This window comes from Salvelinus alpinus, chromosome 3 (genome assembly GCF_045679555.1).
Source record: "Salvelinus alpinus chromosome 3, SLU_Salpinus.1, whole genome shotgun sequence".
Classification (NCBI taxonomy): Eukaryota; Metazoa; Chordata; class Actinopteri; order Salmoniformes; family Salmonidae; genus Salvelinus; species Salvelinus alpinus.
In genome coordinates, this window is record NC_092088.1 from 40,782,516 (window position 1) to 41,020,757 (window position 238,242).

The window sequence follows — 238,242 nt, forward strand, 5'->3', positions numbered from 1 at the left end:
TTTTTACCAGCTCATGTTTAAAACAAATACAACATGTAAAAACACCACTGGAGATATAACTGTCATGACTGACCTGTTTGGGTCACGTTACCGGATCACAGTTCTACAGAGACATCTGTTACTCCCACCAGAGAGGGATTGACGGGGGGGGGGGAGGGGGGTTTATGACCTCACGCCTATCGTATATTATAGGTCAGCAGCCCAACTCTATTCTGTTCTCTAATGTGTGAGACTGGAATGTCTGTGTGCTTTAGGAAGAGTTTACAGCCCAAAACTACTGTCCATCAAATGAATGGACTTTGGGACAATATGTTTCATCAGCCAAAATGGTGGTAACAACGATAGATGGAATATGAAAATGAATGTCGTTTTTGTTATGTTTTTAAAAGTTAAATGACGACATTATAACTAAAACATTAACTTGAAGAGTTTTCATAATATGTACATGACGTTTACATACTGTGTGTTGTGTAGAAAATATCCAGATCAAAGAGAATGTTTTTGTAAAGATGAACTGTGAATTGAGTTTAGTCTAAACCAGATCCTGGTAAGTTCTGATGCCTTGTAACATGCTATGCCCCAGGGAATCCAGAGAGCATGTGTCACGGTTGTCGTAAGAACGGGACCAAGGCGCAGCGGAGGTTGAGTTCCACATATTTATTTCAAAAGTGAAACTTAAAGCAAAAACAATAAATCAATAAACAACGAAACTTGACTACGTGGTGCACAAACACAAAATAATATCCCACAAACACAGGTGGGAAAAATAGCTACTTAAATATGATCCCCAATTAGAGACAACGATTACCAGCTGCCTCTAATTGGGAATCATACAAAACACCAACATAGAAAATTAAACTAGAACACCCCCTAGTCACGCCCGACCTACTACACCATAGAGAAACAAGGGCTCTCTATGGTCAGGGCGTGACAGCATGCCATAAAGACGGAAACGCCCCTTTGTGACCCGAGGGTATAAAACATGTCAGTTAAGCATTTACATACCAGACGAAGTTGACCGCATGCTGCAGCCAAGGTCTACGGATAGTTGTGATCCCAAAACGCAACAAGAGGACAGAGGAACCTCTTAACAATCAAGGCTACGGTTGATTACTGTATCTAAGAAGGTGAATTCAAGAAGAACCAACCGGTTATTCTCTTCCAGTCATCGGTTGTCTACACGGCCCTCCTACCCAGACCTCGGAGCGTCAACCCGGTTGATTAGCCTCAGAAGTCCATTCTCACAGAACGAATGCAAGGGAACAGACCACTAAGAGAAAGGACACTGACGAAGGAGACGCGGCCATCGAAAGAATTTGTCAGCCGAACCTGTAACGTCTGCTTCCAGCTCACACTCAAACATGTAGATCCCCTGAACACAGCTCACTAACCAGATCCCAATCACCTGAATTCTGATCACATGTTCACTCACCTGTAAGTCATTATCACACTAGTTCAGTTCTTTGCACCCCGTCATTGTGAGGTATTGTTTGTTTTGTGACACACTTCTATTTGGTGCTTTGTTTTTCCTGTAATTTACTCCTCCCATGTATGATAGTTTTTGCCTGCCTCACTAACACCTTTTGCCTATTCCCTGCCTGTACTGTTGCCTTTCTGGACCCCCTGTGTATTACCTTCTGCCTGCCCCTGAACCCAGCTACCTGCCTCCTCCTGTGGTCCTTTACAATAAACACCTGCTGCGCCGTGTGCTTGAAACCAGCTCTGTCTCCCATCGTGTTCATTACAGACCCTTTTCCACTACGCGGAACTCGGTCCAAGAGATACCCAACGGAGACCTTCAAGTAAATACATTCATTATAATTCTGACCCATAAGAGCGGCAGTTCGGGGCAAGGTGTTAGGGCTAAGCATAGTTTACAAATGTATCCACATGTGCTTATCTCGTGCACTTTCTCTCTCTTTCTTTAAATCTCCATTTTGTGTAACACATGTCACATTGTGTTGGTCCGCTAGGGACCTGCTGCCATTATATGAAGATCTAACCAATAACCTAGACTGTTTGTATGTGTATCTTATATGATCATTTAGCTTGTTAGTAAATAATCAACTCAATTGGTGTGGTACGGAATGATTTAATGAGACCCGGGTTTGTGCAGATTTACGAATTATGAGACTGATTAGGAAATTAATTAATTAGTGACTGCTAGGAAATCGATACTGATATTCTTTGAGTTAATTTGGGAAACAGTAACTCAGGAAACAGAAACCTTTCCCTTGGTGCCCCAGGTTACTGACTCAATGGTTACCTGATTCATTTAATCACGTAATTATAAACATAGATAATTATTTGATGAATAGCAGTCACAATAATACCAACATCACGACACAACTCACCACTATAGCTGTGTCTCTGCTCTAGCCATTTGGTTTGCCTACCTGTGTGCTGTATATCTGTCTCCACATCTATGCTGTCACTGTGCTTCTTCTTGTTCTGTCTACCTGCCTGTCTGCTTAAGCCTTATAAATTAGGAAAGCCAAGTGAACGGTTAGGCTATATTGCAAATTAGTGCCTGTCATATGTGTTCCCCTGAATCAACACCTAGCCTACTGTAAGTGTTAATTACTATTACAGGGCTCCAGACTAACCTTTTCCCCTGGTGTCACTGGTGCCAATAACTTCTACAGTTGGTGGCACCAGCCCATGAGTAATCAAAGTAATTCATAGTGCTTTATTACGAAGTGTAATAAATAGACTACTGTGGTATTCAAGAAAAAAGTTGTTTCCTCTAACACGTCCAAGCAGGAACACATGACTGAACATATTTTGTCCAAGCGAATACATTTTGGGTTGACAATTAGACTATAGTAGCTATATTTTACTGTCAAAATAGAACTCCTTCTTGATAATGAATTTTTTTCAATAGAGATTTATTACATCTTGATGTGGACTACTTAAAATCCCAGGCTAATTAGTTGGGTTCAACACCTGAGGAAGTGGAAACTCGAAACACGTGAACGAGATTGCTAACTCTAAATCCAAACGGCACACTCTGTACAAATGCTGTAGGTACTGTCATGCATATGTTCTGTAGTGAGATATGCTCGGTGCTGTTCTGCACTGGTACTGGTGCTTGGTACTCTTATGCATATGTTCTGGGATTCTCACATTCTGGAGTGACCATATGCTTGGTGCTGTCTAGCTTGATGAGGGTACATCTGCTGAATGATGACTCATCTTTATCGTTGACAATTATTCAATGTAGGATTCTACTCGCTGGATTTACAGCGGTAAATAAAACATTTTGCAATTATGGTGGAATCCGGGGGCTGGCTCTGGAAATGTACTTGATGAATGTTTTCTGGAATTCTGTTCATTTGTAATGCACACAACAGCAAAACTTAATAGGGCGAGGATGTCCACAGCACAGGCATGGGCAGGGATATCCTCTGCCGTAAGGGACCAACTGGTGTATTTCTTTTTGACTCTATGCTATTTGAGAAGATGGCTACGGACCTTTGGTGGGAGGCTTCTGATTGCCAGTAGGCCATATCAACGCATGGAACGTGACCATGGGGTATGTATGCTGTGCATTTTACTGCGGTCTTAAAAGGCTCTATAACAATGGGATTTCCATTCCTACCCGTTGTATACATTTGATTTTTTATCTCAGTAAAGGAGGTTGTCGGCACCTCCCTGGAAAAAACACGAGCCCCCCCCCCATGGAAATCCAATGCTCGTCCAACCGATTCGTTCTGGCGCTGGGTCTGAAGAAAGGAAGTATTTCCAAGTAAAGGTTAGTCGGAAATTTGCTGATTACAGCTAAACAGCAGCTTATGACCTTATGACCTTACGACCTCAGACACAAGCTTAAGTTCTGCCACTGATTTTCCTGTATACAAGACTAAGTCATAGTAAGTACATTTTTCCTTCCTAAAGTAGCTAGCTATCAGTCAGTGCTAGTAGGAAAAAGTAAAGTGCGATTGTTAGTTCACGAAAGGGAAGGGTGTTCGTTTTATTTCAGATTTTTTTTAGCAAGGCACTTACCCCAGGGGCAACATACTACTATCGCTGACGCTGTAAATCAACATATTATCCAGTGTATGTGACAATAAAAAATCAAAACATTTGTGAGGTGATTGGCCAGTATACGGAAGCAGAGATTGACTGTCTGTGTCACGCCCTGGCCTTAGTTATCTTTGTTCTCTTTATTATTTTGGTTAGGTCAGGGTGTGACGAGGGTGGTTTGTATGTTTTTGTCTCGTCTAGGGTGTTTGTACTGTCTAGGGGTTTTTGTAGATTTATGAGGTTGTGTTCATTATATGTGTTTATGTAAGTCTATGGTTGCATATATTGGTTCTCAATTAGAGGCAGGTGTTTATCGTTGGCTCTGATTGGGAACCATATTTAGGCAGCCATGTTCTTTGGGTATTTGGTGGGTGATTGTTTCCTGTGTCAGTGTTTGTGCCACACGGGACTGTTTCGGTTTGTTCACGTTTATTGTTTTTTGTATTTGTGTTCATGTTCAGTTTTCCCTATTAAAACATGGACACCTACCACGCTGCGTATTGGTCCGATCCTTGCTACACCTCTTCAGAGGAAGAAGAGGATGACAGCCGTTACAGTCTGGCTTGTCAATAAATACCCTTCAAGGCGCAGGGCATTCGTTTACATAAAAAATGACATTCACAATAGAAATGTATGCCAAAATTTTATTTGCATTATTGTGCGTGAACACACACAGACACACACACACACACAAACCAAAAATCTATTCAAAACATGCCTAACAAAGTTACCTTCCCTCAATAACCACAATAGACATTTATTCGTGCTGCTAGAATTTCACTATTCATAGCCCAGAACTCATGGGCATTGTACATTTGATTAAGCCAGTATTGTTACCCCATGGACTGTGAAGAAGATAATTGGACGGCACACCGTTTCTCAGACTCATGCTTCTCCTCTGTAAAACTGTTGTATTTTTTCTGACTGTGTTAATATGCCCTTGACTCCGACAGCCTTTGCAATTGTTTGGACAGTGTGAAACATGCCTCTAAAAGTATGGTACTCATTTGTTCTTATGTGATAGTGTGATAGTGTGATAAGCTCAATGTAAAGGCTTCACAAACCCTCATTCTAACTTCTGAATATAGACATGTGATATTTGACTGTCTTCAATAGTTATTACATAGATAACGAGTATATCTGTTCATCTGCAGTGCTACCAGCTGTCACAAACAGTGCTGTCAGCTGGCATAAATTCCACATTACTTTGTGTTCGAATTCTGTTGGAGCAGAGGCAGAGATACAACGCATATTGCATCAGGCAAATCTAGCTATGATCTAAGGATGAACTGAGAAATATTGCATTCAATCTGTGATTTAACCTTTTAACTCGCATAGATGTGAGTGGTACAAACTGTGATAATGCTGCAATGATTCCTATAGCATTTGATTAGGCACCCCTATAGTTTTTTGTGTTGTGTTTTTTTTCTGAATTGTATTCATACTTTAGTGTTGATTTTTGAAAAATAGCTCAACTGACTCCTGCCTTGTATTCTGGTGGTCTAACATGACTTATACAGCGGTCTCAGATTTCCCAAAGTCTCACGATCCTGCTGAGTCGAAACCAGTCAGGGCTGGAGCCCGGATAGGACTGCCTAAGTTCTCAGAGCTAAAGAGGGCACAAGTCTGCCCAAACATCTCTGACTGAGACTGAAAGGAAAAACCTTCTCTGCTTCTGAAAGTTTACTTCTGTTTACCCATGGGCTAAAGAACACTCATTAGCTACCGCAAAACAATCCCAATACAGTAGCGCCCAAAAAGATTTTCATAAACTGCAAGATTTTAGCCAGTATATTTTATTACCCTAATCAATATTGAAACATCAAATAAACATGCTGTATAAGTACCTATTTACAACAATTTCAGCAAATAAAATGCCTATATTCAAATGTTACAGTATAAACACATTTTACAGGAAGATGTCCCAAGAACTTTGCGTTGCCTGACAATGTCCCAAACATTTAAGGAAAATAGGTTGTTCCAGCATTGGCCAATCAGTCTGTCAGAAGCAAGTGGGTAGGGGAGGGAGTGTAGTATAGTACACCATCATTGGTCAGGTTGGTTGCCTCTGCTTGGGCTTGCAGTACCTGGACTTGTGTCCTGTGTATCATGTGTCCTGCCATTGCGGTTATATATCCAATAGTAGTAGTTAAGTCCTGGGAGAGGAGTCACATTTAGTCCGGAGTCCAAAAAGAGGGGCTTGATGATGGAGAGCATGACAACATCATAGCAAACACATTTCATGTGAATCCACACGTAAAGGGGAATTGGGAATGGGAATTTGTGGGATTCTCGAGAAACAAATGGAATATTTCCTTAGTGGTTTGATTTAGTGGAATCTTTGGCTCAATTTTGTCTCTGGCTACAGTAGCTAAGGGAATATCAGGTGACCCAACACGATGACCATGTAACAGACTGTAACCTGACTGTCAGGATTTGGCACTGATCTACGTATATTAGCTTAGTGCACAGTTCCTGGTGCACTTATTTCTTCTTTACCATAGACCAGTTTATAAGAGAAGATCAAACTGGTTTTATAAAGGTGCTCTTGCACCATAGAATATCATTTTGTATCTAAACTGTAGTAAGTTCAATATACGTAACACCCAAGTTTGGTCCCCAGTGATGGTATAATTGAGGGCAGTTGTCTATAATATATTTTTTAGATAGCCTCCTTTTGTATTGCATGACTATCAATACACATCTTCCATAGTCTAGCAAACAACCTAATGAAACCCCAAGCAAAGAAACATAAAGAAAAATAAAGTTAACGTTGCTAATCGTGAGAAAAAAAAACAGAAAGCATACAATTAATATATATTTTTCTATTCTCATCAGTAGCTCATTACTATGGGTATATAATAATTTATAAAAGGAGTTTAATTCACTGAAGCAAGACCATGATTAGCAGAGCAAATGTATTGGAATGCATTTCAGAAAAAGAGACACAAGAAAAATCGATATGAAAACCCTTTTGGCGAAAATGAGACTAAAACAAAAAGTTTTGTAAGTTAATGTTGCATTATGGTGAATTATTGCAAATATTGGTCGTTACCAATACAACATCACAATAAGGTGCAGAGCGTTTGATTTGCCTGCTGGGGGGCAGGGAGACTCCCAGCTCCACTAAAACCATTGACAACTGTGTGTCGTTTTCAAGGGATTGTTAAATAAATGTTAACTATCAGTAGCGGTGTTTGGGTAAAATCACCGGGGACGCCAAGCCAGAAAAAAAAACATATTACAACCTATGTGTTGTGATAATTGCGTTATTTGCTCTATAACCTGTTAGTTTATGTGCCTTGACACTGTGATATATAAGCCTAAGCCCGAGACAATAAGAAGACAAAGTGGCAGAATAACTTGCCCAAGCCTCCCCCATTTCTCCTTCACCCAAATCCAGGTAGCTGATTTTCTGAAAGCTGCAAAATCTGGACCCCTACAAATCAGCCGGGCTAGACAATCTGGACCCTCTCTTTCTAAAATTATCCGTCAAAATTGTTTCAACCCCTTTTACTAGCCTGTTTCTCTCTTTTGTATCGTCTGAGATCCCCAAAGATTGGAAAGCTGCTGCGGTCATCCCCCTCTTCAAAGGGGGAGACACTCTAGACCCAAACTGCTACAAACCTATATCTATCCTACCATGCCTTTCTAAGTTAACAAACAGATCACTGACCATTTCGAATCCCACCGTACCTTCTCCACTAATCAATCTGGTTTCAGAGCTGGTCATGGGTGTACCTCAGCCATGCTCAAGGTCCTAAACGATATCATAACCGCCATCGATAAAAGACAATACTGTGCAGCTGTCTTCATCGACCTGGCCAAAGCTTTCGACTCTGTCAATAACCACATTCTTATCGGGAGACTCAACAGCCTTGGTTTCTCAAATGACTGCCTCCCCTGGTTCACCAACTACTTCTCAGACAGAGTTCAGTGTGTCAAATTGGAGGGCCTGTTGTCCGGACCTCTGACAGTCTCTCTGGGGGTGCCACAGGGTTCAACTCTCGGGCCGACTCTTTTCTCTGTATACATCAATGATGTCGCTCTTGCTACTGGTGATTCTCTGATCCACCTCTACGCAGACGACACCATTCTGTATACTTCTGGCCCTTCTTTTGACACTGTGTTAACTATCCTCCAGACAAGCTTCAATGCCATACAACTCTCCTTCCGTGGCCTCCAACTGCTCTTAAATGCAAGTAAAACTAAATGCATGCTCTTCAACCAATCGCTGCCCACACCTGCCCGCCCGTCCATCACTACTCTGGACAGTTCTGTCTTAGAATATGTGGACAATTACAAATACCTAGGTGTCTGGTTAGACTGTAATCTCTCCTTCCAGACTCACATTAAGCATCTCCAATCCTTCACTCATGCTGCCAAAAATACCCTCGTAAAACTGACTATCCTACCGATCCTTGACTTCGGCGATGTCATTTACAAAATAGCCTCCAACACTCTAGTCAGCAAATTGGATGTAGTCTATCACAGCGCCATCCGTTTTGTCACGAACGCCCCATATACCACCCACCACTGCGACCTGTATGCTCTCGTTGGCTGGCCCTCGCTTCATATTCGTCGCCAAACCCACTGGCTCCAGGTCATCTATAAGTCTTTGCTAGGTAAAGCCCCACCTTATCTCAGCTCACTGGTCACCATAGCAGCACCCACCCGTAGCACGCGCTTCAGCAGGTATATTTCACTGGTCACCCCCAAAGCCAATTCCTCCTTCGGCCTCCTTTCCTTCCAGTTCTCTGCTGCCAATGACTGAAACGAACTGCAAAAATCACTGAAGCTGAAGACTCATATCTCCCTCACTAGCTTTAAGTACCAGCTGTCAGAGCAGCTCACAGATCACTGCACCTGTACATAGCCCATCTGTAAATAGCCCATTCAACTACCTCATCCCCATACTGTTATTTATTTTGCTCCTTTGCACCCCAGTATCTCTACTTGCACACTCATCTTCTGCACATTTATCACTCCAGTGTTTAATTGCTATATTATAATTATTTAGCCACTATGGCCTATTCATTGCCTTACCTGCCTTATCTTACCTCATTTGCACACACTGTATATATACTTTTTCTATTGTATTATTGACTGTATGTTTGTTATTCCATGTGTAACTCTGTGTTGTTGTTTGTGTCGCACTGCTTTGCTTTATCTTGGCCAGGTCGCAGTTGTAAATGAGAACTTGTTCTCAACTAGCCTACCTGGTTAAATAAAGGTGAAATAAAATAATTTCAGATATATTGTGAGGCTACCCTCACCTCTCTCAATATTGGCCCCTCTTACTTGGATATTTGAGTGATATAACATAAAAGTGAACTATACCTGACAAATATGAGTGGTTTAGGTTAATTTCCCATCCTTTGTGGGCTCTGCCTGTCAAACAGCAGAAGGTCACATTTGCCCATGTACTTTCAGCTGATAATGTTTACTTTGCAAGCTACTGGTAGAAAAGTCTTCCAGGTGGCTAAACATAACGGTAAGTAGACCAATATAGGCCTACCTCGCGAAGTTACCTAACATCCCCTTTTCAACCTTGTTTTTAAGAGTGCTTTACCACGACAGACATGATAGGCTACATTGATTGATAGACCACATCAAATTGACTAGCTAGCTAATAACAGATCACGTCAATATGGCTAGTTAACAAGCTAACTTTTAGGGAATAAACTAGATGGCTATATCAAAATATTGTTTGATTTGCTTGCCATCTACAGTATAGTGGTGGTGTAACGTCTGCTTCCAACTCACACTCTCAAACATGTAGCTCCCTTGAACGCAGCTCACTTTACAGACCACTTTCCAGCTCACACTCTCAAACACATAGATCCCCTGAACGCAGCTCACTCTCCAGATCCCAATCACCTGAATTCTGATCACCTGTTCACACACCTGTATGTCATTATCACACACTATTTAGTTCAGTTTTTTGCACCCCATCATTGTGAGGTATTGTTTGTTTTGTGACACACTTCTATTCAGAACTCAGTTTTATTCTGTAAATAATCCTCCTGTGTATGATAGTTTTGGCCTGACTCACTAAAGACACCTTTTGCCTAATCCCTGCTGGTACTTTAGCCTATCGGATTTCCTGTTATCAACCTATTGCCTGATCTCCCGGGTGACGTTACTAGCCTTTTCCCTGCCTGTACTGTTGCCTTTTTTTGACCCCCTGTGTATGACCTTCTGCCTGCCCCTGGACCCATCTACCTGCCCCCTCCTGTGGTCCTTTACAAATGAACACCCGCTGCGCCCTGCGCTTGAAACCAGCTCTCTGTCTCCCATCGTGTTCATTACAGTTGGTGACAGAAGATTGGAAATAGACAGGAAGAGAACTTGCCGATGTCAAGCTCTTTCCAAAAGCCTTATTTCTGACAAAGCAAGCTAATAATACATTGTTTGCTTAGCTAGCTAGCTACATGCCTAATGGATAAGCTACCCTCGCGTATCTAAAATCACATGATCAATTGATGTTTACTGATCATGAAAAGCATGCGGTTATTGGCTGTGTAACTGATGATCGAGCTAAATGTGGAATAATCGGAAACATGAAGTTCTGACTATTCTTTTCAATGCTCTTTTTGTCGTGAATTGTTAGATACTACTGCACTGTTGGAGCTAGGAACACAAGCGTTTCACTACACCCGCAATAACATCTGCTAAATATGTGTATGTGACCAATAAAATGTGATTTTATTTTATTTGAAGAGATGCTATTAAAACCAAATAGTTATAACATTGATTTAATAATATCTTGAAAATGGCACGTAGATGTCAATGGTTTAGCGGAGCTGGGGGTCTCCTTGCCCCCCCAGCAGCCAAATTGAAGGCTCTGCACCTTATTGTGACGTTTTATTGATAATGACCTATAGACTTCCATTATGTACATTAATTAAGAGAATGAATTAGTATTTCATAGTCATGAACAAGTCATATGTTATTTTGTGCTATGGACAACCTGCTTGTCAATGGCTTTACGGATATGGGTGAAAGCACTGTAACAGAAAAATGAATTTAATATTTAAGATATTCAAGGAAGTAATAAACAAACATGCATTGAGTGTGAGACTGTTTCTGTCTGCACAGGGCTATGAAATGTTGCAGTTTTCCTTTTGCATGCTGATATAGCATGCTATTACTTTAATTGAAAGATTTTTTACACCTCAATGGGAACTAATAATTCAACATTTCAAAATGTACTGTATTAGTAGTTATACGGAATGGAACAAAGTCTAAAGGGAACCATGGAAAGATTACAACGTAAATTGAAATCTTTGGTCCTTTGTTATTACTGATATGTGAAAATATGATTGGGAATATATGACATTCGTCATCATACACAACACTCACACAACAGAGGACAAGGAGGGATGTTAGTTCAACCCTTATCTGGATGATGAACAGGTGATTGATGATGACATCCTGTTACAGTAGCGGTTTCACCTCTGTTCAAAATGTCAGTGTCCTAAAACATCGACTACAAGGTACTAGCTTCACCATTAAGATGGCGTGGATCACAAAGCTCACAAAATACTATCTACCAGCTCCAATGGAAAAAATACTGCATATATCACTGTTACTCCACTAGGTGCTGTATATTCCTACCATTCTATTGCATTGTTCCTGTCCAGTTAAGGTGCTGGCAGTTGTTGCCCTATGATGACAAATGATATAAAACAGTTTATGGTTCATTGAGAGTCTATTTCCATAATGTGGTGGAGGGAGCCAAGGCCACTGGATTTCTTATAGAAATAAAATGAGAGGGAATGAGAGAGACAGAGAGAGAGAGAGAGAGACAGAGAGAGAGAGAGAGAGAGCGAGAGCGAGAGAGAGAGAGATGCATATATATAAATATATTGCCATTCGGAGCTTAAGTGTGGACCCAGCCTAACCCAGAGGTACTCTGGATGCTTCCCTTCGCAGTGAGGAGCTCATTCATAAATATTACACGGCGCATCCAGCCACTCACTCCTCTGCTCCACACCAGCCATAGGTCATCTGTCAGCAGGCCATCATGGACAGAACTTACTGGAAATTCATCAGTTATGAGAGCAGTAATGAGCTGAATCAGGTATAATAAACGTGGCATGGACATGTAATTCTCCTCGGGATGTTGTACTGTAGTTGGTGGTCTACTGTACACTATGCCTCACTCATGACTGTAAATGTAAACATGTGCATTGTTTGAGGAAAAAAAACACATACAGTATGAACGGATCCCACTTACAAACAGAAACACACGGATTCAGACACACACACGCACATGCACATACCGAAACACACACTCCTGTGTGTTACAAGTACAGGTAGTATGTCCAGTAGAGGAGGTTGATGAATACAAAGGAGAGGGGGAAGGTCATCCTGGAGTAGTTGTCTATTAAGTGGGGATTCTCCACATGGAAACAGTTTGCAGCTCTGCGCAGGAACTTGCGGAGGAGGACCAGGACAGTGAGGCAGCGATTGAGAGGCTCCTCAGGAGCCTCGGGCTTGGGCTCGCTGCCAGTGGGGCTGGAGGGGCCCAGTTCCAGCTCTGCAATGGGCGCTGAGACTGCAGCAGCTTTCTCCTTACGCCTCTTGGCCCTATTGTTTTCAGCGGCGATGGTAGTGACCATGCCGTTCATCTCCTCGTCAAAGCCTCCCATCTGGTGACCGTACTGGAGGGGAGGCAGGGGGAGAGAGTGAGGCACAGTGAGATGTGTGAAGAGTACACATATTAAAGCACCAAACAACTGATGCTATTGACTGAAATGAAAAAAAAGGACGAGATACTTACATTAATAGTGTATGCGACATCGCAGAAGACAAGAAATTACAAAGTTGATGACGATTCTGATAATGATGAGGATGACGACAACGACGATGATGATAACAATGATGCTGATGATGATGATCAAGATCATAAAAATGACGGCAATGACGATGCTAATGATGATTACAGCGACAATAACAATGATGACGAACGTGACAATGATAACCGCGCCACTGTTGATAACAACGCTGAAGGCCTCACCATGACAATGTTGGCGTCGGGGTGGTTGAGGGTGCAGAAGTGGGCCACGGCGTACTCGATCAGGGCTCCGAAGATGAAGCTGAAGCAGATGCCCAGGTACACATCGATGGCCTTGATGAAACAGTTGGCATTGGGCAGGGACGTCCTGGCACCCATCATCAATGTGGTCATGGTCAGAACCGTGGTCACTCCTGTCACAAACCACGGCACAATGGTTGGATGAGTCATTCAATATTTGAAAGCGTCAAGATCGCCAGTTTTTCTTTCAATTCACAAACAACAACAAAACTATAGAGATTAATGATGAACTACCAATAGGATTCAGCTTGAGTTGAGTTACCTGGCCTTAATACACCAGGCTAGATGTGTACTCTATACTACAGTAATATAAAGGTAGGCTAACAGGAGTGTGATATACTTGTGGAACATCCTGCTTTCTCTAACCGCCAGCATTCTACACGTTTTCAGACAGCCAAATAGCTTCTGATCAGCAGGTTTGCATGGAGGAGAGTGTGATAAGGTGGGAAAGGCATGGATTTGATCGCTGGGTGTGCTTCCTGGTTTAAGGAACAGTGGTTTACCGATGCAGACCCTTGCGGGGACGGAAGACTGGCTGATCCAGAAGGACACCCAGGACAGGACCACTAGCAGGCTAGAGGGAACATACGTCTCCAGGATGAAGTACAGGATGCTTCTCTTCAGCTCAAAGTGGAAGATCAGCTTGGGGTAGTGGCCTGTGAGAGAGAGAGAGAGAGAGAGAGAGAGAGAGAGAGAGAGAGAGAGAGAGAGAGAGAGAGAGAGAGAGAGAGAGAGAGAGAGACAGCAGAGAAACATTAGAATGAGTGTGCTAATAGAACCCAAGGGTTCCTTTACTACCAACTATCAATTTAAAGGGATAGTTCACCCAATTTACAAAATTACATATTGGTTTTCTTACCCTGTATGAAGTCTATTGACAAGGTAGGTACAGATGTTAGCATTTTTTTGCGCATCATGTTCAAATCATCTATAAGTGACTTTGTTGAACTTCACAATACATTTCTGATACTTTCAGATGATTTGGATGATGCGCGAAAAATTGCAATATCGGTACCATGACTTGAATGGGATTTGTGCCACAAATGCTAAATTGCAAATGGAAACACTGTCAGGGAAATGAAACCAAAGCATGGATTACTGTCCTACCTTGCCCATAGACTGCTTACAGGGTGAGGACACTGAATGTGTCATTTTGTAACGTGGGTGAACCTTCCCTTTAAAAGATGAACATGGCTAACAACTGTCACAAGAGACTAAATCTAAACAGTTGCCCAAAATATTTGTGAAAGGATAACGTTAGAGGTACAGTAGGAGTTGAAAGTCGAACCTGTTTCATAGATGGCCTCAGACGCAGAGGTGTAGTGGTCCTCTACTGTGTACTGGGCCAGACGCAGCGTGTCCAAACCACTGACCGACTCGTTCCCTCTGGTCCAGTAGAACATCACATCATTGGTGTTGTAGCCCCCTGTAAATATATATATATTGAGAGAGAGATAGTTAAATGGGGGTCTATTACACTAAGCGACTACATGTTTTGCAGTAACACTTTATCACACATGTACTACTTACTATACATCTAATAGAAACACAAACGGTCATCCATAAAACAATGAATAAAGGTTAGCTGGCTACTGAGCTGTACGTGTGTGACAGCCACAGGCAAACTTTAAAATGTAAACGTTTTATTAAATAATAGTAGCATACAGTAGCAACAGCCCTCCGTTGCTCATTGTGAAGCACTGTGACATCCAGCAGGAGTGAATAGGAAATGCTAATGCAAATGCAGCCTTACTTCAAGAGAGGGAGAGAGAAGGGAAAAAAAGAGGGCAAGAAGGAAACAACGGCAATGAGGACAGCGCTGCTTTAACAGTTTCCTTCCTGCCTAACACAACAGCAGTTGATTCATCCATATTTCAGGTCTTATATTATGTCAGTACCTTACATAGTCCTACAGACCAGTTTACATTTGATTTAGAAGACCTCATATTGACACTGTATTTATAACAACGTATAAAAAACTTATGAGCAAGCTGCTTACTGTATAAGCTATAAAGTGAGCAAGCTACTTACTGTATAAGCTATACAGTGAGCAAGCTACTTACTGTATAAGCTATAAAGTGAGCAAGCTACTTACTGTATAAGCTAAAAAGTACTGACAGTTTTTCTTCCTGATAATCTGGGTACAGCTCCGAAACTGACTGAAACCACCTGGCACATCTGGCGGGGTAAAGCAAATGCTCAAAGAATTTGAAAGATTTCAAATAGTATTTGAACCCAGGTCTGCTCGGGAAACAGTTTTCTAACCTCACGTAGATCATGCCTTTGGAGATTCATTATGAGACGTAGTTCAGTAATTGACCTGCAGAGGACGATGTAGCATAAGAAGCCCTACGAGGCGACTGACTGGAGGAGGAGAAATCTCCATTATACTGGGACACAGAGGATCCCCATTTCCTGTTGCTTCATTAGATCAAACACTCATTGATTGGCCTTTTATCAATTAGATTTGCTCACGTCCTGCATCTTCTCTCTTCAGTTCTCTCTCGCCTCCTCATGAAAAAGGTCAAAGTTAACCGTGGAGCATCGGCGAAGAGAGTGAACACGGAAATGCGCTTGCTTGAAAATCCTCCTACACTTGCGCATCATTAGGCAAATGGCGTTTACAGAGGTGGATCCCAAAGTAAATGTGTAAAGTGCTCAAAACAAATGAAGTTAGTAGTGCAAGACCTTTATTGCTAAAACAACAAGGACCATATTGTTTTTAAACGTGTGCATGTTTTTCTCCTCTGGCAAAACAAAAGCTGATTGAAAGGGTGTGTGGCAGATTTCAAAACTCTTCCACGGTAGGATGGCTATCGGGACGGGGAGGACATTCTTCCGTTTGCCTACTAACGAATTGACACAGTCCTCGACCCCTTATCGGTTTGCGAGTCGGGGGGAGAGAGGACTGAGGAGAGAGACAGAGGACGGTCTTTTGCCCAAATGAGAATGATCTCCCATGATCTCATGGCTCTTACACTGCCATCTCATCATCTCCCCTGACATGTATGACAATCATACATTATTGAGGAAAGTGTGTTTTACGTAGTATGCAGAGCACCCTGACGAAAAGCAACAGAGACTTTGAAGCTGCTGAGGCTCAGGATCTCTTGTTGTAACTTCCTCAGTGCTGTTACGTTTGCCCCTTTTACCGACTGAACTCGTTATTTTCATGACTGCCGGGTCAGGGCAATGTGCAAATAAGGGTTTGAAGCATGCGCCGGCGCCGCAGTCCTATGCAGCAGAGCGTGAACGGTTACATTAGGACATAAGGATCTTGAAGTGCTCTGAAGCCTGAAAAGTGCACTACCCTGCAGCCTGGTGAAGTGAAAGCTTTTGCCTCTTAAAATATCCTACTCACTGAGACAATGAGATGGGGGCATCTTTAAAATGGCTGCATAGAGACTTTTTTAAAGTCTTCAAAACCAAATCCATACAGCATCCTCCCCTGTGGTGAGTGTGGTCTCGTCATTAAGCAACAATCAAACATGGCTGGGAACATCTTCTGACTCCAGGCCTTTTCTGCTGTCAGTAGCCACTACAGTTGTCACCTTCATCTCTATCTAAACAGTGTAATATTTTGTCTTTAAACTTCCCTGTTGGAAGTGGAGTGCAGCCTGGGGAGTGAAGAGGAGCTGGGAGCGATGTTCCATTTTTGGCAGCACATTAAAAATAATGAAAGCTCACAGTCTGGCGCTTTTCAGTGTGCTGCTGAAGCAAGGCTCTGGGAGTCTGGGATGCACAGAATATATTTCGCCTGGCAGTAATGTAAAGAGGAAAACAATTTACTTGACTTGAGTTAACCTCTACATGTATTGAGTGGGATCAGTGGAACAGTAGCTCCCTCTGACTGAGTTCGTTGTTGGCATGTGATATAGCTATAGCTATAGCTTAGCACGACTTGCACTGGCGTAACACAGTTATGTAACACAGAATGTGTTAGCCAGACAGCCACACACAAACCGATCGCTGTCCATGGTGCTGAAATGTAGTCATGTCTATGTGGCTGCATGCCTAATGAATCGATGAATCGTTATTGACATAAACAGGTGCGCTTGGCACCTACTACCATACCCCGTTCCAAGGCAATTCTATATTTTATCTTGCTCATTCACCCTCTGAATGGCACACACACAGTCCATGCCTCAATTGTCTCAAGGCTTAAAAATCTTTCTTTAACCTGTCTCCTCCTCTTCATCTACACTGATTGAAGTGACATCAATAAGGTATCACAGAAAGAGCAGTTCTTAATTTGTTTTGTATACTCAGTGTATAGCTTTGCTTTAGCTAATGGATGCATGTTTATTGGTTGGCCTATTTGGTAATCCTTTTCTCATGTGAAGCCTAACATTTCCTGAAGCTATACATGGTGTTGCAATGCTGCCATTTTTAGACTGTTGGCATGTGGCAATAATGACCTGTTCAGTAATTCAAGTTGGAAATTCAAACATCGCAGATTGTAAAATACATGTTTGATGCAACAGGATACTAATCAGCTCATAAACATCTGTCCTGTATAGGCTACCTGAACCGGCATGACATGAGCCGTCCTCGTGCTCTCTCCCAGCTTGGATAGAAAGTTGCCGTGCGTAAAACCAGTCTATTAATGCCAAATAATAAAGTCAGTTCACCCTCAAAACGCTAGCTTACCAGGGATTGTTTCATTATGCAGTGTACCATCTATAGCTATATAACGTATTTAGCTGCTAGTTATAAACCTTTTAAAAAAATGACACATCAAATAACCTAACAATGAGGAAAAAGTAGTCGGCTTGGGGATGAATCCAGACACTATTTTGTCTGGCTAACAGCCTACACAAATGGGCTGCAATATCCAAGGTCAATTCAACTAAATCAAATGAAATCCAACTTGAGGAACTCCCCTGAAGTCCTCTTTTTGTTTGTGTGCAAATGTTTTCACCACTGCCTGTAGTTTTAGGTTTGCTGGCCCTACGGTTTTCTATAGGCTACTGAGTATTGCCAACCCAGACAGTCTCTCCTGAGACATTGTGCATTATAGCCTATGTCCATTGTGCCGCACACAATTTAAACTTAGTCGTGAAGGATGCATGCAAAGACATACCAGGGATAAGGGTCTGTTGATATTGCAACCACACAACTTGAACACCGGTTCCCCAGCATGAACGAAATCGCAAAAACCCGTTTTATGTTCAATCCCTAAATATGATCATCTGTTTGCATCTGCCAACAATCCCCTCCTGTATTCCCTGCATACCCACGACTGTGTGGCCTCACACAGTTACAACTCCATCATCAAGTTTGCTGACGACACAACAGTAGTAGGCCTCATTACCAACAACGACGAGACGGCCTACAGGGAGGAGGTGGGCACTCTGACGGCGTGGTGCCAGGTAAACAACCTCTCCCTCAACGTTAGCAAAACAAAGGAGCTGATTGTGGACTGATTGTGGTCAATAACTTCAAATTCCTCCGTGTACACATCTCAGAGAAGCTGAAATGGTCTAACCACACTGACACCGTGGTGAAGAAGCCACGACAGCGATTCTTCAACCTCAGGATTCGGAAGAAATTTTGCTTGTCCCCGAGGGCCCTCACAGTGTTCTACAGGAGCACCATCGAGAGCATACTGTCGTACTGCATCACAGCATGGTACGGCAACTCCACAGCCGCAAACCGCATGGCACTTCAGAGGGTGATACGTGCAGCCGAACGCCTCATTGGGTGCACACTGCCTGCTCTACAGGACACCTACAACACCAGGTGTCGCAGAAACGCCATCAGGTACACCAGCCACTCAAGCCATCGCCCCTTCAATCTCTGAGACGCAGGCAGTACAGGAGCATCATGGCAAAAACTGGAAGTATGGCCAATAGTTTTTACCCTCAGACCATCAGGCTGCTGAATACCCACAGCTAGTCAGCTACCTGCTTTATTGTTTTCATTTTACTTGGTTCCCACACGCCCTCAATGGTCATGCTGCTCCACCTATGGTCATTCCCTCGTACAGCCCCTCAAAAGTCTTTACTATGCCTCCACCCTAATGGCCATTTATTTATTAATCAATACTATAGTTGTTATGATGTATATAGTGCTATTTCTATTTCTATAGTTGTTTTTTATGACCATTTTCATTATTTTATTTAACTTAGTCCTGCATGTTGGAGCTCAGAAGCTAATATTTTCACTGTACCCTGCGATCACACCTGCAACCCTGTACATATGACTACTAAACACTCTGAATCTGAATTGACTGTCCAGAGCTTAAAATATACAGCTCATCTCTTTCAGTAACGTGTTGAGGCCGGCAATTAAGGAGAACGAGAGGCTCAATTAATGATGTTACAGAACTGCTGTATTTGAAGCACAACTCCCTTCTGCATTCAAAAAGTATTCAGACCCCTTGATTTTTCCCCACATTTTGTTACGTTACAGCCTTATTCTAAAATGGATTAAATTAAATCTACACACAATAATCCATAATGACAAAGCAAAAACAGGTTTTTAGAAATTTTAGCAAATGTATTTAAAAAAAACTGAAATATCACATTTACATAAGTATTCAGACCCTTTACTCAGTACTTTGTTGAAGCACCTTTGGCAGCGATTACAGCCTCGAGTCTACTTGTGTATGACTCTACAAGCTTGGCACACCTGTATTTGAGGAGTTTCTCCCATTCTTCTCTGCAGATCATCTCAAGCTCTGGTTGGACCACTCAAGGACATTCAGAGACTTGTCCCAAAGCCACTCCTGCATTGTCTTGGCTGTGTGCTTAGGGTCGTTGTCCTGTTGGAAGGTGAACCTTCGCCCCAGTCTGAGGTCCTGAGCTCTCTGTAGCAGGTTTTCATCAGGGATCTCTCTGTACTTTGCTCCATTCATCTTTGCCTCGATACTGACTAGTCTCCCAGTCCCTGCCGCTGAAAAACATCCCCACAGCATGATGCTGCCACCACCATGCTTCACCGTAGGGATGGTGCCAGGTTTCCTCCAGACGTAAAGCTTGACATTCAGACCAATTAGTTCAATCTTGGTTTCATCAGACCAGAGAATCTTGTTTCTCATGGTATGAGTCTTTAGGTGCCTTTTGGCAAACTCCAAGAGGGCTGTCATGTGGATTTTACTGAGGAGTGGCTTCCATCTGGCCACTCTACCATAAAGGCCTGATTGGTGGAGTGCTGCAGAGATGGTTGTCCTTCTGGAAGGTTCTCCCATCTCCACAGAGGAACTCTAGAACTCTGTCAGAGTGACCATCGGGTTCTTGGTCACCTCCCTGACCAACGACAACAGAGAAGTCGCAGTCAGATGGCGGGGGCGGGGAGGTGCCGGTGAGATGGCTTGAATGGAAGATGAACCGTGCTGCCTGCCTTGCTCATCTTTCCCTGTTGACCTCGTCACTCTGCTCAAGCCATGCGGTTCCCTCTTGACTGTTGCTCCCTCTGTTGGAGGCTTGAAATAATCAAAATGTTCATCTCCAGCTGAAACTCACAGTCCAGGCCTACGCTATCATAATAGCTGTTTTATTTGATTGTTGTTAGTTTTGCTTTTCAAGCGCTTTGCAATTCTTTCTGTCGTGAAAAGCACTATAGGAGTTGAATAAATTCTAATGATTATTATTATTAAACAGCCACGTTGCTGCCTAGATGTAGAAGTGAATTGGAAATCTTACAGCTCTCCAGTTGCAGAGTGCAGGTTTGCTTGTCCATGGGATATTTGGTCAGATCCATGTTGCAGGCCACAGTGGTGGTGATCCTGGAGATATGAGAGAAAACGGTTAACAGCAGAACCATCTCAGTGTTTCCCCATGTATTCCCTCTGAAGGCACTAATGCTGTTTGTGTCCCTCTCCTCAATCCTAAAATAAACCCTTTGCACTGTTCAATCACTGCTTTAGATAATCCAATTACTAATTATTATTGAGCACACTGAGCAATATTTGATTTAGTGATCCTGCAGGGACTTACAGTATCTACACTGAATAAAAATATAAACACAACATGCAACGTGTTGGTCCCATGTTTCATGAGCTGAAATAAACGATCCCAAAGTTTTCCATATGCACAAAAAGGCATAAAATGTTATGCACAGATTTGTTGACATCCCTGTTAGTGAGCATTTCTCTTTTACCAAGATAGTCCATCCACCTGACAGGTGTGGCATATCAAGAAGCTGATTAAACAGCATAATCATTACACAGGTGCACCTTGTGCTGGGGACAATAAAAGCCCACTCTAAAATATGCAGTTTTGCACAAAGCCACAGATGTCTCATGTTTTGAGGGAGCGTGCAATTGGCATGCTGACTGCAGGAATGTCCACCAGAGCTGTTGCCAGAGAATGTAATGTTAATTTATCTACCATAAGCAACCTCCAACATCGTTTTAGAGAATTTGGTAGTACGTCCAACCGGCCTCACAACCTCTGACCATGTGTAACCACACCGGCGGCCCAGGACCTCCACATCAGGCTTCTTCACCTGGGGGATCGTCTGTGACCAGTCACCCGGCAGCTGATGAAATTCTGGGTTTACACAACTGACGAATTTCTGCACAAACTGTCAGAAACCATCTCAGGGAAGCTCATCTGTGTGCTCGTCGTCCTCACTAGAGTCTTGACCTGATTGCAAATCGGCGTCATAACCGACTTCAGTGGGCAAATGCTCACTGTACCGGGCAGATGGCCATGTGGGGGAGCGTTTTTTTATTTAACTAGGCAAGTCAGTTAAGAACAAATTCTTATTTACAATGACGGCCTAGGAACAGTGGGTTAACTGCCTTGTTCAGGGGCAGAACGACAGATTTTTACCTTGTCAGTTCAGGGATTTCATCTAGCAACCTTTCGGTTACTGGTCCAAATGCTATAACCACTAGGCTACCTGCTGGTTTGCTGATGTCATTGTTGTGAACAGAGTGCCCCATGGTGCCGGTGGGCAGTGGTGTAAAGTACTTAAGTAAAAATACTTTAAAGTACTACTCAACTCTATTGCATTTTATTGATGGTAATTTGAATGCACAAAGATATTGCCGTGCCATCAATCTGCTGCCATCACCTCATGTTTCAGCATGATAATGCACGGCCCCATGTCGCAAGGATCTGTACACAATTCCTGGAAGCTGAAAATGTCCCAGTTCTTCCATGGCCTGCATACTCTCCAGACATGTCACCCATTGAGCATGTTTGGGATGCTCTGGACCGACGTGTACGACAGCGTGTTCCAGTTCCTGCCAATATCCAACTTTTCACATCCATTGAAGAGGAGTGGGACAACATTCCACAGGCCACAGGCGAAGGAGATGTGTCGCGCTGCATGAGGCAAACGGTGGTCACACCAGATACGGACTGCTTTTCTGATCCACGCCCCTACTTTTTTTTTAAAGGTATATGTGACCAACAGATGCATATCTGTATTCCCACTCATGTGAAATCCATAGATTAGGGCCTCGTTTATTCATTTCAATTGACTTTCCTTATATGAACTGTAACTCAGTAAAATCTTTGAAATTGTTGCATGTTGCATTTCTTTTTTTGTTCAGTGTAGTCCAAGGCTCTTTCTGTGTGTGTGTGTGTGTGTGTGTGTGTGTGTGTGTGTGTGTGTGTGTGTGTGTGTGTGTGTGTGTGTGTGTGTGTGTGTGTGTGTGTGTGTGTGTGTGTGTGTGTGTGTGTGTGTGTGTGTGTGTGTGTGTGTGTGTGTGTGTGTGTGTGTGTTTCTCCAGATGACTCACCTCAGGGCGTAGAGCACTGTTCCATTGGGGAAGATCCTGATCAGCCTGTTCTCCACAGTGATGTCATGGAGGAAAGACTTTTTGGAGTCTACGATGAAGGTGTCTGGTACCCAGAGCAGCTCCACAAGCCTTCCGTCCAGACTCAGGCTTTTGTTCCCCTCAAACACCAGGCGCTCGTCTGTCCAGCGCTGACGCAGGAAGATGGTGGCCGTGTAGTCCTACGGAGCAATGTCAAAGGTCAGCATTGCGCGCTTGTACTGCAGTTACAGTGCATCTTCATGTCTAACAGCTGATTACATAGCATGACATACTGGATATACTGGACTGTAATATGTATTTTAATATCACAAATTCTGGCCTAATGAGTCATTAGACTTGTTGGTGTTTTGTGTTAGAGATGTCTCTTTCCATTCACCACTGTTTGGAGGAGGAAAATATGTGGATGAATGAATGTGTGCGGGTGGCCTAGTAAAGGAGTCCTTTTGAAGTGATTTATTTGACAATCAGATGACAACATTATGACTGGTTATGCCACAACAAAAGGAAATACTTTTCAAAAGTTCAATTACAAATCCCATTGAATTAATAGAGATTATATTTAATTCTATGATTAGGCCCATAAAAAAAAATCATAGTAAGTCCCGTACCGGGAGGAAATTAAATCTACTTTCACCCTTATCACAATGTACAATGCGTCATAAATGACACAGAAAGTTGTCCCACCATGTTGATCTCTGATATGGTGTCAATGCTGGCAACGTCCAAACTCATGCCCACAGTCACTGGCCCATCTACAGAGATGAGACAGACAGACAGAGAAAGGGCAGGAGGGGAGAGAGAGAGGGAGAAGCAGACAGAAAGAGAGAGAGAGCAAAATATGTAAGAGCTGTACTTTCATGTCAATAAAGCATATTTAATGAGAGAGAGAGAGAGAGAGAGAGAGGAAGAGAGAGAGAGAGCGAGGAAGAGAGAGAGAGAGAGAGAGAGAGAGAGAGAGAGAGAGAGAGAGAGAGAGAGAGAGAGAGAGAGAGAGAGAGAGGGAGAGAGAGAGAGAAAGAAAGAAAGAAAGAAAGAAAGAGGAAGAGAGAGAGAGGAAGAGAGAGAGGAAGAGAGAGAGAGAAACTGCAGGAGAAAGAGAGGATTCAGAGCACCATGAGGAATCATAAAGCAGTATAATGAAAGGAGTGTTATTCAAAATAAAAAAGAGCATGTTTGGGAAACGTAGTCCTGACTACTCGACATCAGTGGCAACAGCAAGAGTGTTGCGTGCAGCCCCCCTACATGTGGGAATTATCCTCTCTTCCCTTCTCTCTTGTATAACAATGTTCTATTATTTCTGTGTTTGCTTGTTCTTGACAAGGTCACCTAATCTTTGTGCATGTGTGTAACTCTGTATGTAGGCATGCGTGTGGGTACTCCTGGACCCCAGGAACAGAAGCTGGTGCGATTGTAACAGCTAATGGGAATTCAAATAAACAATTAAACGTGTGTGCATACCAAGCTCATCTACACTGGGGACTCTGTAGAGAGAGAGTGAGAGAGTGTGCGTGTGTGCGTGTGTGCGTGTGTGCGTGTGTGCGTGTGTGCGTGTGTGCGTGTGTGCGTGTGTGTGTGTGTGTGTGTGTGTGTGTGTGTGTGTGTGTGTGTGTGTGTGTGTGTGTGTGTGTGTGTGTGTGTGTGTGTGTGTGTGTGTGTGTGTGTGTGTGTGTGTGTGCGTGTGTGCAGAGCTGCCCTCCTGTGTGGGGATCATGGGGATCAGCAGTGGACTGATCTCTGTGAATTACATTTTCTCTGAGTCGGTTCAGTCTCATTGATTATTAATCAAACAGCAGGCAAACAAAACAATCACATTTAGAGGGATTCTCTGAGACGGAGACAATGACAAGGGATTTGTGAGAACTACAAACAGTGCAGAGGATCAAAGGCTACAATACGTCATGGCACTGTCCTTACAGGGTTACGCTGTGTGGCATCCATATTAGGATGTCACACTGAGTAGGCCTACGCATGGAAATGTTGACCACCGTACAGCATCCATATTAGGATGTCACACTGAGTAGGCCTACGCATGGAAATGTTGACCACCGTACAGCATCCATATTAGGATGTCACACTGAGTAGGCCTACGCATGGAAATGTTGACCACCGTACAGCATCCATATTAGTCACACTGAGTATGAATGAGAATGGTGACTGCTAAGAAAAATGACATAATTTGTCAGCTGCTTAACTCTTGATATCAACTGCCTACCCCTATGACTAAAATCACCAGGTGTGTTCAGGTGTTGGTAGCATGCATTTAGTTGTATTTAGAATTAGCAAATGTTCATCATGCACATACTTTGCTATTCATGTGGAATGAGATTGCTTCCATCTGGCAGGTAAAGGCTCAGGGACATTTCTGCATAGCCTTGTCAAAATATAGTTATCTTGAAATGAATATGGGAATATGGGAAGGAAGGAAGGAAGGAAGGAAGGCAGACAGGCAGACAGGCAGACAGGCAGACAGGCAGACAGGCAGACAGACAGACAGACAGACAGACAGGCAGGCAGACAGGCAGACAGACAGACAGACAGACAGACACACACACACACACACACACACAGAGAGCTCCCTGGAGCAGTTTCCCTTACTGTCAAAGAAAGGCCTGAGGTACTTGTTGTACCCTTTCATCAGCTTCTGAATGGTGGGAGGCAGAATCTCTCCCTCCTTTACTTCAGCGCTGAGCAGATAGTTCTCTAACGTCCTGAGAAGAAGAAAATGACAGGGAAAGAAGAAATTAAATTATTTCGCGCCTCTCTCTCCTCAGTGGATACCTAATGGTTCTCGCCTGATTATCCTGCCTCTGTGGTCTGCCAGTTCAGACCGTCAATACCTCCTGAGTAGCAGAAGCTGTGGGTAGCAGAAGTGAAGCACCCGATTAAAAGGCCTCCAAAAAAACGTGAAATGAAAAGGGAGAAGAAAAAAAAACACGTTCTCAGTTGGTTTACGTTGATCCCAACAGGGGTCAGAATACTTGAAACGTTCCATCATCAGCATTCTTCAACTCCCTCCTCTCCCTCTCTACACGCTTCACTCTGCTCATCTGAGCTCAGATCAGTTTCCATATGCAGCTCTACTGATTGCTCTTGTTAGGCATTTAGCGGCGTAGGGAGATTATTATTTCACCAGGGATGGAGGGTAGAAGAACACTGAAGAACACATTCGCGCACCTTCCCTCATGGTAGTACTGCCGTTTGTGCATAATAATCTGGAATCCAAATACTCTTCTGAATGGAAGAAGCCCTGGAGCTTTGTTAGTGATGTAAGGAACACCGAAGGAAGGCATATCAGGGCAAGTGTGCAGATGCGTTCATCTCCATACGCTAGTAGGCGTGCACGTGTCCTTGCTACTGTATGCTCACAGTCAACAGCAGCTCATTCTCAGTCATTTCAGCAAAGAGTGTGCGTGATAAAGGGCACATTTTGAAAGAAACGTGTGCAGTGGTACATTTTCTCCTACTGTTTTGTGTCTTCATCTTCGGTTCAGAGCAGGGGGGATAATTCTCTGTTCAAGCCAGGTGAAAGGCTTTTACTAATGACTCCAGAGAGCATTCCTCACTATTTTGAAGTAGACTTTTCAACACTGTCACAGTTCCAGAAGTTCACATGGAGACTTGATGAATGCATACAGACAGACAATGACTTGTAATGCCAGTAGCATTTGACGCTATCTAAGAGACCTGGACTATTTATGAGTTAACAGAGATCTGTACCAGCTCTAAAAGACTCTAGCACATGACTTCTTTAAGGTGCTTTAGCTTATGGTATTCAAAATCCCTTTCCCATTTGTACCAATGGAAAGACACATGCTGAATCCAGATGGATTCGACTTCATACGGGAAACCCTTTAAATAAGAACGACTTTAGAGTGACTTAAAGAAATGATTGGTCAAGAGAGGTGCAGATAATTCACATGAATTCCTAAAACCCCAAGACTTGTTTTACCTGACCATGTCAAATTCGCTTACAGAATTCAGTGAGCAGCAAACTGTTGCTATGCTGAGTAGTCTCACTTACTGGATTATTGCAAAACCCTACCAGGAATGTGTATGACTGGCAGGCTTCTCTCCAGCCCTGGGATAGAAAAGCCATGTTCGTGACAGAGCTCTGCCACTGGAACGCTCCATTATGAATCTGCGTGACCTCGAATGACCCGCACGTACACAGGCGCCCACATGCACAGACATAAACACACACACGCACACGCACACGCACACACACACACACACACACACACACACACACACACACACACACACACACACACACACACACACACACACACACACACACACACACACACACACAGACAGTTCCCAGTGTAGGTGAGGTTGGCATCTAGGAGCTCGCATCAAAACACTGCCACCACCGCTAATTTTGACAATCAATTTTAAATCAAATTAAACATATGACTTTTGTTTGGCATATTTTATCATCTCAAACAATTCCATTTAGTAAAGTGATCATGTGGTTTTCATTATCAGACGCCTATATTCTTTGAACACATTCAAAGATGGCTGAAAAACAGGATGTGAACGTGTGCAAACTGAACCTCAAAAATCACACATTTTCAGTATAAATTGTGTATAAAATGGGAAATTGCAAGGTTGTAACATGTTGTTGACCTATAAAACACAATTGTATATTCATTTATGAAATTACTAAAATGTTGTGGTTGAAAAAATATGCTCTACCAGGCGGTTGAGTTGCCAATTTAAAAAAAACTATTAAGTTATTGCTAAGCTATTATGGACAATGGAAAAGTATTGTTATGGGATGTATTTTGTCTGTGCAAATACAAAAATCCTCATATCCATATTATTATTTACTGTATGCCTGTTATCTTCAATATGTTTTACAATATTATTCAGTGCATGTAATTTTACTAGTATTCTAAGCATATAAACTGTATTTACATATATTTGAATATTCATATTTCGACACACAAATGTATAATAATTGTATTCATATTTGCTATTAGTCTTCATTTAACTAGGCCTATCTTCCATTATAAGTAACTGAAGCAGACAAAATGTAAATTCTGGTATATATATTTTGATGATTTAAAAAGTTTGTTTACCCTACCTAATTAGGAAACTCATCAGCCTGGTTGAGATGTTTGCACTGCATTATTTATAACATTTTAAGTCATGCAAATAGAAAGTATTCATTTATAGCCTATACTGAGGGTAAATTAACATATTTTTTACTTGGTGTGCCAGTTAAAGGGTTAAAACCCGTTCAAAATGTACAAAAGATTAGGTTTATTTTTGTATTGACTGTGGCTAGTGTGGCATTGACCACATTGCATGCTTAAAAATGCATGCTAAAAAATCCAAACTCACCAGAGAAATGACAAACGAGCCTTGGACCCTATCTGAATCAGAGGGCTTGATCTACAGTGGCAGAGATGGTGCTGGCAACATTATTTTAATTGACATATTTGGACATAGACACCATGGATCCACACAACACTTCCTAATGTACTAATTGGCCCACTCATTGGCCTTGAGTGAGCAGTCACAACCTATTACTTGTCTTTCTCTGTGTTTAGTGAGGATGGAATGCCTCAGGGAAAGACAACACTGTTGCAAGGAATTGGGGTCTCTCTCTCTCTCTCTCTCTCTCTCTCTCTCTCTCTCTCTCTCTCTCTCTCTCTCTCTCTCTCTCTCTCTCTCTCTCTCTCTCTCTCTCTCTCTCTCTCTCTCTCTCTCTCTCTCTCTCTCTCTCTCTCTCTCTCTCTCTCTCTCTCTCTCTCTCTCTCTCTCTCTCTCTCTGGAATGTAAATTGATGAGGGAAAGAACAATTTAATACATTTTAGAATAAGGCTGTAACAACATGTGGAAAAAGTGAAGGGGTCTGAATCAAATCAAATCAAATGTATTTATATAGCCCTTCGTACATCAGCTGATATCTCAAAGTGCTGTACAGAATACTTTCCAAATGCACGCATCCATCTATTTTTATACATTTTTGCCAATATATAAAAATGTAAAACTGAAATATCACATTTACATAAGTATTCAGACCCTTTACTCAGTGTTTTGTTGAAGCACCTTTGGCAGCGATTACAGACTTGAGTCTTCTTGGGTATGATGCTACAAGCTTGGCACACCTATATTTGGGGAGTTTCTCCCATTCTTCTCTGCAGATCCTCTCAAAATCTGTCAGGTTGGATGGGGAGCGTCGTTGCCCAACTATTTTCAGAGATGTTCAATCGGGTTCAAGTCCGGGCTCTGGCTGGGCCACTCAAGGATATTCAGAGACTTGTCCCAAAGCAACTCTGGCGTTGTCTTGGCTGTGTGCTTAGGGTTGTTGTCCTGTTGGAAGGTGAACCTTCGCTCCAGTCTGAGGTCCTGAGTGCTCTAGAGCAGGTTTTCCTGAAGCATCTCTCTGTACTTGGCTCTGTTCATCTTTCCCTCGATCCTGACTAGTCTCCCAGTCCTTGCTGCTGAACAAAATACCCACAGCATGATACTGCCACCACCATGCTTCACCGTAGGAATGGTATTGGCCAGGTGATGAGCAGTGCCTGCTTACCACCAGATGTCACGTGACGCTTGGAATTCAGGCCAAAGAGTTCAATCTTGGTTTCATCAGACCAGAGAATCTTGTTTCTCATGGTCTGAGTCCTTTAGGTGCCTTTTGACAAACTCCAAGCTTCCCTCTGGCCACTCTACCATAAAGGCCTGATTGGTGGAGTGTTGCAGAGATGGTTGTCCTTCTGGAAGGTTCTCCCATCTCCACAGAGGAACTCTAGAGATCTGTCAGAGTGACCATCGAGCTCTTGGTCACCTCCCTGACCAAAGGCCCTTCTCCCCCAATTGTTCAGTTTGGCCGGGCGGCCAGCTCTACGAAGAGTCTTGGTGGTTCCAAACTTCTTCAATTGAAGAATGATGGAGGCCAATGTGTTCTTGGGGATCTTTAATGTTGCTGCCATTTTTTGGTACCCTTCCCCAGATTTGTGCCTCAACACAATCCTGTCTTGGAGCTTTATGGTCAATTCCTTCGACCTCATGGCTTGGTTTTTGCTCTGACATGCACTGTCAACTGTGGGACCTTAAATAGACAGGTGTGTGCCTTTCCAAATCATGTCCAATCAATTTAATTTACCACAGGTGGACTCAAATCAAAATTTAGAAACATCTCGAGGATGATCAATGGAAACAGGATGCACCTTAGCTCAATTTCGAGTCTCTTAGCAAAGGGTCTGAATACTTATTTAATTAAGATATTACATTTTTATTTAATTTATTTGCAAAAACATCTAAACACCTTTTTAGATCGCTTTGTGATCATGGGGTATTGTGTGAAGATAGTTTAGTATTTTTTTACAATCCATTTTAGAATAAGGCTGTAACTTGTGAAGGGGTCTGAATATTTTCCGAATGCACTGTAGATATGGTCAATTGCACTGATAAATGATGAGATAAACAAACAGCCTGCTCATCCTTCTGCAGCTTGCCTACCAATGCATGCGTGGTCCCAACCAAGAACCCAAGCAAAAGTTAAGGTTGGGTAGCTTGCTACAGTAGCTAGCTAATTCCAGACACAAATTAGAGAACATCTCACTGACCATTTTACTCGCTCTAGCAGTACTGGTTAGGCTGTTTACATGTTATATAGAGGGTTCGTGACTAACTATAACTTTTTTTGCCTACGTTTACTGACTTCGGTCATATTCAGCGAGTCTTGCGCATTCATAAATTCATCAGTTATTCTGCGCTCCTAGCAGCTAGCTAGCTAGCTAGGGAATGTTAGGCTCTGTGTTTTTAGTTTTCTACATGAATAGATATGCTAGCATATTAGCCACGTTATGACTGACTTGTGATCGTTGCCCTTGCTAGTTTGATTGTATTGACATTCCCAGCCTTATTCTTCGTTTTTTGTCCAAAATATGGAATCATTGAAACTGAAACAGTGCATCCAGAATGGAGGCAGCAAACAATGTACCAGCCCAGCTGAATGCAATATTTTTTGGACTACCAACGAAATGTATTGGTGAACCTGTTTTTCAAACCTCTTATACAATTGGTTTTGTAACCGGGTAACTGGGAATTTGATATTTTTGACTGATATTATGATTGTCTATTTTGTATCTGCTAAGTAGTTCAAATGCTGTCAATTCCACTTTAAACAGGTTAACATTCACAAGGCTGTAGGGCCAGATAGATTGTCAGGACGCATACTCTGAGCATGCGCTGACCAGCTGGCAAGTGTCTTCACGTACATTTTCAATCTCTCCCTGACTGTTTCTGTAATACTGACATGTTTCAAGCAGACCACCATTGTCCCTGTGCCCAAGAACACCAAGGTAACTTGTCTAAATGACTACCGCCCCATTGCACTCACGTCTGCAGCCATGAAATGCTTTGAAAGGCTGCTCATTAATCACATCAACACCATCATTCAAGAAACCATGGATCCACTCCAATTTGCATACAGTCCAAACAGATCCACAGATGACTCAATCTCTATTGCACTCCACACTGCCCTTTCTGACTTGGACAAAAGGAACAAATACACCACCGTTCTAAACTTTGGGGTAACATAGAAATGTCCTTTTTTGAAAGAAAAGCACATTTTTTGTCCATTAAAATAACATCAAATTGATCAGAAATACAGTGTAGACACTGTTAATGTTGTAAATGACTATTGTTTCTCAAACTAGACACTCTAATGTACTTGTCATCTTGCTCAGTTGTGCACCGGGGCCTCCCACTCCTCTTTCTATTCTGGTGAGAGCCAGTTTGTGCTGCCCTGTGAAGTAGTACACAGCGTTGTACGAGATCTTCAGTTTCTTGGCAATTTCTCACATGGAATAGCCTTCATTTCTCAGAACAAGAATAGACTGACAGGAGTGATGGTGATAGGAGTGATGGTTGCTGATAATGTGCCTCTGTACGCCTATGTAGATATTCCATAACAAAATCAGCCATTTCCAGCTATAATAGTCATTTACAACATTAACAGTGTCGACACTCTATTTTGGATCAATTTGATGTTATTTTAATGGACAAAAAATTACCTTATCTTTCAAAAAGAAGGACATTTCTAAGTGACCCCGGCATTTTGAACGGTAGTGTACGTGAGAATGCTGTTCAAAGACTACAGCTCAGCATTCAACACCATAGTGCCGTCCAAGCTCATCACTAAGCTAAGGTCCCTGGAACTGAACACCTCCCTCTGCAACTGGATCCTGGACTTCCTGGCGGGCCACCTCGATGTCCACATCGCTAAAGACCTATCATGGTCCAAACACATCAACAGTCGCGAAGAGGGCATGACAGTGCCTCTTCCCCCCTCAGGAGGCTTAAAAGATTTGGCACGGGCCCTCAGATCCTCAAAAAGTTGTACAGCTGCACAATTGAGATCATCTTGACTGGCTGCATTACCGCTAGACATGGCAACTACTTGGCATCTGACCACAAGGCGTTACTGAATGGTAGTGCGTACGGCCCAGTACATCACGGGGGTGAACTACCTGTTAACCAAATAAATAGTTCACCAAATAGCTACCTGGACTATCTGCATTGACCCTTTTTGAACTCTTTTTTACTCTATGCACACACACTAGACTCTACTCACACACTCACACATACTTACACTGACACTCCAACACATACTGTACACACACACACTTACAGTGGGGTAAAGTACTGAAGTAAACATATTTTAAGGTACTACTTAAGTCATTTTTCGGGGTATCTGTACTTTACTATTTATATGTTGGACAACTTTTAATTTTACTTCACCACATTCCTAAAGAAAATGATTTTGAATGCTTATCAGGACAGGAAAATGGTCCAATTCACATATCAAGAGAACATCCCTGCTCATCTCTACTGCCTCTGACCTGGTGGACTCACTTAACACAAATGCTTTGTTTGTAAATTGTGTATGAATGTTGGAGTGTGCCCCTGGCTATCCGTAAATTAAAAATACATTTAAAATGGTGCTGTCTGGTTTGCTTAATATAAGGAATTTGAAATGTGTGCTTTTACTTTTGCTTTTGATACTTCAGTATATTTTAGCAATTACATTTACTTTTGATACCTAAGTATGTTCAAAACCAAATGCTTTAGACTTTTACTAAAGTAGTACTTTACTGGGCGACTAACCTTTACTTGAGTCATTCTATCAAGGTATCTTTTCTTTTACTCAAGTATGACAATTGGATACTTTTTCCAACACTGCACGCACACACACACACACACACACACACACACACACACACACACACACACACACACACACACACACACACACACACACACACACACACACACACACACACACACACACACACACACACACACACACACACACACACACACACACACACACACACACACACACACACACACACACACTTAAACACTCACCACATATGCTGTTGCTACTGTCTATTATCTATCCTTTACCCCTACCTACTGTATATCTACATATCTACCTCAATGTCCTCATACCCCTGTACATCGACTCAGTACTGGTACCCCACGTATATCGGCAAGCTATCATTTCTCATTGTGTATTTATTCCTCATGTCACATTTTTTTACTAGTATTCTTTTTGTTTATTTTTTTATGGTAATTTCTGCATTGTTGGGAATGGACTGAAAGAAAGAATTTCACTGTTAGTCTACACCTGTTGTTTACAGATAATTACGTTTTTATTTGAAATACCAAATCACACCTGAGGCCAGTGAAGTGGTTCTCAACGACTAGTGCCACAGTGGGACATATAGCCTTGTGGCTGGTGTAGCTAATGGTGGTTTGATGTTAGATGTGTGGGTGTAGAGAAGGGGTGGGGGTTACGTGGATGGTGATGCATTGCAGTGGGGAATCTGCCTTTTCAGATCTTGTTTCTGTGCCCTCTGGTGTCCCATCCCTCCCATCCCCTTTCCTCCCACCTCTGCTGTTCACACAGAGATGAGGCCTGCGTCAGCTGAGGCAACGCTCACGCATTTCACAACAGATTAATTCAGCCCACCACAGCCCCTGCAGAGAACTGAGTAACGCTCTCCACGGCCCCTCTCCCTCTTCCCATCCCTCCCCTCCACAGCAGCACACTCCCATAAAAAACACTCTCTCCATCTTTTCAAGGCAATCCCACTCGCCCCTTCTTCCGTCTCCTCTGGTAACAACAATCCCTGTGGCACATGGCACAACATCCCGATCCCACTCTACAGCAAGAGGAATGGGATACATGTACTGTAGTATGTACACATGGGGTGGAAGTGGGAATTTAATTTCCCATTCAAGACCATGTTCAAATCACCCGAGCGAAATAGGATTTGATGAGACGGGAGCTTAGTTTCACCACAGATAATTATTCATTTCGCGTAACACATGCCCACTTACTGTCACACAGTAAGCTATTGATGCACCGGTGCATCAATCTAATTAAAATAATACAAAAGTCCCCATCAAAATCCGTCAGTTTAAACTAGAGATATCAGTTTTTTTGCTTGGGCTGTGTCTCAGTCCACCACATCCGTCTATGTCGGCCTTCATCTGTGCTGAAAAGTGGCAGAGGTACAGTGCTGTTTGTCAGACCAGGTGACATCCTGAAAATGTTTCTCCTCACGAAAACATCTGTAGCGTCCGAACGGTTTGGCCTACTAACTAATATGACCACTCTACGGACCCCCGCAAGTGTCATGGGACTCATCTGAAGGTTACCCATACAAATGAATGGAAGTATGGAGGTAGTTTAGTGCCAACAAAAAAAGGTTAAATATGTGCTTTTTTATTTTTCATGAGCTTTCTTATATTGTATCTCAGATATAGGACGGACACTTCAAAACCTTATTCCTTATTATTTATTTTTGGACTGTCTTTTTTGCCCAAAGGCTTAGACTTTTTAGACGTTAAACATCATGCCCACGAGATCTATTGGGTATACACTGTTAAAATGTGCTTTGTAACACCAAAACCAGTGGCAACTGAGCTGCCACCAACCCGAAAGAAACAAAACCTTAACTTTGCTGGAGTATTGAAACACATCATCCTGAAATGTTTTGAACATGGTGGTGTAATACCACTTAATCAAGTGTTTTGAAACACCTTGCCAAGGACCGGGAGCACTACTGGAAAAGGTTACAAACAATATTTTGGTGTTTCAAACCATGTCTAGTGCAGAATTACATCCCTTCTTCTGGAGTTTTTAATGTTTAACATTGATTTATGTACTTGAGTTTAACCCATTTTGGCAGGCATTTTTGAACACAGTGCTCAATCCACTTTACAGCAACCATTGCAGGAAAATGTATTTTCCTCTACCATTAAAAGTTAGACATTTGGGACTTGGTTGTTCTTGTCATTGAACGTAATTTTGCCTGACGGTTTTGATATCAGTTCATCATGATCCATTACACCTCATGGCAAGCTGCAACCTGTTGAACATCAATGGTTAAGTGGACGGTCATATAAAACATATATTCATGAGAGGGCCATTAACAGTACCTAATAATAGTTTCTTTAATAGGTTTCTTCCTAGGTTTTGGCCTTTCTAGGGAGTTTTTCCTAGCCACCGTGCTTCTACACCTGCATTGTTTGCTGCTTGGGGTTTTAGGCTGGGTTTCTGTACAGCACTTTGAGATATCAGATGATGTAAGAAGGGCTATATAAATACATTTGATGTGATTTGATGAGTTCATCTGACCCTGGGGAAGTAGATAAATGGCTTCATTAACAAAATCCTGAAGTTTCCCTTTAAACCACATCAGGAGACCACTTTTGAGGTCTGGGAAAAATCGGAGAAATGTAGATTTTAGGTGTAGTTACCCTTTAGTTCAAGACCGCCTAGCAAGACGCTGTTGTTTAGCTGGGTTTTGTCATGCAAATGTGATGGTATAGTTTGCAAAACAAATACCCACTGGATTGATGAAACTAATCATTTTATCATTCTGTCAGATAAGCATAGGCTACTTTGTAGTTAACATTTAATTGAGAAGGTTTTTGGGAAAACGTCCATCTACAACAATACTTTTTTCATTAGCATCATTGCTAACAGTGCGCACACTGCACACACACAGAAAGGGGCATTCTAGTTGTCTCTTCAGAAAGTTACAGGAAATATGAATCACTGATGCTTTCTGTTCACATCTTATAATAAACTTTGGCAAATTAATTAATTTTCAAGACATTTCAGTTGATTACCTACTAAGGTCAATACATTTTTGAATATTGTTGAATTCTGTTTTAATGCCTGGATTTCGTTAGGAGTGTAATTATCTTTGGACTAGAATGAGGCTCTCCACTACCTATTGTTCCTGCAGTGATGATTCACCATCTTCATCAAATGTTTTCATAATTTATCTGCAGATAATCGGCAAAAAGCCTAGGTAGCCTATGCAAATTAGGGAGCCAAATGAACAGCTCTCTCACCGATGCCATTCGGTAGACTACACTGACTGACGAGGCAAGAGTCATTCACTATAGCATCACTGTCTGGCAAGCCCCGAAATCCAGCGACCTAGGAAATCTTTTGGTTTACTTGTCCCGATGCGATACCATGGACATATAACCACGTTACATGATTTATGAATGAAAATGGGATATAGGAGATCGATTTTATTATGTCAGCTAGTAAACTAGTCAACATTTGCTGTTCAGTTGTCAATCAACGCACAGTAAATAGCCTAATATGCACCATGACTCCGCATGGCTGGCTATGTAAAACACACGAAAGAAAATAAATGAAGGTGTCAGAAAACAATAATTAGACTAAGTCAGGGATTTCGACATGTCGTCACTACTTTACATTACATGGCATGCGCAAATTCATGAGCATCATGCTCTCTACCGCTCCTCCATGTAAAGAAATTCGACTGCAACCAGAGATCTGTATGTAATGAAGGGATGCTTATGTCTCCGGCCTAACAATGAGAGTCATTGTCCCAAAGGCGGGAAGGCAGGCAATAAGCTTAAATCCAAAATTAGCCTATAGAAACAAATTGACACATTTTGGCGAGAGTGAAACCTCTCGCTCGCCTCTTCCTCTCTGCTGCATTTCCCTGTCATCGCTCACTTTGTGACTGACAGGTGCCTATCCTATCAATAGATCACTAGAACATGCATATCGTTCCTTCTAGTGGGAGAGAGCTCGACGGAGGAGCAAATTTAAACTATTAAATGAAAAGTAATCTAGATAATATGAAGTGGAAAATGTAGCCCTCTGTAAACAGCTGGTTAGCCGACAGCCGGCGCTAAAGGAAAACACTGAGACGTGCAACCAGAATTCTCTTCACAATCCCTAAAGCCAAAAACGAATTCAAGGCAACGCACAGTTATATACTGTATAGAGCATGGAACTGCCATCTCAAATCACTTATGCAAGCAGCTAAATTTGCTTTAAAAACAACAACTAATAAAACAGCACATTACACAATGCCTCTGACCTAAATACACTACATCACCAAAAGTATGTGGACACCTGCTCATCGAATATCTCATTCCAAAATCATGGGCATTAATATGGAATTGGTCCCCCCTTTGATGCTATAACAGCCTCCACTCTTTTGGGAAGGCTTTCCACTAAATGTTGGAACATTGCGGCGGGGACTTGACACAAGAGCATTAGTGAGGTTGGGCACTGATGTTGGGCGATTAGGCATGGCTTGCAGTCGACGTTCCAATTTATCCCAAAGGTGTTCGATGGAGTTGAGGTCAGGGCTTGCAGGCCAGTCAAATTCTTCCCCACCGATCTCGACAAACCATTTCTGTATGGACCTCGCTTTGTGCACGAGGGGCATTGTCATGATGAAGCAGGAAAGGACCTTCCCCAAACTGTTGCCACAAAGTTGGAAGCACAGAATTGTCTAGAATGTCATTGTATTCTCTAGCATTAAGATTTCCCTTCACTGGAACTAAGGGGCCAAGCCTGAACCATGAAAAACAACCCCAGACCATTATTCCTCCTCCACCAAACTTTACAGTTGCCACTATGCATCCGCCAAACCCAGATTCGTCCGTCGGACTGACAGATGGTGAAGCGTAATTCATCACTCAAGAGAACGTGTTTCCACTGCTCCAGAGTCCAATGGCGACAAGCTTTACACCACTCCAGCCGACGCTTGGCATTGCGCATAGTGATCTCAGGCTTGTGTGCGGCTGCTCGGCCATTGAAACACATTTCATGAAGCTCCTGATGAGCAGTTCTAGTGCTGACGTTGCTTCCAGAGGCAGTTTGGAACTCGGTAGTGAGTTTTGCAACCGAGGACAGACGATTTTTACGCAGTACCCGCTTCAGCACTCTAGGTTAGCTTGTGCGGCCTACGACTTAGCGGCTGAGCTGTTGTTACTCCTAGATGTTTCCACTTCATAATAACAGCACTTACATTTTACCGGGGCAGCTCTAGAAGGGCAGAAATCTGATGAACTGACTTGTTGGAAAGGTGGCATCCTATGGCGGTGCCACGTTGAGTCACTGAGCTCTTCAGTAAGGCCATTCTACTGTCAATGGTTGTCTATGGAGATTGCATGGCTGTGTGCTCGATTTTATACATCTGTTAGCAACGAGCTGACAGGTGTAAAGTATATATACAGTATATAGTATATATAGTGTATGTAGTTCTGTAGTTGAGTTGAGTATGTAGCAGTGGAGGCCGCTGAGGGGAGGACGTCTCATAATAATGTCTGGAACGGAGCGAATGGAATAGCATCAAACCATGTGTTTGATGTATTTGATACCATTTCACTAATTCCACTCCAGCCATTACCAGGAGCTTGTCCTCCCCAATTAAGATGCCACCAACCTCCTGTGGTATGTGGTGATATGTGTGTGACTGGTGGACGCTGCTGGGTGTGAATGTTGAGTAGGGGAAGGAATATGGAAATGCAAGAGAAGTTGTTAAGGAGGAACCCATTAAGTTGAAACTTTAGAGGGAGGAAACTCCACACAATTCAAGGTTGCAGCATTCATGTCTGTTAACTGATCATGGTGGCTGAGGTGAAAGCCTCAAAGCCTAGCACAATAACTCAGATAACGCTTTGTGGGTGGTAGACTGCAACCCATTAACTATACCTCAGCTAACCCTTCGTGGGTCTTAGATTGTAACACATGACACTATATCTCATCTAACCTGTTAAGGGTGATAGACTGTAACAAGTCTCAAGATTCAAGGCCTGTTTTTTGAATGTGTATTCATGAATGTTGCATTTTACCTAATGAAACCCTTTGCAGGTGGTAACTGTAACAAAAGGCCTACACGTTTAAGAGATGACAAGTTTACCCAGGAAACCCATTGCAGGTGGTAACTCTAAAAAGTCTATACTTTACCCCAGGATACCCATTACCGGCGGTAACTATAGAAACAAGGTAGCTTTATTACAGTCAGGGGAATTTAGCGAAACAAGGTTGCTATATTCACGTCAGGGAAATTTAGCAAAGTGCCAGCCTATTTGCAACGCACCTCCTTGTTATTGCATTTCACTTTTTGTTTTTGTGTGTTGTACTTGCATTCAGTAGTGTAAGAATATTTTAAGATGAATACACAACGCAGAGGACTTAAGGTCAAGAGGGAATTAATGATCAATGGAAATAGTTGTTTTTCTGTAATGGGGAACTGAAGAGTAATGGGTCAGGGACACAGGAGGAATTTCAGTCCAGGACTCATGTGGCAAGTTCTCATTGGTCCGAATTGTCTATACATTAAGCCTGAAACGGGATACTTGTTATTTGGCCATTGGCCCAGTTTTATTGCTAGGAATTCTAATTGGTCAACCACAGGCTAGGGTTGGGTTATAAACTACATCCTGTCTCCTTGTTCAGAGGAGAAACATTGAGAACAGGGAAGAATGAACATCTGCCATCTACTTCCCAGCATAACAACTATGATTTCTTCTCTTTGAATAAATATATTTTTCTCCCCCTGATTTGCTTTGGGGTCTGTGTTATTGTAAAATAACATTAACTGCTAACACTTTGTACCGTGAACCGGCTGAATTGGTCTTGACCAACAACAAGAAAAAACTCAACCCACTTCAGGGGAGTCACCTCTTAATCTCCTGACTGCTAACATATTGCTGTGTGAGTCTAAACCTATATCATCTGAAATAACAAATCAGGTTAAAATAATTGCATGGAATGAGTGATATGTATATGTATAACGTTTGAGTCCTTTTGTTGAAGGTTAGTCCTTTGTTCTGTTAAAGGTTTTACCCCTTTGTAAAAACCCTATCAGTTAAAATAAGCCATAGTTGATTAAGGGTGTGAAACCTTCTTGTTGCATAGAGGTGAGTTGCAAGTTGAGGAGGAATTTAGGGTAATAAGCCTTGTAGAAGCTTTTGAAGTGAACACAAGTTTTTATGGGTAACCAGGCCCTACAGAAACATATATTCAGAAATGTATTCTATAAGATAAGAGGTTAGAGTCCTCAATGGGTTTTAAATATATATATATATATATATATATATATATATATATATATATATATATATATATACAGTGGGGAGAACAAGTATTTGATACACTGCCGATTTTGCAGGTTTTCCTACTTACAAAGCATGTAGAGGTCTGTAATTTTTATCATAGGTACACTTCAACTGTGAGAGACGGAATCTAAAACAAAAATCCAGAAAGTCACATTGTATGATTTTTAAGTAATTAATTTGCATTTTATTGCATGACATAAGTATTTGATACATCAGAAAAGCAGAACTTAATATTTGGTACAGAAACCTTTGTTTGCAATTACAGAGATCATACGTTTCCTGTAGTTCTTGACTAGGTTTGCACACACTGCAGCAGGGATTTTGGCCCACTCCTCCCTACAGATCTTCTCCAGATCCTTCAGGTTTCGGGGCTGTCGCTGGGCAATACGGACTTTCAGCTCCCTCCAAAGATTTTCTATTGGGTTCAGGTCTGGAGACTGGCTAGGCCACTCCAGGACCTTGAGATGCTTCTTACGGAGCCACTCCTTAGTTGCCATGGCTGTGTGCTTCGTGTCGTTGTCATGCTGGAAGACCCAGCCACGACCCATCTTCAATGCTCTTACTGAGGGAAGGAGGTTGTTGGCCAAGATCTCGCGATACATGGCCCCATCCATCCTCCCCTCAATACGGTGCAGTCGTCCTGTCCCCTTTGCAGAAAAGCATCCCCAAAGAATGATGTTTCCACCTCCATGCTTCACGGTTGGGATGGTGTTCTTGGGGTTGTACTCATACTTCTTCTTCCTCCAAACACGGCGAGTGGAGTTAGACCAAAAAGCTCTATTTTTGTCTCATCAGACCACATGACCTTCTCCCATTCCTCCTCTGGATCATCCAGATGGTCATTGGCAAACTTCAGACAGGCCTGGACATGCACTGGCTTAAGCAGGGGGACCTTGCGTGCGCTGCAGGATTTTAATCCATGACGGCGTAGTGTGTTACTAATGGTTTTCTTTGAGACTGTGGTCCCAGCTCTCTTCAGGTCATTGACCAGGTCCTGCCGTGTAGTTCTGGGCTGATCCCTCACCTTCCTCATGATCATTGATGCCCCACGAGGTGAAATCTTGCATGGAGCCCCAGACCGAGGGTGATTGACCGTCATCTTGAACTTCTTCCATTTTCTAATAATTGCGCCAACAGTTGTTTCCTTCTCACCAAGCTGCTTGCCTATTGTCCTGTAGCCCATCCCAGCCTTGTGCAGGTCTACAATTTTATCCCTGATGTCCTTACACAGCTCTCTGGTCTTGGCCATTGTGGAGAGGTTGGAATCTGTTTGATTGAGTGTGTGGACAGGTGTCTTTTATACAGGTAACGAGTTCAAACAGGTGCAGTTAATACAGGTAATGAGTGGAGAACAGGAGGGCTTCTTAAAGAAAAACTAACAGGTCTGTGAGAGCCGGAATTCTTACTGGTTGGTAGGTGATCAAATACTTATGTCATGCAATAAAATGCAAATTAATTATTTAAAAATCATACAATGTGATTTTCTGGATTTTTGTTTTAGATTCCGTCTCTCACAGTTGAAGTGTACCTATGATAAAAATGACAGACCTCTACATGCTTTGTAAGTAGGAAAACCTGCAAAATCGGCAGTGTATCAAATACTTGTTCTCCCCACTGTATATCTTAAATAAATATATAAACATATAGATATATATAATACATATTTTGAAGTTAATGTAATATCATTTTTAAGTGAGAACCACTCTGGAAAAGGATGGGACAGCTGCAGTTCTAGATAGTGATATGAAGAACCATTCCAAAGCAGAGAAGTGTATGCAAGAGATAATAAAGAAATATTCTGTCATTGTTGACAAAGATAGAATATGGAATCAGTCTGATATACACAAAGCTTGGGGAAAAATACAGAGAATGTCTAACTCATTAACAAAGACACGATGGTCTTTAACTGTATTAGCCGATGTAAGAAAACGAGATGAGAAATTATTTCTTGATAATCCTGATAGGACACTGCAGAGAGATACAGAGAGTTTGAGGGTTCTTGATGAACAGATGTGAACTTCTGTTCACGTTTAAGGTGAACAGAACCTTAAAAGGCGAAATTCAACATTTACAGGAGGCAAGGGCGGCATACTTGGCCCCCACCTGTGGGCCCTTTGTTCCCTCAATCTACCCGCAGGTTGAGTTGCGCAAGGCAGATTGGGTTTCAAGCATCTGGTCAGCACGGCCTGGCTTTGAGTCAACAGATTCTGACAGCAGTGACGAACAATGTCTTAGACCAACAAGAACACAGGCTGTTAAAGGGAGTAAAGACAAATCCCTGGTGACAGTAATCACACATAAATCAGCATCTCCAAAACAGTTGTATGAATGGTCAAAGACTTTGAAGCATCCACGAGACATGGGTATGAAGACGTGGGATTATTTAAAGCGATAGAAGAAACTCTACAATCTACATCCATATGATGGGTTACAGTTGTTAGCCTTTGTTTTGAACAATCGTGAGCATGGCGTACTTGAAGTTAAGGTTGATAGAGCTGTGGGTGGTGAAGAGCAAGATGTGGCCGATGGATGGAGAGCCATACAGGTTTTCCTTAAGGGTCTGACCAAGGCAACCACCAATTGGGGAGAGATAACCAAAAGTGTCCAAAAACTGAAAGAGTCGTTTGTTGAATTTGAAGAAAGGTTTAGAGATGGAAGATGAAGATGCACTCAACTCCTCCAAAAATAGGGCAATCACACATCAGTTGATGCAATCCATAAACAATGATTTGCACAAAACTTTTGTTTCCACAACTACTGACTGGGAGAGACAAAACTACGGTGACATCATCGATAGGCTGTCACGACTGGACAGAAACATCACTCAACATAAGAAACCGGCTGTTATCAGATTTGTGCAGGTTCCGAGTGAAAGCAACAACATTGCTCGTTCAGCAGAAGAGAAACCTGTAGGCTACTATTCGAAGAAACTGGATGATGTGGCGTTGGGATGGGGTCCCTGTCTCAGAGCTTTGAAGGCTACTTACGTCGCTGTGTCAAAGGTGCCATTGCTTGTTCTCGACCAACATCTTACCATCAAGTGTCCACATGCTGTTCATACTCTTTTGACAATGAATCAAGCTGCCAAGGTCACAGCTGCTCGTTGGAACAAGTGGTCAACTGTGTGGGAGGCTCCTAACATCATCACGCAACGTGGCACACCATGTAATCCCTCTACTCTGATGCTTCCTCCAGATACCACATTACTTGAACACGACTGTTGTGAGTTGGTTTTGGATCAGCTCTCTGAGGGGTTTACTAAGAGTCATCCGTTGGAAAACCTTGAGTTTATCTTATACACAGACGGTTCAAGCATTGTGGAGGGGGGTGTGAGGAAGGCCTGCTTTTACGTTACTACAATGGACAATGTGATAGTGACAGACACGTTACCCGCAGGAACATCAGCACAGAGGTTGCGGAATTGGTGGCTTTGACAGAAGCATGCAAACAGGCTGAAGGAAAACAGCTAATATCTACACAGTCTCAAGGTATGCTTTCGGCATTACCCATGATTTTGGAAAAAATATGGAAAAACAGAGGATTCATGACATCACTGGGAGCTCCTGTGAAGAATGGACCAGAGGTGATGGCTCTACTGAATGCTCTCCAGTTACCTGGGCAAGTTGCGATTTTGAGAATGAAAGCAAATGGAGAAATATTTACAGACGAGAGTAAAGGTAATGACCTGGCTGACAGAGCTGCCAAGGCGGCTGCTAAGAGAACACCTCTGTCACCTAAACTGATTAGGAAATACACCTTGGATGCATTGCCTACGTCTTATGTAGTATACGGGCAACACATAACAAAACCACAGGGTTGAGTCCGTTCGAGGTCATCACAGGTCGACCAATGTCACTACCAGGCATGTTAGATTTGAGAAAGGCAGAAGTACACTTTATGAGTGACACAATGCTTAACTATTGCGTACAACTTTCTAATGCAGTAGGGGAAGCAGACAAGTAAAAACAAGTAAAAGAGGCATGGGGAATAACTCCCGAGGGGGGACATGACATAGTGCCACAGTGGGTGATTGTAAAAAAATATATGTAACAGACACATTAAGGCCAAAATGGGAAGGTTCTTATCAAGTTTTGCTCATAACAAGGTCAGCAGTGAACGTCCAGGGAAAATCACGATGGATACATGTCACTCATTGCAAGGTTGTCCATTTTGATGACAAAGTGGAGCCTGGAGAATAAAGAACTGATTGATTAGCAGTCGGGGGAGGCAATCTCGGGTGAAGAAGCATGGTAAGATGATCAGAACCTGATAAGCTTCTATGTTGTACACCGCAGTCATCATATTAGGGATATCTAAGTGGAATGTCAACTTTTTCCTGAAAATCGGGACATGCTTACTTAGGGAAATCCATGTGAAATATCAATTTCTCTTGAAACCAGGACATGTTACTTTTTGTTTCCTTCGTTACAGGTTATGAGAATCTACCGTCTGAAGCTGCAGCAATATCTCTTGACCCAAGACCTGTACCTGAAACGATACAAGATCACCTGTGAAGTGTTCATTAGAGACGTCCTTATCAACCAGTGGAACAGAGGAAGAATTCCTCACTACCAGCAGACAGTCAGAACATACACTCGAATAGTTATCACTGTGGGACTGATACCGGTGTGGAAGAGCTGGTCACTTTTATAGGACTCTGTGAATGAGATACCTTGCCAATTGGACAATTTAATATTATTGTCTTGCAGACAATATTTTTTTTTGTGAGTTTCCTCCTAATACAGGACGTGGTAGGAATCGTTACTGTCATCATCATTACACCTTATTTTCTATAACTTTGCTTGAAATCTATTTATTATTACAACAGCAAGTAAAATATGTCCTTTGTGTTTTATAGAAATGCAAGGTGTTTAATGTGAATAATTTTATGTTTACTGCTAATGTTTTTAAACTGTCTATTTATACTGTTTTCTATTGTTTTCTAAAAAGACATTTGAAGTATATTTCTTTTTTAAATTGTCTAGGGGGGAGTGTAAGAATATCTTAAGATAAATACACAACGCCGAGGACAAAAGGTCAAGAGGGAATTAATGATCAATGGAAATGGTTGTTTTTCTGTAATAGGGAACTGAAGAGTAATGGGTCAGGGACACAGGAGGAATTTCAGTCCAGGACTCATAGCTACATGTGGCAAGTTCTCATTGGTCCGAATTGTATATACATTGAGCCTGAAACGGGATACTTGTTATTTGGCCATTGGCCCAGTTTTATTGCAAGGAATTCTAATTGGTCAACCACAGGCTAGGGTTGAGTTATAAACTACATCCTGTCTCTTTGTTCATGTGAGAAACAATTGAGGACAGGGAAGAATGAACATCTGCCATCTACTTCCCAGCATAACAACTATGACTTCTTCTCTTTGAATAAATATATTTTTCTCCCCCTGATTTGCTTTGGGGTCTGTGTTATTGAAGAATAACATCAACTGCTAACAGTAGTGTCTATGAATCCCATGATTATGAAGGCATAAAATAAATGTATGAAAGTGTGTGTATATTTATATAGTTCAGTTAATGTATATAGTTCTATCCTAAGATATACATGTTTTATGTTTTGTGTTGACCCCAGGAAGAGTAGCTACTGCTTCAGCAGTAGCTAATGGGGATCATAACAAAATACAAAATCTAGTGGTTAAAACCTGGTACACAACTTTATGGTAAATATTGCAGGCAAACATCACCAGATGCACAGGGAGTGCATTACATAGTATGGAGAAACAATACTCCAAGACACAGATTCATACTACTTGTCAAACATAGAGAACTGATACTGTATACTGGTTGTTCGGGTGGTATTGGTGTGGGGTGTCCAGGAGTGGATCATTTATCTTTTTTGCGGGATTCCTTATATCTTACTCATTGGTAGGAACAAGTTTGGTTGAAGTCGAATGTTAGGTACTATGATTATTGAATGTTATCTCAATCCTATAAATTTAAATGGCCAATTTGGATACAATCAATTACTTTAATTCCTCAGAGATCAAAATATATTTCAACAAAATAATGTTTCAGGGATGCTAATCGGATCTGTTAATAACTACAGAAATGACTTCAGAAGAATCTAAGATGATGGGTGTTGAAATCCTTTTTCTGGTGCTTTTTGAGGTGGAACGACCCTGTACAATTCTGACCTCTTCCCCAGCCCAAGGCTTAGTCAGAAGAGGTATTCATCCCCCAGCGACAGGCAATAAGGGAGTGCAGGTGAAATCATGTGTCATCAGTCATGTCCTCAATGTGCAGTTGTGATAGCTGGCTGCACACTGGATGCTTCACCTGTCTGGTCGGATTAAAGCTCATGTTTTTTTATTTCTCCTGGGAGTATTCAATTTCCTACTGTGAAATGGGATTTGAGGAATGTCGATGCTGCTCTCTTACACAGAGATTACTCTCCTCCACTCTGTTGGGACTTTAGCAGCGTTCTACATAGTAGAATAATAGTGAAGACATTGACACTATGAAATAACACATATGGAATCATGACGTCACCAAAAAAATTTCAACAAGTATTTTAGATTCTTCAAAGTAGCCACCCTTGCCTTGATGACAGATTTGCACATATGTGGGAACGCCTTCAAGACTGTTGGAAAAGAATTCCAGGTCAAGCTGGTTGAGAGAATGCCAAGAGTATTCAAAGCTGTCTACTTTGAACAATCTCAAATATAAAAAAAATTGATTTGTTGAACATTTCTTGGGTTACTACATGAGTTACTTCAAAGTTTTGATGTCTACACTATTATTCTAGAATGTCGAAAATAATAAAAAATAAAGAAAAACCCTTGAATGAGTAGGCGTGTCCAAACTTCTAACTGGTACTGTATATAAATACAGTGCCTTATGAAAGTATTCAGAAACCTGTACTTTTTCCACATTTTGTTAAGTTACAGCCTTATTCTAAAATTGACTAAATAAACAAAAATACTCAGCAATCTACACACAATACCCCATAATGACAGAGCAATAACAGTGTTTTTGAAATATTAGCAAGTTTATAAAAAATGTAAAACAGAATTATCTTATTTCCATAAGTATTCAGACCCTTTGCTATGAGACTCAAAATAGAGATCAGGTGCATCCTGTTTCCATTGATCATCCTTGAGATGTTTCTACAACTTGATTGGAGTCCACCTGTGGTAAATTCAATTGATTGGACATGATTTGGAAAGGCGCACACCTGTCTATATAAGGTCTCACAGTTGACAGTGCATGTCAGAGCAAAAACCAAGCCATGAGGTCGAAGGAATTGTCCTTAGAGCCCAGAGACAGGATTGTGTCGAGGCACAGATCTGGGGAAGGGTACCAAAACATTTCTGCAACATTGAAGGTCCCCAAGAACACATTGGCCTCCATCATTCTTAAATGGAAGAAGTTTGGAACCACCAAGATTATTCCTGGAGCTGGCCGCCCGGCCAAACTGAGAAATCGGGGGAGAAGAGCCTTGGTCAGGGAGGTGACCCAATGGTCACTCTGACAGAGCTCTAAGGTTCCTCTGTAGAGATGGAAGAACATTCCAGAAGGACAACCATCTCTGCAGCACTCCACCAATCAGGCCTTTATGGTAGAGTGGCCATATGGTAGAGTGGCCAGACGGGAGCCACTCCTCAGTAAAAGGCACATGACAGCCCGCTTGGAGTTTGCCAAAGGCACCTAAATGATTCTCAGACCATGATAAACAAGATTCTCTGGTCTGGTGAAACCAAGATTGAACTATTTGGCCTGAATGCCTAGCGTCACGACTGGAGGAAACCTGGCACCATTTCTACGATAAAGCATGGTGGTGGCAGAATCATTTCTATATAGTGAAGATAAAAACTAAGTAAACAGAAGGCACAGTATGTGTGGATGGTGTGGTGTGTGTTTATTTTTATTTGTTATGTTTGAAAAGTTGAGTGAGTGAGTAATGAAATAGTTGAATATCCCAGAGCCAGTGTATTGCTGTGGGCCGGGTATGAGAGGGCTTTCAATGTTGTTCAGATGATGGATATACTTTTATAATGAATTACATGTCTTATTTATTTATTGTCCTATCATGGGGAACTACATTTTTAAAATAAATTATATCTAATTATTTATAATCCTATTTTAATGGTACGGTCCATGGCCCTATACCCTAGAAACCCACATGAATAGCCCAGATACTAAGGAGAAGTCCCTAACTGTTTTATGTGCATGCTGTATGCGGTCTGTATGCAGCCAAAATGAGGTCAGGGACCAAGAGCAGCACTGCCCCCTCAAGATTCTGAGCCTGCTTGGCAGGGTTGGTCCTGCAAAGCCAAAGCCCCCTAAAGGGAGAGCATAATAAACAAGGAAATTCTCAAAGCTGCTAATGAGAACCTTGATGACCTTGTACCTAGCCGGTGGGGATTCCGGTGGGGTGCCCCCACCCAGGCAGTGGCAGTGCTGGCAACACTAGCTGCAGTAACCCATGGGGAGGGGGTCACACTCGGACATTCAGAGAGGGGGTATATTATTGTGGCCCTGGTGGCACGAAACCAATCGGACTGCATGGAGAGGCTTGGGAACATGGTCAAAATGGATGACCGTATTGTGAGTGTTTCAGGAAGAAGGTGTACATTTGACCCTCATCATCTAGGATGTGACAATGGTAAATAAATCTCTACATTTATGCTCATTTTTTGCGCGGTCTTGCAGGCCTTCTCATGCAGCTGCAACTGCAAGTACATTTGTAAATCATGACCCATCTTGAGTTGGGCTCTGGGATGGTGCAATTGTTGAGAGGGTGAGCTTATGGTTGTGTGGGGGTAAGGGCTGAATGTGTGTGGGTGTATGTGTGTATCCCACAACTGTTGCGAAGGAAGAAGTAAAAGATGTTAGGGACTATAGAGGATGATTCACAGCAATATGTAATAAAAATCGAGGTGAGGGCGATGGAAATGCATTTGGCAATGGATCTGCTTCGGTTCGGTGGATGGTGCTGTGTGCACTTTTCGAAGGATGGATCCCAGTCGGTCCGGGGCTGTGCGATGCGGGGGGTCGGGGGTGGTCTGCCGGGCATTGGGATGACAACCCAACTCGAGATGGGGGCTTTTGGCGGGTGGAATAGTGGGGACCAATTGGAGGTTTGCTTAGTGGAGATGCAAATGTCATGGTACAACTATATAGACACTCAATCATTATGTTACTTTTTAATAGGACGTTTACAAACATATATTTTGATAAAAATAATTGAAAGGTGTGTCTCATTATGGTAAGTGGTGAAATAAGTATAGCCAGTTACAATTGTAATGGCTTAGCAGATAATAAGAAAAGACGATCAGTATTTACCTGGCTAAAAGAGAAGGATTATAATATCTACTGTTTACAGGAAACCCATTCAACAGTTTTAGATGAAGTTTTGTGGAAAAAGAACTGGGGGGGCGAAATATATTTCTCCCATGGGCAAAGAAATTCAAAAGGGGTGATGGTTTTAATTAATAATAACTTTGATCCAAATGTGCAACTTGTCCAAACAGATCCTCAAGGTAGATGGATTATTTTAAATATGTTATTGGACAATAAACATATATGGCTTATTAACCTATACGGTCCGAATAATGATGATCCAAGCTTCTTTGACAATATATATAAGAATGTATCAACTCTACAAGCAACACTAGACTCTATTATTATAGTGGGAGATTTTAATACGGTCTTAAATACCTCTATGGACCGGAAAGGAAATCACACTACAAACTATCACCCTCAGGCACTTAAGGAAATCAGGAATGTCATGGATATATTGGAATTAGTGGATATATGGAGACTTAAATACCCTGACCTAGTGAGATATACATGGCGGAGGCTTAATCAAGCTAGTCGCCTTGACTACTTTCTTATATCATTCTCTCTGGCACCAAAAGTTAAAAAGTGTTTGATAGGGGACAGAATGCGGTCGGACCATCACATAATTGGCATATATATTACTCTTACAGAATTTCCACGTGGGCGAGGATATTGGAAATTTAATCAAAGCCTACTAGATGATAAATTGTTTAGAACTAGGACAGAAGAATTTATAACTGACTTTTTTAGACATAACATAGGTACAGCAGATCCCCATATTGTATGGGACACTTTTAAGTGTGCCTTTAGAGGCCATGCAATTCAGTACTCATCTATAAAACAAAAGCAATTTCGATCAAAAGAGTCCATATTAACAAAGGAAATTGAAGGACTAACAGTACAGTTAGATAACAATAAAAACGGTACCATAGAGGCACAGAATAAGTTAGAGGAAAAACAAAAAGAAATGGAGGAACTTATTCAAGAAAGATCCAGTGTAATATATTACAAAAATAAAGCTAACTGGATGGAATATGGGGAAAAATGCACCAAATTCTTTTTCAATCTTCAATATAGAAATGCTACCAAAAAAAACGTATTAAAACTTGTTACAAATGATGGAGTCACGCATGATTCACCAAATGATATTTTGAAAGAGGAAGTAAAGTACTTTAAGAATATATTTTCGTTTCAGGCTCCTCCATCTCCACTAACTGAAACTAATTGTATGGATTTTTTCCCTAATAATAATGTAAAATTAACATCTGTACAGAAAGACTCATGTGAAGGCCTAATTACAGAGGAGGAACTACTTGATGCAATTGGGGCCTTTAAGGATGGGAAAACTCCAGGACTGGATGGCATACCAGTGGAAGTATACAAACATTTTTTTTATATACTCAAAGGACCACTATTAGCTTGTTTTAACCACTCCTATATAAATGATAGATTATCAGACACGCAACAAGAAGGTGTGATATCATTATTACTGAAACAGGACCCAAGTGGTATATATAAAGATCCAGTCCATTTAAAAAATTGGAGACCTCTTACACTTCAGTGTTGTGATGCAAAAATCCTAGCAAAATGCTTGGCGCATAGAATAAAAAAAGTTTTGTCAGATATTATTCATCCTAATCAGACAGGTTTTTTACATGGACGATACATTGGAGATAATATAAGGCAAGTACTGGAAACAATAGAACACTATGAAATATCGGGGACACCAGGCCTGGTTTTCATAGCTGATTTTGAAAAGGCTTTTGATAAAGTACGACTGGAGTTTATATATAAATGCCTAGAATATTTCAATTTTGGGGAATCTCTTATAAAATGGGTAAAAATTATGTATAGTAACCCTAGGTGTAAAATAGTAAATAATGGCTACATCTCAGAAAGTTTTAAACTATCTAGAGGAGTAAAACAAGGTTGTCCACTATCGGCATATCTATTTATTATTGCCATCGAAATGTTAGCTGTTAACCCTTTCATGCGTGAGTTCCAAATATCTCTAACGGTCGCCCCAGCGTGAGTTTTTTTATGCACGTGATATTAGAACGTTCTCTCCATTCCAGAATGTGTTTGTTATGTAACAGTACATTTCATCCGCGCTGCCCTCAAACAAAAGCACGCAGCCTGTTTTTATTTGTCAATTTTACATTATTTCTAACAAGTTTTTTATTTTCTAATAACAGTTTGAAATGAGGTGTGTTCCGCCTCATTCATTCACATAAAAGTAGTCATTTTTACTTTTGCGGACCAATTAATTTTTTTGACATTTCTGACCCGGACAAAATTCCCCAAACACTTCTCAATTGTTTGTGCAGGACATTTACTCATCTGCCGTCCTGCATACACGTGTTCATATTATTCCACCTGTCGCCTGCATCGAAATCAAAGTTGTTTTCGTTACCAATAATACCTTTGGAAATGTGTGCGTTTCTATCAAAGTGCCTTATTACGTTATAATAGTTTCTGCATGTCGTGTTATGTCGTTTCTACTGTAGCATCATGTTTTTGTGTATATTCCTTATAACCGCGGACACGCGATGTAACGTTACTCATTTCATAACATTTATGGTGTTATACTCAGTGCTTAGGTAGCTAGCTACATTCTCCTATTAGCTCTGGAAAATAATGCTAATTGCGTCAGGGAAGTATTAGCATGTGTTGTATTTTGAAGCTACCCTGGCCTTATGACTCCCAAGTGGCACAGCGTCTCAGTGCTAGAGGCGTCACTCCAGACACCCATCTTCAAATCAAGACTGCGTTTCTATCAAAGTAAGTGCCTAATTACGTTATTGTGTCGTGTTATACCGTTTCTACTATAGCTCACTGTGTGAATGGAGCATAATATATTTGTATATATTCCTTATAACCGCGGACACGCGAGGTAACGTTACTCACCTTTTATGGTGTTATATTCAATCGTGCTTATGTAGCTAGTTACATTATTCTATTAGTTCTGTAAAACAATGCTAAATGCGTCAGAAGTATTGGCATGTTGTATTTTGACGCTACCCTGGAAAAATTGAAAAATATCTTATACCACTTGGTCGTTTTCTGAGTGCATTCCACAAAGCTGTTTATCATATCCGCCTTATCCACTGCCCCCATTTTGAGGTAATAGTCAAGCACGCAGTCTGGTTTCATGTTTCTCTGTCTGGTTTGTTTCTCTCTCCCGTCAGGTGGTCCACCTTCCCTGTGGCCGACATGGTTGCTGTATGGACAGTGGAGAGGACATGGACGTCTCGTTTGTCATGCCACTTTACTGCCAGCTGTTAACATTTCTTATTTTGTATAACGGGTCATTTAGGATGGTAGTAGCGTTGATGAAATGCAGTCATAGCAGCAGAACTAGAAAGCAGTCTTTACTGTCACCAGGAATGTATACATTTCACTAATTGTGGTTGTCCCCCACTCCTGGCTCTCTCTTATCCTGTAGCTCCAAGGCATAGCGATTGGTCTCTACTATGTCTCCCACCAGCTCCTCTGTCAGAAACAACTTGAAGCACTCTGCCTCAGTTGGAAATGGCAAGGGGCGTTGCACTCCAGACTGGGACTCATCAAAGCAAACACCAGGGCCAGGAGGGGTGAAACAGCAGGGCCAGGAGGGGTGAAATGACTGGTGGCCTTCCAGCTACCACAGAACTCCTGTACTTCATCCACTGTTGGTATGCCTCCATCACCACCAGCATCTTCAAAGGGAACTGGGACTTTGTCAGTGGACAAGGGAAATTCAGATTCAGGGTTCTCAATGGCTACAAGGTTGGGGGGCAGCTCCTCACTGTCACTGTCAGAATCTGATTCCTGACTTTCATACTCAGACTCATTGTCAGAATTTTAAAAAATCTCCAGAATTTCCACATTTGTTTGTTGTCTCCTTTTGAAAGACATTGCTAATGCTTCAGCTCATCTCACTAGCTACATACATAAACAACACACTGAATGGTTTAGAGTGAGAGGGTACGTGGTTGACTGCCGGCACGCGCCACTTGTATCAATAAATCACTATCAGAAAATGTTTTGTGTGGCAATTATTTGTGTATTTACGGTTTTATTCACATGTTTTCAAATCTAGGTGACAAATCATGCATTCCGATTCTTGCACAGATTGTAATGGGCACATATTATGTGTGTAAAATACTTTTTTGAAGGTTGTACTGATTATGATGAGCTAAGCTAATTCCAGCTGTGTAGTCATGTTTGTTGACGTTCAATGCATTCTGGGTTCACGTAATCGTCTGTTTGACCAAAGATGTTATAACAAAATGAGGTGAGTAAGAGTTCACTCATTTTTTGAGGACTTCCGGAAATGAATGGTGGGATGTGAACGACGGTAGACGACACACCCCTTCAACATGCATACTATAAACAGACCAAACTCATCTCGTCTTCTCTTATTATCTTCGGTTTCTGTGAGAAGAAAAAAAATGCATGGCTGCGCGCTGAAACTAACCGTCGGATTACTTTCGATTTCTAAAAAGTGCTTTACCTAATTATTTCGATCAATGGTGTGCTCACCCGTGATGTGATTAATTATACATAATAATTGCTATTAGCTAATTCATATTGTAGTTTATGTCAGCCGAGAGTTAGAAAATATGTCTGCTTGTGTTGGGTCAATCTTTCCTCAGCGCTAGGACAAATGTAGCCTACATTTTTCCGGTTAGGATGATTGTGTTATGCTATATATTCTTCTGTGAATATCTGAACATTGAATCCAAAAATAAACTGCTCACATTCTGGACATAACTTTGTAAGGACTGTGTTTGTGTAAATAGTTTCTGAAAAAAGTGTGGCCAGCTCAAACGCTGATTGTTGCGTCATTCGAAACTGGCCGTTCTAAACGAGCGTTCTAAATGAGTGTTCTAATCACACGGGTGTGATCGTACGCTTCAGGGACCACTGTAGAACGATCACACCCGTGTGATGGTACGTGTGAAAGGGTTAAAATTAGATCAAACATTAATATTAAGGGATTAGAAATCCAGGGCCTAAAAACTAAGGTGTCATTGTACGCTGATGATTCATGTTTTCTTTTAAAACCACAACTAGAATCTCTCCACGGCCTCTTAGAGGATCTAGATACATTTGCTATCCTCTCTGGATTAAAACCAAATTATGATAATTGTACCATATTACGTATTGGATCACTAAAAAATACACATTTTACATTGCCATATAGTTTACCAATTAAATGGTCTGACGGTGATGTGGACATACTCGGTATACAAATCCCAAAAGAAAGAAATGATCTCACTCCAATAAATTTTTATAGAAAGTTAGCAAAAATAGATAAGATCTTGCTACCATGGAAAGGAAAATACCTGTCTATTTGTGGGAAAATCACCCTGATTAACTCTTTAATCATATCACAGTTTACCTATTTGCTTATGGTTTTGCCTACACCTAGTGACCTGCTTTTTAAATTATATGAACAAAAAATATTCCATTTTATTTGGAACGGCAAGCCAGATAAAATTAAAAGGGCCTATTTATATAACGAATATGAATTCGGAGGGCAGAAATTATTAAATATTAAAGCATTAGACCTCTCACTAAAGGCATCAGTCATACAAAAGTTATACTTAAATCCAAACTGGTTCTCTAGTAGATTGGTACGAATGTCTCATCCTATGTTCAAGAAGGGCCTTTTTCCCTTTATTCAGATTACACCTGCTCACTTTCGGTTGCTTGAAAAGGAAATAATCTCCAAAATATCTTTATTTTTTAAACAAGCCTTAGAAAGTTGGTTGCAATTTCAGTTTAATCCACCTGAAAGGACGGAACAAATAGTACAACAAATCTTGTGGTTAAATTCAAATATAGTAATTGATAAAAAAACTGTATTTATCAAAGAAATGTTTAAAAAATGTATAATTTTTGTGAATGATATCATAAATAGGACTGGTGGAGTAATGTCACACATGCAGCTAACACAGACATATGGAAATGTCTGCTCTACCTAAAATTACAACCAATTAATTGCAGCATTACCACAAAAATGGAAGAGGCAGGTGGAAGGGGATAAAAGTAAGGAACTTGTATGTCGGCCTTATATTAAAGAACATAAATGGTTAAAGAAAAGTGTGATAAATAAAAACATATACCAATTTCATTTAAGGACCAAAAAACTTACAGCTGTGCCATATAAATTGCAAAATAGTTGGGAAGAGATTTTCGATGTACCCATTCCATGGCACATGGTTTATGAATTGATACGCAAAACAACGCCGGATTCAAAACTTCGAATTTTTCAATTTAAATTATTGTACAAAATTCTTGCAACTAATAGAATGTTATATATATGGGGGATACAATCTTCTCAGCTCTGTAGATTCTGCTGTGAGGAGGCAGAGTCATTAGACCATTTATTTTGGTATTGTCCGCATGTAGCTCGTTTTTGGTCACAGGTCCAGGAATGGTTGAAGAATTGCAACATTTGCGTAGAACTAACGCTACAGATAGCAATACTGGGGGATTTGAAAATCCATAGTCAATCAATCAATAATATAATAATTATTTTAGCAAAAATGTTTATTTTTAATTTACAATCCGTGGAAGCTATGAGAATAGGAAGATTCAAATCTTTTGTGAAGCATCACAGCACAGCTGAAAAATATATGGCAAATAAAAATCCGAAATGGATGATGTTGGAAGATAGATGGGAAAGGTTGAGTGGAGCTGAAGGGTGGGACTAATAACAAGATAAACAATGTAGGGCATACGGGATCTGTGAAATGTGTATAGGTGCGGAGCTATTGTGAAATAGCACAGTTACAAGTGGAAATCAAACTGGATGGACAACAGAAATAGAGGAAGGACTAAGAACAAACAAGAGAGAACTATTATAAAGTAGACTGTGTCTGTAAATGTGTATAAGATGTATAAATTGAAGGTAAAAACAGAAATGTTTATCAGTTTACTCCAATTGGGGGATCGGTGGTAGGGTTTGCAGGGAATAATAATAAAGGTATACTCTTTAAAAAAAGTATGTACAGTGGGGAGAACAAGTATTTGATACACTGCCGATTTTGCAGGTTTTCCTACTTACAAAGCATGTAGAGGTCTGTAATTTTTTATCATAGGTACACTTCAACTGTGAGAGACGGAATCTAAAACAAAAATCCAGAAAATCACATTGTATGATTTTTAAGTAATTAATTTGCATTTTATTGCATGACATAAGTATTTGATCACCTACCAACCAGTAAGAATTCCGGCTCTCACAGACCTGTTAGTTTTTCTTTAAGAAGCCCTCCTGTTCTCCACTCATTACCTGTATTAACTGCACCTGTTTGAACTCCTTACCTGTATAAAAGACACCTGTCCACACACTCAATCAAACAGACTCCAACCTCTCCACAATGGCCAAGACCAGAGAGCTGTATAAGGACATCAGGGATAAAATTGTAGACATGCAACAGGCTGGGATGGGCTACAGGACAATAGGCAAGCAGCTTGGTGAGAAGGCAACAACTGTTGGCGCAATTATTAGAAAATGGAAGAAGTTCAAGATGACGGTCAATCACCCTCGGTCTGGGGCTCCATGCAAGATCTCACCTCGTGGGGCATCAATGATCATGAGGAAGGTGAGTTATCAGCCCAGAACTACACGGCAGGACCTGGTCAATGACCTGAAGAGAGCTGGGACCACAGTCTCAAAGAAAACCATTAGTAACACACTACACCGTCATGGATTAAAATCCTGCAGCGCACGCAAGGTCCACCTGCTCAAGCCAGCGCATGTCCAGGCCCGTCTGAAGTTTGCCAATGACCATCTGGATGATCCAGAGGAGGAATGGGAGAAGGTCATGTGGTCTGATGAGACAAAAATAGAGCTTTTTGGTCTAAACTCCACTCGCCGTGTTTGGAGGAAGAAGAAGGATGAGTACAACCCCAAGAACACCATCCCAACCGTGAAGCATGGAGGTGGAAACATCATTCTTTGGGGATGCTTTTCTGCAAAGGGTACAGGATGACTGCACCGTATTGAGGGGAGGATGGATGGGGCCATGTATCGCGAGATCTTGGCCAACAACCTCCTTCCCTCAGTAAGAGCATTGAAGATGGGTCGTGGCTGGGTCTTCCAGCATGACAACGACCCGAAACACACAGCCAGGGCAACTAAGGAGTGGCGCCGTAAGAAGCATCTCAAGGTCCTGGAGTGGCCTAGCCAGTCTCCAGACCTGAATCCAATAGAAAATCTTTGGAGGGAGCTGAAAGTCCGTATTGCCCAGCGACAGCCCCGAAACCTGAAGGATCTGGAGAAGATCTGTATGGAGGAGTGGGCCAAAATCCCTGCTGCAGTGTGTGCAAACCTGGTCAAGAACTACAGGAAACGTATGATCTCTGTAATTGCAAACAAAGGTTTCTGTACCAAATATTAAGTTCTGCTTTTCTGATGTATCAAATACTTATGTCATGCAATAAAATGCAAATTAATTACTTAAAAATAATACAATGTGATTTTCTGGATTTTTGTTTTAGATTCCGTCTCTCACAGTTGAAGTGTACCTATGATAGAAATTACAGACCTCTACATGCTTTGTAAGTAGGAAAACCTGCAAAATCGGCAGTGTATCAAATACTTGTTCTCCCCACTGTATGTCTATGTAGGTATGTGTATGTATATATGTGTATATGTATGCATACGTGAATGGATATATATATTTACCCAAAAAAATATGGGGGATTGGAAATGATGCAGACAATTACATTGGAAACAACATTCTTTCCGCAATATTAAGCTGATCCACCCCACAAAAAAAAAAAAAGAAAAAAAAAAAAAAAGAATCATGTTGTTTGGATGTTTTTCAGGGGCATGGACTGGGAGACTAGTCACGATCGAGGCAAAGATGATCGAGGCAAAGATGAACGAAGCGAAGTACAGAGAGATCCTGGATGAAAACCTGCTCCAGAGCGCTAAGGATCTAAGACTGGGGCGAAGGTTCACCTTCCAACTGGACAATGACCCTAAGCACACAGCCAAGACAATGCAGGGGTGGCTTCGGGACAAGTCTCATAATGTCCTTGAGTGGCTCAGCCAAAGCCCGGACTTGAACCCGATCGAACATCTCTGGAGAGACCTGAAAATAGCTGTGCAGCGACGCTCTCCATCCAACCTGACAGAGCTTGAGAGGATCTGCAGAGAGGAATGGGAGAAGCTCCCCAAATATAGGTGTGCCAAGCTTGTAGCGTCATACCAAAGAAGACTCAAGGCTGTAATCGCTGCCAAAGGTGCTTCAACAAAGTACTGAATAAAGTGTCTGAATACTTATGTAAATGTCATATTTCCATTAAAAAATATATATAAATTAGCCAAAATGTTTTTTAAAAACTGTTTTTGCTTCGTCATTATGGAGTATTGCGTGTAGATTGATGAGAATGTTATTTTCTGGTGGATTGAACTGAAATTGAAACCAACTTTCTATGACTTGTTTTAAAAATAGTAATATTTTAGAGATTATTTCCTTTTCAAATAACCGAAAGTGAGAGATTGTAATCTGAATCAACGGAAAAAATGATATTTTTGAACATGGGTGAGAGATTCGTACTAATTTGCTAGAGAACTAGTTTGGATTTAAGTATAACTTTTGTATGACTGACGCCTTTAATGAGAGGTCTAATGCTTTAATATTTAATCATTTCTGCCCTCCAAATTCATTTCTGATCTGATTTTAACAGCCAACATTTCGATGGAAATAATAAATAGATATGCCGATAGTGGACATCCTTGTTTTACTCCTCTTGACAGTTTAAAACTTTTTGAGAAGTAGCCATTATTTACTATTTTACACCTAGGTTTACTGTATATAACTTTACCCTATTTTAAAAGAGATTCTCCAAAATTGAAATATTCCAGGCATTTATATATAAACTGCAGTCATACTTATCAAAAACCTTTTCAATGTCAGCTATGAATACCATGCCTGGTTTCCCAGATTGTTCATAGGGTTCTATTGTTTCCAGTACTTGTCTTATATTATCTCCAATGTATTGTCCATGTAAAGAACCTGTCTGATTAGGATGAATAATATCCGACAGCACCTTTTAAATTCTATGCGATATACATTTTGCTCAAATTCTTGCATCACAACACTGAAGTGTAAGCGGCCTCCAATTTTTTAAATGGACTGGATCTTTATATTTACCACTTGAATCCTGTTTTAGTAATAATGAAATCAGACTTTCTTGTTGTAACGAATATCACCGAAGGTGGCTCCCCTTCCTGTTCAGTTGGCGCTCGGCGGTCGTCGTCGCCGGTCTACTAGCTGCCACCGATCCCTTTTTCCTTTTCTTTTGTTTTTGTCTAATTGGTTTCACCTGTTCCTTGTTGGGTTTTTGGGGTGGGTACTATTTAAGTTCGTTTAGCCCGCTTGTGTTTGTGCGGGCTTGTTGTTGTTGTACGTAGGAGGTGTATTGTTGATTTTGGGTTTTCGCTGTCCGGTTTATGTAACAGTGGTCTTTGGGTTGTGTTTGCGCCTGTGTTTTGGCTTCACCCATTTTTGTACCTGTTCCTGTTTACTGTGGACATTAAAGCGTTTTTTCCTGTGAAACCTCTGCTCTCTGCGCCTGACTCCACACCTATCATTCTCCTGATGTTACACTTGTTGAGTGTGATAATCTATCATTTATATAGGAGTGGTTAAAACATGCTAATAAAGATCCTCTGAGTATATAAAAAAAAGGTTTTAAATAATGTACCTCCACTGCTATGTCATCCAGCCCTGGAGTCTTTCTTGACTAAGTTCCTCCAAATCTTTTAGTTTTTCCTCTAACTTATTCTGAGCCTCTATGTTTCAGTTTTTATTGCTACCTATCTGTACTGTTAGTCCTTCTATTTCCTTTGACTATTTTTACCTAAATTGCTTTGTTGAGTGATGAGTGATGAGTACTGAATTGGATGGCCTCTAAAGGCACATATAAAAGTGTCCCATACAATAATCAAGATATTAAGTTGGTTCCATAACATAAAATAATTTTCTTTACATACGACTTTCACATTAACTGGTTACAATATTGTAACCAAATGGTGGCCATCTCATCAATGAAAACCTTTACAAGCTCTTTAGTATCACATTACTTATGCAAATATCATTTAAGAGTCAGTGCTAGCAGTAAACATATAATCATGAAAAAAGAAAACATTACCTGGAATGACATTCACTCTCACGGGTGGCCAAAAATAACAACCGGAAAGCCACGCCCCAATAGACCACGTCTCAAACTCTTCCGATAGGCTGCCGCGCATGAGGTGTTGAATGCATTCAATTTGAAAAAATCACATTGATCTGTCAAATTTGTTATTTGATTACAGACAAATTTAATAGAATAGGTTGAACGAACTAAAGCGTAATTTTGTATCATACGAATCAGAAAAAGCTACAGTGCCGTCCCACATTTTACAGTGTACTGTATAACCTGAACTTATTCTCCAAAAGTGCACTGTTCAGCTGTTTAACCTAACTTAGCGAAAAGTTAAAGTTAATGAAAAGTGGAAGTTCTTGAATAAGATTTTAGAAATAACTAACTTTTAATATATTCATATAAGTCAGCATAAAATCAATACCAGATAATGCATGGGTATTCTTTGGCGGCCATGTATTTCATGTGCAGAGTGTGCAACCTTTACGTAATTGGCATTTATTGGATCAATCTCTGTCTGCCTGCACATGAAATACATTGCCACCAAATAATACCACTGGAATCTTCAATGCCAAAACAATTTATAGTATACACATTTCTGATATACCGCCCAGCCAGCATACACCATGGGGATTTTCTGACTTGATTTTCAGTAAAAGAGACATTCAAGCCTACTGTATGTGTGTGTGCTTGTGTGTGTGCGTGCGTGTGCGTGTGTGTGTGTGTGTGGTTGGCTTGTTGATTGGATGGGAGGAGATACAGGGAGTCTTGTCAATGGGATTTTCCAACCCATTAGCCATAGCTAATTAAGCTGAAGTAGTACTAACTTGGCAGCCAGAACTGTCATAGCCTACAAACTCTACAATGACTTACAATGACACAAGGTACTTATTATTGGAGCCAAAGCACAGAGAGAGAATCTGGGCACCCATTTTAATTCATGGGCAATAAAGATAAAACACCAGGTAAAAAACCTAGGTGTCATTTTAGATTCTGAACTTAATTTTTTTTATCACACATTAGGAACGTGACAAAAATAGCTTGAGGAACATTGCCAAGGTGCGGCCGTTTCTATCTAAGGCTGAGAGAGAGACTCATCCATGTTTTCATTACAAGCAGGCTTGACTACTGTAATGCTCTCCTGTCTGGTCTACCCAAGAAAGCCGTTGTTCAACTGCAAAACATACAGACTGCTGCAGCACTGGTACTGACCAAGATCACACGGAGAGCACACATTACACCGGTTTTAAAGTTTCTGCATTGGATTAATTTTAAGATTATTTTATTGTTTTTTTTAAATCAATCCACGATTGTGCACCCCAATACATATCAAACATACTTTTGAGTTATGTATCCAGTAGGTCCCTCAGTTTGTCTGGCACTGGCCTTTTAACTATCCCAAAGACTAGGACCAAGAGGCATGGAGAAGCAGCCTTTAGTTACCATGCCAGCTGCCTCTGGAATAGCCTGCCAGAGAACCTGACTGGGGCTGAAACTGTGGACATATTTAAAAGAGATCTTAAAACACACCTTTTTAGCTTTACTTTTCCTCAGAGTGCTTTTTTAATCTTCCTGTTTTTATTGTTATTAAATATGGTATAGTAAATATTTCCGGTTTTAATTTCATAGTTTTTTAAATGTTTTTTTCTGTTAAGCCCATTGCGTTACATTCATGTATGAAATGTGCTATATAAATAAAGCTTGATTTGATTTGATCCATGCATGAAAGAGCCACCCTCAATCAACTCTGGCTTTTTTCTTTAAATTTTTCTGAGATGTTTTAGAATTTTTTTAAACATGGTTGTTTAGTTTAATCATGTATGCTGTTATGTTTGTAATGCAATATGTATACATTATAATAGTGCCTCTCCCGAGCAATTGTTCACTGGTCTAGTTAAGAAACTACTACATAGTGTAAGAGTGAAGTTGTGAAAAGTCAATACATTGTCGATACTAGCCTTGTGTGCATAAATACAACAAGCTACTGTAGGAGAGAGTGCGGTACGTTGAGCCATTTTTTACATTCAGCGTCAGTACTTCAAGGTAAATATAGTATTCTTTCTAACAAATAAATCTATATATATTTCAGGATGTTGTGTATCCCTGTCACGCCCTGGCCTTAGTATTCTTTGTTTTCTTAATTATTTTGGTTAGGTCAGGGTGTGACATGGGGAATGTATGTGGTTTTTGTAGTGTCTAGGGTGGTTGTAAGGTTTAGGGGGTTTATTAGAGTAGTTGGGTTTATGTTTAGTATAGTAGTCTAGCTGTGTCTATGGTTGAGTGTAGGTATCTAGGAAAGTCTATGGTTGCCTGATTTGGGTCTCAATTAGAGACAGCTGGTTATTGTTGTCTCTGATTGGGAGCCATATTTAAGGCAACCATAGGCTTTAGCTGTTTGTGTGGAATTGTCTATGTTGAACGTTTGTAGCCTGTGTGTGTGCACTACGTTTATAGCTTCACGGTCGTTTGTTATTTTTGTATAGTTTGTAATAGTGTTTCGTTTCATGTTCATCTTCGTAGTAAAAATAAAAGAAGATGGCTTATTTTCCACATGCTGCGTTTTGGTCCGTCTCTCCTCCACACGATAGTGACAGAATTCCCCACCAACATCGGATCAAGCAGCGTGTGCAACAACAACAGGACCCACCTACACAGGACTATTGGAATTGGGAGGAAATTCTGGACCGCGAAGTACCAGGAGAATATAACCGCCCCAAAGCTGAGCTGGAGGCAGCGAAAGCAGAGAGGCGGAGATATGAGGAGGCAGCAAGGAAACAAGGCTGGAAGCCCGTAAGTCAAACCCAAAAATTTCTTGGGAGGGGGCTCTCGGGTAGTTTAGTTGGGTCAGTCGGGAGACGTGAGCCAACTCCTCCTGCTTACCGTAAGGAGCCGGTGAGGGCGGATTTGGAGGTGAGTGACGCAGAGACAGTAAAGGAGTTAATGGAGAAATTGGAGGAGAGAGTTATGAGGGATGTACTGTTTTGGTGCATGAGGCACGGCATTCGTCCGAATGAACGTGTTGGTGAGTTAATGTCACCGGGAACAGCTCTCCATACTCGTCCTGAGGAGCGTGCTAGCCGTCTGGTTAAGACAGTGCCTACAGCACGCACAAAGCCTCCTGTGCGTCTCCAGAGTCCTGTGCGTCCTGTTACTGCTCCTCGCACTAGCCCTGTGGTGTGTATTCCCAGCCCAGTACCACCAGTGCTGACACCACGCACCAGGCTTCCAGTGCGTCTCCAGAGCCCTGTTCCTCCTCCACGCACTCTCCCTGTGGTGCGTGTCTCCAGCCCAGTGCCTCCAGTCCCGGCACCACGCACCAAGCCTCCTGTGCGTCTCCAGAGCCCTGTACGCACTGATCCTTCTCCCCGCACTCGTCCTGAGGTGCGTGCCCTCAGCCCGGTACCACCAGTTCCGGTACCACGCACCAGTCCTATAGTGCGCCTTGAGAACTCAGTGTGCCCTGTCCCTGCTCCCCGCACTAGCCTTGAGGTGCGTGTCTCCAGTCCGGTACCACCAGTTCCGGTACCACGCACCAAGCCTCATGTGCGTCTCCAGAGCCCTGTACGCACTGTTCCTTCTCCCCGTACTCGCCCTGTTGTGCGTGCCCTCAGCCCGGTACCACCAGTGCCGGTACCACACATCAGGCCTATAGTACGCCTTGAGAGTCCAGTGTGCCCTGTTGTTGTTCCCCGCACTAGCCTGAAGGTGCGTGTCCTTAGCCCGGTACCTCCAGTTCCGGCACCACGCACCAGGCCTACAGTGCGTCTCAGCCGGCCAGAGTCTGCCGTCTGCCCAACGGCGCCTGAACTGCCTGTCTGCCAAGCGGCGCCTGAACTGCCTGTCTGCCAAGCGGCGCCTGAACTGCCCGTCTGCCAAGCGGCGCCTGAACTGCCCGTCTGCCAAGCGGCGCCTGAACTGCCCGTCTGCCCAACGGCGTCTGAACTGTCCGTCTGCCAAGTGCCGCATGAACTGCCCGTCTGTATTGAGCCTTCAAAGCCGCCCGTCTGCCATGAGCCTGCAAAGCCGCCCGTCTGCCATGAGCCTACAGAGCCGTCCGCCAGACAGGAGCCGCTAGAGCCTTCCGCCAGACAGGAGCCGCCAGAGCCTTCCGCCAGACAGGAGCAGCCAGAGCCTTCCGCCAGACCGGAGCAGCCAGAGCCTTCCGCCAGACCGGAGCAGCCAGAGCCTTCCGCCAGACCGGATCAGCCAGAGCCTTCCGCCAGACCGGATCAGCCAGAGCCTTCCGCCAGACCGGATCAGCCAGAGCCTTCCGCCAGACCGGATCAGCCAGAGCCTTCCGCCAGACCGGATCAGCCAGAGCCTTCCGCCAGACCCGGATCAGCCAGAGCCTTCCGCCAGACCCGGATCAGCCAGAGCCTTCCGCCAGACCCGGATCAGCCAGAGCCTTCCGCCAGACCCGTCCAGCCAGGATCCGCCAGAGCCGTCATCCAGCCAGGATCCGTCCCTCAGTCCGGAGCTGCCGTCCCTCAGTCCGGAGCTGCCGTCCCTCAGTCCGGAGCTGCCCCTTATCCTGGTGCTACCCCTTATCCTGGTGCTGCCCCTTAGTCCGGTGCTGCCCCTTAGTCCGGTGCTGCCCCTTAGTCCGGTGCTGCCCCTTAGTCCGGTGCTGCCCCTTAGTCCGGTGCTGCCCCTTAGTCCGGTGCTGCCCCTTAGTCCGGTGCTGCCCCTTAGTCCGGTGCTGCCCCTTAATCCAGTGGGGTTAATGTGGAGGGTGGCCATTTGGAGGAGGCTACGAAAGCGGGTAGTGACTATGGTGGGGTGGGGACCACGACCAGTGCCGGAGACGCCGCCGTGGACGGACGCCCACCCAGACCCTCCCCTAGACTTTGTGCTGGTGCGCCCGGAGTTCGCACCTTAAGGGGGGGGTTGTGTCACGCCCTGGCCTTAGTATTCTTTGTTTTCTTAATTATTTTGGTTAGGTCAGGGTGTGACATGGGGAATGTGTGTGGTTTTTGTAGTGTCTAGGGTGGTTGTAAGGTTTAGGGGGTTTATTAGAGTAGTTGGGTTTATGTTTAGTATAGTAGTCTAGCTGTGTCTATGGTTGAGTGTAGGTATCTAGGAAAGTCTATGGTTGCCTGAATTGGGTCTCAATTAGAGACAGCTGGTTATTGTTGTCTCTGATTGGGAGCCATATTTAAGGCAACCATAGGCTTTAGCTGTTTGTGTGGAATTGTCTATGTTGAACGTTTGTAGCCTGTGTGTGTGCACTACGTTTATAGCTTCACGGTCGTTTGTTATTTTTGTATAGTTTGTAATAGTGTTTCGTTTCATGTTCATCTTCGTAGTAAAAATAAAAGAAGATGGCTTATTTTCCACATGCTGCGTTTTGGTCCGTCTCTCCTCCACACGATCGTGACAATCCCTGGAAAAAATAAAAATTCATGTAAACATAACAGTTTTGAAAATGTAGCTTGTTCCAAAAAAGCGGTCTCTTGGCACAACTTACGTATGGGGTAATTTGAGCATAGAGATAGGGTAATTTGAGTCGCCTTGGGGTAAGTGGGTGATGGTGCTGGTGCTGGTAGGTCAACGTTTAATTAATGAAATGGGGGTGTGGTATTGTATGCCTACATTCACATATAGATCTCGTTATTCAATATCACTTTTTAATTTCTTGACCTGTTGTCTGGGACAGGCATGTTGTTTCGATGTGCCAATTCGTAGGCAAGTTCTCTGTATTTGAGGCTACTAAGCCCATGAAACTGGTCCGTGAGATTCTTGATATGCACTGTACAGCAAGCTCAGACTCCATGTCATCAGATAATACCTTGTGTGCCTCTGCTGCTCTATCATAGCCTCTCTTTTGCACAGCTACATATTCGTTTTCTTTTTGTCATCACCTTGCTGCTGCTCAAATGGACTTCTTCCCTTCTCTCATTTCTTTGGCTGCTCTCTCAAGAACTTCAAGGGGGGCGAGACCTGCTTGTTGTTACGTTTTACAGCATGATGATGTCTGCTCTGTTACAATAAAAATGTACTATCTTGAGTTCATATGCATGACACAAAAATACTATGAATATTATGCATAAAACTGACTAAATGTAATCATAATTTGTAAGGGGTATCGTGGCCCTTAGTGGTGGCTACTGAGGGGAGGACGGCTCATAATAGTGGCTGGAATGGAGTGAATGGAAGCATATTAAACACATAAAAACCATGTGTTTGATACCATTCCATTTAATCCATTCCGGCCATTATGAGCCGTCTTCGCCTCAGCAGCCTCCACTGGTGGCTGTTGGCTCAACTTACCCCAAGGCAAACATTTTGAATGTATTATCCCACGCAGCTACAAGGATCAGCATACTTCCCGCTGAGCACAGACATCATTTCAATGTCCAGTTTTGATTTACATTTGGTTGAGTTGTCAACTAATGTGAATTCAATGTGAAATTGACCAAAAATGTTACCCTGTCATTCAATTTAGTTAAAAGTTGGGTGAAAAAAAAGACGAAAATTCCCTTACGTTGATTACATTTTGCAAATCTTAGTTTTGCACGTTGATTCAACGTCATCACATAGAATTGTTTGGTTGAAATGACGTGGAAACAACGTTGATTAGACCAGTTGATTCATTCTTCTGAGAATGCGTCATCTAATGCGCAATTACATTGATTCCCGCCATTCGTTCATTTTGGTACAGCGCGTCCCCTCAGCTGATTATCAGCTGTTGTCTCAAAAGGACACATGAATCCATTGCTCACATTTATATGGGTGCTCATAGCCTAGCCACTGCTCGGAGAATCAGGAATGAGTAATTGATTGGATGTGTGCGAAGCCTCCTTAATGTGTTCAGCTGGGGATGACTAGATGCTGTGTAGGCAGGGAGAGAGTAGAGAGCCCCATGCTTCGATCCTCTCCTCTTCCAGACAATGACCAAAATAATGTTAGATGCAATAATGCAATTCCCACAGAGTGCAAACAGTGGTGCCAATTTCAATGCCTCTTGTTCCAAGGAAAGGAAGTAATTGACAGAAAGAGTCTCGACACATCATAGGCCATTCCAGAAGCCATTAAAGGCATGGCAGACACAACTCGACAACCTCAAGAAAAATCTCAAGACAGGACTCGTCCATTAAAGATACAGATATAGGATCTTAATTTGATCACTCCTTTGTTGCTGAGAAGGTTCAGCCACTGTAAGTAAATGCAGATGAGCTTCGTGATATAGAAAGATAAAAAATAGGACAGCGCTCTAGTGAATAAACTTCAACTAACATATTTGTATTGTCGTACAAACGTTTTGGGTATGAGCCCTTCTTTAGCGTGCATAGGAGGCAATGGCAATCAATGTCACAACAACAATATAGGCCACACACAGGTGGGCATAATTATAGATTCTCAAAGTCAGTATTAGTCAGTAGTACCAATCAAGAGATCCTAACAGAGGGAGCAGTGGGGGAAATATTACTATTATATTTACATAAATTCACTGACAATACACAATAACAAACATATTAACAGTATTGCACCTTTCATGTAACCTACTTTTGGCCAGCTAACAACCTAACCACCGATTGAGTAACACTATGGATTAAACGTTCAAATCCTGTTATTATTTTGCTGTGACAATATAGGTAAAATAAAGATCCTACACCTGTATGCTTTTAATTGTTGTTATATGTCTGCTTTATTCACACAGTACTCCAATTATGTCTAGGAATCTTAGGGACACAAAATATGGAATTCACAGGAAGCCAAGCTTTTAAGTAGGATTGGCTCCCAAGCCACCCTTCGTGCACTGCTTCCTAAATCTGGTCTGGCCAAGTGTGTCTCTTCAAAAAGGTCTGGAATTTAGAATTTTGGTTCAGCCACTGTAAGTAAATGGGAAGTGTGTGTTTGTTTTGTTCTTTTTTAGATGGATGCATTTCAGTCCAGATTGGTTCAGCAAATATATATTTTTTGTGTTTCCTTGGGAGCAGCAGAGCCTGAGGAGGATATGAGGGGAAGCGAGACGGCCAGTGGCTTTGGCAATATGGGAGGTGGCTCAAGGAAGGAGCAGGATACAGAGGGAAGTGCTTGTTAGACTCTGAGGTTAGAATCTGCATGCCCCTGGTTTTTCCAGGCTGGTCTAATTGCTGATGCAGAAACAGTAAGACGTGCTGCTTTGCTGAAAATGGGTTTTCTTCAGCAAAAGAAACATATTAAAGGGACAATCATTCATTTTTGGATTGTGGCATAGAGCTGAATCTGCAAAATAGATCACCCGCGAAGTGAAGTTATCTCAACAGAAAACGACTTTAGTGATCTGAAAACATTGGATTTTGGAGTATTAAATATACCTTAAAAACTAAGCAAAACATCTAAAACAGAATCATCAAATAGAGATTTTTCTGAACACAGCCTATAATTATTCTCTACAGACTTTCCATCCCATTAGTGCATTAATTTACTTGTTGAGGGGAAGTGGTTAACCATCCAGAAAAAGGCACTCAATATGATAACTACTTTGGTTTCTTCCACAATACTGGATGAGACAGAACTACAGGAATGTTAATGAAAGCCTGTACCAAAATAAAGATAAACAAACAACGTTGTCTTCCTGGCAATATGGAAACAACTGTGACACGGTGAGCCTGCACACCTGAAATTGGACAAATTAGGGAAGTACATTTCACTACGTCTAGCAGACAGGGTTATACATAGGTTTATTTGCAAATGGAAACCAAAGCAACACTTCAGAGTGCATTCAATTGGAGTACTTAGTAATGTGTATCAATGTTGTGTTCACAATAAAATGGCAGATTTCTCCTTTTTTGTTATACTTTGCTGTTCGACTCCAAAAGTTAGGATATCTAGGATTGTAAAGGGTTCTATAGTGGGCTACAGTAATAATAGTTGTATAGTACAATCGAGTGGGCATTTAACATTGTTTATCTTGCAATTGGAAAATAGTGTTTGCTGTTTGTAAAAAAAAAAAAAAAAAGAAGAAGTACATCAGAGCACAGCCATTAACAATCCTATTTGCAAGTGTCTTAGCCTAGGACAAGTGTCTTATCCTAGGACAAGTGTCTTAGCCTAGGACAAGTGTTGGGAAGGAGGATAAAGTATCAGTAACCAATGATCTGGGATTACCAATAGCCGTCTCACGGAGATAGGATATCTAAAAACACCCTAATTATGGGTGTAAAATAAGATCAAGATGGCCTCCCGGGTGGTGAAGTGGTTTAGGGCACTGCATCGCAGTGCTAGCTGCGCCACCAGAGTCTCTGGGTGGCGCAGCTAGCGACCGGCTGCGACCGGGAGGTCCGTGGGGCGATGCACAATTGGCCTAGCGTCGTCCGGGTTAGGGAGGGTTTGGCCAGTAGGGATATCCTTGTCTCATCGCGCACTCCTGTGGCGGGCCGGGCGCAGTGCGCGCTAACCAAGGGGGCCAGGTGCACGGTGTTTCCTCCGACACATTGGTGCGGCTGGCTACCGGGTTGGAGGCGCGCTGTGTTAAGAAGCAGTGCGGCTTGGTTGGGTTGTGCGTCGGAGGACGCTTTCGACCTTCGTCTCTCCCGAGCCCGTACGGGAGTTGTAGCGATGAGACAAGATAGTAATTACTAGCGATTGGATACCACGAAAATTGGGGAGAAAAGGGGATAAAAAAAAATAATAAGATCAAGATCACTTTATACCACATTGTTGAATACTCGTTTCTATTTGGCTAGAAGGGCATTCTGGAATTAAAACCAGATAACAGGACAGTTTTAAAAGATAAATCAGGACAGTTGGAAATGATATTGGGACACCTTGCAATCATGACGCAATATGCGCCTACACATGCAGACCGTACTTGCTACAAAGTTACAGAAAGCTAAAACAACAATCACACAAACTGAAATTGGATACATTGAAAACGCAGGTCCAATGAAGAAAAACTTAGCTAGCTGTTTTTGCAGAGACATATTTTTTTTGGAGCACCTAACGTGGTGCGTGATGAACACAAATTTCTCCAGCACCTACTGCAGTCATGACGCAACTGGAGCTATGCTGTCAAATCCTCCCACATTAAATTTCTATATTTAACCAGCCGTTTTCAGCAACTGATATTTTTTTATTAGGTTGTCCTATTGACAGGTTTTCTAGCAACAAACTATTTAGCTAGCTTCTAGCCTAGTGCTTGATATGCAATGTGATCTCATCATAATGAAGTGTCGACGAGTGTCCTGACGAGAAGGCACTATGCCAGGCAATTGTATCAGGATGTAACAAAATGAATGCCAATAGAAAACAGCTTAAACAAACGCAAATGCAGATACTTTGTATCTAGTTAGATAGCTAGCAAGCAAGGGACACAGAATATACAACTGGGATGCATTCTTAAAGGTTGGCGCCCACCCTTGGGTTGTGCCGTGGCGGAGATCTTTGTGGGCTATACTTGGCCTTGTCTCAGGATGGTAAGTTGGTGGTTGAAGATATCCCTCTAGTGGTGTGGGGGCTGTGCTTTGGCAAAGTGGGTGGGGTTATATCCTGCCTGTTTGGCCCTGTCCGGGGGTATCATCGGATGGGGCCACAGTGTCTCCTGACCCCTCCTGTCTCAGCCTCCAGTATTTATGCTGCAGTAGTTTATGTGTCGGGGGGCTAGGGTCAGTCTGTTATATCTGGAGTATTTCTCCTGTCTTATCCGGTGTCCTGTGTGAATTTAAGTATGCTCTCTCTAATTCTCTCTTTTTCTCTCTTTCTTTCTCTCTCTTGGAGGACCTGAGCCCTAGGACCATGCCTTAGGACTACCTGGCATGATGACTCCTTGCTGTCCCTAATCCACCTGGCCGTATCTGCTGCTCCAGTTTCAACTGTTCTGCCTGTGGCTATGGAACCCTGACCTGTTCAACGGACGTGCTACCTGTCCCAGACCTGCTGTTTTCAACTCTCTAGAGACAGTAGGAGCGGTAAAGATACTCTCAATGATTGGCTATGAAAAGCCAACTGACATTTACTCCTGAGGTGCTGACTTGTTGCACCCTCGACAACTACTGTGATTATTATTATTTGATCATGCTGGTCATTTATGAACATTTGAACATCTTGGCCATGTTCTGTTATAATCGCCACCCGGCACAGCCAGAAGAGGACTGGCCACCCCTCATAGCCTGGTTCCTCTCTAAGTTTCTTCCTAGGTTTTGGCCTGTCTAGGGAGTTTTTCCTAGCCACCGTTCTTCTACATCTGCATTGCTTGCTGTTTGGGGTTTTAGGCTGGGTTTCTGTACAGCACTTTGATATATCAGCTGATGTAAGAAGGGCTATAATAAATACATATAATTACAATGTGAATTAGAAATTTGAATTAAAGTGAAACTAACAGCGTTTTAACTACTTTGCAGATATAAAACAAACAGACAATCATAATATCAGTCAAAAATATAAAATTCCCATTTTATGGTACAAAACCAACTTCATAAGAGGTTTTAAAAATAGGTTATATTTGACTCAGAATTACATGACGTACAGTAAGGCATTGTTGGCAGAATAGATGGATGCAGTTCAATGCATGATTAATTTAATTCACCAATCTATCTAATGTTCTCTCGTTAGATTTTAGCTCACCTCGCTCTGGCTAGCATTCGTTTTTGATCTTGTTGTTGATGTGCATAACTGAGGGAGAGAGAGCCTACCTTTTCATGGTTGTTTGATCAATAGGACTGTAAAGTTCCCAAATGTAAAAGGACTCCCATGGTGTTTACATATTTGCAGATATCCATTCAGGTGTATTTTGCGTTCTAATGATCTAAAGTCGCGCTGTTGCTACTGGCTGTAAACACACAGTCCAGTTCAAAGTGAATGATGGCAGGCCCGTTTGGCAAATGGCTTATTTGCATAAAGGCCTACGAATTGTCCAAATGCACTGCCGATTTCCCACTCTATATTGCTAAATAATTTCCACAAATGCCTTAGTATACGTCATCCCCAAACATTCTAAGAATTTATAAAAACGTAAGAAGGACCATATCTAAGTCCTCGCTTGACAGGAAAAAAAATAGTATATTCTTCCTGCTGGTGTATATGAACAGATTACAATAAGATGTCATGTAGATAAAATGCCGTTAGCTCCATTTTAAGTATAGAATTAATCGATCGAATGACTGGGTCGCATCTCTAGCAACCAAAAGATGAGAAGGTATGAACTAGCTTTTTTTTTTTCTACTGGTAAATGTGTGCTTTAGTATTGTTTCATTTGGTAACAACTCCGCCTCATCCAGCTGCGTTGTCCATTATTTCCAATCGAAATTTGACTTCCGCTATTAACCCAACCCCTCCGAAAGACACACATACATATACAGGTTTTTGGAGAGGTGTGGGGTACTGCCACACTGGGCGCCCGGGGAGCAGTTTCTTGTGGAGGGTTGTGCAGGCAATGGCATCTAGAATTTGATGCCATCAACACTCCAGTTGCCAGCTCAGTTCCTGACAGATTTTTCCTGTCGGACCCGGGATTTCAACTGGCAACCCTCCGGTTACTAACCGCTAGGCTACTTACTGCCCCATGTAGAACATATGCTTCTGTAATATATCTTCTGAAAGACATAGTGTTGAAGATTGCAGCTAATTCCAGTTTAGAATGACTTTGAGAGATCTAAAGCGCATTAAAGGAGGCCAAAGTCCCCAAATAAGATGAAAAGATTTGTTCTGGCGTGATATCCCTTAAACCTTTTACTGATATCCCTTAAACCTTTTACTGCAGTGGGCTAAATCAGGGTCACATCGAGTGTTTCTTGGTAGTCTTAAACAAATATACTTTGAAACAAAAGTATGCACCTCACACACATGGTTATGGGCTTACAAAAAAGCAGACACCTGTACTATTTCAGATATGGAATTGAAATGTATTTACTTTTGAGTTTGCATCCCAATATTACTCTTCATATACATCACAGAGGACTGAAATATACCAAAAACATTTGACATAGAAATAATGTTTATTATTATTAAATCATTACAAAAATTAATAACAATCCACCCAGAAGGCCACTAGGTCATTTGACTGCAGGAAAGGGCAAGCATTATACTTCCCACACCATTAACATATTAATGCGAGGCAGATCCATGACTCCCACTGTGTAGAGGATTTGCTGTGGGACTTGGTATGACTTGGTATCACTGCCTCGTATGGCAACTGCTCGGCATCCGACCATAAGGGTAGTGGGTAGTGCGTATAGCCCAGTACATCACTGGGGCCAAGCTTCCTGCCATCTAGGACCTATATACTAGGCGGTGTGAAGGAAGGCCCAAATAATTGTCAAAGACTTCAGTCACCCATGTCATAGACTGTTCTCTCTGCCACCGCACAGAGCACCAAGTCTAGGTCCAGCTTCTATCCCCAAGCCATAAGAATGCTGAACAATTAATCAAATGGCCACCTGGACTATTTGCATTGTCTCTCCCCCCCTTTGTTTTTACACTGCTGCTACTCGCTGTTTATTATCTGTGCGTAGTCACTTTACCCCTTCCTACATGTACAAATTATCTCGACTAACGTGTATTCCACGCACATTGACTCGGTACCGGTACCCCCTGTATATAGCCTCATTATTGTAATTTTTTGTGTTACTTTAAAAAATATATTTTTCATTTTTAACTTTAGTTTATTTAGTAAATATTTTCGTAACTCTATTTTCTTAAAACTGCATTGTTAGGTAAGGGCTTGAGGGATTGTAAGTAAGCATTTCACGGTAAGGCCTACACCTGTTGTATTCGGCGCATGTGACAAATACATTTGATTTGATTTGGTGGAACTCAAAAACTCTGGTACTGTAGTAGTAGGAACTAGGTTGTGCTCAGTGCATGGGCAACCTAACCTTAGCATGGGGACGCTCCAACAACTCAGCGGTGGTTCATTTGACTGATATTTCCATTTCTTACTGCCGCTGTTACATTCAGTCAGAATCAGACCGGGCTAAAGCCATCACCAAATCTGTTGGGATTTATCGCTGCAGACATGAGGCCATACTCTGTTGTGGAAAACAAAGTGTTCAAAAATATGGTGAAAGTGCTTGAGCCACGCTACAAAATCCCCACTTCAGTATGAAAATCGTGCCAGATCTTTATAAACAGGAAAATATCAAAATTGTCGACAAATTTTCCAAGGCCCTCATCACAGACGGGTGGTACTCCAGGGCAATGGAAAGCTACGTGACTGTGACTGCTCACTACACCACAGAGGAGTGGGAGATGCGAAGTCCGGTGCTACAGACACACCCCCTCAATGAGAGTCACACAGGCACAAATCTGGCGCAGAGTGGAAGCTAGAGAGGCTCAATAGCAATATCCCAATCACCACAGATAATGCCAAGAACCAAGTAAATGCAGTGATAGAAGCTGGACTGGGGCCACAGATAGCTTGCTTTGGGATGCTAAATTGATCACATGTACAAAGGGGAATCTCAGTGAACCAGATGGACCGCCTCCTTAGATCAGGAAGGTAGTTTTCTTTTTCCACCGAAACACAACAGCCACTCGTGCTTAAGACCAAGCAAGAAATGTTACAGCTACCGACCCACAAGTTCATACACGATGTCACAACAAGATGGATCTCCACTTATGACATGTTGGAGCGCTATCTTGAGCAGCAGGCAGCTGTATACTCTGCACTGACAGACAAGACCCTGAAAAAAAATAAAGACATCGTCACCTTGTCTGATGATGAAGTGAAAGTTAGCAGAGGAGGTGCTCCAGGTGCTCAAACCCCTCAAACCAGTTACAACCCTATTGAGCACTGGAACTGCACCGTCTGTGTCCATGATCCTACCTCTGAAAACAAGGATTCTACAATGCATGACCCCAAGTGAGGAAGACAGCACACTCACTAGAGATGTCAAGGCTGCCATTAGAGAGGACCTGAACCCCAGATACCCTCCTAATGTGCAGGACTACCTTCATAGATCTACTGCACTGGATGCAAGGTTCAGGTCCCTGTCTCACTTAGACCCTGCCCAACGCCAGAGGACATACAGTGATCTCACCACTGATTGTGGCCACTGAAGAGGTAAACAAATAAATAAGAGTGAATTACTTAAACAATAAATATACTGCAGTCTAATCTTAGACTATGCAATTGCTATTAGAATCATCCATTTTTGATTTGGAATATTAAATGCTTTTATTAAATAGTATTGCCACAATCATAGTTCTATGAAATATGAAAATAAATAATGAGTTAGTTTAATAGATCAAGTAATTTTTTTCTGCAGGGTTAAGCCACAGAGCCGACAGGAGTAGACTCAAGAGGCATTTCCTCCACAAAATAATTCAGCCATGAAGGAGCTTTTCGGGGAGACCTTTGCGAGCAAGGACACAGGCAAGACGTTTTCCAACACCATCAAAGAGGAGGTGACATCCTACAAGGCAGCAAGCGGCATTCCAGTGGATGGTGATCCACTGGCATGGTGGAAAAGCAATGAGTGTAAATGCCCTCACATTGCCTTGATGGCAAGAAGCTACCTGGCTGTGCCTGGCACTTCAGTTCCTAGCGAGAGGGTGTTCTCCACGGCAGGGGACATAGTGACTGCAAAGAGGTCAACCTTCTCCCCAGACAATGTAGACATCCTCATCTTTTTGAAAAATAATTTGAAGTTATAAGCTCAGGTCTGCTTTGCTTTCTTTCTTTTCTTACTTTTCTTTGATGATGTGGACACAAGCTATTTTTTCATTCACTATTATTCAAAGGAAGAAGGTATGATGCCTCATATTGCACTTTAATTTAACAATCGAGTATTGAATATATTATTTTAATATTTTATTTAAACATTGAAAAGTTCCTTGCTTTAAGTGTTCTTTAATTAAGTAATAAATGGAAAGCAAAGTTATATTTGATCCGAAAAATGATCCGATCCGTGACTCAAAACCGTGATCCTATCCGAACCGTGAGTTTTGTAATCCGTTGCACCAAAATGACCCAATACATTTTATTGGGCACAAAATAATCTGAAACACAACCAAAACTAACTGCATATGCATCCAACAAGTTTGTAGTCACAAGCTTGATGTAGTCATTGCATGCTAGGAATATGGGACCACATTTATAAGAATCTTTAGGGGTGTCAATGATTTTGGCCCCTACATTGTTGAGAAAAAAATATTTTGTCTGGTGCATTATTGTTTGAGCGAGGGGAGAAAGATAACTGCAGATTTAAGGTGAATTTATTTAAATCCCAGGGCTCATTTGAATTTCAGGATAATTCTCAGCGACAACAGAGTGGTCAAATTAAGATATCACATCTGTAAATGGACAAAGACTCCCGTGTGGGATGGGACACTGTGGACCAAAGCATCTGTACCCAAAGCAGATAGCACTCGACACCAGGCCTCCTGCTGTTAATCTCCGAAGGGATGGTGGCCGGAGCTACTGTGCCATGGAACTTGTTATGGCAGAATAAGGTGGTACCCGGGGGGTTGGACTTATCTAAGTTGTGCACGGAGAATATTATGCCTGCAAAAAAGTTTACTGGCAAGAAGAGGATTTCCTGTCACGGTAAGGGTCAAATATGCACCACAACATCCCATAATTCTCTCTGCGTGACTCCTGAAGGGCACAGTGCTTGGTGCATGTGGTGCTGATTGCTGTATCAATGGTGCCACACAGCAGCACTGTGGCAGTGTCCATTTGAATTTCAAAACTTCTGTAGAGAATTCCAACGCTTCTGAGTGATGCATGGGGAGTTGTTATTGAGTATTGATGTGCCTCAACAAAACAACCAATGGAGAATTGCTTTATCTCTCTCGCTCTCTCGCACACATGCGCTTGGTCACACACACAAGCGCACACACACTCGCACACATACACACAGAAAATACGGTTACTTGACACTCAGTGTCATAACACGTTATGGTCATAACCATGTCATAATATGTCATAAAAGCTGACATAACTTCATAACCTGTCATAATATGATCAGAACACAGTCATTACTCATATTTACACCTGTTGTGACATACAGTACATTGCATTATTTATGGCTGGTTATGACACCTACATAAGAGTGTCAAAACCCACATCTTCAAATCAAATCAAATCAAATTTTATTAGTCACATACACATGGTTAGCAGATGTTAATGCGAGTGTAGCGAAATGCTTGTGCTTCTAGTTCCGACAATGCAGTAATAACCAACAAGTAATCTAACCTAACAATTCCACAACTACTACCTTATACACACACAAGTGTAAAGGGATAAAGAATATGTACATAAAGATATATGAATGAGTGGTGGTACAGAACGGCATAGGCAAGATGCAGTAGATGGTATAGAGTACGGTATATACATATGAGATGAGTACTGTAGGGTATGTAAACATAAAGTGGCATAGTTTAAAGTGGCTAGTGGTACATGTATTACATAAAGATGGCAAGATGCAGTAGATGATATAGAGTACAGTATATACATATGAGATGGGTAATGTAGGGTATGTAAACATTATATTAAGTGGCATTGTTTAAAGTGGCTAGTGGTACATTTTTACATAATTTCCATCAATTCCCATTTTTAAAGTGGCTGGAGTTGAGTCAGTATGTTGGCAGCGGCCGCTAAATGTTAGTGGTGGCTGTTTAACAGTCTGATGGCCTTGAGATAGAAGCTGTTTTTCAGTCTCTCGGTCCCTGCTTTGATGCACCTGTACTGACCTCGCCTTCTGGATGATAGCGGGGTGAACAGGCAGTGGCTTGGGTGGTTGTTGTCCTTGATGATCTTTATGGCCTTCCTGTGACATCGGGTGGTGTAGGTGTCCTGGAGGGCAGGTAGTTTGCCCCCGGTGATGCGTTCTGCAGACCTCACTACCCTCTGGAGAGCCTTACGGTTGTGGGCGGAGCAGTTGCCGTACCAGGCGGTGATACAGCCCGACAGGATGCTCTCGATTGTGCATCTGTAGAAGTTTGTGAGTGCTTTTGGTGACAAGCCGAATTTCTTCAGCCTCCTGAGGTTGAAGAGGCGCTGCTGCGCCTTCTTCACGACGCTGTCTGTGTGGGTGGACCAATTCAGTTTGTCCGTGATGTGTACACCGAGGAACTTAAAACTTTCCACCTTCTCCACTACTGACCCGTCGATGTGGATAGGGGGGTGCTCCCTCTGCTGTTTCCTGAAGTCCACAATCATCTCCTTTGTTTTGTTGACGTTGAGTGTGAGGTTATTTTCCTGACACCACACTCCGAGGGCCCTCACCTCCTCCCTGTAGGCCGTCTCGTCGTTGTTGGTAATCAAGCCTACCACTGTAGTGTCATCCGCAAACTTGATGATTGAGTTGGAGGCGTGCATGGCCACGCAGTCGTGGGTGAACAGGGAGTACAGGAGAGGGCTCAGAACGCACCCTTGTGGGGCCCCAGTGTTGAGGATCAGCGGGGTGGAGATGTTGTTACCTACGCTCACCACCTGGGGGCGGCCCGTCAGGAAGTCCAGGACCCAGTTGCACAGGGCGGGGTCGAGACCCAGGGTCTCGAGCTTGATGACGAGTTTGGAGGGTACTATGGTGTTAAATGCTGAGCTGTAATCGATGAACAGCATTCTCACATGGGTATTTCTCTTGTCCAGATGGGTTAGGGCAGTGTGCAGTGTGGTTGCGATTGCGTCGTCTGTGGACCTATTGGGTCGGTAAGCAAATTGGAGTGGGTCTAGGGTGTCCGGTAGGGTGGAGGTGATATGGTCCTTGACTAGTCTCTCAAAGCACTTCATGATGACGGAAGTGAGTGCTACGGGGCGGTAGTCATTTAGCTCAGTTACCTTAGCTTTCTTGGGAACAGGAACAATGGTGGCCCTCTTGAAGCATGTGGGAACAGCAGACTGGGATAAGGATTGATTGAATATGTCCGTAAACACACCAGCCAGCTGGTCTGCGCATGCTCTGAGGACGCGGCTGGGAATGCCGTCTGGGCCTGCAGCCTTGCGAGGGTTAACACGTTTAAATGTTTTACTCACCTCGGCTGCAGTGAAGGAGAGCCCGCAGGTTTTGGTAGGGGGCCGTGTCAGTGGCACTGTATTGTCCTCAAAGCGGGCAAAAAAGTTGTTTAGCCTGTCTGGGAGCAAGACATCCTGGTCCGCGACGGGGCTGGTTTTCTTTTTGTAATCCGTGATTGACTGTAGACCCTGCCACATACCTCTTGTGTCTGAGCTGTTGAATTGCGACTCGATTTTGTCTCTGTACTGGGACTTAGCCTGTTTGATTGCCTTGCGGAGAGAATAGCTACACTGTTTGTATTCGGTCATGCTTCCGGTCACCTTGCCCTGGTTAAAAGCAGTGGTTCGCGCTTTCAGTTTCACGCGAATGCTGCCGTCAATCCACGGTTTCTGGTTTGGGAATGTTTTAATCGTTGCTGTGGGTACGACATCGTCAATGCACTTCCTAATGAACTCGCTCACCGAATCAGCATATTCGTCAATATTGTTGTTGGACGCAATGCGGAACATATTCCAATCCGCGTGATCGAAGCAGTCTTGAAGCGTGGAATCAGATTGGTCGGACCAGCGTTGAACAGACCTGAGCGCGGGAGCTTGTTGTTTTAGTTTCTGTTTGTAGGCTGGAATCAACAAAATGGAGTCGTGGTCAGCTTTTCCGAAAGGGGGGCGGGGGAGGGCCTTATATGCGTCGCGGAAATTAGTATAACAATGATCTAGGGTTTTTCCAGCCCTGGTAGCACAATCGATATGCTGATAGAATTTAGGGAGTTTTGTTTTTAGATTAGCCTTGTTAAAATCCCCAGCTACGATGAATGCAGCCTCAGGGTGTGTGGTTTCCAGTTTACAAAGAGTCAGATAAAGTTCGTTCAGGGCCATCGATGTGTCTGCTTGGGGGGGAATATATACGGCTGTGATTATGATTGAAGAGAATTCCCTTGGTAGATAATGCGGTCGACATTTTATTGTGAGGAGTTCTAGATCAGGTGAACAGAATGACTTGAGTTCCTGTGTGTTGTTATGATGATCACACCACGTCTCGTTAATCATAAGGCATACCCCCCCGCCCCTCTTCTTACCAGAAAGATGTTTGTTTCTGTCGGCGCGATGCATGAAGAAACCAGCTGGCTGCACCGACTCCGTTAGCGTCTCTTGAGTTAGCCATGTTTCCGTGAAGCAGAGCACGTTGCAATCCCTGATGTCTCTCTGGAATGCTACCCGTGCTCGGATTTCATCAACCTTATTGTCAAGAGACTGGACATTGGCGAGTAGTATGCTAGGGAGTGGAGCGCGATGTGCCCGTCTCCGAAGCCTGGCCAGGAGACCGCCTCGTTTGCCCCTTTTACGGCGTCGCACAGGGTCGCCGGCTGGGATCAGATCCATTGTATTGGGTGGAAGGCAAAACACTGGATCCGTTTCGGGAAAGTCATATTCCTGGTAGGAACGATGATGAGTTGACGTTAATCGTATATTCAGTAGTTCCTCCCGACTGTATGTAATGAAACCTAAGATTACCTGGGGTACCGATGTAAGAAATAACACATAAAAAAACAAAATACTGCATATTTTCCAAGGAACGCGAAGCGAGGCGGCCATCTCGTTTCGGCGCCGGATGTAATCTTGGGGGGGTTTTGACAAAACATTCCTGCCAGAAGATTCCTTTTGTTTAAAAGTTTGTTTCTTAAATCTTTTGTTGTTGTTGTAATGAATTCTTTACAGTCATGTTTTTTTCATCATATTTTAAATAACCTGTAGAAAATACACTGATTATGACCAATCTGTGTCACTTTACTTGGACTAAGAGAATACACTTTATGACACTGTCAAGAAGCATTATGACCATTCTGTGTCACTTTACTTGGACTAAGAAAATAGACTTTATGACACTGTCAAGAAGCATTATGAGTCATAATTCATATCAAATCAAATTGTATTGCTCACTTACACGTGATTAGCAGATGTTATTGCGGGTGTAGCGAAGTACTTGTGCTTTTAGCTCCGACAGTCCAGTAATATCTAACAAGTAATATCTAACAAACTACACAACATGTACCCAATACACACACATCTAAGTAGGAATGAATTAAGACAATATACATATGGACGAGCGATGTCAGAGCAGAACGGACTAAGATACTGTCACACCCTGATCTGTTTCACCTGTCTTTGTGATTGTCTCCACCCCCCTCCAGGTGTCGCCCATCTTCCCCATTATCCCCTGTGTATTTATACCTGTGTTCTCTGTTTGTCTGTTGCCAGTTCGTCTTCTTTGTCAAGTCAACCAGTGTATTTGTGCCTCAGCTCCTGCTTCTCCCAGTCTCTCTTTTTCTCGCCCTCCTGGTTTTGACCCTTGCCTGTCCTAACTCTGAGCCCGCCTGCCTGACCACTCTGCCTGCCCCTGACCCTGAGCCTGCCGACTGGTACCTTTGCCCCAACTCTGGATTATTGACCTCTGCCTACCCTGACCCTGAGCCTGCCTGTCGTCCGGTACCGTTGCCCCACCTCTGGTTTACTGACCCCTGCCTGCCTTGGCCTGTCTATTGCCTGCTCCTGTTGGATTATTAAACCATTGTTATTTCGACGTTATCTGCATCTGGGTCTTACCTTCATACCTGATAGATACAGTAGAATAGTATAGAAAAACAGTATATACAGTGGGGAGAACAAGTATTTGATACACTGCCGATTTTGCAGGTTTTCCTACTTACAAAGCATGTAGAGGTCTGTAATTTTTATCATAGGTACACTTCAACTATGAGAGACGGAATCTAAAACAAAAATCCAGAAAATCACATTGTATGATTTTTAAGTAATTAATTTGCATTTTATTGCATGACATAAGTATTTGATACATCAGAAAAGCAGAACTTAATATTTGGTACAGAAACCTTTGTTTGCAATTACAGAGATCATACGTTTCCTGTAGTTCTTGACTAGGTTTGCACACACTGCAGCAGGGATTTTGGCCCACTCCTCCCTACAGATCTTCTCCAGATCCTTCAGGTTTCGGGGCTGTCGCTGGGCAATACGGACTTTCAGCTCCCTCCAAAGATTTTCTATTGGGTTCAGGTCTGGAGACTGGCTAGGCCACTCCAGGACCTTGAGATGCTTCTTACGGAGCCACTCCTTAGTTGCCATGGCTGTGTGCTTCGTGTCGTTGTCATGCTGGAAGACCCAGCCACGACCCATCTTCAATGCTCTTACTGAGGGAAGGAGGTTGTTGGCCAAGATCTCGCGATACATGGCCCCATCCATCCTCCCCTCAATACGGTGCAGTCGTCCTGTCCCCTTTGCAGAAAAGCATCCCCAAAGAATGATGTTTCCACCTCCATGCTTCACGGTTGGGATGGTGTTCTTGGGGTCGTACTGTTCTTCTTCCTCCAAACACGGCGAGTGGAGTTAGACCAAAAAGCTCTATTTTTGTCTCATCAGACCACATGACCTTCTCCCATTCCTCCTCTGGATCATCCAGATGGTCATTGGCAAACTTCAGACAGGCCTGGACATGCACTGTCTTAAGCAGGGGGACCTTGCGTGCGCTGCAGGATTTTAATCCATGACGGTGTAGTGTGTTACTAATGGTTTTCTTTGAGACTGTGGTCCCAGCTCTCTTCAGGTCATTGACCAGGTCCTGCCGTGTAGTTCTGGGCTGATCCCTCACCTTCCTCATGATCATTGATGCCCCACGAGGTGAAATCTTGCATGGAGCCCCAGACCGAGGGTGATTGACCGTCATCTTGAACTTCTTCCATTTTCTAATAATTGCGCCAACAGTTGTTTCCTTCTCACCAAGCTGCTTGCCTATTGTCCTGTAGCCCATCCAAGCCTTGTGCAGGTCTACAATTTTATCCCTGATGTCCTTACACAGCTCTCTGGTCTTGGCCATTGTGGAGAGGTTGGAATCTGTTTGATTGTGTGTGGACAGGTGTCTTTTATACAGGTAACGAGTTCAAACAGGTGCAGTTAATACAGGTAATGAGTGGAGAACAGGAGGGCTTCTTAAAGAAAAACTAACAGGTCTGTGAGAGCTGGAATTCTTACTGGTTGGTAGGTGATCAAATACTTATGTCATGCAATAAAATGCAAATTAATTATTTAAAAATCATACAATGTGATTTTCTGGATTTTTGTTTTAGATTCCGTCTCTCACAGTTGAAGTGTACCTATGATAAAAATTACAGACCTCTACATGCTTTGTAAGTAGGAAAACCTGCAAAATCGGCAGTGTATCAAATACTTGTTCTCCCCACTGTACATATGAGATGAGTAATGCAAGATATGTACGCATTATTAAGTGAATGAGATAACGTAGAATAGTATAGAAAACAGTATATACACATGAGATGAGTAATGCTAGATATGTAAACATTAAGTGACTAAGATACCGTAGAATAGTATAGAACACAGTATATACATATGAGATGAGTAATGCAAGATATTTAAACATTATTAAGTGACTAAGATACCATAGAATAGTATAGAATACAGTATATACAATGGCAAGAAAAAGTATGTGAACCCTTTGGAATTACCTGGATTTCTGCATAAATTGGTCGTAAAATTTGATCTGATCTTCATCTAAGTCACAACAATAGACAAACGTAGTGTGCTTAAACGAATAACACACAAATTATTGTATTTTTATTGTCTATATTGATTACATAATTTAAACATTCACAGTGTAGGTTGGGAAAAGTATGTGAACCACTAGTCTAATGACTTCTCCAAAAGCTAAATGGAGGCAGGAATCAGCTAACCTGGTGTCCAATCAATGAGACGAGATTGGAGATGTTGGTTAGAGCTGCCTTGCCCTATAAAAAACACTCACAAAATGTGAGTTTGCTATTCACAAGAATAATTGCCTGATGTGAACTATGCCTCGAACAAAAGAGATTTCAGAAGACCTAAGATTAAGAATTGTTGACTTGCATAAAGCTGGAAAGGATTACAAAAGTATCTCTAAAAGCCTTGATGTTCATCAGTCCACAGTAAGACAAATTGTCTGTAAAATGGAGAACAGTTCAGCACTGTTGCTACTCTCCCTAGGAGTGGCCTTCCTGCAAAGATGACTGCAAGAGCACAGCGCAGAATGCTCAATGAGGTTAAGAAGAGAGTGTCAGCTAAAGTGTCAGCTAAAGACTTACAGAAATCATTGGACCATGCTAACATCTCTGTTGACGAGTCTACGATACGTTAAACACTAAACAAGAATGGTGTTCATAGGAGGACACCACAGAAGATACCACTGCTGTCCCCCAAAAAAACATTACTGAACTTCTGAAGTTTGCAAAAGTGCACCTGGATGTTCCACAGCGCTACTGGCAAAATATTCTGTGGACAGATGAAACTACAGTTGAGTTGTTTGGAAGCAACACACAACACTATGTGTGGAGAAAAAAAGGCACAGCACACTAACATCAAAACCTCATCCCAAATGTAAAGTATGGTGGAGGGAGAATCGTGGTTTGGGGCTGCTTTGCTTCCTCAGGGCCTGGACAGCTTGCTATTGACGGAAAAATGAATTCCCAAGTTTTTCAATACATTTTTCAGGCGAATGTTAGGCTATCTGTCCGCCAATTGAAGCTCAACAGAAGTTGGGTGATGCAATAGGTTAATGACCCAAAACACAAGTAAATCAACAACAGAATGGATTCAACAGAAGAAAATACACCTTCTGGAGTGGCCCAGTCAGAGTCCTGACCTTAACCCGACTGAGATGCTGTGGCATGACCTCAAGAGAACAGTTCACACCAGACATCCCAAGAATATTGCTGAACTGAAACAGTTTTGTGAGGAGTAATGGTCCAAAATTCCTCCTGACCGTTGTGCAGGTCTGATCCGCAACTACCGAAAACGTTTGGTTGAAGTTATTGTTGCCAAAGGAGGGTCAACCAGTTATTAAATCCAAGGGTTCACATACTTTCTCCACCCTGCACTGTGAATGTTTACACGGTGTGTTCAATAAAGACATGAAAACATATAATTGTTTGTGTGTTATTAGTTTAAGCAGACTGTGTTCGTCTATTGTTGTGACCTAGACGAAGATCAGATCAAATTTTACGACCAATTTATGCAGATATCCAGGTATTTCCAAAGGGTTCACATTATTTTTCTTGCCACTGTATATACTGTATTCTATCCTATGGTATCTTAGTCACTTAATAATGTTTACATATGTTGCATTACTCATCTCATATGTATATACTGTGTTCTATACTATTCTACGGTATCTTAGTCACTTAATATGTACATATGAGTAATGCCAGATATGTAAACATTATTGAAGTGACTACTGTTCCATTCCTTAAAGTGGCCAGTGATTCCTAGTTGATGCCTATAGGCAGCAGCCTCTAATGTTCTAGTGATGGCTGTTTAACAGTCTGATGGCCTTGAGATAGAAGCTGTTTTTCAGTCTCTCGGTCCCAGCTTTGATGCACCTGTACTGACCTCGCCTTCTGGATGATAGATGGGTGAACAGGCAGTGATTTGAGTGGTTGATGTCCTTGATGATCTTTATGGCCTTCCTGTGATATCAGGTGCTGTAGGTGTCCTGGAGGGCCAGTAGTTTGCCCCCGGTAATGCGTTGGGCAGACCGCATCACCCTCTGAAGAGCCTTGCCGTAACAGGCGGTGATACAGCCCGACAGGATGCTTTCAATTGTGCATCTGTAAAAATTTGTGAGGGTTTTAGGTGACAAGCCAAATTTCTTTAGCCTCCTGAGGTTGAAGAGGCACTGTTGCGCCTTCTTCACCACACTGTCTGTGTGGGTGGTTCATTTCAGTTTGTCAGTGACGTGTACGCCAAGGAACTTGAAGCTTTCCACCTTCTCCACTGCGGTCCCGTTGATGTAGATATGGGGGTGCACCCTGAAGTCCACGATCATCATCAATTATAACCATCATAATTATATAAGCCACATAGGCCTATCACGTACATGCCCTTATTTCAGTCATCAGTAAAAAAAGGGTGTCTTGTCCTGCTCCTGAAATCTGCTCCTGCGTTCATCCCAGTCATCAGCAACAGAGCATTGGGGTAGGTGCATGTCTGACATCAATGTGTGCGCAATTACAATGATATAATTTAATATGGTCAATTTAAAAAATATATATTTAACATAAACATACTGTTGATACGTAGGCTATGGTGTAATGGAATGTTTTGACTTGTGTGGTAGGTTTTGTGAGTTTTCACACTCTTATGTAGGTGTCATAACCAGCCATGAAATAACTATCGCGGTAGCTTTTTGTGGGATTTTACACTCAGCCATAAAATGTCAAAACAGATTTAAATATATGTGTCATGATAGTGTAATGACCATTTTATAACAGGTTATGACAAATTATGTCAGCTGTTATGACATGGTTATGATGCTGGGTGTCAAGTAAAGTGTTACCGAAAATCCTTTACACTGGACCCAGCAACACCTAATTTTCCCATTGTCTGAAAACATTTTAAAACAATGTCTCATACTGTCATCTATATTCAGCATCTGTACATAGTAACCACAGGTCCTAGGCAGTCACTGTAACTATTCTACTGTAACTTGTCTTTATTACCTGCTAATGAGGAGCATGATGAACACTCTTCCTCCAGAGCGGAGAACAGCCATCATTGCTGGAGGTGTGGAGGCGTCTGGTGAAGTCTATCTGAAAAAAGAGAAAAGAGAAAACTCAACCCCTAAATATAGGTACACTCAGGCGTTTGTGCATGTTCAATGCCTGCAGTACTTCACATATGGTCATCGACTGAATAATATTTAGTTCAGATCTAGTGAAAAGGACTCTTTTCAGGTGCTGTTTCCAAATTAGCTGAGGGGAATCACAGATGTTCTGAGCCTTCTGTGCTGTTTTTGTACACTGTACAGTCAGGTTTCAAAATATTGGCACCCTTGATAAAGGAGAAAAAAAGCCTGTATAAAATAAATAACAAATACTGAGGTATATTGTGTACTCCCCAAGAATTATATTATATTATACTAATACAATTGCTCAGAGAAATATATTTTGTTTAAAACCTCTTAAATGTAACTAAATGTAATCGAAAATGTAATCTAAGTCATCCTAGAAATAAATTATTTATCATGAGAGGGCCATAAACTATAACTAGTAAACCTACATGCAGGAAAAAAAGGCAAAAATCTCATCTTTTAAAAAAATGTAACTTTCTGGTAAAATGAATTATACATTACTGAGGTGAAATCACTTTTGAGGACACTGTGATGTGCTCAGGTGCACATCACAAATATGATAAAAAATATACCAATACAGAAAATATTTTATGATGTATTTCCTACTCAACAACACTGAATGAATTAGGCTTGAAATTACTTAATTCGTTTTATAAATTGATTTAGAAAAAATCTACTATAACATTTCACCTTCCTTATAACTGTAAAATACATATTTGTATATTTAGTGTTTGAGAAAGTATGCATATGTTTCTGTTTTTCGACGCCAAACCCACCACTGGTGTGCATGGCCAAAGAGCTCTATTTTCATGTAATTTGACCAAAACACTGGTTCCAATCAAAGTGCCATTTATCAAACTCCAGGACGTACTATGGTCAGATGACATGAAAATTAGCTCTTTGGCCATGCATACCTATTGTGGATTTGGCGTAGAAAAATGGAAGTATATGCAGAAAAGTACCTCATAACTACTATAAAATTTGGTGGTGGATATTTGATGATATGGGGCTATTCTGCTTCCACTGATCATGGGGCCGGGGTTAAGGTCAACGGCATCATGATCTTCACCAAGTACCAGGACATTTTAGCCAAAAACCTGGTTGCCACTTGGCCGCAAGTGGATCTTACAGCAAGACAATGAACCCAAGCACAGATCAAAATCGACAAAGAAATTGTTCACTGAACACAAAATCAAGATTTTGCAATGGCCATCAAATCAAAGCAAATTTTATTTGTCACATGCGCCGAATACAACAGTATTCGAATACACATGCGCCGAACCTTAGTGAAATGCTTACATACAAGCCCTAAACCAACAATGCAGTTTTAAGAAAATACCTAATAAAATATAAGAGAAAAGAATAACAAATAATTAAAGAGCAGCAGTAAATAACAATAGCGGGGCTATATACAGGGGGTACCGGTATAGAGTCAATGTGCGGGGGCACCGGTGTCGAGGTAATTGAGGTAATATGTACATGTAGGTAGAGTTATTAAAGTGACTATGCATTGTAGCAGCAGCGTAGCGGGGGGGGGGGGGGGGGGGCTAGCCATTTGATTAGCTGTTTAGTAGTATTATGTCTTGAGGTTAGAAGCTGTTTAGAAGCCTCTTGGACCTAGACTTGGCGCTCCGGTACCGCTTGCCATGCGGGAGCAGAGAGAACAGTTTAAATTTAAGGTGGCTGGAGTCTTTGACAATTTTTAGGGCCTTCCTCTGACACCGCCTGGTATAGAGGTCCTAGATGGGAGGAAGCTTGGCACACTGGTGTACTGGGTCATACACACTACCCTTTGTAGTGCCTTGCGGTTGGAGGCCGAGCAGTTGCCATACCAGGCAGTGGTGCAACCCGCCAGGATGCTCTCGATGGTGCAGCTGTAAAACCTTTTAAGGATCTGAGGACACATGACAAATCTTTTCAGTCTCCTGAGGGGGAATAGGTTTTGTCGTGCCCTCTTCACGACTGTCTTGGTGTTTTTGGACCATGTTAGTTTGTTGGTGATGCTAAGGAATTTGAAGCTCTCAACCTGCTCCATTACAGCCCCGTCGATGAGAATGGGGGAGTGGTCGGTCCTCCTTTTCCTGTAGTCCACAATCATCTCCTTTGTCTTGATCACGTTGAGGGAGAGGTTGTTGTCCTTGCACCACACTGTTAGGTCTCTGACCTCCTCCCTGTAGGCTGTCTCATCGTTGTCTGTGATCAGGCCTACCACTGTTGTGTCATCAGCAAACTTTATGATGGTGTTGGAGTCGTGCCTGGCCGTGCAGTCATGAGTAAACAGGGAGTACAGGAGGGGACTGAGCACACACCCCTGAGGAGCCCCTGTGTTGAGGATCAGCGTGGCGGATGTGTTGTTACCTACCCTCACCACCTGGGGGCGGCCCGTCAGGAAGTCCAGGATCCAGTTGCAGAGGGAGGTGTTTAGTCCCAGGGTCCTTAGCTTAGTGATGAGCTTTGAGGGCACTATGGTGTTGAACGCTGAGCTGTAGTCAATGAATAGCATTCTCACATAGGTGTTCCTTTTGTCCAGGTGGGAAATAGAGATTGCATCATCTGTGGATCTGTTTGGGCGGTACGCAAATTGGAGTGGGTCTAGGGTTTCTGGCATTATGGTGTTGATGTGAGCCATGACCAGCCTTTCAAAGCACTTCATGGCTACGGACGTGAGTGTTACGGGTCTGTAGTCATTTAGGCAGGTTGCCTTTGTGTTCTTGGGCACAGGGACTATGGTGGTCTGATTGAAACATGTTGGTATTACGGAGTCAACCAGGGACATGTTGAAAATGTCAGTGAAGACACCTGCCAGTTGGTCAGCACATGCCCGGAGCACACGTCTTGGTAATCCGTCTGGCCCCGCAGCCTTGTGAATGTTGACCTGTTTAAAGTTCTTACTCACGTCGGCTACGGAAAGCGTGATCACACAGCAGAAGGGCATTTTCTAATGTTGAATTGTACCTTACATGGTGAGAAATAACCATTGATTTCATTGTATATCCCACCAAGGGCAATCTGCTGATTTTAGATAGAATTTGAGCTATATTAGATCAAATCCAGACAGGAACTATTATTTTCAGCAGGTGACCTAAATCATACATTTGATAAGATTGAGAGACGTTGTAATAAAAAAGGCACATTTAGGGACCCTCAAAAGAGGCTGAAAAATGTCATCTCAACAAATAATTTACAGAACACCTAGAGATTACTATTCCTAACTAGAAAAGATTATTCCTTTTTATTCTCAAAGTATGAAAACCTATTCAAGAATTGACAACATTTTTATTTCCAAAACTGTACAAAAAAATTCATGATATTGTGATATCGGATCATTCTCTGGTATCATGCTTAATCACACCAACTGAAAATTGACATGGCAACAGAATTTACAGAATGAACAGAGCACATCTTCTGGGCCCAAAATGTATTAAATACCTAAACAAAAAAATAAAAACCTTAACCATTACAAATGTACAGTCGTGGCCAAAAGCTTTGAGAATTACACAAATATTAATTTTCACAAAGTCTGCTGCCTCAGTTTGTATGATGGCAATTTGCATATACTCCAGAATGTTATGAAGAGTGATCAGATGGACTGCAATTAATTGCAAAGTCCCTCTTTGCCAAGCAAATGAACTGAATCCCAAAAAAGCATTTCCACTGTATTTCAGCCCTGCCACAAAAGGACCAGCTGACATCATGTCAGTGATTCTCTCGTTAACACAGGTGTGAGTGATGACGAGGACAAGGCTGGAGATCACTCTGTCATGCTGATTGAGTTCAAATAACAGACTGGAAGCTTCAAAAGGAGGGTGGTGCTTAGAATCATTGTTCTTCCTCTGTCAGTCATAGTTACCTGGAAGGACACACATGCTGTCATCATTGCTTTGCACAAAAAGGGCTTCACAGGCAAGGATATTGCTGCCAGTAAGATTGCACCTAAATCAACCATTTATCGGATCATCAAGAACTTTAAGGAGAGCGGTTCAATTGTTGTGAAGAAGGCTTCAGGGCGACCAAGAAAGTCCAGCAAGCGCCAGGACCGTCTCCTAAAGTTGATTCAGCTGCGGGATCGGGGCACCACCAGTATAGAGCTTGCTCAGGAATAGCAGCAGGCAGGTGTGAGTGCATCTGCACGCACAGTGAGGCGAAGACTTTTGGAGGATGGCCTGTTGTCAAGAAGGGCGGCAAAGATGCCGCTTCTCTCCAGGAAAAACATCAGGGACAGACTGATATTCTGCAAAGGGTACAGGGATTGGACTGCCGAGGACTGGGGTAAAGTAATTTTTTCTGATGAATCCCCTTTCCGATTGTTTGGGGCATCCGGAAAAAAGCTTGTCCGGAGAAGACAAGGTGAGTGCTATCATCAGCCCTGTGTCATACCCACAGTAAAGCATCCTGAGACCATTCATGTGTGGGGTTGCTTCTCAGACAAGGGAGTGGGCTCACTCACAATTTTGCCTAAGAACACAGCCATGAATAAAGAATGGTACCAACATATCCTCCGAGAGCAACTTCTCCCAACCATCCAGGAACAGTTTGGTGACGAACAATGCCTTTTCCAGCATGATGGAGCACCTTACCATAAGGCAAAAGTGATAACTAAGTGGCTCGGGAACGAAACATCGATATTTTGGGTCAATGGCCAGGAAACTCCCCAGACCTTAATCCCATTGAGAACTTGTGGTCAATCCTCAAGAGGCGGGTGGACAAACAAAAACCCGCAAATTCTGAAAAACTCCAAGCATTGATTATGCAAGAATGGGCTGCCATCAGTCAGGATGTGGCCCAGAAGTTAATTGACAGCATGCCAGGATGGATTGCAGAGGTCTTGAAAAAGAAGGGTCAACACTGCAAATATTGACTCTTTGCATCAACTTCATGTAATTGTCAATAAAAGCCTTTGACACTTATGAAATGCTTGTAATTATACTTCAGTATTCCATAGTAACATCTGACAAAAATATCTAAAGACACTGAGGCAGCAGACTTTGTGAAAATTAATATTTGTGTCATTCTCAAAACTTTTGGCCACGACTGTAGACATAGAGGACAGAGAAAAGCCGACCCCAGATATAATTTGGGATACCTTTAAGGCGTACATTTGGAGAATGATAATCTCATACTCTGCAAAAGTTACATCTGAATTAGAAATTCAAGTTAATAAATATAAATCACTACCTTAGAAAAAGCCCATAAAAAATGTTTACAAGGTGAAGAAGAAATGAATAGGAATACATTGTTTTCCTTTTGAAGAGAGAGAACAACTACAGGTTAAACTCAAATAAAGCATACTACTTAATGGCAAATAAACCTGGTAAATATCTTGCAACTCACAGAATGAACACATGCTAAACCAGTTTCTACAGCGCCTTCGGAAAGTATTCAGACCCCTTGACTTTTTCCACATATTGTTATGTTACAGCCTTACACTAAAATGTATTAAATTGTTTTGTTCCCTCATCAATCTACACACAATACCCCATAATGACAAAGCAAAAACAGGTTTAGAAATGTTTGCTAATTTATATTTAAAAAACAACTGAAATATCACATTTACAGTTGAAGTCGGAAGTTTGCATACACTTAGGTTGAGTCATTAAAACTTGTTTTTCAACCACTCCACACATTTCTTGTTAACAAACTATAGTTTTGGCAAGTCAGTTAGGACATCTACTTTGTGCATGACACAATAATTTTTCCAACAATTGTTTATAGACAGATTGTAACGATTCTCTAATTCCTCCTCCTCCTCGGACGAGGAGAGGAGAGAGGGATCTGAAGACCAATGTGCAGCGAGGTATGATGACATAACTGATATTTATTGAATTACGAAACGAACACGAAAACACTTGAAAATTACAAAATAACAAACACGACGTAGACAGACCTGAACATGGAACTTACATACAACATGAAGAACGCACGAACAGGTACACGACTACAAACAAACGCTACAGTCCCGTGTGGCACGAACATACATACAGACACAGGAGACAATCACCCACAAACAAACAGTGAGAACAACCTACCTTAAAACTTCTTCAGGCTGCAAGCCCGACATCGGGATCAATATGACAACAGCCACTGCAAGTGCAGGGCGCGAAATTCAAAATCTATTTTTGTAAAATATTTAACTTTCACACATTAACAAGTCCAATACAGCATTTGAAAGATAAACATCTTGTCAATCCAGCCAACATGTCCGATTTTTTAAATGTTTTACAGAGAAAACACCACATATATTTATGTTAGCTCACCACCAAATAAAAAAGAGGACAGACATTTTTCACAGCACAAGTAGGATGAAGTAGCATGCACAAGCCAACCTAACTAACCTAAAACCAACCTAAATAACCTAGAAAAAACTCCCTCAGATGACAGTCCTATAACATGTTACACAATAAATCTATGTTTTGTTAAAAAGAAATGCATATTTTAGCTATAAATCAGTTTTACATTACTGCTACCATCATAGCTACAGTAAGAAATCGCACGGGAGTAGCCAGAGAAAATACAGACACCAACGTCAACTTCTAATTTCACATCAGAAAAGATTTCAGAAAAATATATGGTGGATAGCTAATGAAAGAGAAAGATCTTGTGAATACAGACAATATTTCAGATTCTTTAAATGTTTTACAGCGAAAACACCACATATATTCATGTTAGCTCACCACCAAATACAAAAAGAGAGACAGATATTTTTCACAGCACCGGTAGCATGCAGCTAGCATGCAGCTAGCATGCAAAGCCAACCTAACTAACCTAGAACTAACCTAAATAACCTAGAAAAAACTCCCTCAGATGACAGTCCTATAACATGTTACACAATAAATCTGTTTTGTTCGAAAAAGTTGAATATTTTAGCTATAAATCAGTTTTACATTACTGCTACCATCTTAGCCACCATCATAGCTACAGTCAGATATCGCACGGCAGTAGCCAGAGAAAACAGACACCAACGTCAACTTCTAATTTCACATCAGAAAAGATTTCAGAAAAATATATGGTGGATAGCTAATGAAAGAGAAAGATCTTGTGAATACAGACAATATTTCCGATTTCTGAAGTGTTTTACAGCGAAAACACAATATATCGTTATATTAGCTTACTACAATAGCTAACACACAGCAGCATTGATTCTAGTCAAACGCTAGCGATAGCACAGTTCGACAGATATATGAAAAAGCATCCCAAATTGGGTCCTTATCTTTGTTGATTTTCCATCAGAATGTTCTCCAAAGGGTCCTTTGTTCAGAACCGTGTTCATTTGGACCTAGAACGAACGATGTCCCTGTTGAATTAGCATGACACACTGGCCATGCCGTGCTAACCTCTCCGTCTTGACAAAATTCTTGCGTCGCATCACGTCTAAAGTCCAGAATAAATTTCAATAATATAATTAAAGTATATTGAAAAAACATACTTTAGGATGATTGTGACATGTATCAAAGAAAATCGAAGCTGGAGGTCATATTCACCTATAACGAGTGTTTTCCAGGAGCGCAGTCCAGTTCCTACTTCGCGCCCAGAAAAAAATATAAAGTGCACACTTATCACTCAAAGAGGTTCCTTTCAGTCCCTGACAGAGATAATCAAGTCCTTTTTTCTCTCACTTCCGCATGACAACCAGGGGAAGATGTGTGACGTGTTTGTACAGTCCTAAGTGCCAAGGCCTTTTATAGAGAGTATCTTGAAGAGAGACATAGCTTCTTGGAAATGTCACTTTTTCCAGAAAATGGGCTGTAAAAAGAGTTATGTTTCACTTAGAGAAATAATTAAACCTGTTTTAGAAACTAGAAGGTGTTTTATATCCAAAGGTAATAAATAATATGCATATTGTACGAGCAAGAATTGAGTACGAGGCCGTTTGAAATGGCCACCTCTTTCCACTGCTTATACTTACGGCTGATTTTTGAGCCATAAGAGGTTTTAATATGACTCTCAATTAGAGGAAAACGCAAAACACCTGCCTCTAATTAAGAGCCATACCAGGCAACCCAAAACCAACATAGAAACAGAAAACATAGACTGCCCACCCAAAACTCACGCCCTGACCATCACACACATACAAAACAACAGAAAACAGGTCAGGAACGTGACAGAACCCCCCCCTCAAGGTGCGAACGCCGGGCGCACCAGCACAAAGTCCAGGGGAGGGTCTGGGTGGGCATCTGACCACGGTGGTGGCTCAGGCTCCGGACGCTGTCCCCACACCACCATAGTCACTCCCCGCTTCTGTATCCCCCTCCCAATGACCACCCTCCAACTAAAACCACCTAAATGAAGGGGCAGCACCGGGATAAGGGCCAGCACCGGGATAAGGGCCAGCACCGGGATAAGGGGCAGCACCGGGATAAGGGGCGGCAGGTCCTGGCTGAGGGACTCTGGCAGGTCCTGGCTGAGGGACTCTGGCAGGTCCTGGCTGAGGGACTCTGGCAGGTCCTGGCTGAGGGACTCTGGCAGGTCCTGGCTGAGGGACTCTGGCAGGTCCTGGCTGGACGGCTCTGGCTGGTCCTGGCTGGACGGCTCTGGCTGGTCCTGGCTGGACGGCTCTGGCTGATCCGGTCTGGACGGCTCTGGCTGATCCGGTCTGGCGGAAGGCTCTGGCTGATCCGGTCTGGCGGAAGGCTCTGGCTGATCCGGTCTGGCGGAAGGCTCTGGCTGATCCGGTCTGGCGGAAGGCTCTGGCTGATCCGGTCTGGCGGAAGGCTCTGGCTGATCCGGTCTGGCGGAAGGCTCCGTAGGCTCTTGGCAGACGGGCGGCTTTGCAGGCTCATGGCAAACGGGCAGCTTTGCAGGCTCATGGCAGACGGGCAGTTCAGGCGCCGTTGGGCAGACGGGCAGTTCAGGCGCCGTTGGGCAGACGGGCAGTTCAGGCGCCGCTGGGCAGACGGGCAGTTCAGGCGCCGCTGGGCAGACGGGCAGTTCAGGCGCCGCTGGGCAGACGGGCAGTTCAGGCGCCGCTGGGCAGACGGGCAGTTCTGTAGGGAGGAGACGGAGAGACAGCCTGGTGCGCGGTACCGGAACTGGAGGCACTGGGCTGGAGACACGCACCATAGGGAGAGTGCATGGAGGAGGAACAGGGCTCTGGAGATGCACTGGAAGCCTGGTGCGTGGTGTCGGCACTGGTGGTACTAGGCTGGGGCGGGAAGGTGGCGCCGGATATACCGGACCGTGAAGGAGGACACGTGCTCTTGAGCACCGAGCCTCCCCAACCTTACCAGGTTGAATGGTCCCCGTAGCCCTGCCAGTGCGGCGAGGTGGAATAGCCCGCACTGGGCTATGCAGGCGAACCGGGGACACCACCTGTAAGGCTGGTGCCATGTACGCCGGCCCGAGGAGACGTACTGGAGACCAGATACGTTGGGCCGGCTTCATGGCACTCGGCTCGATGCCCAACCTAGCCCTCCCAGTGCGGCAAGGTGGAATAGCCCGCACTGGGCTAAGCACGCGTACTGGGGACACCGTGCGCTTTACCACATAACACGGTGTCTGACCAGTACGACGCTCTCTCACTCCACGGCAAGCCCGGGGAGTTGGCTCAGGTATCCAACCCGGCTTCGCCACACTCCCCTTTAGCCACCCCCCAAGAAATTTTTGGGTGAGCCTCTCGGGCTTCCAGCCTCTCTTACGTGCTGCCTCCTCAATCCACCGCTCCTGGGCTGTGGCTGCCTCCTTCACCTCCCGAGAGCGGCGATTCTCTCCAACCCTTCCCCAGGGTCCTTTTCCGTCCATGATCTCCCAAGACCATTCCTCCTGTGTCCAGTAGTCCTGTGTACTGGGCCGCTGCTGCTCCCCGTTGCTACGCTGCTTGGTCCTGGTTTGGTGGGTGGTTCTGTAAAGGTTTTCTTCCTGGGGTGAAGGAGAGGACCAAAATGCAGCGTAGCCAGTGCTCAACATGTTTAATTATAAGAACAAGTGAACACTACAAACAACTTACAAAATAACAAACGTGCAAAACCGATACAGACCTATCTGGTGCAGACCACAAACACAGAGACAGGTAACAATCACCCACAAACAAACAGTGAGAACAACCTACCTTAATATGACTCTCAATTAGAGGAAAACGCAAAACACCTGCCTCTAATTAAGAGCCATACCAGGCAACCCAAAACCAACATAGAAACAGAAAACATAGACTGCCCACCCAAAACTCACGCCCTGACCATCACACACATACAAAACAACAGAAAACAGGTCAGGGGCCTGTTGCACAAAACTAGGATAAGGGATTAAGCCAGGATATCTTGGTGATCCTGGCTCAATTGATCCGTAATCCGGTTGCACTAAAGATGGATAGGGGGCAGGAGGATATGTTATGGTATAAATTACCATGGAGATTTATTCTGTGGAGCTAGCCTGCTCCAGACCAGGCTAAATTCCAGGATCTATTTAATCTCATCCCTAATGTCAGTCAGCAGTCACCACAAATGGAAACCAATAGTTATTTCACTGCTCACTATACATTGTTATCACATATAACTAGACCCACTGTTATTATTTAAACGTTTGTGATCATTAATTTCAATGATTTTGGATAAAAAATGATTTTTAGATGATGTTGCTATCATTAGATAATTTACAGTTTCCCATAGACTATAAGGCTATATATAAAATGATAGAATATTAGGGCCACAGAGGGGAAAAAAACACAAGTCATAATATTGTAACCAGTTGTTTTAAAGGAGGACAGTTGTTAAAATGACAGATGTGGGGCATTTCGTGAAATTGTACTTCAGTATGGTTTCATAAACAAAGACATGCTGATGTGCCAGAATATTAAGTATCACATTGTCATAAGTATCAAAACTGTAAAAACAATATGTAGCTTTTCTGCAGAAAGAACCAGCCTCATAAATTTATGACTTTATCCTTTTTCTTCAGTGTGGCCCTAGTACTCTGTCATATAAACAAATACACATTCCATATGAATATAAAAACACAATGTGTAACATTATGTTCCTTTATTGAATAAGGACAAAACAAAGCAGGTAAACCATCAGCTCCTTTCGAAACTGAAGTCACAGTGACTCTACAAGATGGAAAGCACAGAATCCAAGCATATTATACAAAATGATACATACACATTCAAAGGTCTGTATATAACACACCCTGCATGTCTGCACACTAAAATAAATGCAGGACAAATCCATACACATCAACTGAACAGACAAATGAATGGATGCAGTAGCCTCCCTGCAGCCTTGTATTACACACAGTATACCGCACAAACATCATAAGAGGCCAAATTCGTCAAAAAACGAACCCAAAAAAACCCAAATTCCTCTGCCACCGCAGGACATATTTAACCAAAATTGAAAGCACACATACTAACTAAAATAATTCAACACATATTGGTCCCTCAGCAGCCGACCACTGTCGTCATCAGGGAAGATTGCCGGATTGTCCCAGTCCATGGCTGGTGGCACTCTGGGGGCCCTCTCCTTCCTCAGGCAGGCCACATTGTGGAGGACAGCACAAGCCACAGTAATATCACATGCCCTAACAGGGCTGACCCTTAATTTGTGAAGGCAGTGAAAGCGTGCCTTCAGGAGGCCAAAGGTCATTTCAACTCTGGCCCTGGTCCTGGCATGGGCATGGTTGTAGGCCTGCTGTGCTTCCTGGGGGTCTGTGAAAGGTGTCAGGAGAAAAGGCTGGCAGCCATACCCCCTGTCTCCCAGCAACACACCAGAGAATTCACCTGTCAACACAAAATCTCATCATTACTACCTCATAAACACAGTGATATTCTTGACACAGCCATGATGGTTATAAATAGGGGTTGTGTGGCTTACCTTGTGATAGGCACTGATAGATTTCAGAGGCCCGAAAGATTCTGGAGTCATGGACTGAGCCAGGCCATTTTGCCACAACATTGCTGATCACACAGTCAGCATTGCAGACCATCTGAAATCATAAGATGAGGAATATTACACCAATCAATGCACATCACTGGCAATGCAGAGTGTTCGTCAATGGACAATATCAAAAAGTTATGTTCACCTGAACATTAATGCTGTGAAAGGATTTCCTATTCACAAAATCGGCCTCATGGGCACCTGAGGGGGCTTTTATCCTTATGTGTGTGCAGTCCACTGCACCAATGACATTGGGGAAACCTGTCACACAAAGTAATGAGTATCCTACTATGTGTTAACAGTTGTCCTGTAATTTGTAGATCCTCTTACCTGCAATCCTATAGAACTCCTCTTTGATGTCACAGAGTCTTCTGTGGCCAGGGAAGGAGATGAAGACATCTGCTAATGCTTTGATAGCCAGACACACACTCCTTATTGTGCGGCAAATTGTGGCCTTGTTCAGCTGTTCTGCATCCCCCACTGAGTACAGGAAGGCTCCACTAGCAAAAAAGCGCAAGGCCACACAAACCATTTGCTCCACACTCAGTGCATGGCTCCGTGCAGTGCGGTGCTTAATCCTGGGACCCAGTAGTCTGCAGAGATACCTGATGCCATCTGCAGAAAACCTGTATCTTTCATATAGATGGTCATCAGGGAAGGCCAGTGGGTCCAACCGGTCCCTGAAGACCCTTTCTCGCCTGAAGGCTCTCCTCAGCACAAGTGCTTCTTCATCCACCACATCTCGCACGAATGGGCATGCCATTGTCAGAGCAGAAAGGAACACACAATTTTGGGCCTTCATATAGGCTAGTGGCCACACCTGGTGCTGGGGGGGTGGGCAAAAGAGGGCGATGCCTTATAACGATGACTTGGTTGTACTGATTGCTGGGAAAATAAAAAAAACCTTAGAAAGATGCCACCGTCCTGTGTGCTCACAATAAGAGCTCATATGTCATGGCTCACTTGACTTTACGAGAATATACCTAATTTTTATTTTGAGCTGTGTCATCTTCTTGGAGCTGGGGGAGGAAAGAAAAATAATGAATAATACATTTGTGTTACAGTTAGCATACAGTGTACATTGAAGGCATATCTCACCTCCCTCTCAAGTTTTTTTATTTCAAGGTCCAGTTTCCTAATTGTCCTCTTTTTTATTTCGGACTCCAGTGCAAGATTTTCCATCTTTTTCTTCTTGTACTGAATGTCTATGTCTGCCAGTTCTATTTGGCGCCGGAGGTGGTTGCCATACAACTTTCTGATAGCTTGTGAGCTCTGTGAACACAATACAATTAGCGCAGCTGGAATTTGGCAGGATGTGGTGTCCTTTTATTAATACGCACTATGTTGCCAGGCTGGTTTTCCCACTGTATAGCATCTGGGTCCTGTAAAAGAAATTAGATTTTTTGATTTTGATGAGGACTCCTCACCATTGTAGAGTAAATAGTACTTTCACAGTCTTAACATGATACCTCATGCCTTCTGGAATCCAGAGAGATGGTCTCCTCCTCATCATCGTCTCCATCATGTGCTGTTGCTGCTGCACTGGGGCCTTCACCCTATCACATTTAATCGGATTCATATTGAAGCTAGTAGACAAGACATGCCAGGCCTACAGTATGCCTTTGATGGAGTACTCACTGGATCAGCATCGTCTGGTGCTTGTGCTGGTGGCTCTAACAGGAACACAGTGCTGCCAGACACTGCAAGGCAATAGGTAAACCAAAGTCAGACAGTCCAAATTGATTCAATATGAATGTGGTTGTATCCCATGTAGAGATGGAAGGACATACCTTGAATGAAGCGGGTGGCATCTTGGGAGGAACCTATGCTCGTCTCTTTCCCCCCAGGGATCCCCTCTAAGACGGGCCTGCCTTTATTTAGCTCCAAGGCCATGTCCTCTGCTGGGGTAAGGTCAGCCTTTGGTGACCCACCACCCGTGCCTTGTCTGTGGGTATTCTTTTTCACTGCTAAAACAGTACAGACAATGTGTGAGCAGGCACCTTCTGGGTACAATATATGCTTGTGCTTTGTTAAATATTAGTCAGGGACCATACCATTCTGCAGAATGTTCTTGTATTTGATTTTGACCTGCTGCCATGTCCGTTTTGGCCCGTTCATGTTTAATCTACACACACACACACACACACACACACATTTAATGGAGTCACACTGCAAAAAATTACTTGGTATTTTTGTCTTGTTTTCAGTAAAAATATCAAAAAATGTATCATAGCTTTATACAGTGTGATGGAGTTACTTTACACAATTTCACTCATATCTGCAGTGCATTTCAATTAAAAATTTAACCGTTTCATAATTACAGTACAACTGCATTTTTGGAGATGTGAATTAAATATTTGAATTGTAATTGTGATGTTTCAGCGGAGCGGTGAGTGTGTAATTGTGCACTACTTACGCATTCAGGCGGTCTGCAATACTTTGCCACGCTTTTTCTCTTTGCTTTATCACTGTGGCGGTGTTGCCTTTCTTCTTAATTATATCTTTTACCTCCTCGTATGCCTCCATGAGGATTTGTGCTTCCGACGGGGAAAAGTACGCGGCTCTAGTTGCCATGGTAAATCAGTTAATCTGTGATCTGTGGCGGGGTCTATTTGAGTGAGCCGTGAGCGCGCACCTATCCAGGATTGGTTTCACCTGGCTTAATGAATCCGTGTCTGCTCATCCTGGCTTGGTCTTTGTGCAACCAATTAAGCCTGGACGCACATGTTTTGGCTTCATTGAGCTCAGCTGAGTCATTTATCCCGGATGTCTTAATTCTACTTTTGTGCAACAGGCCCCAGGAACGTGACACAGATTATTTCACAATTTCATTATTTCACAATTCCAGTGGATCAGAAGTATACACTAAGTTGACTGTGCCTTTAAACAGCTTGGAAAATTCCAGAAAATTATGTCATGGCTTTAGAAGCTTCTAATAGGCTAATTGACATCATTTGAGTCAATTGGAGGTGTACCTGTGGATGTATTTCAAGGCCTACCTTCAAACTCAGTGCCTCTTTGCTTGACATCATGGGAAAATCAAAAGAAATCAGCTAAGACCTCAGAAAAAAATGGAGACCTTCACAAGTCTGGTTCATCCTTGGGAGCAATTTCCAAACCCCTGAAGGTACCACGTTCATCTGTACAAACAATAGTACGCAAGTATAAACACCATGGGACCATGCAGCCGTCATATCGCTCAGGAAGGAAATGCGTTCTGTCTCCTTGAGATGAACATACTTTGGTGTGAAAAATGCAAATCAATCCCAGAACAACAGCAAAGGACCTTGTGAAGATGCTGGACGAAACAGGTACAAAAGTATCTATACCCACAGTAAAACAAGTCCTATATTGACATAACCTGAAATGCCACTCAGCAAGGAAGAAGCCACTGCTCCTCAACCGCCATAAAAAAGCCAGTCTACAGTTTGCAACTGCACATGGGGACAAAGATCGTACTTATTGGAGAAATGTCCTCTGGTCTAATGAAACAAAAAAAGAAATGTTTGGCCATAATAACCATCGTTATGTTTGGAGAAAGAAGGGGGAGGCTTGCAAGCCGAAGAACACCATCCCAACCGTGAAGCACGGGGGTGGCAGCATCATGTTGTGGGGGTGCTGTGCTGCAGGAGGGACTGGTGCACTTCACAAAATACATGGCATCATGAGTGAGGAAAATTAGGTGGATATATTGAAGTAACATCTCAAGACATCAGTCAGGAAGTTAAAGCTTGGTCGCAAATGGGTCTTCCAAATGGACAACGACCCCAAGCATACTTCCAAAGTTCTGGAAAAATGGCTTAAGGACAACAAAGTCAAGGTATTGGAGTGGCCATCACAAAGCCCTGACCTCAATCATATAGAAAATGTGTGGGCAGAACTGAAAAAGCGTGTGTGAGCAAGGAGGCCTAAAAACCTGACTCAGTTACACCAGCTCTGTCAGGAGGAGTGGGCCAAAATTCACCCAACTTATTGTGGGAAGCTTGTGAAAGGCTATCCGAAACATTTGACCCAAGTTAAGCAATTTAAAAGCAATGCTACCAAATACTAATTGAGTGTATATAAACTTCTGACCCACTGGGAATGTGATGAAATAAAATATTAAATAAATCATTCTCTCTACTATAATTCTGACATTTCACATTCTTAAAATAAAGTGTTGATCCTAACTGACCTAAGACAGGGATTTTTACTAGGATTAAATGTCAGGAATTGTGAAAAACTGAGTTTAATTAAATGTATTTGGCTAAGGTGTATGTAAACTTACGACTTCAACTGTATATAAGTATTCTGAACCTTTACTCAGTACTTTGTTGAAGCACCTTTGGCAGCTTTTTTCAGGTCTCTCCAGAGATGTTCAATTGGATTCCAGTCCGTGCTCTGGCTGGGCCACTCAAGGACATTCAGAGACTTGTCCCGAAGCCACTCCTGCGTTGTATTTGCTGTGTGCTTTGGTCATTGTCCTGTTGAAAGGCGAACCTTCGCCCCAGTCTAAGGTCCTGAGCGCTCTGGGGGAGGTTTTCATCAAGGATCTCTCTGTACTTTGCTCCGTTCATCTTTGCCTCCATCCTGACTAGTCTCCCAGTACCTGCCATTGAAAAACATCCACACAGCATGATGCTGCCAACACCATGCTTCACTGTAGGGATGGTGCCAGGTTTCCTCCAGACGTGACGCTTGGCATTCAGGCCAAAGAGTTCAATCTTGGTTTTATCAGACCAGAGAATCTTGTTTCTCATGAGTCTTTAGGTGACTTTTGGCAAACTCCAAGTGGGCTGTCATATGCCTTTTACTTAGGAGTGGCTTCCGTCTGGCCACTCTGCCATAGAGGCCTGATTGGTGGAGTGCTGCAGAGATGGTTGCCCTTCTGGAAAGTTCTCCCATTTCCACAGAGGAACTTTAGAGCTCTGCCATCGGGTTCTTGGCCACCTCCCTGACAAAGGCCCTTCTCCCCCGATTGGTCAGTTTGGCCGGGCGGCCAGCTCCAGGAAGAGTCTTGGTGGTTCCAAACTTCTTCCATTTAAGAATGATGGAGACCACTGTGTTCTTGGGGACCTTCAATGCTTCAGAAATCACCCGAAAATAATTATTAGATACCGTTCAAATTTTTGCACAAAGAAAAGCACCAGGAATGGATGGCTTTCCCAAATAATTATATTCAACATTTAGCACCTCTATTCACACCACTCCCACATCTGAACTGGCTACATAGAGAGCACAGCATGATCAGAGGTGAGTGGTCACTTGGTCGGGTCAACAGAACGTATTATTAAAGAGATGCTTAACATTGAAATACAGATAGATGTAGTTGTCCCAAAGTTAATGATCCAAGGTCAGTTTTGCATTTCACATCCTGATGATTATGATGACTGACAGTGTTAGAATAAAAAAAAACACAAGGCTTAAACATGCTATCTCTCTCTCTCCATCTGTCTCTTGTCTGCAGGTATGTTTTGATGTGAGAGAGGATGCCAACCCCCAGTCCCGTCATCGCCACCTCACCCGCGCTTAAGATAACCTTCGGTCCGACTGGGAGCCCAATATAATTTTGATGAACTGAGAGAATATTAGGGTAGCAATTTCCCTTCCTGTCTTTTACACCTCCCTCATCACCTCCTTTCTTCCTCTGTTTTTATAATGCACACCAGATGTGCATTGAAGTACACATTGAACTTGTATTTCTAATATAATATTACAATTATAATATTTATAATGCATGTATTATGTATTTATAACACTTGGATAATGAGCTTCTTCAATACAGCGTTTCACATTCTCTACTGGTTGAAATTAAGTCTCTCATTTGATGAAATACACCAATCCTGTGTTGATCAGATCAATGCAGATTAAGGAAATTAGATATTGAGGTGAACCGGTTTGAGTATTTACATGATGCATCGGAAGTGTAGTGTAGTGTTTTTAAAATTATATTTCTGTATATATGAATTACAAATCAGCCTTCGACTAGTTAAATCATGTTTCTAGTCTATTGCATAGTTACAATGTGTAACCATTGATGTCCCAGGACCAAGATTGGTAATCACTGTTGAAGTGTATAATTGTAATACATACATGCAGACACAGCATCATTCAAAGACTGGAATTTGATACTCCTGGTATTGGAAATGACTGAAAAATAATCTAAAAAACAGTCATACATCAACTGCACCTTTATTTGCCAAGGTAGAGCACATGATCAGTGAATATATTAAATGTACATGCTACAATGTGGGTGTAACACGGTTATATTGGTGATTCCCCTTGCCACTTTATTGTTAAGCCAATGGGTTTTTGGTTTTAGTTTTGTCTTGCCTTCACCTACTCAACATGGCATCTTATTGGCTGGTTTGCGTAGCTTGCTTACGAGGGAGGATGTTTCAGTCAGAATCGTTCCAGTGAACAAGCACCAAACCAGCGGTAAAGTTGTTGGTTGCAACAAGTGATGATTTAAATGTACAATTTATATAAATTTGTTTGTAAATGTTATTCGAACATCACACATAAGATGCAGTGTTTTTTGGAGAATATTGGTTGTGCATTTTGTTGTAAAGAATTCCCGCCAGTACTAGCTAGCAACTTACTGTGTCTGGTGGGGGGGGTTTCATATATTTTGTACAGTGCGTGAGTGCAGAGTTGGATGGTGAGCCGTGCATTGCATGACGTGCAATTTTGTGCTGTTCCTATCAGGTACATTGTTAAAGATATTATATTGTATATTGTAATTGTATTATTTTGGTAACTACATGCCCAGTGAACAAGCACCAAACCAGCGTGCGTGAGTGCAGAGTTGGATGGTGAGCCGTGCATTGCATGACGTGCAGATTTGTGCTGTTCCTATCAGAATAAATCTCCATGACTGGTGCTACACGTTGGAGTTCGTGTCGATGATTGATTGTACACAACGCAAGCACAGTACTGTTACATGGGGATCTCATGCATAGTAATAACTACATGTTTAATACGACTTGCATCCTTGGCACAAAGATATACTATATTCTACTCCATCCATAGGCTTTTAATGTCATTCAGACTGTTTTGATACAACTGGCTATGATAGCTGAGGTTCCTAGCTAGGTTCTGAACTAATATGTATACCAAACATTTGGGTCCATACACAGATCAGCTACATAGCTAGCTACACATCCATAGGCATACAGGTATTTTTATCCTCCACTGCACAATAAGCAAGAACATAGTTAGCTAGCTACGTTATTTCATCTATCTGCATTGCATGGCAAATATCAGCAAGGCAAGCTTACAAAATTGTACATTCAATCTGCAGTAAATGCTTTAGTCAGCTAGATTCTTTACATCCACTGTTTCACAAGACGGCAGCCTGGTTTGCTGGTTGTTTCAGGAGTCCCTAAAACATTAAACAAATATAATTACAATTTCATACTCATGTCACAACACCCATAAAGCTAGCCAGTCAGCTAGCTTTCTAAATCACGATTTTCGTAAATAAACTTCATGATAAAAAAATATGCATAATCATTTGTCTCTACATTAACGAGCATATTCCTGTCAACTGTACAATTTTAGCATGATTTGTTATGATGTTATAATCACTTACATTTGCTTCCATCCTAATACTTTTGTCAGCCATCTTTGCTGAAGAAAGTCTCCAGCCTTGGGTCGCATAGCGTCAAATTCGTCATGGGAACCACTTGATATGATTGGTCATCGCCCAGCAGTCGCTGCTGGTGATTTGCATAAAGTTGGGAAGAGTTTATATTTTTCACCGCCTCCCATGCCACCGTCGCACTGCCTAAAGGTCCCCTGCCCTTTCCGCTTCTCACCGCTTCCCTTCCATTGAAAATAAATGGGAAGAGGTTTTTCACCCCCCGCGGCACCATTTTCTCGTGAACACATGGCATGAGAGGAGGCAGAGCGAGCAATAAACTTTCCTGAATAACTGGGAATGTAGGCTTATTGGTGGCCACCCTAATTATATGACAACTTGGGCGAATGATTAGCAATGACAAACAGCGCATTTCAGTAGAAGGCCATATTTTGGTGATTCCGGATTCCGGTAGACATTTCCGGTCACAACTTGCAGACGTGTTGCTGTGCGTTTTGTTGCCAACCTTACTTTGCTACCTGACAACTTTACGGTTTTTACTTTTTAATTACCGTTTATATTTTTTGTTTTTCCCTCACAACTTTTTTTTTCATTCAACTTTTTCACTCCGGACGCTTTATCTGGACATGGTTCGTCAGGACCTCTAACAGCCGAAGCTAAGTAGTAACATTAACATGATGCCTTCTAATTGCAGTCGCTGTACTCATAATATACAGGAGAACGATCGCCTTACGGCGAGGATAGCAGCTTCAGACGCAATCGTTAGGCAAGGGTAATTTCAGTGTAGGAAAGGATGAAACAGCGTCTGTGCCACCAGTAAGTACAGATAGTAGTATAAATCCCCTCGCACAGTCCCCGCAGCCGGACAACATTCTCATGGCTTCTGGAGGGAAATGCTGTAGGAATGCTCAACCGGTGTCGCTCATTCAGCCGACAGAAACTTTCAACCGGTTTTCCCCATTAAGCAGCGAGTCGGAGTCTGAGCCTTCTCTTGTCTCTACTCCTCCCGTTACGGGGTCTGAGACGCCGAAGCTTCCCACCATTAGCTCTGACAAATTGAAAACCCTAGTCATTGGCGACTCCATTACCCGCAGTATTAGACTTAAAACGAATCATCCAGCAATCATACACTGTTTACCAGGGGGCAGGGCTACCGACGTTAAGGCTAATCTGAAGATGGTGCTGGCTAAAGCTAAAACCGGCGAGTGTAGAGAGTATAGGGATATTGTTATCCACGTCGGCACCAACGATGTTAGGATGAAACAGTCAGAGGTCACCAAGCGCAACATAGCTTCAGCGTGTAAATCAGCTAGAAAGATGTGTCGGCATCGAGTAATTGTCTCTGGCCCCTCCCAGTTAGGGGGAGTGATGAGCTCTACAGCAGAGTCTCACAACTCAATCGCTGGTTGAAAACCCCTCCCAAAAGATAGAATTTGTAGATAATTGGCCCTCTTTCTGGGACTCGCCCACAAACAGGACCAAGCCTGGCCTGCTGAGGAGTGACGGACTCCATCCTAGCTGGAGGGGTGCTCTCATCTTATCTAGCAACATAGACAGGGCTCTAACTCCTCTAGCGCCACAATGAAATAGGGTGCAGGCCAGGCAGCAGGCTGTTAGCCAGCCTGCCAGATTAGTGGAGTCTGCCACTAGCACAGTCAGTGTAGTCAGCTCAGCTATCCCCATTGAGACCGTGTCTGTGCCTCGACCTAGGTTGGGCAAAACTAAACATGGCGGTGTTCGCCTTAGCAATCTCACTAGGATAAAGACCTCCTCCATTCCTGTCATTATTGAAAGAGATCGTGATACCTCACATCTCAAAATAGGGTAACTTAATGTTAGATCCTTCACTTCAAAGGCAGTTATAGTCAATGAACTAATCACTGATCATAATCTTGATGTGATTGGCCTGACTGAAACATGGCTTAAGCCTGATGAATTTACTGTGTTAAATCAGGCCTCACCTCCTGGCTACACTAGTGGCCATATCCCCCGTGCATCCCGCAAAGGCGGAGGTGTTGCTAACATTTACGATAGCAAATTTCAATTTACAAAAAAAAAAAATATGTTTCGTCTTTTGAGCTTCTAGTCATGAAATCTATGCAGCCTACTCAATCACTTTTTATAGCTACTGTTTACAGGCCTCCTGGGCCATATACAGCGTTCCTTACCGAGTTCCCTGAATTCCTATCGGACCTTGTAGTCATAGCAGATAATATTCAAATTTTGGGTGATTTTAATATTCACATGGAAAAGTCCACAGACCCACTCCAAAAGGCTTTTGGAGACATCATCGACTCAGTGGGTTTTGTCCAACATGTCTCTGGACCTACTCACTGCCACAGTCATACTCTGGACCTAGTTTTGTCACATGGAATAAATGTTGTAGATCTTAATGTTTTTCCTCATAATCCTGGACTATCGGACCACCATTTTATTATGTTTGCAATCGCAACAAATCTGCTCAGACCCCAACCAAGGAGCATCAACAGCCGTGCTATAAATTCTCAGACAACACAAAGAGTCCTTGATGCCCTTCCAGACTCCCTCTGCCTACCCAAGGACGTCAGAGGACAAAAATCAGTTAACCACCTAACTGAGGAACTCAATTTAACCTTGCGCAATACCCTAGATGCAGTTGCACCCCTAAAAACTAAAAACATTTGTCATAAGAAACTAGCTCCCTGGTATACAGAAAATACCCGAGCTCTGAAGCAAGCGTCCAAAAAATTGGAACGGAAATGGCGCCACACCAAACTGGAAGACTTCCGACTAGCTTCGAAAGACAGTACCGTGCAGTATCAAAGAGCCCTCACTGCTGCTCGATCATCCTATTTTTCCAACTTAATTGAGGAAAATAAGAACAATCCAAAATTTATTTTCGATACTGTCGCAAAGCTAACCAAAAAGCAGCAGTCCCCAAGTGAGGATGGCTTTCACTTCAGCAGTAATAAATTCATGAACTTCTTTGAGGAAAAGATCATGATCATTAGAAAGCAAATTACGGACTCCTCTTTAAATCTGCGTATTCCTCCAAAGCTCAGCTGTCCTGAGTCTGTACAACTCTGCCAGGACCTAGGATCAAGAGAGACACTCAAGTGTTTTAGTACTATATCTCTTGACACAATGATGAAAATAATCATAATCTATTCCAACTAAACTACTGAAAGAACTGCTTCCTGTGCTTGGCCCTCCTATGTTGAACATAATAAACGGCTCTCTATCCACCGGATGTGTACCAAACTCACTAAAAGTGGCAGTAATAAAGCCTTTCTTGAAAAAGCCAAACCTTGACCCAGAAAATATAAAAAACGATTGGCCTATATCGATACTTCCATTCCTCTCAAAAAAAATTGAAAAAGCTGTTGTGCAGCAACTCACTGCCTTCCTGAAGACAAACAATGTATACGAAATGCTTCAGTCTGGTTTTAGACCCCATCATAGCACTGAGACTGTACTTGTGAAGATGGTAAATTACCTTTTAATGGCGTCAGACCGAGGCTCTGCATCTGTCCTTGTGCTCCGAGACCTTAGTGCTGCTTTTGATACCATCATTTTTTTGGAGAGATTGGAAACCCAAATTCGTCTACACGGACAAGTTCTGGCCTGGTTTAGATCTTATCTGTCGGAAAGATATCAGTTTGTCTCTGTGAATGGTTTGTCCTCTGACAAATCAACTGTACATTTCGGTGTTCCTCAAGGTTCCGTTTTAGGACCACTATTGTTTTCACTATATATTTTACCTCTTGGGGATGTCATTCGAAAACATAATGTTAACTTTCACCGCTGTGCGGATGACACACAGCTGTACATTTCAATGAAACATGGTGAAGCCCCAAAATTGCCCTCGCTAGAAGCCTGTGTTTCAGACATAAGGAAGTGGATGGCTGCAAACTTTCTACTTTTAAACTCGGACAAAACAGAGATGCTTGTTCTAGGTCCCAAGAAACAAAGAGATCTTCTGTTGAATCTGACAATTAATCTTGATGGTTTTAAAGTCGTCTCAAATAAAACTGTGAAGGACCTCGGCGGTACTCTGGACCCTGATCTCTCTTTTGACGAACATATCAAGACTGTTTCAAGGACAGCTTTTTTCCATCTATGTAACTTTGCAAAAATCAGACACTTTCTGTCCAAAAATGATGCAGAAAAATTTATCCATGCTTTTGTTACTTCTAGGTTAGACTACTGCAATGCTCTACTTTCCGGCTACCCGGATAAAACACTAAATAACCTTCAGTTAGTGCTAAATACGGCTGCTAGAATCCTGACTAGAACAAAAAAAATAATGATCATATTACTCCAGTGCTAGTCTCCCTACACTGGCTTCCTGTTAAGGCAAGGGCTGATTTCAAGGTTTTACTGCTAACCTACAAAGCATTACATGGGCTTGCTCCTACCTATCTTTCCGATTTGGTCCTGCTGTACATACCTACACGTACGCTACGGTCACAAGACGCAGGCCTCCTAATTGTCCCTAGAATTTCTAAGCAAACAGCTGGAAGCAGGGCTTTCTCCTATAGAGCTCCATTTTTATGGAATGGTCTGCCTACCCATGTGAGAGACGCAGACTCGGTCTCAACTTTTAAGTCTTTACTGAAGACTAATCTCTTCAGTGGGTCATATGATTGAGGTTAGTCTGGCCCAGGAGTGTGAAGGTGAACGGAAAGGCTCTGGAGCAACGAACCGCCCTTGCTGTCTCTGCCTGGCCGGTTCCCCTCTCTCCACTAGGATTCTCTGCCTCTAACCCTATTACAGGGGCTGAGTCACTGGCTTACTGGTGCTCTTTCATGCTGTCCCTAGGAGGGGTGCGTCACTTGAGTGGGTTGAGTCACTGACGTAATCTTCCTGTCTGGGTTGGCGCCCCCCCTTGGGTTGTGCCGTGGCGGAGATCTTTGTGGGCTACACTCGGCCTTGTCTCAGGATGGTAAGTTGGTGGTTGAAGATATCCCTCTAGTGGTGTGGGGGCTGTGCTTTCGCAAAGTGGGTGGGGTTATATCCTTCCTGTTTGGCCCTGTCCGGGGGTATCATCGGATGGGGCCACAGTGTCTCCTGACCCCTCCTGTCTCAGCCTCCAGTATTTATGCTGCAGTAGTTTATGTGTCGGGGGGCTAGGGTCAGTTTGTTATATCTGGAGTACTTCTCCTGTCTTATCCGGTGTCCTGTGTGAATTTAAGTATGCTCTCTCTAATTCTCTCTTTCTCTCTTTCTTTCTCTCTCTCGGAGGACCTGAGCCCTAGGACCATGCCTCAGGACTACCTGGCATGATGATTCCTTGCTGTCCCCAGTCCACCTGGCCGTGCTGCTGCTCCAGTTTCAACTGTTCTGCCTGCGGCTATGGAACCCTGACCTGTTCACCGGACGTGCTACCTTGTCCCGGACCTGCTGTTTTCAACTCTCTAGAGACCGCAGGAGCGGTACTCTTAATGATCGGCTACGAAAAGCCAACTGACATTTACTCCTGAGGTGCTGACTTGCTGCACCCTCGACAACTACTGTGATTATTATTATTTGACCATGCTGGTCATTTATGAACATTTGAACATCTTGGCCATGTTCTGTTATAATCTCCACCCGGCACAGCCAGAAGAGGACTGGCCACCCCTCATAGCCTGGTTCCTCTCTAGGTTTCTTCCTAGGTTTTGGCCTTTCTAGGGAGTTTTTCCTAGCCACCGTGCTTCTACACCTGCATTGCTTGCTGTTTGGGGTTTTAGGCTGGGTTTCTGTACAGCACTTTGAGATATCAGCTGATGTACCAAGGGCTATATAAATAAATTTGATTTGATTTGATTTTCCATTCGTATCTGTTAACGCAGATACATCCTGACAAAATACACCCATTACTGGCCTGCTAATGTGCCTTTCTGGATGTTTTAAACGGTTGAGAAAAGACCCATAACTGATCCAATAGGTTGCCTAATCAGGCCTAATCAGGGCTTTTTAGTGGTTATTCAAATTACATATTCACTGCAGTTTACAGCAATTCTGCACTCACTAGTAAACAATAATACAATTAATCATGGCACCGTATTGCTATAGCCTAGGTATGATCATCTTCTTATCCCTAAAAAGATTAGCCAATTGGGGAGCCTGAGGAGCACACACAGTGTAGCCTTGGCTACCTGTCATTTCATAATCTGATAATAAATATTATTTCACTGTGTGCATTAATTCGGTATATTCACTGCAGTATTAGGGCTAATATTTAGCAAATTAATGATGGGGTAATATTCGTACGCTTTTAACGTAGGCTACACATCTCTAGCATGTCTGTCTTTACTGTTCTCTTTGAGCGATTCCGTACCTGGCCTCTCCCCTACTTGCATCTCATCTACAGCAATCCCTCTATGATCTTGGAGTCCCTGGAAAAGCTAGACCACAATAGCTTGTTGGACACTTTTTTTACAAGCATTTTCTTTACTATTAGCCTATTTGAGGAGAGATTCCCGCTTGCTCTTGCTTGCTGAATGTAAAATACAGCAGCCAAAAGAGCTGGTGGGGAGTTTGAAAGGAGAGAGAGAGCGTGCGATGGTCCTATCAAATTGGCTAGTGATGATATTGATAGGATCCAAAGGAATTGACAACCACAATGTCAATAACTAAGTTAGGAATTCACTGTATGACTGTCTACAGTGTTTTCTAATTCTGGAATTGGAATATGACATCGTGTCATAGGCCTACTTGTAGCACACACAATATTATAATTGCTCAGTGGATTTGATTCAGTGTTTCGGCTATTATTGTATGCAGCTAGTAGAAAAGTACAGATGTAGGATCTTAATTTGACCAGTTTCTCACAGCAGTTAATTAATCCTGCAGCAACATGAAATGTGAATTATTGTGTGGATTATAAGTAATGGACATTTTTGGGGGGGGTTGATACATTTTTTGTTAGGGCAAATCAAGTCTGACATTTGAAAGTGGAAATTACAAACTTTAGAATGCTTTTAAAACCTTTTTAAACCAAGTTTGCATTTCCTGCCGTGCAGGACATTTTCTGCAACAACAGGTGATCAAATTAAGATCCTATATCTGTATAGGCTAAGATATAGTTGATAGGCTACTATGCAGGCTGGATGATATCTGGATTATTATATGACCATAGTAATATAACCGTTGGTGTTACGAATGTTTGTGATAGCATGAGTGAAGGCTGTAGCCACAATCTCCAGCACTCATCCAATGAGACAGCCACCCTCCAGGCCTTTTGGGAACACACTCTGATTATATATCATCATGACATGCTTCTGCTCAGAGAGTAGGCTATCCACTGGGGAATACTAGCAACAATAAGAAAAGTCAAACTTATGAAAAATGTACTCACTTGTTAACAATAATACATTCTTCATTGCACTGTGTCACGACTTCTACCGAAGGTAACTCCTCTCCCTGTTCGGGCGGCGCTCGGCAGTCGGCGTCGCCGGTTTACTAGTCGGCACCGATCCCTTTTTCATTTTCTGTTTGTTTTGTCTGTGATTCTTTTCACACCTGGTTTCAATTGCGTTTGTTTCTGTGTGTATATAGACATCCCTGCTCTTCTGCGCCTGACTCCTACACCTCTCACCGAGACGCACGTTATCACACACTGTGTGTTGTAGCCTAGGTAGAACATCTTTCTTGTCTAACTATTGACAACCATTAGAAAATGGAAATCACTCGCAAACCACTTGAGCAACAAGGCAAGCAATTACAAAAGATGTGAAGGCTTAACGGCGTTCGTTGTTGAACTGCTACATTTAAATACGAGTTTCTGTGTTATTTTTCATTACATGCACATTGAAGTATTATTGCAGTTGTCAGTGAACACATCCTGAAAGCACTGAATGGTCTGTGTTACCAGTTACAACCTTATAAATAGGCCTACACAGCAGCTACTCTTCCTGGGGTCCAGCACAATTAAGGCAGTTATATACAATTTAAAAAACATTACAAAATATTAAGTTTGTGCCCTCAGGCCACTACTCTACTACCACATATCTACAAGACAAAATCCATGTGTACGTGTGTGTATGGTGCGTATGTTATCATGTGTGTGTGTGTGTGTCTGTGCCTGTGTGTATGTCCCTTCACAGTCCATGTTGTTCCATAAGTATTTTTGATCCGTTATTCAAATCTGATTTTACTGCTTGCATGAGTTACTTAATTAATGTAGAATAGACTTACATATAGTCATGGGGTTCCTTGAGTGGCGCAGAGGTCTAAGGCACTCACTACAGACCCGGGTTCGATCCAGGGCTGTATCCCAACTGGCTGTGATCGCGAGTCCCATAGGGCGCCGCACAGATGGTAGTACTGTGCGCCTCCCATAGTTTGTTCTGGACTTGGGGATTGTGAAAAGACCTCTGGTGGCATGTCTTGTGGGTTATGAATGGGAGTCAGCTGTGTGCTAGTAGTTTAAACAGACAGCTCAGTACATTAAACAAGTCAATACTTCTCACAAATACTAGCAGTGATCTATCCTATACTTTGAGCCAGGAGAGATTGACATGCATATTATTCATGTGGATGCGTTGATCAGTTGATTGACAGGTGAAGCTACTGTAGAACGATTTCCTCTAGTGTGGATGCTCGCCAACGTTTTATAGGTATGTAGCCTATAGTTCATCATTATAGTTATCGTTGTAGTTGTCGTCCTTGGTGTGGATGGCCCTACCAATATTACAAGTTATTTATTGTGTAGGCTGCTATCCTATTAAAATAAAGTGGGGTGGATGGAACAAATTGGCCATGTTACAGATGCAGAATCTTAATCTGATCACCCTGTTGTAGGATTACGTTCCTGCAGTGCAGGAAATGTAAAACTTGTAGTGTTTTTGAGGTTTAAAAGGGCTTCTGAAGTTTGTCATTTCCACTTAGAAATGTCAGACTTGGCCTCCCGGGTGGCGCAGTGGTCTAGGGCACTGCATCGCAGTGCTAACTGCGCCACCAGAGTCTCTGGGTTCGCGCCCAGGCTCTGTCGCAGCCGGCTGCGACCGGGAGGTCCGTGGGGCGACGCACAATTGGCATAGCGTCGTCCGGGTTAGGGAGGGTTTGGCCGGTAGGGATATCCTTGTCTCATCGCGCTCCAGCGACTCCTGTGGCGGGCCGGGCGCAGTGCGCGCTAACCAAGGGGGCCAGGTACACGGTGTTTCCTCCGACACATTGGTGCGGCTGGCTTCCGGGTTGGAGGCGCTGTGTTAAGAAGCAGTGCGGCTTGGTTGGGTTGTGCTTCAGAGGACGCATGGCTTTCGACCTTCGTCTCTCCCGAGCCCGTACGGGAGTTGTAGCGATGAGACAAGATAGTAATTACTAGCGATTGGATACCACGAAAATTGGGGAGAAAATTTAATAATTTTTTTTTTTTTAAGAAATGTCAGACTTGATTTTCCCTTACGGAAAATCTACATTTGCTGTTGCTTCAGGACTATTTTTCTGCAGTAGCAAACTAGCTCAAATTAAGATCCTACATCTGTAGCTACCGCCGACACGTGATAGGCCGACAGCTACCCAGTGGCAAGCAACTCACGTCAGGAAGCAATTCGATACAACATCAGTGCACTGGTCATTCGCACAGGCTTCGACTTGCCATGCTGACGCTTCCCGTGGGCAATAACGTTAGCTAATAACTGGCATGTCATGGTCACATCCAGATGGTGACCAATTTTACAATCGCAGATTGACTTTTATTGGGACGAATCTTGTCCTAGAGGCAGAGCTGAGCAATTTCCACTAGATGGGCCAGTGCCAATTAAAAATTGTCTATATATCATCAAAATTCAGAAATGTAGGGTTAAGGTTAGGGTTAGGTTTTAAATACGATTTTATGACTTTGTAGCTGTGCCCGCTAGTGACCACCCTGCAGGGCTGCCTCCAGTAGGCCTACATGAGTCATCCCAATAAATGCCGAACTGCATTACAGAATTGCACGCTCCCTCAAAACATGAGACATGTGTGGCATTGTGTTGTGTGACAAAATTGCACATTTTAGAGTGACCTTTTATTGTCCCCAGCATAAGATGCACCTGTGCACAATATTTGAGAGAAATACGTTTTTTTGTGCGTATGTGTCATGCCCTGACCGTAGAGATCCTTTTTATGTCTCTATTTTGGTTGGTCAGGGCGTGAGTTTGGGTGGGCATTCTATGTCTGGTGTTCTATGTTGTCCTTGTTTTGTATTTCTGTGTGTTTGGCCTGGTAAGGTTCTCAATCAGAGGCAGCTGTCTATCGTTGTCTCTGATTGAGAATCATACTTAGGTAGCCTGTTCCCACCTGTGTTTGTGGGTGGTTGTTTTCTGTTTAGTGTATGTCACCTTGCAGAACTGTTCGTTTATCGTTTTTGTTGTTTTGTTCTAGTATTTGTATTCATTAAAAGGAATTATGAATACTTACCACGCTGCACCTTGGTCTTCTCCTTCTCCTCTATACGACGATCATTACAGTATGGAACGTTTCAGGGATCTTTTAATTCAGCTCATGTAACATGGGACCTACACTTTACATGTTGTGTTTATATTTTTGTTTAGTACTCACTACCTCCCGCACTCAGAGCTGAGCTGATGTAGTCAGTTTAGAAATACGTTCCACCAGCCCAGCCCACCACTCTTACAGGCACAGCGGGCCCTGAGGTCTTTGTCTGAGCAGTCGGCTAGCCACAGCGGATCCCTCGCCTATGCAACACTGTTTCATCTGAGAGTTCAGACGCTTTGATTTGGTCTCTAATTGACTTATCTTCCGCATCATTCCAGACGAGTATCTGGCTCTCGTCACCCTGCATCAGCGTAAGGCTGCTTGTTGTCTTGCTCTCGCCTCCTAAAACATATGGGAAATCGGCAGGCTTTGAGTGGGATTTGAATATGGTTGGGAAGAAACTTGCTTTTTGAAATGGTGGTGCTGGTGGTGGTGCTGGTGGCGGCAGGTTTGAAGAAGAGGAAGAAGATGATGATGATAATAATAATGATAAAATAAGAAGGCAATCAAATACTTTTTGTTTAATAAAATATCACTATAAAAAAAAACTCACCCTTCCCATGTAACAATCTGACAAGTCAAGCCAGAGGGGAACCAGTTGATCTGAATGTGCATCTGGACACTGTGCCAGCTTGAGGGAGTGGTTGGCAACAGTGAGGACTTATGGCGTCAGATCTCATCACAGATGAGAGATGACAGTGCCACTGCACCGTCCCAAGTCAGACAGGGCACAGAGGGCCACGCAGACGGGACAGCCAGGTCAGCTCAAACCCAAATGTTTCTGATCCTCACTCCCATGATGCACCCGAGCCAGAGAGTGGGCGGCTGGGAGATGAGACCCATCAATCTGAATAAGGCAGGAGAGATGAGCCACCTGGTGCCATGTGCCACCCTCCAGGTTCCAGCTGCACCCCTACCTCATCATCTCATAGCACTGCCCAACCACCCATTCTGCAGAGTAATGTCTGCACAGGTCATAGTCTCTACCCACACCTCAGACAGAATATAACAAGCATAGCAGGGAGGCAAAGGGGGAGATATACAGATAGAATGAAAGTGAGAAATAAGTCCCTAACTAGAATGTTAAAAAGAAAGATTCCACCACTAAATCATCCAAGACATGTTCATCGCCTTTGGTTGACTTTTAAAATTCTCTTACATCTGCTATTTGTCACTCTGGTTGGGAAGGGAAATGACACTCTGGGTTCTGGAGTTTTGAAGATAAGGAGAGGGCCTTTCCATCATCTTTCTGCACAACGCAGTTAATGTTAATCTCATTCATTTCGGTTCCCTTCTCTCTCTTTCAATGTCATGCTGACTGAGAGCTAAGTCTGTGCTGCAGCTGGTTATGCATCCGGCGTGGAGATTTGTTGAAACCAAAAAAATATTGAAAAATAAATAAGGAACATTGCGTTTTTCCCAGAGCTGCAATGGAACAGAGGCAGTTGTCTTGGCTGCTACTCGAAACACACACATATACATACAGTATATTCGGGAGAGAGGGACGTTTCAAGTGTTTCTATTTTCTTTCTGGATAAAATCAGATCTGACACCTCATTTGTATATACTGCTTGATTACATATGTCAATCTTACTTGTTAAATTGAAACTACATCAATGTACTCAAGCTGTTTGTTGTTTCAGAGCTCTATGCCATCCGCTGACAGCTATGTATAATCTGATAGACTTCATAGCCTATGGGTAACAGCAACAGGCTAAAGTGGACATTTATAAGAACAATCAATTGTACGCACCAAATAAATAATTGTCTGCATTACATGTCTTATGTTTTTTCTCCCCTTTTTTGCACTCCAAAAACAAACGTATACATACGAACAACAACTTAAAGACAAACACAAACAATGACTACATCTCAACTGCCCAGACCCACATGCTCACACCCCCATCCCTAGTGCCTGAATTATTGTTTGCCACTTGGCCTTCAATTTAAACAATGTAGGTTTTTCTCGGTCGCAATAGCTATTTCAATATATTAAATAATAAATCATTATATTTCTTCCCAGTTTTCAGTATACGTTTTTTTTAGGTGAGGGATGAGAAGAGTTGTCTGCATTACATAGGCTGGTAATAATGAAAAAAACATATAAATCCTCCACTATATCAGTACATGAACAACCACTTCCACTAATGTGCACACGTCCACACATATCGTGAGGGGCTGTATGAAATGTATTTCTGCAATGTCCTGTCACTTTGAAATCCCTGATTCCAAAAAATAATTCAGTGCATAAATGGTGATGGCAATTTATAAAGATGTCTTGACCCCAAATAGAATGTTCTAATTTACCGCAATGGAAAAGTGGATATTGCCCTTCGTAATAGTCAATCAAGCGTTAAACATAAAGCATGGCTACCCAGAAATAGTTTAACCCCATATTTTCTTTAAGTGCATCATTTAGGCCTACACACATCCCCCAATCTTAGGCTAGTGGCAAGGCCTCCACATTTTTGAGGAGGCCCCCAAAGTCTCCCATTTATGAAATGGATGGTTGTGTAAAAATATTTTACTGCAAAACTGGTTATAAATTGATCGATATTGTGAGACACCACCTAAACTCAAAAAATGCAGAATAATGCCATGCTCTGACATTGCATAAATGTGGAAAACAAGTAGTTAGTTGTTTGTCCTACATTCACAAACAAACAGCATTACGACATCTTAATTCATATTTTATATACAGTGCATTCGGAAAGTAATCAGACCCCTTCCCTTTTTTCCACATTTTGTTACGTTACAACCTCATCGTAAAATGGATAAAATAAAAAAATATGAATCAACCAACAAATTGCAAATTTATTTAAAAAAAAACTGAAATCCCTTATTTACATAAGTATTCAGAACCTTTGCTATGTGGCTCGAAATTGAGCTCAGGTGCATCCTGTTTCCATTGATCAGCCTTGAGATGTTTCTACAACTTGATTGGAGTCCACCTGTGGTAAATTCAATTGATTGGACATGATTTGGAAAGGCACACACCTGTCTATATAAGGTCCCACAGTTGACAGTGCATGTCAGAGCAAAAACCAAGCCATGAGGTTGAAGGAATTGTCCGTAGAGCTCCGAGACATGAGTGTGTCAAGGCACAGATCTGGGGAAGGGTACCTAAAACATTCTGCAGCATTGAAGGTCCCCAAGAACACAGTGGGCTCCATAGTTCTTAAATGGAAGAAGTTTGAATCCACCAAGACTCTTCCCAGAGCTGGCCGCCTAGACAAACTGAGCAATCGGGGGAGAAGGGCCTTGGTCAGGGAGATGACCAACAACCCGATGGTCACTCTGACAGAGCTCCAGAGTTCTTCTGTGGAGATAGGAGAACCTTCCAGACAGACAACCATCTCTGCAGCACTTCACCAATCAGGCCTTTATGGTAGAGTGGCCAGATGGAAGCCAATCGTTAGTAAAAGGCACATGACAGCCCGCTTGGAGTTTGACAAAGGCACCTACAGGACTCTCAGACCATGAAAAACAAGATTCTCTGGTCTGATGAAACCAAGATTGAACTCTTTGGCCTGAATGCCAAGCGTCACGTCTGGAGGAAACCTGGCACCATCCCTACAGTGAAGCATTTCTGTTTTTTATTTGGAATCAATTAATACAAAATTATAAAAATCAGTTTTTGCTTTGTCATTATGGGGTATTGTATATAGATTGACTTGTCACATGTGCTCCCTCTCCGGCCTCTAGATCATCAGTCTGCTCGTTATGGGATGAGTAATGCAAGATGTGCAAACATGATTAAAGTACATTATTAAAGTGACTAGGGATCCATTTATTAAAGTCGCCAATTATTTAAAGTCTGTATGTAGGCAACAGCCTCTCTGTATTAGTGATTGCTGTTTAACAGTCTGATGGCTTTGAGATAGAAGCTATTTTTCAGTCTCTTGGTTCAGCTTTGATGCACCTGCACTGACCTTGCCTTCTGGATGGCAGCGGAGTGAACAAGCAATGGCTCGGGTGGTTGTTGTCCTTGATTATCTTTTTGGCCTTCCTGTGACATCGGGTGGTGTAGGTGTCCTGGAAGGCAGGTAGTTTGCCCCTGGTGATGCGTTGTGACCGCACCACCCTCTGGGGAGCCCTGCGGATGTGGGTGGTGCAGTTGCCGTACCAGGCGGTGATACAGCCCGACAGGATGCTCTCAATTGTGCATCTGTAAAAGTTTGTGAGGGTTTTAGGTGACAAGCCAAATTTCTTCAGCCTCCTGAGGTTGAAGAGGCGCTGTTGTGCCTTCTTCCCACACTGTCTGTGTGGGTGGACCATTTCAGTTTGTCCGTGATGTGTATGCCGGGGAACTTAAAGCTTTCCACCTTCTCCACTGCTGTCCCGTCGATGTGGATAGGGGGGCAGTCCCTCTGCAGTTTCCTGAAGTCCACGATCATCTCCTTTGTTTTGTTGACGTTGATTGAGAGCTTGTTTTCCTGACACCACATTCTGAGTGCCCTCACCTCCTCCCTATAGGCTCGTCATTGATCGTGATCAAGCCTACTACTGTTGTGTCGTCTGCAAACTTGATGATTGAGTTGAAGCCGTGGAAGCCGTAATCTGTCTGTAAACAATTGTTGGAAAAATTACTTGTGTCATGCACAGAGTAGATGTCCTAACCGACTTGCCAAAACTATAGTTTGTTAACAAGAAATTTGTGGAGTGGTTGAAAAACGAGTTTTAATGACTCCAACCTAAGTGTATGTAAACTTCTGACTTCAACTGTAGGTAAAACAAAAGCAGACACTGAATATCCCTTTGAACATGGTGAAGTTATTAATTACACTTTGGATGGTGTATCTATACACCCAATCACTACAAAGATACAGCCGTCCTTCCTAACTCAGTTGCCGGAGAGGAAGGAAACCGCTCAGGGATTTCACCATGAGGCCAAGTCATAGAGTTTAATGGCTGTAATAGGAGAAAACTGAGGATGGATCAACAACATTATTTCTAACCTAATTGGCATAGTGAAAAGAAGGAAGCTTGTACTTTATAAAAATATTCCAAAACATGCATCTTGTTGGCAACAAGGCACTAAAGTAATACTGCAAAAAATATTGCAAGGCAATTCACTTTTCGTTGTGAATACAAAGTGTTATGTTTGGAGAAAATCCAATACAACACATTCATTTTCAAGCATAGTGGTGGCTGCATCATGTTATGTGTATGCTTGTAATCGTTAACAACTGGGGAGTTTTTCAGGATAAAAATGAAACTGAATGGAGCTAAGCACATGCAAAATCCTAGATGAAAACCTGGTTCAGTCTGCTTTCCACCAGCCACTGGGACATTAATTCACCTTTTAGCAGGACAGTAACCTAAAACACAAGGCCAAATCTACACTGTGTACCAAGAACACAGTGAATGTTCCTGAGTTGCAGAGTTCCAATTTTGACTTAAATCTGCTTACAAATCTATGGCAAGAGTTGAAAATGGTTGTCTAGCAATGATCAACAACCAATTTGACAGAGCTTGACACATTTTTAAAAGAATAATGGGCAAATATTGTACAATCCAGGTGCGCAAAGCTCTTAGAGGCTTACCCAGAAAGACTCACTGCCTTAAACGCTACCAAAGGTGATTTTAACATGTATTGAGATATTTATTTTTCAAAAAATTTGCTACAATTTCTACAAACATGTTTTCACTTTGTCATTATGGGGTGTTGTGTGTAGATAAAAAATGTATACAAAAATGTATTCCATTTCCAATTCAGTCTGTAACAGAACAAAATAGGGAATAAGTCAAGGGGTATGAATACTTTCTGAAGGCACTGTACATATGAGGGCAATGCACGCCAGCACTTTCCCGATTGCATTTTGGCTGTTGAATGGCCTCATGTATGACAAAGTGTACGGCAACTCCAGATCAGACTGGGAGATTCAGGATGGCATTTACATTGGATTGGCATCGGGTAGGTACAATTCCTATGACATCATTGAAGGTCCCTTAAGTGGATGGCATTTCTTGTCAATGAGTGTCAGGTTGTGTTGGTTTATTGTAGTAAACATCTGCCTCATGCACATGTCATCATGTGTGGTTGCATCCACCCTAGACACCATCATTTCACCAAGTCAATATATACGGCAACTACAGGACAGCCAGCCAGGATGGTGGACATGATTTTTTGGAAAAACTAAATGTGCCAGCTCAACCCAAACATCTTTAAGAGGTGCACCGGAACATCACTATGCACATCACAAATGCAGTGAGCCAGCAGAAGGTCATGTTCGGATTCAGGCAGACATATTGGACTAGCAATGAATCAAAGCTTACTTCGAAATAACAAGGAGATGACTGAAGAGCCCAATCCTGGAGACAAAAGTTATACCACAGTTGGTATACTGCAAGTTGTAGAGCTAGGGAGAGGGTGTCCAGTGTTCTCCTTCCTTTCGTTGGAGCCTCCGAATTGCCTCATTGTTCCTCAAAGAGACCCGCGACTTGCAATACTTGGTGTTTCCATTCCAAGCAGTCTGCTGCTTTCGTTTTATATCCAGACAATGGTGCTTGAGTATAATTAGGGCAGGCCTAATGGATTCCCAATTTCAGAGCATGCAATATTGGGTTACATTAGTTTATGTGGCCCACCCCCCTCAAGCCAGGCATTATTCTGCATGTTTTTAGTTTAGGGAGTGTGTCATGATATTTATCAATCACTTATGCAGTAAAATATTTTTTCACAGTCATCCATTTCATAGAATGGAGACATTAGATATGTGAAAAAATATGGTTGTGTTTTGTTCTACCGCTGGAAGGGGTATCTCAAAAGCTAAAGCCCTTTTTGAAGATTGCCCACTAGCCTATCTAGTTACACACACACACACACACACACACACACACACACACACACACACACACACACACACACACACACACACACACACACACACACACACACACACACACACACACACACACACACACACACACACACACACACCCACATACACACACACACACACACACACACACACACACACACACACACACACACACACACACACACACACACACACACACACACACACACACACACACACACACACACACACACACACACACACACACACACACACACACACACCCACACACACACACACACACACACACACACACACACACACACACACACACACACACACACACACACACCCACATACACACACACACACACACACACACACACACACACACACACACACCCACATACACACACACACACACACACACACACACACACACACCCACACACACACACACACACACACACACACACACACACACACACACACACACACACACACACACACACACACACACACACACACACACACACACACACACACACACACACACACACACACACACACACACACACCCACACACACACACACACACACACACACACACACACACACACACACACACACACACACACACACACACACACACACACACCCACACACACACACACACACACACACACACCAGCCCTTTGCGCCTGCACAATAAAATTACAATACTGGATGAATATGAAATGTTCACTCAATCCCCATAAAGCTGTTCTCACGCTATAAATGAGATGCATTTATAATGCGATTATGATGGGATAGGCTATTGTTCAGTGTTTCAGTTTTATACAACTAATGTTAATTTACGCTTGTTTATTATTTTTCATTTTCCAAAAATAGTTAGCAAACCATTCAAAAAGCTTTCTGCAGAACAACTAAGCAATTGATAGATAGTCTACGAAGCTTTAGCAAAGTGCAATGACTTGGCTGGGAAAAAACGATACGCTCAATTTCATTTGATTGAAGATAGGTTTACTAAACCATATTAAAAAAATGTAAACCAACGCCTAGAAGCTTTCATTGTACATGCCACACTTCGAGAGTCGGTTGTATCATATTGCAACTATCGAAATACATTCTTACCTGTAGCGATTGGTGGCGGAGAACATGCCATACAGTTCAGTTTATACTAGCGATAAAAGTCCGTGTCAACGAATTGTCCTTAGCATTCAAATCAACGTTGTAACTGGTAGCGCACTTCGGTCCAGTTTTCAATAGGCGGCATATGTTGATTCGAAAATAATTGGTGTCAGCGAATTCACGTCAACTAGGAGAGGAGTCGCGCCACTGCCGCTTCGTGCGCAATGATGAGCAACAGTCCTCCAACCCTACAGCTGCTTCATGAGATTAACGTCACCAAAAATCACTTGTAGTCCTCAGAACTAATTAATTTATGTCCATTCATAATACCCTTGATAAAAACATTTTTTACATTCATTCCACCATTGGATAGTGTTACTCGTAAGCATATCCTATAGTTTATGTGCGGGAGTGTGCGCACGTGAATCAATTTGTTTCATTTGGAAGCTACTTTCACAATGGCAAAATCCTATCACGTTGCACATACAGCACAGGGACAATGTCTTTGTAGAACAAAGCATATCTCCAGTATAAATTATTGAAGCCCAAAGGAACCGAGGGCACAATAAATAAATGTAACATTTAGTTATAGTCGTTTTCTGTGATGGCAATATCAGAGCATATTGAAGCCATCCTATTCTTAAATTAGCCAACACTTTACATAACAGGCTATAAATGTATTTATTCCATTACATGTAGGCCTAACTAAACTCTTAAAGACAAATACTACACCTGAGACACACTCAGACACACTGAACTGTGCTAAACTGTTCATACTGTATGTTTTGTATGTTACTTTTACCATATAACATTCTTGTTGAATACCCAGTTGTCACGCCCTGACCTTAGAGAGCCTTTTTTATTTCTCTTTTTGGTTTGGTCAGGGTGTGATTTGGGTGGGCATTCTATGTCCTTTATTTCTATGATTTGGTTTTCTATGTTTGGCCGGGTATGGTTCTCAATCAGAGACAGCTGTCTATCGTTGTCTCTGATTGGGAATCATACTTAGGCAGCCCTTTTTCCCACCTGTGATTGTGGGTCGTTATCTTTGTTAGTGGCACTATAGCCCTCGGAAGCTTCACGGTTGTTTATTTAGTTTCTTGTTTTGTTGGCGACATTTTAAAATAAAATAAAATGTACGCTCACCACGCTGCATTTTGGTCCAGTTCTTTCGACAGAACTACCCACCACAAACAGCCCAAGCGGCGTGGCCGGGAGGAGCAGCGCTATCTGGAGGAATGGACATGGGAGGAGATATTGGAGGGCAAGGGACCCTGGGCACAGGATGGTGAATTTCACCGACCTAGGAAGGAGCTAGAAGCAGCATAGGCGGAACGGCGAAAGTACGAGGAGTTGGCACAGCGGAGCAAGCACGAGAGGCAGCCCCAAAAACATTTTGGGGGGGGCACACGGGGAGATTGGCAGAGTCAGGTTGGAGACCTGAGCCAACTCCTCGTGCTTACCGTCGGGAGAGTGTGACTAGTCAGGCCCCATGTTATGCGGCTCTGCGCAGTGTGTCTCCAATGCACACTCATAGCCCGGTGCGCTATATTCCAGCTCCTCGCTTCGGCCGGGCTAGAGTGGGCATCCAGCCAGGATGGATGGTGCCGGCTCAGCGCATCTGGCTTCCAGTGCGTCGCTTCGGTCCAGGATATCCTGCGCCGGCTCTGCGCACTGTGTCTCTGGTGCGTGTCCACAGCCCAGTACGTCCTGTGTCAGCACCCCGCAGTTGCCGGGCTTGGGTGAGCATCCAGCCAGAGGGGTGGTGCCAGCTCTACTCTCCAGACCTCCAGTGCGCCTCCTCTGCCCCGTATATCCTGCGCCGGCTCTACGCACAGTGTCTCCGGTGCACTCTCACAGCCCAGTGCGTCCTGTGCAAAAGCCCCACAGTTGCCGGGCTAGGGTGAGCATCCAGCCAGGACGGGTTGTGCCAGCTCTGCTTTCCAGACCTCCAGTGATGATCCATGGCACAAAGCCTCCAGTGATGATCCATGGCACAAAGCCTCCAGTGATGATCCATGGCACGAAGCCTCCAGTGATGATCCATGGCACGAAGCCTCCAGTGATGATCCATGGCACGAAGCCTCCAGTGGTGATCCATGGCACGAAGCCTCCAGTGATGATCCATGGCACGAAGCCTCCAGCGAAGATCCATGGCACGGAGCCTCCAGCGACTGCCTCCAGTCCAGAGCCTCCAGCGACGATGGTCCCCAGTCCGGGGCCCGCAGCTAGGGTTCCCAGTCCGGGGCCCGCGATGAGGGTTCCCAGTCCGGGGCCCGCGATAAGGGTTCCCAGTCCGGGGCCCGCAACGAGGGTCCCCAGTCCGGGGTCGGCGACGAGGGTCCCCTCACCAGAGGCGCCACCAAAGTGGGGTGAGCCAGAGGTGGAGCGGGGTCTACGTCCCCCACCAGAGCCGCCACCGCGGATAGATGCCCACCCAGACCCTCCCCTATAGGTTCAGGTTTTGCGGACGGAGTCCGCACCTTTGGGGGGGGGGGGGGGGTACTGTCACGCCCTGACCTTAGAGAGCCTTTTTTATGTCTCTTTTTGGTTTGGTCAGGGTGTGATTTGGGTGGGCATTCTATGTCCTTTATTTCTATGATTTGGTTTTCTATGTTTGGCCGGGTATGGTTCTCAATCAGGGACAGCTGTCTATCGTTGTCTGATTGGGAATCATACTTAGGCAGCCCTTTTTCCCACCTGTGATTGTGGGTAGTTATCTTTGTTAGTGGCACTATAGCCCTCGGAAGCTTCACGGTTGTTTATTTTGTTTCTTGTTTTGTTGCCGACATTTTAAAATAAAATAAAATGTACGCTCACGACGCTGCACTTTTGTCCAGTTCTTTTGACGGCCGTGACACCAGTTCTCTTTTTGAGTTAGCGTTAAATAGTGTACACCATTGGAGGAAGTTGAGGACCATACTCCTCAGTAAATTTCATAAAAATAAAAATAGTCAAACATAAAAAAGTGATCATTTTTATGAAAAACTATACTACACTGAACAAAAATATAAACACATCATGCAACCATTTCAAGGATTTTACTGACTTACAGTTCATATAAGGGAATCAGTCAATTGGAGAGAAAAAATTAGGCCCTAATCTATGGTTTAGAATGATCTTGTCCTGTCTGCAGTGTATGGCCAGTTGGATATGTCTCATCCGGAAGTGGTGTAGGTCTCGTAGACTTTAACCACCAAATGTTTAGATCTATTGCCGAAGATTTGCTGGTACTGCATGTCTCCAGCAAAGACATGGTTGTGGTGTTACGATTGTACACTTTTTGTGGAAGGGACCTAGGGAAACACACGTTTGTTGGTAAAGGTGTAAACCAATTGGGACCTAAGTGTTTAGAGACAGACTAGTGTATTGTTTAGGGACAATGAGGGACATTGGGAGCTGCTTTTGAGAAGAAAGATCATTCAACAAAGTGAAATTGCTGGGGAGGGGCAGAAGGTATGAAAAGTCTTAAGAGGGCAGTTCTTACACAGCATGAATTGTTGTGTATGGGAGATTGAGGAGAAATGGCACCTTTCAATCGTTCTCATACACGACAATACCTTTACTGTCGCTAAGCACTACCATGCACAACCAAAACTCATTCCTCATCTCAAAGACCTATCTGTAAACTTTCCCCAGCCCATTGACTTTGACAGATCATTCTTGTCAATAGTAGCTCTTGGCAGTTTTTTTTGTAGACATGTCTTTGTATTGTGTTTAGGGACTCTGCAGAGAGAATAATTAGGTGGTCGTGTCATTACTGTTGTAGTCTTTATTTTATACCTTTCAGTGTCCCTTGCTCGTTTTTGTCCCACAATCTTGTTGTGCTCCATGCCCCTCCCTCATGCTCGTAGACCCAAAATGCAGCCGCTTTGGGGTATTCTTCAGCAGGGCACTGTGGAAAGGTTTCAGATAACCTGAGTTTTACAAAGAGAAAAGGTAAAAAGAGAAACTAGATAGACTAAATTGATTACATGGTCTGGAAGGTGCTCTGGGGGTCCTCAGGCTACATCTAACCACCTGAAACCCCAACACATTAACACAAACTTTTACAAACACTACCCAATTCATGTTTATGCCATGCTTACTGTAAATTGATCTAGCTTAGCTGTCAGCTTGTAAATATTTTTGCTAACTTACCTTGTGCAGAGCTAGACTTTGGAAGCACATGCTGGTGGAATCAGATTCTGTACCACCTACAACAAAACACACACCAATACACAATTGAACCACCCTACTAATTTTATTGATCTCTATTAGACTAGCTAGCTTAGCACACCTAACATGGACATTTCAATATTGTCAACTTGCTGTTAGCTAGAGTAAACTAACAAACCATAGATGATTTATACAACTTCAACATTTGCTAAAAACACAGAAACAGAGAATGAATTAGCTAAAGTGCATTCAGAAAGTATTCAGACCCCTTGACCTTTTCCACATTTTGAAATGTTACAGCCTTGTTCAAAAATGTATTAAACAGTTTTTTCCCCCTCATCAATCTACACACAGTACTCCATAATGACAAAGTAAAAACAGTTTTTTAGAAATTTTTGCAAATGTATTAAAAATAAAAAATTGAAATATTACATTTATATAAGTATTCAGAACCTTTACTCAGTACTTTGTTGAAGCACCTTTGGCAGCGATTACAGCCTTGAGTCTTCTTGGGTAAGACGCTACAAGCTTGGCACACCTGTATTTGTGGAGTGTGTCCCATTCTTCTCTGCAGATCCTCTCAAGCTCTGTCAGGTTGGATGGGGAGCTTCGCTGCATAGCTATTTTCAGGTCTCTCCAGAGATGTTCGATTGGATTCAAGTCTAGGCTCTGGCTGGGTCACTCAAGGACATTCAGAGAATTGTCCCAAGAATTGTCTTGGCTGTGTGCTAAGGGTCATTGTCCTGTTGGAAGGTGAACCTTTGCCCCAGGCTGAGGTCCTGAGCGCTCTGGAGCAGCTTTTCATTAAGGATCGCTCTGTACTTTGCTCCGCTCTTCTTTCCTTCGATCCTGACTAGTCTTCCAGTCCCTGCCTCTGAAAAACATCCCCATAGAATGATGCTGCCACTACCATGCTTCACAGTAAGGATGGTGCCAGGTTTCCTCCAGACGTGACACTTGGCATTCAGGCCAAAGAGTTCAACCTTGGTTTCATCAGACCAGAGAATCTTGTTTCTCATGGTCTGAGAGTCCTTCAGGTGCCTTTTGCAAAACTCCATGCAGGCTGTTATGTGCCTTTTACTGAAGAGTGGCTTCCGTCTGGCCACTCTACCATAAAGGCCTGATTGGTGGAGTGCTGCAGAGATGGTTGTCCTTCTGGAAGTTTCTCCTATCTCTACAGAGGAACTCCGGAACTCTGTCAGAGTGACCATCGGGTTCTTGGTCACCTCCCTGACCAAGGCCCTTCTCCCTCGATTGCTCAGTTTGGCCGGGCGGCCAGCTCTAGGAAAAGTCTTGGTAGTTCCTAACTTCTTCCATTTAAGAATGATTGAGGCCACTGTGTTCTTGTGTACCTTCAATGCTGCAAAAAGGTTTTAGTGCCCTTCCCCAGATCTGTTCCTCGACATAATCCTGTCTCGGAGCTCTACTGACAAATCCTTTGACCTCTTGGCTTGGTTTTTGCTTTGACATGCACTGTCAACTGTGGGACCTTATATAGGCAGGTGTGTGCCTTTCTGAATAATGTCCAATCAATTTACCACAGGTGGACTCCAATCAAGTTGTAGAAAGATCTCAAGGATGATTAATGGAAACAAGATGCTCCTGAGCTCAATTTCGAGTCTCATAGCAAAGGGTCTGAATAGTTATAAAAATAAGGTATTTCTGTGTTTTAATAAGTGTGCAATTAAAAAAAAAAAAGTGTTTTTACTTTGTTGTTATGGGGTATTGTGTGTAGATTGAGGAGGGACATATTTTACTTCCATTTTAGAGTAAGGCTGTATCTTAACAAAATATAGGAAAAGGGAACTGGTCTGAATACTACCTGAATGGACTGTATATTGACAATTCTATCTTTAGTAATGGACTGTTTTCCAGACAAGGGTGGAATGGATGGCTACCAGATTGATCTACTCGTATTTGCTAACGTTAGCTAGCTTACGTAAGCTAACGTAAGTCAAAGATAGAACAAACCAACATGTTTACTCTGCTGAAGGTACCTGTCCAGCAGTGACTGCCATGGAATAAGCAAAATTGATTGACAGTGTGTATCCAAAAGATAGCTAGCTAGCTATATAATTTAGCTGATGGCATTCTGAGTTCAATAGAGGACTATAACATTAGCTAACTAGGTAACTTACCTAGTCCAGCTAGGCTAGCATGCAGGCTAACGGTACGTTACCTCTAATGGAGATTCTTCATTTTTGTTGTGAAGGGAAAAAACTATAGTATCGCATCACTTCTCAGCTGTTGTCGAAATGGATTCAGTTCAGCCTGAAAATCTTTCTGATAATCTTTGGTCACAGTAAACATCATTATTATTTTTTTTTCATTATTATTTTTCACCCCCTTTTTCTTCCCAACTTCGATTTTGTCTCATCGCTGCATCTCCCCAACAGGCTCGGGAGGCAAAAGTTGAGTCATGCGTCCTCCGAAACATGACCCGCCAAACCTCGCTTCTTTAACACCCACCCGCTTAACCCGGAAGCCAGCCGCACCAATGTGTCGGAGGAAACACGTTCCCCTGACAACCGAGATCAGCTTGCAGGTGCCCGGCCCGCCACAAGGAGCCGCTAGAGCGCGACGTGCCAAGTAAAGCTCCCCTGGCCAAACCCTCATATCCGACTCTGTAGTGAGGCCTCTAGCACTGCGAGTGCCTTAGTGCCTTAGACCGCTGCCCAACTCGGGAGGCCCAGTAAGCATCATTCTTGATAGCATCAAGCCACTGGCAGCATCGGGGTAAACCTCTGATAAGTAGAACGGTGAAAGATAACACATTTTTGCACTTGTTTGTAATTAGTACAGCCAGACATTGAACAACACCACATGGTCATGATGACAGATGTTTAAAAAAAATCTTGCCTCGAGAAGTTCTGAGATTACTGTGTTGGGCATGCCCCATCTACCTAGCGAGGCAGTATCTGCATTCGCCATTAATGTCGGACTTTGTGGGTTCACTATGAGCAGCCGAATACACCGGAAGTTGAAACTTACCGATTCTACCAGTGAAATTAAAGTGCGCTCGTTTTAGCTTGTGGTTTGGATCATTTTTATGTTTATGACAAAAACGTAATGCTGTTAATATAGTAATGACTATATGCCGTGGCAGAGCCAGGGTAAAATTTCCCTTTAAGCGATACAGGTGACCAGGAAAGGCATGCCCCATGAAGGCCATTCACCTCACACAATCTCCCCATCTATCATGGCTTGATATATCCCCTCTCCGCACTCCCCCTTGTCTCATTTGAATCCAATTTTGGACATTTCCAACCCACACTCAGCTCGACCCCATCCATCTACTGTAGCTAGTGTGTCTAATTGTCACATCTGCTCCTGCTGCGCCCTGTGGTGTTCATCCGGTGTCTTCTTGACCTGCAGTCTCCCTCTCCCTCTCTGTGTGATTGTGTGGTTGGAGACAGGTGTGCTGGAGTCAGAGCAGATCCCTACCAGCTGCAACTCGTTCCATAATCAAGACCTCTACAAATACTCAGTCCTGCCACTTCCACTCTGCCAGATCGTAATCTTTGCTCAGTCAGTTCATGATTATAGCAATTTATAATTATTCAAGTTCCTGGTACTCTGCTGTGCTTGTTTCCCTGCCTGACACAGTTTATCCTCTCATTGCAGTTACCGCTCTGTCTCTGTCTCCTGTTCCACATCTCACCACCCGACTACCTTGCTCTAGATTTTACTCACCACCACCACCTTGGATTCCCCTCAGGACCTGTTTACCCTGTTCTACTCAGCTAACTCCAACCTCAGTCTCTGATTTTTCTGCAACTCATCCGAGCTTCTCCGGATCTGCACTCCATATCTCTCTGTGTAACAATACATATTTTGGTTCATTCATCTCTGTTTCCTCATCTGAGTCTGCTCTTGGGTTCCCCTGTGTCTCTCCGCTTAACACTAATCTGCTCTGCTCAAGGCCATGTGTTTTATTTATGGAATGTACATACTGTACATAGGATATTCATTTGATCACTCTTTTGTTGCTGAAAATGTTCTTGCACTTCAGGAAATGCAGATGAGCTTTGTGATTAACATAAATTGACTGACAATCCACACTAACACACGATTATATTAACCTTTGCGCTTTTCATGTAGCCTACTTTTGGCCAGCTAATAGCCTAACCACCATTCAAGCAACATTATGAACTAAACACTCAAATCCTGTTGCCGCAGGATTCTTTTTCTGTGAAAATATAGGTCAAATTAAGATTGTTCATCTGTACAGTATTCCATGATTCACTCATTTCCACCGTTTTACCCCAGGTCAGTTGGGGCACCCAGACTAAACGAGCACCATTGCGCCCTTCAAACCTGTATTCCTACTGCACAGTGATCTATTTTCCATAGTTCTCCAGAGGTCAGCCCTATCAGATATTTTTCATACATGAACAGCAAAGGATAATCCAACTCTTGAATCTTTCAATAATGGAATATCGAAGGGACTATGAGGGAGAACCATTGAGGAAAGGCCGCTGGTTGCATTCTGATCAGTGTGCTATGTATCCTTCAAGTTGTTATATTGTCATGGATCTTCTCCATTCCCTGCACTAAATCACTCAACAGCCACAACAAAGACACGCAGCAACAATTAGTTCAGATGAGCCTCTAAACACAGTCATGCATTATGCAGTACTTTGACTTCCACAATCTTTTGTTTTTGAGGAACTGTTTTCAAGGGGAAGTGCTTTACTTGGGGGAAGATGACATTGGAATTTCCATCAGTGATCATGGAATCCAGTGATACATCTGAGATACCATTTTCAACAATTGCATGTGTAGGCCTATACAAATTGTGAACAGGTTGTAAAGAGCTAATTGACCTTTAGGCATTTTGCTTTGTGTTTTCAGAAAGTAGAAAGCTCTTAACTACATAACCAGTAGCACTGTATCCAATTCGCATCATTTCTCAAAACCCACATTTTCTCTATGTAAATCATGAGTATAGTATCTTCATCTGTTAATCTCAATATGTTTTGGGGAAGCATACATATGTGTGCAAATCCTACATTCCCTAAACTATCATACACATAGCCTCGATCCAGTCCAATGAGGTATCAACTTCAGAGCCTGCTCTATTGTATCAACAATCACCCTGCTCTACTCAGAATCAATTCAGCACCATGCACAGCTCAGGATGCCCCTTTAAGAAATGAATCACCATGGGCAGGGCAATGATCACTCCTCTCTATTCAAGATCAATTCAGCACCAAGGACAGCTCAGGATGCCCCTTTAAGAAATGAATCACCATGGGCAGGGCAATGATCACTCCTCTCTATTCAAGATCAATTCAGCACCATGCACAGCTCAGGATGCCCCTTTAAGAAATGAATCACCATGGGCAGGGCAATGATCACTCTCTATTCAAGATCAATTCAGCACCAAGGACAGCTCAAGATGCCCTTTTAAGAATTTCAGCTCTCAGTCACAATTGAGAGTAATATCATTCCATTCTCTCCTCAGGCAATGGCAGTTCAGTATTGATTTTATTCATGACCACCATTTCCCTCATTTATCTGTCACTCATCAATGCCAAAGCTATGTCACCCCCCCCCCCCCCCCCCCCACACACACACACTCATCAATGCCAAAGCTATATCACTACAGATGATGTGTCCAGTATTATGACAGTATGACAGTATTACATTATTAATTGACAGTATTACAGTATGACAATATTAGTTGACAGAATTACAGTATGACAGTATGACAGTATTACAGTACTAGTTGACAGTATTACAGTATGACAGTATTACAGTATTAGTTGACAGTATTACAGTATTAGTTGACAGTATTGCAGTATGACAGTATGACAGTATTAGTTGACAGTATTACACTATGACAGTATTACAGTATTAGTTGACAATCTTTCAGTATGACAGTATTACAGTATTAGTTGACAGTATTGCAGTATGACAGTATGACAGTATTACAGTATTAGTTGACAGTATTACACTATGACAGTATTACACTATGACAGTATTACAGTATTAGTTGACATTCTTTCAGTATGACAGTATTACAGTATGACAGTATGACAGTGTGGCGACCATAAACAGGACAGTGTGTTGAGCAAAGTAGCTTTGTTAGGTGGTAGGCTACTTCTGTACCTATTCGAGCATCACTTCAAACCTCATGATATCACCATTGGATCATCATGTCCCCTGTATGAGTGCTGCTATAAACACTCATTAGACAGATGTTGTTGCCAAAGGGGACTTTGGTATCTGGGGTAAATTGTTTGGAGTTTTGTTACTTTTATTTCACCAGAGCAGCTGTGTGGTTGAGCGATGAGACTGAAAACTGTACAGTCATTCCACCTGAGGTTTTAAACCTTGCAGTTTCCTTTTCCGGTGTGTTTAATTTGAACATCAAACTCTCCCAATTTGGAGTTTCTGTGTTAAATGTACCCAGGCAATGGGCTGGGCAGTGATGTGCAAATTAACTGTGGAAAACTGTCAGGGAAACCATAGAGTGATAGCAGAATTTTTTTATGACAAAATGAATACAAAGATTTTAGAAATAGTGTATTTATAGCTTGATGATAAATCTGCTTATACAAAAGTAATTACGGAACCTAGGACACAGACTCTTTAGGATTTTTGGCCTAATTCTGGTATGGTTAATTAAATCAATAACTTAAAATAAGAATGTGATTTCATGACGCGTTGCCATAATCCAAGACTTATATAAGCCATGTCTATGAAACCAAATCATCAGCTTGATATGAAGTGCAACTCGGTCCAAGTGCAGGCTTAATCCGGATCTGTGGATCTGACCCTTTATTGGCACCCCTCACATCTGATGAGTCAAAAGTACTGGAACATTTGACCTAAGGCTCTAGTCTAATTTGCTGCTATCGGTGTCTTTCTTCACACTGTGAGCCTACTGCAGTGAGTCATTCTTCCCCTTGTTTATTCAATTGCACATCTAGACCTTCAATGAGCCCTGCCTAGACACCTCACGTGGCTTTACCTACATTTTGTGTCTTTTTATTTTTATTTTTTTACATCAAAGAACAATCGAGGGAGAAAGGTGCTCATTCGTTTCTCATAAGTTGCTTAGACAGCTGGTTTGCCTGCGTAGCCAAAGCTGAGCATCATTCATTTGGAGCTGTGATCGGTGTAATTGGTTCCCAAACCACTAGTTCCCGGTTTTTCTCCCTTTTTTCTTCCTCACATCCACATCTTTTATCTTTGCCCACAACATTTTCCTCTTCTTTGTCCTCTGTCACTCTCTCATTCCTACAGTTCTACTACCAACAAGGCTTAGGCTTTAGCTAAGTGTAGCCGATCCACATCAACATGCACCCTGGCATCGCCTGGCACTGCCAGAGGCATAAGAACATTCAACCTGGCGTGCGTCAGGCGTGGCGCTTCATCGCCATCACTTGGCTAAGACACCCTTTGAGAACACTTCACTGACAAACACCGTTGAACACGGAGAGGAAGAGCGACACTACAAAACCATCTAAATATATCAAAAATCATCTGCCCTACAGACCAACATGAAACCACTTTATTCAACTTGAATGTGTAACACAAACCAACCTTTTCCATTGGACCATGGTATAATAAAGTAATAAATATGTCACGCCCTGGTCTGTTTCACCTGTTCCTGTGATTGTCTCCACCCCCTCCAGGTGTCGCTTATTTTCCCCAGTGTATTTATCACTATTTCCTGTCTCTCTGTGCCAGTTCGTCTTGTATGTTAGTCAAGTCAACCAGCGTGTTTTTCCCGTACTCCTTTTGCTATTCTCTTTTTGATAGTCTTCCCGGTTTTGACCCCTGCCTGACACTGGACTACTTTCCCGCCTGCCTGATCATCCTGCCTGCCCTGACCCTGATTCTGCCTTTTGGTACCTTTTGGACTCGGAACTGGTTTTGACCCTTTTGCCTGTCCATGATCATTCTCTTGCCTTCCCCTATTGGATTAATAAATATTGTAAGACTCCAACCATCTGCCTCCTGTGTCTGCATCTGGGTCTCGCCTTGTGTCATGATAACATACACATTTGAGAGGAGACATATCACAAACTGTTTGCTTTATACAGGATAACATAGGTCATTCTATGGAGATGCATGTGTAACACTTGCCGACTAGGGTTACCTAAAATGTCTCAACTACTAGACTACGCCAGTTCCTGTTTAATGAGGGGACACACCTCAACCAGTACATGAGACACAGGTTTGTGACAAGTCACCTTAGATTTGTGTCATGAGCAATGCAATGGACTTACAATAAACTTCTTACAGTTACAGGTTTGAAACCAACTGGCAATCTTTTTTCAAGCCATTTTCACATCAATCAATACATACCCAGATGGGTTAACTACTCAGACTATGGTATCAAATGGTATCAAGAATATGCATATCTGTGCTTCAGGTCCTGAGCTACAGGCAGTTATATTGGGTATGTAATTTTAGGTGAAAATTGAGGGACCGATCCTTAAGAGGGTAACCACTTCACTGTACTGTTTACAGTGTAAACTTTACACCTTCTGTATCCTGTGCATGTGACAAATAATACTTTTTGATACAGCATGTGTTTACCATGTGGCCTCACATGTGAATCCTTAAAGAGATGGATGGGGCTAAGGCTTAAGAGGGTGTGATTGATGCTGAATGGGTATATAGACAAAGAAGAGCTATCCAGTAGGTGTACCAAAAGATTCAAGCAGTGGAGGCTCCTCAGAGGAGGAAGGGGAGGACCATCCGCCTCAGTGAATTTCTTAAAAATAAGAGTGTTAAAACATTGAAAAAGTTATCATTTTCAGATAAAACTATTGTAAATATATTCACGTCACCAAATAATTGATTAAAACACATTTAGCAATGAAGGTCTACAGTAGCTTCAACAGCCCTCTGTAGGGTAGCACCATGGTGTAGCCGGAGGACAGCTAGCTTCCATCCTCCTCTTGGTACATTGACTTCAATACAAAACCTAGGAGGCTTTTGGTTCTCTCCCCCTTCCATAGACTTAAACAGTAATTATGACAACTTCCGGAGGACGTCCTCCAACCTATCAGAGCTCTTGCAGCATGAACTGACAGGTTGTCCACCCAATCAAAGGATCAGGGAATGAATCTAGTACTGAAAGCATAAGCTACAGCTAGCTAGCACTGCACTGCATAAAATGTGGTGAGTAGTTGACTCAAAGAGAGAGAAAGACAATAGTTGAACAGTTTTCAACAAATTAAATTCTTAAAAAATGAAGGAGAAGCAAGAGAGAGAGAGAGATTGTCATTTTCTTCACCTTCAGTTTCACCTCCTTAGCTAACAAATGCAGGTGGCTAGTTTAGTTACTCAACCACCTGCCTCAAACAGAAGGAAGCTATGTTAGCTAGCTGGCCATGACTATTCAACACAACACTGGAACCCTTCCAAGTCAAGGTAAGCTTTTTGTTCTATTAATTTGTTGTCACCTGGGTCTGTCAGTGTAACTGCTTACTGACTGTACACTGTAATGTTACTTCATGATTGTAGCGGGTTTACTAACGCATTAGTTCTATTAGCTATGTTGACTAGGACGTTACTTCAGCTAATATGGGGACAACGATGTAGGCTGTGTGTAGCGGTTATGACATGGTTTGGCTTGGAAAGGTTTTTTCGCCTGGTCACATACAGCTGATGTGTTGTTCATTGAAGTCTGCAAACGAAGGGAAAAGGTGAGAGGAGGATATGCATAGAGGCTAGAATGAATACAGCATGGCTGCTATTATCAGGGGTGTATTCATTCTAGCCTCTATGCATATCCTCCTCTCACCTTTTCCCTTCGTTTGTGGACTTCAATGAACAACACCGATTCTGTTGAAAAACGTTTGTTAAACAGAAGCAAACAAAACAGGGATAAAAATACCAGAATTTGTCGAATAGAAACTCTTGTTTGCAACTGTTGGACTAGTTATTACACCCTAGATACGCTTGATGCAAGCAAGAGTGTGAAAGGCGGTATTGAATGTGTCTGTCATCTCAAATTTTTCTCTTGACCTGTGTGCACCTATGTTGTAAACTTTCATTAAACAATGTCACCATTCAGAGCAAAGATATATAATTACTCTCTCCTAATTTTCTATTTAATATTCCTAACTTAACACTTACATCTAAGAAAAACTACACATTGTAAATAAATGCTTTTGTCTTTTTTAGAAAATAAATGCATTCTTTAATAGCTCAATGTGATTCAAAATAATGTAAGCAAATGCTTCTACCATGTATGTCCAAGTCAGTTATCACTCTCGCTGTGAGGAGAGGTGTTGGAGGCAGTTCATGAATCGGCGCGGGGTGTCCCACTCTGAGCCAAAGTGCTGAGCATCTCATTGTCAGACGACAGCGCAGCCAGATGTGCGGCCAACTCTCTCTACTTTGCCTCAACAACGTCCTCCTGAACAGACAGCATTATCTCTGCGACGAGTCTTTTGGATGAGTCTATATTAAAGATAGACTCCTTGTCTGAGCTGTCCACCGCTCTTAATGAATAAAAAATACATTTAATTTGTGCAACGCTTTTCATAACAGAGTTCTCAAAGCTCTACGAAAGCTCTACAAAAATAAAAACATTTAGAATCAAGGCTGTTCAAATATCAACAGTGGGCTAGGTGTTAAAAAGCTTTTCAGATTAGGACTATGAGAAAGACAGTATTACCTTGGCCTCTGGGACTCTGGAGTTGAGAATTCTCCCTCGAATGATGATGGACTGGTCGATCGCATTGTCTCAGTTGGGAAATGAAAAGCATCCCTGCAAACTGTGTAAATGTGCATCTTTTTGGGGGGCTCCTCTGGAACCTTCCTAAGGCGAAGCACTGGGCGCCGTGGCAGCCTCACCTTTGGCTTTCCCTCTGGAGGAGTAGGGACGAGGCCATAGACATTGAAGACTGATTTGGAAGAGGTCAGGAGGGATTTGGACAGACTGTCTTCTTCGTCTTTGGAGGAAATCCTTTGGGCCTCTTTGTCAATAGGGATATCGGATCGACCGGAGGGAAACTCCAATGAGCTCCGACAGTTGCTCATGGCATAAAGTGAGGATGATGCAGAGACATCCTTTTGCAACTGTGTCAGTTTCAATTCTGTGCCGTATGAAACTTCCTTTGAGGTTGAAGTAGGCACACCAATTACGGAGAGAGAGTCAATGCTTCTACTGAGGTGAGTAGCATTTTCAATGTCTTCAGGATTCTTCAAAGCATCAAGGTAGGACATTGACAGGCATCCTTTGACAGGCATGCAATTGACTGGGGATGCTGGTTTTGAAGTAATTACCTTCTGAAGATCAAGGTCTTCCTGTGAGGATATTGCACCAGCGCTCCGTCTGAGGAAACCATCCTCATCCAGTAGGTCATCACAGACAGTGTCCATGAGGCCTGAGGCAATATATTTTATCTTCAGGGATGACATCCAGATCCCTGGAAATCCCTCAAAAGCTTCAGTTGAGTAAGATGCTACATCATCTAGGTCAGGCTGGAGTCCAGCCACATTGGAAACAAATGGTGTGTTGCTTGCCTTGAGAGAGGTTCCCATAGCACCCAAAATGTTGCTGACAGCATTGATGGCAGTCTGGCTTGCCTTGGGGGAAATCGTCCTGTTGGGAGAATCTTGTCTAATCATATTGATTATTTTAGTGTTGACCTGCTCCAGAACTTTGATGATTTGGTCTTTGGCAGTAGACTGTAGTTTGGGGGTAAGTGAAATGGCATCTACGTTGGCATTCATGGTCTCACTGGCTTTCCCGGTCAGCTGACAGGCCTGGTCTTTACTGCGTTTTCTGGATACACTTTTCAACATATCCTCAATAATTTCTTTCTCTGAGCAGTCCTCGCTTTTGAGGTTCACTGATCCAAATTGAGGCAAAGAGACAGAATGTCTTACCTCATTCCTCACAGATTGGGCCAGGGTTTCTTTGAAAGGTTCTGTGCTAATTTGGTCCAGAACTCCATCCACAAGGGTGACATAGAGGTTAGGGAAAGAGGTGCTTCTGGTGGCCCGGTGAGCTTTCCTTCTAGGGGATGAGTTAAAGACATAACTTACTCTAATGACTCTTTTTTCATCCGTATTCTTCTCACCTGGAGATATGAGCGCTGTGTCTTGGATCATAATTGGCTTTACCTCATGGTCTTCAATCTTTACTGCAAGGACCTGTGATTTTGTGTGGCGTTCATCAAATCCAGACAGGCTGCTCTGAATTGGTCCAGGAACAACAACATTTGATGTACCTTCTTCAGGATCGTCATGTAGTAGGGCTAGTGGCTGGTCGTCTAAAATCATTTCACTGCACATATCGATGGCATCTTCCACTAAATCATCAGCGATCAACTCAACTTTTGCAGAGGCCATTGATTTCGCTGGGTGCTCGCCTGTTGCCTCAGAGAGCATTCCTTCCATATCTGCTCTGGAAGTAGTACAAGAACATGGAACACTGGCCATCACAGTTGTCTCCATGTCACCCAGAAGACTGCTCACAGCATTGATGGCTGTTCGGCTTACCTTTGGAGATAGAATCAGAATAATTTATCGCCATGCAACAAATGCAGTGTTCTAAAGCACTTAAGTAAGAATACTTTAAAGTACTACTTCAGTAGTTTATTTGGGTATCTGTACTTCACTATTTATATATTTTTGACAACTTTTACTTCTACTTCATTACATTCCTCATGAAAATAAAGTACTTTTTACTCCATACATTTTCCCTGTCATCCAAAAGTACTCATTACATTTTGAATGCTTAGCAGGACAGGAAAATAGTCCAATTCACACATTTATCAAGAGAACATCCCTGGCAGACTCACTAAATACACATGCTTCATTTGTAAGTGTTGGAGTGTGCTCCTGGCTATCTGTAATTTAAAATTACAAAAAAATGGTGCTGTCTGGTTTGCTTAATATAAGGAATTTGAAATGATTTATACTTTTACTTTTGATTCTTAGATATATTTAAAACCAAATACTTTTAGACTTTTACTTAAGTAGTATCTTACTGGGTGACTCATTTTTACTTGAGTCATTTTCTATTAAGGTATCTTCACTTTTACTCAAATATGACAATTGGGTACTTTTTCCACCACTGAACAAATGATACTAGGAATTTATCTTGGTGTTGCAAATAGAAGCATCCCCATCAACAATCAATCAGATCACCATCAACACAGATAAAACATCAACACAAATACATTAAGAACACCTGCTCTTTCTATGACATAGACTGACCAGGTGAATCCAGGTGAAAGCTATGATCCCTTATGGATATCACCTGTTAATTCCACTTCAAATCAGTGTAGATGAAGGGGAGGAGACAGGTTAAAGAAGGATTTTTAAGCACTGGGACCATGTGTGTGCCATTTAAATGGTGAATGGGCAAGATAAAACATTGAATTGCCTTTGAACGGGGTATAGTAGTAGGTGCCAGGCACACCAGCTTGTGTCAAGAACTGCAACGCTCCTAGGTTTTTCACGCTCAACAGTTCCAAGAATAGTCCACAACCCAATGGAGATCCAGCCAACTTGACACAACTGTGGGAAGCATTGGAGTCAACATGGGCCACCATCCCTGTGGAATGCTTTCGACACCACTCAATATTAGATTAGGAAGGTGTTCCTAATGCTTAGTATACTCAGTGTACATGACCTCCCTTGTAGGAAAAGTGTCATGGCATCACACAGCACATATAAATGTTGCATACAACATTACACAGTACATACAACATTAATATATTGACTTACTTCTGGGGATAGACATCTCTTGGGAGAACCCTTCTTGATCTTGACAACAAAATTTGTCTTGACCTCCTGGAAAACTTTCTGTATCAGTTGTGCTGCAGCAGATTCTAGTCTGTAGATCTCTTCTTCATCTGTAGCCTCTTCAGCCACGGTGCTAGAGCTTGTTCCTCCGCACTGTCGGGATACTTCCTTCAGCATATCCTCTAGCATTTTTCTCTCAAAGTAATTATCAATTTGAAGGTTCAACAATCCACATTCAGGCATAGAAAGGGTGCGTCTCACCTCATTCTTCACTGATTGGGCCAGATTGTCTTTGAAGGGTTCTGTGCTGAAGTGGTCCATAACTGCATCCACAACAAGTCCATACAGGTTGGGAAGAGAAGCGCTTCTGGTGGCTGCATTTTCTTTCTTCACCTTATGCAAGAGAATAGGCTTTGAAACAACTTCTTCAGTATTGACTGAGGGGACAGAAAGGACGTTGTCTGTTTCACTGGTGTTACCATTCTCTACTCTTTCTTCTTTGCATTCTACAGTGGTTGTGGTATCCGTCTCCTGGGACGAGGTTGATGCAGCTGCGGAGGCCTCTGAGCTGCTTGTCTTACTGTTGTTTCCTGCAACCTCTGAAGTGTCAGATGAAAACACCATTCCATAACTGGGAGAGTTGGATAAAGATGAGATCACTGGCTCCGAGGGAAGTATTTCCAGAGTCAGGGAAGGAGCTTTTTCATCTCTTTCACCCTGAAGCTCAGGAAAAGCCAGCTCGAATAGGATGCTGTCATATGCAGTGCTAATAAGGTCACAGGCGACACCTTCTAGTTTTGAACAGGAATCTCGGCGGTTCTCGGGGTCTGCCTTTTTTAATGCAGTCAATGCAGGTGGCTGAATGTTTGTTATACCTGAGGTGCCTTCTTCAGCATCACAGTCTAGTGCAAGCTCTTCAATGTTTTCCTCATTTAATAAGTGTCTAATGTCTTCCAAAACATTGCTTACCACATCAATGGCTGTTTGGCTGGCCTTTGCAGAGACAACTCTGAATTGGGTAGGGGAGTCTTCTCGGATCATTACGATAACCTGCTCCTGGACTTCCTCCAGAACGTCAGTGATCAACGTTGTCACATAGGTGTTTATGTCTTCTCCGTTGGCCATCCGCTCCTCTGGTTCTGGATCATCTGCTTGAGCATTGGGTTTGATTGTGTTTCCCCCACGGAGTCTGCAGGCAGGTTCATTGCTAGGATTGGCCGCTCGAGAGACACACTTCAACACATCGTAAGCGATTCTGGCACTCAGAGCCCTTTGTGCCGCTGGTGTAGACCCTGGAATCGTCAGTTTGACCTCATCCCTGATTGACTCCGCCAGCTGCTTCCTGACAAGCTTGGAGCCTAAGTGGTCGAGGATGACAGATTTCAGCTGAGCTCTGTCTGGGATGCTTTGTCCCTTGATGGCTTTGAAGATCCTAAAAACAGGTTCTTGGAAACCCTTCAGCGGTGCCAGACCATCCAGGCATGGTCTCCTCTGGCGTGGTGCAAGGCTTGGTCTCCTCTGTAGCATGGCTGGCTTTTCCTTAGATTTCCCTATTAATAACACACACACATTTTAAAAATTTGATTTAATTTAGCATTCACTGGCTATAAACATACTCTGAAAGATATTTCGTAATGAAATTGTGGTTCTTTAGTAAGGAAATGTTCTTACCTGACAGAGAAACTGTTTTCTTTACAGTTTTGGAGTGAGCAGGTTTGAGAGCAGGCTGAGCAGATGCTATAATATATATATATATTTTTTTAAATACAAAATACGATATGATATACAGCACAACACATTCAACTGCTCCTTGTAGGTTGCATTTGGCATAGTCATTTAAACATTGCTTAACTGTGTGATGAATTCAAATTAAATCTTACCTGGTTTTTCAAATATTTCTTCCAGCAGCTTATTTGGTTTGATAGAGGCCTCTCTCAACCTCTCAAACTCCTGGAGGTTTTTCAATTCCTCTTCCATTATCCTCAACTGAATAGCCTGTTTTTGTTCCATAATGCACATTTTCTGTGAAGAACATAGAGTCCAAAAATAGCAACTTAGCATCCACAAAAGTTGAGGTAAAATTATTTCTTAATTTTCATGATTTATTCAAACTTGAAAATAATTGTGGGTAGTTTTGTGAAGTATGATGAAAGTGTGACATTTGTACCTTTCTGATGCGCTTTTCTTTGGCCTCTTTCATATACTTGGCATTGTTCAAATCGTGCCTCACATCCTTTTCAATGAGTTTCAGCCTGGATCGCTCCTTAGAAACCCAATCCTCTTTAAACTCTCTCTCTTGGTCATACAACGCAGTTTGCAGGCCATATTTCTGTCCCCTGTCCCTATCAATACATTAAACAGATGAGTCATGACATTGCCAACACAGAGTAGGCCTATATAACTCTACTTTATTACCTCATGCACTTCTTGCCTACCTGGAACCAATGGTTGACTGCAGATGCTTCAGGTTCTGTGCTCCTTTATTCAGTAAGTACTCTATCATATCTTCCAGGGTAACGTCCTTAGGTATATGGCCTTCCTCTTGCAACTGAACCATTCTCAGTATCTGTTCCTTCTTAAATAGGATAAATACAATTTTTGTACATTTTAAACACTTATCTACCTAATGAAATACATGTTACATTGTTTTTAGAGTGATGAATGATCATTTCACATTTTCTCGTGAAAGTAACATGTGTGATCTTCACAGAGGTTCACATTTAAGAACGCAGTCATACTGCCCACATACCAACTTTTTGCTGTACGTTTTATGATGGTCAGTCTTGACCGTATCCAGGTAATGTTTGTATGTGTTATACTCCTTTAATGAGCATACAACCTTGAGAAGAGAGAGAATCAAAATGTTTCCTGCTATAATACTCCTGGAGTTAACTATCGGTAAAGCTTACAGTCTTCTACTACACTGTTCAGAAACAATAATATTAACTTCAAACTTACGTTGTCCTCTTTAGTGATGAAGTTTCGCTTCTTTAACTTCTCATGCATTTCCTTCCGATGGTAGTATTCATTGAGGTTTGGGTCATGCAAACTGTTGTACGTCGGCCTCATAATGTGACAGTTTGGGTCACTGAGGTTGAAATCAGATGTAGGCTGATACAACTGAAGGAACAAGGATATAAACAAAAAAAATAAACATTCTACTGGATCCTTCTTCCATTCTAAAGCACCACTCTACTGGACCCTTCTTCTATTCTACTGGACCCTTCTTCTATTCTACTGCACCATTCTATTGTATGCATGTTCTTTTTAAAAATGTTATACTGTATCCTGTTAAATATATGTTCTGCTTACCTTTTTACCCAGGCTGGCTCTATGAAATTTAAAGGCGACCCCAGGTAGGACCGGAAGCTTTGTCATGGCAGGCAATCTGCTGCTCACTGACGGCTTTGTTTCTATCATGATCTGAGGAGGCTTCCCTTTCAGTGGACGAGTTTGCATCTCTGGTTGCGAGGGTATCTGACACAGGGGCTTTGAGGTCTTCTCCTGAAAACAGCAACATAGCAATAATGTATTTCTTACAAACTCACCTATGATAGTTCATCCGACCATTATGACATGGCGGCGAGCCTGATATGTCATCATAGGTTGACGCCCAATGAACTACTGTTGCCATAGCCTGAGTGCCAGTCTATTTGTTTTTTATATTAACTCCCTGCCACTTTCATGCCAAATATGATTTTTGGCTTAGCTATAAGAGCAATGAAGTTGACAAGAGCACAAACAGATCTGGGCCCAGGCTACTGTTGCCACAGAGATTCTAATTATGTGACCTGTGTCTGATCAGTAGCGGTGCATGTGTAAAATCACTGGGGAAGCTGTGGGAGTAAATGGTACATATTTTTTATTTTATTTTACCGTTATTTTACCAGGTAAGTTGACTGAGAACACGTTCTCATTTGCAGCAACGACCTGGGGAATAGTTACAGGGGAGAGGAGGGGGATGAATGAGCCAATTGTACACATATAGGGACAGATATAAAATTTTACATCAGACCACAGGAGGAGAAGGCGACACATAGGCGCATAGGACAGCTGGACACACTAATGTTAGAGGGACACATAGTCTGCTGATCCTAATAAGGGCAAACATACCAAAGAGCACACCAAGCTAAACATAAGTACGAAGGCCAAAGACATAGGCCCATAGGATAGATGGACATATATTATTTTTAGGACAAGAAGGGGTCCTGCCACCATTATAACCTAACTGAAAGCAGATATGGGCGTTATTGGGCGTGAACAAGCAGGAAGCTTAAACTGAAAGATAATGGTGGCAGATGGACTAAGGGAAGGAACTTAATTTGCATGTGGGATGGACTCATTTGATGTATGTGTATAAGAACAGAGCCAGTGCTTATGGAAGTTGGTCTTTTCCGCGGACTGACATGGCTTCTTATATTTTGTATTAAAAGCATTTATTGAATTCACAAGTTCTTGTAAGTGTCATATTTGTAATACGACTTTCCACGACAAAGCCAAGACAGTAAAAAAAACATATTACAACCTATGTTGTGATATTTGCTCTTTATACAACGGCTGGATCTAATCCTGAATGCTGATTGGTTTAAAGCTAATTCCAGCCGGTGTCTATTCCACAAGTTACCACCGGCTAAATCTACGATGTTAAAATGCCTATTTACTCTGTTCCATCTGACTGCGTAATCCACTGTCTCGTCAGTCCATGCAGGGAAGTTAAAACTTGATCTCCACTGTAAAAAGCATCTAGACATTATTTAACAATTATTTTATACTAACAGTGAGTTTTCAACAGCAGAGATTTGTATAAACCTTGCTGTCTGTCTCTCCGACATTTGCAACATTGTTTCAATATTCAAATTTGATCTCCAACTGTCCCATAGTAATGAACGTGTAGGGGTCGGGTTTTGGGACGAGAGAGAGAGCATTTCTCAGCCAGTCAAAATCACGAATCAGCTGGCACGATTTTTATGGATATATACAAAGAAATGTCAAGTGAAAAAAGCTAAAATGAAACTAAGTGCAGGTAGTTTACAGTCTTTCCAGCTTCAGTTTGAAGTTATTGTGTTAGCTGTGTTGTTGGCTAGCTCCTCTGAACAACAGTGTCCTAAGAACAGAACAGATGGCGCCGACAGATATGGCAGCTCTGCTTCTAGCTCCTAAGCAACTTTGCAGTATTTTTTTTGGTGTGTGTTATTTGTTACATTATTAGCCCAGAAAATGTTGTGTGTTATTAGATGCAGCCGGAAAGAACTTTTGGATATCAGAACGGCGGTACCTCACTTTTCGGAATTGGATCCTTTGTTCATACCCCCCAGGGCAATTTAACTTATTCCAGAGGCTGCTCCAAAACACTGCCGGCAGAGAAGAGGTATTTGGAGTGGACTTCTAGTCCGACTGTGGAGGCGTGCACACCATCCACCGCTTCAGAGTATATTACTTGCTAATGTTTAGTCTCTGGATAATAAAGTAGACGAGCTCAGGGCGAGGATCTCCTTCCAGAGAGACATCAGGCATTGTGACATACTCTGTTTCACGGAAACATGGCTCTCTCGGGATATACTGTCCCCGTCCATACAGCCATCTGGGTTCTCAGTACATCGCGCAGACAGGAATAAAGAACTCTCCGGGAAGAAGAAAGGCGGGGGTGTATGTTTCATGATTAACCACTCATGGTGTGATTGATATAACATACAGAAACTCAAGTCCTTTTGTTCACCCGACCTAGAATACCTCACAATGAAATGCCGACCATATTACCTCCCAAGATAATTTTCTTTGGTTATAGTCACAGCCGTGTATATTCCCCCTCAAGCCGATACCACGATGGCCCTGAAAGAACTACACTTGACTTTATTCAAACTGGAAACCACAGATCCTGAGGCCGCATTTATTGTAGCTGGGGATTTTAACAAAGCAAATGAGGAAAACGTTACTGAAGTTCAACCAACACATTGACTGTGGTCAATATTCCTCCTCAAGCAGATACCACGACAGCCCTCAAAGAACGACACTGGACTTTATGCAAACTGGAAACCACATATCCTAAGGCCGCATTTATTGTAGCTGGGGATTTTAACAAGGCAAATTTGAGGAAAACGCTATCAAAGTTCTACCAATACATTGACTGTAGTAGTCGCGCTGGTAAAACATTGGACCACTGCTACTCAACTTTTCAAAATGCCTAGAAGGCCCTCCCCCGCCCTTCCTTCGGCAAATCTGATCACGACTCCATTTTGCTCCTCCCTTCCTATAGGCAGAAACTCAAACAGGAAGTATCCGTGCTAAGGTCTATTCAATGCTGTCCTGACCAATCGGAATCCATGCTTCAAGATTCAAACCCACGCTTTTAGTTTGTTTTCATAGGCTACCTAGCTAAGATTTGTGCTGTCCTAACTTCCTCGCATTTGGCAACAATGAACCAATTATGTTAGCTAGCTAGTTAATGTGAGTCTACTAGGCTACATATTGAACTTCAATCGTCTCAGGCCAGTGGCATGAATTTATGGTTAGATCAGAATTGCCGTTATAATCATTGGCCTGTACAGAGAATTAAGTCAAAACCTCAAGTCCAAATCCCTATCTCCATCACCTCAAGTCCAAATCCCCATCTCCATCCATGCCTCAGGAAAGGGCCGATTTAGCAAACTAGCTACTGCAAGACATCAACACAAGAAGACTAGAAATCAACACCTTTTTCTGACAATGATGACGTTTTGCTCAGGATGTGATTTGATTGGTGTGAAGCCAAATCGGCCTCCCTTGGGGGGCATTTTGCTGCACCAGGACAACCCACAGTTGAGCTCAGCTCAATGCTGATTGGCCAAAAAAATCTAAAAATCAATCAGATTCAGCCACTTGCGAATTTACGGATAATTATGATAACACAGAGACAAAAGATAAATTATTTTATATTTTTATTGGTCAAATATTTGGGAAAGCCTGGCTTCCCTTGGCATCTATGAATACACGCCACTGTGTCTGAGTTTGAACTGGAGTCATCTGCATGCCAGAAGACTGTGTTAGCCCACTGCTGAGCGAATGCCTAGGCTCTAGCTCAAGTATTAGGCAAGGTTATTCTGTTCACGGAACCACCGCTACACTTCACCCCTCCTCTCACAACACCCCAGTAGCTGAGAGACATCAACTGTGCGATCAAGGTCCAATGAGACTGACTGTGATTGAACCCAGATCATATCCACAAGACTGAGGGGATTAGTTTATGTGGCCCGGGTTACCTCGGTGGGAGGAGTTTGAACTGGGTGAAAAGTGATTGCATTCGTTTTGGAACCGCACCGCCTCCCGGGGGTGAGCTAGGTGCCCCGCTCTGGCCGAAGGCGAAGTCGGCTCAAAACAAAAGTGACGTAATTATTAAGCTCATGGAGTGATGAGTAGGATTATGTGTTTTCACATGCAAAAGTGATTGCTTTGATAAAAACGCTTTATCTGCCTTCCCAATGAAAACTAGTTTGAAAATTCAAACATCTATTTTATGCAAAAGAGATGTGTTTCTGGAAGATGCACCATGCTGCCTTGTTGACAACATGACCGACTGGCGCAGATTACTGTTTTATTGAGAAGGGTGCTCCTTCCTCCCTGCTTTCACCCAATGATGTGACTGGCCATTGCCTGGTTCAACCCGGGCCAGCGTAATAGAACTCCCTCACTGTGTGTGTTGGCCAGAGGGTTGTTGCCAGGGGTCGGATCCATAGGATGTCCCAAGGATACCGCCTAGCATCAACCATGAGACTGACTGGGTTTGAACCGAGGTCAATCTGCATGTCACAAGACTGTGTTAGCCCACTGAGCTTAAATCTAGGCATTAGCTCAGACAGATAACACACATTTCAGGCAAGGTTACTCATCACACAAGAATAGTTCACTTTGTAGTCCTTTGTAGCTCAGTTCAGAGCATGGGACTTGTAAACTTTGATGACAATTAGGCTTGATTCACATAGTCCTACTGTTTATGTTCAGACTTCATATTATTGGAGTACACAATCGTCTATTTTACCTTTTCAATTACACAATACTTAGGCTAGACAATTGTTTACAAGTTTAGCAAAATGCAAAGGTGAAAGCAAAAGTGTTTACCTGACAGCTTTTAAAAACGTCGTTCTCCATTGCACAGCATGACAGGAAAGAGCAAAAGGCCTCTGAACATGATTATTTGTCAATATATATGCATCATAATGTAGTGAGAATACTGTACCATCTGTGACGCAACGCATTGGCATATCCGAAATTCCATTGATTATACCGCATGTATTGGAGTCACATTGTTTAATTTTTCCCTTCTAACTCTGTTGGATAAAAAAAGTAAGGATCAATGTATATAATGAACGATTTAGGCCTATCAATAAAGATATTTTACATGAAAAACTGGGCTATACATTTCATTGTGTCAAAGCAAATTACTAAAGTTACACCGAATTTACACACAAAAACAAAAAAAGATTTATGATAGCAATGTACCAACTCAAAGCGGTTGGGATTTTACTGAAGAAGCAGACGGGTCGATTTCTGATGGATGAAACAGATTCCGCATTTAATTATCCAAGTCGTAACGGGCATTCCGAGTCTTTTCGGTGACTGGTATCATTTAATTTCTCTCCCAGCCGGCGTTTCGTTCAGTAGTTCTTAGGAATTGACCTAAAACCATGATAAAATTGTCAATATATAATTTAAATCGTAAAAAGTTGCCTACCAGATCGTGAAATTTGAGTTCAAATACATTTTTACCTGACCAGATTATTAGATGGCCTGCAAAAACAAATTGAGAAAAAAATGTAATGCACTGAAAAAATGAGCGCGAACTAGACTGAGGCTCCTCACTAGATTGTTCCTGCACTGAGCAATTACCATCTTCAGTGAATATTTGTATAATTTGTCAGCAGATAATCGATGTCTGGATTCTGGGGCTCAAAAAGCAATAACAGTAGGCTATGCAAATCAGGAAGCCAAATTAACGGCTCTTTCACAGCTGCAATTCGGTTCCCGACGGTCATCAAAAAGAGCAGTTCGTTCGCGAATGACCTACCACTACAACAAAGCAAGATGGCTGAAGTTGTGGAGCTCCAGAAACTAAAGGTTGTTAACCCGTTTTAGCTTAGTTTGAAACGTCTAATACCGGTATTATATTTTGGGGAAATCAAGTATTGTATGTTGTTAGCTATCTTTACTTTGTAAATCATGATCTAGCACGCTGGGGATCTTCGGGACACAAAGAGTCGTAGGTAGCTAGCTAGCAGATGCTAGCGGACAGGACGGAAATAGTCCATCCTTGCTGCACGGTGTAACTAGCTAACAAGGCATTTTGAGGTTTGAGATATCCACGCGTGTATTGGGTTGGGGTGGCTTTGTTATTCAACGAGGGCCAAAGTTTGCTCTGCTACTGCTGTGAAGTTGGCAACTGACATCAGCGCATGCGCCACTACAAGTGAATGATAGAATGAAATTGTACAGGATGTTTGGCCTAACGTTCAAGCACTTCGCTGTTGGGCAGTAATATTTGAATTGCAAAAATGGCCATTTAGTAGGAAATCATCTCAAATGTAATCTAACCAGTAATCTACACTCATGTCTCTCCCACAGCTTGCTGAACTGAAGCATGAGTGTGAAGCCAGGGGTCTAGATGTGAAGGGCAACAAAGTGGAACTGATCACAGGACTACAGGCTTATCTGGAGGAACATGGTGAGCATGCAATAATGTATGGACGAAATACACATGGGGTCAGGTTCCCATACTCTAATAAAGCCTGGTGCTGTTTCCAATCAATCAAATGTATTTATACAGCCCTTTTACATCAGCTGATATCAAATCAGCCGATGTCAATCAAATTTTATTGATCGCATACACATATAGCAGATGTTATTGCGGATGTAGCGGAATGCTTGTGTTCCTAGCTCCAACAGTGCAGTAATTTCTAACACACAAATCTAAAAGTATGAAAGTGGAATTAAGAAATATAGAAATATTAGGATGAGCCATGTTGGAGTTGAGTGTGTGTGATGGGATTTATGGACAGTGTGGATATAATACGTAGTAGTATATCTGAAGAATACGTGAATAGAATAGTATATGTACAGCAATAGTTGAATAGCATGGCCTTGACTAGAATACAGGATATACATATGAAATGGGGGGAAAATGGTATTAAACATTTATTAAAGTGACCAGTGTTCCATGTCTATGTACATGGGGCATCAGCCTCTAAGGTGCAGGGATGAGTAACCGGGTGATAGCCAGCTAGTGACTAAGTTCAGGGCAGGATACTGGGTAGAGGCCGGCTAGTGATGGCTATTTAAGTCTGATTGTCTTGAGATAGAAGCTGTTTTTCAGTCTCTTGGTCCCAGTTTGGATGCACCTGTACTAACCTCGCCTTCTGGATGATAGTAGGGTGAACAATCCGTGGCTTATTTGGCTGAGGTCCTTGATTATGTAATTGGCCTTCCTGTGACACTGGGTGCTGTAGATATCCTGAAGGGCAGGCAGTGTGATATGTTGGGCTGACCGCACCACCCTCTGGATAGCCCTGCGGTTGTGTACGGTGCAGTTGCCGTACCAGGCAATGCTACAGCCCGACAAGATGTAGGCAATGATACAGCCTGACAAGATGCTCTCAATGGTGCATCGGTAAAAATGTGAGGGTCTTAGGGGCCAAATTTCTTCAACCTCCTGTTGCGCCTTGTTCACCACATCGTCTGTATGGGTGGACCATTTCAGATTGTCAGTGATGTGTATGTTGAGGAACTTTAAGCTTTTCACCTTCTCCACTGCGGCCCCATCGATGTGGATGGGTGCGTGCTCCCTCTGCTCTCTCCTGAAGCCACGATCAGCTCCTTCGTTTTGTTGAGGTTATTTTCCTAGCACCACTCCGCCAAGGCACTCACCTCCTTCCTGTAGGCTGTCTCGTCATTTAGGAATGAATGGAATTCTACAGTATTTCAATTAAATGACATGTATTTAAGTATTCTGTAGTGGGGACATAGATTTCAGTAATCTCTAAAAAATTATACTTCAGGGAAAAAATGGTTTTGTATGTTTAGCTCACATAATATAATTTAAAAGTATGCATTAAGGTGTCTGTAATATGATAAACGTGTCACAAACAAATGTAGTCATTAATAAATGAATTTCTATTGCTTCCAAAATATTTTTTACAATATTATAAAATGCCTTATTAGTCATCTAGTATAGCCTATATATAAATCATTGGTGATTACAGAGTCACGTGTGAAAACTCGTGCTAATAAGTGAATAGCCATCTTAAAATACAACCCGACCCATTGCATTTAGGCCAATCTGGACTCAATATGTCCCAAAGTAGTCCTAATGATTCTGGGATTTACCCTCAAATAGTTGCAGCTCTATTCTAATGAGGCTATTCAATATTAAAATATTCTGACAATCCGAGCAATAATGATCAAATCTTGCCAGAATAAACAGTGAATAAAATACCACAACACTCTTGATGCATAAATTCAACAATCTGAGGTATAATAACTGGAATACAGAGGAAGTTGTACTGATTAGTGAAGCGTTTGTGTCAACAGAACAATAGGTCATACAATGCTGTTAAGAGAGACTACATTCCTGCCATTTTTCCTGCTTGTAAGTAAAGTTAATAAAGATTACTGGGGTGCTAAATTCATGCAGCTTTGTCCTCTCCTCCCTTTAGAACCATAAAAGTCAGTGAAAAAAAAAAAATGTGTATTCATATTTTATGGTCAAATTGTCAGACTGTTTAACCCTTTCATGCGTGAGTTCCAAATATCTCTAACGGTTGCCCCAGCGTGAGTTTTTTTATGCACGTGATGTTAGAACGTTCTCTCCATTCCAGAATGTGATTGTTATGTAACAGTACATTTCATCCGCGCTGCCCTCAAACCAAAGCACGCAGCCTGTTTTTATTTGTCAATTTTAAATTATTTTCTAACAAGTTTTTTATTTTTTAATAACAGTTTGAAATGAGGTGTGTTCGCGTCACTACAGACACCCATCTTCAAATCCAGACTGCGTTTCTATCAAAGTAAGTCTGCGTTTCTATCAAAGTAAGTGCCTAATTACGTTATAATAGTTTGTGTCGTGTTATACCGTTTCTACTGTAGCTCACTGTGTATGGAGCATAATATATTTGTGTATATTCCTTATAACTGCGGACACGCTAGGTAACGTTACTCATGTTACTCACCTTTTATGGTGTTATATTCAATCGTGCTTATGTAGCTAGTTACATTATTATATTAGCTCTGTAAAACAATGCTAAATGCGTCAGAAGTATTGGCATGTTGAATTTTGACACTACCCTGGAAAAATTGAAAAATAATCTTATACCACTTGGTCGTTTTCTGAGTGCATTCCACAAAGCTGTTTATCATGTCGGCCTTATCCACCGCTTCCATTTTGAGGTAATAGTCAAGCACGCAGTCTGGTTTCATGTTTCTCTGTCTGGTTTGTTTCTCTCTCCCGTCAGGTGGTCCACCTTCCCTGTGGCCGACATGGTTGCTGTATGGACAGTGGAGAGGACATGGACGTCTCGTTTGTTATGGCACTTTACTGCCAGCTGTTAACTTTTCTTATTTGTATAATGGGTCATTTAGGATGGTAGTAGCGTTGATGAAATGCAGTCATAGCAGCAGAACTAGAAAGCAGTCTTTACTGTCACCAGGAATGTATACATTTCACTAATTGTGGTTGTCCCCCACTCCTGGCTCTCTCTTATCCTGTAGCTCCAAGGCATAGCGATTGGTCTCTACTATGTCTCCCACCAGCTCCTCTGTCAGAAACAACTTGAAGCACTCTGCCTCAGTTGGAAATGGCAAGGGGCGTTGCACTCCAGACGGGGACTCGTCAAAGCAAACAGCAGGGCCAGGAGGGGTGAAATGACTGGTGGCCTTCCAGCTACCACAGAACTCCTGTACTTCATCCACTGTTGGTATGCCTCCATCACCACCAGCATCTTCAAAGGCACCTGGGACTTCGTCAGTGGACAAGGGAAATGCAGATTCAGGGTTCTCAATGGCTACAAGGTTGGGGTGCAGCTCCTCATTGTCAGAATCTGATTCCTGACTTTCAGACTCATTGTCAGAATTGTAAAAAATCTCCAGAATTTTCTCATTTGTTTGTCTCCTTTTGAAAGACATTGCTAATGCTTCAGCTTAGCTCACTAGCTACATACATAAACAACACCACTGAATGGTTTAGAGTGAGAGGGTACGTGGTTGAATGCCGGCACGCGCCACTTGTATCAATAAATCACTATCAGAAAATGTTTTGTGTGGCAATTATTTGTGTATTTACGGTTTTATTCGCATGTTTTCAAATCTAGGTGACAAATCATGCATTCCGATTTTTGCACAGATTGTAATGGGCACATAATGTGTGTAAAATGCTTTTTTGAAGGTTGTACTGATTATGATGAGCTAAGCTAATTCCAGCTGTGTAGCCATGTTTGTTGACATTCAATGCATTCTGGGTCACGTAATCGTCTGTTTGACCAAAGATGTTATAACAAAATGAGGTGAGTAAGAGTTCACTCATTTTGAGGACTTCCGGAAATGAATGGTGGGATGTGAACGACGGTAGATGACACACCCCTTCAACATGCATACTATAAACAGACCAAACTCATCTTGTCTTATTATCTTCGGTTTCTGTGAGGAAAAAATGCATGGCTGCGCGCAGAAACTAATCGTCGGATTACTTTCGATTTCTAAAAAGTGCTTTACCTAATTATTTCGATCAATGGTGAGCTCACCCGTGATGTGATTAATTATACATAGTAATTGCTATTAGCTAATTCATATTGTAGTTTATGTCAGCCGAGAGTTAGAAAATATGACTGCTTGTGTTGGGTCAATCTTTCCCCAGTTAGCGCTAGGACAAATGTAGCCTACATTTTTCCGGTTAGGATGATTGTGTTATGCCATTTAAACTTCTGTGAATATCTGAACATTGAATCCAAAAATAAACTGCTCACATTCTGGACATAACTTTGTAAGGACTGTGTTTGTGTAAATAGTTTATGAAAAAAAGTGTGGCCAGCTCAAACGCTGATTGTTGGGTCATTCGAAACTGGCCGTTCTAAACGAGCGTTCTAAAAGAGTGTTCTAATCACACGGGTGTGATCGTACGCTTCAGGGACCACTGTAGAACGATCACACCCGTGTGATGGTGTGTGAAAGGGTTAAACAATGTCACCATTCAGAGCAAAGATATATAATTACTCTCTCCTAATTTTCTATATAATATTCCTAACTTAACACTTACATCTAAGAAAAACTACACATTGTAAATAAATGCTTTTGTCTTTTTTAGAAAATAAATGCATTCTTTAATAGCTCAATGTGATTCAAAATAATGTAAGCAAATGCTTCTACCATGTATGTCCAAGTCAGTTATCACTCTCGCTGTGAGGAGAGGTGTTGGAGGCAGTTCATGAATCGGCGCGGGGTGTCCCACTCTGAGCCAAAGTGCTGAGCATCTCATTGTCAGACGACAGCGCAGCCAGATGTGCGGCCAACTCTCTACTTTGCCTCAACAACGTCCTCCTGAACAGACAGCATTATCTCTGCGACGAGTCTTTTGGATGAGTCTATATTAAAGATAGACTCCTTGTCTGAGCTGTCCACCGCTCTTAATGAATAAAAAATACATTTAATTTGTGCAACGCTTTTCATAACAGAGTTCTCAAAGCTCTACGAAAGCTCTACAAAAATAAAAACATTTAGAATCAAGGCTGTTCAAATATCAACAGTGGGCTAGGTGTTAAAAAGCTTTTCAGATTAGGACTATGAGAAAGACAGTATTACCTTGGCCTCTGGGACTCTGGAGTTGAGAATTCTCCCTCGAATGATGATGGACTGGTTGATCGCATTGTCTCAGTTGGGAAATGAAAAGCATCCCTGCAAACTGTGTAAATGTGCATCTTTTTGGGGGGCTCCTCTGGAACCTTCCTAAGGCGAAGCACTGGGCGCCGTGGCAGCCTCACCTTTGGCTTTCCCTCTGGAGGAGTAGGGACGAGGCCAGAGACATTGAAGACTGATTTGGAAGAGGTCAGGAGGGATTTGGACAGACTGTCTTCTTCGTCTGTGGAGGAAATCCTTTGGGCCTCTTTGTCAATAGGGATATCGGATCGACCGGAGGGAAACTCCAATGAGCTCCGACAGTTGCTCATGGCATAAAGTGAGGATGATGCAGAGACATCCTTTTGCAACTGTGTCAGTTTCAATTCTGTGCCGTATGAAACTTCCTTTGAGGTTGAAGTAGGCACACCAATTACGGAGAGAGAGTCAATGCTTCTACTGAGGTGAGTAGCATTTTCAATGTCTTCAGGATTCTTCAAAGCATCAAGGTAGGACATTGACAGGCATCCTTTGACGGGCATGCAATTGACTGGGGATGCTGGTTTTGAAGTAATTACCTTCTGAAGATCAAGGTCTTCCTGTGAGGATATTGCACCAGCGCTCCGTCTGAGGAAACCATCCTCATCCAGTAGGTCATCACAGACAGTGTCCATGAGGCCTGAGGCAATATATTTTATCTTCAGGGATGACATCCAGATCCCTGGAAATCCCTCAAAAGCTTCAGTTGAGTAAGATGCTACATCATCTAGGTCAGGCTGGAGTCCAGCCACATTGGAAACAAATGGTGTGTTGCTTGCCTTGAGAGAGGTTCCCATAGCACCCAAAATGTTGCTGACAGCATTGATGGCAGTCTGGCTTGCCTTGGGGGAAATCGTCCTGTTGGGAGAATCTTGTCTAATCATATTGATTATTTTAGTGTTGACCTGCTCCAGAACTTTGATGATTTGGTCTTTGGCAGTAGACTGTAGTTTGGGGGTAAGTGAAATGGCATCTACGTTGGCATTCATGGTCTCACTGGCTTTCCCGGTCAGCTGACAGGCCTGGTCTTTACTGCGTTTTCTGGATACACTTTTCAACATATCCTCAATAATTTCTTTCTCTGAGCAGTCCTCGCTTTTGAGGTTCACCGATCCAAATTGAGGCAAAGAGACAGAATGTCTTACCTCATTCCTCACAGATTGGGCCAGGGTTTCTTTGAAAGGTTCTGTGCTAATTTGGTCCAGAACTCCATCCACAAGGGTGACATAGAGGTTAGGGAAAGAGGTGCTTCTGGTGGCCCGGTGAGCTTTCCTTCTAGGGGATGAGTTAAAGACATAACTTACTCTAATGACTCTTTTTTCATCCGTATTCTTCTCACCTGGAGATATGAGCGCTGTGTCTTGGATCAAAATTGGCTTTACCTCATGGTCTTCAATCTTTACTGCAAGGACCTGTGATTTTGTGTGGCGTTCATCAAATCCAGACAGGCTGCTCTGAATTGGTCCAGGAACAACATTTGATTTACCTTCTTCAGGATCGTCATGTAGTAGGGCTAGTGGCTGGTCGTCTAAAATCATTTCACTGCACATATCGATGGCATCTTCCACTAAATCATCAGCGATCAACTCAACTTTTGCAGAGGCCATTGATTTCGCTGGGTGCTCGCCTGTTGCCTCAGAGAGCATTCCTTCCATATCTGCTCTGGAAGTAGTACAAGAACATGGAACACTGGCCATCACAGTTGTCTCCATGTCACCCAGAAGACTGCTCACAGCATTGATGGCTGTTCGGCTTACCTTTGGAGATAGAATCAGAATAATTTATCGCCATGCAACAAATGCAGTGGTGTAAAGCACTTAAGTAAAAATACTTTAAAGTACTACTTCAGTAGTTTATTTGGGTATCTGTACTTCACTATTTATATATTTTTGACAACTTTTACTTCTACTTCACTACATTCCTCATGAAAATAAAGTACTTTTTACTCCATACATTTTCCCTGTCATCCAAAAGTACTCATTACATTTTGAATGCTTAGCAGGACAGGAAAATAGTCCAATTCACACATTTATCAAGAGAACATCCCTGGCCGACTCACTAAATACACATGCTTCATTTGTAAGTGTTGGAGTGTGCTCCTGGCTATCTGTAATTTAAAATTACAAAAAAATGGTGCTGTCTGGTTTGCTTAATATAAGGAATTTGAAATGATTTATACTTTTACTTTTGATTCTTAGATATATTTAAAACCAAATACTTTTAGACTTTTACTTAAGTAGTATCTTACTGGGTGACTCATTTTTACTTGAGTCATTTTATATTAAGGTATCTTCACTTTTACTCAAATATGACAATTGGGTACTTTTTCCACCACTGAACAAATGATACTAGGAATTTATCTTGGTGTTGCAAATAGAAGCATCCCCATCAACAATCACATCAACAATCAATCAGATCACCATCAACACAGATAAAACATCAACACAAATACATTAAGAACACCTGCTCTTTCTATGACATAGACTGACCAGGTGAATCCAGGTGAAAGCTATGATCCCTTATGGATATCACCTGTTAATTCCACTTCAAATCAGTGTAGATGAAGGGGAGGAGACAGGTTAAAGAAGGATTTTTAAGCACTGGGACCATGTGTGTGCCATTTAAATGGTGAATGGGCAAGATAAAACATTGAATTGCCTTTGAACGGGGTATAGTAGTAGGTGCCAGGCACACCAGCTTGTGTCAAGAACTGCAACGCTCCTAGGTTTTTCACGCTCAACAGTTCCAAGAATAGTCCACAACCCAATGGAGATCCAGCCAACTTGACACAACTGTGGGAAGCATTGGAGTCAACATGGGCCACCATCCCTGTGGAATGCTTTCGACACCACTCAATATTAGATTAGGAAGGTGTTCCTAATGCTTAGTATACTCAGTGTACATGACCTCCCTTGTAGGAAAAGTGTCATGGCATCACACAGCACATATAAATGTTGCATACAACATTACACAGTACATACAACATTAATATATTGACTTACTTCTGGGGATAGACATCTCTTGGGAGAACCCTTCTTGATCTTGACAACAAAATTTGTCTTGACCTCCTGGAAAACTTTCTGTATCAGTTGTGCTGCAGCAGATTCTAGTCTGTAGATCTCTTCTTCATCTGTAGCCTCTTCAGCCACGGTGCTAGAGCTTGTTCCTCCGCACCTGTCGGGATACTTCCTTCAGCATATCCTCTAGCATTTTTCTCTCAAAGTAATTATCAATTTGAAGGTTCAACAATCCACATTCAGGCATAGAAAGGGTGCGTCTCACCTCATTCTTCACTGATTGGGCCAGATTGTCTTTGAAGGGTTCTGTGCTGAAGTGGTCCATAACTGCATCCACAACAAGTCCATACAGGTTGGGAAGAGAAGCGCTTCTGGTGGCTGCATTTTCTTTCTTCACCTTGTGCAAGAGAATAGGCTTTGAAACAACTTCTTCAGTATTGACTGAGGGGACAGAAAGGACGTTGTCTGTTTCACTGGTGTTACCATTCTCTACTCTTTCTTCTTTGCATTCTACAGTGGTTGTGGTATCCGTCTCCTGGGACGAGGTTGATGCAGCTGCGGAGGCCTCTGAGCTGCTTGTCTTACTGTTGTTTCCTGCAACCTCTGAAGTGTCAGATGAAAACACCATTCCATAACTGGGAGAGTTGGATAAAGATGAGATCACTGGCTCCGAGGGAAGTATTTCCAGAGTCAGGGAAGGAGCTTTTTCATCTCTTTCACCCTGAAGCTCAGGAAAAGCCAGCTCGAATAGGATGCTGTCATATGCAGTGCTAATAAGGTCACAGGCGACACCTTCTAGTTTTGAACAGGAATCTCGGCGGTTCTCGGGGTCTGCCTTTTTTAATGCAGTCAATGCAGGTGGCTGAATGTTTGTTATACCTGAGGTGCCTTCTTCAGCATCACAGTCTAGTGCAAGCTCTTCAATGTTTTCCTCATTTAATAAGTGTCTAATGTCTTCCAAAACATTGCTTACCACATCAATGGCTGTTTGGCTGGCCTTTGCAGAGACAACTCTGAATTGGGTAGGGGAGTCTTCTCGGATCATTACGATAACCTGCTCCTGGACTTCCTCCAGAACGTCAGTGATCAACGTTGTCACATAGGTGTTTATGTCTTCTCCGTTGGCCATCCGCTCCTCTGGTTCTGGATCATCTGCTTGAGCATTGGGTTTGATTGTGTTTCCCCCACGGAGTCTGCAGGCAGGTTCATTGCTAGGATTGGCCGCTCGAGAGACGCACTTCAACACATCGTAAGCGATTCTGGCACTCAGAGCCCTTTGTGCCGCTGGTGTAGACCCTGGAATCGTCAGTTTGACCTCATCCCTGATTGACTCCGCCAGCTGCTTCCTGACAAGCTTGGAGCCTAAGTGGTCGAGGATGACAGATTTCAGCTGAGCTCTGTCTGGGATGCTTTGTCCCTTGATGGCTTTGAAGATCCTAAAAACAGGTTCTTGGAAACCCTTCAGCGGTGCCAGACCATCCAGGCATGGTCTCCTCTGGCGTGGTGCAAGGCTTGGTCTCCTCTGTAGCATGGCTGGCTTTTCCTTAGATTTCCCTATTAATAACACACACACATTTTAAAAATTTGATTTAATTTAGCATTCACTGGCTATAAACATACTCTGAAAGATATTTCGTAATGAAATTGTGGTTCTTTAGTAAGGAAATGTTCTTACCTGACAGAGAAACTGTTTTCTTTACAGTTTTGGAGTGAGCAGGTTTGAGAGCAGGCTGAGCAGATGCTATAATAGATATATATATATTTTTTTAAATACAAAATACGATATGATATACAGCACAACACATTCAACTGCTCCTTGTAGGTTGCATTTGGCATAGTCATTTAAACATTGCTTAACTGTGTGATGAATTCAAATTAAATCTTACCCGGTTTTTCAAATATTTCTTCCAGCAGCTTATTTGGTTTGATAGAGGCCTCTCTCAACCTCTCAAACTCCTGGAGGTTTTTCAATTCCTCTTCCATTATCCTCAACTGAATAGCCTGTTTTTGTTCCATAATGCACATTTTCTGTGAAGAACATAGAGTCCAAAAATAGCAACTTAGCATCCACAAAAGTTGAGGTAAAATTATTTCTTAATTTCATGATTTATTCAAACTTGAAAATAATTGTGGGTAGTTTTGTGAAGTATGATGAAAGTGTGACATTTGTACCTTTCTGATGCGCTTTTCTTTGGCCTCTTTCATATACTTGGCCTTGTTCAAATCGTGCCTCACATCCTTTTCAATGAGTTTCAGCCTGGATCGCTCCTTAGAAACCCAATCCTCTTTAAACTCTCTCTCTTGGTCATACAACGCAGTTTGCAGGCCATATTTCTGTCCCCTGTCCCTATCAATACATTAAACAGATGAGTCATGACATTGCCAACACAGAGTAGGCCTATATAACTCTACTTTATTACCTCATGCACTTCTTGCCTACCTGGAACCAATGGTTGACTGCAGATGCTTCAGGTTCTGTGCTCCTTTATTCAGTAAGTACTCTATCATATCTTCCAGGGTAACGTCCTTAGGTATATGGCCTTCCTCTTGCAACTGAACCATTCTCAGTATCTGTTCCTTCTTAAATAGGATAAATACAATTTTTGTACATTTTAAACACTTATCTACCTAATAAAATACATGTTACATTGTTTTTAGAGTGATGAATGATCATTTCACATTTTCTCGTGAAAGTAACATGTGTGATCTTCACAGAGGTTCACATTTAAGAACGCAGTCATACTGCCCACATACCAACTTTTTGCTGTACGTTTTATGATGGTCAGTCTTGACCGTATCCAGGTAATGTTTGTATGTGTTATACTCCTTTAATGAGCATACAACCTTGAGAAGAGAATCAAAATGTTTCCTGCTATAATACTCCTGGAGTTAACTATTGGTAAAGCTTACAGTCTTCTACTACACTGTTCAGAAACAATAATATTAACTTCAAACTTACATTGTCCTCTTTAGTGATGAAGTTTCGCTTCTTTAACTTCTCATGCATTTCCTTCCGATGGTAGTATTCATTGAGGTTTGGGTCATGCAAACTGTTGTACGTCGGCCTCATAATGTGACAGTTTGGGTCACTGAGGTTGAAATCAGATGTAGGCTGATACAACTGAAGGAACAAGGATATAAACAAAAAAAATAAACATTCTACTGGATCCTTCTTCCATTCTAAAGCACCACTCTACTGGATCCTTCTTCTATTCTACTGGACCCTTCTTCTATTCTACTGCACCATTCTATTGTATGCATGTTCTTTTTAAAAATGTTATACTGTATCCTGTTAAATATATGTTCTGCTTACCTTTTTACCCAGGCTGGCTCTATGAAATTTAAAGGCGACCCCAGGTAGGACCGGAAGCTTTGTCATGGCAGGCAATCTGCTGCTCACTGACGGCTTTGTTTCTATCATGATCTGAGGAGGCTTCCCTTTCAGTGGACGAGTTTGCATCTCTGGTTGCGAGGGTATCTGACACAGGGGCTTTGAGGTCTTCTCCTGAAAACAGCAACATAGCAATAATGTATTTCTTACAAACTCACCTGTGATAGTTCATCCGACCATTATGACATGGCGGCGAGCCTGATATGTCATCATAGGTTGACGCCCAATGAACTACTGTTGCCATAGCCTGAGTGCCAGTCTATTTGTTTTTTATATTAACTCCCTGCCACTGTCATGCCAAATATGATTTTTGGCTTAGCTATAAGAGCAATGAAGTTGACAAGAGCACAAACAGATCTGGGCCCAGGCTACTGTTGCCACAGAGATTCTAATTATGTGACCTGTGTCTGACCAGTAGCGGTGCATGTGTAAAATCACTTACTTTCATGCAACCTCTGTACCCTTTCACACGTACCATCACACGGGTGTGATCGTTCTACAGTGGTCCCTGAAGCATACGATCACACCGTACGATCACACCCGTGTGATTAGAACACTCTTTTAGAACGGCCAGTTTCGAATGACCCAACAATCAGCGTTTGAGCTGGCCACACTTTTTTCCAGAAACTATTTACACAAACACAGTCCTTACAAAGTTATGTCCAGAATGTGAGCAGTTTATTTTTGGATTCAATGTTCAGATATTCACAGAAGTTTAAATAGCATAACACAATCATCCTAACCGGAAAAATGTAGCCTACATTTGTCCTAGCGCTAACTGGGGAAAGATTGACCCAACACAAGCAGTCATATTTTCTAACTCTCGGCTGACATAAACTACAATATGAATTAGCTAATAGCAATTACTATGTATAATTAATCACATCACGGGTGAGCTCACCATTGATCGAGGTAAAGCACTTTTTAGAAATCGAAAGTAATCCGACGATTAGTTTCAGCACGCAGCCATACATTTTTTTCCTCACAGAAACCGAAGATAAGACAAGATGAGTTTGGTCTGTTTATAGTATGCATGTTGAAGGGGTGTGTCATCTACCGTCGTTCACATCCCACCATTCATTTCCGGAAGTCCTCAAAATGAGTGAACTCTTACTCACCTCATTTTGTTATAACATCTTTGGTCAAACAGACGATTACGTGAACCCAGAATGCATTGAATGTCAACAAACATGGCTACACAGCTGGAATTAGCTTAGCTCATCATAATCAGTACAACCTTCAAAAAAGCATTTTACACACATTATGTGCCCATTACAATCTGTGCAAAAATCGGAATGCATGATTTGTCACCTAGATTTGAAAACATGTGAATAAAACCGTAAATACACAAATAATTGCCACAAAACATTTTCTGATAGTGACTTATTGATACAAGTGGCGCGTGCCGGCATTCAACCACGTACCCTCTCACTCTAAACCATTCAGTGTTGTTGTTTATGTATGTAGCTAGTGAGCTAAGCTGAAGCATTAGCAATGTCTTTCAAAAGGAGACAAACAAATGAGAAAATTCTGGAGATTTTTTAAAATTCTGACAATGAGTCTGAAAGTCAGGAATCAGATTCTGACAATGAGGAGCTGCCCCCCAACCTTGTAGCCATTGAGAACCCTGAATCTGCATTTCCCTTGTCCACTGACGAAGTCCCAGGTGCCTTTGAAGATGCTGGTGGTGATGGAGGCATACCAACAGTGGATGAAGTACAGGAGTTCTGTGGTAGCTGGAAGGCCACCAGTCATTTCACCCCTCCTGGCCCTGCTGTTTGCTTTGACGAGTCCCCGTCTGGAGTGCAACGCCCCTTGCCATTTCCAACTGAGGCAGAGTGCTTCAAGTTGTTTCTGACAGAGGAGCTGGTGGGAGACATAGTAGAGACCAATCGCTATGCCTTGGAGCTACAGGATAAGAGAGAGCCAGGAGTGGGGGACAACCACAATTAGTGAAATGTATACATTCCTGGTGACAGTAAAGACTGCTTTCTAGTTCTGCTGCTATGACTGCATTTCATCAACGCTACTACCATCCTAAATGACCCATTATACAAAATAAGAAATGTTAACAGCTGGCAGTAAAGTGCCATAACAAACGAGACGTCCATGTCCTCTCCACTGTCCATACAGCAACCATGTCGGCCACAGGGAAGGTGGACCACCTGACGGGAGAGAGAAACAAACCAGACAGAGAAACATGAAACCAGACTGCGTGCTTGACTATTACCTCAAAATGGAAGCGGTGGATAAGGCCGACATGATAAACAGCTTTGTGGAATGCACTCAGAAAACGACCAAGTGGTATAAGATTATTTTTCAATTTTTCCAGGGTAGTGTCAAAATACAACATGCCAATACTTCTGACGCATTTAGCATTGTTTTACAGAGCTAATATAATAATGTAACTAGCTACATAAGCACGATTGAATATAACACCATAAAAGGTGAGTAACATGAGTAACGTTACCTAGCGTGTCCGCAGTTATAAGGAATATACACAAATATATTATGCTCCATACACACAGTGAGCTACAGTAGAAACGGTATAACACGACACAAACTATTATAACGTAATTAGGCACTTACTTTGATAGAAACGCAGTCTGGATTTGAAGATGGGTGTCTGTAGTGACGCGGAACACACCTCATTTCAAACTGTTATTAGAAAATAAAAAACTTGTTAGAAAATAATTTAAAATTGACAAATAAAAACAGGCTGCGTGCTTTGGTTTGAGGGCAGCGTGGATGAAATGTACTGTTACATAACAATCACATTCTGGAACGGAGAGAACGTTCTAACATCACGTGCATAAAAAAAAACTCACGCTGGGGCGACCGTTAGAGATATTTGGAACTCACGCATGAAAGGGTTAAACAGTCTGACAATTTGACCATAAAATATGAATACACTTTTCTTTTTTTTTTTACACTGACTTTTATGGTTCTAAAGGGAGGAGAGGACAAAGCTGCATGAATTTAGCGCCCCAGTAATCTTTATTAACTTTACTTACAAGCAGGAAAAATGGCAGGAATGTAGTCTCTCTTAACAGCATTGTATGACCTATTGTTGTTGACACAGAAACGCTTCACTAATCAGTACAACTTCCTCTGTATTCCAGTTATTATACCTCAGATTGTTGAATTTATGCATCAAGTGTGTTGTGGTATTTTATTCACTGTTTATTCTGGCAAGATTTGATCATTATTGCTCGGATTGTCAGAATATTTTAATACTGAATAGCCTCATTAGAATAGAGCTGCAACTATTTGAGGGTAAATCCCAGAATCATTAGGACTACTTTGGGACATATTGAGTCCAGATTGGCCTAAATGCAATGGGTCAGGTTGTATTTTAAGATGGCTATTCACTTATTAGCACGAGTTTTCACACGTGACTCTGTAATCACCAATGATTTATATATAGGCTATACTAGATGACTAATAAGGCATTTTATAATATTGTAAAAAATATTTTGGAAGCAATAGAAATTCATTTATTAATGACTACATTTGTTTGTGACACGTTTATCATATTACAGACACCTTAATGCATACTTTTAAATTATATTACGTGAGCTAAACATACAAAACCATTTTTTCCCTGAAGTATAATTTTTTTGAGATTACTGAAATCTATGTCCCCACTACAGAATACTTAAATACATGTCATTTAATTGAAATACTGTAGAATTCCATTCATTCCTAAATGACGAGACGTGCCTTGGCGGAGTGGTGCTAGGAAAATAACCTCAACAAAACGAAGGAGCTGATCGTGGCTTCAGGAGAGAGCAGAGGGAGCACGCACCCATCCACATCGATGGGGCCGCAGTGGAGAAGGTGAAAAGCTTAAAGTTCCTCAACATACACATCACTGACAATCTGAAATGGTCCACCCATACAGACGATGTGGTGAACAAGGCGCAACAGGAGGTTGAAGAAATTTGGCCCCTCACATTTTTACCGATGCACCATTGAGAGCATCTTGTCAGGCTGTATTATTGCCTACATCTTGCCTGGTACGGCAACTGCACCGTACACAACCGCAGGGCTATCCAGAGGGTGGTGCGGTCAACCCAACATATCACACTGCCTGCCCTTCAGGATATCTACAGCACCCAGTGTCACAGGAAGGCCAATTACATAATCAAGGACCTCAGCCAAATAAGCCACGGATTGTTCACCCTACTATCATCCAGAAGGCGAGGTTAGTACAGGTGCATCCAAACTGGGACCAAGAGACTGAAAAACAGCTTCTATCTCAAGACAATCAGACTTAAATAGCCATCACTAGCCGGCCTCCACCCAGTATCCTGCCCTGAACTTAGTCACTAGCTGACTATCACCCGGTTACTCATCCCTGCACCTTAGAGGCTGATGCCCCATGTACATAGACATGGAACACTGGTCACTTTAATAAATGTTTAATACCATTTTCCCCATTTCATATGTATATCCTGTATTCTAGTCAAGGCCATGCTATTCAACTATTGCTGTACATATACTATTCTACTCACGTATTCTTCAGATATACTACGTATTATATCCACACTGTCCATAAATCCCATCACACACACTCAACTCCAACATGGCTCATCCTAATATTTCTATATTTCTTAATTCCACTTTCATACTTTTAGATTTGTGTGTCGTTAGAAATTACTGCACTGTTGGAGCTAGGAACACAAGCATTCCGCTACATATGCAATAACATCTGCTATATGTGTATGCGACCAATAAAATTTGATTGACATCGGCTGATTTGATATCAGCTGATGTAAAAGGGCTGTATAAATACATTTGATTGATTGGAAACAGCACCAGGCTTTATTAGAGTATGGGAACCTGACCCCATGTGTATTTAGTCCATACATTATTGCATGCTCACCATGTTCCTCCAGATAAGCCTGTAGTCGTGTGATCAGTTCCACTTTGTTGCCCTTCACATCTAGACCCCTGGCTTCACACTCATGCTTCAGTTCAGCAAGCTGTGGGAGAGACATGAGTGTAGATTACTGGTTAGATTACATTTGAGATGATTTCCTACTAAATGGCAATTTTTGCAATTCAAATGTTACTGCCCAACAGCGAAGTGCTTGAACGTTAGGCCAAACATCCTGTACAATTTCATTCTATCATTCACTTGTAGTCGCGCATGCGCTGATGTCAGTTGCCAACTTCACAGCAGTAGCTGAGCAAACTTTGGCCCTCGTTGAATAACAAAGCCACCCCAACCCAATACACGCGTGGATATCTCAAACCTCAAAATGCCTTGTTAGCTAGTTACACCGTGCAGCAAGCATGGACTATTTCCGTCCTGTCCGCTAGCTAGCTACCTACGACTCTTTGTGTGCTAGATCATGATTTACAAAGTAAAGATAGCTAACAACATACAATACTTGATTTCCCCAAAATATAATACCGGTATTAGACGTTTCAAACTAAGCTAAAACGGGTTAACAACCTTTAGTTTCTGGAGCTCCACAACTTCAGCCATCTTGCTTTGTTGTAGTGGTAGGTCATTCGCGAACGAACTGCTCTTTTTGGTGACCGTCGGGAACCGAATTGCAGCTGTGAAAGAGCCGTTAATTTGGCTTCCTGATTTGCATAGCCTACTGTTATTGCTTTTTGAGCCCCAGAATCCAGACATCGATTATCTGCTGACAAATTATACAAATATTCACTGAAGATGGTAATTGCTCAGTGCAGGAACAATCTAGTGAGGAGCCTCAGTCTAGTTCGCGCTCATTTTTTCAGTGCATTACATTTTTTTCTCAATTTGTTTTTGCAGGCCATCTAATAATCTGGTCAGGTAAAAATGTATTTGAACTCAAATTTCACGATCTGGTAGGCAACTTTTTACGATTTAAATTATATATTGACAATTTTATCATGGTTTTAGGTCAATTCCTAAGAACTACTGAACGAAAAGCCGGTTGGGAGCAAAATTAAATGATACCAGTCACCGAAAAGACTCGGAATGCCCGTTACGACTTGGATAATTAAATGCGGAATCTGTTTCATCCATCAGAAATCGACCCGTCTGCTTCTTCAGTAAAATCCCAACCGCTTTGAGTTGGTACATTGCTATCATAAATCTTTTTTAGTTTTTGTGTGTAAATTCGGTGTAACTTTAGTAATTTGCTTTGACACAATGAAATGTATAGCCCAGTTTTTCATGTAAAATATCTTTATTGATAGGCCTAAATCGTTCATTATATACATTGATCCTTACTTTTTTTATCCAACAGATTTAGAGGGGAAAAATTAAACAATGTGACTCCAATACATGCGGTATAATCAATGGAATTTCGGATATGCCAATGCGTTGCGTCACAGATGGTACAGTATTCTCACTACATTATGATGCATATATATTGACAAATAATCATGTTCAGAGGCCTTTTGCTCTTTCCTGTCATGCTGTGCAATGGAGAACGACGTTTTTAAAGGCTGTCAGGTAAACACTTTTGCTTTCACCTTTGCATTTTGCTAAACTTGTAAACAATTGTCTAGCCTAAGTATTGTGTAATTGAAAAGGTAAAATAGACGATTGTGTACTCCAATAATATGAAGTCTGAACATAAACAGTAGGACTATGTGAATCAAGCCTAATTGTCATCAAAGTTTACAAGTCCCATGCTCTGAACTGAGCTACAAAGGACTACAAAGTGAACTATTCTTGTGTGATGAGTAACCTTGCCTGAAATGTGTGTTATCTGTCTGAGCTAATGCCTAGATTTAAGCTCAGTGGGCTAACACAGTCTTGTGACATGCAGATTGACCTCGGTTCAAACCCAGTCAGTCTCATGGTTGATGCTAGGCGGTATCCTTGGGACATCCTATGGATCCGACCCCTGGCAACAACCCTCTGGCCAACACACACAGTGAGGGATTTCTATTACGCTGGCCCGGGTTGAACCAGGCAATGGCCAGTCACATCATTGGGTGAAAGCAGGGAGGAAGGAGCACCCTTCTCAATAAAACAGTAATCTGCGCCAGTCGGTCATGTTGTCAACAAGGCAGCATGGTGCATCTTCCAGAAACACATCTCTTTTGCATAAAATAGATGTTTGAATTTTCAAACTAGTTTTCATTGGGAAGGCAGATAAAGCGTTTTTATCAAAGCAATCACTTTTGCATGTGAAAACACATAATCCTACTCATCACTCCATGAGCTTAATAATTACGTCACTTTTGTTTTGAGCCGACTTCGCCTTCGGCCAGAGCGGGGCACCTGGCTCACCCCCGGGAGGCGGTGCGGTTCCAAAACGAATGCAATCACTTTTCACCCAGTTCAAACTCCTCCCACCGAGGTAACCCGGGCCACATAAACTAATCCCCTCAGTCTAGTGGATATGATCTGGGTTCAATCAGAGTCAGTCTCATTGGTGCCATTGGACCTTGATCGCACAGTTGATGTCTATCAGCTACTGGGGTGTTGTGAGAGGAGGGGTGAAGTGTAGCGGTGGTTCCGTGAACAGAATAACCTTGCCTAATACTTGAGCTAGAGCCTAGGCATTCGCTCAGCAGTGGGCTAACACAGTCTTGTGGCATGCAGATGACTCCAGTTCAAACTCAGACACAGTGGCGTGTATTCATAGATGCCAAGGGAAGCCAGGCTTTCCCAAATATTTGACCAATAAAAATATAAAATAATTTATTTTGTCTCTGTGTTATCATAATTATCCGTAAATTCGCAAGTGGCTGAATCTGATTGATTTTTAGATTTTTTGGGCCAATCAGCATTGAGCTGAGCTCAACTGTGGGTTGTCCTGGTGCAGCAAAATGCCCCCCAAGGGAGGCCGATTTGGCTTCACACCAATCAAATCACATCCTGAGCAAAACGTCATCATTGTCAGAAAAAGGTGTTGATTTCTAGTCTTCTTGTGTTGATGTCTTGCAGTAGCTAGTTTCCTAAATCGGCCCTTTCCTGAGGCATGGATGGAGATGGGGATTTGGACTTGAGGTGATGGAGATAGAGATTTGGACTTGAGGTTTTGACTTAATTCTCTGTACAGGCCAATGATTATAACGGCAATTCTGATCTAACCATAAATTCATGCCACTGGCCTGAGACGATTGAAGTTCAATATGTAGCCTAGTAGACTCACATTAACTAGCTAGCTAACATAATAGGTTCATTGTTGCCAAATGCGAGGAAGTTAGGACAGCACAAATTTTAGCTAGGTAGCCTATGAAAACAAACTAAAAGCGTGGGTTTGAATCTTGAAGCATGGATTCCGATTGGTCAGAACAGCATTGAACAGACCTTAGCACGGATACTTCCTGTTTGAGTTTCTGCCTATAGGAAGGGAGGAGCAAAATGGAGTCGTGATCAGATTTGCCGAAGGAAGGGCGGGGGAGGGCCTTCTAGGCATTTCGAAAAGTTGAGTAGCAGTGGTCCAATGTTTTACCAGCGCGACTACTACAGTCAATGTATTGGTAGAACTTTGATAGCGTTTTCCTCAAATTTGCCTTGTTAAAATCCCCAGCTACAATAAATGCGGCCTTAGGATATGTTGTTTCCAGTTTGCATAAAGTCCAGTGTTGTTCTTTGAGGGCTGTCGTGGTATCTGCTTGAGGAGGAATATTGACCACAGTCAATGTGTTGGTAGAACTTCAGTAACGTCCACAGCTACAATAAATGCGCCCTCAGGATCTGTGGTTTCCAGTTTGAATAAAGTCAAGTGTAGTTCTTTCAGGGCCATCGTGGTATCGGCTTGAGGGGGAATATACACGGCTGTGACTATAACCAAAGAAAATTATCTTGGGAGGTAATATGGTCGGCATTTCATTGTGAGGTATTCTAGGTCGGGTGAACAAAAGGACTTGAGTTTCTGTATGTTATATCAATCACACCATGAGTGGTTAATCATGAAACATACACCCCCGCCTTTCTTCTTCCCGGAGAGTTCTTTATTCCTGTCTGCGCGATGTACTGAGAACCCAGATGGCTGTATGGACGGGGACAGTATATCCCGAGAGAGCCATGTTTCCGTGAAACAGAGTATGTCACAATGCCTGATGTCTCTCTGGAAGGAGATCCTCGCCCTGAGCTCGTCTACTTTATTATCCAGAGACTGAACATTAGCAAGTAATATACTCTGAAGCGGTGGATGGTGTGCACGCCTCCACAGTCAGACTAGAAGTCCACTCCAAATACCTCTTCTCCGCCGGCAGTGTTTTGGAGCAGCCTCTGGAATAAGTTAAATTGCCCTGGGGGGTATGAACAAAGGATCCAATTCCGAAAAGTGAGGTACCGCCGTTCTGATATCCAAAAGTTCTTTCCGGCTGCATCTAATAACACAAAACATTTTCTGGGCTAATAATGTAACAAATAACACACACAAAAAAAATACTGCAAAGTTGCTTAGGAGCTAGAAGCAGAGCTGCCATATCTGTCGGCGCCATCTGTTCTGTTCTTAGGACACTGTTGTTCAGAGGAGCTAGCCAACAACACAGCTAACACAATAACTTCAAACTGAAGCTGGAAAGACTGCAAACTACCTGCACTTAGTTTAATTTTACCTTTTTTCACTTGACATTTCTTTGTATATATCCATAAAAATCATGCCAGCTGATTCGTGATTTTGACTGGCTGAGAAATGCTCTCTCTCGTCCCAAAACCCGACCCCTACACGTTCATTACTATGGGACAGTTGGAGATCAAATTTGAATATTGAAACAATGTTGCAAATGTCGGAGAGACAGACAGCAAGGTTTATACAAATCTCTGCTGTTGAAAACTCACTGTTAGTATAAAATAATTGTTAAATAATGTCTAGATGCTTTTTACAGTGGAGATCAAGTTTTAACTTCCCTGCATGGACTGACGAGACAGTGGATTACGCAGTCAGATGGAACAGAGTAAATAGGCATTTTAACATCGTAGATTTAGCCGGTGGTAACTTGTGGAATAGACACCGGCTGGAATTAGCTTTAAACCAATCAGCATTCAGGATTAGATCCAGCCGTTGTATAAAGAGCAAATATCACAACATAGGTTGTAATATGGCTTTTTTATTGTCTTGGCTTTGTCGTGGAAAATCGTATTACAAATATGACACTTACAAGAACTTGTGAATTCAATAAATGCTTTTAATACAAAATATCAGAAGCCATGTCAGTCTGCGGAAAAGACCAACTTCCATAAGCACTGGCTCTGTTCTTATACACATACATCAAATGAGTCCATCCCACATGCAAATGAAGTTCCTTCCCTTAGTCCATCTGCCACCATTATCTTTCAGTTTAAGCTTCCTGCTTGTTCACGCCCATATCTGCTTTCAGTTAGGTTATAATGGTGGCAGGACCCCTTCTTGTCCTAAAAATAATATATGTCCATCTATCCTATGGGCCTATGTCTTTGGCCTTCGTACTTATGTTTAGCTTGGTGCGCTCTTTGGTATGTTTGCCCTTATTAGGATCAGCAGACTATGTGTCCCTCTAACATTAGTGTGTCCAGCTGTCCTATGCGCCTATGTGTCGCCTTCTCCTCCTGTGGTCTGATGTAAAAATGTATATCTGTCCATATATGTACCATTTACTCCCACAGCTTCCCCAGTGATTTTACACATGCACCGCTACTGGTCAGACACAGGTCACATAATTAGAATCTCTGTGGCAACAGTAGCCTGGGCCCAGATCTGTTTGTACTCTTGTCAACTTCATTGCTCTTATAGCTAAGCCAAAAATCATATTTGGCATGACAATGAGTGGCAGGGAGTTGATATAAAAAAAACAAATAGACTGGCACTCAGGCTATGGCAACAGTAGTTCATTGGGCGTCAACCTATGATGACATATCAGGCTCGCCGCCATGTCATAATGGTCGGATGAACTATCACAGGTGAGTTTGTAAGAAATACATTATTGCTATGTTGCTGTTTTCAGGAGAAGACCTCAAAGCCCCTGTGTCAGATACCCTCGCGACCAGAGAAGCAAACTCATCCACTGAAAGGGAAGCCTCCTCAGATCATGATAGAAACAAAGCCGTCAGTGAGCAGCAGATTGCCTGCCATGACAAAGCTTCCGGTCCTACCTGGGGTCGCCTTTACATTTCATAGAGCCAGCCTGGGTAAAAAGGTAAGCAGAACATATATTTAACAGGATACAGTATAACATTTTTTAAAAGAACATGCATACAATAGAATGGTGCAGTAGAATAGAAGAAGGGTCCAGTAGAGTGGTGCTTTAGAATGTAAGAAGGATCCAGTAGAATGTTTATTTTTTTTGTTTATATCCTTGTTCCTTCAGTTGTATCAGCCTACATCTGATTTCAACCTCAGTGACCCAAACTGTCACATTATGAGGCCGACGTACAACAGTTTGCATGACCCAAACCTCAATGAATACTACCATCGGAAGGAAATGCATGAGAAGTTAAAGAAGCGAAACTTCATCACTAAAGAGGACAATGTAAGTTTGAAGTTAATATTATTGTTTCTGAACAGTGTAGTAGAAGACTGTAAGCTTTACCGATAGTTAACTCCAGGAGTATTATAGCAGGAAACATTTTGATTCTCTCTCTTCTCAAGGTTGTATGCTCATTAAAGGAGTATAACACATACAAACATTACCTGGATACGGTCAAGACTGACCATCATAAAAAGTACAGCGAAAAGTTGGTATGTGGGCAGTATGACTGCGTTCTTAAATGTGAACTTCTGTGAAGATCACACATGTTATTTTCACGAGAAAATGTGAAATGATCCTTCATCACTCTAAAAACAATGTAACATGTATTTTATTAGGTAGATAAGTATTTAAAATGTACAAAAATTGTATTTATCCTATTTAAGAAGGAACAGATACTGAGAATGGTTCAGTTGCAAGAGGAAGGCCATATACCTAAGGACGTTACCCTGGAAGATATGATAGAGTACTTACTGAATAAAGGAGCACAGAACCTGAAGCATCTGCAGTCAACCATTGGTTCCAGGTAGGCAAGAAGTGCATGAGGTAATAAAGTAGAGTTATATAGGCCTACTCTGTGTTGGCAATGTCATGACTCATCTGTTTAATGTATTGATAGGGACAGGGGACAGAAATATGGCCTGCAAACTGTTGTATGACCAAGAGAGAGAGTTTAAAGAGGATTGGGTTTCTAAGGAGCGATCCAGGCTGAAACTCATTGAAAAGGATGTGAGGCACGATTTGAACAAGGCCAAGTATATGAAAGAGGCCAAAGAAAAGCGCATCAGAAAGGTACAAATGTCACACTTTCATCATACTTCACAAAACTACCCACAATTATTTTCAAGTTTGAATAAATCATGAAAATTAAGAAATCATTTTACCTCAACCTTTGTGGATGCTAAGTTGCTATTTTTGGACTCTATGTTCTTCACAGAAAATGTGCATTATGGAACAAAAACTGGCTATTCAGTTGAGGATAATGGAAGACGAATTGAAAAACCTCCAGGAGTTTGAGAGGTTGAGAGAGGCCTCTATCAAACCAAATAAGCTGCTGGAAGAAATATTTGAAAAACCAGGTAAGATTTAATTTGAATTCATCACACAGTTAAGCAATGTTTAAATGACTATGCCAAATGCAACCTACAAGGAGCAGTTGAATGTGTTGTGCTGTATATCATATCGTATTTTGTATTTAAAAAAAAAAAAAAAATCTATTATAGCATCTGCTCAGCCTGCTCTCAAACATGCTCACTCCAAAACTGTAAAGAAAACAGTTTCTCTGTCAGGTAAAAACATTTCCTTACTAAAGAACCACAATTTCATTACGAAATATCTTTCAGAGTATGTTTATAGCCAGTGAATGCTAAATTAAATCAAATTTTTAAAATGTGTGTGTGTTATTAATAGGGAAATCTAAGGAAAAGCCAGCCATGCTACAGAGGAGACCAAGCCTTGCACCACGCCAGAGGAGACCATGCCTGGATGGTCTGGCACCGCTGAAGGGTTTCCAAGAACCTGTTTTTAGGATCTTCAAAGCCGTCAAGGGACAAAGCATCCCAGACAGAGCTCAGCTGAAATCTGTCATCCTCGACCACTTAGGCTCCAAGCTTGTCAGGAAGCAGCTGGCGGAGTCAATCAGGGATGAGGTCAAACTGACGATTCCAGGGTCTACACCAGCGGCACAAAGGGCTCTGAGTGCCAGAATCGCTTACGATGTGTTGAAGTGTGTCTCTCGAGCGGCCAATCCTAGCAATGAACCTGCCTGCAGACTCCGTGGGGGAAACACAATCAAACCCAATGCTCAAGCAGATGATCCAGAACCAGAGGAGCGGATGGCCAACGGAGAAGACATAAACACCTATGTGACAACGTTGATCACTGACGTTCTGGAGGAAGTCCAGGAGCAGGTTATCGTAATGATCCGAGAAGACTCCCCTACCCAATTCAGAGTTGTCTCTGCAAAGGCCAGCCAAACAGCCATTGATGTGGTAAGCAATGTTTTGGAAGACATTAGACACTTATTAAATGAGGAAAACATTGAAGAGCTTGCACTAGACTGTGATGCTGAAGAAGGCACCTCAGGTATAACAAACATTCAGCCACCTGCATTGACTGCATTAAAAAAGGCAGACCCCGAGAACCGCCGAGATTCCTGTTCAAAACTAGAAGGTGTCGCCTGTGACCTTATTAGCACTGCATATGACAGCATCCTATTCGAGCTGGCTTTTCCTGAGCTTCAGGGTGAAAGAGATGAAAAAGCTCCTTCCCTGACTCTGGAAATACTTCCCTCGGAGCCAGTGATCTCATCTTTATCCAACTCTCCCAGTTATGGAATGGTGTTTTCATCTGACACTTCAGAGGTTGCAGGAAACAACAGTAAGACAAGCAGCTCAGAGGCCTCCGCAGCTGCATCAACCTCGTCCCAGGAGACGGATACCACAACCACTGTAGAATGCAAAGAAGAAAGAGTAGAGAATGGTAACACCAGTGAAACAGACAACGTCCTTTCTGTCCCCTCAGTCAATACTGAAGAAGTTGTTTCAAAGCCTATTCTCTTGCACAAGGTGAAGAAAGAAAATGCAGCCACCAGAAGCGCTTCTCTTCCCAACCTGTATGGACTTGTTGTGGATGCAGTTATGGACCACTTCAGCACAGAACCCTTCAAAGACAATCTGGCCCAATCAGTGAAGAATGAGGTGAGACGCACCCTTTCTATGCCTGAATGTGGATTGTTGAACCTTCAAATTGATAATTACTTTGAGAGAAAAATGCTAGAGGATATGCTGAAGGAAGTATCCCGAAGGTGCGGAGGAACAAGCTCTAGCACCGTGGCTGAAGAGGCTACAGATGAAGAAGAGATCTACAGACTAGAATCTGCTGCAGCACAACTGATACAGAAAGTTTTCCAGGAGGTCAAGACAAATTTTGTTGTCAAGATCAAGAAGGGTTCTCCCAAGAGATGTCTATCCCCAGAAGTAAGTCAATATATTAATGTTGTATGTACTGTGTAATGTTGTATGCAACATTTATATGTGCTGTGTGATGCCATGACACTTTTCCTACAAGGGAGGTCATGTACACTGAGTATACTAAGCATTAGGAACACCTTCCTAATCTAATATTGAGTGGTGTCGAAAGCATTCCACAGGGATGGTGGCCCATGTTGACTCCAATGCTTCCCACAGTTGTGTCAAGTTGGCTGGATCTCCATTGGGTTGTGGACTATTCTTGGAACTGTTGAGCGTGAAAAACCTAGGAGCGTTGCAGTTCTTGACACAAGCTGGTGTGCCTGGCACCTACTACTATACCCCGTTCAAAGGCAATTCAATGTTTTATCTTGCCCATTCACCATTTAAATGGCACACACATGGTCCCAGTGCTTAAAAATCCTTCTTTAACCTGTCTCCTCCCCTTCATCTACACTGATTTGAAGTGGAATTAACAGGTGATATCCATAAGGGATCATAGCTTTCACCTGGATTCACCTGGTCAGTCTATGTCATAGAAAGAGCAGGTGTTCTTAATGTATTTGTGTTGATGTTTTATCTGTGTTGATGGTGATCTGATTGATTGTTGATGTGATTGTTGATGGGGATGCTTCTATTTGCAACACCAAGATAAATTCCTAGTATCATTTGTTCAGTGGTGGAAAAAGTACCCAATTGTCATATTTGAGTAAAAGTGAAGATACCTTAATATAAAATGACTCAAGTAAAAATGAGTCACCCAGTAAGATACTACTTAAGTAAAAGTCTAAAAGTATTTGGTTTTAAATATATCTAAGAATCAAAAGTAAAAGTATAAATCATTTCAAATTCCTTATATTAAGCAAACCAGACAGCACCATTTTTTTGTCATTTTAAATTACAGATAGCCAGGAGCACACTCCAACACTTACAAATGAAGCATGTGTATTTAGTGAGTCTGCCAGGGATGTTCTCTTGATAAATGTGTGAATTGGACTATTTTCCTGTCCTGCTAAGCATTCAAAATGTAATGAGTACTTTTGGATGACAGGGAAAATGTATGGAGTAAAAAGTACTTTATTTTCCTGAGGAATGTAGTGAAGTAGAAGTAAAAGTTGTCAAAAATATATAAATAGTGAAGTACAGATACCCAAATAAACTACTGAAGTAGTACTTTAAAGTATTTTTACTTAAGTGCTTTACACCACTGCATTTGTTGCATGGCGATAAATTATTCTGATTCTATCTCCAAAGGTAAGCCGAACAGCCATCAATGCTGTGAGCAGTCTTCTGGGTGACATGGAGACAACTGTGATGGCCAGTTCTCCATGTTCTTGTACTACTTCCAGAGCAGATATGGAAGGAATGCTCTCTGAGGCAACAGGCGAGCACCCAGCGAAATCAATGGCCTCTGCAAAAGTTGAGTTGATCGCTGATGATTTAGTGGAAGATGCCATCGATATGTGCAGTGAAATGATTTTAGACGACCAGCCACTAGCCCTACTACATGACGATCCTGAAGAAGGTACATCAAATGTTGTTGTTCCTGGACCAATTCAGAGCAGCCTGTCTGGATTTGATGAACGCCACACAAAATCACAGGTCCTTGCAGTAAAGATTGAAGACCATGAGGTAAAGCCAATTTTGATCCAAGACACAGCGCTCATATCTCCAGGTGAGAAGAATACGGATGAAAAAAGAGTCATTAGAGTAAGTTATGTCTTTAACTCATCCCCTAGAAGGAAAGCTCCCCGGGCCACCAGAAGCACTTCTTTCCCTAACCTCTATGTCACCCTTGTGGATGGAGTTCTGGACCAAATTAGCACAGAACCTTTCAAAGAAACCCTGGCCCAATCTGTGAGGAATGAGGTAAGACATTCTGTCTCTTTGCCTCAATTTGGATCGGTGAACCTCAAAAGCGAGGACTGCTCAGAGAAAGAAATTATTGAGGATATGTTGAAAAGTGTATCCAGAAAACGCAGTAAAGACCAGGCCTGTCAGCTGACCGGGAAAGCCAGTGAGACCATGAATGCCAACGTAGATGCCATTTCACTTACCCCCAAACTACAGTCTACTGCCAAAGACCAAATCATCAAAGTTCTGGAGCAGGTCAACACTAAAATAATCAATATGATTAGACAAGATTCTCCCAACAGGACGATTTCCCCCAAGGCAAGCCAGACTGCCATCAATGCTGTCAGCAACATTTTGGGTGCTATGGGAACCTCTCTCAAGGCAAGCAACACACCTTTTGTTCCTAATGTGGCTGGACTCCAGCCTGACCTAGATGATGTAGCATCTTACTCAACTGAAGCTTTTGAGGGATATCCAGGGATCTGGATGTCATCGCTGAAGATAAAATATATTGCCTCAGGCCTCATGGACACTGTCTGTGATGACCTACTGGATGAGGATGGTTTCCTCAGACGGAGCGCTGGTGCAATATCCTCACAGGAAGACCTTGATCTTCAGAAGGTAATTACTTCAAAACCAGCATCCCCAGTCAATTGCATGCCCGTCAAAGGATGCCTGTCAATGTCCTACCTTGATGCTTTGAAGAATCCTGAAGACATTGAAAATGCTACTCACCTCAGTAGAAGCATTGACTCTCTCTCCGTAATTGGTGTGCCTACTTCAACCTCAAAGGAAGTTTCATACGGCACAGAATTGAAACTGACACAGTTGCAAAAGGATGTCTCTGCATCATCCTCACTTTATGCCATGAGCAACTGTCGGAGCTCATTGGAGTTTCCCTCCGGTCGATCCGATATCCCTATTGACAAAGAGGCCCAAAGGATTTCCTCCACAGACGAAGAAGACAGTCTGTCCAAATCCCTCCTGACCTCTTCCAAATCAGTCTTCAATGTCTCTGGCCTCGTCCCTACTCCTCCAGAGGGAAAGCCAAAGGTGAGGCTGCCACGGCGCCCAGTGCTTCGCCTTAGGAAGGTTCCAGAGGAGCCCCCCAAAAAGATGCACATTTACACAGTTTGCAGGGATGCTTTTCATTTCCCAACTGAGACAATGCGATCAACCAGTCCATCATCATTCGAGGGAGAATTCTCAACTCCAGAGTCCCAGAGGCCAAGGTAATACTGTCTTTCTCATAGTCCTAATCTGAAAAGCTTTTTAACACCTAGCCCACTGTTGATATTTGAACAGCCTTGATTCTAAATGTTTTTATTTTTGTAGAGCTTTCGTAGAGCTTTGAGAACTCTGTTATGAAAAGCGTTGCACAAATTAAATGTATTTTTTATTCATTAAGAGCGGTGGACAGCTCAGACAAGGAGTCTATCTTTAATATAGACTCATCCAAAAGACTCGTCGCAGAGATAATGCTGTCTGTTCAGGAGGACGTTGTTGAGGCAAAGTAGAGAGTTGGCCGCACATCTGGCTGCGCTGTCGTCTGACAATGAGATGCTCAGCACTTTGGCTCAGAGTGGGACACCCCGCGCCGATTCATGAACTGCCTCCAACACCTCTCCTCACAGCGAGAGTGATAACTGACTTGGACATACATGGTAGAAGCATTTGCTTACATTATTTTGAATCACATTGAGCTATTAAAGAATGCATTTATTTTCTAAAAAAGACAAAAGCATTTATTTACAATGTGTAGTTTTTCTTAGATGTAAGTGTTAAGTTAGGAATATTATATAGAAAATTAGGAGAGAGTAATTATATATCTTTGCTCTGAATGGTGACATTGTTTAATAGGCTAGGTTTTAGCAACCTCATGATGGGTATAGGGAACATTTTGGTATCATGTAGTAGCCTAAACCTTTCGATGTTACATTGAACTGGGTGAATGGAATATGAATGACAGTCATCCAACATGCTGCAATAGAAATAAGGCCATGCTCATGAAAATAATCATCCTCCCTCATCATAAATGGCACTGAACACCACTGCATTCCAGGGCCATTTTCTCAAAAGTGGGGTTACAAGTTTATCAACTTTCAAAGCAGAATTACTTTCCCATTGTTCCTCAACTGCAATGTATGAAATACCATTTTCTAGCTTTGAGTCTCTACTTTTATCTAATGTAAAAAAACACGATTTCAAATTTTGCTACATAAGACCTAATCAAAGTGGTCGGTCACGTTTGAATTTAATGCAGAGGAGAGCTCTTTTTTCTTATGGCTGCAATCCCGTTAACGGGATGATATGACAACAGCCAGTGAAAGTGCAGGGCGCCAAATTCAAACAACAGAAATCTCATAATTAAAATTCCTCAAACTTACATGTATCTTATACCATTTTAAAGGTAATCTTGTTGTTAATCCCACCAAAGTGTCTGATTTCAAATAGGCTTTTCAGCGAAAGCACCACAAACGATTATGTTAGGTCACCGCAAAATCACAGAAAAACACAGCTATTTTTTCCAGCCAAAGAGAAGAGTCACAAAAAGCAGAAATAGAGATAAAATTAATCACAAACCTGTTATGATCTTCATCAGATGACACTCATAGGACTTCATGTTACACAATACATACGTATATGTTTTGTTTGATTAAGTTCATATTTATATCCAAAAACCTCAGTTTACATTGGCGCCATGTTCAGAAATGTCTCCAAAATATCCAGAGAAATTGCAGAGAGCCACGTCAAATAACATAAATACTCATCATAAACTTTGATGAAAGATACATGTTTTACATAGAATTAAAGATACACTTGTTCTTAATGCAACCGCTGTGTCAGATTTCAAAAATCTTTATGGCAAAAGCACAATATTCAATAATCTGAGAACAGCGTTCAGCCATAAAAGGAAGCCATACAGTTACCCGCCAAATTGTGCAGTCAACAAAACTCATAAAAAGCATTATAAATCTTCACTTACCTTTGCTGATCTTCATCGGAATGCGCTCCCAGGACTCCCACTTCCACAAGAAATGTTCGTTCTGTTCGGTTATGTCCAAGTAGCTACTTTTGTTAGCGCGTTTAGTACACAAATCCAAACGCTCGTGCAGGTCCAGCCGAACGTCGGACGAAAACTTCAAAAAGTTATATTACAGGTCAAAGAAACTTGTCAAACTAAGTATAGAATCAATCTTTAGGATGTTGTTATCATAAATATTCAATAACGTTCCAACCGGAGAATTCCTTTGTGTCTATAGAAGTAATGGAACGCAAGTCGATATCATGTGGAATGCGCATGACCAGGACCTGGCTCTCTGCCAGACCACTGACTCATTCCCCTCTCATTCAGCCCCACATCACAGTAGAAGCTTCATTCAAGGTTCTACAGACTGTTGACATCTAGTGGAAGCCGTAGGAAGTGCAAACTGACCCATATCCTACTGTGTTTTCAATAGGCGATGAGTTGTAAATCGACCAACCTCAGATTTCTCACTTCATGGTTGGATTTCTTCTCAGGTTTTTGCCTGCCATATGAGTTATGTTATACTCAGACATAATTCAAACAGTTTTTAGAAACTTCAGAGTGTTTTCTATCCAATACTAATAATAATATGCATATATTAGCAACTATGACTGAGGAGCAGGCCGTTTACTCTGGGCACCTCTGTGCACCTTTCATCCAAGCTACTCAATACTGCCCCTGCAGCCATAAGAAGTTAATCCAGCATCACACAGATATGAGCTGGCGAAGGGAAGCCTTCCATGAATTTTATGGTGCTTTCAAGATAACTGGGAACTCTGAAAAATAAGAGCTCAAGTCTTGACCAGTGATCTTTCGGTTGGAAAGTCGGAGCTCCCAAAAGAGACCCTAGTTCCCAAATTGGAATTCCGAGTTGGATGAACATTCAAAAATATTTTTCCCAGTCGGAGCTCGTTTCTTTCCGAGTTGCCAGTTGTCTTGAACACACTGAAGTCGGCGATTTCCGAGTTCCCAGTTTCCAGTTGTTTTTAACGCGGCATTAATGCTCAGAGGGAGACGGCAGGGTATTCGCTTTGTCAGGAACCAAACATCCTCTGTAGTGACCCATGAATGTGTTGTCTGCAACATTCAGTCACATGACAGCTCGATCAGCTGTTCGATTTCACTTACCAGAATGTTAACTGAGCCAGGATCACAGACAGACAGATTGGGAAGTAGGTCTGTCCCAAAGTGCTCTTCCAAGCATTGGAGGTGAGCAGTCATCATTCGTGTGAGCAGTCATCACTGGTGCTGTTTTCTGTTATTTTATTTTCATTACACAGAAAGTCAACCAAGTCTGTTTGTTTTACATCCATTGTGAATGACAACAGTTCTCTCAATGCGAAAATTCTTTCCAACACCCCCTCAATAACCAAGCCTTGGTGTGAAATAGAACATTGTCATGCTCTGATCCCATATCTCCACATAGTTTTACGAACAAGCGTGCGCAAAGTGGATGTGGTTTGATGTAGAGAAACAACAGTCCATCATTACTTTAAGACATGAAGGTCAGTCAATCTGGAAAATTTCAGGAACTTTGAAAGTTTCTTCAAGTGCAGTCGCAAAAATCATCAAGCACTATGATAAAACTGTTTCTCATGAGGACCGCCACAGGAAAGGTAGACTCTCTGCTGCAGAGGATACGTTCATTAGAGTTACCAACCTCAGATTGCAGTGTGGAGTGCAATAGAGATTGCATCATCTGTGGATCTGTTGGGGCAGTATGCAAATTGGAGTGGGTCTAGAGTTTCTGGGATAATGGTGTTGATGTGAGCCATTACCAGCCTTTCAAAGCAATTCATGGCTACAGTCGTGAGTGCTACGGGTCGGTAGTCATTTAGGCAGGTTACCTTGGTGTTCTTGGGCGCAGGGACTATGGTGGTCTGCTTGAAACATGTTGGTATTACAGAGTCGGTCAGGGACAGGTTGAAAATGTCAATGAAGACACTTGCCAGTTGGTCAGCCTATGCTCGGAGAACACATCCTGGTAATCCGTCTGGCCCTGCGGCCTTGTGAATGTTGACCTGTTTAAAGGTCTTACTCACATTGGCTACGTAAAGCGTGATCACACAGTCGTCCGGAACAGCTGATGCTCTCATGCATGCTTCAATGTTGCTTGCCTCGAAGCGGGCATAGAAGTTATTTAGCTCGTCTGGTAGGTTCATGTCACTGGGCAGCTCTCAGCTGTGCTTTCCTTTGTAGTCCGTAATGGTTTGCAAGCCCTGCCACATCCAACGAGCATCAGAGCCGGTGTAGTACGATTCAATCTTAGTCAAGCATTAGCGTCACAAAAGTCAGAAATAACAATAAAATAAATCGCTTACCATTGAAGATCTTCCTCTGCTGGCAATGCAAAGTGTCCTAACTACACAGTGAATGTTCGTTTTGTTTGATAAAATCCATTTTTATAGCCTAACACGAAACATTTGTAAACCGGTTGCGTCGTGATTTCCGTCTCATTCAACTTTGGACGAAGCGTTCGTGGTAATTACACACACTAAACAAATGTTTATCCAGTCATGGTTGGTTTCATTGCAATCCTCTGGTTGTTACTAACACAACCATACATGATGGCTCTTTTCCCGGGACGTATTGACCGAAACAAACCGATTTGAAGACGCCAATCAATGACCTCTTTGCGCACCAATGGTAGGACTGGTCTATCGTTGATTGACTGTATTTTGGCCCAATGACCACCGATCATCTTGAAATCTAGCATGGAAGATAGCCAATGAGCTGAGGTAAACGGCAATATGTAATGGTTATACGTTTGAAGACCAGCCTTTGTCGTAAACTCTGGCGTAAAAGAGGTTTATTCGCCATTGCAAATCCTACTTGACAGAGCCACGAGTGTAACGCATAGCAGTACATATTCAATAGCATTTTCAACAAGTTTATATATTTAAATTATGGCGAATAAATCAGGAAAAGCTTAAACAAAGTAGGTATACAGATTTAACCCAAATTATAGAGGAAATTGATAGAGACAGCCCCCCATCTCACAGCTAGCCTCCAGGGAGCTGCTCATCCAGGAGCTTGCTAGCTACAGCAAGTCCACTGCAGTACCTTCTGCTCCAACCAGTGGTGTTCACCTACCCAGATTCATCTCTGCAGGCATGAATGTGCCTCAGGGCAAAAAGGGCACAGTAAGGAGACGTCGTTGTGCGCTTTGTCACAGGAAATGCCCCATCACCTGCACCACCTGTTCAGTAAGCCTCTGCTTTACAGCAGAAAGAGACTGCTATTGACCATGGCACCAGCAGCACAATATTGTGTAGAGGACTGAGGGTCTTCACAATAATGTACATAGAAAATGTGTAAATAGTTACCCTTGTTATTTGTTTGTTTATTATTATTTATTTTTTAAATTATTTTTTTCATATATATATATTTATTTATTTGGGGTGTGTTAGAATAGCATTTATGTATTTTGTATATAGTTCTTTCCTTCAAAATGTATCACTGTACCAATTCGGCCACTTGGGTACATTTGTGTGGGACACCTGGGTGACTTCATGCTCAATGTCATCGCTCAATGTCTCGCTCATTTTTGAAGTTATCTGTCTAAAACTAGCTATTGTTGCCATCTTATGTTCTTCATTAAAATAATCCACAGCATCCTATCTGTATGTTTGGCTCTTCTTGGTCATTTGAAAGATGATGCAGCAACAATAAAAAACAGAAAACGTATGTTTAATTCCTTGTATTTTCTTCTACCAGATCTATTGTGTTATATTCTCCTACATTCAATTCACATTTCCACAAATTTCAGTGTTTCCTTTCAAATGATACCAAGAATATGCATATGCTTGCTTCTGAGCCTGAGCTACAGGCAGTTAGATTAGGGTATGTCTTTAGGCTGAAATTGAGAAGAAGGGGGGGTACCCCAAAGAAGTTAAATGGTTGAAACTCTGAACCTCAACACAAGGTGAAGAAATAAACTCACCTTCCTTTAGACCAGAGAGACGAAGAGCTGCAGCTCATGTCCATCGTGGTCCGTATCCTGAATGCCAACACGAGGAGGAAGAGGAGAAGAAAACTTCCCTCTCAGACAATAACAGGTACAGCTAAATAGCTGTTCTGAGGATACATAACCTATTCCAACACACATCAATAATCTGTGAAAATAATCCAAACAGACATTGTCACACAAGGTCAAGCATACAGAATAATCACCTTATTCTCAGCAAACAAGGATCTCTAGTTCTTTCACATTCTTAGAAGACTGCAGGGGGGATGTGGATTAGGTTGTATAAGGTCTTGTGTTATCGATGCAGAAAAAAATATTGGTCCCAAATAGTGCCTCTGGGGACAACATTACCAAACAAACCCATTTCTGGGTTACAAATTAGGTACCTTACTGTGACTGCTTTCAATTAAAATTGTCCCAAAAAAACTGAAATTGCTTCTTAGCAAAGAGTAATTTCTCAGGCAAGAATTTAGCAAGGACTGTCTGGGAGTAGTCTATGTGTGGAGGAGAAAACAGAAAATGACCTGTTATTGGCAGAGAGGTTTGGAACTCTTATTGGTCTATTAACTCATTTATCGCATGGTGACGTCACCATGGAAGGCCAGAACACCATCCCACCAAAACAGGCTGAAATTTCAGGAGGTATTTTTAAACAGCTCCCACCAAAACAGGCCTAAACTAAAAGGGCATTATCATAATTTTTTACAGTATTATTCCAACCTTATAGAGTGGAAATATACTGTATTTAAAACACAGGAAAATCTCGTTTTTGACTGCACTGGGCCTCAGCAGAGAAATAGCAACTGATACGCATATTGTACGTGTACTGTATTCCCCATGCACTCACACATAGAGTATATACAACTGTACTATATTTATCCCTCTTGGGTAATATGTATAGTACATCTGCGTGAATATTAGACAAACATACAGTAAACATCAGAGTCCATTTGAGATCAGTCATACAGTTGCCACATACTGCACAGGGTGAAAAAAATCACATTTACTCAAATCTGTAACTCAAGAAAAGTAAACTCTCTCTGCACAGCATGTGTTTTTGCACAGCATCCTCCCTGGATCTCTGCCCTAAACACAGTAGCTACAGTGTTGTTTCCAGTGTCCACCACTCCTCTCTCTGGGGTGCTGTCGTTTGGGTTTCAGGATCATCCTAATAGATTAGGTAACAGGGATGTACACCATGTCTGAAGCAGGTCTGCCAGATCACTCAGTAATGTGAGGGACTACAAAACCCTGTCAAGCGAGTGAGCCCCAATGAGTTATCTCTCAGAACAAACTCTGCCTCAGGGCACATTAGCTGTTTTTCTGCTGTGCTACCAAGAGTAAACTTGCCCTTTCGTCCTTTTAAAGGATATCACTAAAGCAAGTGAAATCCTCCCCTCCCTGGTTTCGGGTTTGAGTAACGGCTTGTATCTGAAGATAGTGACAGTTTGTGAATAATCTCCCTTCACATGCAGCGATAAACTACATGACGAACATCTCATTCCAAAATCATGGGCATTAATATGGAGTTGGTCCCCACTTTGCTGCTATAACAGCCTATACTCTTCTGGTGATCAATAAGACATTTCTAAAACTGACAAAGTGTAGGAAGATTGATGGTGGGCAGTGGAGTGTTCCTCTGCCCCTATTACAAGTATAGCAGGTACAAGAAAAACTGAACCTGTGGAAACCTAGACGTTTGCCCAGTTCAATGTCTAGTTTAGATTTTTGGTTGAGTTGTTTAACTAACGTCAATTCAATGTAAAATCAGCAAAAAATGTCACAGTGTTATTGGGTGAAATTTTTATTTTTTTATTTTACATTGATGAATATTTTCTACTCCATGTTGATTCAACGTCATCACATTGAATTTTGTTGTTGAAATGACATGGAAGCAACGTTGATTCAACCAGTTTTTGCTTAGTGAGAGTTGAAGTTCAGACAATGCGACACTGCATCATTTCTCTCTGTGCATCCCAATTCTTTAGGCTTCTGTGATGTTATATGTTGATCATGGAATATGCCCAGCTCTTTAGTGAGCCTTTAATTACAGTATATTTCTGTTGCTCAAAGTGAAGGCTAAACAATATCAGTCTAATTTGGAGCCCATTGTTCAGGTGGCGCTATTACCAGTGCTAAACATATTCATATAGCTTCAGAACTCGGCCTAATTAAAAGGAAAGGGAAAGGGGGACACCTAGTCAGTTGTACAACTGAATGCATTCAACTGAAATGTGTCTTCCTCATTTAACCCAACCCCTCTGAATCAGAGGTGCGGGTCTGCTTTAGTCGACATCCACGTCTTCGGCGCCCAGGGAACAGTGAGTTAACTGCCTTGTTCAGGCACAGAAAGCCACAAAGGCGACTTTGAGCAAGTCGCTTGAAGGGAAACTTAAGTTCATGGTGAAGAGACTCGACTTTTTGGCTCCAAAACACCCCAAATTGACACTTCAAAAGTTCAAAGAGCAACCTACAGTACTTTTACACCCAATTACATGATGCTCCTCACTTTCATTTCTTAAGTGATCAAGGAGGCAGGAAATGAGAAATGAACAAAATATCAAATTAAGTTTCACTGAAAACAGTCTTGGAATTGTTCTTCCCTCTGATGATTAATGGATGTCCTGAGTCGACAGGGGAAATTAGCAATACATCACCCAGATAGACAGCTGTCGGCACCAACGGTGAGATGAGACAGATTGAGAGGAAAGATAAAAGACTCAGCGACTCTTTTGATAACGCAACATGAGCAAGTGTGGTATTGACTTCAGCAATGTCATGCCTCTCCGTAAAAGTAATCTACTGTGTGTGGTGTCTAATTGTAAAAACCATGACACTGGGCTGACTTTTGCCCTATTCGTTGCGTTCATATTTATCTGACCGAATACAGTGTGATAGAATCAATCAGAAAGTCTCGTCGTCTGGCAACTGTACATTACGGGTTCCACAGGGATCTTTTACTCTTTAGTTTACGTATAAATTACCTTCCACATGTGTGTCATGATGTTGATATCGAAATGCATGCAGATGATTCTGAAAACAAGTCAAATGCAGAAGAAGAACTTGCATCTCTATTATCAGTCCTGGTACAGATATCAGATCTTAATGTGACCAGTTTCTCAAAGCAGGAAAATAGTCCTGCAGTAAAAGGAAATCTAAATGATTGTGTGGATTATAATTAATGGACATTTTTGTAGGGGTTGCTACATTTTTAGATACGGTAAATCAAGTCTGAAATTTGAAAGTGGAAATTTAAAAACTTTAGAAGACGTTTTTAGAAGACAAAATTAATGGACAACAGGGTGATCAAATTAAGATCCTACATCTGTATGTGTAGGCATGCTATGCATCTTAATGTCCGTAAGTGGGAACCTGTATGGCTCAACTCTGTATGAGAAACCAAAATACATGACATGGCATACACAACAAAAGTATGTGGACACCTGCTCATCAAACATCTCATTCCAAAATCATAGGCATTATTATGGAGTTGGTCCACCCTTTGCTGCTATAACAGCCTCCACTCTTCTGGAAAGGCTTTCCACTAGATGTTGGAACATTGCTGTGGGGACTTGCTTCCATTCAGCCACGAGCATTAGTGAGGTTGGGAACTGATGTTGGGCAGTTAGGCCTGGCTCGCAGTCGGCGTTCCAATTCATCCGGAAGGTGTCTGATGGGGTTGAGGTCAGAGCTCTGTGCAGGCCAGTTAAGTTCTTCTACACCGATCTCGACAAACCATTTCTGTATGGACCTTGCTTTGTGCACGGGGTTATTGTCATGCTGAAACAGGAAAGGGCCTTCTCCAAACTGTTGCCACAAAGATGGAAGCACAGAATCGTCTAGAATGTCATTGTATACTGTAGCGTTAAGATTTCCCTTCACTGGAACTAAGGGGCCTAGTCCGAACCATGAAAAACAACCCCAGACTATTATTAATCCTGCACCAGACTTTACACTTTGTACTAAGTCGGTTAGGACATCTACTTTGTGCATGACACAATAATTTTTCCAACAATTGTTTACAGACAGATTATTTCACTAATAATTCACTGTATCACAATTCCAGTGGGTCAGAAGACATAAAATTATGTCATGGCTTTAGAAGCTTCGATAGGCTAATTGACATAATTTGAGTCAATTGGAGGTGTACCTGTGGATGTATTTAAAGGCCTACCTTCCAACTCACTACCTTTTTGCTTGACATCATAGGAAAATCAAAAGAAATCAGCCAAGACCTCAGAAAAAAAATTGTAGACCTCCACAAGTCTGGTTCATCCTTGGGAGCAATTTCCAAACGCCTGACGGTACCACGTTCATCTGTACAAACAACAGTATGCAAGTATAAACACCCTGGGACCACGCAGCCGTCATACCGCTCAGGAAGGAGACGCGTTCTATCTCCTAAAGATGAATGTACTTTGGTGTGAAAAGTGCAAATCAATCCCAGAACAACATCAAAGCACCTGGTGAAGATGCTGGAGAAAACAGGTACAAAAGTATCAAATAACATTTTATTTTATTGGTCACATACACATGGTTACCAGATGTTAATGCGAGTGTAGCGAAATGCTTGTGCTTCCAGTTCTGACTGTGCAGTAATATCTAACAAGTAATCTAACAATTTCACAACAACCTTATACACACAAGTGTAAAGGAATGATTAAGAATATGTACATATAAATATATGGATGAGCGATGGCCGAACGGCATAGGCAAGATGCAGTAGATGGTATAGAGTGCAGTATATACATATGAGATGAGTAATGTAGGGTATGTAAACATTATATAAAGTGGCATTGTTTAAGTGACTTGTGATACATGTATTACATCTAATTATTAAAGTGGCTAGAGATTGAGTCTGTATGTTGGCAGCAGCCACTCAATGTTAATGATGGCTGTTTAACAGTCTGACGGCCTTGAGATAGAAGCTATTTTTCAGTCTCTCGGTCCCAGCTTTGATGCACCTGTACTGACCTCGCCTTCTGGATGATAGCGGGGTGAACAGGCAGTGGCTCGGGTGGTTGATGTCCTTGATGATCTTTATGGCCTTCCTGTGACATCGAGTGGTGTAGGTGTCCTGGAGGGCAGGTAGTTTGCCCCCGGTGATGCGTTGTGCGGACCTCACTACCCTCTGGAGAGCCTTACGGTTGTGGGCGGAGCAGTTGCCGTACCAGGCGGTGATACAGCCCGACAGGATGCTCTCGAGTGTGCATCTGTATAAGTTTGTGAGTGTTTTTGGTGACAAGCCAAATTTCTTCAGCCTCCTGAGGTTGAAGAGGCGCTGTTAATACATTTTTTGTCATAGCCATGGTATATCAGACCGTATACCACAGGTGTCAGCCAATCAGAATTCAGGGCCCAAACCACCCAGTTTATAACTGTAGTTATATCATCAACAAAAAAATATTACACTTATACAAACTTTATTGCAAACTTTATTTTATTAAATGAATGACATATTAAATAACATATTTAAACTTTTTTGTTAATCACTTTGAGGCCTTGTCTTCATTCAGTTTTTGTAACGGCCGTCTGAAGAAGGTGACCAAAGCGCAGCAAGTGTTCATGATTTATTAATAAAAACTGAACACTGAATAACAAAAACAACAAAGAGAACGACCGAAACCGAAACAGTTCTGTCTGGTGCAGACACAAAACAGAAAACAACTACCCACAAAACACAGGTGGGAAAAGGCTACCTAAGTATGGTTCTCAATCAGAGACAACGATAGACAGCTGCCTCTGATTGAGAACCACACCCGGCCAAACACACAGAAATAGAAAACATAGAACACGAAACATAGAATGCCCACCCCAACTCACGCCCTGACCAAACCAAAATAGAGACATAAAAAGGATCTCTAAGGTCAGGGCGTGACAGTTTTGACTTAACTATCTTACGATCCTCTTTTTTGTTGCAGCCACATTTCTCCACTACATAAACTTCAGAAAATAAAGACAAGCACATCTGGTAAAACAGGTCACATAAGACAAAACAGAAAAACATTTGATAAACAATAAAAAAATTAACCAACAATGGCATCCAGATAGCAGATAATAAGAATATAAGAACAATATTTACCTAGCTCAAAGAGATGGAATATAATATCTATTGTTTACTCATTCAACAATTTTAGATTCATGTGAGTGAAAAATGGACTGGGGGGCGTGGGAGGGGGATATACTTCTCCTATGGGCAAAGAAACTCAAAAGGGGTGATAATATTAATTAACAGTAATTTTGATCCGAATGTGTAAATTGTCCAATGATTTTAAATATGTTATTAGACCATAAACAGATATGGCTCATTAACCTTTACAGACCAAGTAATGATGATCCACACTTCTTTGGAAATATAATATATTACAGTATCAACCCTGCAAGCAATACAAGACTCTATTATGGTGGGAGATTATAATACTGTTTTAAATACCTCAATGGACGGTAAAGGAAATCACACTACAAACTATCACCCCCATGCTCTTAAGGAAATCATGAATGTCATGGATATATTGGAACTAATGGATATATGGAGGCTTAAATACCCTGACCTAGTGAGATATACATGGCGGAGGCTCAATCAAGCTAGTCGTCTTGACTACTTTCTTATGTCATTCTCTCTGGCACCAAAAGTGAAAAAAGTGTTGATAACTTGTTTTTAACTAGGACAGAGGAATTTCTAACTGAATTTTCTTGACATAACAAAGGTACAGCAAATCCACTTCTTGTATGGGACACTTTTAAATGTGCCTTTTAGAGGTCATGCAATTCAGTACTCATCTCTAAAACAAAAGCAATTTAGGTCAAAGGAAATAAGTCTAACAGAACAGATAGATAGCAATAAAAACTGTACCACAGAATAAGTCAGAGGAAAAACAAAAAGAAATGGAGGAACTTACTCATCAAAGATCAAGTGTAATATATTATAATATTTAGGCAAACTGGATGGAAAATGGGGAAAAATGCACCAAATTATGTTTTAATCTTCAACAAAGAAATGCTACCAAAAATAATTTACTGAAACTTGTTACAAATGACGGAGTCACCTATGATTCACCAAATTATATTTTGAAAGAGGAAGCAAATTACTTAAGCATATGTTTTCATTTCAGTCTCCTCCATCTCCTCTAACCAAAACTAATTATATGGATTTTTTTTCGATTAATAATGTAAAATTAACAGCTATACAGAAATACTCATGTGAAGGTGAAATTACAGAGGAGGAACTTCTTGATGCAATTGAAGTCTTTAAAGTCCCAGGAAAACTCCAGGGCTGGATGGCATACCAGTTGAGGTATACCAAACCTTTTTTGATATACTCAGAGGACCATTATTAGCTTGTTTAACCACTCCTATGTAAATGGTAGATTATCAGACGCTCAACAAGAAAGTCTGATTTCATTATTACTGAAACAGGATGCAAGTGGGAAATATAAAGATCCAGTCCATACACATCAGTGTTGTGATGCAAACATCCTAGCAAAATGTATAGCACATAGAATTAAAAAGGTATTGTCGGACATTATTCATTCTTATCAGATAGTTTTTTTACATGGACGATACATTGGAGATAATATAAGGCAAGTACTGGAAACAATAGAACACTATGAAAAATCTGGGAAACCAGGCCTGGTATTCATAGCTGACATTTAAAAGGCTTTTGATAATGTACGACTGGAGTTTATATATAAATGCCTGGAACATTTTAATTTTGGAGAATCTCTTATAAAATGGGTTAAAATCATGGATAGGAACCCTAGGTGTAAAATAGTAAATAATGGCTACTTCTTAGAAAGTTTTAAACTGTCAAGAGGAGTAAAACAAGGTTGTCCACTATCGGCATATCTATTTATTATGGCCATCAAAATGTCTAACAATAATATCAAGGGATTAGAAATACAAGGCTTAAAAACAAAGGTGTCATTGTATGCTGATGATTCATGTTTTCTTTTAAATCCACAACTTGAATCCCTCCACAGCCTCATAGAGGATCTAGATCATTGTTCTAACCTCTCTGGAATACAACCAAATTACGATAAGTGTACTATATTACGTATTGGATCACTAAAAAATACTACTTTTATTTTACCATGTAGTTTACCAATTAAATGGTCTGATGGTGATGTGGATATACTCAGTATACATATCCCGAAATAAATAAAGGATCTCACTCAAATAAATTTCAATAGAAAGTTAGCAAAAATAGATAAGATCTTGCTACCATGGAAAGTTAAATACCTTCTATTTGTGGAAAATCACATACACTGATTAAATCTTTGTTGTTCACTAGTTTGCTCCAATTGGGGAGAGGTGGTAGGGTTGGAGGGTAATAAAGGAAATGTATAAAAACAAAAAGGTATGTGTATATATACATATATGTATGTATGTGTTATATATTTATATATATATTTGCAAAGAAATATATGGGGGATTGGATGTGATGCAGACAATTACATTGATGGAAGCTACAATCTATCTGCAATATTAAAGCTGATATAAAATAAATAAAAAACAATGGCATCCAGTCTTCTTTTGTTGAGGGCCAATGTGGCAACAGCTCAAAAAAAAAGGTAAGTAAAATGGGTCAGCATACCAATATGAGCATACTGTACATTTGCATACAAACACACATACTTATTAGCTAGCATGATGAAAACAGAGGCTACATAGCTACATATCAATGGGGCTAGCTAACAGTCTCTATGACAACGGCTAAGACCGTTTTGGCTAGCAATCTTTTTGATGTGGTAAAAAGTTATATAAAATGGCTAAACAACGACATGAAAGAATTCATAAAACATAAAGGAAAGTTCATCTTACAGATAGTGCTAGCATACTGGCTATGAAAGACAAGATGACGAAGGCTGGAAGATGATTCAATTCAGGATTGTCAAAAACAGTTTCTAGTGAACAACAACCAACAATGTCCTGTTTGGTGTTCTGCTGTCCTGAAAAGCCTGTGTAGTAAAGCTGTAGTATTTTGGCTAGTTATTTACTACCATTGTCAAGTAAAAATCTCTACCTAATTACTACTGGAAACATAACTGTTTTCCAACTAAACACTACAAAACTATACTTGTGTATCTTGAGTAGTGCATAAACTACACAATCCCTAAAAGTCTCTACACAGTTACTACTACACAAATAGGTTTCGTGTAGTAATTCAGTAGGGCTTTTTCATGTGGGCAGAGGTGAGTTTGGCTCAGAAATAATCACCCCGGTCTGTGATCCGTCAGCGTTTATTGCCACCCAGTCCCTCTGTCCTAGCTTCCTCACAAACACTGTGCACACAGTGTACAGCCAAACTGTTCCAAAGTGTTTCAACCAGGTCTTGGAAAAACAAGCCCAGGAGCAAGATATACGTTAGCAGTGATACAGCATCCAGACATTACAATCAATGCAGTGTGCAGGCTGCAGCTTGACAACATGAAAAACACAAACAGTAATTCCAGTCATCTTACAAACATGTTGGGGAGGCTTAGCCTGTGGGTTCAAGCCTTTAGGAAACATGTTCACAGCAACTGTATTAAAATATTGATGTTGATGAAGCAATGAGGCTGTTGGAATTTTGTGAGATGGCTTAAGTCATGCACTAAAGCTGTAAACAGGTTTCTATTTTTATCATGACACAATGTGAGACCCAGATGCAGACACAGGAGGCAGATGGTTGGAGTTAAAGATGTTTAATAATCCAAAAAGAGAATAGTCGTGGACAGGCAAAAGGTCAAAGCCAGTTCAGAGTCCAGGAGGTACAGAGTGGCAGACAGGCAGGCAGAGGTCAAGGCAGGCAGAATGGTCAGATTCCAGAACAGGCAAGGGTCAAAACCGGGAGGACTAGAAAAAGGAGAATAGCAAAGGCAGGAGGACGGGAAAGAACGCTGGTTGACTTGGAACATACAAGACGAACTGGCACAGAGAGACAGGAAGCACAGGGGTAAATACACTGGGGAAAACAAGTGACAGCTGGATGGGTTGGAGACATTAACAAGGACAGATGAAACAGATCAGGGTGTGACAATTTTCATTGTCAGAGGAAAAGCAGAGATTGTTCTTCATCCCGTGGTTCAACATTAGTGGGGTCTCATGAGCCTGTAAGTCTAGCCAGCTGCTAAGGAGGATACAGCCTCATCGATTTTTCAGCGAGCGACAGAAGAAGAAAAAAAGAACAGATATCCAGGCAACATTAAGTGAGATTCACAGTGATCATTTGGTGATGCACCATGGGAGGACAGAATGCGTGGGTGAAGAGGAGAGGAGTGAAAGAAGGATACAGAGGAGACTGGGAGAATTTGAATTTGCTACTGAAATATTTACTGCTCTGTCTGATAAATAACTTTATATGAAATACTGCTGTTCCCTAGCTTTAACCCACCTTCCATATCTACCAATGTAAGTGTAGAGGAATGTGTGACACTTTTTCTCTCCACACATACTTGACACACCGACAAACATTCTCTATCTCTCTCTCTCTCTCAATTCAATGTAAGGGCTTTTATTGGCATGAGAAACATATGTTAACATTGCCAAAGCAAGTGAAATGTGAAATAAACAATGCAAATGTACAGTAAACATTACACTCACAGAAGTTCCAAAAGAATAAAGACATTTCAAATGTCTATATACTGTAGTGTTGTAACAAATAGGTTTTTTTTGTAGATCCGTATAATCTGAGGGAAATATGTGTCTCTAATATGGTCATACATTTGGCAGGAGGTTAGGAAGTGCAGCTCAGTTTCCACCTAATTTTCCATCTTCTCTTGAGAGCCAGGTCTGCGTACGGCGGCCATTCTCAATAGCAAGGCTATGCTCACTGAGTCTGTACATAGTCAAATCAAATCAAATGTATTTATATAGCCCTTCTTACATCAGCTGATATATCAAAGTGCTGTACAGAAACCCAGCCTAAAACCCCAAACAGCAAGCAATGCAGGTGTAGAAGAACGGTGGCTAGGAAAAACTCCCTAGAAAGGCCAAAACCTAGGAAGAAACCTAGAGAGGAACCAGGCTATGAGGGGTGGCCAGTCCTCTTCTGGCTGTGCCAGGTGGAGATTATAACAGAACATGGCCAAGATGTTCAAATGTTCATAAATGACCAGCATGGTCAAATAATAATAATCACAGTAGTTGTCAAGGGTGCAACAAGTCAGCACCCCAGGAGTAAATGTCAGTTGGCCTTCATAGCCGATCATTGAGAGTATCTCTACCGCTCCTGCTGTCTCTAGAGAGTTGAAAACAGCAGGTCTGGGACAGGTAGCACGTCCAGTGAACAGGCCAGGGTTCCATAGCCGCAGGCAGAACAGTTGAAACTGGAGCAGCAGTGGACTGGGGACAGCAAGGAGTCATCATGCCAGGTAGTCCTGAGGCATGGTCCTAGGGCTCAGGTCCTCTGAGAGAGGGAAAGAAAGAGAAAAAGAGAGAATTAGAGAGAGCATACTTAAATTCACACAGGACACCGGATAAGACAGGAGAAATACTCCAGATATAACAGACTGACCCTAGCCCCCCGACACATAAACTACTGCAGCATAAATACTGGAGGCTGAGACAGGAGGGGTCAGGAGACACTGTGGCCCCATCCGATGATACCCCCGGACAGGGCCAAACAGGCAGGATATAACCCCACCCACTTTGCCAAAGCACAGCCCCCACACCACTAGAGGGATATCTTCAACCACCAACTTACCATCCTGAGACAAGGCCGAGTATAGCCCACAAAGATCTCCGCCACGGCACAACCCAAGGGGGGGGCGCCAAACCAGACAGGAAGATCACGTCAGTGACTCAACCCACTCAAGTGACGCACCCCTCCTAGGGACGGCATGGAAGAGCACCAGTAAGCCAGTTACTCAGCCCCTGTAATAGGGTTAGAGGCAGAGAATCCCAGTGGAGAGAGGGGAACCGGCCAGGCAGAGACAGCAAGGACGGTTCGTTGCTCCAGAGCCTTTCCGTTCACCTTCACACTCCTGGGCCAGACTACCGCCACGGCACAACCCAAGGGGGGCGCCAACCCAGACAGGAAGACCACGGCAGTGACTCAGCCCCTGTAATAGGGTTAGAGACAGATAATTCCTTAAGTTTGCAGTCACAGTGGTCAGATATTCTGCCACTGTGTACTCACTGTTTAGGGCCAAATAGCATTCTAGTTAGCTCTGTTTTTTTGTTAATTCTTTCCAATGTGTCAAGTAATTATCTTTTGTTTTCTCGTGATTTGGTTGGGTCTAACTGTGTTGCTGTCCTGGGGCTCTGTTCACAAACAGGACAGCAACACAGGACCATCTTGCTTAGGGGACTCTTCTCTAGGTTCATCTCTCTGTAGGTGATGGCTTTGTTATGGAAGGATTGGGAATCGCTTCCTTTTAAGTGGTTGTAGAATTTTAAGGCTCTTTTCTGGATTTGGATAATTAGCGAGTATCGCCTATTTCTGCTCTGCATGCATTATTCTGTGTTTTACGTTGTACACTGATATTTTTGCAGAATTTGGCATGCAGAGTCTCAATTTGGTGTTTTGCCCATTTTGTGATTTTTTGTTTGGTGAGATGACCCCAGACCTCACAAACATAAAGGGCAATGGGCTCTATAACTGATTCAAGTATTTTTTGCCAGATCCTAATTGGTATGTCGAATTTTATGTTCCTTTTGATGGCATAGAAGGCCCTTCTTGCCTTGTCTCTCAGCACGTTCACAGCTTTGTGGAAGTTACCTGTGGCGCTGATGTTTAGGCCGAGGTATATATAGATTTGTTGTGTGGTCTAGGGCAACGGTGTCTAGATGGAATTTGTATTTGTGGTCCTAGCGACTGGACCTTTTTTGGAACAGCATTATTTTTGTCTGTCAGGGCCCAAGTCTGGCTGAATCATAGGTCTGATCTGAGGGGGCCTAAATGGGGTGTGGGCATGGTTGACTTGGCGGGGTATTGATTGGTTGGGGTGGGGGTGTGGATGTGGCTGGTGGTGCTGTGTTCTAGATGTAGGTCCTCTCGGCGAGGGTCCTCTCGGCGTGGGTCCTCTATGTGTAGGTCCGGCAGGGGGTCCCGCAGGTTTGGGAGAGAGACTTGCTGGTCTGGGCGGGGTGTCTATTGATCTGTTTCTCCTGTGTGAAGTGTTTGAGGGCTAGGATTGAGTTCGATGTCCTTTAAGGTCGAGGCAAAGGTGGGCACTGCTGCCTTGTTCAGGTGGACCTGGTTGTAAAGACTGTTTAAGTCCAAGGTGGAGTGGTGGGCCAGGTAAACATTTGATTTTGAGGCACAGTCACGGGAAATACTTGCGTTTACCCTCTGTATGGTAGCAGGGTGGAAATATTTTCGCGGTAGCAAGGTGGAGATAACCTCTTGTGCGTTGGGGAAAGTAGAAGAAGCTTTTTCAATCACTCCCTTGAGTGCTGTGGCCATCCTTTCCTGCTGTGCTCTCAGGTCGTTTGTGCCTGTCTGTATTATTATGCGGCTGGGTAACCCTAGTTGGTCCTCAGACAGAAGGTCTAGGGCGCACTGGTTGTTTGGACACCAGAGTTTAGACACTCTGTGTTTGGGAAAAAGTACATTTTCTTGTATATATTTCCCGTTTGAGTCCATAAGGAGTACAATCTGTGTCTTGTGAATGTCCTCAGTGGGTGTGGTCAGGAGGGCTATCAGGGTGGCTGACAGGTGGGGTGCTCAGAGGATCCCCTAGGCTTGGGGTTATTCATTTGTCTGTCCTGCTGTGATGTCAATGCTATGGTCAGGGTCTGGGGTGGACTGTTCTGCTGTGGTGTCAACGCTATGGTTAGGGTCTGGGGTGGACTGTTCTGCTGTGGTGTCAACGCTATGGTCTGGGGTGGACTGTTCTGCTGTGGTGTCAACGCTATGGTCTGGGGTGGACTGTTCTGCTGTGGTGTCAACGCTATGGTCTGGGGTGGACTGTTCTGCTGTGGTGTCAAGACTTTTGTCAGGAGCTGAGGTGGGCTGTTCTGCTGGCTTCTCTGCGGGGGTGGCCACCTCTAATGCGTTGTTCTCTGTCACATGCCATCCCCCTCACCCTCTCCTCCAGCACTGATCCTCTCCTTCTCCTGCTCCTTCTCCTGTTGATGTTGTCTCACCACTGTCCAGAGTGCAGATATGTCTCTCTCCACCTCAAGCTCTCGGGGTCTGATTGAGATGGTGTTGTTGAGCTGGACTATTTTTGTGATGACTGGAGTGTGTTCACCTCTTTTTCCAGCTCCACCTGCCTTACCTACAGCTGTGTGATTGTATCCTTCTTTTCAATGAAGGAGTAGTACTCTGTGCTGGGAGGTTGACATTCTCGCTTGGGGTTGCTCATCTGTGGGGTTGTTTAATGAAGAGGTCTGGTCTGACACGCTCGGGGTGGGGGTATCTTATCCTGCTGAGCTATCTCTTTGATAATGTGAAAGTCAAGCTGAAACTGTTTGGGGTTTCCCTGTACCATTACTGTTCCAGATTTGTACACGTTCACATTGGCTGACTCAGAGTCCTCGTTGTCTAGTATTTTGAGTTTCGACCCATCGTTAATATAGCACTCTGCCATGCCAGGGGATGTGTGGAATATATCAGTTGCTTATGTTCCTATTTTTATAACAGTCAGCAAAAAGTGTCTCTTGATTTTCCACAAGGAGCTTCATTTTGTACTCTTTTCGTGCCTTATAATGTTTTACATACAGAGGGTACTGTATTTGAATTACCTCTGAACAGCGGGAAGCCGCTTCGAAGGCCTCTGCATTTGGTTGGGTCTCTCTCTCACTCCCACACTGGCCACTCACTTCACTCAGTCCTTCAATATACTAATTACTTAAACTTGCCTCCTGATATGGATTTTTCCCCCCCTATTTAATTTCTTACACCTCAAGCAGGAGTGTGTGACTATTAGGAGTTGGGGGTAGAAATTCAGCAAAACATTTAAACTATACACACATCACATACTGCGCGCACGCACACACACACACACACACACACACACTCACACACACACACACACACACACACACACACACACACACACACACACACACACACACACACACACACACACACACACACACACACACACACACACACACACACACACACACACACACACACACACACACACACACACACACACACACAGCTTCTCCCACCAGGAATCCATACAGATGTAGGATATCAATTTAAGAGTTTGCTACAGCAGGAAAATAATCCTGCAGCAACAGAAAATGTGAATTATTATGCGGATTATAAGGAATGGACATTTTTGTAGGGGTTGATACATTTCTTTTTAGGGCAAATCAAGTTTGAAATTATAAAGTGTCAATTATAAACCGTAGAGGCCTTTTATAACCTTGAATTACGTTACAAGTTTGGAATTCCTGATGTGCAGGAAAATGCTCAACAACAAAAGAGTGATCAAGTTAAGAGCCTACATGTCCTTGTCGGTGATTGTTTGATTGTATGTTATGTGCAGTTATGTTCTGGTGTGCGACGGGGTTTGTACCCACTTTTATTATTTTTGTATATTTTGTATGTTTTGTGAGCACTTAACTACTCCGTTTATACCCAGTTCATTCTCCTGCGCCTGACTTCCCTGCCACCAGCACGCACCCATTACCCTACATCTGTACTGTGCACTGCCCCATAGACGAGTAACGTCATGAAAATGATGCGCGGAGGCAGGAGGCTGTGTGTTGTTATGATTCTGAGCGGTCAGATAGCTAGCAACAATGACAAGAAGCTGCCATGTGGGAAAATCATAGTTGGCTTGTTTCAGCTATTATCTTTTTCTTAATACCATGTCTTGTTTCGAGGAGTTTTGATTTATGTCTATACTAATATGGCTAAAACCCGTTAGCTAGCTAACCAACAACTGTAAAGTTTTATTTGAGAGACATGAAATAGTCCACTTTAAAAGGGTCACACATTTTGGAGACACAATATAGGGAAATATAGTCCACTTTAAAAAGGTACAATCTGCAGTTGCTACATTCATTTTTTTTAAACTTATAAATTAGTTATATGTACCCATTGATTCTTGAAGGACATAACTTATAAATGACTCATGAGCTTAGCCTGTCATACCCCATCAGAACACAAAAAAAGAGGCTTCTTATACTCCAATGTTTGTAAACAAAGCAAATGTTAACAAACACTATAAAGCCAAAACATGGTTAAACTTTTAACATCATGCATCCATAGCTTTGTCTATGAATTTAAGAGTGCTTACATTTCTCCAGCCCCATCCCTCAGCTTTTTACTGAAACAGGAGCGGGAAAAACACTTTGTTATTGTTTCAACTGCTGATTACCGCTTTAAATCTAATATACTCTATAAGTATACAGTCACTAGTCTTTTGTTGTGATCTGTGACATCACATATATAGAGATGAGGCTGTCAAATGCTCTTATGTTTGACATAGACATTGATGTATCTGATGAGACACTTAACTTTGATTGGACCGTCTGCCAAAGTGACAGGACCTAAGACCGACTGGTCATATTGAGCCTAATGTGCACCGACAATTAACCAAATCCGTATGTAATCAGGATGACTTTCACCCCCATGAGGAGCCACTGTCGGGGGATCAGCTGATGGCCGCACTGGGTTTGGTCAGAGAGGACACTGGGTCAGGGAGGGGAGGAGTGTGTACCCTTTTCAGAAACATTTAGATAGCACAGAACACTCATACCCCGCGGCTACAGTATAGCAAGCTCCAGAGGGACCAGAGAGAGATCAGAAAAAGAGGTTGTGTCTAAGAGAGAAACACATGTGTGCCTGGGAAACGGGGAGAGAAAGAGACAGGGAGAGAGAGAGAGACAGAGAAAGAGAGAGACACACCAAAATAAGTCTCATTCAGATGCCTTGCCTCACAGGGGAAAGAGCTACAGAGAGGAGGGCAAGAGTAAGAGAGAAATCCATGTGTGCACGAGAAAGTCGTAGAAAGAGAGAGCGAGAGAACAATGGGGAGAGAGAGAGAGACCCTGACAAGGGGTTAGTTAGATGTGCCTCACAGGGGATGAATTTTCAGGATCTTAACGGCCCATCTGTGTTTCCCTCAAGTGGGATTAGGAATGGGGCAAGAAAACGTGGTAATCTGTGTCACTCAGTATGCTGAAAGGAAAGCCATGTGAACCATAAAACAGCCAGGGCTATCCTAAAGGGTGATGACAGAGCGCGAGAGGCATCACGTCCCTCCACTCTCTCTCCGTTCTCCCTGTCACTCTCTTCTTCTCTCTATTCCTCCTATATCCTAGCTCCTATCCATCGCTACTGTATTTGTCTTTGGCGTGCAGTGCCATGCTTTGCATATGTTGGTCTCTATACATCATTATTTTATCAGAAGTGAGGGAGAAAATGCATGGACTTTTCTGTTTCATAATGTTCAAGCAAGAATGTTAAGTGTACAGGGACTGTGGCTTTATATCTTTCAAATAGAGTCATATTTTATGCAGTATAATGTCAGTTATGCATGATTGAGAGTTCTGAGTGCATTTGATCTTAAAACACTAAAATACTAATTATATGGAACTGTAGTCAGTCAAATGAATATGCCACAGCACAGAGATAATAACATATACTGTTATAAACCCGCTATAAACCTCTTGCTCAGTAAGGGGCAATTCCAACAGAGTTAAGCGCGCATAAATGGAACTTAATAAAAATGTTATGCACTTTTCTCTCTATGTGTATTCTGACCTTGAATTTACGCATGATAATAGCCTGCTATTCACCTGCTATTAATATGGAGTGGAGATTGAAGAAATGAAAGAGTGGTGGAGGTGTGTCTACAGATACGCCCTATTCTTACCTTGAATTAATACCCTAATAATTATATCACCATTAAGCGCGAGGAAACCATGAGCAAGGTCAAAGGTCGAGCGAACCTGCCGGTTCCAAGTGGGAAAAGCATCTACTTTCTTTTTTTCCAACAGAATCTCCATGTACTGTAATTAATAAATTAACAAGAGCAATTGATAAGAGCTAGTAAATAAGTCATCTGTTTGGAGAAGGGGGTTGTGAATACACATAGCAATTGTTTTAAATTATTTTGCCATATGATAGACGGAGACGAATGTGAAACCAGTCATATGGAAGCAAACTGAAAATCATATCAACATGACATGTATTGTGGATCACAGTGAAGTGAATTTGTATTGTATGCCCTCATAATTTGCAGGGATGAAATGTGGAGACCCAGGCTTTTCTCAGATATATTTTACAATGTTAAATATTAGCCACTATCGGGAGTCCCGTCAGAAACATTTATAGCTGTCACAATTTGTAGCCTACATTTTGCATCATTCCATTCCATTTCGATTACCTTTCTTTCTTCTGTCACATCCGTGTAGTTGCTCCGGAGGGTTGCTAGCAATGGTGGATCATATTAGGCAATCATTTGGGACACGGATGTGTAGCCTATTTGAATCATTATGGAACTCAGACCACACAAAGCAGTTTATACCTGGAGCCTGGAGCACAGTTCACGACAACTGGACAGTTGCCATACAGTTCCATTATTAGTGAGGATTAGAATAGATTTATAGGACTACTGTTAAACCCCTATTGTATACTTTTTTCCCACCTTCCAGTATTTCATGCACTGAACTTGAATATGGCAACTTCCCAATATTCTGAACCTGTTCTCTCTATGTATTCTTGTGAGTCTGTCAACAAAATTCAAATTAAAGGTACACTATATGTAAAGGGGTGGCTTAAGATCAATGAACTGAAAACCCTATTGAATGCAAACTCTACGCGAAAAATCTGTTGGCCAGCAAGTGGGAGGGTTTTCAGTGGTTGAATAACATTTATTCAGCGTGCGCAAGGGAACCACGCCTGTAAAGGTTAGTAAGGTAAGTCTGAATACCAACTACATACAGCTGAAGTCGGAAGTTTACATACACCTTAGCCAAATACATTTAAACTCAGTTTTTCACAATTCCTGACATTTAATCCTAGTAAAAATTACCTGCATTAGGTCAGTTAGGATCACCACTTTATTTTAAGAATGTGAAATGTCTAAATGTCTAGAATAATAGTAGAGAGAATGATTTATTTCAGCTTTTATTTCTTTCATCACATTCCCAGTGGGTGAGAAGTTTACATACTCAATTAGTATTTGGTAACATTGCCTTTAAATTGTTTAACGTGGGTCAAACGTTTCGGGTAGCCTTCCACAAGCATATCACAATAAGTTGGGTGTATTTTGGCCCATTCCTCCTGACAGAGCTGGTGTAACTGAGTGAGGTTTTTAGGCCTCCTTGCTCGCACATGCTTTTTCAGTTCTGCCCACAAACTTTCTATGGGATTGAGGTCAGGGCTTTGTGATGGCCACTCCAATACCTTGACTTTGTTGTTCTTAAGCCATTTTTCCACAGCTTTGGAAGTATGCTTGGTGTCATTGTCCATTTTGAAGACCCATTTGCGACCAAGCTTTAACTTCCTGACTGATGTCTTGAGATGTTGCTTCAATATATCCACATAATTGTCCTACCTCATGATGCCATCTATTTTGTGAAGTGCACTAGTCCCTCCTGCAGAAAAACACACCCACAACATGATGCTGCCACCCCCGTGCTTCACGGTTGGGATGGTGTTCTTCGGCTTGCAAGCTTCCCCCTTTTTCCTCCAAACATAGCGATGGTCATTATGGCCAAACAGTTCTATTTTTGTTTCATCAGACCAGAGGACATTTCTCCAAAAAGTACGATCTTTGTCCCCATGTGCTGTTGCAAACCGTAGTCAGTTTTTTTATGGCGGTTTTGGAGCAGTGGCTTCTTCCTTGCTGGTCGGCCTTTCAGGTTATGTCGATATAGGACTCGTTTTACTGTGGATATAGATACTTTTGTACCTGTTTCCTCCAGCATCTTCACAAGGTCCTTTGCTGTTGTTCTGGGATTGATTTGCACTTTTCGCACCAAAGTATGTTCATCTCTAGGAGACAGAACGCGTCTCCTTCCTGAGTGTTATGACGGCTGCATGGTCCCATGGTGTTTATACTTGCGTACTATTGTTTGTACAGATGAATGTGGTACCTTCAGGCGTTTGGAAATTGCTCACAAGGATGAACCAGACTTGTGGAGGTCTACAATTTTTTTCCTGAGGTCTTGGCTGATTTCTTTTGATTTTCCCATGATGTCAAGTAAAGAGGCACTGAGTTTGAAGGTAGGCCTTGAAATACATTGTAACGGTCGTCTGTTGAAGAAGGTGTGGACCAAAGCGAAGCGTGGTAAGTGTTCATGCTTTTTATTGAGACTGAACACTAAGAACAAAATAACAAAGCGAATAACCGAAACAGTCCTGTCAGGTGCAAAACACTAAACAGAAAATAACTACCCACAAAGCATCTGTGGGGAAAAGCTACCTAAGTATGGTTCTCAATCAGAGACAACGATAGACAGCTGCCTCTGATTGAGAACCACACCCGGTCAAACACAAAGAAATACAAAACATAGAAAATGAACATAGAATGCCCACCCAAATCACACCCTGACCAAACCAAAATAGAGACATAAACAGCTCTCTACGGTCAGGGCGTGACATACATCTACGGGTACACCTCCAACTGACTCAAATGATGTCAATTAGCCTATCAGAAGCTTCTAAAGTCATGACATCATTTTCTGGAATGTTCCAAGCCATTTAAAGGCACAGTCAACTTAGTGTATGTTAACCTCTGACCCACTGGAATTGTGATACAGTGAATTATAAGTGAAATAATCTGTCTGTAAACAATTGTTGGAAAAATTACTTGTGTCATGCACAAAGTAGATGTCTTAACCGACTTGCCAAAACTATAGTTTGTTAACAAGAAATTTGTGGAGTGGATGAAAAATGAGTTTTAATGACTCCAACCTAAGTGTATGTAAACTTCCCGACTTCAACTGTACATACATTTCCTGTGTCTGAATCGGGCCCTAAGAGCATAACTTTCTAGGCTCCAAAAGTTATATTCACACGTTTGCACTGTTTGCTATATTATTACAATTTTAATGGCTCCATATTCAATAATTCATGATGGCCAGTGGGTCTCAAAGTTGATTTGTTATTGTCCTTGGGCAATAGTCAGTGTGAGACACTTGGATTACGAGACACTCATACTCATGGAATTTGGCCTACAGTGCATTCAGAAAGCATTCACAAGCCCTTGACTTTTTTCACATTTGGTTGTGTTACAGACTGAATTAAACATTTATTAAATTTAGATTTTTTGTCACTGGTCTAGATGCAAAATTTGAATTATGTGTTTTAATTATGTTACAAATTAATTAAAAATGAAAAGCTGAAATGTCAACAAGTATTCAACCCCTTTCTTATGACAAGCCTAAATACGTTCAGGAGTAGAAATTGCTGTAAGGACTCACTCTGTGTAAATAATAGTGTTTAACATAATTTCTGAATGACTACCTCGTACCCCACACACACAATTATCTGTAAGGTCCCTCAGTCAAGCAGTGAATTTCAAATACCGATTCAACCACAAAGGCCAGGGAGGTTTTCCAATGCCTCACAAAGAAGGGCACCTAATGGTAAAGAAAAACAGACATTGAATAGCCCTTTGAGCATGGTGAAGTTATTAATTACACTTTGAATTACACTCCTGAATACAAAGTGTTATGTTTGGGGCAAGTCCAATACAACACATTACTGAGTACCACTCTCCATGTTTTCAAGCATAGTGGTGGCTGCTTTATGTTATGGGTATGCTTGTAATCGTTAAGGACTGGGGAGTTTTTCAGGATAAAAAATAAATGGAATGGAGCTAAGCACAGGCAAAATCCTAGAGGAAAAACTTGTTCAGTCTGCTTTCCACCAGACACTGGCAGATTTAATTCACCTTTCAGCAGGACAATAACATAAACAGGCAACATCTACACAGCAGTTGCTTACCAAGAAGAAAGTGAATGTTCCTGAGAGGCTGAGTTCCAGTTTTGACTTAAATCTACTTGAAAATCTGTGGCAAGACCTGAAAATGGTTGTCTAGCAATGGTCAACAATTTTGAAAAAAATAATGGGCAAATGCTGCATAGTCCAGGTGTGCAAAGCTCTTAGAAACGTATCCAGAAAGACACAGCTGTAATTGCTGCCAAAGGTGCCTCTACATAATATTGAGTAAGAGCTGTGATTACTTATGTAAATTAGATATTTCTGTATTTAATTTCAATACATTTGCAAAAAAAATGTAAAACACGTTTTCACTTTGTCATTATGGGGTATTGTGTGTAGATGGGTGAGAGAAAAAAAAATATTGAATCCGTTTTGAATTCAGTCTGTAACACAACAAAATGTGGAATAAGTCAGGGGTTATGAATACTTCCTGATGGCACTGCATATGGATAGTGGCAAATTGAATTGTTTCTAAAAGTAGAACTATAAATAGCATAAGCATGACTTTGGTAGCAATTGGAAAGTTAACATTTTGGAGATTATGGGGGAAAAAATCTGACTAAAAGGTGAGGACAACAATCAACTGTTGTGTGCATTTTTACTTTTCACAACATTTATCAATAACTAAATCTGAAAATCCTCTGGACACATTCAGCAACAGAATAACAATATTCATTGACAGTTTGGAGTAACTGCAAGATAAGAAAAAAATATTACAAGGGTTTGACTGAGAGGTCTAACTGGTGTCTCCAAGTAGCCACACACCTCTCCAAAACTGTTCACAGTTCCCAAGTAATTTCAATGCACTTTTATGACTCAAGGAAGAAGCCTTCAACTATAAGGGGATTTTTTTTAGCTATTCTAGCTACACTCACATTAACATCAGTGCAGTAATATCTAACAAGTAATATAACAATTCCACAACAACTACCTAATAAACACAAATCTAAAGGGATGGAATAAGAATATGTACATATAAATATATGGATGAGCAATGACCGAGCGGCATAGGCAAGATGCAATAGATGGTATAAAATACAGTATATACTGTACATATGAGATGAGTAATGTAAGATCTGTAAACATTATTAAAGTGGCATTATTTAAAGTGCCTAGTAGTCCATTTATTAAAGGGGCCAATGATTCGAGTCTGTATGTAGGCAGCAGCCTCTCTGTGTCAGTGATGGCTGTTTAACAGTCTGATGGCCTTGAGATAGAAGCTGTTTTTCAGTCTCTCGGTCCCAGCTTTGATGCACCTGTACTGACCTCGCCTTCTGGATTGTAGCGGGGTGAATAACTACACTGTTTATATTCAGCCATATTCCCAGTCATATTTCCATGGTTAAATGCGGTGGTTCGCACTTTCACTTTTGCACGAATGCCGCCATATAGCCAGGGTTTCTGGTTAGGGTAGGTTTAATAGTCACAGTGGGTACAACATCTCCAATGCATTTGCTTATAAACTCACTCACCGAATTAGCATATAAATCGATGTTATTCTCTGAGGCTGCCTGGAACATTTCCCAGTCCGCGTGATCAAAACAATCTTGAAGCGTGGATTCCGATTGGTTAGACCAGCATTGAATGGTTCTTGTCATGAGTACATTCTGTTTGAGTGTCTGCCTATAGGACTGCAGGATCAAAATGGAGTCGTGGTCGAATTTGCCGAAGGGAGGGCGGGGGAGGGCCTTGTATGCATCGCGGAAGTTAGAGTCGCAGTGATCCAGTGTGTGCTACAATCTATATCCTGATAGAATTTAGGTATCCTTGTTATCAAATTTGCTTTGTTAAAATCCACCGCTACCTTAAATGCAGCCTCAGGATATATGGGTTCGAGTTTACATAGAGTCCAGTGAAGTTCTAGATCAGGTGAACCAACGGACTTGAGTTCCTGTATGTTGCTATGATTACACCATGAGTCGTTAATCATGAATCATACAACCCCACCCTTCTTCTTCCCAGAGAGATGTTTATTTCTGTCGGCGCGATGCATGAAGAAACCCAGTGGCTGTACCGATTCCGAGCCATGTTTCTGTGAAACAGAGAATATTACAACCTCTGATGTCTCTCTGGAAGGAAACTCTTGCCCTAATTTAGTCTACCTTGTCGTGTAGAGACTGGACATTGGTGAGTAATATACTCGGAAGCGGTGGGTGGTGTGCACTCCTTCGAAGTCTGACCAGGAGGCCGCTCCGTCTACCTCTTCTTCGGCCACGTTGTTTTGGGTCGGCCTCTGGGATTAGAGCCAATGTCCTGGGTGGTCGTCCGAACAAAGGATCCGCTTCGGGAAAGTCGTATTCCTGGTCGTAATGTTGGTAAGTAAAAGTCGCTTATATCCAATAGTTCTTCCCGGCTGTATGTAATAACACTTAAGATTTTCAATGTACACAATGTAAGAAATCATTTTTAAAAAATTAAATACTGCATAGTTTCCTAAGGACTTGAAGCGAGGTGACCATCTCTGTCGGCGCCATTTTGCTGAGTGCTACTAGGCCTTTGATAGATCAAATTATGTAAGGGATATTATTGGAGGGAAAAGAACATAACAAGAAAATCCTGCAATAAAGGACAATATATAACAAACACTGGCAAAATATCGTCTCTAAGATTTTTCAAAACATTAATTTTTGGACCACATTTTAATTCGGTTATGGAAGCATTTCAAATCACATGCATTCAAATATCTCATATCCAGCATATCCAAACATGGTAATGTATTGACATATTCATGTTTTCCCATGAGCATGTTACTTTCCATATCATCAAAGGGGAGTGGGAGAAGAAAGCGAGCGAGCAGGCTTTCAGAAATGTCTTTGATAATGTGACCGGAGAGTGAACTTTCAGTAGACGCCTGTTGGATGTTGACATGATTGTGTCTTTTCTCTCACCAATTAGTGTGAAAGCCTCAAACTGAGACAGTTCGATGACAACTTGCTGATTTTAATAGCCTATTTGTTCCAGTAACACTAAAGGAAGAACATGAAGGGAAAGTGTGTACAGTAATATTATTCAGACTGAGAGAGGGAAGGAGGGGGATGGGAAGAGGGAAAGGGAGAAGGCGAGGGAGAGAGCGGTTCTGGTCTGTTACCATGGTACTCGAGTGCAGCGGTGTTGCAGAGGCTTCAAGATCGCTCTGGATCCTGATGCTTTTGATCTGGCACCCCAATACGCACCCTGCTCCTCCTCAACAACCTGGCATGGACCAGTGCTGTCCCTTGAGCCCTGATAACAAGAAGAGCCAAAAGAGAAAGATATTTCTCAGATGTACATATCACCGTCCAGGCACACTTCCATTATGATTGTACATATCACCGTCCAGGCACACTTCCATTATGATTGAATGTTTTCACTGTCCAGGCACACTTCCATTATGATTCAAGCTGTTCTTGAAAAGAAATGTGGCAGAAAGAATCTACCTTCTGTCACTGTTTTTACTAAACGAAAGTCACGCAGGGCAGGTGCAGAGACACCATTCCCCACATGCATATTTGATGTGCTAGAGTAGTTACACAGTCCATCACATAGGCTATCACATGTTTTCTTGTTTACATTTTTGAGAACACCTCCAGCTTGTTTGGGCTAACCCAAATTTGGTGTGCTTCGTCACTGTATCATGTTCCTCACAGCAGTGGAATGATAGGAGAACTGGGACAGTGGGGGGTCTGCTACCATGCAGACCTGAGATAAACAATGTCTGATGAATGTGCTTACTCACACTCATTATCTCAGTGTTACTGTCTGTAGCATCACATTTCAACCTTTCATCTGTTCTGTCCATCAGACCTGGGTTCAAATACTATTTGAAATCATTTAAAATTCTTTAGCTGTGCTTGATTGAGATTGCTGTTGCAATGGAACCAACAGTTAAAATAATATTTGAACCCAGTTATGCTGTACATACAGTAACACAGAAGGTAGAGGGGAGAAGAGAACAAAGAGACATTACAGTATGTGGGTGAGGCAGCTTTGTGATAATTGGTAGTTAATGTAGAGGTCTTTGTCACTGCTAAGATCGTTCATGTGAAATGACATGAAGAGAGATGAAAATAGCTATGTGATTGTGATTTAAATAAACTGACAGTCCTTGTCAGTTATAACGGGACTGACTAAGAGGCTTAAATAAACAAAGCATTTCACAGCTATACTACAGCCTAGCTATTACATGAAAATGTACAGAAATATGAACAGGCCAATCTACGAAAAGTGTGAGGTTGAAGAGGAGGCAGAGGAGGCAGAGGAAGCGTTAAAAGCGTGGGCAGATGTTGCAGCATCTCACTCCTCTCTGATGCATGTCACTTCATACTTTTGGGAACCGGTAGACAAAAGTGTGGCAATATGTTGGCTGTGTGGAGAGCGAAGGAGCTGGGAGATCTGAGCACCAGAGGTTTGGCGAACCACTTAATGAGCAGATGAATCAAACCCAAGGCTTATCTCAAGGGAATCTAAACTGAATAAAATACATCCAGCAGATTCACTTATCTTTCAAGCACTTGACCGCATAACTGATTAATAACTGCTCAGTGGAGCCTCAATCAACCCCTATCGGAACCATTAGATTTCTTTAATCACTTTAATCTTTATTAAGTGTGATTTAAGTTTGCTGGAGTAGGATCTGAATTCACCAGTGTGACTGCCCACTTGTGGTCAAGGACTATTAGACAATCAGATGCCATTGGGCAGTATGTACGTGGGAGGATTACTTATATGTTTATAGCTAATCCGTTTGACTCGCCAAATGTAAGACTGCATGTAGTAGTGAGTCTTATACATGCAGTATCTCAAGGTTGCTTGTGCAACCCCGGTTCTCTGATAATATGAGTGAGATATCTTACTGTGGGATTCACTCGGGCGATCACAAATGATGAAGAGACCAATCACACAACATCTGTCGGAGACAGACAGGTCGAGTGGCAAATAAGGTGAGCCCCTCCCTCCATATAAGGCCCCCCTCGCCCGCCCTCTGGTCAATCACCATCATGCCTCTATTCCTTGCGCTCTTGCGAGCAGGGAAATGTGGTGAGATACTCACTCATGTTATCAGAGAACCAGGGTTAGGCAAGTACTTGTTTCGATATCTCACAGTGGGATATGGCCGACTCCCATATTGCAGACATGTTCTCTGAAGCCAGGGTAGTCCCAACAACATCATCCCTCAGAGGCTCCGACACTGAGGACAGCATGCACCAATGAAGCGAAGATGAGCGAAAACTAAGATTATGGATATACTGACAAGGTCCTTGTCTCTCCGCCCTAACAATGGGAGTCGTTGTCCACAAAGCGGCATGGCGGGATTTCTTGCTCCCGCCTATACATTCGTTGCATTGGTGGATACATCAAATTATTTTTATGCTTTTAAAAAATATTAATTGAGGGTTGTTGACGTCAATCACATGTAGTCAATGGAGAGAGACGCTATGCTACCAGCCATTCTTATTTTTGTTGACCAAATTCGACACGCTCTCTTTGACCTCCATGCAAAACCATTTTGCTTGGTGGGCAAATTTTTTTTAGAACACCACCTGCTTGAGGGAGACAGATTTCCAGTTGAGTTGGGCCTCTCTCTTCGCCTCTTCCTCTCTGCAGAAAATGACCAGGGGGCGGGCAAGTGGCACCTTATCAGGGGGGTGTGTGATTGATACTTTCATCATTTGTGTTCGCCGAGCGAAAACCACTGAGATATCGAAACGAGTATTTGAAAGAGAGCCAACTTGTCACGCCCTGACCTTAGTTCTTTTTTTTATGTCTCTATTTTGGTTTGGTCATTCTTGGGGTGGGCATTCTATGTTTTGCATTCTATGTTTTGTATTTCTTTGTTGTTTGGCCGGGTGTGGTTCTCAATCAGAGGCAGCTGTCGATCGTTGTCTCTGATTGAGAACCATACTTAGGTAGCTCTTGCCCACAGGGGTTTGTGGGTAGTTGTTTTCTCTTTTTTGTGTCTGCACCAGACAGAACTGTTTCGGTCGTTCTCTTTGTTGTTTATTGTATTTCAGTGTTCAGTTTTTATTTAATAAATGATGAACACTTACCACGCTGCGCTTTGGCCACCTTCTTCTTCAGACGGCCGTGACACAACTACATTATTCAAGCTGACATTTGTAGATGTAAAGCCAAATGTTTACCAAGGTCAAACAGAATTGATCAAAAAGACATGAGCTATGGAATTGTTATATGGGCGGCGTGCTATTCCAATTTTGCTATCGTGCCTACAACATACTACAGTACTGAACATCCACAGCATACCACATTCAATGCACCTTTTCATATGGTGAATACACTGTACATACATACACATCAAAATGTAGCTAAAATGTAATTCTCTGCTGGCTTTCAGCTGTTCCAAAATGACTCATCTCTATGGAGTGCAATCAAATCATCAGAAAGAAGCTGAGAAGGATTAGGCGCTGGTTCATATAGTTTTAGTGCTGAATTGACAGGGTGCCAAACCAACTAAATCCCACTCAAAGTTATGTACATGGATAAATAAACCAATGTAATCTGACATCTACAATAAGATCACAAACGGTATACCCACGCTAGCTATGTAACTGAGCATATGTTTTAACAGATAAAAGTTTTTGGCTCAGTCTACCACTAATTCAAAAGCTGCAATTATAAACCAGCAGATTATAGCCAAAAATGATCTTCCATATAAAATCTGCCAGCTCAAACTAAACCCAAATAGGACAGTGACTAGCACATACTTTAAGGTAATTTCAAACTGTCCACTCCTGCATTACAGGAGTGTACATATTACCTTGACTAACCTGTACCCCCGCACATTGACTCGGTACCGGTACCCCCTGTATATATCCTCATTATTCATATTTTACTGTTTTTTTTTATTTTTTATTACGTTTATTTAGTAAATATTTTCTTAATTCTATTTTCTTAAAGCTGCATTGTTGGTTGAGGGATTGTAAGTAAGCATTTCACGATAAGCTCTACACTTGTTGTATTCGGCGCATGTGATGAATAACATCTCCACAGACCTGCGACAACCTATGCTTGCTATGTTGAACATGAACACTTTATATGATTACATAAGAATCTATGAACATTTGAACATCTTGGCCATGTTCTGTTATAATCTCCACCCGGCACAGCCAGAAGAGGACTGGCCACCCCTCATAGCCTGTTTCCTCTCTAGGTTTCTTCCTAGGTTCTGGCCTTTCTAGGGAGTTTTTCCTAGCCACCGTGCTTATACACCTGCATTCCTTGCTGTTTGGGGTTTTAGGATGGGTTTCTGTACAGCACTTTGAGACATCAGCTGATGTAAGAAGGGCTTTATAAATACATTTGATTGATAAGAAATGTATAGTTACAGTAACCTCAAAATGTGGCCTTGGATGTGTTACTCGTTTTAAGGTTGAATGTTCATTAATTTGTATAACAGCCTGAACTTTAAGCTATTTACTGTATTACGAAAGTAATATGGGATTGTGTTTGGTTGACAACTCAACCAAATATCCACATTTAAAGGAGATGTACTGTATCTTGGATGTACTGTATCTTGGATAGCCAGTGGTCCATCTGAGCCACTGTCTTAATCACATTCTTTAACTTTTATTTTTTATGTGAATCGAACATATCATTTGTTAACTTGTCGACAAGTTAATAGGCTATTTACTGTATTTCAAAAGTGATATTGAATTGTGTTGTCAACTCAACCAAATATAAAAATATGAAGTAGATGTATCTTCTGCTTGGATAGTTCCATCTGTGCCACTGACTTAGTCTGGCTTTAGTTCCAGTTTATCTACAAATGAATAATTGATATGTTGGTTTCAAATCTCAATCTCAACCAACAATAAAAGTTAAAGAATAAGGGCTCTATTTTCAGCTGGCGCTAAGGAGGCACAAGTGTCAAATGCACACTAGTTTGCGATTTCGTCATGGCATTTTCCAGCCCTTACGCCAGAGAAATAGAGCAACCTGGCACTATGTGTTTGCTGACCTGTGACCCACTGACACCGCTCCCCGGTTAGAGGGGAGTAAGGCATCACAAGAGTTAACAAACACAGGGAACTTTATTTACACACACTGACAAAGATGAACATGGGGATGTAGTGAAATAGTAGTGGTTCTGTAGAAGAAAATAAAAGGCAATGAATATACTGAACATATGATATCACAAGAGCAGTAATAACAATAAAGGACTGTATAAATGGCATATAATCCCTGAACATGCTTACAGGTTACAAGCTGTACAGATGCAGCAGACATAATGCAACAATAACAACTAACTATATATACATCAAATCAAATTGTATTTGTCACATGCTGTCACAAACGTCGTCAGGGTGGAAATGACCGGACCAAGGTGCAGCGTGGTGAGCGTACATTTCTCTTTAATGATATAAATGTCGCCAACAAAAACAAGAAACAACAAAAACGAATGTGAAGCTTACTAGGGCTATACAGGCCACTAACAAAGTCAACTACCCACAACTAAGGTGGAAAAACAGGCTGCCTAAGTATGATTCCCAATCAGAGACAACGATAGACAGCTGTCCCTGATTGAGAACCATACCCGGCCAAAACATAGAAACAGAAAACATAGAAATAAAGAAACTAGAATGCCCACCCTAGTCACCCGTGACACATGCACCAAATACAGCAGGTGTAGGTAGAGCTTACCGTGAAATGCTTACTTACAATCGCTTAACCAACAATGCAGTTTTAAGAAAAAACAGAGTTAAGAGAATAGTTACTAAATAAACTAAAGTTTAAAAAAGTAACACAATAAAATAACCACACTGAGACTATATACAGAGGGTACCGGTACCGAGTCAATGTGCGTGGGTACAGGTTAGTTGAGGTAATTGAGGTAATATGTACATGTAGGTAGGGGTAAAGTGACTATGCATAGATAATAAACAGCGAGTAGCAGCAGCGTAAAAAAAAAGGGGGGGGGGGGGGGGGGGGGGTCAATGCATACAATCCGGGTAGCTATTTGATTAATTGTTCAGCAGTCTTATGGCTTGGCACACAACTCACTTTGTGCACACACACACACTATCCCACATGTCCAAAGATATCTGAGTCCAGCTGTTATTGTGCAGGACAGAGATACGCTTGCTTCTCTCTCTGTAACTGATTGAAGGAGACTGAGTTAGGGTGGCAGGAATTGGGGATCTGGTACCCAAGATGACGGACTGTGATTGACTGACCTCACGGTGTGATAAGACCCCTGGCAACTATGACCCCTAGCAACCAATTGGTTTTGGCTAGTGGTCACTGGTCACCACAGCAGCTCACTGGTAACCATAGCAGCACCCACCCGTAGCATGCGCTCCAGCAGGTATATCTCACTGGTCATCCCCAAAGCCAACACCTCTTTTGGCCGCCTTTCCTTCCAGTTCTCTGCTGCCAATGACTGGAACGAATTGCAAAAATCATTGAAGCTGGAGTCTTATATCTCCCTCACTCACTTTAATCATCAGCTGTCAGAGCATCTTACCGGTCATTGCACCTGTACATAGCCCATCTGTAAATAGCCCATCTGTAAATAGCCCATCTGTAAATAGCCCACCCAACTACCTCATCCCCATATTGTTGTTTATTTTTTGCTCCTTTGCACCCCAGTATCTCTACTTGCACATTCATGTTCTGCACATCTATCACTCCAGTGTTTATTTGCTAAATTGTCATTATTTTTTGCCACTATAGCCTATTTATTGCCTTACCTCCCTAATCTTACATTTGCACTAACTGTATATAGACTTTTCTATTGTGTTATTGGCTGTACGTTTGTTTATCCCATGTGTAACTCTGTGTTGTTTGTGTCTGGGTTGGCAAACGCAAATGCAGATACTTTGTAGCTAGTTAGATAGCTAGCAAGCAAGGGACACAGAATATACAACTGGGATGCATTCTTAAAGGTTGGTGCCCCCCCTTGGGTTGTGCCGTGGTGGAGATCTTTGTGAGCTATACTCGGCCTTGTCTCAGGATGGTAAGTTGGTGGTTGAAGATATCCCTCTAGTGGTGTGGGGGCTGTGCTTTGGCAAAGTGGGTGGGGTTATATTCTGCCTGTTTGGCCCTGTCCGGGTGTATCATTGGATGGGGCCACAGTGTCTCCTGACCCCTCCTGTCTCAGCCTCCAGTATTTCTGCTGCAGTAGTTTATGTGTCGGGGGGCTAGGGTCAGTCTGTTATATCTGGAGTACTTCTCCTGTCTTATCCGGTGTCCTGTGTGAATTTAAGTATGCTCTCTCTAATTCTCTCTTTCTCTCTTTCGTTCTCTCTCTCAGAGGACCTGAGCCCTAGGACCATGCCTCAGGACTACCTTGCATGATGACTCCTTGCTGTCCCCAGTCCACCTGGCCGTGCTGCTGCTCCAGTTTCAACTGTTCTGCCTGCGGCTATGGAACCCTGACCTGTTCAGCGGACGTGCTACCTGTCCCAGACCTGCTGTTTTCAACTCTCTAGAGACAGCAGGAGCGGTAGAGATACTCTTAATGATCGGCTATGAAAAGCCAACTGACATTTACTCCTAAGTAGGGGTTGCAACATTGGTGGTGGATAATTTTAGGAAGAGAGGGTCCAGATTGTCTAGCTCAGCTGATTTGTAGGGATCCAGATTTTGCCGCTCTTTCAGAACATCAGCTGTCTGGATTTGGGTGAAGGAGAAGCGGGGGGGGGGGCTTGGGCCAGTTTCTGCAGGGCGTGCAGAGCTGTTGGCTGGGGTTGGGGTAGCCAGGTGGAAAGCATGGCCAGCCGTAGGGAAATGCTTATTGAAACTCTCGATTATCGTGGATTTATCAGTGGTGACTGTTTCCTCGTGTCAGTGCAGTGGGCAGCTGGGAGGAGGTATTCTTATTCTCCATGGACTTTACATTGTCCCAAAACTTTTTGGAATTAGTGCTGCAGGATGCAAATTTCTGTTTGAAAAAGCTAGTCTTTGCTTTCCTAACTGACAGTGTGTATTGGTTCCTGACTTCCCTGAAAAGTTGCATATCCCGGGGACTATTCGAAATTAGTGCAGTACGCCACAGAGTGTTTTTGTGCTGCTCAAGGGCAGTCAGGTCTGGGGTGAACCAAGGGCTATATCTGTTCTTAGTTTTTTTTTAATTGAAAAGGGCATGCTTATTTAAGATGGTGAGGAAAGCACTTTTAAATGACAACCACCTCTACTGACGGGATGAGGTCAATATTCTTCCAGTATTCCCGGGCCAGGTCGATTAGAAAGGCCTGCTCGTAGAAGTGTTTTAGGGAGCGTTTGACGGTGATGAGGGGTGGTTGTTTGACCGCGGACCGATAACGGACGCGGGCAATGAAGCAGCGATCGCTGAGATCCTGGTTGAAAACAGCAGAGATGTATTTAGAGGGCAAGTTGGTCAGGATGATATCTATGAGGGTGCCGATGTTTACGGATTTGAGGGCATCTAGCTTCGATTGTAGGACAGTCGGGCTGGTAAGCATATCCCAATTTAGGTCACCTAGCAGTACAAACTCTGACTATAGATGGGGGGCCAATCAATTCACATATGGTGTCGAGGGCACAGCTGGGAGCTGAGGGGGGTCTATAACAGGTGGCAACAGTGAGGGACTTATTTCTGGAGAGATGGATCTTTAAAAGTAGAAGCTCGAACTGTTTGGGCATAGACCTGGATAGCATGACAGAGCTCTGCAGGCTATCTCTACAGTAGATTGCAATTCCGCCCCCTTTAGCAGTTCTGTCTTGATGGAAAATGTTGTAATTGGGGGTGGAAATTTCTGAATTTTTGGTGGCCTTCCAGGATTCAGACACGGCTAGGACATCAGGGTTGGCAGAGTGTGCTAAAGCAGTGAATAAAGCAAACTTAGGGAGGGGGGTTCTGATTTTAACATGCATGAACCCAAGGCTTTTACAGTTGCAGAAGTCAACAAATGAGAGCGCCTGGGGACACACAGGGCCTGGGTTAACCTCTACATCACCAGAGAAACAGAGGAGGAGTAGGATGAGGGTACGGCTAAAGGCTATAAGAACTGGTCGTCTAGTGCTTTGGGAACAGAGAATAAAAGGAGCAGATTTTAGGGCATAGTGTACAGACAAAGTAAACCTAGGCATTGGGTGACGATGAGAGAGGTTGTATCTCTGGAGGTGCCAGTTAAGCTAGGTGCGGTCTCCGCATGTGTCGGTCGTGGGACAAGGGGGCTATCTGAGGCATGTTGAGCAGGACTTGGGGCTCCTCAGTAAAATAAAACAATGAGTGCTGCCCTAAACAGCAGTATACAAGGCATATTGACATTAGAGAAAGGCATAAAGCAATCACAGGTGTTGATTGGGAGAGCTAAGACAACAACGGGTGAGACAACAACGGGTAAACAGCTAGGACAAAAACGGGTAAATGGCGATGAATGGGCAGAGAGGGTCAATTAGCTACACACAGGGCCTGAGTACGAGGCTGGGGCCGACAGATAAACAAAATGAAGTACAGTGTTAATGAACAGTCCAGCAGGCATCAGCTGTGTAGCCGAGTGATTATAGAGTCCAATGAGCAGCAATAGATGAAACAGGGAGCTGTTCGGTAGTCAATTACTACGCTAGGCGAGCGGGAGACACGGCTATTCTTTAGCTTAGATTTTTGGTTGAGATGAAGACGTAAATCCACCATATCAATTATTAATTTGTAGACAAACTGGAATAAAAGTAGACAAACTGGACAAATTCAGTGGCACAGATGGAACTATCCAAGCAGAAGATACATCTCCTTCCAATGTTGATATTTAGTTGGGTTGACAACCAAACACAATTCGATATCACTGAATATCATTACATTTGAAATCAACCAGAGCTTGAAACGCTAGGCCTGTTGTATTGTCTATTTTTAGTTGAATTCACAGTGGAGTTGAAACAATAGCTGTTGATGACTTAGCACATTTTTTCAAATCCAATGTATTTTCCACATAGATTCCAATTCACAATATGTTGACAAATTACATTGAAACAATGTTGATTCAACCAGTTTGTGCCCAGTGGGAGGAGATGGATTCACACCACTAACTGCTCCTCCCCTGGTAGCAGCACATTATTATCTAGGATAGAGTTTTAATGTACAGATTTACAATCATGCGAGCATCATGTTATGCGAACATCATGTTTGATGGTAGTCCCCGAATGATTTGGAGTTATTACCGAACGGAAATTATTAATTATTAATGACTGGGAAGAGATTGAGAGAGAGAACCATATAAACTGCCTGAAACTCAGGCGCTGGCTCATTTGTCAAAAAGAGCTGAGTGTACTGGAGCAGATAGCCTGTTATAATGTTTTCAAGTGAAAAAAGCCAGAGTGTGTGGTCAACCTAATCATGCCCATCAAAACCAGGGCATACAGGCAGCCAGAGACATGGTCCTCATGTGGATTCGCTCATGAAACAATGGGAAGGACATTGAGCTCAGAGCAAAAATAGAGTTAGAGGAATTAATTTAAGGCACATAACCTACACTCCCCTATGTGTTTATTTGGACAGTGAAGCTAAAACCTTTAATTTGGCTCTATACTCCAGTATTTTGGATTTGAGATCAAATGTTTCATATGAGGTGACAGTAGTGAATATCACCTTTTATTTGAGAGTATTTTCATACATATATTTTTTTATTGTTTAGACATTAAAGCACTTTATGTATCTAGTCCCCCCATTTGAAGGTGTCATAAGCATTTGGACAAATTATGACTCTACAAACTTGTTGGATGCATTTGCAGTTTGTTTTAGTTCTGTTTCTGATTATGTTGTGCCCAACAGAAATTAATCGTAAATAATGTATTGTGTCATTTTGGAGTCACTTTTATTGTAAATAAGAATGGAATATATTTCGGAACACTTCTACATTAATGTGGATGTTACCATGATTACGGATAATCATTAGTGAATCATGAATAATGATGAGTGAAAAAGTTAAGAGGCACAATGATCATACCCCTAAGACATGTTAACCTCTCAGCGTTACCAATTAACAGGGGAGGTAAGCATTTTTTCGGGGGTATGTGTCACGAGGGTGCCCAGTCCGGGGCCCACAACGAGGGTTCCCAGTCCGGGGCCCGCAACGAGGGTTCCCAGTCCGGGGCCCGCAACGAGGGTGCCCAGTCCGGGGCCCACAACGAGGGTTCCCAGTCCGGGGCCCGCAACGAGGGTGCCCAGTCCGGGGCCCGCAACGAGGGTGCTCAGTCCGGGGCCCGCAACGAGGGTCCCCAGTCCGGGGTCGGCGGCGCACCTGAGCCGCCACTGCGGATAGATGCCCACCCAGACCCTCCCCTATAGGTTCAGGTTTTGCGGCCGGAGTCCGCGCCTTTGGGGGGGGGGGGTACTGTCACGCCCTGACCTTAGAGAGCCTTTTTATGTCTCTATTTGGTTTGGTCAGGGTGTGATTTGGGGTGGGCATTCTATGTTTCTTTATTTCTATGTTTTGGCCGGGTATGGTTCTCAATCAGGGACAGCTGTCTATCGTTGTCTCTGATTGGGAACCATATTTAGGTAGCCCTTTTTCCCTCCTTTCAGTGTGGGTAGTTAACTTTGTTTGTGGCACTAATGCCCTGTAAGCTTCACGGTTGTTTTTCGTTTGTTGTTTTGTTGGCAACATTTCTAAAATAAAAGGAAAATGTACGCTTACCACGCTGCACCTTGGTCTTCTTACAGCATCGGCCATGACAGTGTGATCATTGTTCCTCTGTAATGTTCTCACTCACATTATTCAGGATTAATTCATGATTATCCATAATCATGGTAGCATCCACATTCATGTAGAGGATATTTTCTACATTGTAGAATAATAGTGAAGACATCAAAACTATGAAATTGTCACACCCTGATCTGTTTCACCTGTCCTTGTTATTGTCTCCACACCCTCCAGGTGTCGCTTGTTTTCCCAAGTGTATTTATCCCTGTCAATTGTTTTTGAGATTCTTCAAATAGCCACCCCTTGCCTTGATGACAGCTTTGCACACTGTTGGAATTATCTCAACCAGCTTCACCTGGAATGCTTTTCCAACAGTTTTGAAGGAGTTCCCACATATGCTGAGCACTTGTTGGCTGCTTTTCCTTCACTCTGCAGTCCATCTCAATTTGATTGAGGTTGGGATTGTGGAGGCCAGGTCATCTGATGCAGCACTCCATCACTGTCCTTCTTGGTAAAATAGCCCTTACACAGCCTGGAGGTGTGTTGGGTCATTGTCCTGTTGAAAAACAAATGATAGTCCCACTAAGCGCAAACCAGTTGGGATGGCATATCGCTGTAGAATGCTGTGCTAGCCATGCTGGTTAAGTGTGCCTTGAATTCTAAATAAATCACAGACAGTGTCACTAGCAAAGCACCCCCACACCAAAACACCTCCTCCTCCATGCTTTTCTAATCAAACGGCTACCCAGACTATTTGCATTGCCCCCACCTCTTTTATGCTGCTGCTACTCTCTGTTTATCTATGCATATTCACTTTAATAACTCAACATGTACATATTACCTCGACTAACCGGTGGCCCCGCACATTGATCTTGTACCGGAACCCCCTGTACATAGCCTCACTATTGTTATTTTACTGCTGCTCTTCAATTATTTGTTACTTTTATTTTGTATTTTTGGGGGGTATTTTTCTTAAAACTGCATTGTTAGAAAAGTTATTCAGGATTGGTGTGTCCCCTGCGGGGCGGTTGAGCTAACGTAAGCTAATGCGATTAGCATGAGATGGTAAGTAACAAGACCATTTCCCAGGACATAGACATATCTGATATTGACAGAAAGCTTAAATTCTTGTTAATCTAACTGCACTGTCCAATTTACAGTAGCTATTATAGTGAAATAATACCATGCTTCTGTTTGAAGTGAGTGCACAGTTTTGAACATAAAGTTATTAATAAACAAATTAGGCACATTTGGGCAGTCTTGACACAATATTTTGAACAGAAATGCAATGGTTCATTGGATCAGTCTACAACTTTGCACATACACTGCTGCCATCTAGTGGCCAAAATTAAATTGCACCTGGGCTGGAATAATACATTATTGCCTTTCTCTTGCATTTCAAAGATGATGGTACAAAGAAAATGCAAAAAAAACGGTTGGATTTTTCTTTGTATTAGCTTTTACCAGATCTAATGTGTTATATTCTCTGACATTCCTTTCATATTTCCACAAACATCAAAGTGTTTCCTTTCAAATGGTACCAAGAATATGCATATCTTTGCTTCAGGGCCTGAGCTACAGGCAGTTAGATTTGGGTATGTCACTTTGGTCGAAAATTGAAAAAAAGGGGCCGATGTAAGTAATTTGATTTGATTTACGGTGGGAAAAACGTGGAGATCACCCGTTCACCCACACTGCGTCTCACAAAGCCTGGGCAGATGGAACCAAAAATCTCACATTTCAACTCCTGACCAAATGACAAATTTCCAACACTCTAATGTCCATTGCTCGTGTTTCTTGGCCCAATTAAGTCTCTTCTTATTGGTGTCCTTTAGTAGTGGTTTCTTTGCAGCAATTCGACCATGAAGGCCTGATTCACACAGTCTCCTCTGAACAGTTGATGTTGAGATGTGTCTGTTACTTGATCTCTGTGAAGCATTTATTTGGGCTGCAATTTCTGAGGCTGGTAATTCTAATGAATTTATCCTCTGCAGCAGAGGTAACTCTGGGTCTTCCTTTCCTGTGGCGGTCCTCATGAGAGCCAGTTTCATCATAGCGCTTGATGGTTTTTGCAACTGCACTTGAAGAAACTTTCAAAGTTCTTGAAATTTTCCGCATTGACTGACCTTCATGTCTTAAGGTAATGATGGACTGTTGTTTCTCTTTGCTTATTTAAGCTGTTCTTGCCATAATATGGACTTGGTCTTTTACCAAATAGGGCTATCTTCTGTTTACCCCCCTACCTTGTCACAACACAACTGATTGGCTCAAATGCATTAAGAAGGAAAGAATTTCCACAAATAAACTTTTAACAAGGCACACCTGTTAATTGAAATGCATTCCAGGTGACTACCTCATGAAGGTGGTTAAGAGAATGCCAAGCCTGTGCAAAGCTGTCATCAAGGCAAAGGGTGGCTATTTGAAGAATCTCTAATATAAAATATATTTTGATTTGTTTAACACTTTTGGTTACTACACGATTCCATATGTGTTATTTCACATTTTTGATGTACTTCTGTGAAAAGTGATCTTAGATGTATGAAGGCAAATGTTCGTGTATGTTTTTCCTTAGGACTATTTATACTGTGTGTGTGTGTGTGTGTGTGTGTGTGTGTGTGTGTGTGTGTGTGTGTGTGTGTGTGTGTGTGTGTGTGTGTGTGTGTGTGTGTGTGTGTGTGTGTGTGTGTGTGTGTGTGTGAGTGTGTGTGTGTGTTATTGGATATTGATGGCCTGATTGTTGTGTGGTATGCCAGGGCACTGTTAATTGCAATCAGTTAACGGCACGCTAGCTGGCATAGATTGATATGATCTCCTGCCATTACACATTGCATGTGTAAATCATATTAATGAGCATATATTGCTCTTTGCTTGATTGGATGAAATGAGATGGAATCAGCAGCCAAGTCTCTCTAGTGTAAACCACACCACATCTCACTACCACATCCCCCTAGAGGGCAGCAACCTTGTCCAAATGCTGTGCCTGGTTGATAAGCACTTAGGGTGATGGTCAGTCAGAGTGCCAGCTTGGAGAGCCTGTGGCTTTGTTTGGTGGCCATGAGGCCTTTGTTTTGGTCTTCAATCTTTAGTTTAGGCTGTTGGTAGTTTTCCTTTTCGTATATATTTGTTTTCGTCACCCTCTGAACATAATAACCCGCTTGGGCTCGCCGACCCAAAGGAGTCAAGACAGAGCGGGCCCTGGACCTAAGGTAAGGTTGCTGTCTCCCTGGGCACATGTGCATCTAACACAGTCCTAAAACACTTTCTCACATAAATGCACACATTCATTCAGGTTATATATGTGCTGTATATGTGCACCAATAAATGCACTACATTATTGATGATAATTTATTGGAGTTGATCAATAATGGATTTGATCTAGCTCATTTAACATCTCAGGGATGTGCTGTTAATGCAGTGGCGTGCCGTGGGCCTGTGGCCTAGGCCTTCAGTGAGGTACTACACAGTCCCACCCGAATTAATCCACCTCTTATTACCATCATTATGCCATGGCTCTAGACACTATACATTTAGACAGAAACGCAGTATAACCAGGCGTTGCGTCACCTTGAAATTGACAAATTGACATTTTTGGGTAAACAGTGTTTAACAGACAACTCAAGTTTGCAAAGCCAGTGTGGCTCCAAACACCAAATCGATCACTTGCAAATAATAGGCATTCCCAGCAGTACAGTTTGCAGTGCTTCTCGGAGCCTGTGAGCCATTGACAGCGCTCATAGTTGAAATTTTGAAAGTGGCGAGCGAACGAACCCCTTTCCCGCCTGTGACAGGCTTTGTGGCGTCGGGCGACCTCTCCTTACAATGTCTAACTTTTCTTGAAAAGTTCGTCTTGAGAATGGCGTTATAATTATATCCTCGACCAAATCGATATCTTCTCCTCCTTCCGCCATTGTGGGTTGAAAAAACAGCTTAGTAGAACGCGAATTAATTCGTTTATCAAATTCAGTTTCCTAGATCTGCATAGACCTGCCCATAGGACCTGCCTCTCAATATTGGTAATCCAATCAAAAGACGTGGACGCACTACGCCTGCTAGCTGGCTCCTGTGTAACACTGGAGCCAGCCAGCAGGCGTACAATAGCCAACTCTAAAGCTGATTGGTTGACACAAAATTTTAATTTCCATTCACTTTAAGCTACAAGCACCCGCACTGTTGATTCTGAAGGCCTGAGGGCAGATTTTAGACCCCTGGCAACACATGATGGCTGAATATGATTGGATAAAAGATCTAACATAAAGACCAGCCCTCCAAATCTCAACCTGGGGCTGGAAGCAGTGCAACCAAGAGGAAAGCTATGAAATGAAGAGTATAACTCTTACTCTGGGGAATAATTTAATACATATTTGTGGGAAAATATATTTAAAAAAAAATTATATTCTGATGATGTTTAGGCCAGCAGAGAAGGCCTTGCAGGCCCTGACGGCCCACCACTGTGTTAATGTGTTGTGGGAATATTCCTAAGATGTTGAAAGTTATCTCAGCAGAGGGTGAGAGAATGCATAAGAGTTGTACTCCCCACAATACCTTTAATCCAACATTGAATAAGAGGTGAATTGTGCATGTGAATATCAGGGGCATATAGCAGTTCAAAATCTCTCACCCCCACTGGGTTAGTCTATACCTGCATTCTTCCTTACCAACATGTAGGCTACAGTCCATTGAGTCCACCAGTAATAATCTAGTTTTCACACTGAAAAGATAACGTTTATTGATTTGCCCCAAAATGTAAGTCTTTCCTAGGGCTGTGGCGGTCATGAAATTTTGTCAGCCGGTGATTGTCAAGCAAATAAATATAAATACATAAACACATTTAGCATCTCCTGGCTTCCACACATAGCCTACTGAAAAAGACCTTTGGAACATCTACATTTTAAAAAGTCTAATAAATCCATGTAATATAGCCTACACCATCACAATAAATCCATAATTTATTTTAGACAGGTCTAAAGAAACATGATATGAAGAACAGTATAGCATACTCTGAGTTGTTCTTATGTTAGGCCCTGATCTGGCTATGCCACATAGCTATTCTGTGATGAGCGGTTAACAAAGAAACAGGTACTCCTATATGCTTAATCTAGAGTTATTTATGTCACTTTAGTTGTGATACAAATGTTGGACTATATGTTTTGATTTGTATTCCATTCTAAGGCTGCATGATGCGACTCTAATGATGATTTGAAAAAAGTTGCATGAAAGGCATAAGCTCTGCTGTGTCTTTTGCACAGACTGTACACACTTCATCAGTCTCTCATTCATAATTTGACAAGCACTTGATAATGTCTAAACGTTTTCCAGAGGCATCCCCTTTGTGTGGCTTTAATGCCCCCTATAAAAATCCATGCCTTTTGTGGCCAGTGACTGAATATAATAATTATAATTCCCTTCTCCCGGCTACATGCTCCGAAGCACCTCTCACTCACATGGCTCTCCGTCACGTGATCGGGTCTTTCTCACAAGCTACAAGTGAAGACAGACACATCGGGGATGCAACTGCTCGGGTCCTTATCCAATTCCGAGGCGCATAATGAAGATATCGGAAGAACTGCCCACATTTACTTTTCGTCAGTCAACAAGATGAGTAGGCCTAACAAACAGCAAAAGCACTAGCCCATGTAAATCTACTATTCCCCACAGTACAAAAGTTGTCCTATTTTGTGTGAGAAATAAATATTCCAAACATAGTCTTGGACAGTTGTGGGATGCGATAGATTCCAAATTAATACAATCACTAGTATCAAAAAACCTTTTTTAAGCAATTAGCCTGACGCAACAGATGAGAACGTTTAGCTTAAAATGTTGATAAACTATGAGGTTATTTCTTCACATAAGCACAGCAATGTGCACAGGGCAGTAGGCTATAAGCACAAATGTTCCATTAGCAGGAAAACACCATTCTCAAAAGTGACCACAAACACGATTATGCATGTCATGCTTTTAATATAAAGGTGCATTTTTATGGTGAAAATTATCTTCCCCAAACTTGAAACTCATGCGCTGCATATGTGTATGCAAGTTATGCTCTACACCCCTTGTAAAGCGGATTAATGTGCTTAATTTTAAGAAGTTATTTGGACACTTTTTCCTAGGTTTGAGTGTTTAAACAGATAATGATTCATTTATATTGCTCATAGCTTCAGGGCTTTAGTAAATCTCCTCCTAAAGGCTCTTCTTGTAATTCACACAAGAAGCTGTAACAATTCTCATTCCTATGAACACGGCAGCATCCCTCATATTGTGTCATTGATTGCAGAATCAGCCAGAGACAATCATTATTGCTAGTTTAAAACCTCCTAACTTACAGAAAGTTTGTTTTTATCTTGCCACTCATTCTTATAATAAGTTTGTCCCGTGGGATCTCTCCATCCAGAACGGAGTGAGACTGACTGCCAGGCAGTATGCCCTTGAGGAACAGGCTGCTAACAGGATTAGCCTCGCTAGCAGGGTCCTGCTAATTACCAGATTTCTAAGCTAACAGTTAAATCACAGCTTCTTAGTGCCATAATAAAAAAATAAAAAATACCTTATGAATCTCTTCACTCCTTTGCTTTCATCTGAATGCGTGTGTTTATGAAAGATAATGAAGCCTCCAAATGTGACGCTCGACACAGGAGCTTTTTGGTTATCCCCTCTTCGTTGTTTGGAAATGCTTTTGTGATTAATGTAATTTACTGCATTGTTTATCTTTGTTTGCCACCTTGGTGGAAATCAGTGGTGGTGACAAACATGCCATGTGGATTATTCACCAGACATGGCTTTGATCTGGCCACTGTTAAGTAGATAACGAAGAAACTGTATCTTCGCAAGGAACATATCATTCACGGTGTATTAATTTCATTGTTTTTGCTTCTTCTTGTCTTACTGTCCTCATCCTGAGAGCTTCCTGAGACATACCATTCAATAATGGTTAATAATATGTCATTTCTATCGAATCAAATGTTTTGTTAATTTCTATAGGCCAACACTACAGGCTTACAGCCTTCCTGCTTGGAGAAAAAGTAGGCTGTGTGTTCATTGTGCCACAAGAGGATTGACGATATTGACAATTCCTAAATTCCTAAATTCAAAACTGGGCCATGTACCAAATCCCCAAATCATGTGTAAATGGGTCAGGCAGGCACAATCCCTGCTGTGTGCAGGTTTCAGTAGTAGATACAGTATTTGTGTATCTTTAGGTAACACCACTTTATTAAAAAATGGCGGGCAAAGGTCTGACATAGAGAGCTGAGACGAGGATCTAATTTGCAATACATGCTCTCCTGTGGTAACTTAATATGCATCTCCTGCACCAAGGATAAACCTGGATGTGAGTGCAAACAAACACGAACACAACAAAAAAAATTATGCAAAGCATAATTAGTCCTCTAGTCAGAACTAGTTAAGCTTAGGCAATTTATATGTAATTTCCTTCATTAGATATTCTAAAATACATTAAAATGTATTTGTTCATAGCATCTCCAAATCGTTTATTGATGCTAAATGGATCATTTTACTTCTTTTTGTATCCTATTTTTCCCAAACTTTCAGTGTGCATACTGTTTGTAGGTAGACATACTGTACACTGAGTGCACAAATCATTAGGAACACCTTCCTACTATTAAGTTGCACCCCATTTTGCCCTTTAAACAGCCTCAATTCGTCGGGCATGGACAAGGTGTCGAAAGCGTTCCACCGGGATGCTGGCCCATGTTGACTCCAATGCTTCCTACAGTTGCGTCAAGTTGGTTGGATGTCCTTTGGGCACACTTTACAATCCATGTCTCAAGGCTTAAAAATCCTTCTTTAACCTGTCTCCTCCCCTTCATCTACACTGATTGAAGTAGATTTAACCAGTGACATCAATTAGGGATCATAGCTTTCACCTGGATTCATCTGGTCAGTCAGTGATGGAAAGAGCAGGTGTTTCTAATGTTTGTACACTCAGTGTATATACTACTCACACACTTTGGATGTTTTGCGTATTTTAAATATTTACCTGAATTCCTTACCACCTCACAAAATGTGTCACGACCGAAAAGAGTGAAAAAGTTGCAATAAAGGGAGAACCATGCACAGCAATGATCATTTTGATTAACCTTCTATTAAACATTAATTTTAGAAATTGTATTTTCATACCAAATTAACAAAATAGTAAAAATATGAATTTTACTCTGATTTTCAAAACCTTTACATTTTTGAGAAATATAATCTGTATTGTTTTCTGTAAAATGTTCAATGTTGATTGTATGAACCTGAAACTTGATTGTTTTAATTGCTTATGCATCAAATTAATTATGTTGTTTGATATTTAAATGGTCACTTTACCTATCTTTATTTTGGCAAAATAAGAGGCGTTGCGGTGTCAAGTGTCAATCATAGAGATAAATGGAAGACTATTGATGGATGTAACTAATTTTAGTATAGACAGTATAGACATTCCACCATTTAAAAGTAGTCAACTGAGTGGGAATTCCTATGGGTTGGGAGTGATCAGCCAATGATCAGAGAGCATTGTCTTCTTCAAATTGGGTTGGCTATGGTTTGTAAACCAAAGAGGTAATAAGGTAATATCCAGGAGCCAAGACCAAGATTTCTGCCAGGACATTGGTCCCAAGATCCAGACCCAGACTCAGTGAGTTGACACCATGACAAGTTAAAGACCAAATGTATGAGGTCTTGAGTAGTCTCAAAACCGAGATCACTATATCCAGTACAGTAGAATACAGTAGAGTAGGGAACAGTACATTACAGTACAGTCGAGCACAGTACAGTAGAGTACAGTAGAGCACAGTACAGTAGACAGTGGTATAAAGCACTTAAGTAAAAATACTTTAAAGTACTACATAAGTTTTTTTTTTGTCTGTACTTTACTATTTATATTTTTGACAACTTTTACTTCACTACATTCCTAAATAATACATTTTCCCTGACACCCAAAAGTACTCGTTACATTTTGAATGCTTAGCAGGACAGGAAAATGGTCCAATTCACTCACTTATCAAGAGAAAATCCCTGGTCATCCCTACTGCCTTTGATCTGACAGACTCACTAAACACACAACCTTAGTTTGTCGATGATGTCTGAATGTTAAAGTGTGCCCCTGTCTATCCGTAAATAAAAAGAAAAAAATAAAATGATGCTGTCTGGTTTGCTTAATATACGGAATTTTAAATGATTCATACTTTTACTTTTGCCACTTAAGTATATTTGAGCAATTGCATTTAGTTTCGATACTAACATATATTTAAAACCAAATACTTTTATACTCAAGTAGTATTTTACTGGGTGACTCACTTTTATTTTTACGCAATTATGACAATTGGGTTATTTCCCCCCCTGACAGTAGACTACAGTACAGTAGAGAAGAGCACAGTAGACTAAAATACAGTGCATTACAGTACAGTATAGCACATTATAGACGTTTATGTTTTGGCCAAGTACTGTTTTGGCCAAATTTTGACTGATTTTGGACGAAATCAGATACTAGTCTGTTTAAAGAAATTTTTTAAAATATAAGTCTGACATAAGTATGACATATCAGCTCATCGCCTTGTTTCCACCCTTACGAAAAAAGAGTGCAGTCTGAGTGCAGTGTAACTGCAGTACACTAACGCCTCGATCACACCGATGGCGTCATTGTGCAAAATGGTAAGCAGCAGCATCTGGATGTGTGTGCAATAAAAGTTCAAAATTAACCTTTTGCTATCATTTCTGTTAAGCCTTCTACGAATACAGTTTGACGCATATGTATGCACCACACTGAAGGCACTGCAACTGACTCTGCAACGCAATGCTGCAAGGCTATTAGCCTTCCATTTGAAATGAATGTACTTCTGCTGTACCAAAATGCAATGACGCTATCGGTGTGATCGAGGCGTAATGGTTTAACTGCAGTGAGAGTGCAATATAACTGCAGTATGCGGCAAATACTGCGTCCAAAATTACACCTTTTTCTTTAATTTTGCAGTGTAACTGCAGTTATTCTGCAATTACTGCTCTAGAATACCACAGTCGTCTGCAGTTTTGGCACTTTTACTGCAGTTTCAAAACGGAAATATTTTTTTGTAAGGGAGATGTTGTGCATTATACTGCCATAAAGTTGATTTAAGCGGTACTACATTTCCTATGACATCTGGGGTAAATGGATTCTACTCTAAATCTTGTTTTAACTTTATAATGTCAATTCAATTTTTTTACATTTCGTATCAAAACTGTAAATAATGTTCTGTAAACGAGTTCATGCCAACAAATCCGATCTGGATAAGAGAAATACCTATGTACGAATGCTGTTTATTGACTATAGCTCAGCATTCAACACCATAGTACCCTCCAAGCTCATCATTAAGCTTGAGGCCTCAACCCCGCCCTGTGCAATTGGGTCCTGGATTTCCTGACAGGCCGCCCCCAGGTGGTGAAGGAAACAACATCTCCACTTCGCTGAACCTCAACACTGGGGCCCCACAAGGGTGCGTGCTCAGCCCCCTCCTGTACTCCCTGTTCACCCATGACTACGTGGCCATGCATGCCTCCAACTCAATCATCAAGTTTGCAGACGACACAACAGTAGTAGGCTTGATTACCAACAACGACGAGACAGCCTACAGGGAGGAGGTGAGGGAACTCGGAGTGTGGTGTCAGGAAAACAACTTCTCACTCAACATCAACAAAACAAAGGAGATGATCGTGGACTTCAGGAAACATCATCATCATCATCATCCACCTCTGGCCTGCTCGCCTCCCTACCTCTGAGGAAGTACAGTTCCCGCTCAGCCCAGTCAAAACTGTTCGCTGCTCTGGCACCCCAATGGTGGAACAAACTCCCTCACGACGCCAGGTCAGCGGAGTCAATCACCACCTTCCGGAGACACCTGAAACCCCACCTCTTTAAGGAATACCTAGGATAGGATAAAGTAATCCTTCTAACCCCCCCCCCCCTTAAAAGAGTTAGATGCACTATTGTAAAGTGGTTGTTCCACTGGATATCATAAGGTGAATGCACCAATTTGTAAGTCGCTCTGGATAAGAGCGTCTGCTAAATGACTTAAATGTAAATGTAATGTAAATGAAACAGCAGAGGGAGCACACCCCTATCCACATCGACGGGACAGCAGTGGAGAAGGTGGAAAGTTTCATGTTCCTCAGAGTACACATCATGGACAAACTGAAATGGTCCACCCACACAGACAATGTGGTGAAGAAGGCGCAACAGCGCCTCTTCAACCTCAGGAGGCTGAAGAAATTTGGCTTGTCACCTAAAACTCTCACACACTTTTACAGATGCACAATTGAGAGCATCCTGTCGGGCTGTATCACCGCCTGGTACGGCAACTGCACCGCCCTCGACCGCAAGGCTCTCCAGAGGGTGGTGCGGTCTGCACAACGCATCACCGAGGGCAAACTACCTCCCCTCCAGGACACCTACAGCAGCCGATGTCACAGGAAGGTCAAAAAGATCATCAAGGACAACAACAACCCGAGCCACTGCCTGTTCACCCCGTTACCACCCAGAAGGCGAGGTCGGTACAGGTGCATCAAAGCTGGGACCGGGAGACTGAAAAACAGCTTCTATCTCAAGGCCATCAGGCTGTTAAACAGCCATCACTAACACAGAGAGGCTGCTGCCTACATACAGACTTGAAATTATTGGCCACTTTAATAAATTGATCACTAGTCACTTTAATAATGCCACTTTAATAATGTTTACATATCTTGCATTACACATCTCATATGTATATACTGTATATTATTTTGTACCATCTATTGCATCTTGCCAATGCCGCTCTGTCAATGCTCATCCATATATTTATATATTCTTATTCCATTCCTTTACTTAGATTTGTGTGTATTAGGTAGTTGTTGTGGAATTGTTAGATTACTTGTTAGATATTGCTGCACTTTCGATCACACTGATAGTGCCTTGCATTTTGGTACACCAGAAGTATATTAATTTCCAATTGAACGCTGCATTTGCCTTGCATTTTGCACAAACACTGTGATCGAGGCATCAGACCAGGGATTCTGTTTGTTATAAAACCCTCTATGCTCGGTTAGGGGTGAAAAAACTAACTGCTGCAACCCGATTGGCTGAATGCGATATGCAACATCCAGGACTAGTATTTATTTGCTCTAGCATGATTGTGGAAAAAAGTGTTTCATAAAATAAGTAGGCATATTTTTCCAACTTCTCACCATTAAATCGAGTTAAGGACTAGTGTATTACCTGCTTGGCACATTAAGCCCAGACAATAGAACCTTTGTGCCCACTAACGGCTGCCCTGGCTACAACAGCAGTTGCATACAGCAGCCTATGCACCCTGTTCAGTATCCATCTGGCCAGGTTAAATTAATTGGTAACGTTATGTAGGCTAATTATGGTCCATTTGTTTGTTTTAGGAGAAAATATGAACGTGATCAAATTTGGTTTATATTCAAATTATTACATGGAATTAATCAAGTTATGACATACATTTTTTATTAAGCCTACTGCTGCATAGGCCTGCACTACACATTGCAAACATGCATAAGCAAGCGCAGCTCATCTTCCCCAGGGCCAGGAGTTTTTCCAGGAGTAAAAAACATGTCACCTGATTATTATGGTCCCATCATAGCTCATATAAAACCTTTTTAAAACGGATGAATCAATGTCATAACCTATAGGGTCCAGAGTTTTAACTGGTAAGGTTAACACATCAGGAAAAACTATGGGCCACACGGAAAAACATTTGCCACCTCTGGCAAATATTATGTTGTTATGAGTATTCAAAGGCATTCAAAAAATATTTGTATCCTAGTTTAAGTCTGCTTCAATCAAGTGATTATGAGAATGTTGTGTAGTGCCTGTTTATATTTTTAATGAGGTTAATTAGACTTTCTCCTCTTAGATGGGCCTCATGGTACGCTCCAAGGTGTGGCCACTGGCCATGGGGTAGGTTTTTATACCTCCATGTGGGCATGGCTCAAGCCTGCAGAAACTGGTAAATGCCTGGTAGATCACCCGTGCCAAATTATCAGACATGCCTATAGTAGTCATTTTGTGATTGTACGGTTTCTGAGCTTTGTTTGTTTAAAACAGTCTATATTTTGCCGACCTTAGTTGTAGTACCTATTATTTAATAACTCTAGGAAGCTACAGTAAACCTGTTTTTTTCCCTCTGTCACGTTCCTGACCTTATTTTCCTTTGTTTAACTTTGTTTAGTTGGTCAGGACGTGAACTGGGTGGGTAGTCTATGTTATGTGTTTCTATGTTGGGTTCAATGTGTTGCCTGATATGGTTCTCAATTAGGGGCAGGTGTTTGACGTTTCCTCTGATTGAGAACCATATTAAGGTAGGCTGTTCACACCGTTTGTTTGTGGGTGATTGTCTTCCGTGTCTGTGTATGTACCACACGGGACTGTTTCGTTTGTTTAGTCTGTTCGTGCGTTCTTCGTGTTATGTAAGTTCTCATGTCCAGGTCTGTTGACGTCGTTTATTGTTTTGTATAGTTTGTTCAAGTGTATTTTCGTCTTCGTTATTATTATTAAAATCATAATGTCTTCATACCTCGCTGCGTTTTGGTCCGATCCTTCTCGCCTCTCCTCGTCAGATGAGGAGGACGACTTAGACAACCGTTACACCCTCTGCTGTGTCATGATGACCGTGGGACGTTAGGTCTACGTTAAATGCTTAGGCCCTACCTCTTGGATGTCAAGATCTTTCAAGAGTGGTTGCTTGGGTCGGTGAACAACACTAGGCTACTATGGTCAAAGCAGATGGTCTTGTCTCCGGTCAAAGGTTGAGAGTGGCTTGGTAGGCAGTGGTAGCCGAGTCATTAGCAAATGAACAGAATGATGGTGGCCACTGTGTTCTTTGTGACCTTCAATGCTGCAGAAATGTTTTGGTACCCTTCACCAGATCTGTGCCTCGACACAATCCTGTCTCAGAGATCTACCGACAATTCCTTCGACCTCATGCCTTAGTTTTTGCTCTGACATGCACTATCAACTGTGTGACATTATATAGACAGGTGTGTGCCTTTCCCCCAAAACCTTTTTTTTTGCTTTGTCATTATGGGGTATTGTGTGTAGGTTGCTGAGATATATATATTTTTTACATCTATTTAATCCATTTTACAATAAGGCTGTAACATAACAAAATGTGGAAAAAGTCAAGGGGTCTGATTACTTTCTGAAGGCACTAGCGACTTGGGGAGAGACTTTTTCTGGTCCACAGTAATTTTGTAGTGTGTTCCTCTTTTATTTTTTATTTT

The 238,242-nt window shown here is 42.1% G+C and overlaps 3 protein-coding genes and 3 long non-coding RNA genes across 7 annotated transcripts; 1 reads left to right on the forward strand and 5 right to left on the reverse strand.

Annotated features, from left to right (window-relative positions):
• Positions 1–4,653: 4,653 nt before the first annotated feature.
• On the reverse strand, positions 4,654–125,501 carry LOC139570723 (gamma-aminobutyric acid receptor subunit pi-like). The gene is made up of 11 exons (XM_071392856.1): positions 125,145–125,501; positions 87,191–87,280; positions 25,461–25,573; positions 23,550–23,617; positions 22,827–23,044; positions 20,776–20,858; positions 14,418–14,555; positions 13,633–13,785; positions 13,052–13,242; positions 5,691–12,695; positions 4,654–5,621 (listed from the first exon to the last, which is right to left on the reverse strand). The coding sequence occupies exons 2-10, from the start codon at positions 87,244–87,246 to the stop codon at positions 12,336–12,338; spliced, it is 1,380 nt and encodes a 459-aa protein (XP_071248957.1). The 5' UTR covers positions 87,247–87,280; positions 125,145–125,501; the 3' UTR covers positions 4,654–5,621; positions 5,691–12,335.
• Positions 51,592–53,630, forward strand: LOC139570703 (uncharacterized). Its single transcript, XR_011674149.1, has 2 exons — positions 51,592–52,387; positions 52,795–53,630. It is a non-coding gene; the product is annotated as an uncharacterized lncRNA (long non-coding RNA).
• Positions 94,538–94,865, reverse strand: LOC139570704 (uncharacterized). The gene is made up of 2 exons (XR_011674150.1): positions 94,800–94,865; positions 94,538–94,689 (listed from the first exon to the last, which is right to left on the reverse strand). It is a non-coding gene; the product is annotated as an uncharacterized lncRNA (long non-coding RNA).
• On the reverse strand, positions 98,253–102,351 carry LOC139570705 (putative nuclease HARBI1). Of its 2 annotated transcripts, XM_071392827.1 has the most exons (11): positions 101,599–102,351; positions 101,237–101,307; positions 100,973–101,149; positions 100,821–100,882; positions 100,652–100,738; positions 100,523–100,564; positions 100,281–100,454; positions 100,166–100,201; positions 99,513–100,067; positions 99,120–99,231; positions 98,253–99,025 (listed from the first exon to the last, which is right to left on the reverse strand). In XM_071392827.1, exons 1-8 carry the CDS (start codon positions 101,754–101,756, stop codon positions 100,166–100,168), a joined length of 807 nt encoding a protein of 268 aa, XP_071248928.1. In that variant the 5' UTR covers positions 101,757–102,351; the 3' UTR covers positions 98,253–99,025; positions 99,120–99,231; positions 99,513–100,067. The 2 variants fall into 2 exon arrangements, with proteins under 2 accessions (XP_071248928.1, XP_071248927.1); XM_071392826.1 differs by lacking the exons at positions 100,281–100,454; positions 100,523–100,564; positions 100,652–100,738; ... (2 more) ...; positions 101,237–101,307; positions 101,599–102,351 and adding an exon at positions 99,328–99,443 and having other exon boundaries at positions 99,513–100,168.
• A 32,043-nt stretch (positions 125,502–157,544) lies between the features above and the next one.
• Positions 157,545–163,772, reverse strand: LOC139569806 (serine-rich adhesin for platelets-like). Its single transcript, XM_071391163.1, has 8 exons — positions 163,685–163,772; positions 163,371–163,510; positions 163,103–163,277; positions 162,817–162,958; positions 162,606–162,671; positions 161,122–162,484; positions 160,916–161,087; positions 157,545–159,670 (listed from the first exon to the last, which is right to left on the reverse strand). Exons 2-8 carry the CDS (start codon positions 163,490–163,492, stop codon positions 157,838–157,840), a joined length of 3,873 nt encoding a protein of 1,290 aa, XP_071247264.1. The 5' UTR covers positions 163,493–163,510; positions 163,685–163,772; the 3' UTR covers positions 157,545–157,837.
• A 1,276-nt stretch (positions 163,773–165,048) lies between these two features.
• LOC139570706 (uncharacterized) lies at positions 165,049–170,017 on the reverse strand. The gene is made up of 4 exons (XR_011674151.1): positions 169,786–170,017; positions 169,210–169,309; positions 166,911–166,979; positions 165,049–166,486 (listed from the first exon to the last, which is right to left on the reverse strand). It is a non-coding gene; the product is annotated as an uncharacterized lncRNA (long non-coding RNA).
• Positions 170,018–238,242: the final 68,225 nt, after the last annotated feature.

Coding starts and splice junctions, on each gene's coding strand:
- LOC139569806 (XM_071391163.1), bottom strand. CDS start 163,492: ATGGTTCAGTTGCAAGAGGAAGGCCATATACCTAAGGACGTTACCCTG. Junction 162,485..162,605: donor GAAAACAGTTTCTCTGTCAG/GTAAGAACATTT, acceptor TGTTATTAATAG/GGAAATCTAAGGAAAAGCCA. Junction 159,671..160,915: donor AGAGATGTCTATCCCCAGAA/GTAAGTCAATAT, acceptor CTATCTCCAAAG/GTAAGCCGAACAGCCATCAA.
- LOC139570705 (XM_071392826.1), bottom strand. CDS start 99,984: ATGAAGGCCCAAAATTGTGTGTTCCTTTCTGCTCTGACAATGGCATGC. Junction 99,444..99,512: donor GGAGTTCTATAGGATTGCAG/GTAAGAGGATCT, acceptor TTTGTGTGACAG/GTTTCCCCAATGTCATTGGT. Junction 99,232..99,327: donor TTCACAGCATTAATGTTCAG/GTGAACATAACT, acceptor TTATGATTTCAG/ATGGTCTGCAATGCTGACTG.
- LOC139570723 (XM_071392856.1), bottom strand. CDS start 87,246: ATGATGGCTGTTCTCCGCTCTGGAGGAAGAGTGTTCATCATGCTCCTC. Junction 25,574..87,190: donor ATCATGCTCCTCATTAGCAG/GTAATAAAGACA, acceptor TCTTCTTCTCAG/GACGTTAGAGAACTATCTGC. Junction 13,786..14,417: donor TGAGGCCATCTATGAAACAG/GTTCGACTTTCA, acceptor TCTCTCTCACAG/GCCACTACCCCAAGCTGATC.